At 34.4% G+C, this 279,100-nt stretch overlaps 26 protein-coding genes, 1 non-coding gene and 4 pseudogenes across 38 annotated transcripts; 14 read left to right on the top strand and 17 right to left on the bottom strand.

Annotated features, from left to right (window-relative positions):
• The first annotated feature begins 4,111 nt into the window (after positions 1-4,111).
• LOC120171659 (probable receptor-like protein kinase At1g11050) lies at positions 4,112-6,535 on the top strand. Its single transcript, XM_039179342.1, has one exon. The coding sequence runs from the start codon at positions 4,205-4,207 to the stop codon at positions 6,134-6,136; it is 1,932 nt and encodes a 643-aa protein (XP_039035273.1). The 5' UTR covers positions 4,112-4,204; the 3' UTR covers positions 6,137-6,535.
• Positions 6,536-7,793: 1,258 nt separating this feature from the next.
• Positions 7,794-8,966, bottom strand: LOC120171567 (vinorine synthase-like). The gene is made up of 2 exons (XM_039179246.1): positions 8,563-8,966; positions 7,794-8,469 (listed from the first exon to the last, which is right to left on the bottom strand). Exons 1-2 carry the CDS (start codon positions 8,964-8,966, stop codon positions 7,794-7,796), a joined length of 1,080 nt encoding a protein of 359 aa, XP_039035177.1.
• A 12,884-nt stretch (positions 8,967-21,850) lies between these two features.
• LOC120171566 (deacetylvindoline O-acetyltransferase-like) lies at positions 21,851-22,579 on the top strand. The gene has a single exon (XM_039179245.1). It carries the CDS (start codon positions 21,851-21,853, stop codon positions 22,577-22,579), a length of 729 nt encoding a protein of 242 aa, XP_039035176.1.
• Positions 22,580-66,884: 44,305 nt separating this feature from the next.
• LOC120171587 lies at positions 66,885-72,809 on the top strand. Of its 2 annotated transcripts, none has more exons than XM_039179264.1 (11): positions 66,885-67,271; positions 68,104-68,228; positions 68,482-68,926; positions 69,050-69,159; positions 69,338-70,121; positions 70,234-70,683; positions 70,770-70,958; positions 71,028-71,255; positions 71,393-71,735; positions 71,936-72,119; positions 72,198-72,809. In XM_039179264.1, the coding sequence occupies exons 1-11, from the start codon at positions 67,092-67,094 to the stop codon at positions 72,667-72,669; spliced, it is 3,510 nt and encodes a 1,169-aa protein (XP_039035195.1). In that variant the 5' UTR covers positions 66,885-67,091; the 3' UTR covers positions 72,670-72,809. The 2 variants fall into 2 exon arrangements, with proteins under 2 accessions (XP_039035195.1, XP_039035197.1); XM_039179266.1 differs by having other exon boundaries at positions 72,076-72,119; positions 72,198-72,288.
• Positions 72,810-73,446: 637 nt separating this feature from the next.
• LOC120171588 (MLO-like protein 4) lies at positions 73,447-80,162 on the bottom strand. Of its 3 annotated transcripts, XM_039179268.1 has the most exons (16): positions 79,833-79,848; positions 79,603-79,739; positions 79,377-79,434; positions 77,942-78,168; positions 77,750-77,866; positions 76,092-76,158; positions 75,922-76,013; positions 75,744-75,818; positions 75,050-75,135; positions 74,929-74,978; positions 74,778-74,818; positions 74,525-74,695; positions 74,401-74,436; positions 74,239-74,306; positions 74,094-74,154; positions 73,447-73,974 (listed from the first exon to the last, which is right to left on the bottom strand). In XM_039179268.1, the coding sequence occupies exons 2-16, from the start codon at positions 79,726-79,728 to the stop codon at positions 73,549-73,551; spliced, it is 1,701 nt and encodes a 566-aa protein (XP_039035199.1). In that variant the 5' UTR covers positions 79,729-79,739; positions 79,833-79,848; the 3' UTR covers positions 73,447-73,548. The 3 variants fall into 3 exon arrangements, with proteins under 3 accessions (XP_039035199.1, XP_039035198.1, XP_039035200.1); XM_039179267.1 differs by having other exon boundaries at positions 75,922-76,158; positions 79,833-79,850; XM_039179269.1 differs by lacking the exons at positions 79,603-79,739; positions 79,833-79,848 and adding an exon at positions 80,014-80,162 and having other exon boundaries at positions 75,922-76,158.
• Positions 80,163-84,820: 4,658 nt separating this feature from the next.
• Positions 84,821-84,894, top strand: TRNAR-UCG. Its single transcript has one exon. It is a non-coding gene; the product is annotated as a tRNA-Arg (tRNA).
• A 1,600-nt stretch (positions 84,895-86,494) lies between these two features.
• LOC120171419 (50S ribosomal protein L30-like) lies at positions 86,495-88,321 on the top strand. Of its 2 annotated transcripts, none has more exons than XM_039179124.1 (3): positions 86,495-86,561; positions 87,607-87,823; positions 87,906-88,321. In XM_039179124.1, the coding sequence occupies exons 2-3, from the start codon at positions 87,632-87,634 to the stop codon at positions 88,044-88,046; spliced, it is 333 nt and encodes a 110-aa protein (XP_039035055.1). In that variant the 5' UTR covers positions 86,495-86,561; positions 87,607-87,631; the 3' UTR covers positions 88,047-88,321. The 2 variants fall into 2 exon arrangements, with proteins under 2 accessions (XP_039035055.1, XP_039035054.1); XM_039179123.1 differs by having other exon boundaries at positions 86,498-86,561; positions 87,585-87,823.
• Positions 88,322-89,558: 1,237 nt separating this feature from the next.
• On the bottom strand, positions 89,559-92,258 carry LOC120171392 (ubiquitin-like domain-containing CTD phosphatase). Its single transcript, XM_039179095.1, has 7 exons — positions 91,903-92,258; positions 91,449-91,689; positions 90,947-91,061; positions 90,804-90,867; positions 90,271-90,436; positions 89,863-90,147; positions 89,559-89,729 (listed from the first exon to the last, which is right to left on the bottom strand). Exons 1-6 carry the CDS (start codon positions 92,241-92,243, stop codon positions 89,905-89,907), a joined length of 1,170 nt encoding a protein of 389 aa, XP_039035026.1. The 5' UTR covers positions 92,244-92,258; the 3' UTR covers positions 89,559-89,729; positions 89,863-89,904.
• A 907-nt stretch (positions 92,259-93,165) lies between these two features.
• LOC120171565 (zinc finger protein ZOP1-like) lies at positions 93,166-94,637 on the bottom strand. The gene is made up of 2 exons (XM_039179244.1): positions 94,447-94,637; positions 93,166-93,614 (listed from the first exon to the last, which is right to left on the bottom strand). The coding sequence occupies exons 1-2, from the start codon at positions 94,635-94,637 to the stop codon at positions 93,278-93,280; spliced, it is 528 nt and encodes a 175-aa protein (XP_039035175.1). The 3' UTR covers positions 93,166-93,277.
• Positions 94,462-97,230, top strand: LOC120171469 (annotated as a pseudogene).
• Positions 97,231-98,163: 933 nt separating this feature from the next.
• On the bottom strand, positions 98,164-100,627 carry LOC120171467 (pentatricopeptide repeat-containing protein At5g39710-like). Its single transcript, XM_039179175.1, is given in 2 exon segments — positions 98,164-100,363; positions 100,365-100,627. Coding segments are annotated over 2 exon segments (2,235 nt in total). The 5' UTR covers positions 100,569-100,627; the 3' UTR covers positions 98,164-98,332.
• Positions 100,628-101,745: 1,118 nt separating this feature from the next.
• LOC120171468 (CDPK-related protein kinase-like) lies at positions 101,746-106,101 on the bottom strand. 2 transcript variants are annotated; one of them, XM_039179178.1, is made up of 11 exons: positions 104,186-104,518; positions 103,916-104,113; positions 103,768-103,809; positions 103,550-103,658; positions 103,366-103,444; positions 102,992-103,288; positions 102,795-102,907; positions 102,585-102,689; positions 102,438-102,500; positions 102,171-102,338; positions 101,746-102,079 (listed from the first exon to the last, which is right to left on the bottom strand). In XM_039179178.1, exons 1-11 carry the CDS (start codon positions 104,206-104,208, stop codon positions 101,939-101,941), a joined length of 1,338 nt encoding a protein of 445 aa, XP_039035109.1. In that variant the 5' UTR covers positions 104,209-104,518; the 3' UTR covers positions 101,746-101,938. The 2 variants fall into 2 exon arrangements, with proteins under 2 accessions (XP_039035109.1, XP_039035108.1); XM_039179177.1 differs by lacking the exon at positions 104,186-104,518 and adding an exon at positions 105,500-106,101 and having other exon boundaries at positions 101,749-102,079; positions 103,916-104,046.
• Positions 106,102-109,713: 3,612 nt separating this feature from the next.
• On the bottom strand, positions 109,714-127,339 carry LOC120171564 (annotated as a pseudogene).
• A 245-nt stretch (positions 127,340-127,584) lies between these two features.
• Positions 127,585-130,212, bottom strand: LOC120171409 (la-related protein 6C-like). The gene is made up of 10 exons (XM_039179113.1): positions 129,686-130,212; positions 129,450-129,531; positions 129,226-129,320; positions 129,025-129,096; positions 128,863-128,942; positions 128,684-128,762; positions 128,536-128,583; positions 128,354-128,422; positions 128,146-128,271; positions 127,585-128,076 (listed from the first exon to the last, which is right to left on the bottom strand). The coding sequence occupies exons 1-10, from the start codon at positions 130,145-130,147 to the stop codon at positions 127,843-127,845; spliced, it is 1,347 nt and encodes a 448-aa protein (XP_039035044.1). The 5' UTR covers positions 130,148-130,212; the 3' UTR covers positions 127,585-127,842.
• A 2,409-nt stretch (positions 130,213-132,621) lies between these two features.
• LOC120171394 (serine/threonine-protein kinase SRK2E) lies at positions 132,622-135,986 on the top strand. Of its 2 annotated transcripts, none has more exons than XM_039179097.1 (9): positions 132,622-133,146; positions 134,139-134,213; positions 134,305-134,406; positions 134,490-134,543; positions 134,640-134,732; positions 134,893-134,985; positions 135,318-135,422; positions 135,504-135,602; positions 135,693-135,986. In XM_039179097.1, the coding sequence occupies exons 1-9, from the start codon at positions 132,970-132,972 to the stop codon at positions 135,984-135,986; spliced, it is 1,092 nt and encodes a 363-aa protein (XP_039035028.1). In that variant the 5' UTR covers positions 132,622-132,969. The 2 variants fall into 2 exon arrangements, with proteins under 2 accessions (XP_039035028.1, XP_039035029.1); XM_039179098.1 differs by having other exon boundaries at positions 133,091-133,138.
• Positions 135,987-148,458: 12,472 nt separating this feature from the next.
• On the top strand, positions 148,459-150,925 carry LOC120171404 (B3 domain-containing protein Os01g0234100-like). Of its 2 annotated transcripts, none has more exons than XM_039179107.1 (6): positions 148,459-148,633; positions 148,729-148,827; positions 149,454-149,561; positions 149,656-149,844; positions 149,934-150,024; positions 150,150-150,925. In XM_039179107.1, the coding sequence occupies exons 2-6, from the start codon at positions 148,756-148,758 to the stop codon at positions 150,884-150,886; spliced, it is 1,197 nt and encodes a 398-aa protein (XP_039035038.1). In that variant the 5' UTR covers positions 148,459-148,633; positions 148,729-148,755; the 3' UTR covers positions 150,887-150,925. The 2 variants fall into 2 exon arrangements, with proteins under 2 accessions (XP_039035038.1, XP_039035037.1); XM_039179106.1 differs by having other exon boundaries at positions 148,461-148,633; positions 148,734-148,827; positions 150,150-150,901.
• Positions 150,926-153,328: 2,403 nt separating this feature from the next.
• On the top strand, positions 153,329-155,173 carry LOC120171483 (autophagy-related protein 2-like). 2 transcript variants are annotated; one of them, XM_039179192.1, is made up of 3 exons: positions 153,329-153,707; positions 153,800-153,912; positions 154,570-155,173. In XM_039179192.1, exons 1-3 carry the CDS (start codon positions 153,489-153,491, stop codon positions 154,601-154,603), a joined length of 366 nt encoding a protein of 121 aa, XP_039035123.1. In that variant the 5' UTR covers positions 153,329-153,488; the 3' UTR covers positions 154,604-155,173. The 2 variants fall into 2 exon arrangements, with proteins under 2 accessions (XP_039035123.1, XP_039035122.1); XM_039179191.1 differs by lacking the exon at positions 154,570-155,173 and having other exon boundaries at positions 153,800-154,557.
• Positions 155,174-156,234: 1,061 nt separating this feature from the next.
• On the bottom strand, positions 156,235-156,896 carry LOC120171481. Its single transcript, XM_039179190.1, has one exon. It carries the CDS (start codon positions 156,842-156,844, stop codon positions 156,428-156,430), a length of 417 nt encoding a protein of 138 aa, XP_039035121.1. The 5' UTR covers positions 156,845-156,896; the 3' UTR covers positions 156,235-156,427.
• Positions 156,897-163,929: 7,033 nt separating this feature from the next.
• Positions 163,930-164,637, bottom strand: LOC120171443. The gene is made up of 2 exons (XM_039179150.1): positions 164,156-164,637; positions 163,930-164,061 (listed from the first exon to the last, which is right to left on the bottom strand). Exons 1-2 carry the CDS (start codon positions 164,532-164,534, stop codon positions 163,970-163,972), a joined length of 471 nt encoding a protein of 156 aa, XP_039035081.1. The 5' UTR covers positions 164,535-164,637; the 3' UTR covers positions 163,930-163,969.
• A 4,812-nt stretch (positions 164,638-169,449) lies between these two features.
• Positions 169,450-170,088, bottom strand: LOC120171475 (40S ribosomal protein S16). The gene has a single exon (XM_039179182.1). It carries the CDS (start codon positions 170,030-170,032, stop codon positions 169,595-169,597), a length of 438 nt encoding a protein of 145 aa, XP_039035113.1. The 5' UTR covers positions 170,033-170,088; the 3' UTR covers positions 169,450-169,594.
• A 1,137-nt stretch (positions 170,089-171,225) lies between these two features.
• LOC120171563 lies at positions 171,226-172,769 on the bottom strand (annotated as a pseudogene).
• A 6,768-nt stretch (positions 172,770-179,537) lies between these two features.
• On the top strand, positions 179,538-185,592 carry LOC120171586 (probable E3 ubiquitin ligase SUD1). Of its 2 annotated transcripts, none has more exons than XM_039179263.1 (9): positions 179,538-179,950; positions 180,703-181,392; positions 182,173-182,925; positions 183,021-183,232; positions 183,317-183,679; positions 183,999-184,156; positions 184,263-184,426; positions 184,512-184,658; positions 184,788-185,592. In XM_039179263.1, the coding sequence occupies exons 1-9, from the start codon at positions 179,606-179,608 to the stop codon at positions 185,283-185,285; spliced, it is 3,330 nt and encodes a 1,109-aa protein (XP_039035194.1). In that variant the 5' UTR covers positions 179,538-179,605; the 3' UTR covers positions 185,286-185,592. The 2 variants fall into 2 exon arrangements, with proteins under 2 accessions (XP_039035194.1, XP_039035193.1); XM_039179262.1 differs by having other exon boundaries at positions 183,996-184,156.
• A 115-nt stretch (positions 185,593-185,707) lies between these two features.
• Positions 185,708-187,408, bottom strand: LOC120171441 (polyadenylate-binding protein 8-like). 2 transcript variants are annotated; one of them, XM_039179148.1, is made up of 5 exons: positions 187,317-187,408; positions 187,147-187,236; positions 186,913-187,047; positions 186,596-186,769; positions 186,382-186,522 (listed from the first exon to the last, which is right to left on the bottom strand). In XM_039179148.1, the coding sequence occupies exons 1-4, from the start codon at positions 187,389-187,391 to the stop codon at positions 186,596-186,598; spliced, it is 474 nt and encodes a 157-aa protein (XP_039035079.1). In that variant the 5' UTR covers positions 187,392-187,408; the 3' UTR covers positions 186,382-186,522. The 2 variants fall into 2 exon arrangements, with proteins under 2 accessions (XP_039035080.1, XP_039035079.1); XM_039179149.1 differs by lacking the exons at positions 186,913-187,047; positions 187,147-187,236; positions 187,317-187,408 and adding an exon at positions 185,708-186,002 and having other exon boundaries at positions 186,319-186,522; positions 186,596-186,736.
• A 1,562-nt stretch (positions 187,409-188,970) lies between these two features.
• LOC120171511 (abscisate beta-glucosyltransferase-like) lies at positions 188,971-190,425 on the top strand. The gene has a single exon (XM_039179215.1). It carries the CDS (start codon positions 189,000-189,002, stop codon positions 190,407-190,409), a length of 1,410 nt encoding a protein of 469 aa, XP_039035146.1. The 5' UTR covers positions 188,971-188,999; the 3' UTR covers positions 190,410-190,425.
• A 44,724-nt stretch (positions 190,426-235,149) lies between these two features.
• LOC120171615 (telomere repeat-binding factor 1-like) lies at positions 235,150-238,663 on the top strand. 2 transcript variants are annotated; one of them, XM_039179296.1, is made up of 7 exons: positions 235,150-235,344; positions 235,580-235,771; positions 235,963-236,171; positions 236,255-236,342; positions 236,973-237,056; positions 237,704-238,054; positions 238,223-238,663. In XM_039179296.1, exons 2-7 carry the CDS (start codon positions 235,622-235,624, stop codon positions 238,229-238,231), a joined length of 891 nt encoding a protein of 296 aa, XP_039035227.1. In that variant the 5' UTR covers positions 235,150-235,344; positions 235,580-235,621; the 3' UTR covers positions 238,232-238,663. The 2 variants fall into 2 exon arrangements, with proteins under 2 accessions (XP_039035227.1, XP_039035226.1); XM_039179295.1 differs by having other exon boundaries at positions 235,963-236,174; positions 236,258-236,342.
• Positions 238,664-238,790: 127 nt separating this feature from the next.
• LOC120171562 lies at positions 238,791-240,913 on the bottom strand (annotated as a pseudogene).
• LOC120171613 (pentatricopeptide repeat-containing protein At3g20730-like) lies at positions 240,790-244,703 on the bottom strand. The gene is made up of 2 exons (XM_039179293.1): positions 243,923-244,703; positions 240,790-242,162 (listed from the first exon to the last, which is right to left on the bottom strand). Exons 1-2 carry the CDS (start codon positions 244,632-244,634, stop codon positions 241,069-241,071), a joined length of 1,806 nt encoding a protein of 601 aa, XP_039035224.1. The 5' UTR covers positions 244,635-244,703; the 3' UTR covers positions 240,790-241,068.
• Positions 244,704-245,406: 703 nt separating this feature from the next.
• LOC120171617 (ADP-ribosylation factor-like protein 8a) lies at positions 245,407-248,063 on the bottom strand. Its single transcript, XM_039179297.1, has 6 exons — positions 247,922-248,063; positions 246,826-246,907; positions 246,685-246,717; positions 246,437-246,558; positions 245,884-246,045; positions 245,407-245,783 (listed from the first exon to the last, which is right to left on the bottom strand). Exons 1-6 carry the CDS (start codon positions 247,957-247,959, stop codon positions 245,666-245,668), a joined length of 555 nt encoding a protein of 184 aa, XP_039035228.1. The 5' UTR covers positions 247,960-248,063; the 3' UTR covers positions 245,407-245,665.
• A 2,253-nt stretch (positions 248,064-250,316) lies between these two features.
• LOC120171560 (vacuolar-sorting receptor 3-like) lies at positions 250,317-253,041 on the top strand. Its single transcript, XM_039179242.1, has 9 exons — positions 250,317-250,623; positions 250,712-251,493; positions 251,572-251,641; positions 251,706-251,904; positions 252,008-252,233; positions 252,352-252,418; positions 252,523-252,657; positions 252,722-252,831; positions 252,946-253,041. Exons 1-9 carry the CDS (start codon positions 250,317-250,319, stop codon positions 253,039-253,041), a joined length of 1,992 nt encoding a protein of 663 aa, XP_039035173.1.
• A 535-nt stretch (positions 253,042-253,576) lies between these two features.
• LOC120171614 (transcription factor bHLH84-like) lies at positions 253,577-254,833 on the bottom strand. The gene is made up of 4 exons (XM_039179294.1): positions 254,312-254,833; positions 254,019-254,225; positions 253,797-253,928; positions 253,577-253,706 (listed from the first exon to the last, which is right to left on the bottom strand). The coding sequence occupies exons 1-4, from the start codon at positions 254,831-254,833 to the stop codon at positions 253,608-253,610; spliced, it is 960 nt and encodes a 319-aa protein (XP_039035225.1). The 3' UTR covers positions 253,577-253,607.
• A 9,494-nt stretch (positions 254,834-264,327) lies between these two features.
• On the top strand, positions 264,328-266,964 carry LOC120171476 (mitotic checkpoint protein BUB3.2-like). Its single transcript, XM_039179183.1, has 9 exons — positions 264,328-264,534; positions 264,632-264,762; positions 264,855-264,937; positions 265,305-265,571; positions 265,729-265,804; positions 265,945-266,025; positions 266,396-266,474; positions 266,560-266,660; positions 266,769-266,964. Exons 1-9 carry the CDS (start codon positions 264,412-264,414, stop codon positions 266,854-266,856), a joined length of 1,029 nt encoding a protein of 342 aa, XP_039035114.1. The 5' UTR covers positions 264,328-264,411; the 3' UTR covers positions 266,857-266,964.
• The last annotated feature ends 12,136 nt before the right edge of the window (positions 266,965-279,100 follow it).

The raw sequence follows: 279,100 nt of genomic DNA, 5'->3' as shown, positions 1-279,100 counted from the left end.
TACCTAAGTTTTTTTTTTTCAAAACCATACCTAACGTTTTGTTTTTATTTTATTTTAGTATCTCGCCGTTAAAAATTTAATGCGTTTAATACCTAAACTATCAATTCTGATTCATTTTTTAAGACTTAACATTAAATTTTAAACAAGGGTATTAAAATGAAACAAAAACTAAAGTTTTTAACGACGAAATACTAAAATGAAATAAAAACTAAACTTTAGGTATTGTTTTGAAGAAAATTAAAAGTTTAGGTATTAAAATATACCAAAACTGATAGTTTAAGTAGTAAATACATAATTACCTTTTTCTTTATTAATCTAGGTGATTACGAGTTATAATATATGTTCTAAAAACTCAATTATTTGACAATGAACGTTTAAATATTCTACCATTTTTAATATAATATTACATCGTTATATATTTTATAAAAAATTAATTAGAATTTATAATATTATAATAGAAATATTAAATAATTAATATATAGAAGAGTAGAAGTTAAAGAAATTCAACAAAAATTATACTCCCTCTGTCGTATTAAAAATGTCCATTTTGTGGTTTACAATTGTCTCATTAAATTATTTATTTAAAAAAATCAACAACTTTTACTAAACATATTTCTTTTCTATCCTTCGTTTAGTTCCCAACAAAATAAAATTTAACTTTTTAAGGATAAAATTGTAATTTTATTTTTTTACAACGCATCTCTTGTACACACTTTTTCTCCTAAACTACGCGAAAAGTCAACAATAAACACTAAAAATGAGACTATAAAACATAAAATATAAAATAGAATAATTACTTTTAAATTACTATTGCATGAAGCGAAAACGAATTTAGATTAACCATTTATTAATATGAAAATTTTGAATACAATTTAAGATGTATATATTTTAAAATAGGGAAAATTTTGCATTTTGGGTCATCAAATTATTCACATGATTCTTTTTTGGTCACTAAATTATTATTTTTCAAAATCATACTTAATGTTAAATTTCGGTCACTCACAGTTAAAAAAACTAATGATGATACTAACATTTCATCATAAGATAATGCCACGTGAAAAAACAAAAAATATTGCAGCAATAGTTCTATTATTTTTTAACGACGAATAATCAAAATGAGACCAAAACGTAACGATATGTATGTATTTAAAAAAGGCATGATAAAAAAATTACCTCCCAACAATTGCAGAAATATTCATTTTGCTCCCTATCATTTTTTTGTTGAACATTTTAGCCCTTAATGTTTTATTTTAGAGCAAAATGTCCCTGATTGGATGAAAGTCGTTAGTTGACTAACAGTAAACGATTCTTATTGACGTGATAGGTTCACATGTGATATCACGTCATCAAAAAATTATTTTTAAATATATTTTTATAAGTGTATATGTTATTAATTAGAATTATAGTTCACTATAAAAATATTTTTTGACTTGACATCACAGGTGGATTTGCCACGTTTATAGGAAGTATTGATCGTTAGTTAACTAATGTGTTTTATCCAACCAGAAGGTATTTTGCTCCAAAATAAAATGTTAGACGCTAAAATGCTCTAAAAAAATTGGAGGCAAAGTGTAACACCCTAATCCAGTCATACCCGAAGATCTATGGATTACGATGTCACAAGGGACCACTGAAATGGTCAACCCGAAAATTTCTTTTCAAAATAGTTTATAATTTTCAAAATTATCCATCATATCATAAGCATAATAGAAATAAAGTTTACGAAATATGAGAGTCTCCCAAATACGTATAAATATAACCCATAAGTTTAAAATCAAAACAGAGTTATGACTCGAATAAGTACAAGGTCCACATTGGATACATGCCCTCTAAAATAGACTCAAGACATACTGTGCAACAACTGATCTGGAATGTACTGTTACGATAGGCTCCTTGACGATCCCTCTACTAACCTACGGATGGAATCACATTCCATACGCTAAGCTCACAAGCTCAGTGCCACGAGAATAACTATGCAATACTATATGCATTTATTACATGAACATGATGGTGCGCAAAGTCATAAACATACAAAAGTACATAACAAACATTAGATAAGCCGAGTGGTGCGGTCAGAGGAATTTACGTGCATCTCGGACAACAAACTAGCCTATCTAGAATGGAATAGCTTCGAGGTAAGAACCGGAATTTACTGCATAAGAACTTATAGCCCTCAGTCTATTTCGGATCTTCGAGAGGTCGGGGTGAGGTCTGAAATTTACGTGCATCAGAAGCTCACATCCCGAACCTAGTCGAGCTAGGGTACGATTTTGGAATTTACGTGCATCAGAATTCGTATCGGTATGACCCAAAATTTACTTGCATCGGATGAGTACCAAACAGACAATATCATAATATTCACAAAAAATGACGATCATCATAATGCTAGAGTAACTCGGGTGTCCTAGCCGTTTTCCGAGCATCATACAAAGGTCAATCTTATGTCAACCTATATTGCTTGATTTCTAAGTGAGAATTGAGTTAACTAGTTTGTTTTCACTTGCATTGGATACCTGTAGTTTATACGAACTCAAAACACCCAAGCCCGAACTCAAAACACCCAAGCCCGAACCAAACGAATTAAATTGGTCAAAATTCACCGTGGGTATCGATGTTGTGCCAACAATATCGATACCGACCCCTTGGGTATCAATACTCAAGGTAGCTTTGTATCGATACTCCTATGGAGAGTATCGATACTCTACTCTAGGTATTGATACTCCCGTGAGTATCGATACTAAATTTGACTTCGATGTTTTCAAAAATACCTCAGTATTGATACTGGACCCCGAGTATCGATACTCCTTCAAGGAGTATCGATACTGCCCCTATAATATGCTTGGTTTTTCCCTTTCACAAAGAATATTATCGGTACTGTTCTTCCATTATCGATACCGACGGACCAAAATACCCTGTTTGGGCACAAAAATGCCTCTAAATCTCACCCATACACTCCCCTAATACTAGCAAAACTTATTAAAGTCTTATTTGAGGTCTTAGAGGTTAAAAGTTATCATCTTTCATGCTTACAAACAATGAAAAAAGATCTTCCCATTAAATTACTCTAGCATGCTTACATGAACAAAACATACCAAAATATACATACAATGACCTACATGCAATATGGTTAAGTTAGAATTGTGTTACCTTGAGTCCAAGCTACTGAAAAACGTTCTTGAACCAAAAGTGAGTTTTTTCCTTTCCTCTTGCCTTAGAGCTCTCACATTTCTCTTGCACTAATCAAAACCATGGAAAATGAGTTATTAACTCATTTTAGAACTTAGGAAGGTGTTAAAATGATCCTACAAGCCGAACTCTCCTAAAAACATATTAAGCTTCAAGATTCCATAAACCTCTTTAAAACTCGTTTTTGGTTTATTTACCCAAACCTTGCAAAAAAGGGCTTAAATGGAAGCTTGGGAGATGAAGATTAAAGTTCTTACCTTGGAAGACTTAATGGATGATTAGAATTTTCAAAGTTTCAACCTTTAGCTTAACTTGGGAGAGAAGAAAATAAAGAAGAAGAGAGAAATAAGACAAGCTTGGTGAAGAAAAAAAGATATGAACAAAACATACGTGATATTATCCCATTAATTGGGAATTCAAGTTTAGTTTCAAAAATTGATCAATTTACTTTCCTAGTCCCTCCTCATTTGGTTCCAAAATAAAAACACTCATTTTTAATACTTGATGAGCTCATCCCAAGCCCAAATCAAGTGCTACTTGGGTCAACTCTTCATGGGCTAAGAGGATTTATTCCAAGGTCCAAAGCACATATACCCGAAACTCTTAATTCGAGATTCGGGGTGTTACACAAAGTGACTATTTGTGCAAACGTTGGGATAATTTTGTTATTATGCCTTTAGAAAAATAGTTAAATGACTAAAATGAAATAACTCCAATAATTGAGTGGCTAAAAATGTAGTTTACCCTTTAAAACAACTCAGATTTAAACTGGACCCTGTCTATAAACGACGTATTGACGTGACTAACAAGCGCCGCCGATGAAAGTAGAAACAAAACAAAACTCAGCTGCCGAAGAAGAGTGTAAATGAAAGATGCTTTGACTAAAAAACATATCATTTTCAGCACATCGATCTCATCATCCGCACCTTCTTCGATGAATCGTCAATCTCCCATTTTCTTTTTCACCTAAAGGAATCCATAACCCAGAAATCTTCAATCCAACACAGAGAAAGAATCGATGAAGATGATTGATTTACAGGTTTCGTTTCTCGTTTTCCTTTCAGCCCTTTCCTTTACCTCAGCTGCTTCTTGTCCGATGGATCTCAATTACGTGACGAGAGTCCCATGGAACTCATCTGTGTGCCGTGATTTCCACCCAGCTAACTCGACACCCAGAGCCGAAATCTCTAAACAAAACTGCTGTGTGGCTCTGTTATCAGTCTTCGGCATTGGACTCGCCGAGCATCTCAAAGAAACAACCCTTTTTCAGCTCCCGGATTTGCCCACTTCCGTCGCCTGCCTCCGAGATTTCCAGGCGAAGCTTGACGCTCTTTCTCTCCGGAACGACGTCGCTTCCCTTTGTTTTGACCCGATGCAGTTCGTGATCACGCCTCATCTTTGCGCCAACATACAAACGATTCCAGATTGGGTCGCTAAGTTAGGCGAATCCACTGCTCTCGATCAAGGTTGCAGGGCCGATCTCAGTGATCTGACGGCCTGTGATACTTGTCTCCGTGCCGGGAACGAGGTTCATTCCAGGTTGGTCTCGATCGACGGTAATAGCTCCCACGGCACCGATTGTTTCGATTTCATTGTTCTTTACGCTGCTGGGATTGTTAATGAATTTGGACCTCAAAGTAATGGTGTTGTTACGTGTACTTTTTCTTTAGCTTTGGATGAAAAATCTGGTTCAAATAATAGACATTCGGCTCTTGTTTTTGGTCTAACCGGTGCTGCTGTTGCTGTTCTTGTTACCTCTAGTTTACTGGGTTTTTACTTTTGGTATGAAAAACGATTTGGGAAGAACAAAAATGGTGGCTCTGGTTCGAATTTTGATGATCCAGAGGAGCAAGGGTCTAGGCCTAGATTAAGGCCTAAAACAGGTTCGATTTGGTTCAAGCTCCGCGATCTCGAGAAGGCTACCGATAACTTTTCGAAGAAGAATTTCATCGGGAGAGGTGGTTTCGGTTTCGTTTTCAAAGGGGTTTTACCGGACGGGACAATGGTCGCCGTTAAGAGGATATTGGAATCGGAGTTTCAAGGCGACGAGGAGTTTTGCAACGAGGTCGATATTATCAGTAACTTGAAGCATAGGAATCTTGTGCCTCTTAGAGGGTGTTGTATGATCGATGATGACGATGAGATCGGAATCGATGATCATGAGAAAGGGAGTCAGAGATATCTTGTGTATGATTATATGCCGAATGGGAACCTCGACGACTCTTTGTTCCCGTCAAAAACGGGGAGTAAACCGTTGAGTTGGCCTCAGAGGAAGAACATAATCTTGGATGTGGCAAAGGGGTTGGCTTATTTGCATTATGGAGTGAAGCCTGCGATATATCATAGAGATATTAAGGCTACGAATATATTGCTCGATGCTGATATGAGAGCGAGAGTGTCGGATTTCGGGTTGGCGAAGCAGAGTAGGGAAGGGCAGTCTCACCTCACTACTAGAGTGGCTGGGACTCATGGATACTTGGCCCCTGAATACGCCCTATACGGTCAGCTGACAGAGAAGAGTGATGTTTACAGTTTCGGTGTCGTCGTTTTGGAGATCATGTGCGGGAGAAAAGCTCTTGATTTGTCTTCATCGAGCTCACCGCGAGCGTTTTTGATAACCGATTGGGCTTGGTCGTTGATGAAGGCCGGAAAAGTCGACGAGGCTTTGGATCGTTCGTTGATTGATAGTGAGGATTCTGTGAATTCGAATCCAAAGGCTATAATGGAGAGGTTTCTGCAGGTTGGGATTTTGTGTGCTCATGTAATGGTTGCTTTAAGGCCTACCATTTTGGATGCACTGAAAATGTTGGAAGGTGATATCGAAGTCCCCCCGATTCCCGATCGACCGATGTCTCTCGCCCACCCTTCGATTTACAGCGAGGGCAATGCTTTCAGCATCTCGCCCGCATTAAGTGGACCGCAACTGCAAAAGGGAGACATGCTCAGGTAATCTAAAATGTTTACTCCTCCCAAACATAAGATGTACCAGATTCGATGATCGACGTACGATCTTCCATAAAGCAAGCATCGGCCTCATATAGCTGCCAAAGAAAACAGGGATGGTGAGAAAATCTGGAAATCGATCAGCCAGCTTAAGATTTCATCGTTTCCATAGTAAAACAACGAATCACGTCCAACATCCTACTTGATCATGAAAACCCCAAGTTGCAACTACGATATTTGCTTCATTTTCGATACGCATACCGAATCATGTCATTTCTTTCTCCAAAACCTGGAGAGCATGGTCTTGAACAAAGCTCGACCGCCACATTCTCTGCAGGTTATACGAGAGCGATATCGGAGATATCACCGGCGGGTTATCGATGCGCAAAGATTTGAAGCAATGGCCCTCTAATGCTATTGATAAGTTTTAACTTGGATTTTGTTCGTGTAAAATAGATCTAATTATTTCGTAAAAATTGAGTAAGCTGTTTTTTTTACTTTAGTTTTGGATGTCTTTTGTTCGAGTTTTTGTTCGAGCTTATTTAAACCCTAAACGAGAACAAAACTCCCTAATTTCATTCATAAGATCTAAACTCAAGACCTTATTTAAAAGACGGTCTAACTTTTTATCACTCGATTCAAAGGCGAGATCAACCGATAGTTGATCGTACACCTGATCCGCTATACCAAAGGCAACAGATGAAAACAGAACAGAAATCTGTGCTTAAATCTTTGTAACAAATTTGCAAATCCCGATTGAGGTTAAGGATGTAAATGAACATAACGTCTGGTGAACCATTCGTTTATGTAATTGTAAAATACGTGTAGACTCAACTTCGTATCGAACACTAACAACTATTTGAACGCAAAGAAGATTCCAGGGTAACAAATGGTTGTCCGTGCCTCCTGTCCGATTGAACGTGCATGGATATGAAGATTTATTGTCAAACGATTAAGATTTAAGAGTTTTTGAATATATATTATTTTGTATTCGTCGTAAATTTATATATAAAGTTAGTTTAATATTGTTTAATTATCTTTTTACTCTTAGTTTGGTTTGTTAGTGTGTTTAATTTTATTAATTTACTCACGTAATTTTAAAATTATTTATATTTTAATCGCACTCACTTATTTTATTAAATACAACAAATTAATTTATTAAAAACTGAGTTAATTGTACTAAACATACTTAAACTATGATCATCATTCTAAATTGATCCTCAAACTTTTGAACATTCTAATTTTATCTCTAAACTATGACTCATTCTAAATTGATTCTTACACTTTTGAGTATTCCAATTCCAACCCTAAACTATGACCTTCATTCTATAATAGTCCCCAAACTTTTGAATATTTTAATTCAACCCCAAACTTTTAAGTGATGTGTTGTACAAATACAAAGATCCAGCGGATTTATTTAGAAACAAGTACCAACAACAGACCAACTTAATAGAAATAGCTGAGTTTTACATGAGTACATTAATCATTATATCATATATAAATCATTTTAAATTTTGCTTACGGTGGAGGAAAGACTTGAAGTTGGAGAAGCAAATGTTAAAAAATCAGAATCACGTTGAAGAAGATCCATTGCATCTGCATCTAAAGTGATGGTTGTTTCAATGCCTTTACCATTCTCAGTTGCTTTTAAGAAGAAGTTATTGTCATATGAATAGTAACGAGTCTCGCTCCACCCTATGCCGGAAGACATCGGCTGTCCCCATCCGAAATTTGGGGCGTCTCCGCCGAGTGTTTAACCAGCTGGTGGAAGCGAAGAAATCCACGTCTACCTGTGAGGCGAAATCCTCCACCTTCTTGTATTCTTCCGTCAAAACTTTCAACACATCCCCGCTTTGTAGAAGTGTGATTTGATCTTTGGAAACATCCAATGCTTCTCTCACCAGATAGGCCAAGTGGTCTAACTCTATGTCTGCGGCGGTGGCGCTCGGGTTATATGTAGAAATCGCGAACCAAACCAGGTTTCCGATTGCATGTTCGGGTAAATTTAGTATCGGTCGTAAATTCACCGATTGAATTAGCACCGACGGTCTCGAACGTCCCGACGCTGCTCTAGTAGCCAGCATGGCGTGTTTCCATAGAAATGCTGTGAGGGCTACGTTTCGTGTCGGGTGCTCGAGACGTTTGCTTTTAGCTTTGAGCTTTAGGGTGGCTATTGCATCGTCATGGACCAAGAATGTTTTAGTCGTATGCCACCCTTCTGGGAACCGGACCGTTTCGATGAAAGACAATATGTCACGAGGGATCGACTCCGACGGAGGGAACAGCCGTGACGCCGCGTAAAACATGTCGGGGTCACGTATTTCTCCGTCGGAGCCTCGGCTGAATGCAGCCCAAGTTTTAATGAAAGCCGACCCCGTCGTCGCGTCCACGATCTTGTGGGAGGCACAGAAGGCGACGGCGATGCCGCCTCACCCGAAGACGGTGACTTGAACAGCCATTTGGGGCGATGTCGAAGTCGGGACACTGCAAAAGCATTGGCATGGGAACAACTGGTTCAACAACTCTATCTCCGTCAGTGCAACGACATCAGCCAGCCGAGCGTTGCTCCTGGCTTCCACATACGGCACACCTTTGTCGTAGCAACCGACGCAGAGGTTGTCGATCGGCCGACCATACAAAGTGTAAAACTGATCCAAGGCTTTCATCAACGATTCCCTTACCGTGGCCAAGATTTGTGCAGTGTTGCCAAAACGGGAATCATCGGGTTTGTTGTAAAACAAGATGTAAGGTACGTAATGTGCCGGCGTGAACTGATCGAACAACGACAATGAGAATGGCTTCCGGTGAAGAACTTCCAGCCAAGATGGCTTAACCATTTCCTTTGAAATAATACGAACCTTCATCTGGATTTTTTACTAGAGCTGATAAAGGAGATGATGGAATGATATTATTAACTCAAAAAGAGATGATGAAAACTATGGCATTGAAACACCCTATTTATAAGCAGTGGCGGAAGATGAGAGTTGAAGCCCATTTTTTGGGCTTATATGTCCCTAACGAAACGACGTCGTTTTAACAGGGACCTTCTCCATGTTTTCGATTTAGGGTCTAATATCCATTTAGTTCCTTTTCCATTTGTAATAGTTTATTTAAGTCATGAATAAAATTTTGTGATATCTTAATTTGAGTTCTTATATTTCCATATTTATTTTTTAGTCCTGTTACAATGTGTTATATTATCTTTGCTAATGTTCGCTTTTGGTTACAATGTTTATAAGTATTTCATTTTAGTCACTAATTTAGTGGGTTATGTATTTCCTTTGATATTCTAATTTGGCCATGTTATTTGTATGATTTTTATTTTAGTCACTGCTTGGCTTTTGGATTATTTACTCTTTAGTTCTCCATGTTTCTTGTTATTTTATTTTAGTATGTAAACTGTTATTTATGGGTTATTTACTTTTTTGGTTCCTATATTTATTTAGTATTTGCAATCTAGGCTCTGTTTTATTTGTAATTATTGTTTTAACCCTTAAAGTTTTTGCTATTACTGTTTTGTCCTTAAGTTTTTGTTTTTAGTCATTTTAGTTCTTTAAGTTTCTGTTTTATCCATTTTAGTCCTTTGAGTTTATGTGTTTTCTATTTTAGTCCTTTATAATTTCAAGTACTTACTTTTTGCTCATTTGTATTTCGGTTTGTAATATTTATTTGTTTTCATTTCAATACCCTATGTATGTACATATTGTAAATGTTGTTATTTTATGTTGTAAATATTTTATTTTACATCATATGTGTTTCTATTATATTTTCTTAAATATTAATGTTATTTGAATAGTTTTGAGAACGCGAATTTGTAGAACGGGCGTGGAAAGTATCACTTGATCGAATTGGTACAATCCAATACGACATTCCAACAAATACAAAATTGAAATAAATCAATTTTATTTTACTAATTAATTTATTTTACTGATACAATGTGTGTTATTTTAATTCACAATTTATTTCATTGTATGCGAATGTAAATCGTCGATTTTCATTTATATTTGATTCGTATATTTATTAATGAGGTAATATTCTTTTATTGATAAGAAATAGTCGAGTTAGCTTTTCCGATGGAGGATTGCTAATTTCGAGATTTCCTTTCGAGTTAAAGAATTTTCTGTAATTAATTAATTTGAAGCAACTTAAACAATGTTCAATAAACGGATCATCTTTTAACTTTATATTCGATTTGTAAGTTCCACCATTACGACAACGTGTAAGCGACACAATACCAGTTTTTGGGCATTGTGGGGTTGCTAATCCTTCCCCACATGTAACCGACTCCCGAATCCAGTTAATCGAATCTTTGGTGACGCAGACCAAATTTTGTCTTATAAAATGATTTTTCTTAAAATTGTTTTAAAAGACGTTTTTAGGTATTCGACCTATTTAACCTAAAGGTCAATGGCGACTATTTTCAATTTATTTCTAATTATTTTCAAATCACCCAATTTTTTCAAATTAAAATCATAATCGTTTTTTAAAATAATATTTTAATTGTTATCTAAAAAAATGGTTATGACAATATGTTTAAGGGGTTGATGTACAAACTTAAACCTCGTTGATATGATCTTGATTGTGTGTTCCGAGTTATATACGTGTGCTCGATCGTGATTCTAGTAAGAACTCCACATTACTTTGAATGTAATCTGAAATTCACAAATAACGTTGTAAAATAGAAATGGATAAATAAAATATGGAAGTGGAAAGATGAAAGATATGTTGAAATAGACTAGCAACGTAGGAAGAGTGATGCTTGTGGTTAAGGAAAATAAAAGATGAAAAGGTTGGTGAAGATAGTGGGGAGTTGGTGTGTAGTATGAAAAATCTCAAGGAAGTGTATTGTGACCCTCTAACTATATATGAGTTAGGAACCAACCATAGAATAAGGTGGAAATGTAGAAGTGGTAAGATATGGAACGTGGCCCACTAGCTATAGACGAGCTAGGAACCAATGCTATAACAAAAGGAAATGGATGAAGACTACAAGATTAAATTAAAAATGTTTAAATTTTAGTGACCAAAATAGGAGAGAAGATAGTTGAGTGATGAATAGTATAGTTTAGCCATTATTTTTTCAAAAGGGTAAACTACACATTTAGTACCTAAACTATATGTTTTGGTCCGTCTTGGTACCTAAACTTTTATTTTTTCAAAATCATACTAACGTTTAGTTTTCATTTCATTTTAGTGCCCATTCGTTAAAAAAATAATGCGTTTAGTACCCAAAATATCGGTTTTGGTCCATTTTAGTACCTAAACTTTCAATTTTTTCAAAACTTAACGTCAAATTTTGAATGGAATACCAAAATGAAACAAAAACTAAACTTGAGGTATGATATTGAAAAAATTAAAAGTTTAGATAATAAAACGGATCAAAGCTGATAGTTTAAGTACTGAATACATAATTTACCCTAATATATTTGGGTAAACTAGACATATTACCACTTAATTATGGGCAAATTCTATTTTAACCATCGGACTTTTAATTTTTTAATTAAACTACTTAATTGTTGTCTGTAAAATCGGTTAAAATGTAGCAAAGGAGTTGGTGTATGCGGTGAACGCATATGCTTCCACGAAAATCCTTATCTTTAGAAAGGTTTGCATAGAAGACAAGGCTCTCCATAACTTCGATGTACCCAGTGGATTATTTTGTTGTCGTATGAACTCATGGTAGTCTAATCTTCTTGCTGTCCTAGTGATCAAAATGTAACAATCGGCAATGTAAATGATTAAAATTAAATAAATTAATAATACAACCGATCAAAATATATAATTTAAAATTCAATAACAATAAAAGGATGAAATTAAAATAAAAGTGATCAATAAGTAGATTGACTACCCTACATAAACTAATTATAAAACTATATTTGCCATCATCTTTAAAAAAATTTAAAATATTTGCCATACGAGTCCTATATTTTTAATATCTTTGGGAATTGAAAGATCATTTTCGTTTGCCTAAGCGTATATAATTATACTAGTAGTAAGCACGATGGTAGCATCAAATCACACATAATATCACAAGGATAACGTTGGGTAATATTAAAATTATTCATTTAAATTTTAAATAATAAATTTATAATCAATAAAATGGCAAATTCAACGAGATAATGCTCTCAAATTCTTTATTTCACGAAATAAGGCAGTCCCCAGATTAATTGCTCAAATGGGGTGATTTCCACAGTGTTGGCGTAGGTCGCCAGGGCATCCCAGCGACATGGTAGGTCGCCATGCACGCCCAGCGACCTTATAGGTCGCCATGCACGCCCGACGTCCAACGTTTTGGTGCTTTGCATGAGCCATGCACGTGGCATGGGATAGGTAGCCATACAATCCTCTCCTCGCGTGTGATTCCACTTGCAGCTGCTCAGGAGAACCTATTCCTCCTGCTCCTCGCGTGATTCCTCTTACATCTGCTCAGGAGACCTCATACATGCAGCTGTAATAGCTGTATTATTGCAGCATGATTTGAGCTGCAAAGTGTGCAGCTGCTCAGGAGGGTCGTGTGCATGAGGGTCGTGTGCATGAGAATGATCGTGTGCATGTGACATGCACAACCCAACCATAGGTCGCCAAGCACTCCCAGCGACCTACAAGGTCGCCATGCACTCCCAGCGACCTTGTAGGTCGCCAAGCAATCCCGGCGACCAATCATGGTCCTCTCCTCGCGTGTGATTCCACTTGCAGCTGCTCAGGAGAACCTATTTCTCCTGCTCCTCGCGTGATTCCTCTTACATCTGCTTAGGAGACCTCATGCATGCAACTGTAATAAATTCCACTTGCAGCTGCTCAGGAGAACCTATTCCTCCTGCTCCTCGCGTGATTCCTCTTATATCTGCTCAGGAGACCTCATGCATGCAGCTGTAATAGCTGTATTATTGCAGCATGATTTGAGTTGCAAAGTGTCATAGCTTCGTGCCCTAGCTTCGAGCCATAGCTGCTCCCTCATGCCATAGCTTCGAGACTGTCCATTCTTGTTATCATAGTTGTATTGGTGCAACATAAAATCAGTTGTTGCATGCAGCAATTAGTGTTGTATTATTGCAGCGTTCAACGGTTGAAAAATTTACAGCCTTCAACGTGAATTATACAGCTCAAATTGATTACAGCTTACCAACCGTGCAAAGATCATTATATATTGGATATGAGGGGTTTAGGGTAGAATCATAAGAAAGAAAGAAAATTTGGCGAGAGAAAGGAAATGAAAGGAAAAGAAGAAGAAGATGAAATGGAGATAAAGGCTCAAACATCGTTCGTGAGGTAATTTTTAATTGTTTAGTTTAGTTTATTAATATAAAATTATGAAATAATTAGTTTGTTAGTTTAGGGTTTAGGATAAAACAGAAATTTAGTTAATTAGTTTGTTAGTATAAATTATTAGTTTGTTAGTTTAAGTTATATTATATTAATTTGTTAGTTTAAGTTATATATTAGATTATATAAAAAATTAGTTAATTAGTTTCTTAGTTTAAGTTATTAAATGTAAACAATATTTAATTAATTTGTTAGTGTGTTTAAACGTATATTAGGTTGTTTGTTGAAGTTTAAGTTAAAATATTAAAAAAGTTAATTAGTGCTTAATTAGTTTGTTAGTTTGTTATTTTAACTAAATTATATTATAATAAAGAAATAGTTTATTAGTTTAAGTTATATTATAATATATTAGATTATATAAATTTAATTTTTTTAATTTATTGTTGTTTAAAGAAATAATTTTTTTACACGTACAGAGCATTATTCCACAACATTTTCCCACGTACATATTGATTCGAAGAAAGAAACAATAAAGGAAAGGAAAGGAAAGGAAATGAGCAACAACTTTTTCACGATTGTCCATTATAATGGACATATTATGGAAAATGAGATCGGAGTAGTTTTTCAGTCTGAAAAAACAATAAATATGATGTTCAAAAAAGACATCACATTTATAGAAATGAAGCATAAGATAGAAAGAAAAATTCGAGCTGCAGTTGATGGTTTGAGGTATAGGTTTATGATATGCCCCAACCTAGTCAAATATGCTGCAGTTCCACTTGAAGAAGATGATGATATTGGAACCATGGTTGGATTACATGAGTCAACCAATATAGCAGTTATTGAGTTATTTGTTGATGTCCGTAACATATGTGATGTTCCTGGGTCATCAAGAGGTGTGGCTCAAAATCCATATGAAATGGCTTTATATAGTCAGTTTGAGGAGCCGAGATACAGGTTCCCGAACAGTTTTATGGCACTATTGGAAATTGTAAATGAAGTCGGGGGGACATTTGCAGCAGCAGAGTATGAGGCGAGAAACATACCGGAATTGGTTGTTGATATTGACGCTGAAAATCGATGGGGAGAAATTCATGATGATTCAAGCGAAGATGAAGAAACCGAATAACCCGTTTTGGGCGGCGACGAAAATATTTTTGGTGGAGGTGCAATTGATGAAGTTCCGGCACCGTATGAAGCTACTCCTCACATGTACGAGATAGACTATGATGTGATGAGGGCACCTGAATTCCCAGACATGCCACATTTACCTTCATACCAAATGTCTGAATCATTCGATAATTCTGGTGAATTTTCAGTTGGGGTGTAATTCAGAGGAAAAAATGAAGCTACCCTGGCGATTAAAGAGTACTGCATAAAATGCCATGTTGATATCCATGTTGCAGAGTCCAACCAGAAAACCCTATACGCAAAGTGTGTAAAATATGACCTAGAGTGCAAGTGGAAGATCAGAGTGTCGAAAAATCAAAGGCACGATGTTTGGGTCATCACGAGGTACAATGGTCCGCACACATGTTTGCGAAACTTCATCGAACAAGACCACCGACTATTGGACTCCAATGTAATATGTGAATACGTGAAGGCGATGGTTGAAAAGGATCCAAGGATATCTTGTTCAGTGTTAGCTGCATCTATTCGAAGCCAATTTGGATATCAAGTAAAATATGGCAAGGTGTGGAATGCGAAGATGAAGGCAATGAAGCTGACGTATGGAGATTGGGATACATCGTACAATGAGCTACCACATTTGCTACAAGCAATGAAGCGATTTATCCCAGAAACCATAGTGAAGTCTTAAACCATGCCCGCATATGACGAAGAAGGTCAACTTCTACCAGGGAAGAAAATATTTCATAGACTATTTTGGGCATTCAAGGCATGTATTGAAGGATTTCCATTTTGCAAACGTATGATCCAAGTAGATGGTACGTGGCTATATGATCAATATAGGCATGTACTTTTGATGGCAGTTGCTCAAGATGGTGAGCGAAATATCTTCCCAATTGCATTCGCCATTGTTGAGGGAGAGACAACAGAGGCTTGGGATTTCTTTCTGACCAATCTACGTCAATATGTCGTTCGTGAAGATGGAGTTTGCTTGATATTCGATAGAGGAACGGGTATTTTGGCGGCAATTGAACGACCAAGAAGTCGTTGGATACCTCCGTATGCATATCCGACATTTTGTATCCGTCATATTGGCAAGAATAGTATCGACCAATTTCATAACGCACATATTCGTAGCGAGATAGTCAGCATGAGTAAGTTTTATTTTCAATATTTGTGCATTTTTTACATGGATTTTTTAATTGTGGTTTAACACATTATATTATGAAACAGGATACGAACTACGTCGACCAAATTTTGACAAGAGATTGGAGAATTTGAAGGTATTTTATGATGATCAGCGTGTTTGGAAGTGGGCTTCAAAAATACCACGGAAAAAATGGTCACAAGCATACGATGAAGGTCGGAGATACGGACATATGACCACAAACCTTGCTGAGGCCATTAATTCGGTACTAAAAGGTACACGCCATCTCCCAATTACGAGTGTGATGAAAGAGACGTACTTTAGATTGGCTAAAGTTTGGTCGGACAAAGGCAAAGAAATAGAGAGTCTTATAAATAGAGGTAAAACTTGGGCTCCTACAGTGGTGGAATCAATGGAAGCAAATGAGCGATTGGCAACATCAATGGTTGTTCATAATTTCAACCGAGTTGGTCATACTTTTGTCGTGTCGTGCATACGCCGTAACGTCGGAGGAGAAGACCAAACATTTAGAGTTGATTTACGACAGAAATGGTGTGATTGTGGTCGTTTTCAGGCATGGAAATATCCATGTGCTCATGCAGTCGTTGCATGTATGTATGTTGGTGTAAGCGCATACACTTATGTTGATGAGTGCTTTCAGCTACGTAAGATATTAAATGTCTACAACTATGCGTTCAGACAGATACCGAATGAATCATATTGGCCCAGAAAAGATCATGACGAATGGCTGCCAAATACAATGCTTCGCAGAAGTCCAAAGGGTCGACCTGAGTCCACTCGTATTCATACCAGTATGGATTTCCATGCTAGAGAGAGAGGTCAAGCAAAGAGATGCGGATTATGTAGGGGTGGAGGCCATTCAAAAAACAATTATCCTAATTTACCAAGATATAGGCCTCATCATTAGTAATGATATATGTATTTCTATGAATTTCTATGTATTTATAAGATTTAGTAATGATTAGTAATGATGAAATTATTATTAATATTTAATGATTTGATAGTAATGATTTAGTAATGATTAGTAATAATGAAATTATTATTAATATTTAATGATTTGATATTAATGATTTAGTAATGATTAGTAATAATGAAATTATTATTAATTTTTAATGATTTGATAGTAATGATTAGTAATAATGAAATTATTATTAATTTTTAATGATTTGATAGTAATGATTAGTAATAATGAAATTATTATTAATATTTAATGATTTGATATTAATGATTTAGTAATGATTAGTAATAATAAAATTATTATTAATTTTTAATGATTTGATAGTAATAATTAGTAATAATGAAATTATAATTAATTTTTAATGATTTGATAGTAATGATTAGTAATGATTAATAATAATGAAATTATTATTAATTTTTAATGATTTGATAGTAATGATTAGTAATAATAAAATTATTATTAATTTTTAATGATTTGATAGTAATGATTAGTAATGATTAGTAATGATTAGTAATAATAAAATTATTATTAATATTTAATGATTTGATATTAATGATTTAGTAATGATCAGTAATAATGAAATTATTATTAATTTTTAATGATTTGATAGTAATGATTAGTAATAATGAAATTATTATTAATTTTTAATGATTTGATAGTAATGATTTAGTAATGATTAGTAATAATGAAATTATTATTAATTTTTAATGATTTGATAGTAATGATTAATAATAATGAAATTATTATTAATTTTTAATGATTTAATAGTAATGATTATTAATAATGAAATTATTATTAATATTTAATGATTTGATATTAATGATTTAGTAATGATTAGTAATAATGAAATTATTATTAAATTTTAATGATCTGATAGTAATGATTAGTAATGATTAGTAATAATAATTTATTATTAATATTTAATGATTTGATATTAATGATTTAGTAATGATTTGATAGTAATGATTTACGACTTGAACAATGAACAATGTTTGGTTCAATTAACCATATTTTCGTTACATAACTAGTAATGAAATTATAATAATGATTTGATACTAAAAATCATTATAAATATGTCAAATTTGTTAAGGTTTGAAAAAACTAGTCTAATGTCAATATTAAATTTGTAACAAATAACAAACTAGTTTACAATTGTTGTCGATATCGGGGTGTTGTTGAATGATAATGTTGGGGCGGACGTCTGATGCGTTATGGCCGTTGCGGTTGCTCAGGAGTATGGTACCCATCCTCCTCATTCGTTGGGGGCATTTTAACTGACATGTGTTCAAATTCATACGTCGACGAAAACATGGGAGAGCAGATGGATGCATCAGGCTGTACAAACTCTGGTATGTATGCATCGTCGAACGGTTGTGGTGCGCTATTATCCACATCGGTCATTTCCGCTTAAGGTTGTTGAGATGAACTCCCACTCTCACTTGGTAGAGAGTATTCAGCTTTACCAAATCTTTTCTTAAACCTAAAAAATTGTCGCCTCTCTACAATTGTTGTCAAGAATGGCTTTCCATTATCCAAAAAATAAGCAAGGTAAGCCGAAGTCTCAAAATTAAAGTCGTCGTCTTGAATGTCGTCAAGAGTTGGCATGAATGAAGCCCTATTGTTCCAAGCATTAATGTAGGTTGCATACTTCTCAACCCAATTAACATTTTCTTTAAGACGACCATCAAATCTGTGCAGCTGGTCATGCGTCTCAACCCAATTCACCTGACGACGACCATCTAAGATTTGGAGGAGGTCATGATCCCATGGACTCCGCGGAATAGGTTGGTGGAAGTGGAATTGCCTCAACACTCTATCCCCAAATTGGATCTCAACAAACGCAAAATTGATCAATGGTGTAACAACACACCAATATTGAAACCCATCTAAAATATCGTGCGGCATCAACGCAAGTATTTCTTCATTCATGTATGGTCTCCAATTAAACTGTAAAATTACAAAAACAATAAAATTTATTTAAATCAAATAATATAGTTAATTTAAATAATAATTAAAAATAACAGAGTATACATACCTCCTTTTTTGCCTTAATGTCGATCTTCAGCCTGAACTCTTTAATGTTGTTGTGCACCAACCCCGTGCCTTCAATTTTATGCCTCCATCTGTATATCAATCAAAACAAAAATATGGTCATTTTTATTTTATAATTAATATTTTATATTAAAATAGAGAATTCATATTACCTTCCGGCAAGCGGAAAGTCAACCGCAGTCCGACTAATCGGTGTCAGAAACGGAAGTCTATAACAAGCCCATGACTGTAGCAGCAACAGACATCCACCAATTTTTGCTGTATTATTATCATTCACGACTAATGACGCCTTGCACATCTCACGATACAAGAACGCCAATATCGCCGATCCCCAGCTATATTGCCTACTATTCTCAAAATTTCTTAAAAAAGAAGATATTGAGTGTGAACATAACTACCGGATTTATCCGGCATTAAAATACCCCCAATCAATTGTAATATATATGCTCGTGTTGCATATATGATTTCGTGCTCCGTACTATTTGGTTGAAGCTGAAATTCATTCTTCAACCATGACAACCTCACACGCCACCCTTTACACTCTGGTGGTACGAGCGTTTTCCCAAGAAACAAGCTGCAAAGTTGTGCCACATTATTAAACTCATGTGACATTACCACTGGCATCCCATTTGTTTGGACCCCGAGTTGCAATGCCACATCCTCCAGAGTTATCGTACATTCGCCACACGGCAAATGAAACGTGTGCGTTTCTGGTCTCCAACGCTCAATCAAGGCACTGATCAAACCTGTGACCAACTTGTAATCTCGCACAAATGTTACATACCAAAATCCAGCCTCCTGCAAGTTTTCTTCTATCAATCTGTGTGGCTTGGGCATCTTATGTAGCCGAAGACGAAGGACTCGCTGCTCGTCCTCCTGCAATTAAATATTTCAAAAACTTTATCACAATCATAAAATAATATTCAAATATTTTAATTATAATTCATTAAACAAATATTTTATTCACCATTATTCCCAAATGACTTGAAATATGTTCATTGTCAAGTCTCAGCAGTGGAATTTGATCAGCCATTGGAATGAATCTGTAAAAAAAGTAAACAACAATATTTAAAAATCCATTTAATATAACTAATATAATCTAACTAACTAACTATTTTACAACACAACAAAAAAATTTAATATAATAACTTATAATATATTAAACTAATATACTAACAAACTAAACTTTTTAAAATATAAGTTAAACGTAAATTTTCCCTTAAACAATTAATAAACTATTCTTTAATATAAATTAAACTAATAAATGATTTTTAATTATAATTTACTACTAAAAAACTAATTAACTAATTTTTTTATGTAATATAAATTCAACAAACAAATATAACTTAACTATTTAACTAACACAAACTAATTACATATTTTTTATATATAACTAACGACTAACAAACTAACTAAATTTTTTTATTAATATGTAACTATCAAACATGCTAATTAAATAATTTTTTATTTCTATATGATATAACTTAAACTAACAATAATATAACTTAAACTAACAACTAATTAACTAATTTTTGTTTTACCCTAATTATAATAAACTAATTAACTAATAATTTATAACAATAAACTAATTTAAATAATTATTCTTTTATATAACTTAAACTAATAAACTATTTTTTATTATAATAAAACTTAAACTACTAATAAACTAATTTTTTATATAATATAAATTCAACAACCAAAATATAACTTAACTATTTAATTAACTACAAACTAATTAAATATTAGACTAACTAACACACTAATTAATTATTTTTTAATATATAACCATCAAACAAACAAATTAAATAATTAATTAAAATTTTGTTTTAACTTAAACCATAAACTAACAAACTAACAATTTAAAATAATAAACTAATTAAAATAATTAAAAAAAACTTACCTCGATGTTGTGCTCTCCCTTTCTTCTTCCTCCTCTTTTCTCTGCTATCTTCTCCTTTGCTATTTTCTCCCTTTCTTTCTCTCTTAATTGTTTCACTCATTAACCCCATCCATCCAATATATAATACAACAACCGGGCATACTTTGCTTCAATTATAGGTGGCCGAGTCATTCACGTTCACGGGCTGCAATAATGCAGCAATAAGTGCTGCAATAATGCAGCTGATTTCACGTTGCATGGGAGCAGAGGTAGCAGAGCACGTGAGAGCTTGGGGCGAAGGCATAGGTCGTTGGGATCCCTTGGAGACCTACAATGTCGCTGGGATGCCCTGGCGACCTACAATGTCGCTGGGATTCCCTGGCGACCTACCCACGTTGCCATGCTGACTTGCCATGCTGCCACCAGACCCATGCCACGTTGCCATGCCGCCATGCACAGCCATGCAGAGACTCCAAGCTCGCCCAGACCCATGCCACGTTGCCATGCCGCCATGCACAGCCATGCAGAGACTCCAAGCTCGCCCGGATGCCATGGCGACCTCCAAGCTCGCCCGGATACCATGGCGACCTACGGCAACACTGTGGAGATCACTCCATTTGAGCAATTAATCTGGGGAAATCATTATTTCGTGAAATAAAGAATTTGAGAGCATTATCTCGTTAATTTTATCTCAATAAAATCATTCTTCAACCGAATTAAAACAGATTAATGGTTGTCATTAACTCGAAACTTGAATTAACAGTATATATAAGCACGTTGATGGCATATAATAATATCACAATGATACATAGGGCAATTAAATAAAGAGACACGTTGATGGCATCAAATCTCGAAGTCGTTTAAGAGAAAGCAAAGCTTATAAATACAGTGTTTCAATGCCCTAGTTTTCATCATCTGAACCAGCAAAGTATTACTTTTTGCGAAAATCAAGATGAAAGTTGGTATTATTTCAAAGGAAATGGTTAAGCCATCTTCGCCGGAAGTTTATCGCCGGAAGCCATTCTCGTTGTCATTGTTGGATCAATTCACGCCGGCACAGTACGTGCCATTCATCTTGTTTTACAACAAACCCGATGGTTCCCGTTTCGGCAACACTGCACGGATCTTGGCCACGTTAAAGGAATCGGTGACGAAAGCCATGGAACAGTTTTACCCTTTGTGTGGTCGGACGGCCGACAACCTCTGCATCAGTTGCTACGACAAAGGCATGCCGTATGTGGTAGCCAGGGTCGAAGCTCGGTAGTCGGATTTCATGGCGTCCACGGAGATAGAGCTGTGGAACCAGTTGCTGCCGTGCCAATGCTATTGCGTTGTCCCGACTTCAACGTCGCCCCAGACGGCGATTCAAGTCACCGTGTTCGGGTGCGGCGGGATCGCCATCGCCTTCTGTGGCTCTCACAAGCTCATAGACGGGACAACGGGGTCGGCTTTCATTAAAACTTGGGCTTCTTTCAACCGAGGCTCCAACGGAGAATTACGTAATCCCGATGTGTTAGACGCGGCGTCGCGGTTGTTCCCTCCGATGGAGTCGATCCCTCAAGACCACTTGTCTTTAACCGAAACGCTTTGGTTCCGAGAAGGGTGGCACACGACCAAGTCATTCTCGTTCCATGACGATGCCATAGCCACCCTAAAGCTCAAAGCCAAAAGCAAACGCCTCGAGCACCCAACACGAAACGTAGCCCTCACAGCATTCATATGGAAACACGCCATGTTGGCTACTAGAGCCGCATCGGGACGTTCGAGACCCACGGTGTTAACCCAATCGGTGAATCTCCGACCGATGCTGAATTTACCCGAACATGCAATCGGAAACCTGGTTTGGTTCGTGATCTCTTCGTATAACCCGAGTGCCACCGCCACAGACATCGAGTTGGACCACTTGGCCTATTTGGTGAAAGACGCATTGGACGTTTCCAAAGCTCAAATCTCACTTTTACAAAGCGGGGATGTGTTGAAAGCCGTGACGGAACTGTCGTAACCGGTTTTCGTCCGGGCACGAAATATTTACTTGGCGGTGAAATTGATGTGAATAAATGGTTTTGGAAATAATTTAGGAGTCGCCATCGGCCTTTTGGGTCAGGTAGGTCGAATACCTAAAAAATATCTTTTAAAAGAGTTTTTAAGAAAACATCAATTAAAAGATAAACTGATCTGCGTTTTAACCAAAAATTCGTTCTTTTTAATAATAAAAAGGGATTCGTGGTCGGTTACGTTTAGGGAAGGATTAGCACCCCTACAACGCCCAAAATTGGTACTTTTTAATTATAAATTGTCTCTAGTATTAAAATTAAAAATTCAAAAATATATTTAATTTATAATCATATTATTTCAAAATTATATAAATAATATTTATTTATTTATTTAAAATATTAGAAAAGAACTTCTAGGTGCCTTAAGACAGCTCTTTTCTTTGATATTAATAAAATTGATTTTAAATAAAATTAAATAATAATTTTTAATAATATTTAATTTTAAAATACCAGAATAGGACATCCAGTTATATTAAGACTGTCCTTTTCTTCGATATTGAAAAATATTAAAATAATTTATTTTAAAAATATAAATTATTATTATCATATATATTTATGACTATATAATAATAGAAAAATATTTAATATATAAACAATTAAAACAATAAAAATACAATTAGAACGATATATTCAAAAGCAATAAAATAAATGAAAACATTTAAAATTAGTGACTAAATTATAGTAAAATTAAAATTAAAAACCTAATTCATAATTAATCAAAATTATAGGGTTTAAACATGTTATTTTCTTATTTTATTAATTTAGTGACTAAAATAAAACTATATAAAATTCGGATAATAAATTAAAATAAATTAAAAAAAATAAAATCGGTATTAAAATAATAATTAATAAACCATGAGGGACTAAATTTGATATTTACCTAAATATATATATATATATATATATATATATATTCTGATAAGGACTAAATTAAAATAAAATAAAATTAGAAGACTAAATTAAAATAATCAAAAACTACTTTCAGTGACTAAATCGTAAGGATTACAAACTATAGTGATTGCAGAAATGGTTTACCCATGATGGAAATTACACAGATACCCCTCCCCAAAACGACGTCGTTTGGAGAGGAGTTTAAATATTCAAAATGGCCGGCCCTACGGGCCAAATTTCTCATTTCTGTTTCTCTTCTTCTCTCTCTCAAAAATAACTCTCTCCCTTCTCTCTAGTTTCTCTCAACAGAGAGATAGCCGGCCGTTGACCACCACCATCGCCGGCCACCGTGAGCGGTGGCCGGAACTCCCAAATACCCCCAAACTAAAGCTATGAATACCCTAAGACCGATTCCAAACTTCTTTTCTTCTAAAAAGCTGTAAAATTACCTAGATCTATGGAAATACGTTCGGTATTTCGGCGTCTTTAGTGGCTCGTGTAGGTTCCGATGGCCGTGCTCCTTCCTCGGTAAATGCTTCTCTTCTCTTTTCTCTTAGTTTTTTTTTTCTTTTGGTTTCTGTTGATGTGTTCCTCGTTACTGCATCTCTCGCGTTTTTTGTTGTGGCTGTCTTCTTCCTTTTTTTTTTCTTGCAGGTTCAGTGGTGGCTTTTATAGCCACCACAGTGTACTCCTCGGACCGGTTCCAGTGGAGACTTCTGGTGAGTCACCATAGCTGTGTGGTGACTCACCCCATAGCTGTGACATGTGGGGAGCAGCTGGCCTTCTGGAGACTTCTGGCGAGGTCATCGTGGCACTGAAGCGTCGGCAAGGCGGCTGGAACTCACTGGAACTTTGGAGCGGCGGCTGGGACGTGGCTATGTAGAAACTAGGGTTTAGAAACCCTAGCTGCATTGTTGGACCTCCTGTGGACCGTTGGATCTCTCAGATCCAACGGCTGTGATGATGAGGCGGCTAGAGATGAATGAAAACCCTAATTGGGTTTAGGGTTTGGGCTTGTAAAATGGGCCTGATTATTTGGGTTTGTAATAATTATTTAATAATAATAATAATAATAATAATAATAATATTTATAATAACAATAATTTTAATTTTAATAATAATAATTTAAGTAAAATGAAAAATTAGTGTTCACAGCTGCCCCTCTTTGCTCATTCTTGTGTTAACAAGAATAGAGCAAAGACGGAAAAACAATAATTTTTCATTTGACTTCTTTTAAGTAAGACTGAAATGTTGAAAACATCATTCCAGAGGTCTTAAAAACATCATGCATTGCAGGACTTACAGATGACCCGAAGGATTTGAAAACATCAAAAAGCTCCCGAAGGCTTTTTGGAAACATCATGCACTGAAGGGCTTACAGATGACCCGAAGGCTTTGAAAACATCAAAAAGCTCCCGAAGGCTTTTTGGAAACATCATGCACTGAAGGGCTTACAGATGACCCGAAGGCTTTGAAAACATCAAAAAGCTCCCGAAGGCTTTTTGGAAACATCATGCACTGAAGGGCTTACAGATGACCCGAAGGCTTTGAAAACATCAAAAAGTTCCCGAAGGCTTTTTGGAAACATCATGCACTGAAGGGCTTACAGATGACCCGAAGGCTTTGAAAACATCAAAAAGCTCCCGAAGGCTTTTTGGAAACATCATGTACTGAAGGGCTTACAGATGACCCGAAGGCTTTGAAAACATCAAAAAGCTCCCGAAGGCTTTTTGGAAACATCATGCACTGAAGGGCTTACAGATGACCCGAAGGCTTTGAAACATCAAAAAGCTCCCGAAGGCTTTTTGGAAACATCATGCACTGAAGGGCTTACAGATGACCCGAAGGCTTTGAAAACATCAAAAAGTTCCCGAAGGCTTTTTGGAAACATCATGCACTGAAGGGCTTACAGATGACCCGAAGGCTTTGAAAACATCAAAAAGCTCCCGAAGGCTTTTTGGAAACATCATGCACTGAAGGGCTTACAGATGACCCGAAGGCTTTAAAAACATCAAAAAGCTCCTGAAGGCTTTGAAAACATCAAAAAGCTCCCGAATGCTTTTTGGAAACATCATGCACTGAAGGACTTACAGATGTGGGAAATAGTTTACTAAGTAAGAAACTATGGAAATTGTTTTCTTACTATTCAACAATTTCATTTTCAGAAAAGATTGAATGAGAAACTATGGAAATCGTTTTCTCATTATTTTTCAATATAACATGTTGATTGGGTAACATGCTCCAATCTCAAAATAATGCTCATTTTTGTGGATTACGTCCATCTATTCTTCAGATGTTTGCGTGATTCTTGTATTTACGGTTTTGAATACCTTCTTCTTGTAAGGTATTTCTTACCATGAATCTTCTTGTTCTTCCGAAGATCTGTAAAACTTCATTTTTTAATACACTCAGATGTATCAATGTAATGCATTGTCTATTGTGCAAATGATGTTCTTATGAATGCATGAATGTTGATGCAATCTTCATTTGACTTCAAAGTGGTAAACTTGGTCTTCCTTCACTACATCATTTATTGCCAGGGTTACCTCTGGATATCAGTGTAGCAACTTATGCTATCAAGCTTGCATTTCTACAGAATCATCTGATCAACTTGTATCGTGTTGCCTTCTTTGCTTCATTTAAGTCTTAGAAGAAATGTTTCACTTGTGGAACTCTTGTCGTAGTCAAAATTATGACCCTGATGCCCCATTTTGTCTTGGATAAAACCAACTTTATTTGCTTGGACTTGTGTAGAAATCCCATAAAGCTTTCATCTTTGAAAAGAGAATCTATCATCTTTAAAAAGAGAATCTATCATCTTTGAAGAATGTAGATGTAGATATGCCTGACTCAGCAGGGATTAATTAGGAGAGTAGAGCCTGTTCTAATTTGACTCTTGAAACATATCACAAGGAAGATTTTTTCCAATTCCTTTCATGTCTCCACATATAATCAGATCTCGAATAAGGCAACTTGGACCATATCATGTCGAGATGCTTAACAACAACTTGTCGTTCAACCTTAGTTGGCTCCACTAGTTTCTTGTTGTCAAAATTTTCAGCTCTCCTTCTGTGGAAAGAAGTCTTCATTATATCTCACTTTTAATCTTGAAGTTGAAGAAGACAAAATTCATCTTGGGTCAATAAATGGAAACCATATGATTGCAACACTGGTTCAACACCATAATCACTGGTTCATAAAACATTTGACAACACATTCATCATCTCATGTGGCTTCTGTTTGGATTGTCGGTCAAGAAACTTCTTTGCATAGTGTTTAAAACTTTTGTATAATGTCCCAAGACCATTTGAGAACAAAACTCCATGGGGATTCAAGTGTGATGTTGGTATGACCAAAAAGTTGGTCAATTTCTTAAGATATGCTAGTGTTGAATTGAATAGGAGACACTAACTGATCTTGATATCATCTCAGGCAAAGACAAATGTGATACTGATCACATTTTCTTCTATAATGACCTTTGTAGGAAGTAGAAACACATCAACTGTAGGATCAATGTACATAAAGCTATCCGTGGAATTTTTGCAGCTGGGGATGAAATACAAATGATAAAACCAAAATAGATGAAAACTCAGTTCATCTTGGCTAGCAATGATGATCCCAAATAACAACGGGAATAACAGTAATATAAGTGAGAGTCGAGTCTCCCTTTTCAATGTCATCAAGGACGCAAAAACTGATGTGAAAAATAGCTTCATAATCTCAATAGTATGGTTGAAACTATTTGCTAGGAATCTCAAAGAAATATTTTCAGTTATTACCGACACACAGAAGGCCAAATTCAATACTGAGATCTTAAGGAACTGAACCCTGGATCGAGTAGTCTGCCTGAGGATCATCTTTATTTATGCAACCGTAATGTAGTTTATCAAAGAACACACTGTCATACGGTTAAGAATATTAGGTTTTTGAAAACATACTTGATGAGTAACATTTGTTCAACAACATGATCATAATGTAACTGTCTGATGAACGAAGCAATTATGTATAGTCAGTTCGACTGTCACTGTTGCACCATTTTCATTCTTCATATCTTTCTGTCTCATAGGAAATATTTTTTCAAGTCAATGATCTTGACAGATGATGATGTGGGCCTTCAGCATGCCCCAACAATTGCTGATACGATCGTTCAAAAATGCATCAACAGTCCTAATTCTGATTGAAATGGGTTTTCAGCATGCCCCAATATTTGCTTCTTGTTAATCTGAGTCTTCAAAATACCCCACATGGATCTGTCTGAAGGAACCTTTAAAATGCCCCAACATTTGCTGATACAGATGCCAAAAGTATGTTCAACATTACTTCTTGTTGAGATGAGCCTCCAAGAATGCCCAAATATTCATATTGTTGTGAGCCTTCAAAATGCCCCAATATTCTATTTCTGGTGGAAATGAGTCCTCAAGATGTTCTACATGAAACATTTCTATCTGAAATGGGCTTTCGAGATGCCCCAATATTCTGCTTCTGATTTACTCTTAATGTTTGTTTGACTGGAATATCATGATCCTCATGAGGTCTAATTTTGACAATACACTGTTGTAGGTACTTGTGGATTTATTCGTGCCCTAAATCTGTTTATCCTGAATACTCCCATTCTGGTATCACTAAACAATAATATTGTCAAGTAACTGGAGAAATTCTCTTGATATTGTCACAAACTTAAGAAGTACTCAATCATTCTGACAGAAACGTCTGAGATATATATCTTCTGAATGAGGTGACCATTTTCTGTATCTGGAGGGATTTAGTCAGACAGAGCAGTGAAAATAGTTTGGTAATCCGTTCCAGGCTGACACAGTGGCTTATCATCTTTCAGTGAAAGCCATCTCTGAAAATATACTTTTCTGTGGGGAGAGAAACCAATTTATGCGAACAGTAATCTGATGCAATAGCAAGACTACATATACAGTGGTACAGGCTCATAAAAATCCATACCCATGCAACATGTTGATTCTGATAATAACTCATCTGATTATGAAGCGATCTTTCAGGATGATTTCACAGATATTGATAGTTCTTCTGATATAGAGGAAATCATGAGTTCTGATTCTGATGAAGAGAGTAAACTGTTATACTTGACAAAAATGGGATTCTCAAAGGCTGAAGCTTCAATAACCATGGAGAGATGTGGTTCAGATTCATCAATTGTAGAATTGACAGATTTTATATGTGCTGATCAAATGGCTAGGGTTACTGATGCACTTCTTATGGTAGAAGATAGGAAGCCATTATGCAATGATCCCAATTACAAGCAAAGGCAAAACTTGGGTTATGATTTGTGGAAAAGGAAGAAGCAGAGGAAGCTTGAAAAGAAGCTTCTTAATGAAGATGATCATGCAGTTCATATTTCAATTCCAATGATCGGTTCTGGGGTTCCTACCGAATCAGATCAGATAACTCAAAGAACACTTCCAGAAGATGCTATTGAGTCTCCTTATTTCTACTATGAGCAAATTCATCTTCCAAATTCAATGATTGGTTCTGTCCAACCAGATTAGATAACTCAAAGAACACTTCCAGAGGATGCTATGAACAAATTCATCTTCTAAATTCAATGATTGGTTTTACCAAACCAGATCAGATAACTCAAAGAACACTTCCAGAAGATGCTATGAGCACATTCATTTGTTCCATTTAATGTTTGGACTGGGATATCACAGTACTTATTCGATGTAAAGCCAGAATTTGTAGATTCGAAGCATTTTCATGCTGTCACACTGAAAATAGGCTATATTCATAATCTGCCAATTAAGAACAGAGTTTCTCTTATTCTGCTTCCTCCATGTGCTATACATGATATTTTTCCATTGACAAAGAAATGATAGTCTTCATGGGATCCAAGAACAAAGTTGAACTACTTACAAACATGTACAAGAAGTTCCAGATTGACAGAAAGGATCTGTAAGGCTCTTGAAGCTTATGACGATGAGCTACCTTCGAGTGTCCAGAAGTATGCTCTTGATGAGTGCCGAAAATGGAATCTGGTATGGGTTGGAAGAAATAAAGTTGTTCCACTTGAACCTGATGAGGTGGAAATGCTTCTAGGTTTCCCTAAAAACCATACATGAGGATCTGTATAGAGACATGTTCCATGGTGGTATCAATGTCCTGTCTATTTTCTCTGGAATCAATGATGCAGAAATTGCCTTCTATTGTCTTGGCATACATTTGAAAACAGATGTACAAGAACTGAATGATGATCGGTTGGAGCAATTGATGAGTAGATTTGTCGATTTCGACCTTGTTGTCAATGACATCCAGTGTAACAACCTTACTGGAAGAAATAAACATCATCAGGATGAAATAGAAGATTTTTGCTGGTGCATTTTCTTACAATGACTACCACATGACTGTCTCTTCTGCTGCTCCAAAATACACACTGTCTTATCCCACTCTTCCCTAACCATGGAAAGGTTTATTTGATGGTAAAACTAGTTATCTCAACTTTTGGAATCCTGTACGGCATACAAATGTAGAATTTGTTTCAATGTCTTATTCTGTGCCATAAGTTCTCAAATTCAAATTCAGCAATCTTCTGAAGGACATAATGGGTATCATCTTGACAAAGAAAGTGATCGGCATAGAAGAAGTATCAATGATGTATCAAGACTTGAGCCAACATCACGGTATAACCAGAGTGCAAGTATTGACTTGTTCATTCCCATAATACATCTTACTGGGACCTATATCTCTGTGATGTAATCTGCCAGAAACATGGATTAATGACTGGGGAAAGTAATTTATCTGGTGATGCTTATCGACCTTAACATGAGATAAACGATAATCTTTCTTGATGAGCAGCTAATAATGTCATAGGGGAGTGTCACAAGTTCAATTCTCCAGACTTTCTGGCTTCTTGGACCACTTGCCTTAAAAAATGTGAAGTGCTTCATTATTCTGGCCTCGTTCATTCTTTTTCTACAACAGAGGTAGAATAAACAACAATTGCTTCAAGGACCTTCCTCATTTGAGACTGTCCTGTTTGAAAATGTTTTTTCCTCCTTTGTTTATTGAAGAATGAAAGACTTTTACAAAGTATTGCCCTTCTTAGGTTCACAATAGAATCAGATCATAAACAATGAGTTTAATAAATATCAAATAAATCAACTACACTTTTAAATCATTCAAAAATAATAGTCCTATGGCAAGTGTCAAAATTATTGACTGATTTGAGGTGTGGGTGGATTTTGGTAAAGTAGGTTCTTTCAAGTTGGTTCAGTATGTCGTTTTGGCTTACACTAACTTGAAGAAATGGTTGTTATGCCCATCTTGTAGAGATTCTGCTTGTTTCCCTACTCTCAGGAACGTCTTTGGGATGTGCGGTGCTTTATTAAGAGCTTAAAATCGTCTCTTATGTCATTGTTGCACCATTCATTATTCGAGCCGCCTTTTTTAGGTTTTCAACTCGAATCCTCCTTTGGTTTCAAGATGTTATTTAAAAATTTACATCTTGAACCCCCCCTTTATCATTTTTCATATCATGCATTAAAGATTTTTAAAAACAATTTTTGCAAATAAAAATCAATCTTGGAAGGCGGAATGAATTCTAAAGATATCATCTTTTACTTAGAAATCCATGTATGATTAGAATGGACTTTTCAGGTACGTAACGTAGGCCATGGCTTATGGTTACGAAAGAAAGGGATAAAAAGGCCCAAATAAGTGTTTAAGGGTAATCAAACCAAGGATCAATTCATTCCGATGCCATCAATCTTGCCTTGCTTAACTTGGATCTGCTTTGTTGGGGATTTTTTCATCATTTGGATCCCTCTAGACTGCCAAATTTTTGGATTCATTTCCATTTTCTCATATCTCCAGCATTTCTTGCTCTTCTTGTTCGTACTTGATCAACCTTGTAACTTGAGGCTCAATAAGTCACCCATCTTGATTCAATTTTCCTTTTTTTTTTTTTTTTTTTATTCTTCTTCTTTTTTGCTGGATGAGTATAATACTTCAATTGCTTTGAGCACCTCTTTTTCCTTTTGCATTTTGGAGGTTTTCCATTATTCTTGATTGGATTGATCTTCAAGCACTCTGTATTTGACATACTTTGTAGTTCAAAACTTTCATGACTTCATGGAAACTTGTCTTCGTAATAAAACTGTATTGACAATCTTCATTCTTGTGAGAAAATATCCTTCACCTTGCCCCCTAATGTGGAGGGTGATCCTTGGTTAGGGTTGAATCAGAAGAAAAATTATTCAGGCTCAAGTGGGGACAACAAATGATATATTTATATATATAAAAGGATAAACGAAACAATGTCGTTCATCATCTCATACACAGAAACCTTTGTAAAAAGAGGTATCCACAGGGAGATGAATATTCAAGATTAACTTTATTTACATGAAAAATGTAATTAATGCATGATATATTTATTTCAATCAATCACTTTCCCCTTCTTCTTTGAGTATGCCCTAAACACTCGAAATTATCATCAATGAGTTGGTACCTGATGCCTCATCTCGTCTCTTCTTGCAGTAAAATTCACGAATAGCTGAAAGTTTGGTTCTTTTGAGGTCTTTTGGTTTATGATGGTTTTGTATTTGGAAGGACAAATGTGTGACTTATAAAGTCATGTATATGGTGGAAGGTAGTATCATCAATCAATCGACTCTACCCGAGAAGGTAAACATCTAGAGTTTGTGTCTCAAAAACAGGTAGAGACATTTCTTCAGAGTCTCAAATAAATGTAGTGTCAGGATTTGGTTTTGGTAAAGGTCGAGTAATTGGTGTTGGATGTGATATGGAAGATATAATTTTATCACTTGCCAATAGATCTATAACTCTTGAAAAATTAAAAGAATATTTAATCTACTTGATACTCAAGAATCTCAAGGTTAAACTTGATTCCTTGCTCATAACCTTAATAAGCAACACACATTTATTTATTGCACAAAAAGCGGAGAAAGGAACAAAAAACAAGTTCAAACAAGATGCTGAAAATAGAAAAGTACTACAGTGGTAGATAACAATTCCACTTATTTATTTTATTATGCCTCATTACTACTATAATGGTATGTAATAGGATCAGGGTTCTTTTCTTCATTCGCCCTCCCATTTTTTGATCATTTCTTGTGTCAAAACCCCTTTGTCAACAAGCATCTCAATTTCTTTTAACAATGGCCTACAATCGCCTGTAGAATGCCCCTTTACCCCCAAGTGGAAATTACAAACACTATCTTGATCATAGCTATGAGCAGAAGGGTTTGATGTCACTTTAGTTGGTCTTGGTGTGATGTATTGACCTTTAACCAAATGAGGATACAAGTCTGAAATGGAAGTTTGGAATACTTCCAAAGTTTGTCTTGATCGCATGACTTTCTTTGGTAATTACGAGGACTCTGGATGCAACATTCATTCACATGATCAGCTTTTGCTTTTTGATCCGTTGGGCTCTTGGATGTGACTTTTGAGTTTTCTTCATTGATTATATTCTCAATTAAATCTCCACTTGTCACAAGATTCTCGAATTCCTTTGTAGGATTTGCCTGCATTAACTCGAAGAAAGGCGCTGGAAGGGAATCACGAAACATACGTGATATCTCTTCTTCTAACAAGGGAGGTTGAACTTGTGCTGCCACTCTTCTCCATCTTAAGGCATATTCTTGAAATCTTTCATTGGTTTTCTTCTTTACTCTTCGAAGATCCATACGTGTTGGAGCTAAGCCTTTAACATACCGATATTGTCCCAAAAATGCATCAGCTAAATCTACCCATTTCTTGATCTGTTCTTGGGTCAACTGATTGTACCAGACTACTGCTGGGTTAACAAGGCTATCGTGGAAAGAGTGAATTAACAAGTCATCAGAATTTAAATATCCTCCCATTTTTCTGCAAAACATTCTCAGGTGGATTAGAGGACAACTTGTGCCATCATATTTCTCAAAATCAGGCATTTTGAATTCATGGGGAATAATCAAATCTGGAACTAAGCTAAGCTCTCTTGCTTCTAATTCTTTGTGGTAGGTACTAACATCTTTCATGTTTCTGATTGCTTTCTCTGTCCTCTTGACTTTCTCCTCATATTGTGAATAATTAATGAGGCTTTCTCTGTCCTCTTGACTTTCTCCTCATATTCTGGACACTGTTGTAGGTACTTGTGGATTTATTCGTGCCCTAAATCTGTTTATCCTGAATACTCCCATTCTGGTATCACTAAACAATAATATTGTCAAGTAACTGGAGAAATTCTCTTGATATTGTCACAAACTTAAGAAGTACTCAATCATTCTGACAGAAACGTCTGAGATATATATCTTCTGAATGAGGTGACCATTTTCTGTATCTGGAGGGATTTAGTCAGACAGAGCAGTGAAAATAGTTTGGTAATCCGTTCCAGGCTGACACAGTGGCTTATCATCTTTCAGTGAAAGCCATCTCTGAAAATATACTTTTCTGTGGGGAGAGAAACCAATTTATGCGAACAGTAATCTGATGCAATAGCTCCATATTACATAAAACCGTTTCAACCTCCGTATCCAAATTGGTATGACATCAACGTTCATTGTGAATATCATGCCGGAGCTCAAGGACATACTATCGAAAATTGTCTTGCCTTCAAATGCCGAGTCCAAAGTCTTTTGGATCATGGAACCTTAAAATTTATGGTAAATGATCGACCTGGTTTGGTAACCAAGGGTCCTGATAGATTAATACCAAAAATATTCAAAGGTAAGAATATCAGTAGGGGCGCCCAGAGAGAAGAAGATTTGCTGAGGTTTGAAGCTCAAATACGTCATTTGAAGATTGAAAACGATAAATTGAGCACCAAAATGGAAACCATACATGAAGATTTCCAGAAGGTCAGTCAAGCCTTTCAAAATATTGGCATAGGGAACACCCCAGAAGAGTGGATATCAAGGATCACCAAATTGAAAAAGAGTTGCAACATACATGAAGATCTTCTCCAAAAACTTTTTGAACACAAATGTTCTCTCACAAAGGAAAATGATCAACTCCAAGAATTAACATAGGAGATGAAAGAATCCCAGAATGTCATGAAAGAAGCTGCAGTCCAGACAAGCAATATGGCCCATAAGCTGATAATCTAACTTGGTTTTAGAGAAGAAAATGGGAAAGTTATTCCCTATATGTAAAGTTTTGTTGAAGTTAGGATTAAAAGTTGTCCCCTACATGTAAAAGTTTTGTTTGATGTACTGAAGCTTTTGTGTTCAATGAAATCTGTTCTAAGATGATCACTCTTAAGTAACACCTTTTCATACATGCATTTACATTTTGTATCTGTGCATTTTCATTTTGTATTTTTATATTTATGAATTGCACATTTTGCATTCTTATTTTTCTATTTATGCATTTTTCATATTTTTATTTAATTACTGTCAAGTACTTTAATTATAAAAACATATAAATAATTCATGAAAGGTTTTTGTAACAGTAAAAACCAAGATCATTCATTTATTTTACTGTACCATCATCATGAAAACAATGGAGCAATCTTATGAAGGACTACAAGACCAGTGGCCAGAACAATTGAAAGGGTTACCTCCGGATATAGGGAAAGAAACATCAGATTCAGTACCAGATGGATCAAATCAAATTATTCAGTATGTGACAATCAGAAACATGAAAGATGTTAGTGCCTACCACAAAGAATTAGAAGCAAGAGAGCTCAGCTTGATTCCAGATTTGATTATTCCCCATGAATTCAAAATGCCTGATTTTGAGAAATATGATGGCACCAGTTGTCCCTTAATCCATTTGAGAATGTTTTGCAGAAAAATGGAAGGATATTTGAGTTCTAATGATTTATTAATTCACTCTTTCCATGATAGTCTTGTTGGCCCAACAGTAGTATGGTACAATCAGTTGACCCAAGAACAGATCAAGAGATGGGTAGATCTAGCTGATGCATTTTTGAGACAATATCGATATGTTAAAGGATTAGCTCCAACACGTATGGATCTTCGAAGAGTAAAGAAGAGAGCCAATGAAAGACTTCAAGAATATGCCTTAAGGTGGAGAGGAGTGGCAGCACAAGTTCAACCTCCCATGTTAGAAGAAGAGATATCACATATGTTTCGGGATTCCATTCCCACTCCTTTCTTCGAGTTAATGCAGGCAAATCCGACGAAGGAATTTGAGAATCTTGTGATAAGTGGAGAATTAATTGAGAATATAATCAGCGAAGAAAACTCAAAAGTCACATCCAAGAGCCCGATTGATCAGAGAGCTAAAGTTGGTAATGTGAATGAGTGTTGTATCCAGAGTTCTCGCAATTACAAAAGAAAAAGAGTAAGTAATTGTTCGGATCGACCAAAGAAAGTCATGCGATCAAGAAAAACTTTAGAAGTGTTTCAAACTTCTATTTCAGACTTATACCCTCATTTGGTTAAAGGTCAGTACATCACACCAAGACCAACTAAAGTGACATCAAACCCTTCTGCTCATAGCTATGATCAAGATAGTGTTTGTAATTTCCACTTGGGGGTAAAGGGGCATTCTACAGGCGATTGTAGGCCATTGTTAAAAGAAATTGAGATGCTTGTTGACAAAGGGGTTTTGACACAAGAAATGATCAAAAAATGGGAGGGCGAATGAAGAAAAGAACCCTGATCCTATTACATACCATTATAGTAGTAATGAGGCATAATAAAATAAATAATTGGAATTGTTATCTACCACTGTAGTACTTTTCTATTTTCAGCATCTTGTTTGAACTTGTTTTTGTTCCTTTCTCCGCTTTTTGTGCAATAAATAAATGTGTGTTGCTTATTAAGGTTATGAGCAAGGAATCAAATTTTAATCTTGAGATTATTGAGTATCAAGTAGATTAAATATTCTTTTAAATTTGCAAGAGTTATAGATCTATTGGCAAGTGATAAAATTATATCTTCCATATCACATCCAACACCAATTACTCGACCTTTACCAAAACCAAATCCTGACACTACATTTATTTGAGACTCTGAAGAAATGTCTCTACCTGTTTTTGAGACACAAACTCTAGATGTTTACCTTCTCGGGTAGAGTCGATTGATTGATGATACTACCTTCCACCATATACATGACTTTATAAGTCACACATTTGTCCTTCCAAATACAAAACCATCATAAACCAAAAGACCTCAAAAGAACCAAACTTTCAGCTATTCGTGAATTTTACTGCAAGAAGAGACGAGATGAGGCATCAGGTACCAACTCATTGATGATAATTTCGAGTGTTTAGGGCATACTCAAAGAAGAAGGGGAAAGTGATTGATTGAAATAAATATATCATGCATTAATTACATTTTTCATGTAAATAAAGTTAATCTTGAATATTCATCTCCCTGTGGATACCTCTTTTTACAAAGGTTTCTGTGTATGAGATGATGAACGGCATTGTTTCGTTTATCCTTTTATATATATAAATATATCATTTGTTGTCCCCACTTGAGCCTGAATAATTTTTCTTCTGATTCAACCCTAACCAAGGATCACCCTCCACATTAGGGGGCAAGGTGAAGGATATTTTCTCACAAGAATGAAGATTGTCAATACAGTTTTATTACGAAGACAAGTTTCCATGAAGTCATGAAAGTTTTGAACTACAAAGTATGTCAAATACAGAGTGCTTGAAGATCAATCCAATCAAGAATAATGGAAAACCTCCAAAATGCAAAAGGAAAAAGAGGTGCTCAAAGCAATTGAAGTATTATACTCATCCAGCAAAAAAAGAAGAAGAATAAAAAAAAAAAAAAAAAAAAGGAAAATTGAATCAAGATGGGTGACTTATTGAGCCTCAAGTTACAAGGTTGATCAAGTACGAACAAGAAGAGCAAGAAATGCTGGAGATATGAGAAAATGGAAATGAATCCAAAAATTTGGCAGTCTAGAGGGATCCAAATGATGAAAAAATCCCCAACAAAGCAGATCCAAGTTAAGCAAGGCAAGATTGATGGCATCGGAATGAATTGATCCTTGGTTTGATTACCCTTAAACACTTATTTGGGCCTTTTTATCCCTTTCTTTCGTAACCATAAGCCATGGCCTACGTTACGTACCTGAAAAGTACATTCTAATCATACATGGATTTCTAAGTAAAAGATGATATCTTTAGAATTCATTCCGCCTTCCAAGATTGATTTTTATTTGCAAAAATTGTTTTTAAAAATCTTTAATGCATGATATGAAAAATGATAAAGGGGGGGTTCAAGATGTAAATTTTTAAATAACATCTTGAAACCAAAGGAGGATTCGAGTTGAAAACCTAAAAAAGGCGGCTCGAATAATGAATGGTGCAACAATGACATAAGAGACGATTTTAAGCTCTTAATAAAGCACCGCACATCCCAAAGACGTTCCTGAGAGTAGGGAAACAAGCAGAATCTCTACAAGATGGGCATAACAACCATTTCTTCAAGTTAGTGTAAGCCAAAACGACATACTGAACCAACTTGAAAGAACCTACTTTACCAAAATCCACCCACACCTCAAATCAGTCAATAATTTTGACACTTGCCATAGGACTATTATTTTTGAATGATTTAAAAGTGTAGTTGATTTATTTGATATTTATTAAACTCATTGTTTATGATCTGATTCTATTGTGAACCTAAGAAGGGCAATACTTTGTAAAAGTCTTTCATTCTTCAATAAACAAAGGAGGAAAAAACATTTTCAAACAGGACAGTCTCAAATGAGGAAGGTCCTTGAAGCAATTGTTGTTTATTCTACCTCTGTTGTAGAAAAAGAATGAACGAGGCCAGAATAATGAAGCACTTCACATTTTTTAAGGCAAGTGGTCCAAGAAGCCAGAAAGTCTGGAGAATTGAACTTGTGACACTCCCCTATGACATTATTAGCTGCTCATCAAGAAAGATTATCGTTTATCTCATGTTAAGGTCGATAAGCATCACCAGATAAATTACTTTCCCCAGTCATTAATCCATGTTTCTGGCAGATTACATCACAGAGATATAGGTCCCAGTAAGATGTATTATGGGAATGAACAAGTCAATACTTGCACTCTGGTTATACCGTGATGTTGGCTCAAGTCTTGATACATCATTGATACTTCTTCTATGCCGATCACTTTCTTTGTCAAGATGATACCCATTATGTCCTTCAGAAGATTGCTGAATTTGAATTTGAGAACTTATGGCACAGAATAAGACATTGAAACAAATTCTACATTTGTATGCCGTACAGGATTCCAAAAGTTGAGATAACTAGTTTTACCATCAAATAAACCTTTCCATGGTTAGGGAAGAGTGGGATAAGACAGTGTGTATTTTGGAGCAGCAGAAGAGACAGTCATTGTGGTAGTCATTGTAAGAAAATGCACCAGCAAAAATCTTCTATTTCATCCTGATGATGTTTATTTCTTCCAGTAAGGTTGTTACACTGGATGTCATTGACAACAAGGTCGAAATCGACAAATCTACTCATCAATTGCTCCAACCGATCATCATTCAGTTCTTGTACATCTGTTTTCAAATGTATGCCAAGACAATAGAAGACAATTTCTGCATCATTGATTCCAGAGAAAATAGACAGGACATTGATACCACCATGGAACATGTCTCTATACAGATCCTCATGTATGGTTTTTAGGGAAACCTAGAAGCATTTCCACCTCATCAGGTTCAAGTGGAACAACTTTATTTCTTCCAACCCATACCAGATTCTATTTTCGGCACTCATCAAGAGCATACTTCTGGACACTCGAAGGTAGCTCATCGTCATAAGCTTCAAGAGCCTTACAGATCCTTTCTGTCAATCTGGAACTTCTTGTACATGTTTGTAAGTAGTTCAACTTTGTTCTTGGATCCCATGAAGACTATCATTTCTTTGTCAATGGAAAAATATCATGTATAGCACATGGAGGAAGCAGAATAAGAGAAACTCTGTTCTTAATTGGCAGATTATGAATATAGCCTATTTTCAGTGTGACAGCATGAAAATGCTTCGAATCTACAAATTCTGGCTTTACATCGAATAAGTACTGTGATATCCCAGTCCAAACATTAAATGGAACAAATGAATGTGCTCATAGCATCTTCTGGAAGTGTTCTTTGAGTTATCTGATCTGGTTTGGTAAAACCAATCATTGAATTTAGAAGATGAATTTGTTCATAGCATCCTCTGGAAGTGTTCTTTGAGTTATCTAATCTGGTTGGACAGAACCAATCATTGAATTTGGAAGATGAATTTGCTCATAGTAGAAATAAGGAGACTCAATAGCATCTTCTGGAAGTGTTCTTTGAGTTATCTGATCTGATTCGGTAGGAACCCCAGAACCGATCATTGGAATTGAAATATGAACTGCATGATCATCTTCATTAAGAAGCTTCTTTTCAAGCTTCCTCTGCTTCTTCCTTTTCCACAAATCATAACCCAAGTTTTGCCTTTGCTTGTAATTGGGATCATTGCATAATGGCTTCCTATCTTCTACCATAAGAAGTACGTCAGTAACCTTAGCCATTTGATCAGCACATATAAAATCTGTCAATTCTGCAATTGATGAATCTGAACCACATCTCTCCATGGTTATTGAAGTTTCAGCCTCTGAGAATCCCATTTTTGTCAAGTATAACAGTTTACTCTCCTCATCAGAATCAGAATTCATGATTTCCTCGATATTAGAAGAACTATCAATATATGTGAAACCATCCTGAAAGATCGCTTCATAATCAGATGAGTTGTTATCAGAATCAACATGTTGCATGGGTGCGGATTTTTGATGAGCTTGTACCATTGAATATGTAGTCTTGCTACTGCATCAGATTACTGTTTGCATAAATTGGTTTCTCTCCCACAGAAAAGTATATTTAAGATATGGCATTCACTGAAAGATGATAAGCCACTGTGTCAGCCTGGAACGGATTACCAAGCTATTTTTACTACTCTGTCTGATTAAGTCCCTCTATATACAGAAAATGGTCAGTTCATTCAAAAGAGGCACATATCTCAGACGTTTCTGTCAAAATGATTGATTGTTTCTTAAGTCTGTGACAACGTGAAGAGGATTCCTCCAGTTACTTGACAACACTGCTGTTTAGTGACACCATAATGAGAGCCTTCAAGATAAACAAATTTGGGGCACGAATAAATCCACAAGTACCTACAACAGTGCATTGTCAAAATTGGACCTTGTTCAGATAATGATATTCAAGTCAAACAAACATTGAGAGTGAATCAGAAGCAGAATATTGGGGCATCTCGAAAGCCCATTTCTGACAGAAATGTTTCATGTGGGACATCTTGAGGGCTCATTTCCACCAGAAATAGAATATTGGGGCATTTTGAAGGCTCACAGCAATATGAATATTTGGGCATTCTTGGAGGTTCATCTCAATAAGAAGTAACATTGAGCATACTTTTAGCATCTATATCAGCAAATGTTGAGGCATTTTAAAGGTTCCTTCAGACAGATCCATGTGGGGTATTTTGAAGGCTCAGATTAACAAGAAGCAAATATTGGGGCATGCTGAAAACCCATTTCAATCAGAATTAGGACTGTTGATGCATTTTTGAACGATCGTATCAGCAATTGTTGGGGCATGCTGAAGGCCCACATCATCATCTGTCAAGATCATTGACTTGAAAAAATATTTCCTATGAGACAGAAAGATATGAAGAATGAAAATGGTGCAACAGTGACAGTCGAACTGACTATACATAATTGCTTCGTTCATCAGACAGTTACATTATGATCATGTTGTTGAACAAATGTTACTCAGCAAGTATGTTTTCAAAAACCTAATATTCTTAACCGTATGACAGTGTGTTCTTTGATAAACTACATTACGGTTGCATAAATAAAGATGATCCTCAGGCAGACTACTCGATCCAGGGTTCAGTTCCTTAAGATCTCAGTATTGAATTTGGCCTTCTGTGTCGGTAATAACTGAAAATATTTCTTTGAGATTCCTAGCAAATAGTTTCAACCATACTATTGAGATTATGAAGCTATTTTTCACATCAGTTTTTGCGTCCTTGATGACATTGAAAAGGGAGACTCGACTCTCACTTATATTACTGTTATTCCCGTTGTTATTTGGGATCATCATTGCTAGCCAAGATGAACTGAGTTTTCATCTATTTTGGTTTTATCATTTGTATTTCATCCCCAGCTGCAAAAATTCCACGGATAGCTTTATGTACATTGATCCTACAGTTGATGTGTTTCTACTTCCTACAAAGGTCATTATAGAAGAAAATGTGATCAGTATCACATTTGTCTTTGCCTGAGATGATATCAAGATCAGTTAGTGTCTCCTATTCAATTCAACACTAGCATATCTTAAGAAATTGACCAACTTTTTGGTCATACCAACATCACACTTGAATCCCCATGGAGTTTTGTTCTCAAATGGTCTTGGGACATTATACAAAAGTTTTAAACACTATGCAAAGAAGTTTCTTGACCGGCAATCCAAACAGAAGCCACATGAGATGATGAATGTGTTGTCAAATGTTTTATGAACCAGTGATTATGGTGTTGAACCAGTGTTGCAATCATATGGTTTCCATTTATTGACCCAAGATGAATTTTGTCTTCTTCAACTTCAAGATTAAAAGTGAGATATAATGAAGACTTCTTTCCACAGAAGGAGAGCTGAAAATTTTGACAACAAGAAACTAGTGGAGCCAACTAAGGTTGAACGACAAGTTGTTGTTAAGCATCTCGACATGATATGGTCCAAGTTGCCTTATTCGAGATCTGATTATATGTGGAGACATGAAAGGAATTGGAAAAAATCTTCCTTGTGATATGTTTCAAGAGTCAAATTAGAACAGGCTCTACTCTCCTAATTAATCCCTGCTGAGTCAGGCATATCTACATCTACATTCTTCAAAGATGATAGATTCTCTTTTTAAAGATGATAGATTCTCTTTTCAAAGATGAAAGCTTTATGGGATTTCTACACAAGTCCAAGCAAATAAAGTTGGTTTTATCCAAGACCCAGAGCATTAACCAATCTGATTATTTGGGTTTGTAATAATTATTTAATAATAATATAATAATAATAATAAAAATGTAAAGCTGTCGTTTTATCCAACACAACATGGTGTTGGAGTTCGCCTCACAGGGGGAGGTGGACTTCATCCACGGCAGCAGCTGGTTGAACACTCTCGGCGGAAACGGCCTCGACTTCGGGTGGGGACCGCCGATATCCTCCAGCCTGGGGTGGAGCGAGAGTCGCTACTACTCATTTGTCAACAACTTCATCATAAAAGCCAACGAGAATGGTAAAGGCAATGAAGCAACCATCACTCTAGATGCGGCGGCCATGGACATTCTCCTACATGATCCCCGTTTTCTAGCATTTGCTTCTCCCACTTCAACCTTCTTCTCCGCCGTAAGTAAAATTTAAATATATCATCCATGATTTTTGAAATCGAATATATTAAATTTCGATCTCATTGACACGATGATATATGATCATTTAATTTCTAATAATATATAAAATTATACACAAAAAATCATTTGATTTTCTTAAATTGGTTTGCTGTGTGTGCTTTCGTCTAAATAAATTTATTCAATCTTTGTATTCATTATCGTTTTTTACATAAATTTGTACACGATCAATGTGTTGATTTGTTGTATTTATTATATTTGTAAATTAAAAAAATAATGCATATTTTTTTTTATATTTGAATTGTAATCATATATTATTATAAATAGATGGGGTCTTAGATAGGTTGAGTCTTCAATGTTTGAAATATAAATATATTATATTTAAATAGGTTGAGTCTTATTATATATTATAATAACGAGTTAATGTCAGTCGTTTTATGAAATCAGATTTTATCATATCTCAATCAGTAGGTTAGCGTACAACTCAGACTACTATCAAAATTTTAATGAAAAATTACGAGTTTATAACATAATGAATAGCCGAATAACCGTTTTGTAACTTTTAATAGTCAATGGACTCAACAAAACAACTCTCTATAATTGGGATCATTTATAATTTTTTAATAATCGAGGGACTTAATAAAACATTATCCTATAGTTAGCACCATTTGTATACTATACCCTAAAAATAATGTGTTAAAATGATATAAATTAATCGATTTTACTAATTCAAATCTACTAGTAATATTATTTGTGTATGTAAAGATGGCAACGAGTTGGGTTAGGGTTGGGTTTCTAGTCAACCTGATCCGACTTGAAAATATGCATCCTCCACCCGAACCCGACCTGACCCGAAATATATATACTCTCCATCCGACTTCAATCCGACATGAAATTTTTAGAGTACAAATCTTACCCGATCCGATATAAAATAAAGACTTAATTAAATAATAATAAGTTTTTTCACCCTTCATCCGAACTTGACCCGACCCTATCCGACCCCTTAAAAAATCTAAACCGACCTGACTCGAACTCGATTTTTTTTTAAAAAATACGACCTTATCAAATCGGATCAAATCAAAACTCGTCGAATTCCGGTTAAATTGTCATCTTTATATTAGTGTGTATATATATATATATATATATATATGCACGTCGATAGCATAATCTCGCAATGATAACGTTGGGCAAATTAATAAGGAAACACGTCGATCGCATTAACTCTCATTAATGTAGTTTAAGCGAAAGCATTGCTCAAGTAAAGCTTATAAATATGGTGTTTCAGTGCCATAGTTTTCAACTCTCTTTCCATCAAAACAATAGTTCAGGGTTTATTAGGGTTTAAGGGTTTTAGTTAAAATCGAAATGGGAGTTCGTATTACTTCAAAAGAAATGGTTAAGCCATCTTCACCGGAACTTTATCACCGGAAACCATTCTCATTGTCATTTTTGGATCAATTGTCGCCGGCACATTACGTACCATACATCTTGTTTCACAACAAACCCGATGATTCCCGTTTCGGATACACTGCAGAAATCATGGCCACGTTAAAGGAATCGTTGACGGAAGCGTTGAATCAGTTTTACCCTTTGTGTGGTCGGTCGCCCGACAACCTCTACATCGGTAGCTACGACAAAGGCATGCCATATGTCGAAGCTCGGTTATCGGATTTCATGACGTCAATGGAGATAGAATTGTTGAACCAGTTGCTCCCATGCCAATGCTTTTGCAGTGTCCCGACGGTGAGTTACGTAATCCCGACACGTTAGACGCTGCGTCGCGGTTGTTCCCTCCATCGGAGTCGGTCCCTCTAGACCTATTGTCTTTAACGGAAACGCTTTGGTTCCAAGAAGGGTGGCATACGACTAAGACATTCTCGTTCCATGACGATGCAATAGCCACCCTAAAGCTCAAAGCCGAAAGCAAACTCCTCGACCATGGAAAAGAGCTACAATGACAGATTGGATTTCATTAATAAAAATTATAGAAGAGATTAGAATTACAACGCACCCAAATATAAAATAAAAAGAAAATTAAAGACAATAGTCACTAAATATTCATACAAAAATAAAAATATTAAACTTAAAATAAATGAAGAAAAATGAAACCTTCCAGAAGAATAACAACCACCATCAAAAACACATATTTCTCGGTCATTTCCAACATCAAAAGAAAAATGGAACCCTGACGTTCCCAACATTAGGGGTGTTCATTCGGTTAAAATGGTGGCCGATCGAACCGAACTACCCTTAACCGAATTAACCGAACTTTTTTTTTCTTTAACCGTTAACTGAACCGAACTTTTTTTCAAACATATTAACCGAACCGAATTAATTTCGATTAATTCGGTTAATTTTTGAATTAACCGAATTTTTTTTAAAATTTTCTAATTTATATAAAAATTAAATATTTTTAATTCAAAAAAAGTGTATAATTAATTTAAATAATATATAATTATAAAATAAAAATTTCAGGTAAATTTTTTTAATTAATTAATATTGATTTAGATTTAAAAGTTATTGGATCTTAAATTATTAATTGAGTTTTAAATTGTTTGGGCTTAGCCCAAATGTTATATATAATATATTTAATATTTTTTAATTAAAAAAACAGTTTACAATTAATTTAAATAATATATAATTATAAAATAAAAAAATTATATAATTTTTTTAATTAATTAATATTGATTTAGGTTTAAAAGTTATTAGATCTTAAATTATTAATTGGGTTTTAAATGGTTTGGGCTGAGCCCATATGTTATATATAATATATTTAATATTTAAAATTTAATTTCGGTTAATTCGGTTAATTAACCGAATTCGAACCGAATTAACCGTTAACCGAATTCTAAAAATTTTTTAACCGTTAACCGACCGAACTAATTCGGTAACCGAACCGAATTAACCAAACTAACTCGGTTCGGTCAGTTAACCGAATTAGTTCGGTTATTTGAACACCCCTACCCAACATCACTAGATAATCAACCATTTCATTTTGATTCTTCGACACATATTTGATAATTAATATTAGTCGATTTATAATAAATCAATCACTCGTCATTAATCATTGTTATTGGGATAATAGACTACTTGCATAAGCATTAAACCAACTGATGTGGTGTTGTTCAACTCCAATCGCACACTCTGCAATCGTAAGTACTCAAAACCTTTAAAAAGAATAACATCCTATTAATCACATATATTGCTCGATACATTCTGACTTAAAATTTCAAGTTGACATAGATTTAGTCCGTGACAAAATTAAATCGTTAATAATTCAAGAATAAACTACGCATTTAGTACATAAATTATCAGTTTTGATTTATTTTAGTACCTAAACTTTTAATTTTTTTAAAAAATCACGCCTACCATTTAGTTTTTATTTTGTTTTAGTTCTCGTCGTTAAAAATTTAACGTGTTTAGTACCTAAACTATCAGTTTTAGTGGTTAAACTTTCAATTTTTTTTTAAATTTAACACTAAAATAATGCAAAATCTAAATTTTAGGTATGGTTTTGGAAAAATTGAAAGTTTAGGTATTAAAATGAGATAAAACTGATAGTTTAAGTATTAAATATATATTTTACCTGTAATTTAAATATATTTTTTTATTCCTTGACACGTGCGTGAAGCAATTGTGGCAATCCTTTTTCCTTTTTCATAATATGCGGCTGCTTTAGCACCTTGACACATGGTTATCACGACGGCCAACCAGCTAAGTGTAAGGTACATCTCATTTTCATTAGATAACCCTGACAATAATTCAATTTGTTGGTGGACCGAATAGATACGATCGTGAATTAAAGAAAAACTTGAATAATAAAGATGGAGGGTCTATCAATGTAATAGTCTTAGTTCAAACATTTTAACGTGTACTTATGTTATAATTAGTAAGTTTCTTTAGTTCTTTAGGATAAAGTGATCAGGTGTTGGGTCTTTACCATCTTCTCATCCTGAGTTAGCATATGGAGTTATCATTGTATAAGCGATCTTCTCCTAAGTTTATGTGGAATCTAGGTGTACGGGTATTGAGACCAAGTTGATGGTACGATGTCTCTCTATGATGATATTTAGGGAGGTTTGGGGTCAATAGGCCCTATATCGCGCTCTTGATTGAGGAGTGAGATTACAATCTAGCATTCGCTATTCTCGTGGGATTTCCCTTCCAATAGTACTTGTGGTTTTGAGATTATATTATGGCTTGGAGACTAATATGTGACTTATCTATTTGGACAATTTACCGTGGGATAGACTAATTAACGGAATGATGATTCTTAGCCAATATGGTTTGGCTTCATGATGAGTTAATTTGAGACTTGGATCTATGTTGAAAAATAATGACTTATCTGGAATTATCTCATTCAAGTGTCGAAAGACATAACAATAGGGACGAGACGTTATGTTCGTGATACTAAGCAGCCCCAAAGCGTATACGTCTCTCTCTTGAACTCTTGGCTATGCTTCTTCGGAGGAAAGAAAAAACTAATATAACAAATAACTACCTAAATTATTTTATTTTTTATTTAAGTACTTAAAATATTTTTGGTCAAAATAAGTATTTAAAGTTATCTTTTCAATCAAAATAAATACCTCAAGTATTTTTTTTATCAAAATAGGTATTTAAAATATTTAATTTTTTTATTCAAGTATTTAAAGTATTCTTTAATTAATGACATATGTCAACTTCTTTAAAACTTAGATGAAAATATTTGAATAATTTAAATATCTATTTTGATTTAAAATACTTTAGTTATCTATTTTGATTTAAAAAATAACTTTAGATATTTAATTTGATAAAAAAAAATTATGTAAATTTTTTTATTAAAAAAATACATTAGATACCTTTTTTATTAAAATAAATGTACATTTTTATTTTAACAAAAAATATTTTAAATACTTTAATGAAAAATAGAGTATACTTAAGATACTTATTTGTTATATAAGTCAAAGGAAAAGAACTAATCGCTGTGGGTCCCACTATTCGGCCTCTCTCCGCCAATAGTTCGGCGGGATCGGGGAGACACGTGACGCCTTTCCGCGAGTTGGCTTTGACGTTTCGGACAGCTCCAAATAAAGTTTTGACGAGGGACGCTGGAAGGTGAGTGAAAGCCGGAGCGAGTGGGTTCCGATTAACGTACTCGCGAGAGTGTGAAAAGTTGCTAATAAGCGACCGTTGTTCGGTTGGCGTGGCAGCTTTAGCCGAAAAGACGCGTCGCTTCATCGTGAAGCGTAGTTAGTCCTAAAAAACGGCTAATATACTGCGTGACCGGTTAAACAAGTGACCGGTTAAAATTTATATCGGTTATGTTATATTATTTAACCAGAAATATTATAAAGTACAATAACATACTAGGTAGCGCTTATATAATGTAATAGATAGTGCTTATATTTACCTATTTTATAAGTAAACCGGTATATTTATACCGATAGTATTACAAATTTACCTATTACATTATATTATATTGAAAGTGTCCATACTTTTAATAAAAAGGATCGATACTTCTTTTAAAGTTATGTAATTTATGTTTCAATTTTTTTAATAGTGTTTCATGTTTTCCACCTACAATATTAATTTAATAATTTCATTTGCACAAAAAATTATTTGATTATTTGATATTTTATAAAATATTATTTAGAATTTTTAATTTAATAATAATATATATCGTAACGTAAAAAATAAATCATTAGACGCCTATAATTACTAAATTAATATCTTAAAACTCACTCAAAAGATAACTTTAAATTAATGTTTTCCACAGTGAAAAAAGTATGGACACTTTTATAAAAAGGATAGACACTTTACAATATAACCACTACCTATTACATTATATAAACGATACATATTACATTATATAAGCGTTACCTATTACATCATATTTTTACCTATTATATTTAAAGTGTTCATACTTTTTATAAAAATGATCGATACTTCTTTTAAAGTTATGTAATTTATGTTTCAATTTTTTTAATAGTGTTTCATGTTTTCCACCTACAATATTAATTTAATAATTTTATTTGCACAAAAAATTATTTGATTGTTTGATATTTATAAATATTATTTAGAATTTTTAATTTAATAATAATATATATCGTAACGTAAAAAATAAATCATTAGACGCCTATAATTACTAAATTAATATCTTAAAACTCACTCAAAAGATAACCTTAAATTAATGTTTTCCACAGTGAAAAAAGTATGGACACTTTTATAAAAAGGATAGACACTTTACAATATAACCACTACCTATTACATTATATAAACGATACCTATTACATTATATAAGCGCTACCTATTACATCATATGTTTACCTATTATATTGAAAGTGTCCATATTTTTTATAAAAAGGATCAATACTTTTTTTAAAAGTTATGTAATTTATGTTTCAATTTTTTTAACAGTGTTTCATGTTTTCCACCTACAATATTAATTTAATAATTTCATTTGCACAAAAAATTATTTGATTATTTGATATTTTATAAAATATTATTTAGAATTTTTAATTTAATAATAATATATATCGTAACGTAAAAAATAAATCATTAGACGCCTATAATTACTAAATTAATATCTTAAAACTCACTCAAAATATAACCTTAAATTAATGTTTTTCACAATGGAAAAAGTATGGACACTTTTATAAAAAGGATAGACACTTTACAATATAACCACTACCTATTACATTATATAAACGATACCTATTACATTATATAAGCGCTACCTATTACATCATATTTTTACCTATTATATTGAAAGTGTCCATACTTTTTATAAAAATGATCGATACTTCTTTTAAAGTTATGTAATTTATGTTTCAATTTTTTTTAATAGTGTTTCATGTTTTCCACCTACAATATTAATTTAATAATTTCATTTGCACAAAAAAATTATTTGATTTTTGATATTTTATAAAATATTATTTAGAATTTTTAATTTAACAACATTAACCAAAGATAATAATAAATATGTAATATATATGTTTATTGTTTTTAATTTAATAATAATATATACAACATCAAACACATTCCAAGCTATAAATTACAAGCTAAGGACACTTGAAGAAGCAAGAGAACAACTATCCAAGCAATTAAAAACGAGAAAATCCCAACATGATAACAACTGAACATATCATATCAATGTTCAAACTCAAGTTGTATATTTTGATTTCCTTTTGCTTGGCATCATATGAGATTTGAATTTTGATTTCCTTTTGCTTGGCACCATATGAGCTTTGGATTTTGATGAGCATCAGAAGTATTTCAGACTTATGATTTGGGTGGTACTCAGAAGCATTTCGGACTTATGATTTTAGTTGCTATTTGTTTACCACCCAGATCATACGCCCGAAACGTTTCTGACGCTTTAAAGTTGACCAAAAAATACAATGGTCTGGATTTCCCTCGCGTTTAAACGTTAGAAAAAAACAATGGAAATTAGGAATAATCAATGATAACATGCATATTGGCTTGGGCTAATATTTATAGTGGAGCCGAAATATATATTGAAATTCAAACTCAAATTGAAATTTAAATTCAAACTCCAATTACATATGAAATGAATTTGAAATGCAGTGTTAAATTGAACATGAAAATTACATAATTGATTCATACTGTTCAAGTAACATGCTTTATGAACCATCAAGCTAAAAGACAATATTGATTGAGTTCAAAGCTGAGTTGTGAGTTGATAGAGTTGTCACACTTGTCACATGGTTGGAATAAAGTAATTTGATTTAATAATTTTATTTGCACAAAAAATTATTTGATTGTTTTGATATTTTATAAAATAATATTTAGAATTTTTAATTTAATAATAATATATATCGTAACGTAAAAAATAAATCATTAGACGCCTATAATTACTAAATTAATATCTTAAAACTCACTCAAAAGATAACCTTAAATTAATGTTTTCCACAGTGAAAAAAGTATGGACACTTTTATAAAAAGGATAGATACTTTACAATATAACCACTACCTATTACATTATATAAACGATACCTATTACATTATATAAGCGCTACCTATTACATCATATGTTTACCTATTATATTGAAAGTGTCCATACTTTTTATAAAAAGGATCGATACTTTTTTTAAAAGTTATGTAATTTATGTTTCAATTTTTTTAACAGTGTTTCATGTTTTCCACCTACAATATTAATTTAATAATTTCATTTACACAAAAAATTATTTGATTGTTTTGATATTTTATAAAATAATATTTATAATTTAAATTTAACAACATTAACCAAAGATAATAATAAATATGTAATATATATGTTTATTGTTTTTAATTTAATAATAATATATACCGTAACGTAAAAAATAAATCATTAGACTCATATAATTACTAAATTAATATCTTAAAACTCACTCAAAAGATGTATATACCTAAATATGTAGTTAACAAACATACCTAAATATGTAGTTATTGTACATACCTAAATTTAATGATAATATATACTTGTAGTTATTGTACATACCTAAATATGTACTGCGAATTTAATGTTGTACCCACCCTTTAACTACCACTACCAATGCCACATCATAGTGAAAGCAGCACGACTGAAACATGTTCAAAATGAACCTTTGTTTTCATCTCCATCAACTCCTAGAGCACTGAACTTGCACAACAAAATTTTTACCATGGATAATACTGATGTAGACAATGTTAAGCCAACCGAGGAATGCCATGAAGTACATAACGTTGATGAATCTGACAGATTGGTTGGTCAGCTCTTCTGTTCACGTGATCAAGCTTGGCACTTTTACAAGGGATTCGCACGGGAACATGGGTTTAGTGCACGTAAGGGAACAACACGGCTTGACGTGGAAGGGAATGTGAAGACACAAGAATTTTGTTGTTCCAAAGAAGGGTTTCGAGTATCAAAAGTCAATACTGTTGATCGTCAACGTGCTCATACGCCAGTCACAAGAACATGATGTAAGGCTAGAGTCGTAGTTACAGCAACAAATACAAACGATCAGTGGGTTATAAGTAAGTCTGATCAGAAACATAATCATGCATTGTGCACATCTGCTATGACACCATTTATGCGTTCTAATAGAGCTGTAAGTAAGGCTGATATCGATGAGGCAACAACATTGAAAGAGGTCGGTGTTGGCACGTCACAAGTAATGAACTATTTAACGCAGCAGGCAGGGGGCTATCATAATGTTGGATTTACACATAAAGACCTCTACAATGCACTTCAAAGAGGTAAAGCAAAGGAAATCGTCGATGGGGATGTGAATGCGCTTATTGCCTACTTTGATTATAAGAAACATGATAATCCAGGGTTTTTTATGACATACTCGGTAGACAAATCGGGGGCATTGTATAATCTTATTTGGTCGGATTCTACATCGAGATCGGATTACACATGCTTCGGTGATGTAATTGCGTTCGACACAACGTACAAAGATAATTTGTATGGTCGACCAATTATGCCTATTGTTGGTGTCAATCATCACCATAACACAATTGTGTTTGCCACTGCCATAATCGCTGACGAGACGTCTCAATCTTTCGAGTGGGTGCTACAGAATTTTTTAGAAGCCATGATGAATAAATCACCTATTTCCGTTGTAACCGATGGGGATAGGGTAATGCAGAGGGCTATCAAATCTGTTATCCCTTATGCTAAGCACATATTATGTTCTTGGCATCTTTCTCGCAATGCACAAGCTAACATTGGTGACCCAAAGTTTACAGCAGCATTCTCAAAATGCATGGCTTCCTGGTGGACAACCAAGGAATTTGATATTCAATGGCGTTCGATTGTTTCAGAATTCAACGTCCAAAAGCATCCATGGGTGATTGAGAGGAAATACACGACACTTATGGGCACAAGCATATCTAACCGGTCATTTCTTTGCCAATATTCGCTCAACACAAAGGTGCGAGTCTATGAATGCTTCACTAGCGATTGCACTGAAACACAAGAAGACATATTTAGATGTTGTTCGTGCAATTGAAGATGAAATTAGTAGAATGCGTATGAACGAGTTGAAAGCGGATTACTTAAGTTCCCATACGAAGCCCTTCCAAATCACAAAACTGGTCGACCTTGAAAGCCATGCCGCTGCGATTTTTACCCGCGAATCTTTTTGTGTGTTCCAAGATGAACTTATACGGGAGACATTGTACCGGATTGAGGCAGAGATTAAGTCCTTATCAGATGAATGTCAACATTATATTTTGTCAAAGTACGCAGAAAAAATAGGAAATTTGAAATTAGTTTTGATTCTCGTACGAAAACTCTAATTTGCTCCTGCAAAAAATTCGAGACCGTTGGACTTCCGTGTCGCCATCAACTTCACATTTTGAAGCAATTGGACTACACATATTTGCCCGGGACTTTGATTCAAAGTAGGTGGACTAATGATGCGAAGGCTTCTGCACCCAGCTATGTTGATTTGAATGTGTCTCCATAAGTGATGCAAATGGCAATGTTCGCTGCTCTACGTTCAACGTCAAGTAGGTTATGCTACATTGCATCAAAGACAGACGAGTCTTTCAAAACCGCAAGAGATGAGATGAAAAAACTAATAGAAGAATTAGAAAACTCGTTTGGTTTGAATCATTCAGTCAACCAGAGCATTGTAGTAAACAATGTCCGTGACCCTCAACGAAAACAACGCAAGCGAAAAGAAGTGCCGAAGAACAAGGTCGAGAAGAAAATTAGGCGATGTGGGTACTGCAACGGTGAGGGGCATAACAAACTAACATGTCCTCAAGTCAAGCTCAGTTTGAGTACAAGCACACAGCCTACATCAACTGATTTTTTTGAAGACGGAATGGAATGACAACGATCTCCATATAATATATCGTAAGTATCAACATGACTCCTATTGTATGTATAAATATTTTGAATGAAGGAAGAAAATCGCGTTACTTAAAATTAACGACACTTTTTTAAATGGTATCGACACATTTTTCTTCCAATCTGGACATAAAGTACCGACACAATATTATAAAGTGTCGATATAGGTTGTAGACCTATTCGCTCATAAAATCGGTATATTTATACCGGTTATATTACAAAATTATCTATTACATTATAAATCTGGGTTCCGATGTGTAAATGTCGATACTTTTTTAAATCGTATCGACACATTTTTCTTCCAATATGGACATAAAGTACCGACACAATATTAAAAAGTGTCGATATAGGTTGTAGACCTATTCGCGCATAAAACCGGTATATTTATACCGGTTATATTACAAAATTATCTATTACATTATAATTATGGGTTCCGGTGTGTAAATGTCGACACTTTTTAACAATGTATCGACACATTTTTCTTCCAATATGGACATAAAGTACCGACACAAGATTAAAAAGTGTCGATATAGGTTGTAGACCTATTCGCGCATAAAACCGGTATATTTATACCGATAGCATTGCAAATTTACCTATTTTATATAATATGTTGAAAGTGTCCATACTTTTATAAAAAGGATCGATACTTTTTTTAAAGATATGTAATTTATGTTTCAATTTTTTTTAAGTATGTTTCATGTTTCCACATACAATATTAATTTAATAATTTCATTTGCACAAAAAATTAGTTGATTGTTTTGATATTTTATAAAATAATATTAAGATTTTTTAACTTAATAATAATATATACCGTAACGTAAAAAATAAATCATTAGACGCCTATAATTACTAAATTAATATCTTAAAACTCACTCAAAAGATAACCTTAAATTAATGTTTTCCACAGTGGAAAAAGTATAGACACTTTTATAAAAAGGATAGATACTTTACAATATATTAAAAAAGTATAGACACTCAAATGTATATGTACACATAGAAGCAAATATGGAATAATTAATGAAAATATACACACAATATAATCACACCAAAATATAAATACACAAGAATGTTCAAATATGTATCGACAAACAAAATTAATCCGATGAAAAAGGGTTGTTCTAACGAAGTCCGGAACATTAGAGGCCTTCAACAAATTTTCCAAATACTCTCGTATGTTTCCGCCTTTTTCTGAGGACATACATAAATAATTTCAATTATCAAACTAATGAGGTGCAATTTTACTAACAATAAATTAAATTCGTATAAGCATGAATAAATTTGTGTCATACCTAGAGCTTTGTCGTTCGAATGGGAAGCAGTGTCAAAGGTATGTGGACATATGTAATTGTATTTCTATATAAACACATAAGTTGTTAAAATAATCAATGTCTGAACACCTGTTCAACTGGAAAAACATATTGCATAAATGCAATTTACCGGATTATAAATCATTTTTTCCGCTGAATCATCGACCAAAGTGTATTTAGCTCGTTAAAATCTGGACACGCGTTCCAAACATCATTGAGATCTTTACAGTAGGTAACAGAATCGTATGTTTTGCATTTTTTTTTGATCCTGTTCACAAACAGTCGAACATAAATATGTAGGAATCATAGACAACGAAAAGTCAGCAAACTGTAGTGACATTCATCTTACCCACACGAATAGAAAATGCTCGGAAAATACATGTAGTTTCTCAAGTACACGGTCGACGTTATGCCTGAGATTGTAATCAAGTTTGAATGTTAACATTCAAATGTATATTAACGATTTTGACTACAGTAATTCAATTGCCTCAAACATGTTCTAACCTCATCTTTGAAGACCAAAGGGCAACAACAAAATTGTCGACACAAAATTGCATAAATTCAAATAATCCTCTTTTGAGGACAACATCTACAACATGAAGAAAATGATATTAAAGTTCTACGCTTATATGTTAAAATAATGGATACAAAAGAATAGAATTAAAACCTGCCGGCAATGTTGGGATGTAGGCAAGGACACCATTGAGATCAAAAATTAAAAGTTTTCTTGAAGGCGGCGTTGCAGACACGATATACTTGTTTGGATCATCATCTTCATCATCATCATCATCATCGTCATCATCTTCATCGCCAGCTTCATCGTCATCATCATTGTCAGCTTCATCTTCTGCGACCGCTTGGTTGTCCACATCTGTTAAAAGAAAATAAAATAAAGTTCAGAACGTGTAAATGTTAAGAAACATAGATAATGAATTACCTAACTCGTTTGATGTCGTTGACGTAATTCGTTACGCAACATGGAGACTTCACGTTGCAATGATGAAATATCGGATCGCATTCCACTCACAAGGGAATCAATATGCTCCCGAAAATTAACCATGTATTCCATCACGGTCTTAATTGTGACATCCTCTGCAACTGGAGCTTCTTCCATCATTGCGTCTCCACTTGGTTGCTCTTCTTCATGGCCAACGGGGTCCATTTCCTCCCTCTATTGATCTAATCCGACCTCCTTGACACGCTTCCAATCGAGTTTTTCAACAAAATCATATCCCGCTTTTTTAATAAATACCATGTCAATCTTGCGGGTTAATCGAACAGGGGCGTCATGCGAAAAATCAACTTCATTCTTCTTCAACAGATGGGTGATGACACATCCATATGGTAGTAGTTGAAATTGTTGCTCCCTTTGTGACCATATATACAATTGTATTAAATATGAGTTTTGCAATGTTTGGAGCCGTTTTGGATTTATACTTTAATATCCACCAATAATCGCTGTCTCGAAGCGTTGAATGTTTTCCCCCACTAGGCCGGATATACCATGTGAGCATTTTGTGAAACACTCTCGACTCTACATCGAGGTGAATTGGGCTATTTCTAGTAACCCGTTTAATTGTAGACCAATCTACACCATTTTCATCTGAATCCCCTGTATTCGCTACACCTAAACCCTCCGCAATAGTTTCTGGAGATATATATATATCCTTCCCCATGACATGTGTATTAATTCCTATTATATTAGTCTTATTAGGCTCGTGCTGTAAGGAAGCATTGTTGTAGAAGACTCTAACTAGGTTGGGATAATATCTTGGTTCTACACCAAGGAATTCAAGCCAACCCAAGATGTAAATGTGGATTTAAAACTAAATGCATATTTATCATCAAACAAGAAACCCAGGTCAATGACACGTTCGGGACGAATCTTCCTTACTTTAAAACTCGTCTGCCATCTTTGTTTCTCCATGTCGGATCTAAAGTTCAGAGTTTCGAAGGACCTGATTTCCTCAGAAGAATCGTTTGTTACAGAAGGAGGTGGTTGAGAAGAACTGGGTTGAGAAGAGCTTTGAGAAAGACCTCGCTTCTGACGCTGACGTTTTGGAGCCATTTTGGTTGGATGCTACCCCTATTACAATGGAACAAACACATTCAGGATAAAAACTCCAATATAGAAATCAATCAAACCCATAAAATATCGATAAATTTACCTGAATATCTGATCGTCACTTATGATAACGGTAGAAGAAAGAGGAAGATCTGCCTGCTTGCCTTTATGTTTAGGGTTTCTCGATTAAGAGTACTATATATCGTAAACGGTGGAAAAACACTTGATATTTAAATTAGTATCGACACAAACTATAACGTGTCGACACAATTTAGACATATTCTCTCATAAAACCGGTATACTTGTACCGGTTAGATTGAAAATTACATATTACATTATACTTTTGGGTTCGATGATTTTGGGATCGACACTTTTATATATGGATCGACACTTTATGGTGCACCCTGTTTTCCATTCATTATGGAAAAAAAATATCGACACAAACTATATTAGTGTCGACACATTATTTATACATATTCTCTCATAAAACCGGTATAATTGTACCGGTTAGATTGAAAATTACATATTACATTATACTTTTGGGTTCGATGATTTTGGGATCGACACTTTTTATATATGGATCGACACTTTATGGGTGCACCCTGTTTTCCATTCATTCTGGAAAAAAATATCGACACAAACTATATTAGTGTCGACACATTATTTATATATATTCTCTCATAAAATCGGTATAATTGTACCGGTTAGATTGAAAAATTACATATTACATTATACTTTTGGGTTCGATGATTTTGGGATCGACACTTTTTATATATGGATCGACACTTTATGGGTGCACCATGTTTTCCATTCATTCTGGAAAAAAATATCGACACAAACTATATTAGTGTCGACACATTATTTATACATATTCTCTCATAAAACCGGTATAATTGTACCGGTTAGATTGAAAAATTACATATTACATTATACTTTTGGGTTCGATGATTTTGGGATCGACACTTTTTATATATGGATCGACACTTTATGGGTGCACCCTGTTTTCCATTCATTCTGGAAAAAAAATATCGACACAAACTATATTAGTGTCGACACATTATTTAGACATATTCTTTCATAAAACCGGTAGACTTGTACCGGTTAGATTGAAAAATTACATATTACATTATACTTTTGGGTTCGATGATTTTGGGATCGACACTTTTTATATATGGATCGACACTTTATGGGTGCACCCTGTTTTCCATTCATTCTGGAAAAAAAAATCGACACAAACTATATTAGTGTCGACACATTATTTAGACATATTCTCTCATAAAACCGGTAGACTTGTACCGGTTAGATTGAAAAATTACATATTACATTATACTTTTGGGTTCGATGATTTTGGGATCGACACTTTTTATATATGGATCGACACTTTATGGGTGCACACTGTTTTCCATTCATTCTGGAAAAAAAAATCGACACAAACTATATTAGTGTCGACACATTATTTAGACATATTCTCTCATAAAACCGGTAGACTTGTACCGGTTAGATTGAAAAATTACATATTACATTATACTTTTGGTTTTCGATGATTTTGGGATCGACACTTTTTATATATGGATCGACACTTTATGGGTGCACACTGTTTTCCATTCATTCTGGAAAAAAAATATCGACACAAACTATATTAGTGTCGACACATTATTTAGACATATTCTCTCATAAAACCGGTAGACTTGTACCGGTTAGATTAAAAAATTACATATTACATTATACTTTTGGTTTTCGATGTTTTTGGGATTGACACTTTTTTATATATGGATCGACACTTTATGGGTGCACCCTGTTGGCCATATTGTAAATTTGCCTTTTACTTCCAAGTATCAACATGACCCTTAATGTGTATAAGAAACATGTACAACAACATACTGCTAACTTTTCTCATCTCATTCATAATTATATTCACATACAAAAATATAAATCGTATACAAAATTATAAATCTTATACAAAATTAACCCTACATTTACATCATTGCATCCTTTTGTTATTCTTATGTAATATTGCAGCTTTTGTTATCTCCTGTCTTCGTTCATTTTGATTGTGGCTTACGAGATTGTTTAATATTCGCGATCGATCCCAGTCTCCAACAACCTATATTCAAATTGTCAGAACGTTAAGTGTTGTCAACTACAACATTCAATCTACGACTTTTAACAATTTTACCACAAACGATTTTTTCTATCCACTTACAAAATCACCAGTTGCCCCTGTAGAACCGATCGATTCCATCCACATCATCACATACATGCCGCAATCATATCTGTTACAAAATTTGAAAACCACACATGTCAATTATGATGAATACTGCATAAATTAAGCTTTCTATTTGTGATAACATCTCATACCCATTCAATTGCTTATTCTTCTTATGCTCCACAAATTTGAAATTTTTCAAGGGATACTTTCCTAGAGATCCACAGGACTCAACCCAAATGCGTTTCTTATTATAAGAATCTAATATTTTAATCTGCATTAAAATAGAAGAAGTTATGCACCAAAAAAATTATGCATTATAATTTACATAATGTCCTTTCATACATACATACATACCAATCTCTTAGCATCCTTCACTCTCTGTTTAGCTGCTTCAGTTGTAAACATACTATCATATATTGTTACAACATGATCTACCATATCCAACACCAACAGATACCAATGTGAATTATGGTAGTTTATTGTGATCATGATCTGCAACAAATTTCACACCCAATTTGACAAAATTCAACATTCTATATCCGAAAACATCATTTGCAATTGGTATGGTGTCTTACCATCTCACAGTCGGTGAATTTCACATAGTTATCCAATATGACACCCCAGAAGGTAGAAATACTCTCAACACTTTCTTTGTTGTTGGCATCCAACGCCTGTTGCTGTAATTACGCAACAAACATTATTAATTTACCGTCTATAACACTACTTTTCAATATTTATTAATTTAACTCACCACTAAGAGGTATGGAAGGTAGCCAATCCTCCGGAGTGACTTTTGAGAATCGTAGCATATGGTCCAGGCGAGCAAATCGATAACCTAACAAAATTAATTACACAATCAGAACATATTCAATAAGTTTTAACATTTTCTACTTTCTACTTACCACACCGCCAACCCATTCCGTAGGCTTCAACGTTGCAACGTCGTATACAGTAGCGAATTGATTTCCCATTGAGATTACAGAATATCTGTATGAATCATTAGGATTAATATGTTGTCATGAAATAATTAAATATCACTCACAAAACAATATATTTCACTTACCCCGATTCTAACTCGCTTTTCCATAAATAATCACAAATTGCAGCTTCGATGTCATCAATTCCGCTTGGAATATCCGCTTTTTCAACCTACAATTTTCCATACAAATTTTTGTCACAACAACATAATAAAAATCAAATTAAGTATTATTTTATTAAACTTACCTTCTGCTTCTTCTTCTGGGGTGCAGGACATTCCGAATCCAAAACTGCTGCTATAACACTATCCGGTGTATAAATGACATCGACTTCCTTCCTCCTCATTTCTTCCATCTCTTCTTCTTCCTCCTCCCTCTTTTCTTCTTCATATTTTTTCAGTTCATCGTACTTTTTTTCTACATAGTTCTTCATCTCTTTTATTTCACCCTTCAATTGAGCTCCTTCATCCGAGTATTTATCAACCACCCCCTTCACCCCCGTAAGTTCACTCCTCAAATCCACAACCTCCTTCACCACTCCCTCAAATTTTTCTCCCGTCACCATCTTAATATCACCCCTTAACACCTCAACTTCTTTCACCACTTCACCCCTCAACACCTCTACTTCTTTCACCACTCCATCTATTTTTCCTTCCACTACCCCCTTATGCCTCTCAAGTGTATCTTCGACTCTCTCGAGTTTCTCTACGACTCGATCAAGTTTCTCTTCGACTCTTGATTGTCTTTGCATGATTTCAAATTGGATTTTTTTGATATCAGCCAATTCAGACATCAAAATGTCGAAGTTACTCTGTTTTCCCTCACCGTCGTCCCACTCACCGTCATCCCCCAATACAACCATCCCTCCTTTCTTCTCCTCTGCCTCCACTGCCTCCTCTACATCCTTGCCAATAACCTTCAAAATTAAATTACAATATTAAGACATTGATTATATTCTTAATATTATTTAATTACATTTATTACCATTTCTTGCTTCTTCCCTCTATCCAACTTCAACTTCACCATCACTCTAACCACCTCTTCCTTCCCCCATGCACGGATGCGTGCCACTCCGGTTCTTTCATAAGCCGGCACTGCCTCACAGCCCGACCAAAATCGAACAGTGCAACCTGCATTTATAATAAAATTTATATTTTTATATAAAAACACAAAAAAGTGATTCAACTCATTTACCTCTAAGATTGCTATGCACCCTTTGAGATATCTCTGGCTGCCCTTTTTAAAGGTGATTATTGATTCAATCAATCTCGAATGGATATATTCAGCCCAATTGAATTCACCCTTCAAGCCTTCATCGCAAATGAGCTTCATATATTCCTTGTTCGTTGACGTATCACCCGTTGGACAAAGAAATATCCCGACAATGTACAATAGAACTCGGGCCTTCAGCTCATCCCCCCAGTAAGATCCACTTTTGATATCCTCTTCAACTTCAGCATATGTCACCTTATGATTCAAACCATATTTGGAGGCAAGTGCTTTCCAGTTCTTACTCCTACAGACTTCTATAACACTTTTGCCTTTGTTTTGTACCCCAATACGGCTGCAGCAGTCGATACCCCCAGAGGGAATGAATAATCACCATACTTAGCCATACATTGACTGACGTCAAATTATGCCATCAAGGATCGACACAATTCCCTCCGAATAGGTCGATCCCTTACTCCGATCAACGATCCAAAACCTATTTCTCCCAGCACATTCAACTGACCCTTCTCCTTAAGGTGTTTAATTAATAAATTCACCCTTTTAATGCTGCATCTTGTCGACACTTCCTACATTTTTTAACAATATACAATGTTATAGTTCTTATATATTTTGTATCAACGTATTTACAAGTTTAATGAATACCTTATTTTCATGTGCTTTCCTCCGTTCTTTGTATTCTTTACTATCATTCCTTGACTGTGTGATGTAAGGTTCCTTTTCAGCATCACTCATTGAATTCCATTTGGACCTCACATCTTTTTTCACCTAATATTAAACATAAACGTTTCTTAATCAATACATTAACACTAAATACTAATACTACTCAATGTCAATTTCATTTTACATACCGAACCGCTCTGTGTGCCATCTCCCTTCATCCTTTTGCATTCGGCCATACTGTTAACATTTAAATTTTGTAATCAATTTAAAGTTTATCGATACTTTAATCCAATTACCATTTCAACAATAATAACAAAAAGACATTGATACTTACTAGAAGTACATATATCCACCCTTTGGTTGCTTTCGAGTCTCGACCTCAATTTCAAAGTCATCTGCTCCACCAACAATTTTCCAACCCATTGACTCCATTTTTCCTTCATATATCAGTTTACGCAAATCAAATTATTTTGTTACATACACTTTATTCAATATACAAATATAGATAACTACTCTTGTGGTAAAACGGTTTTCTTCAAAAGAATTTGAATGGCCCCACCAAAATGTGTCGGCACATTTATACAATCTATAATATCATTTTCTACCTATAATATTTAATAAAAGTATCGACATTTATATTTTTCCTTGAATATCTATTTCTACCTGCAATCGGTCCCAAATGCTTCCTTACTCCAAAACCCCAAACAACACATAAAAAACCCTATCGCGATTACTGTAATAATAAAAAATTAGGGTTTCGACAACATACTTTCGATTCGACTGCATCAACAAACAAACAAACTTCGCTTTAGAAACGCCTTCTGAAATGCAGCAACAATTACGCTTCGATTTCAAAAACTCGTCCGTTCTATCTTTTTTCAGAGGATATTTAGCTATGACCTTTATATTTTCATCGGATATGTTATTTATATTTAATCGATACAAATACAAAAGTGTCGATACTTTTATGTCAGGTGTTGATACTTTCGAAAGGATAATTACCTATTTCTTTGAAAGTGTCGATAATTTATTACACATACTTACGAAAGTATCGACACTTTCAATATATCCGGTATCATTTTACCGGTTTTATCATTTTGATACCGGTTTTATCATATTTTTACCTGTTATATCGTTGTAGATCGATATATTTTTTTAAAGTATCGACACATTATAGGCGCTATAACTGCTTCTCTTTTAAATTCACAAAGTGTCGATCCTTATATAAAGTATCGACACTTTTAATATATCCGGTAACGTTTTACCGGTTTTATCATTTTGTTACCGGTTTTATCATATTTTTACCTGGTATATAATTTTGGATCGATACATTTTTTAAAAGTATCGACACTTTATAGGATTTAAAACTGCTTCTCTTTTAAATTCACGAAGTGTCGATCCTTATATTAAAGTACCGACACTTTAAATGTATCCGGTAGCGCTTGACCGGTTTTATCATTTCTATACCGGTTTTGTTATAGTTTTACCTGTTATATCGTTTTGGATCGACACATTTTTAATTTGGATCGACACGAACCGGTAGCACAATTTTTTAATATTTCTTCATGACTTAGACCTACTTTTATAAGTATGGACACTTTTATAAAAATGATATATACTTTTTTTTAAGTTATGTAATTTATGTTTCAATTTTTGTAATAGTGTTTCATGTTTTCCACCTACAATATTAATTTAATAATTTCATTTACACAAAAAATTATTTGATTGTTTTGATATTTTATAAAATATTATTTAGATTTTAAATTTAACAATATTAACTAAAGATAATAATAAATATATTTTCACTGTGAAATAAGTATGAACACTTTTATAAAAATGATAGATAATTTACAATATAACAGGTAAAAATATGACAAAACCAGATTCATTATGACAAAACCGGTAAAATTTACTTGATATGTTAAAAGTATGGACACTTTTATAAAAAGCATAGATACTTACCGATAACCAAAGTTTACCGGCTACCAAATTTTTTAATAGTTTTTCATATTTTCTACCTAAAACATTATTAGTTGTCAACATAATAGGTACCGCTAAACCGAATTTATTAAATACATTTTAATGTATCCGGTAATGCTGTATATTAGCCGTATATTAACCCGCTGAGACATTCCCGTGAAGCGTCGCAGCAGCCTTGGTGGCTTGGCTTGGCCGTAATTAAAGGAAATTACAAGCGTATCCCTCTTATATAAGTTTATGTCCTTTTCCGTCCCCACATTTTCAGCCCGTAATCGCAATGGGAATTTAAGGCAGCCGTTTGGGCCTTCGTGAGACACCATCTTCGTTTACTCAATTTAAAAGGTTTAATTTGCTCGCAGTCCCTATATATTTTTTTATTAATCTAAATAAATACAAGATAATATATGTTTAAACACAACTCTAAATCATTTGACGTTGAAGGCTCACACCCTTAGTATTTCTGGTGCTCGTACCCAGGACCTCAAAGAATAACAATAATTCTTTTACTACCGAGGTCGTTTATTTCTTTGATCCCTATATCTTTTAATAGTTATCATGTCAAAATTAACTCTTAATGTTTATCAAAATGATTATTTCAATCTTTATTCTATTTTGGGGAGTACTTTGGCCTCAATGTTTTATTTTAAAATAAAAATGTCCCTGATGTTTAATTGAATAATCACTTTGATCTTTTTTCTAGAGCATCTTAGCCCTCAACGTTTCATTTTATGCTAAAAATACACATATTTTAAAACATTAAATGTTTGTTAACCAACGGTTGTCACTCATAAAGAGATCATTTTATCCTAAAATGAAACATTAGGGATCAAAATGATTATTCGATAAGTACCGGGGTTAATTTTAACTTTATATCTTTCAAACATTTGAAATTTCATTGTTCAGGAATTTGATCCATCTACTCTTTCGTTTTAATAACCGAAATATAATTGATAAAAATATTTTTTTTAATAATCTATAATAAAATAATGAATTTTTATACTTGTGGATATAAGTTATCCTTTGATTACGATTTAAGCGATTGGGATTAATGCTTGAAATTGATTTAATTTTGAAATAATCTGTTACGTATTAAATTCTCAACCTACCTGTAACCCCTCAATAACGAAAAACACGTAATCGACTATTAATTCTAAAATCGTTTTGCATTAGATTATTGATTCGATTCGATTTGATTTTAAATAATATTAAATATAAAATATCGAAATGTCTCGAATCAAATCACGTCATTTTAAATTTAATCCACGTATCATATCTAATAGATGAACAATCTAATCCTCAGACATGTTACAATCTTAAACGATAAGATTTATGAAATAAGATAAATCAACATAAGGAAAAAAATGTAATTTTTATATAAAAAATAATTAATAATCGATGCTCAAAAGGGAGACAACTTCAGCAAAATCTAGGGAAATTAAAATTGATTTATATTACAGATTAATCTTGCGATGGTCATAAACTAAAGATATATATATATATATCCATCCTTGTGTAACTTTTTAATATTTCATTTTTCCTTTGTTAAACATAAGGATGGACCGGGAGGGTGAGTGAAGCATTCGTTTTCTTAAATTTTAAAATTATAATATATTTTATATTTTTTATATTAAGAATATATTTTTATTTCTAAAATTTGAAAAATTCAAATTCACTCCTCGTAACATAAAATTTTGTGCACGTTCGTCCTTGAAAAATAAATATGTTGCGGTCAACCTTGAAACTAAATAGCCACTTTTTTTTTTGGAAAGTTCTACAGTGCGACACCCTTAATATACAATTAAAAAAAGGCGTTGCCGGTTTTGTTATTATTTAAATAACAAAACCGGTAAAAAATTACCTAAAACATTTTTTTGGTACACAAAAGTTTAGGTCATGGGTGGCTCCCCCAATCCAGGACCAGGGCATATCTAAGACTCAATTGAGATTTACATAGGACTTTACAGGTTGCCCACCAAGAGTGACGGTGGTAGGATTCGAACTTGGCCTTACAAGCTCAAATTTATGAATCCCAACCACTTGTGCCAACACTCATTGGCACCTAAAACATTGTTATTTCTACCTAAAACATCAATATTTTTAACATTTCTGGTAAAGTTCCCAACAATAACAAAATCGATAGCGCTTTACCGGTTTTGTTAACAAAACATGTAAAACTCCTAATAATAACAAACACATGTAGAAATAATAATGTTTTTTTCTCTCTGTACTTTTGAAAAAAATCAATGTAACACTCGTATTATTTCTCTCTCAATGTGACCCTCCACCTAAAAAAAATCCAATTCGATCATTTGACTAACGTTCTTTCATCGTTGATCATTACGATACTGATGTGTCAGTTCACAGTTCTAACTTGACAATCCAGGGTGGCAGATTAATATGACGGATGACATAGTTGATTGGCTAGATTGATAACTCAAACATGATAGATGGACTATCATGTCAACACCATAGACTGTCACATTAATACCGTGAACCGACAAGCCACTATTGTAATGGTCAACAACCTAAAATATTAGTCAAAAGACCACATTAAATTTATTTTCTAAGTTAAAAAGTCCCAAGAAAAAATGATACAAAGGTATTATTATTATTTTCAAAAGTACAGGGACCTTAGGTACATTTTGACTTTATTAAATGTATTAACATATAAGTAATTTTAAATAAAAGTGGCGGTGGGTCCATTTTATGACGTGGCAAACACCCGGCTAATCCGGATTAAGTATGAACCCATCTCTGTTTTATTTAAAGCTTTCGAAACAACAAGAAAAAGCGAATAACATACCAATACTCTCTCTCATTTATTCTCCAACTCTCTAAATTCTTTCTTAATTATTCAAAAAAAAAGATTATTGTTATTTGATTCTTGTTTTCCGATCAGTTCGGACTTTTTCCGATCGTCGTGATTGTGGAATTGTACCGGTACGTCATCTCTTTGTTGTTCGTTTATTGTGAAAATTTGGTGTAACTGATGATGATGGAGACGTCGGAGTGTGGGAGAGCGGTGGCGATGGAATTTCCGGAGAGTGATACGCCTTCGATTTCGCGTGTGCCGAGGAGGATTCGGAAGAGGCTTCTTCTTTCGGAGTGCAAGACTCCTACCGTGGAAGAGATCGAAGCGAAGCTTCGACTCGCCGATCTCCGCAGACAGGTAAAACTCGAGAGTTTCAGTTTGTTCCCCCCTCCCCTTTTAAAATGAAGTTACGTTTCTAATTCATTTCTTAAAGGGAGAGTTTCTTAAAACAAAATTTACGGAAAGAAAAAATTGAAGCTTTTTTTTTAATTCTAAAGAATTATCTTACAATTTAAGATACTGTTATAACAGTTTATGAAGGGCCGATAAATTTTCTTGTCTCGGATTTTAATTTTGAATTCCAAAACTTAATTACTCTTGGAGAAGAAAAATAAGTCCACAGCTCCACCTAACTAAAAGTGGTTTAGGTTAAGTATTTCTTTATTTTAAATAAAGAGAGCAAATTAACTGAAATATATTTTTGCTGCATTTTGTTCACCATTAATTTTACTTATTGTTTGTTCTAGTATCTGGAAAATAAATAGTCTAATGATTCTATTTATTATGTCATGCCATGGATCGTATTTAAATGAAATCAAAATTAAAAGATTTTGAAGTTTCTTCTCCCTACAGTAAAATCTTTGTTTTGAAGCTTCTTCTCTGCGTTAGGTAAAAGGGTGGTGGTGGGTGTTGCTGCCTAAATTAATTTTGCAATTTTTGGTACTTTGTTTCACGTGCAAGCCCTTCTTGGGAAGTTTAATTTACCGTGATCGTTTTTGAATCATTTGTTTCATCAATCCCCCCTTTAGGTGCATGCCAAACTCAGTTGAGCTTATTTAATTCCACGTTACTTTTATCTGCCCAATTTACAGCAATTCTATCAAATATCTGGCAAATAAACTAGTGCTTGAACTTTTTATTTTGGCACGGACTATACTTCACTTTTTTTGTGGTGGTTGTTTGATTGTAGCAATTCATTGAAAGGGTGTCAAGCAAGGCGAGAACAAAGCCAAGAAGCCCTTCTAGATCCTCATCAAACGAGGAAGACCTTGGTCAGCGCCTTGAAGCGAGGCTTCAAGCTGCTGAGCAGAAAAGGTGAATTCAAAGTCTAGTGTCGTGCTACCTCTGATGATAATTAGTTGTTGCATTCTCACAAACGTCTTTCTACTATTGTTTGAGTCCAGCTGTGTCCATTTTTTTTTTGTTGTTTCCTACAGTTCTCCGTTTGATTTCTTTGTGCTGCTGTTATGTTCTTTTAAATGGAACTCATAGTGTGATCTTTTTAAGTGAAAACAAGTTCTAATTCTGCTTTTTGTAATTTGAATGTTCACGGCTGGTCGATCAACAGGTTGGACATGCTGGCAAAGGCTCAGATGCGCCTAGCCAAGTTGGATGAGTTGCGGCAAGCAGCAAAAACTGGTGTAGAAAAGCGTGTTGAGAAGGAACGTGAGAAGCTTGGCACAAAGGTTGAATCACGGTTTCAGCAGGCAGAGGCAAATAGAATGCTTATTCTGAAGGCTTGCAGTCAGCGAAGGGAAACTCTAAATGAGAGATCATCACAATCATTGTCACGGAGGATGGTTAGAGAAAGTAAATATAAGGAGCGTGTGCGTGCTGCTATTCATCAAAAGCGTGCAGCTGCTGAGAAAAAGAGAATGTCCCTGCTGGAAGCAGAGAAGAAGAAAGCCCGTGCTAGGTTTCTGCAAGCTCGACGAGTGGCTAAGTCCATCTCACATCAACGCGAGGTTGAGAGGAGGAGAATGAGAGATCAGTTGGAAGACAGACTGCAAAGGGTATGCATATTTTATAAATTTCTTTACTATGATCCTCCATCTTCTAATGCAAATGCGCTTTTCTTTCTTTATATATTTTTTTGCTTGTATTTATGTTTTTCTTATTAATTTATTGACAAAAAGGCAAGGAGACAAAGGGCAGAGTACTTGAGGCAGAAAGGAAGGACACAAAAATCTATTCAAGTGAATTGTACCAGGATGCAAGCTGATTTGCTTTCTAGAAAACTAGCAAGGTATAAGACAACTGATAGTATTGTTTATTATCTACTGTTGTAATCTTCAAAGGGTCTTTAAAAGATATAGAACATTATTATAGGAAATTATAAGAAATCATTTTTTGCAACACATTCCGGTGAATACCTGAAAGGCTAAAACTACAAATGAGTGAGTAATACTTTTTGTATTGTGCAGGTGCTGGAGGTGGTTCCTAAGGCAGAAGAAAACTACTTTAGACTTGGCAAAAGCCTATGATTCCTTGAAAATCAATAAGACATCAGTGAAGTCGATGCCATTTGAGCAATTTGCCCATTTAATTGAATCATCGGCTACCCTTCAAACTCTGAAAGCTTTGCTTGATCGTATTGAGAGCCGCATCAAGGCCTCTAGGAGTGGTGGTGCTGCCGATCAGCTATCCAGTCTGGATAACATTGATCATCTTCTCAAAAGAGTTGCAACTCCAAAGAGAAAGACCACTCCCAGGACTTCAATGAGAAGCAGAGAGGGTAAGAGAGTTACCTCAGTGAGGGAGACTGCCGAAAGTCTTGCTAAATCATCAAGATATCCCGTCAGAGTCTTTCTTTGTGCATACATGATATTGGGCCATCCCGATGCGGTTTTAAGCGGTCAGGGGGAGAGAGAGGTTGCTTTGGCCAAGTCTGCAGAAGCATTTGTTCAAGAGTTTGAGTTGTTGATAAAGATTATTTTAGAAGGTCCTATACAGAATTCTGATAAAGAATCTCAATGTGCATTGCCCAGACGTTTGACCTTTATGTCACAGCTCACAGCATTTGACAAAGCGTGGTGCTTCTACCTGAATTGCTTTGTGGTGTGGAAGGTTAAGGATGCTCAGTTGTTGGAGGACGACTTGGTAAGAGCGGCATGCCAGCTTGAACTCTCAATGATTCAAAAATGCAAGTTGACTCCAGAAGGAGATAATACTGCTCTTACTCATGATCTGAAGGCTATTCAAAGACAGGTAATGCTTGCAGCTTAAAGATTAAGAAGTTTACTGAGCCTCAAATGTACAATTAAAGTTGGAGATAATCATGCTTATTTTGAAGTTCTAATTGAATTTTCTTATAATTCAGGTTATGGAAGATCAAAAACTTTTAAGGAAGAAAGTGCAACATTTGAGTGGATGTGCTGGGATTGAAAGAATGGAATGTGCACTATCTGAAACACGGACTAAATTTTTTCAAGCAAAGGAAAGTGGGAGCCCAATGGAGTCGCCACTTATGTCCTTTATATCTCCAAATATCCATGGTTCTCCTAGTTCTCCGACTGCTCAAACAGATAATAGTGGTCGGACTCAGACACAAAACCGTGTTGTCCGCTCTCTGTTTAAGGAAGATGGCACATCCCCTTCTATAAAGTACGTTTCCTCTGTGCCTTGCAGCAGCCAATCAGTTGCTGGGCTGGGTTCTACCGAAAAGCATACGGTCACTGAGAATGAATTGATTGTTAATGAATTCCTTCATGGACAATGTGGGTTTGTTGATAACTTCAGTGCCATTGACGAAGATAAAAATAGCTTAAAGGTATGTGCATTTATAATAAATTAGTATTTGTAGAAGAAGCAGACACTAGGGATAGGAATTAATAATTACATGATTATATATTGCAGGCAAAGATGAGAGAAATAATGGAGAAGGCTTTTTGGGACGGGATCACAGAATCCATGCGACAGGATGAGCCTGATTTTGACCGAGTTATCGAGCTTGTGAGAGAAGTGAGGGATGAAATTTGTGAGCTGGTTCCTCGCTGTTGGAGAGAAGAAATAACCGATGCTATCGATTTAGAAGTTCTCTCCCAGGTACTAGAATACCTTTTACAATTGCCATATTAGTATTCTTGTTCCTAAAAGAAAATTCCCCTTTCTAAGGTGATGAAGTCGGGCAAATTGGACATTGCTTATCTTGGAAGGATTCTGGAATTTGCATTGGTGACTTTACAGAAGCTCTCCTCTCCATCCAATGATGATGAAATCAAGGCTGCTAACCAGAGGTTATTGAAAGAGTTAGCCGAGATATGTGAAGCCGGGGAGACATCGGAAAATTCTCCTTCCCTTGCAATGATCAAGGGTATACGTTTTGTCCTAGAGCAGATTCAGGTGTTTTCCGTCTCCATTTCTTATTCCTCTTGATCGAATGGATTCTTCATTGTATCACCTGTTTCAAAGGCATTGGAACTATATGCTTCGAGGAAGGTCTTTTCTAGTATCGTAATATGCTCTTTTTTTCTGGACAGGTTCTTAAGAGAGAGATAAGCAGAGCTCGTATAAAGTTGATGGAGCCATTGTTAAAGGGACCTGCTGCTTTGGATTACCTTACGAAAGGTTTCGCTAACCGTTACGGATCGCCTTCTGATGCGATCTCATCTTTACCACTGACCGTGCAGTGGCTTTCATCTGTCTGGAACTGCAAAGATCTGGAGTGGGGAGAACACCAAAATTCTGTGTCAACTTTGAAGGCAAAAGATACTTCATCTCAGGAGCTTTTTACTTCCATCACGCTTAAAACCGGTGGAAACTATAATTCGGGAAATTCAAGCCGAACTACGTTTGGCAATCCTAGTGCTTCTAACGTTACAGGTATGCATGTGAAACTACTAAAATTGTTTGAAGGGAAGCTTATTTTCGAGGATAACTCCCCGAAAATTGAAGCTAATATACTTAGAGATAGAGAGAATCTTAGCATATTAGCATCGACTTCCCAGAAGTCATCCCAGAAATAAGCTTTCTAAGATGTCTCTTAGAGACATCCAATCATAATTCGTATGTTCTTTGGTCAGGTCATGAACAATCAGAATGTAAGGGAGAGAGAGTTGATGTACTGGTTAGGCTCGGGTTGCTAAAGTTAGTGAGCGGAGTTTCCGGTCTAACACCGGATGCTTTGCCAGAAACCTTCGCGCTTAACTTCTCTAGATTGCAGGGCGTCCAGGCTGAGATTCAAAAGATCATTGTAATATCCACAAGGTATTATTCATTAGATGTTCATCTTGCGGAATTCATCGAGCGAGTAATGGATCTAATATTTTAGTTTTTGATCTGCAGCGTTCTTATTTTTAGGCAAATCATCTCGAGCTCAAGCGAGCAAGTAGTGGCTAGCTCCGATGACATGGAAAGAATAACATCAAACTGTGTGGAACAGCTTTCGGAATTCTTAGACCGTGTCGAAGATACGGGAGTCGAAGGGATCGTTGAAACAATCAGTAGTGGCATAGTAACAGACGAGACGAGGAAGGCTATGATGGCCAGGATGCTAGCAAAGTTCTTGCAAGCCGGGGATCCAGTGTTCGAAAAGGTGTCCAGTGCTGTTTATTTAGCTTTTAGAGGGATTCTGCTCGGGGGGAGCGGTTCCCATGGTAGACAGTTAGCGGGAATTGCTCTCCGTCGAGTTGGAGCTGGTTCTTTAACCGAAAGGGTCGTGAAAGAAGCCGAGGTGTTGGCGGTTGCAGCCACGGTGTCCGTCCACGTCCACGGGCAGTGGTATGCTACCTTGATCGGTAATGTGAATAATGTGTGAAAAAAAAGGCTACATTTAATTCTGAGGAACAAAGTATGGTCAGATGGATTTATCTAACTTGTATATGATCGGTTTAATGGAAATGTTGTGATGTAAACAATGTAGTTTGGTTAATGGAAAAAGGAATATATTTGTCTGCATATCATTATAATATTAATAATAATAATAATAATATAGATTAGATAAGTATATATTATGATTTTTATATTTTTAAAAGGTTAAAGTATATAGGTGGTCCCTTGACGATATTATTTTATTGAGTCATTTGATTATTAAAAGTTACAAAATGGTCCTTTGATTATAAGGAGTTGTTTTGTTGAGTCCCTCAACTATTAAAAGTTATAAAATGATCACTCGACTATTCATTATGTTACAAACGTGTTATGTTAAAAAATTAACGATCGTCTGAGCTGGACATTAACTTGTTGATTAAGATATGATAATCATTTGAGATTATAAGATCAGATTGATGTACAACTCATACTGTCATCAAAATCTTAATAGAAAATGACGGGTTTGAATAGAAAATGACGAATTTGGAACATAATGAATAGTTGGATGATCATTTTATAACTTTTAATAGTCGGGTGACACAACAAAACATGTGACTCAACAAAACAACTCCCTATAATCAAATGATCATTTTGTAATTTTTAATAATTAAGGGATTCAATAAAGCATTATTTTATAGTGAGATCATTTGTTTACTTTACCCTTTTTAAAATGAATGAAAATGTAATTATAATTATTAATTTCAAAATAAATAATTGATTATTAGTGCAAAACGAAATTAATCATTGAATTTTCTTTTATATCCGATGCTTATAAGGTTACAATTTTGTTAACTAAGATTATGTAAGATAAACATTGTTGTTAGGTTCATGTTCTTTGAAACAAGTCGTATAGAGTCTCAACTTTTGTTTCTTCTTCAATGCCTTCGTATTCTTCTTCATCGATGGTTAACGGCTGTGATGCATCAATGTTTATCGACTCCGATAAGTACTCCTCCACCCTCGACGAGAAGTCAACCAGGCCGGTGTTGGAAGTCCCGAGAATGGCCGCCGCTTGTTCCGAGGATGTTATAGTTATTTGATTCAACGACTCCATGGATGAACTTCTCGATAAAGTGCCGACCGTGACAGCATCCCTCTCGTCATCGACGATCGATTCAAGTGAGCACACGGATCTCGCGGTATGCGAGTGCGTGGATTCGCGTTTCGACTTCGCTTTCACTCTTTTACACCAACTGTGAAGTGATTCTCTTACGCTCTCGGCGACTAAGGCTTTCTTGCACCGAGATCCCATCTGAAAACGTCAGCGAAAGCCGACGTCGGTGAGGCGAAAAAACACGACAGTTATGATATTACGGCGGAAAGATATGCATGAACTACGTAAACACTCATCGAGCTCGAGGACAAGCAAACCTGTGTGACAATTACATTCAAAGGCACCGTGATAGAGCTACACCAGAACTGAACAAGAACCCTGCATTTACCCAATGACACATTATAGACAACAAATGTTCATTGAAGTTGTGTATCGAAGCTCGGTGTCGAAATAAAACCGTACCCGGAAACCAATCGGAAGGCGATCATAAGATGGTTTTTCATGAAGCACGATGTATGCTTGAATCCCCACTAAACAAATCGAGAGAACGAAGATTAGTCCGCTTAAAGAAGAAACTAACTACCCCTGCAAACGCCTTGCAATGCACAAGAACTTCAAGCTTACCAATGACCATAGAAAGGTAGCCATCTCAAAGGCATTCTGCACGAACAGAACGAGTAATTAACCCGAAACCGATACTGATACTAAACCGAATGGTACATAAGACATGTGAAGCATAGGGTCTTACCTGAAAAATGATAAACTGTATCAACCTGAGTAATATCTCCGGTTTCCGGAACCAGAACAAATCGTCGCGCGGCTTCACTTGCGCTCCGGTAGGCGGACCGGTCTGTTCCTTAATCTCCAATGCTAATGAGGAAACAACATGCTGAAGCTTCGTCCCAACCAACATCACAAGCTTCGACATTCGAAACAAATCATTCCTCAGTTCTTTCTTTCTTTCTCGAAAACAAATTTCTAGTTCGAGTCGATGTACTTACAAGGGCAGGGATGAACGACAACCAGAAGTAGATATTCAATCCTGAACCACACAAGTAAATACGTATCAATGCGCCTTGGTTCGACCGGACTTGAGAATCGTAAAACCGAAGCAGATGTACAAAGAAAATGTTGCAGAAGTAAACCAGTTACCATGAATGTTAATGAAGATGCAAGCTATAGCATATGCCCAAAGTGGCCAGCTGCAAAACCGAAACACAATTCTATTATATGATCTGACACATTAATAGTTTTGATCATAATGTGCACTTACCTAATACCAAGAATGCCTTGAAACTCGTCTTCCATGCTTCGAACCATATAGCTATGGAAATTATACGAAAGCGGCAGCTTGTGCTTCTGGAAAATAGAAGAAGAACGTCGAATCTCAAAGTAAAGGTGCAAATGAACTTAGTTTTAACAAATAAAGTTATATTCGTATTCGTTTATTTTTTGAAGGTGTTTTATTCGATTCGTATTCATTTAAATTTTTAATACCACATTTATATTTATTTACTTATTTTTAAAAATATCCGTATTTGTTCATTTAGCTTTCACGATTATATTCATTTAATATTCGTTAATATCATTGTTTAACATTTGTCAAGATGTTCTTTATATATTAAAATAAAATAAACAAATAAATAAAAATGGTAAAATAATGTCATTAGTCTTTAATCTCCTTAAGCTTTACAATTTGAACTCTAAAGTTTACTTTGTGTTCAATTTAGTCCCTATCATCACTTATATTTAAAAAAAAAAATCGGATAAAGAAGTTTGTTCAATAACAAAAACTAGCCGAGTTCATTCATTTATCAAGTATAAAAATTTTGTTCATACTCATTTATTTACTTTAATAAACGATCGTAAAAAAAAACAGATTAGGAACAATTCATTCAACACACTGTTTATTTACACCTACTAGCAAGTAAGCAGCATAGATGATGAAGGAGAAAGAGATAACTCACCATGATGAACCCTAGACGAAGTGCCAAGTAATCCGATTTCTCTATAGAGCTCCTGAATTGTCGTAGAAAGCAAAGCTGTACACACAAACAGCAAAATCAAAGACTAAATGACAGAAAATTACGGGGGGGGGGGGGGGAAACATCGCCGAATATGTATAATTGAGAACGAAGATCACACCATCCAGATGAGAATTCGACTCTTGCTCCATGGATGAGATGTGTGATGGAAAACGAAGGTGGTTTGTCGTCTCATCACTTTGTTTCTCTTCGCTACACGCAAGGTAAATCGTGATGGGGAAAAGAAATCATGATCGGAAAAACAAGAACTAATATGTTGATGATACTTACCTTGCAAGCTTCCGATTCCATCGGGTATGGAGTTGGCTAGGTTTTCCCATTTTCTCCAGCTATAGATCTGCAAAGCAAAGATGGAGATTCCAAAACCATGGACCACTTCTATAATCGAGTTTATGATTATCATTTTGTTAAATTTTAAGAAATTTATGTTTGTTTCGAAGTCCGATATATTGGAGGTGTTTGGCAAACAATTTTTCGAAATTTTTTTAGTTTATTTAAACATAAATATTTAATTGATAGTTAAATTATTTATTTTTAGTGTTTGATAAACACATTTTTTAAAGGTCTTATTGTACAAAATAAACTAAAAATGAAAACGTTAGTAAATCCTTACCATAAATAAGATTTTATTTTTATTTATTCTATTTTTTATTGTATATTCTTAAATATATTTTAATTAAGAAAATATAACAAAACATAAAAGTAAAAAAAAAATGTAGTGTTGATATTTTATATAAAGTTAATAGTATGTATTAATCACAATGTTAATATTTGTAAATATTAAATTTAAAAAATATGTTCAAAATTTTTAAAAATATTCACTAATTTTCTTAAGGAATTTTTAATTCATTGTCAAAAACATTTTATCCGAATAATTTACCCCAATAAAGACTGAAGTATTATAAAACATATATGTACTTAATAACTAAATATATCGTACCCTTATTTGTCATTTTACTCATATCAGCTATCACCTAAATTTTACCAAACACTTCTATATAAACAATTAATCAAATCAGTTGATCAAACCATCTACTGGAATCATTTACCAGCTATAAGTTATTAGCCAAACACGCACGAAGCTTTGTTTAGTGATTTAGTACATAGAATTGTCAATTTTAGTCCGTTTTAGTATATAATTTTTTTTCAAAATCATACCTAAAGTTTAGTTTTTGTTTCGTTTTAATATATGTCGTTAAAAATTTTAGTTTTTATTTCATTTTAGTACCCATTCAAAATTTTACGTTAAGTTTAAAAAAAATGAAAGTTTATGTACTAAAACGGACAAAAACTTATAGTTTATGCACTAAACGCGTTGAGTTTCTAATGGTAGGATATTAAAATGAAATGAAACTAAACGTTAGGCGTGATTTTGAAAAAAATAAAAATTTAGGTATTAAAACGAATCAAAACTAATTGTTTAGGACTAACTGTGTAGTTTATCCTTTTTTATGATTAGAAGAAATACATAGGTAAATACTAAATTATATCTCCTAATTTTAGTTCATTTTGATTTTGTTCCTCCCTCATTTCCTATAATTAATTATACTTTCCCCTAATATCCTGACTCCAAAAGTTAAGGGACTGAATAGTAAAATTAATAATTAATGTTACATATATGTTTTAAAGTGGTTGAGGACAAATTTAGTCAAAAGTTAATCTTAAACAAAGAAAGAATTGAATAAGCAAAGAAATTAGGGATCAAATAACAAAATAATCAATTTATTCAGTTACAAACCAAAACAATGTTTTAATTATTATTATTTTTTTCATTTATTCGAACTTTTCTAATTCAAACTTCCCTTAAACTCAAAATTAAAACCAAAAATTCAAATTAACTCAAATAATTTAAAATAAAAAATTATTTTTTTAATCGAATCAATATTATTCCCTACTACTCAATAGATCAGAAAGAAGAGAGGGTGTACCTTGCTCATAGCCAGGCCAACAGCCAGACAACTGTAGAGGACGTGAGTAATGCCCAGAACGAACAAGAACCGGTGGAGTTGCTCGAGTCCTTCGAACGACACGAACGGTTCACGGCCCTACGTTCAACCGGTACCGGTGAGATGGTTATTTTGCCGATATCGAAACCAAGTCGAAATGAGCAGGGGTTTTACCTCGCCACATTGATGTGCCGTAACAGCATGTAATCCTTTAGGAGGAACAACACTCTCATTCGAAGAAGATGGGGTACTCTCCAGCAACATGTTCTTGTTTAGATCGTAATCCATCTCGGAGCAAGTATAGAAGCGGCTCGAGAACAACGACGAGTTTACGCAAATCTCGGAGATCCATCGTGCCCATTGTGCCAACAACAATGATATAAGACCCAACAGCATCAACTCTGAATTATGATCCTCATTTTTAATTAGGGGTGTATTTAGTTCGGTTCGGTTTGGTTTTTTACTAAAAATTGAACCGAACCGAAAAAACGGGTTTTTAGAATTTAAACCGAAACTGAAATCGAATGTTTAAAAAACCGAATTATGTGAAATCGATTTTTTCGGTTCGGTTCGATTTTTTTAACGGTTCGGTTTATCGGTTTTCTGATAAAAAATTCACTTAAAACTATAATTTTTTAAAAAAAAAAACTGTCTATTCGGTTCAATATAGAACAAATGGGTTCTATATGGAAAACCCGAACCGAATCAACAGAATTGAGACTTTAAACCAACCCGAAAACCGAACATTATAAGGTCAAACCGAACCGAACCGTTTTACTCGGTTCGTATCAATTTTTCGGTTTTCTCGATTTCGTTGCTCAGCCCTATTTTAAATTGATTCTCAAATTTTTGAATATTTTTATCACTGAACTATGACTTTTACTCTATATTGAGCACTAAACTTTTGAATGTTCTAATTTCATCTCCGAACTTTTGAATGGTTTAGGAGAAGTTATTGGTCGAAAGTTTGAGATCAATGTAGAATAAGAGTCAAAGACTCACACTTTGAGAATAAATTTCAAAAGTTTGGGATCTATTTAGAATCTACGGAAAGTTATTGGAAAGTTCAAAAGTTTGGGATAAATTTAAAACGAGTCTTGGTTTGGGGATGAATTTCAAAAGTTTAAGATCCATTTAGAATGTGAATCATAATTTGATGATAAAATTAAAATGTTCAAAAGTTTATAGACTCATTTAGAATGAGTGTCATAGTTTGATGATGTACAATACAATTAACTCTAAGATAAACTACGCATTTAGTACTTAAATTATCAGTTTTGGTATGTTTAGTGTCAAAACCTTCAATTATTTTCAAAATCATAACTAACATTTAGTTTTTATTTCATTTTAGTATCTCACCTTTAAAAAATTAACGTGTTTTGTACTTAAACTATCAGTTTTAGTCCGTTTTAGTACTTAAACTTTTATTTTTTTTTCAAAACTTAACTTTAAGTTTTGGATCGGATACTAAAATGAAATAAAAATTAAAATTTTTACTGTTATGTACTAAAATGAAACAAAAACTAAATTATAGGTACTAAAGCGTAATTTACCTTTAACTCTGTTATTCATAATGAAACTACTCCGAAATAGATGTATAGTCACTCACCTTCCTTGATCTTCTCCAAAGAAGCAAACAAAGCTTTCCGCCTGGTTTTCTTTAACCACTACACAGATTAAAAATCAAACTCAGATGAAAATAAAAACAATGTATTAGCTCAGCAGCAACATACCCATATTTTCCTTCATGCTTTTCGACATTTTCTCAGTAACCAAACATACCGTCATACCCTATACTTTCCCATAACTAAAACCTGAGTTTTCTCCATACTCACCTTTCCAAATCTATAAATGGAGCGTTCAACCAAAAAGCAAACGAAAACCAACACTGTAATGACAGAAGCAACAGTATAAGTTGGAGTCTCTGCTAAAGACCTTCCTCCCATCATCATCTTTTCCATTCTTCTTTTCCCTTACATCAACAAGAAAAAAAACTCAAACTTTCTCAGTTCCTTCGAGCTCCATTGTTTATAAAAATGGAAGCTTTACAGAGAAAATGAAGTACCCAGTTGGCAGGAAGATGAAAGATCCGGGAAAGGAGGGGACGGGGTATTAACTAAAGATTTAAAGACACAGACTTTTTTATATATATAAAAGGTGAGAGAAGAACGTGGGAAGATGATTAAAAACCATTAGTTTAACATGCAGTGTTTTGTCGTTACTTGTGAATTTGCAAACAGACCCACCTTCATTTTGCATTGAAAATGGAGTTTAAATTGCAATAATCTCTCGTTGTTGATGCTTCACCGAATCCAACCTACTCACATGGGAAAGGGCTCCTCTCTCTCACTCTTTTTCTCTCTCTCTTTAAATTTATGGGTGCTTTTTGAGTTTTGAAGATGATAGGCTAGGGATGGTCAAATGATATTATTATTTTTACTTAATTATAGTCCTCAAAGTATAGCTCTTTTATAAATAGGTGTGTAGATTATTTATTTTAAGGGTTAATTACTTCAAATACCACCAACCTCTATTTAAAATAGGTGTGTATCACCTTGCCGCGAAATGCTTTGGGACCCTTGTTCAAAGGGAATTCTGGGATATTTGGCACACCACTAAACCCTTGTTCGAAGTGCTTTGCATAAGCCTTGACATAATTAAAGACCTTCTGTTTGTCAGGAAAAATTGTTTGGCTACCAAGAAAACCATAGAAAAGGAGATACAGATGAAGAGGAGGAGGAAGAGAAAAAAATAATGGGAAAATTTGAGTTTAGTCTTTTAAGCACTAAAACAAGAACGTTAAAACGACGTCGTTTAGATGAGGCATCCACGTCAGTAACGTCACGGCATGTCATTTCCATGTCATCGTGTCGTTAAATCATTAATGGTGAAGTAGTATAATTGTACTTAAAAGTAAATGTTAGTGTTAAAATTGGTAAAATTGAAACGTTGGTAGTATAAACGACTCAACACTTAAAATTTGGTGATATTTGAAGTAGTTGACCCTTTTTTAATAATCATAGTGTCTAACGTTATAAACGCTATCACTTTAGGTGATCGGGCAGTCAACGACATTAATTTACTCTGTTAAATGACATATGTCATATTCCAATAATTTAAAAAATTAAAATTATATTTTAAAAAACATAGAAAATTTGAATAACCCCGAAACTTTAAAAACATTCATTTCAACCCCTAAATTCACGTCAACTGTAGCCCTTTACCATCGAAGAAGCTTCACCCTACCTCACCTTCTTCGGCTACCAAAATCCCTATGAAATCGTGATCGATCGACGGCGAATCAAAGTTTTATATCTCATGAATCCTAGGATGAAAATCACAATCCCACACGATTCCGACGACGAATCAACGGCAACTACGACATCGTATGACTAGGAGAATGGCATAGACTACGTCGAAGGTAGTGGTCATGGTTAGAGATGACAAAAAAAACCGAACCGTAAGGAAAAACTGAAAAACCGAATTAAACGGGTCGGGTTCGGGGATGATAAACGGGGACGGGGACGAGTTTGGTAATCCCCACCCCGATAAATATTTTGGATTGTTTTGTCTATTTGAATTGTTTTGTTTTTATATTTTGGATTCATTTGGTGGTGTTTGGCGTTTTAAGCAAGTTTAGATCCAATAATGACATTATTTTTTAATTAACTCGTGTCATCTTGTGAAATTTAAACGGTAACGAGGATCCATTTTAAATCATCGCAGTTTTTTAAGTGGGGACGGATACGAGGTTTTTAAACGGGGACGGGGGAACCAATCCCTGACTCAAAACCACCCCGTTGCCATCCCTACTCGTGATCGAAAAGGGCGATAATGGATTAGGGTTAGGATTTAGGGGTTTTGGTGGTTTTTTATAAATTAAGAAAAAGTAGGGTTTTTATAAACATAAATATTTTTAATATTTCAAAATTACCAGTTTGTGACATGTGTCACGTAACGGAGGAAATTAATGTTGTCGATAGCCCGAACACTAAAGTGATAAGTTTGTAGGCACATGATTATTCAAAAAATAATTTACACAACTATTCATGAAAACACGCTATAGTCTAAACACTTATTTTATATTTAAGCCTTGTTTTTTAAAAAATACTTAATTATTAAATAAGTGCACAAACTATACCGTTTTTCCTAAATAGATATCGAAACTTTTTCTTGAATCATCCAGATGCCAAACGTTACCCTTTATGTGCCCGAGCTGTAACCATCGTTAAAATCTATTGTTAAGTGACACGTGTCATATTTTGTTAATTTAAAAAAATATTAAAATTATATATTAAAAAACAAAAAAATCAAAATAGCCCTAAACTTTGAAAACTCTCATTTCAACCCCTAAATCCATATTGACCGCCGCCCTTTACCGTCGACGAAGCTTTATCTGACCTTACATTCCCTCGACGATAAATAAGCCTATGAAATTACGACAATTGATGAGCAATCGATGTTTTATACCCCGCGAACCCTAGGCTGAAAAATCATGACCCCAAGCGATCTGACGACAACTATGGCAGCGTGTTACTAGGAAGATGATAGTGACTACATTTGCGACGTTGGTCGTGGTCGAAAAAGGAAACAATGGCGGGTTACTAATTTAGGATTTTTAGGGATTTTTAAAATTTAAGAGAAACTAGTTTTTTTATAAATATAATAATATTTTCAATTAGAAAAACACAAAAATACTAGAATATGGCATGTATCCCTTAACCAATGACTGGAACTTAACGAAAAAGCCTGGAGGGCCAACTTAAAACTTTAAAAAAAATTAAATGTTTAAATTAAATTTTTTTAAAAACATGAATGGCTTAGTTTATACTTTTCAAAAAAAAATTAGGGTTTAACTAAAATTTCTAAAATTTTGAGAGACTTTAATGAGAATTTTTTAAATATAACGGGAGAGAGTTTAACTAAGAACATTAAAACATTTTAAAATTTAATATGAATTTCTAAAAGTTTTAGGGGGCATTCCCCACTAGTCCTTCTTATGTTTCGCCCTATTCCTTAACGGAGAAAATTAACGACGGTTACGATTCAGACACATAAAATGATAATATTTATAAATAATTTATTAAATAATGTTATAAGTTTGAAATTTGACGATGTGAATAAATTTTATTAGACGGATCATCTCCATAAATATTCATATAAAATATTTAATCTAAATTAATCATACAATTAATTGAATATATATTATTATAAAAATTTACAGAATACTTCATGATATAAAAATCATGTGAGGGTTGGTTGCATATTTTATTATGGTGTAAATCTCATAATGTGTGTTGTTTTCATATTTATTTTTGTTTCTATTTTGGTTATGTTTTTTATTTTTAACTTGATAGGGCTTGTAATGATCATTATTTTAATTATATTTATAGTTGCAGAAAATAATGTAAAAATTTAGAATAAAATAACCATAACTAGAGGAGAAACATTTTATTATAATCAACAATAAATAATATCAACGAGTGTTGACACAAGTAGTTCAGATTCAAAAATTTGAGTTTGTAAGGCCAAGTTCGAATCCCACCACCGTCATTCTTGGTGGACAATCTGTAAAATCTTATGTAAATCTCAATTGAGTCTTAGGTATACCCTGACCCTATACTGGGGAGCCACCCCTGACCTAAACTTTTGTATACAAAAAAATCAACAATATATCATAAAAGAGTTATACACAAATACATCAAATTATGGAATGTCTTTGAGTTTATTATAAAGTTTTGAAATAGGAATATATTTTCTGTTATTTTTTTTAATTAATATATTATTAAAGTTTTGTTTCATGAAAAATATATATAAAAGATGGAAAATGCTAATAGAATATTATTCATAAAAATAATAAAATATAGTGTTGACTCAACTTGGACTTTATTTAATTAGAGCTCGTGCAGCTCAGCCGACCTACGCTATGTTGTATATGTCCCTATATTATTCTATGGGTAAACTACACCCCAATGGTCATTAATATTTGAGTAATATTTTGTTTTCTCCACTGAAGTTTTAAAAGTAATAAATTGGTCACTAAGATTATCGATTTATAATGAAATTGTCACTCCACCGATATATTTGTTAAATTGATGACGTAATGTTAATAAAGAGGTTAATATTTAGTTTTACCCACAAAATTGTTACTAAAACATCAAATAAGTTCTTAAACAATAATTTTATATCTAATTTATCTCAAAAGCATTCTAATTTATAGTTTTTTCAAACTCCCCACCACAAATGTATTCGAACCATCTTCCTTACAAAATGAAAGCCACACTCTATAGACAAATGGAGTTTTTTCCATCAAAGACAAATACATGAGTATTTAAAGCTATATATTCAATTAATTTTAATGTAAAAAATAATGTTTTTGGAATGCTTTTTGTTTGTAGTTAAAATATTTAAGGACAAACGATTGTTTGTTTAACTGTGATTTTCGTTTTGTAAGGAAAGTGATTAGAATATAATTGAGATGGTGGAATGTTTAAAAAGCTGGAAATTAGAAAGCTTTGAGGATAAATTAGATATAAAATCATTGTTTAAGGATCTATTTGATGTTTTAGCAATAGTTTAGGGGGAAAACTAAATATTAACCTTTTTATTAACGGTGTCACATCATTAGTTTAACATAGAAAACGGTGGAGTGACATTTTGTTACAAACCGATAGCGCTAGGGACTAGTTTGTTGCTTTTCAAACTTCTATGGAGAAAACAAAAACTTAATCAAACAATAGTGATCATAGGTGTAGTTTACTCTTTTTTTGGTATCAATAATATGTATCCAATTTATTGATCGATTAATTCGATTGATTATTACAGAGACGATGACGAACCTCCCAAGTCTTGACCCGTTTATTTCATTCATAAACGTCAAAATTCAAATATATAATCTTATCTATAAAATTTAGTGTTTCACCCTATTAAACCATTAATTATCGATATTCCTATATTATAACAGGGACAGCATAATGGTCCTGTAATATTGGACTTGGTTCAAAAACAACTACTAATTCTACAAAAATAACATCTTGGTGTTTTTCAATCGAAGACCGCATAGCGCAGTGGATTAGCGCGTCTGACTTCGGATCAGAAGGTCGTGGGTTCGACTCCCACTGTGGTCGTTGTTTTTTTCTGGTTCAAATATTTAAGTTTTGGGCCTTTTTTTTAGTTTCAAACATCATTGCATTTAAGGGTGATCATAGATAGGGTCGAGTCTAATTTTTACTAATCTAATCCCGATTCTAGAATAATATTATTATTATTAAACCGACCCAAATAAATAAAAAATAATCATTTTTTATAAAATAATAATCTAATTTGAAATATATAGAAGTGTGCATTTAGGGATGATCATGGATAAGGTCAAGTCTATTTTTTTTATTAATCTAATCCTCATTGAAGAATAATATCATTATCTAATAAAAACTTTAATTTAAAAACTTAAATCTGACCCACATAAATAAAAAATATATTTTTTGATAAAATAATAATCTAATTTAAAATATATAGAGATGTGCATTATAGTACGTACCAAATAACTTCAATGGTAAATGAATTATTGTTATTTTTGAATTCTTGAGTTCGAACACCTATAACTTGTAAAATAACCGTGGGGATCCCTAAAAAATAATCGTAGGCCCGATACTTTACAAAAATAACCGTGAGGACACTCGAAAAATATATGTGAGATTACGTGTTGTCACTGTTACATCTCAAAGGAATTGAAATTGAAGTTTATATATTTTTTCATTTAATATACATTTATTTGTTGAGATTGAAAATGATTAAGATTATACATATACTTTGGGTGTTAGATGAATATTAACGTTTGGAACTTTCATATTATAGATACAGACCAATTTGGGACAATCTGATATATCTTACAAGTTTTATGTGTTCCATTGATTTTAAAAATGTTTGTTTATTTTTTGGATGGAGATTAACCGAAACCCGCATAGATCTTTAAAGGATGGGTATGGGGATAAAAAAATCTCCGAAACATATAATGAGAATTTCCCAAAATCATATCCGCAGGTGTTTGGGACGAAATGGATAACGCAAAACCGTCTCCGCTCCGTTGCCACCCTTACTTGTCATATTTGAATAAAATGAAAACTTGTCGTATTTCAACAAATTTATCTCAATAAAATCAACTCAAATGTATATATTATATATTTAAAAGATTGTTGGCAAATCAATTTTTTTTGTATTAATTTAATGTGATTATAAAATAATATCTATTTTAAATACTCAATAATTAATACTCAATTATTCTACTCCAAATGTTATTGCTCAAACCGTAACTTTTAAATAATGTTTTGAAAATTGGATTGGACCCGTCGGTTCAACCGGGAATCGCTGTCTTGTCCGGTCCATTCTATCCCGGTTGAATCGGTTCTAGTGAACCACAAGGAACCGTTCGAACCAGCTTTGAACCGCTCGAACCGGACCGGACCGTGAACCGGTTCAACCTATTTTTTTTTTTTTTTATTAAATATTTTTGATATTTTTATTTAATTTTTTAAATAATTATGACGTCGTCCGATTCTTACGACAAATTTAATCTATTCAATCGATTAAACCAATTAATCAATAGCACAACCGGTTCGTTCACCTTTCCGGTTTTGAAAACCATACTTTTAAAAATACTAAAAAGGTATTTCCCCCATAAAGTTTCCCGTCACACTCTCAGCTTTCTTCACACATTCCCGCCACCAAATAAACCTAATCTTCAGTCCCTGACCAAAGCCCTCTCTCGCCTTAGATTTTACGGAGGAAATTAAACAAGGTAATTTTTGAAACCCTAAGCTTTACTTGTTAATTGATTTCTCCCTCTGCATCACAATGTTTTATTTAATTTTTCTGTTTCTGATCCTACCGCTCGTTAAACTTTCAATCTCTGTTTACTTCTTTGAGAACAAGGTTTTTTTTTTCAAAAGCCTTTGGTTTAGCAATTTTCGGTTACGCTGCTACTTGCGGCCGCGATTCGCTGCCGTTGACTTAAACGTAAAATTTGTTCGCACCGCTGTTGAGGTCTTACATCGATGGCGGATGGCGCCGCTTCCTCGAAATAGCAGCCGCGATGTTGTTATGCCAGAGCTATATGAAACACTTAGAACTACTTCATTATCTACCTATAATGCTTTAACCTATAATGCTCATTAGTTTTACACGAAAATATATCCGACTCTAAATGGATGACAGAGATTAGAGTTTTGTGTTTCTTTTTCAATTTTCACCCAAAAAATGGATAATTTTGCTTTAACCTCAACAAGCCATCCATTTAGATTAATCCGATGGCTATATTTTCTGTTAAAACTAATTAGATTTATGCAATGTAATCGGATCCTACCAGTCTATAAATGTATATTGACTGTTAGTGAATGGCTGGAATTGAATTGTAAATTTTAAATATGAGTGTAACTTAAGCTTAAGAAGGATAGAGTTAGAAATGAGTTTATCCATTGCCAAGTTGGGATAGCTGCATAGAGCATAAATTGGAGAAAACCATTTACGGTGCTTTGATTTGCAAAGAATGCAGAACAAGGGATGCAATCGTAAAGAGGTGGAATGAATTGATATTTATACATTGATTGAATTATGCATGTGACTTGATGTATTTTTTCGAGTATGCGTGTCTCAACACCAAAAGTATCGGTTATAGATTTCTTGTAATGGTTAAAGCTTTGATTGCATATACAGTATTTTCCGAAGTAGATGTTCTAGTTTGAAATATGAATTTTGGAATCAGTTTAACATATCATGGTTTTCTTTAAACCTGCTATTACTTATTCCGTTGTGTTGATGTCAGTTAAATGTACTCTTTAAGACAGTGTTCAGCGCAGTGAGGAGGAAGAAATGAGTGCTTTCAATAAGTTCAAAGCTAGCGTCCCAATTGCTTGGAGTCCGAACCTCTATATAACCCTTGTGAGGGGAATTCCCGGCACCAGAAGGCTTCATAGGCGCACTTTGGAAGCACTACGCCTAGGCAAATGTAACCGCACTGTCATGAGGTGGAACACCCCCACAGTCCGGGGAATGCTTCAGCAGGTATAAAACCCCTAATTTGAGTTTTGTTCTTCCATTGATTTTTTTCCTTTCCCATTTTTTTATTGAGGTGTTTTATGTTTAGGTGAAGAGGTTGGTTGTGGTTGAGACTGAAGAAATGTTTAAGGCACGCAAAGCAAATGAAGCCAAACACCGAGCAGTACGCCTCCCTATTGTCATTAGTCATCTTCCAGCTTCTGCGATTGACTCCTCTAAGCAGCCTTAGAAGGTCTAGAATAGTTAGCAGGTGAAGTCGAGAACTTTGCTGAGATTTGAAATATGAAAATTTGAGGTCAAAACGCTGGTCTACCGTGTTTATTAAGTTTTATTTAAGTGCTTGAAAGAACAAAGAGAGTAAACACCTCTGCCTGAGCTAGTTTTTCCACCTCTGTTTCAGTAGTGGTTGTTCTGATAGACTTGTTTTCAACATGTTTGAAGGAAATAATCAAGTAAAAAATGGTGAAACTTGAAATATTAATGTATTGAACCTTTTGTTCTCCACAGCATCAAATCAGTTAGGTTCATTGTGTTTATAATTGTTGACCTACAATTAGTGAGGTGGCGATTGGTGGTGTTTGCCTGTGGTTCATCTTGTCCTGTCTAAACAGAGCCATTAGGGGAGAAAATAAATATGTTAGTCGGTGACTGTTTACCTCTTTTAGTTTGGATTGAGAGTCGTAGTCGACGACGGTTTGCCCCTTTTAGTTTGGATTGAGAGCCATGGAGGGATGACAATGATCTAAGAAAAGGATTCGGGGTCTTATGTACTCTCTGTTTTCGATGTCAATAGACTGTCGGATAATCGGAAGTGGATAGATTAGTTCAGGGTCTGTCGTGCCTATTTGTTAGAAAATAATAGGTTGAATTTCTGTTACTAAAAGTTGTTGAGCTTGTTAGTTTGTTAAATAGTTAAGACTTAAGGACTATAGATATGATGTATTGGGTCATCGTCCATTTACCCCTATTGAATACAAAAGTGAATTCTTTCTTAATATTCTACTTCTATCAGTCTCTCTTCTTTCCTTCCCTTCCACGCTCATCAACTCCGGCCACCGGCCGTTTGTCACCTCCGGCCTCCATGGCCCCTTTCTTACATTAGTTAGAGAATGTGACAAAATAAATTGAATGATCTAGTTCAAGTAAAAAAAGATGTATTGAGGTGCTATACTCCTACTCCGAAGTCGGAGGCGGTGGTGTTTCGGTGCCGATCCCTCTGCAATTTTTAGGCCTATTGGATCAGCTGGTAATAAAAATATTCATTAACATTGATATTAAAAATGAGTTTAAATTTGATGTAAATCATATTTCAAACAAGAAAATAACATATAAACAAGCATATTCTTCCTTAAATTGGTCCCTCCTAAATTATAAATCCTAATTTAGTATTTAGGGTTTAGAGGTAATAAGATTATGATTTATAATTCAGGGTTTTACGTTAAGGATAGAGTATAGAATGATACAATTAAGTAACTTTGAGAGTTAAATTGATATGAAAATACGATATAGGCGGAAATGATAAATTAAGTCTATTACAGGAACAAAAGTATCATTTTCGGGGACAAAAATGATCCTTTTACCTAAAATAAAATATAATTATTCAGATTCGAACGAGTAAATTGTTGGCTAGATTTTGAAGAAAGTTCAGCTAAGGATACATTAACAAATCGAGTATTACAAAGGCAGGCAACTAACTTCCTTCTCAAGAAAATATATCTCATGCCTGAACCAGTTTCATTTGTAGGTCATCTCAGCAAATAATACATTACATATATGTGTATAAATATATAGAAAAGATGAAACTAATGCCAAATAAAATGATATTCATATAGGTTCGAGTCGCTGTCACGCCCTCGTCAAGGAGTAGCAAAGTCTAGCCATTACCAGTAGCACTGCTCGACGCTCGCAATCCCTATAAAGTACTGTACTTGTTAGATAAAGCTAAACAAACTGAATCCACAGTTGAAAGTCGACGGAATGACAATTAGGGACATAAAAAACTTTGCTCTCGAAGCGACAGATTTAGGTAAACACGGGGCGTATACCTTAAAAAGTGAACACTATTGACACATGAAATTCCTAGCCAGTCAACCGTCAGATCGGTCATGCATGTTTTCGGTGAAAAACTGCCAATTACTATGATCGAGAGCACTCAAGTCATCAAGATCTGCAATGGCTAACAGGTATTGGGTGAGTTTTACAAGCTCCTGATCAGTGTCTCGGTTGGCATGAGCCTTCCGGAATGGCTTAATCGTCAAACCGTTCTGTGGGTTCATCACGAAATTTCTTCGTAGATCATCAAACATTATTGTGTTCTTTGAACTGTAAAACTGAAAATATGTAAATAGACCAAATGTCAGTCTAACCAGGCAATGAATTCATTGATTTCTGATTCGAACACAACGACCTATTGAAGCAAGCAAAACCAAAGCAAATTCGATTTTAATAAGTACCTCGGGAAACTGTGCCCAAATTAAACCAAGTCGTTTGCAATTGAAGATTCCACGAGTATCTGATTGAACAGCGGTCATCGCTAAATGATCTAGAAGGGCTGTGATTTTGTAGTTCGGGTTGTTTAGTACTCCAAGTTGTCCCATCTTCAATTCAATCCGTTTCATGCTGGAGAGAGGAAATATAAACTTTAGAAATCCAGATTATAAGAACACAAGATTTAACTCATTTCATCTCTATGTCGCAAAATTTCGTCATTTTCTTGAAATGAGTCCAACATCCATATCCGTGTCGGAAACGGGAACACAACTCTCAAAACATGAAACAACTTTGAAAAAAATAACATGCCCGTGTTGGGTACGGGTTTGATGATAAAAATGATGAGAATCCTACTATGTTAAAGCTCGAGTTGTGATAACTTTTAGGCTTATATGTGACAACTCTACTAAAATTAAGTTGTTGCTAAGCATATATTTCTTTCGTAAAAATTAACATCTTCGACAGAAGGAAAGTAAAAATTGTTCATAAAAATCACCTGGTTGCAGACCAAATCATGATATCGTACTCCGCATATGCAACCGTAAGAGACTCATGAAGATCTGTAAAAGGATATTTTCACCATTAGCTCCTATTGAAATACACCAAACATGATTTTAAATAAAAGGGCAATAAGCTCACAAGGCCGCATAAGTTGAAGTGGATTCTCAGCTGTTGACCGATGATCAAATAAAGTATAATCTATATCCAAAACAAGCAGTTTCTTTCCTTTACGGCACGGAGTTTTTAGTTCGATCTAGATGTAAAACATGACAAGAAGATCTCATCAACAAATCGTATGCAAGGAGTGTTTAAAAAGGCACACTACTCTGTCTAGAGTAAAACAAACACACAATTGTTAATAAGAGGGTTAAATTAAACCCTCAGCATGATCAAATCTAACAATGTCCAATACTTTACTAATTCACCGAAGCAAATTCAGATATCGATCTTTCACAATAAGAACTCAAACATTTTCTACCACCAAAACAACATATGTATTACATGAAAGCGGAAACAAGTAAAGAATTTCCCAGACAAGATACTTCATTGTAAGTCCGTTAAACCTCGACTTTAAAGCACTCGATCGAATATTGATGACCAAGGAACAAGCAACCATACATGCATGAAAAGAGGGCCAGACCTTGTATTGATCAATGCGTCTCTTCATTTTCTGCTTGTTAACCTCTTTATCTTTGATATCAACAGCTTCATCGAAGTCATCGATGACCTCCGGTGTCTCGACTGGATCAACGACCTCCGGTGTCTCGACTGGATCAACGACCTCCGGTGTCTCGACTGGATCAATGACCTCCGGTGTCTCGACTGGATCAACGACCTCCGGTGTTTCGACTGGATCAACGATTAAATCATCTTCGACAGTTCTAGATATTCATAAGAACAACACTTTAATCAAACGCTACATTATAAACAGAGCCACATTCATCATAAACAAAGCAAAGATTAATGATTTTTTTACTAATTCCCATAAATGCATTCTAAACTCAAAACAAAATTCAACAAAAAGAACCCAAATTTCGTAACAAAAATAAGAAATTCAAAAGGTGTGAAAAAAAGCTTGATGAATTAGAGAGTACCCAATCATGGTCATCTTGAGAGAGGACTTGAGGGGAATCTGAGAGAGCAAGAGTGAGTCATCGGCGAGTTTGTTTTTGATCTTACGGTACAGAAGCTTCTGTCTTTTGGGCAAAACATTCGTCACTTGGAAGATTCTTCGTTTCAACTCGGCCACTGAGTCATCGCCGCAGACTCGAACCGTGTACTTTTTCCCGCTCCATTTTACCATCAGCGTCAGCTCCTCCTGCGTCACCGATGAAGATGCAGCGCCGGCAGCCATTTCCTTTCCCATCTTTTTTTCAGATACTGAACCAAAAACTCCAAAAGAATCTCGGTGGAAATCAATGCAAGTGCCCTCCATATAAGAAACCCAAACACAAAATGATAAAGGAAACAAAAATGGGTCATGGATCAATTCGATTCTTTGGATCACCATAGATTTTAGTTGGGCCATTCTTCCAGTTTCTAGCATCTTTGAGCCATTTTTTCCAGTGAAAGATGGTCCATAAATGCAAGTGGCCCTGAAATATTTATTTGGGTTTAATTTGATTATAGTCCCTATACTACCATGTGATTGAATATTTAATCCTTCTACTTTATTCTGGCATAATTTGCTTCTTCATTGTGTTGTCAATAGGCTCAAACTAATAACAACATTAACCATTAAAGTGGACTAAAAAAGTACACAATTTTAAACATATGGTTGATATGTAAATTAATTATTAATTGAACACAGATGCTTGGAGACTAGGGTATCGACAGCTTGAAATGGAATCTGATAATTTGGAAGCGATTGGAGAGATTTTGAAACCAGAGTCGTCTTCTCACGGGAATATGCTTCTTGTTGTGATTAAAGAATCGATGCAGCGAGATTGGGTGGTTCGTATAGATCATGTTCGACGAGATCACAATGCGGTCGCGGATGTACCGGCTTCTTCGAACGTTGCAGGAATTCTACGTAAAATATCCGAACCTGCTTCGACATGTTTCCGGTATCTGCGACAAAATACAGTTTAAAAATCAGTTTGGTATTTCTAATTGTATAACAAAGAGATCATAACCAAAACATACACTTGATATTGACTCTAGATTTCCAGCTTAAAATGCCATAAATCAATATATTTGGACCAACCAACCAGTTACTTGGCTATGTAGTATACAGCCAAAGTTGTGTCATCCTCTCCTTAAAGGACATTTTGCTTCTGCAGTCAATGGAAACAAAGGATATATGAAAAAACAATCGAGGGATAATAGTCGTACAATATAAGGCATATGGTCAAATTAAGTTGCCTCAGTCACCAAACTGCGAGGAGAAAGAAAAGGAAATTTAGTAGCATGCTGAAGCATACCCCTTGAATCAAGAACAGCCACGGTTCTTGGTTGTGTCATTCCGTATCAACAAGATCCCTTGTACAAGCCGAGCAACGGTTTCTCTCTCTCTTCGACTCTCCTCTTCACAGCTTCCCTTGCTTTGAGTGCAGCTGCCTCTTCTTTAGATACAGCCCAGGGTTTCTTCTCGTCTTGTCTTTTTCTCTTAACAGCGAATGATGACTGAGCACCATTAACAGATCTCATGGGGTTTAATGTAGATGAAAGGACAGGCCCGGGTGCGGTCTCGTTTTTACTTTCAGCAACACTCTTGCTATCTGCAACTCGTCCTGCCCCCGAAGTTGGAGACGGCTTTTTCAAAATAGGACGGCTCGGTTTAGTATTAGATGAAGCTTGATCTATTCTATTTTATCACTAAGACTTCAGATAATTGCATGGTTAAATTACCCTAAATTTTAATATGTACTATTATATAATCTAATTCTAACATAATAATTTTATTTAACATACTTTAAATAAATTATTAAATTTTAAAAATAAAAGCTGATTTTCTCTAATAGCTTTGAAGAGAATATAAAATATTTTTTTAATTTCTTAATTTAACATATTTGTTTAATCTGTAAATTTCTTTGATCCACGTCAATTCTTAAACTCAAACTTAAAATTTTGATATATTTTTAATTATATGGTACATTAAAAATATACCAAGTAGCATGATTAATAATATTATATCATAAAAAATTAAAAATTTTATGTTTATGAATTGATTTAAATTAAATAAAATCCAGGGACTAAATTGTAGAAATTGTAGATTTTAGGATAAATTATGTGTTTGGTACTTAAACTATCGATTTTGATCCATTTAAGTACATAATTTTTTAATTTTTTCAAAATCATACCTAAAATTTAATTTTTGTTTCATTTTAATACCCGTCATTAAAAACTTTAATTTTTACTTTATTTTAGTACATGTTCAAACTTTAACATTAATTTTTGGAAGGATTAAAAGTTTAGGTACTAAAATGATAAAAATTGATAATTTAAGTATACACACGTTATGTTTTTAACGACAATATAATAAAATAAAAATTAAATGTTAGACATAATTTTAAAAAAATTAAAAATTTAGATGTTATAACGGATTAAAACTAATACTTTAAATACTAAATGTATATTTTATCATAGATTTTAATAACTAAAAGTTGTTTTATCCCTAATGTAAACTATTTATCTACTTTCCCTTCCCTGTTATTACTTCAACTGAAGTCTGAAACAAAGTTTCCTTTTTGTTCTTTGCAAAAGACTTGAGAAGCGAAGGAGATAAACATAACGCTTTGAATGTAAAAAAGTTGATGTTTTTCTTCACATTCAGTTGAAAACAAAGCAAACCCAGATTCCCAAATCCCCAAATTCCTTGATCTTTCATTTCCCCAAATCCAATCACCCAAAAACCCTAATTCTTTCGTCAAATCTGAAACCTTCGTTGTTTCTTGTTTGTTCATCATCGATGGATGAAACTTTCTTGTTGATGTTATCGAATCTCCTTCACCTTCACAACTCTCTCGATCCCACCACTTCCCTCCTTTCCCCTTCCTCTTCTTCTTCGCCTCCCGCTTCATCCCCTTCCCCTTCATCTCCTTCCTCTCTCCTCTCGTCTTCTTCCCCTGCCCCTCTCATCTTCTTCACTCTCGCCTCCATACTCTCTTTCCTAGCCACCTCTTCTTCGAAGAAATCTTCCAAGAAAAAGGAACCCAATTCTTCGCCTTCTCCACCTCCTTCAGCTTCCTCTCACTTCTCCGTCGCTGCTTTTCGCGCTCTCTCCACTGACCATATCTGGTCGATGGACGCCCCGACCCGTGACGCCGAATGGCGGTCCTTGTACGGGCTCTCCTACCCGGTTTTCACCACCGTGGTGGAGAAGCTCAAGCCCTTTATAGCCGCTTCGAATCTGTCCCTTCCTTCTGATTATGCTGTGGCCATGGTGCTTTCTCGTCTCTGCCATGGATACTCGGCTAAAACCATCGCTTCACGCTCTTCTCTTGACCCTTACATCGTTTCTAAAATCACTAACATGGTGACTCGTCTCCTGGCTACTAAGCTTTACCCGGAGTTCATTAAGATCCCGGGTTCTCGTAGAAGGTTGATTGAGACTACCCAGGGATTTGAGGAGCTTACTTCACTGCCTAACATTTGTGGAGCTATCGATGGGAGCCCCATAAAGGTTCGTGGGTTGAAACTCGATCAGAATTCGACGAGTTCTTATAAATGCAAATACGGGTATGATTCGGTTTTGCTTCAAGTTGTTGCTGACCATAGGAAAATTTTCTGGGATATTTGTGTTAAAGCTCCTGGTGGCGCAGATGATGCTACTCATTTTAGGGATAGTTTGTTGTATAATAGGCTTACATCGGGTGATATTGTGTGGGATAAGGTGATCAATGTTAGGGGTCATCATGTTAGGCCTTATATTGTTGGAGACTGGTGTTATCCTTTATTGTCCTTTTTGATGACACCCTTTTCTCCGGATGGGGCTGGGACTCCTGCTCAAAATTTGTTCGATGGGATGCTGATGAAAGGTAGGTCTGTTGTGGTGGAAGCGATCGGGCTACTTAAAATGAGGTGGAAGATTCTTCGAGATTTGAATGTGGGGTTAATCATGCACCTCAAACTATTGTAGCTTGTTGTGTGTTGCATAATCTGTGTCAGATTGCAAGAGAGCCTGAGCCTGAGATTCAGAAGGATCCCGATGAAACTGGGGCTCCAGCAAGGGTGCTCGAGAGCGAGAAGCAGTTTTATTACTTCGGGGAAAGTTTGAGACAGGCATTGGCAGATGATTTGCACCAAAGGCTTTCCTCCCGATAAGTTATGAACTTTTTTGAGAAGAGGTTGATTTTAACCTTGTGTTATCTGTACGAATATGTATTTGAGTATATCTAACTTGGCTAAGATAACATGTGTGGTTTCACGCCTATTTTATTTGTCATCCTCGTTTTAGTAAGCAGCAGAACTAGATTGCCTGTTGAAGTAACATGTGCGATTTCACTTATATTATTAATTGCTGTGGCAATCTAACCTGGTAAATGTGAAAACTAAGAATGTTCTGATTTTAAGAAACTGGCATTGCAAATCTATTACTGCTCTTATTAAGTTCATCTTATAAATTGGTGCCTTTGATAATTTTATCATCTTTTGCTGGATAAATTGTTATTTGCTTTGATGTACTTTATTTTCATAAATGCGAATGCCATGTTAAATTAACCCTATAGAATTTGGTAGAAGGAATCTTGTGTACAATCATAATTGTGAGAGCTGTCTCGTTTTGTGTTTCATCTGCATTAGCCTTTATTCTCCTGTGAATTCCCTTTGTGCCTGTGTTGCATGTATGTACGTCTTTATGAGATGGTTCTGGTTGTTACTAGCAGCATGTTGTATATTTAACTGGTAAGGGGCATGTGTTGAGGGAACTAAATTTACAACACTTTTTAGTTTCAATGGCGTTCTTAGGACATCAGCCTTTAATTGACAGAAATTTTGGTGGTGGTGTTGCGAGTGAAATATGGGCGTGGTTGCTTATTCTATCATGTTATATCAAAACCACCAGAAAAGGGGATGAGTGGTCAAGCAATACTCATTTGACTCATTTGCTATTTCAAGAGTGTTTTCTCTTTTTGATTGATCATTATTATATGTGTATCATGGTTGTGAATTCCAAGAACCTGGTGATTTAGGAAAAGTGCAAGCCTTGAATTTGGCTATATGATCTTTGTTGTCTACTGGTCGACGGGTTGAAGATTTCTGTTTTCAGTCGATTAACTCGTGTATTTCCAGGGAATACTAACATAGTGCATAGGCACATATTATATGTTGCTTAGGCTCCATAAGAGGGAATCCGTAAAGCATTTTCTTGCCTATAAATACCTGGAAAGCCTGGATGTACACCACAAGAGGTCAGGCTTAAGGGCACATGGAAAGGCAATGGATCTTCATTGGCCTACATGAAGGGTAGATGAAATCGAATATGCCTGAATAGATACTTCCGAAGCATGTTAGAAGGAAGCTGAGGTAAATGTTGTAAGAATTAACCTGAATGAATTGTGTTGACTATAAGAAATACAGTGAGATCTTTTTCATTCTGCACTCTTGACAAATGGGGAATTAGAGTCTAAAATGCTCGTATAAGTAAGAATGCTGCTTATTATTTGTACAGTGAATCGTATTAAAGACTTGTTAGTAGGTGAACCCAATCACGAAAACCAGAACTAATAAAGGCTTATGGATATGATTCAAGCAGCTAATGAACCTGATGGTGTTTGACCAAATAATGAAACCCCCAACATCACACATTTACATTAAGCGTTACATTATTTTTGTCTTAAAAAGAACACAGCCGATGAATATGCAAATACTTTACAAATTTGAACGTTCAGCATTGTTGTATGCCCTCTACGCATTGGACTTTTGTTAAAGTGGGAGAAACCGGATTCCTCAACAAGTGTGTAACTTGTGCCTTGTCATGAACCGCCAGCATTTCTTCCCTTAGCCAAGGGATTTGCAAGAAATTTGGCAGTTGCACTCCCTTAATGAAACTTTTGCTCCAGCCCATGGTTTGGAGTCCACACAAGGGGTGTGCAGGTTCACAATGCTCTTCTTTACCAACTCAATATAACTGATTGTCAAGTTACATAACTACTGAACCAATATTTTCAAAGGAGCCATAAGAATGACAGAGTATCTATATATGTAGTGGTTGACAAATGATGCAGAAAGTAGTTCAAACAAAATGCAGTAGAATTACTTTCCACAAGTTTTGTTGTTACATGCTTGCATTCAACATAACATGTACAGCATAATAGAACTTGAATACCTCTTGAGTTGCTGTAAGTAACAGTGGTGCAATCCCAGAATAGGAATACCAGTCATTATTCTGTTGACAGTTGTAGATAACACCGGCTTGGTTCATTTTTTTAATGTATTGCAAAAACCAGGAAAGCTATGCAATCAGTCTGCTTCCTTTATATCCTCTATGTAAATGGCAAAAAACATGCATGTCCTTGATCTCTTCAGCAGGGCTCACAGGTTTCGCGGTTCAATGTGCCTGTCCTTCCCCAGCATATATGCAGTTCAGCCACTTTTTGGAAGGAGGCCGTCCTTGGCCATTTCCGTTAGCACATTGAAAACTACATCCATGTTCCCTTCTTTATGATTTATTTCAACAAGTACTTTAGCAAGCTCAGCATCAGTAACCTTACAGCTTTGAAGTATGCTTGCTATGACATGACTTAACTCATCAGACTTGCCAACCGTGAATAGTGCTTTAATCAGTGCAATAACAGTCAGAGTATGAGGAAGAAAACCCGATTTCATCATTTCCTTGTACAGATCATATGCTTTCTGAATATTTCCACCTCTACAATGACCGTGTATGATAACATTATATGCAGCTTCATCAGGGTTATGGTTTCTCTGAAGCATCGAGTCAAAAACTCGATCAGCTTCATTCATCAAACCCTTCATACAAAATCCCTTTATAAGAGCTACTGCACTTCTATATTCAATATTGCCACAGTTCTCTATCAGCGTATTATACGTGACATCACTTGGGACGGACTCATCATAAAACAATTTGAGCAAAAGCCTTTTTGCTTCCCTTGTCCTAGCTTGTTTATTGAGACCATTGATAAGCACACTATAGGTAACAACATCAGGAAGGAAGCCCTTCTGAACCATTTCATCATGCAAATTAAAAGCCTTCTTTATATCCCCCTCTCTGCAATAAGCATATATTAACACAGTATACGTAAATTCATCAGGACTCACACCTGCACTCAGCATCTCCTGGAAAAGATCACATGCTTCAGCAAGTCTACTCTGCTCACAAAGACCCTGAATCAGTGATGAATATGTAACTGCATCTGGTTTAATTCCTTTCTCAATCATCTCCCGCTTCATTTGGAATGCCTTCTCCAAATCACTGCATCTACAAAATCCAGAAATAATTGTACTATAACTTACAATATCTGGAGCTAACCCTTCACCTACCATAACTACTATCATTTTTAAAGCCTCTTTTACCCTTCCTAGCATACAATGCCCATTAATAAGAGCATTATAAGTGACTAGCGAAGGAGAAAATCCGTTCTTGACCATCTCATTTAGTACCCAAAAAGCTTTGTTTAAAAGTCCTCGCTGGCAAAACCCATTTATCAAAGTAGTATAAGTTCTTTCGTTTGGTCGAAGTCCTCTAACATGCATCTGATCGAAAAACTCCATAGCTCTATTCATATTCCCAGCCTTGCACATACTATTAATCAACGAAGTATATGTAATGACATTTGGGGTCAAGCCATTCCCCACCATCTCTGCATGCAAAACAAGCGCTTGATGAAAATTACCATCCTTACAATGTCCATTTACAAGCGTATTATAGGTAACCTCATCCGGAACGAAACCCCTCCAACTCATCTCCTGAAGTACCTCGTTAGTCTCCTCCATCCTACCTTCTCTACACAATCCATTGATGATTACATTATAAGTAATCAAATTCGGCTTCAAACCTTTCAATGCCATTTCCCTAAACATCTTAAATGCATAATCAATCTTATTCGACTTACAGTGTGCATCAATCAATGTATTATAAGTAACCACATTAGGCAAACAACCCTCTCTTTTCATCTCATTGAAAAATCCCAAACCCATACTCAAATTCCCGGCCGTGCAAAAACCCCGAATCAAAATGTTATAAGTAAACACATTTGGTGAGATCCCATTTCTGATCATCTCCTCAAAAACTTCTTCAGCAAACCTAACGGGCTTTTTACATCTAATCACGGCATCCAAAATAGCATTGTAAGATAAAACCCCAGGCATGAAACCATTGAGTTTAGCTAAATTAACAATGTTAAGAGCCTTATCGATGAATTTCAAATGGGCATAAGATTTTATCACCAAGTCGAAAACAGAGGAGCTTGAAGCACAAACATGGTAGGTTTCCTTGAGGCATTGAAAGACGAAATTTCCCTTCGGATCGGGTGCACGGACGGCGAGGTCTTCGGCGAGAGACTGCGCAGATTTGTAGAGCTTGAATTTGGTGAGGATGTGGAGGGCGAGACATCTGCAGCGAGGGGTGAAGAACGGGTGGGGTTGAGCCCATTTTTATGAATTTTAGGGTTAGGGCTTGGTCGTTTTGAAACCTGAGGAGTAAAAACGAAGCTGCTTGGGGGGTGAAATCGGAAGAGATGGAATTCAACAGGTAAGGCTGATGTTTGAGGAAAGTTAAAGCTCTGTCAGCGAGGGAGGCGTCGGTGGAAGACGGAAGAGAAGAGAGAGAACGGTGAATATGGAGGTTCCGGAGGAACATATCCGGAAAATTGCAAAAGCTAGGGTTTATCAGAGGTTTTTCTAAATCATTCAAGGAAGAAGCAAGTACTGAAAAGCCATTGAAGTTCACTAAACTATGACCAAATGATTGTTTTAATATTTTTTAAAAGTATTATTATTAAATTTATCAATATGTTATATAATGATTATTTTTTTATACAAAAAAAAATTTATGTTAGGGGTTGATCTCCAGTCCAGTCCAAGGACACAACTAAGACCTAATTAGGATTTACATATGAATTTACAAATTATTTATTAATAGTAATAAAAGATAGGATTCGTATTTAATCTTACAAATTCAAATTCTTAAATCTCAACCAATTGTGTTAACACTAGTTCACGCTATATATTGATTATATTAATATTAAAATTAGTGTAAAAATTTCATATATCTAATAATTATTCTACAATAATTTTATAAAAAAATAATAATTATTTTATAATAATTTTATAAAATTCAAAATAAAATATACTAGAAGTCCATAAATTATTCTCAAATGATTATTTTAATTATTAAAATTTTAAAAATTAATAACTAAATCTATCAAATTTAACAAAATGACAACAGAATTCTATTTAACAACTATAAAATACTCCTTATTTTTTTTAATTTTTAGACATTATAGTACCAAAATAATTATTTTGATAATTTTAAGGTTTAAGGGTTATTTTTCTTCTTATAATAGATTCAATTTATTATTTTTATTCCTATAATACATTTTCAAATCAACTTGGCTCTCGAAATTCATCAATCGTATCGATGTTTAAAATATTCACTAATGCTTAGGGGTTTAAGTTAGGATTTAAGGGTTAAGATTTAGTCTCTAGGGTTTATGGTATATGATTTAGGGTCTTAAGTTAAGGTTTATGGTATATGATTTAGGGTCTTAAGTTAAGGTGCAAGACAATAATTAAATAGATTCGATGACTAAATTGATACAAAAATATCATAGCGACAAAAACGATAAATCAGATTTACTATAGGGGTTAGAGTGACCCAATAAGTCTAAATTGAAGTGGAACAGATAACATGTTAAATATCTTTTTATGATATAATAAATCAAACTTATATAATTATAAATAATAAAAAACCATGAAACAAGACGAATATTAGCCCCCATTGAGGCAAAAGCTAAAAGCTCAACCATATGTTTCCTCTACATTGTGATTGCTTGCCGTCATTGCCAATGATATCTTCAAAGTTTCCCACAACTCTCAAACTCCTCCAAGAATTAACATAAATTTGATTCAAACTGGATTCATGGAGCATCCTAGCAAATCCCCCCGAAGAAGGATTGATCCGTTTTACGCCCGTGGCTCGTCGGATTGTCTCCCGGCAACGTGGCACGATTATTGCGCCTTTGCAACGGCTCGACTGGATGGACCACGCAACAATTTAACAAACCCTAGGAAACTCAACTTCCCATCGGTATGTCTTATCCAGTCGTTAAGAACGGCGTGGATGGGAATCGAGGGTCCAAGACCGAGTTCCTGAATTTCGCAGGGGCGGCCGGTTTAGATTCGCATGTGACGTTATGATCATGAAATGTTATTTGACGTTTAAAAGGATCCCGAAACTTACGGAAGCGAGTTCCTCGATGACGATAGCCCTGTTCCCATCCTGCTCGAAAAGCTCATACGCACAACGCGCGTGTTGTTCCCAGTGATCGAATGCCTCGAGCTGATGGACGCTTAATGCAGCTGCACAGAACTCTTCAAAGTCCATTCTTCTGTAGTGGAGTGCATTTAGCTGTAATGCAATTGAAATTAAATAAAAGATACTCGGATAAACTACTCCATAACCATATAAGAAGTCGAGGAATCGAAAGAACGGCGACCGAGTTCATACCGATAAAAGAAAATCCAGAATGCGAGACTCCTTCATTGCATCTGTCGCGTTTTTCATCAGAGCCTGTTTGCAAGAAATCAAATGATCAAAACGGGTGCATAATCTAACACCACCTCAATCGCTTCTTTAGGGAACCGAAAGGCTAACCGTCTTAATATTCTCCAAGGTTATGCTACCATGTTTCGGCTCTAATAAGGCAAATTGCTCTCTCAGGTAAAAGAGTTCGTCGGGAGTCAATGTCTTCGACAAAGCCTGCAGGAACGAATCATTTCAGTAAAGGACAAGCCGCATAAGAGATCATTAACAATTTCGATAATGTACAAAGAGGAAAATAATTTTTCCCATTAGTGTATGTACCTTTAAAGCAGCCTTCCGCAAAGGCGATGATTGCATATACGTCTTTATAAGCCTAAATGTTAAAATATCGAGTGGAACCTTGACATTACTAAGACTCTGAATCCAAGGATGACCTGCGAACAGAAGATACGGTTCGGTAACTCTGGCACAATGATGTTAGCAAAAACTAATATTACGAGTAAAAATGATGCACGCACTCAGAGCCTGAGCTGCTGTCATTCGTTTCCTAGGATCCTTAATCAAGAGACGCTTCACAAAGTCCTTGGCTTCTAACGACAAGGAAGGCCAAGGTGGTTCGTTAAAATTAGGATCAGCTTTCAGAACTGCTCGAAAAATTCCAGACTCGGTCCTAGCCCAAAATGGTCGACTCCCACATAAAAGAATATAAGCTATCACGCCTATACTCCAAACATCAGCTTCTGTACCGTAGGACCTGTGTAGAACTTCGGGGGCCACATAGTATGCACTTCCCACAATGTCATTAAGTCTTTCATCTGGAAATATGAAAAGCATTAGAAAAGAAGAATCCCCAAGGCTGTGCAGAAGGAAGCTGAACGAGCAGAGTGCAAACCTGGTCTTACGAAATCCGACAGGCCAAAGTCTATGGCTTTCAGCAAAGAGTTCTCCTCCTTTGAAATATACAGAAAATTCTGATCCAGAGAAGTGCAAATTTAGATTCCGATATGGTAAACAAAACACATAAAAAGTCCGGTACTTATGCTTTTAAATATTAAAAAAATGCGACGTTGCTCCACCTCTGGTTTAAGATCTCGATGCACAACGCCTTGAAGATGACAAAAAGCAACAACGTTTAGTATCTGAACCATTACAACCTTTGCATCATCTTCAGTGTATTTTCCACCCCTACAAGCATAGTAAGCCTTCCAGTTAGAGGCTACCATCGAGGCAGAAGCGAGAACAACGATAAACAATTCCGAAAATTATAAGATACATATATTAGTAGAATGATCACCTTGCAAGTATTCTATCCAAAAGCTCACCTCCTTCACACAATCTGTAATTTCAAATAAGTTACTCAGGATCTTATTGACTCTTTTCGATTAATTGCCATGAAAAACTAAAACAAGATAACATGAATAGCGGTCCATGTTTCAGCTTACCCCATTACTATAAAGACATTATCATGATCTTCGAACGCATCGTAGAATTTCACTAGATTGCTATGTCCTGTCAAGGCTCGCAATATCTTCACCTCCCTTCTCACATCCTCAACTGCAATAGCTGTTGTCATCTGACAACATAAAATACTATTACTTGTCATGAGAAAAACACGGAAGAAAAAAAGAGAGAAAACGAAAAATACAAAACAATATCATAATCTCACTTTGTTGAAATTTCTGTATTTATAACCTTTTTTCCCAACAAACAAACCACACCTAAGATAACTAGACATAAGTGTTCTCTTCACACTACATTTTGTAATTTGAGTGAAGAAGAGAATACAGAAAAATGGCAACCACGTACATCGACCATATGATTTTCATAACACGTGTTCTCTATTTTCCGGAATAAGTGGAACTCCTACTAGGAAAAGGACAATTAACTAACATAATTCTTCTGCTAAATCCAGTCATATGGGAGCAAAAAATAGTCTTATCCTTAGAATTTTTTCATCAGTTCTATTCTATTGCATGTTGTAAAGGGAAATCTATTCCCACCGATTCCTCTGATATTTGATTCTCAATCTCAGAACAGGACATCGCAATCAAAGATTAACACATGAGAGGAAAGTGGGATAGAGAGCAAATACAACAGATGTTGTAACTTCTTAAGCTGTCTTGCAAGAACGTATTAAACTTAATCAAATTTCCACCTCATAAATCGTAAGGTCTTGATCAGAAGCAAAGATTTTGTCGGCTGTGTCTAATTTGTAAACGATTCTACTCATGAACAATCTTAAGTTACGTATGAATGGTACAATGTTTCATCTACCATCTAAAGGTTCAATGGACTGCATGTACCAAACCCAGATAATGGTTACCAATCAACTAAAATACAAACATTCGTTTTGTCAGTTGAGCTGTAGTTGACCGACTATGCATGAAAATTACAGGTGAGGCCATGATCTTTTCAATAATTCAGTCTAATTCATAACCATTGAACAACTGTGCTCCAATAGCAGCTTTCGATTCAGAGGTGTAGAGAAAGCTATAAGTCGATACCGGAGAATTTCAACAGCTTCTTATCATACAATATTCACATCCATCACCATCCAGATCCAGCCATACAGAACTAAATGATGCAAAGATGCACTTTTTAGAGCCAGCTGTGATTTTAGACTTAATATATCCAAGTAAGATGTGGTAAGCTCAGCAGATCAAATCATCCAAGTGGGTCAGGTGGACCAAAGAAATTGACCCCAGAAAAAAAAAATCAATAAACAAACAAGTTGGCCACTTTATGTTGTTTTACAATCAAGAAATGGTAATTGTAATAAATGGATTCAACCCAGTATTTTATCCATCTAAAAGATCTGAAACAGTAAATTGCCCTCAAGATTTCTACTTTTGCTAAAAGTCTCAAGTCCACTAACCTTTGAAATTTTAACACTTAGATACAAAAATTGAACAGATTTCAACACTCAAATTGGAAATTTGAATTCAATTTTTTAGAAATACATGGACGTGATTAAACCAAAAATAGTTGATTGATTAAAAAGGAGGAAGAAGAAGAAAAGGTGTTACCTTGGACTTTGGGATAACTTTAACAGCAACCTGCTGACCTTTGAATTCACCTTTCTTGAACTTAGCAGCACAAGTGTACCCAAAATGCCCTCTGCCAACTTCTTCTCCTACCTCCAACCTACTCCTCAATTCCTTTGAAAACCCGAATCTTTTATCCAGCTCAACCCCTTCCTCCTCGTCCGCATCCGTCGTCTCCGCCGCGATTCCCGCCTCCTTTTCCGCCTTCTTATTACTCTTCCGCCGCCTCAGCACCGCCCGGATATGCTTTGCGGGAGAAGGGGGAGGAAACGATCTCCGAAGAAACCTGAGCGGCGTCGAAGGAGTCTTGGGTTTGTTCGGGTGGGCCGGACTCGGAGTGTACATGGGGAGGAAAGGGGTGGTCGGTGGCAGAGGCGGCGGCGGAGATTTGGGTGGTTGAGGTTGAGCAGGATGCTGATTCCTATCTCCTGAGCCGTATGGATTTGGCTTTGAAGGCTTCGAAGTACAGCCTCCCATTGTCAAGGAAAGATAAAAAAAATAAAGAAATTCAACAAGAAACTGGTGATTATGTTTGCATTCTGCAGAGATCTTGGAAGCTTTCGGCTTAGAGAAACAAACAGTGGGAGGGAGACGAAGGAAACAAATTAAAAAAAAATGTAATTTATACATACAGAGAAGAGAAAGTGAGATTTTGCTGTCTCATAACTTTTTTAAGGGTAAATTATACGTTTAATATTTAAATTATTAATTTTTAAAATACATAGAAATTAATAATTTAAGTACTTTAATACGTTAAGTTTTTCATTATGATATATTAAAATAAAATTAAAATTAAACGTTAAATATAATTTAAAAAAAATTGAAATATTGAAATATTAAAATATACCAAAATTAATATTTTAAGTGCTAAATGTGTAATTTATCCTAATTTTTTTAACGTTGTAAGAGGATGAAGACGGAAGCCAGGGTGATTCAAGTAGAGCTGTACAAACTTGTTACGCACGTGCCATGCACATGATTATAGTTAGCGCACACATAATTACCACCAATTCAGTATATAATTTCGATTTAAATTTGACGAGTTTTAATTTAATTCAATTCGATAAAATTGAAGTTTATTTTTTCAAAAAAAGTAATTTGATCGAGTCAATTTTATTAAAAATGAGATAGGGTTTAATTTAGATTTGAGAAAAAAAACTAATTTGACCCGAACCCGGATAATAAGTGGTATGATTTTCTTCTATGTATTTAAAAATAATTACTATATTTCCCCCTTAATATATAACTTTTCAATTATATCTATTTTGTATTGGGTTAGGTCGAAAGTTGGGTTTTACCCTGAAATTCAGAGTCATGTTCTGGTCAGATAAACCTCTTTAAACTCGGGTCGTGCTCGAATGAAGAAGACATGCTTCTCAAATTAAGTCGAATTGATCGAAAATTCGACTCAACTTGTCCCATTAACATCTATAGTAACAATTCTCTATACCTAAGCTTTACAACATTTGTCATATACATTCCATAATTCCGCTTCAAATACCGAACAACAACTTTCATTTTACCCATCTCAAATCCATGGTGTGCAAAGCACATCTCATTATTAAATCTCATGTGAGTCAAATGTGGATTAAACCCATCTTTCATTTTACCACTTTGGGGTTTGTCAAATTTGATTACTTCGATTTCAAGGGTTTAGTTGCTCCTTGGAATGTACTCTAAACTAAGTTGGACCACAATATATTTTTGTTTTTTGACTATAGTCCTTTAACTAAACCGGTTCAAAGGTCTAGTTATTTGTTTGGACGGTTACGAGTCGGGTTTTTTATTCACTCGAATTTGACTCGAGTATAATACCTCTCTGTTCGTCATCTGATTTGACTCGAGTTTAGGAAAGTTTCGTCTTACTTGAAATTCGATCTGACTTGACCCGACATAAATATAAATACACAAAATTTTCATTTTTATTAGGTAAAATAAGGACATAATTGAAAAAATATATATAGATAAATGGGTATTATAATAATTACGCCTAAATATATAACGGTTTATTATATTATCATTCTCTAGTCAGTTATTGTTTACCCTAAACCCGACCCATCCTTAAAGAAAACCTCAAATCTAATCTGAACATGAATTTTCAAAACAAAAAAAAAATCTACTTGATCCAAACTCAAATTCTCAACAATAACAATAACTCAACCTTATAGGACTGGACTAGGTTCGAGTTAAATACACATTCCTAGTTATATGTTAGAGTAAATATATTAGACATATGATGCTAATAAATCCAGGACGAAATCTAGAAGAAATTTTGATACGTTGAAGGTTAAAATATTATATTTTTATTTAATTAATTTTAGTTAAATTAATATTACTGTTAGTATAATATATGCACCTTGCAATAGATGCACATGCTGCCAGCAAATTAAATTAAATTTATTTATTCAACTCAAACCAAATTAATATTTTTTTCGAAATAATTAATTATCAAGTATGAGAGCATCATCGTTGACAAATTAAATATTAATTAATTCTATGTTAGAATATTATTATCATCAACATGGATTTAATTCACTTGTCTTATAATCATATCTTTAAATCTGTTTTTATTTATTTATTTATTTATAAATTTCAGTAATTATGTATGTTGTTAAGAAATCATATATATTGTAAAATTTTATATTATATTATCAGTTAAAGATTTAGTCCATGTATTCTCTAATTTGATCCATTTTAGTTCTTATACTTTTCAAATTTTGTAATTTCGTTCATGATTCAAACAATAAAAAAAAACAATATAACTAAATTAAATAAACGTACAATTATCAAATTGAATAACGAAAATAACAAAAAATTGATTTCATATATTTTGCTATTATCGTTTAAGATAAAATTAAAAGATTAAAACTGAAAAATAAAGGATAAATTGCTCATGTAGTATCTAAACTATTAGTTCTGCTCCATTTTAGTATTTAAACTTTCAATTTTTTTTTCAAAATCATACCTAATGTTTAGTTTTTTGTTTCATTTTAGTGTCCCACCATTAAAAACTTAACGGATTGGCTCGTTGGCAGCCACGTCTACAGTTGTCGACCGTCACATCCGTCGATCGATGAAGCCCAAAATTTTTAGCCTGCACGAAAAATACCACAATCTCCACAAATTGACGATGGACTCCTTGACTGACTCATGTGATTTACTCCAACATTCCCCCTACAGACTAGATTATATTGATCGACTCGTCATTCTCTCGTAGTCTATCATTCGAATTGGTCATCCATTCACCGGAGCTATGCCCTGTCAGCCCGTCCGTTAAGTTTTTAACGGTAGGGTACTAAAATGAAACAAAAAATAAATGTTAGATATTGTTTTAAAATTTTGAAAGTTTAGATACTATAACGAGTCAAAACTAATAGTTTAGGTACTAAATAAGTAGTTTATCCGGAAAAAAAATTAAAAATGACCTAATTAGAGTATGAACAATGAATCAACAACTATACCATCATTATGAACAGCTTTTATCCTTTTCATCAAAATGTTTTTTTGACCATTAAAGGGGAAAACTATGAATGCATTTGATTAAAGATATATGTTCTCTCCTCCGTAATTGGTCCCATTTACATGCACCAACTTTTTTCACTTAAATGTATTTTATAAGTTGGGTTGGCTCATGATTAGGGACATGTAAGAGGATTTTTGTTCGTTTCCGTTTCGACTCTAATTTTTATATATTTTATTTTATTTTATTTAATATTTGGTTTCGTTGAGGTGATTCTAATACAAGGTTAAAAAATAACGATCTTAGAGCATAATCGAAAATATGATAAAAATCATAACATTTTAGGTTGAGCGTAACCTAAAATGTTACAGTCTTTCTAATATTTTCGATTGAACATAAAATATTAAGAAAATAATATTTTTTGTTGTCAACCGAAAATTTTACGAATAATATAACATTTCCGGTTCAATAAAAAATATTATAAATTGTGTCTAACCTAAAATATTATTTTCTTATCATATTTTTTAATTACTCTAAAGATTACCGTTTTTTAACCTTAAATTAGATTACTGTTCTTTAGACTTCATTCGATCCCATTTTGAAATGATTAAAGGTAAAAAGTAAGAGTAAATCCTGGGTTTTGGGTAAAACAGTTATAACAGATGATTGTTCATCGGTTCTTTTGCAATAATAAATCATCAAAGTTGTTGCGGAAAGAAATAATGTCACTGTCAAGTTAATCTGCAAAAATGATTAAATATAGGGTTAATTAATTCAAATATCACCCACTTTAAGCGCTCACTCGTTTATATTATTAACGTTTTAATTTTTTTTAGTTTTAACATTAACGTTTATTTTTAAGTTCAATTATATCATATCGCCGTTAATGATTTAACAACACGATGACATGGTAATGACATGCCGTGAAGTCGCTGACATACGGCGTCGTTTTGACACTTTTGTTTTAGTGATCAAAAGATCCAAAATAACGTCGATTTGCTTGAATCCTAATTTTCATAGGGATTAAACTCAAATTTTCTCATTATTTTTCCCCTCTTCTTCCTCTTCATCTGCATCTCCTTTTCCATAGTTTTCTTAGCAACCAAACAGATTTCATGGAGGAAACTATGCGTTGGTACGGTGTCATTCTTCGCCAAACGAAGCTTCTTTCTTATGTCACTCTCCACATATTTCGAACACACCCATCTCTTTCAAATAACCAAAAGTGAAAAAAATATACAAACGCATCCCATTTGATTTGAAGTTTACCAGAGGTAAAAAAGCTGTGGCTAAAAGAACAAGGAGAAGCGCTTCACCGAACTTATGAAACCATGAGCTCCGAGAAACGAGTAAGATACATATGCACAAATGAAAACCCCCAAGGAAGATAATGAGGGAGGTTCCAGTGTGCTGTCCTGTATAAAACTGTGCATGGATTTTCCATCCCATTTGCTGTGGAACACTCCATGGCGATGTCCAGTGCGGATTTCTGGAACCCAACAACGATAACTCTTTTGCCTTTGATGAATTTCACCGCCTTTGCATCTTCCATGGCTGCGTAGTCCATGGAGTGTATCACCTTGCCATGAAATGCTTCGGGACCCTTGTTCGGAGGGAATTCTGGGATATTTGGCACACCACTGAACCCTTGCTCGAAGTGCTTTGCATAAGCCTTGACATAATTGAAGACCTTGTGTTTGTCGGGAAAATCTGTTTGGTTGCCTAGAAAACAATGGAAAAGGAGATACAGTGAAGATAAGGAGGAGAAAGAAATGGGAAAATTTCAGTTTAGTCCCTAAGAAAATTAGGGATAAAGCAAAACGACGTTATTTTGGGTCTTTTGAGCACTAAAACAAAAACGTTAAAACGGCATCGTTTAGATAAGGCATCCACATCAGCTACATCACAATCATGTCATCATGTCATTAAATCATTGACGGTAGAGTGAAATAATTGCACTTAAAAATAAACATTAGTATTAAAATTAATAAAATTAAAATGTTGGTAGTATAAACAAGTCAGCGCTTAAAGGTCGATGGTATTTGAAGTAGTTAAACCTTAAATATAATACATGCTTTTTATGGAGAAAGAACCCACGATTTCACACATGATGGAAGATGGCGATGGATGGTAAAAATTCCGTTGTCCATATATATTCGGATAGTTCGGATTATGTATAATTTTTTTATTTAATAATATTTTAAGTTTTTTTTAATTTAAATTTAAATAAATTTAAAATTTTGTCTTCTTTAATTTATTACATTGAATATCTAATAATTTTTAAGGGTAAAGTGTACAAATGGTATCTGACTCTAGGGTATTGTTTTGTTAAGACCATCGACTATTAAAAGTTACAAAATTAGTATCTAACTATTTATTATATTTCAAACTCATCATTTTTCGTTAAAAAAATTAACGGTTGTCTAAGCTGAACATTAACATGATGGTTGAGATATAATAGTCGTTTGAGATTCTGTGATCATATTTTATCTTATCATAATCAGCTAGTTCTTAGAATATTGTTAATTTTTTAACGGTAAAGGATAATTTTGGAACATAATGAATAGTCAGGTGACTATTTGTAACTTTCAATAGTCGATGAACTCAAGAAAACAACACTTTATAATTGGATGATCATTTTGTAACTTTTAATTTAACTTAATAAAATATACTTACAGTTAGGGGATCATTTGTGTACTTTACCCTGATTTTTAATTGTTTTGAACTTATGTAATTTTTCTCTTTAAATCTTTTATGAGAAAATAACCTCAGTGACCAAAAATCCCATATAATATACGATTTTAACCAACTTTTTCCGGATTTGCCAAAATGACCAACAAAATCGCAATGCGATCGCTAATTCGCAACGCGATCTCCATTATCGCAAATTCGCGTTGCATTTTCGCAATGCGATAGTTGAAAATCGCGTTGCGATGGTATACAGTATCGTTGCGATTTTCCCAATTCGCAATGCGAATAAGTAAATCGCAACGCGAATTGGGAAAATCGCAATGCGAATAAGTAAATCGCAACGCGAATTGGGAAAATCGCAATGCGATACTGACTATCGCAATGCGATAATAAAAAATCGCAACGAGATACTTACTTTCGCAACGCGATACTGACTTTCGCAACGCGATAATACATAATCGCAATGCGATTTTCAAAGCGCCATTAGTATCCTGCCCAATTATTTTATTTTTAAATTCCAAACATAAATATTAATATATTGGAACACTGAACTGTCCACAGTATATCCCGTAATCGCAACTCATAACCTAAAACCTAAAATCACAACTCAGTCCCATCTCCATCTCTCACTCTCTCACCCATCTCCGACGAAATCCGTCCCCATCTCCGGCGAAATCCGTCTATTTAATCTCTCAGAGCCACCCTCACAATCAGAAATGGAAAATCAACCAAATCAACCAACCAGGGTTAGTTTTTTTTAATTATTTTCTTTTTGAAATTTTTGCATTATTATTAGGTTTTTCATATTGAAATTGATGATAAGTTTACTGGTAATTTCAATAATAGATTAACCATTTCACTTAGATTGCTTATTAAATCAACCAAGAATCGCAACGCGAAATGCAAATCGCAACGCGATTTTAGTTTCGCGTTGCGATTCTCTCGTTGCGATAGTCATTTTCGTGTTGCGATTTTCATTTTCAGAAACTATTCTGCTTCTGCAAATTGAAACTTGAATGAATTGCATTACTTCAACCAAAAAACAAAGTCAAATACGAAATTCACAGTGTTGCATATTTAAGTTTGAAGAATAAACTACTACTATTTATGTTTATTATTGTTTTTGGTATATCTTCACAGTGTAGTTTTTGGTATATCTAATTTATTATGTTTATTGTTTTTGTAGAACTTTTATTCGGCTCAATTGACCTTGAGAAATAAAGTCAGCATGGCCAAAACAATTGCGTCGAAGCTTTCACCTGCACAAAGAAAAATGTTTGAGGATACATGCTTCGGGCCATGGCTGAAAGTACAACATCCCGGTGGAGATGCGATGTTGACACACTTGTTTCTTCAAACCATGACTAGCGATCTACCAGAGACTATACAACGTCGTGATGAAGAGATATGGTTTTATTTTCCACCGGCGTATACGTGTTTTGGGCGGGAGGAGTTTTGCTTAATCACCGGTCTACGCTTCGGACACGATGATGTAGGTCGGTACACTAGACACATTACCCGCCCATCATGGCTATCCCGTGTTTTTCCTGAGCTGGAGAGGCCGAGTCTACACGTAGAAGACCTGACAAGATTTTTGAATAATAAAGATGGTTTTACTCGGATGGATGACGTCGACGTTGTCCGAGTATGCCTTCTAATTCTTTTGCATGCCGGCTTTTTAGGCAGAGAGGCCAGACAACCTATTCCAAATGATCTAATCAAATTGGTAGAAGACCTAAATGCGTGGAACCTGTTTCTGTGGGGCTCGTATTTATGGAAAGCTACATGGAATAAGTTATCGTCTGCCTTGGATGATCGAAAAAGTTTGCATGGCGATGGTTCCAAATACACTTTGACAGGCTTTATTTGGGCCTTTAAGGTAAGAATTTTGATATGATGTTTCCAAAATTATAAGTAATTATTTAACAATTACTAATGTTTGTTATTATATTGTTTGTAGATTTGGATATTTGAGGCCTTTCCCGCCATGAAGACATATGCAATAAAAACTTCAAATGATATTCCCAGGGCTATTTCCTGGAAGAGGAAACGGACCTTGCAATGGGAAGATTTACTACGGTATACGACAATAAATAATGTAAGTTAACATAAATACTACCATATGTTTATAAACAAGTTATTACTAGTACACGTTTAACTTTGTTTGAGCTTTTATATTGTTAGGAGGCCAACACTCCTCTACAGAGGCTGACACCCACGGAAGCTGAGCTTGCCACTGATTGGTGGCAAGCTAGTAAGCATTTTTTTTGATGGAACGGTTGATGAGCAGCCTCCACTTCGGGAGCCATCACCTCGCCCAGAGCTATCACCTCACCCAGAGCCATCATCTGATCGACCCGGCTATACACCTCCACAACGACAGCCATCACCTATTCTGTCACATCATCGAGCCTCTTCTCCACCATCACCGCAAGATAGGCGACCGGAAAAGATGCCACGACGTTTATCTCCCTGTTCTCCACCTCCACCTCAACGGGATGAGTTAGGGGAGTTACGTGATGAGGTCAATGCCTTGCGTGAGGAGGTCGGTACTTTACGCAAAGACGATGGTGCATGGCGTGTTGAGGTGTCTACATTACGCGGTGAGTTAGCCGCTCTACGTGAGATGGTAGCATCGTTGCAGAATGAGGTTCATACTCTACGCAACGAGGTAAGTTTAAGATTTTTCATACTCGTAATTCATTCGGTTGCTGCCAATACTGCTAAACTGTTTTGTTAGTATTTGTTTTTGGTTTTGTTTTTGTCTTTTGGTTGAAGTAATGCAATCCATTCAAGTTTCAATTTGCAGAAGAAGAATAGTTTACTTTTACAATACGAAAATGACTATCGCAACGCGGAAATGGCTATCACAATGCGAAATGAAAATCGCAACGACAAAATCGCAATGCGAAATGAAATCGCAACGACAAAATCGCAACGCGAAATGAAAATCGCAATGCGATTTGTGTTTCGCGTTGCGATTTTGTCGTTGCGATTTCATTTCGCGTTGCGATTTTGTCGTTGCGATTTTCATTTCGCATTGCGATAGCCATTTCCGCGTTGCGATAGTCATTTCGCGTTGCGATTTTAAGTTTCGTGTTGCGAAAGTAAACTATTCTTCTTCTGGAATGTTTATATATGTTGTCATTTTAAATGTTTATATAAGTGCTTACTTCTGGAATGTTATCTGAGCATTTTGTGAACTATGATAGAATAATGATTTGGGTGAATACAATGCTAGATTGAAACATATTTGTCTTTGTTTAATATCATGTCTGTTTATTTACTGATTTATGTATTAATTTTTTTTAGCGGCCCGATAAGGTGGATGCTTTACGTCGGGTTTTCCTTGCACGACGGAGTTCACGCATCAGACGGCGTGGACGTGCTATTACATCTCCGTTCACCCCAATGGTGCGAAGACTCCGCAAGAAGAAGCCCGACTCACCGGTCATCCCTCAAGAGTCCCCTCCAATCGTTCAAGAGGCCCCTATTCTCCCTCAAGATTCCCCCCCACCGTTCAAGAGGCCACTATCATCGTTGAAGAGGTCCCTCCCACCATTCCAGAGCCCGATTCACATGGGGTAATATATCGAAGTATTGAGAAACCCCCACCAGTTCCGGACATGATGGATGAGAGTTGGCTCTCGTATGAGTTACCGGCTAGTACCCTTCCGGTATCTGAAGTGGAGAGGAGACAACTACCGGAAACAATTGTGGATAATACCCTTTGGGCTAAGACCGCAGTTGATTTTTATCTACATGAGCGGAGCCAATGGTGTTATACTTACATCAGCAAACTCAACGATGAAATGTTTTTGTTGCTTGATCGGTCTTGGTGGGGTGTGCTATTAGGGGTTGAAGACAGTGGCTATTTGGATGGGGAGGTAAGACTATATTTGTCTTATATATGATTTTGATTAATTTGTTTAAAAATTAATGTAATTCACTAATATATTTTTTGTAAAACAGCATATCGATGCGTGGGTGTCACGTCTACTAATAATAAGGAAGCTTAGGAAATAAAAAAAATTCGCTATATACAATAATGTCGACGGCTTTTCACGCAGTTCACTTGAAGAATCAACGAGATGAATCATTTTTGTTGGGCAATGGACAAGCTAAACTTTATCCTGCATGGTGGGAGGTCGATAAGGTTAGTGTTTATTTTTTAAATTTTTTAAAGGTGTTCATAAATAAGTGCGCAAATAAATGAATTATTACTTATGATCGCAGGTGTTTATCCCTGTTTTGGAACGTCGTCACTGGCTTCTCGTCCAACTTCAGCTCCCATCCCTGAAGATAATAGTGTATGACAGCATGATCAATTACATATCACTGTCTGATTTGAGAGATATTTTAAAGGGATGGAGCTCTCATTTGGCTAAATTCTTGGATGGGATTAAGTATTGGAGTCATTCTGGACACAAGAAGCCAAAGAAGTTCAATGTCACAGTTGTCAGAGACGAGACCGCGCCACAGCAATCGCCGGGAGCCAGAGGGGATTGTGGTCCTCTCGTATGCCTTTGCTTGGCGCGTTTGACGACGGGAAGCATAGAGTTTTTACCTCCCACCGATAGAGATAGAGCTGCAGTAGGCTTGTGGTTTCGGCATTATATGGCTAGAGCAATATATTCGAGACGCTGCCTACCTGCATCCGCATTATGAAAGTGTCCATTGTTAATTGGTAAGTCAAATGCAAGTTTTGTTAATATATATACTCCTTTTGGTTTGAAAATGTTTGGTTAAGTACCTAGAATTCAATAATTTGTTGTTTGTAGGTTTTAGATGTGTAGGAAGTCTTGTTTGAGCAAATGTTTGGTTTCTGCAGGTTAATCCTTAAGTGAGCTGCGTGAAATGGATGTACGGGGTCACAAAGTTGTTGATTCATTGATTCAATAATTGATGAAGAAATAAGAATTATTATTCTTTTTTTATTGTTTAATTGATTTGTAAAAGATGATTTGTAAATCTTGATTTGTTTAATTGATGTGTACATAATTTGTGTTGAAATGTAATTGTTGATTTGTTGATTTTCAATCTGCTTTATGTTGAAGGCAAAACAGACTATCGCAACGCGAAATGGTTATCGCAACGAGAAAATCGCAATGCGAAATGAAAATCGCAATGCGAAATGAAAATCGCAACGAGAAAATCGCAATGCGATTTTCATTTCGCATTGCGATTTTCTCGTTGCGATAGTCAAATGAATGTCTAATAAGTGATGACAACTGAACAGATCATAGCAATGTTCAAACTCAAATTACTAATACATCCTAACTGAAAATGTTAAAAGTGCACATATAAAATACACATAATGCAAGTTTTGTTAACATATATACTCCTTTTGGTTTGAAAATGTTTGGTTAAGTACCTAGAATTCAATAATAATTGTTAAAAGTTTATGCATGTTAATCCTCGTTGCCTTTTTCATTTCGCATTGCGATTCTATCGTTGCGATTTGCATTTCGCATTGCGATGGTCAAATGATTGCCTTTCGCAACGCGATTCTGACTTTCGCAACGAGATAATACAGAATCGTAATGCGAGTTTCAAAGTTTGCAACAGGTTTTAGTTTCGCAAGCCAATTTTTTAGTGTATATATATATACGCAGCAGCAACAACTCATAACCTAAATCCCTAAATCGCAACTCATTCCATCTCCATCTATCACTTTCTCCGGCGACATTTGTTCCAATATCCAACGACATCCTTCCCCATCCAGCAACAGGTCTTAGTTTCGCATCTCGTTTGTTTAGTTACAACCATGAAATCATCTAATGTTGATCATGTTTGGATAGATTTGTGTTTTGGAGGGTCATGGGAGAATGTTCATGGTGTTTTACAATATATGCCTTTACCCATGAATCTTCAACTAAAACTGTCATTAAAGAAGTTAACTTATGAAACCCTAATGTTACGTGTTTCAAAGAAATTGAATTTAGAGCCCCTAAGTGGATTTAGACTATCTTATCAGAGAAATGGTAAAGTTTATTTGTTAACCGACAATGAAGATGTTGAATGATTCATTGCTTACATTAATGTTTCAAGTGATGATGTTACATTGTATGTTGTTGAACCTAGAAGTAGTATTGTTGGGTCAGTAGCGGGTAGTAATCAACTAAGTGGGTCAAAAAACCCACAGCCTTTCTCTAATCCAAATCCAAATCAACTTTCAGCACCAAATTCCGGTTTTCGTATTGACCAATTAGACGATGATGAGCCAAGAGAAAAAATTGTGAGTACTAGTCAGTATTCGAAATTTGATCTTGGTCAATACCCGAACTTTGATATTGGTCAATACACGGATTTTGATGATGTTTCAGAAGAAGAAACAAACCCTGCGTGTAATGATTTTGATATTGGTCAATACCCGAATTTTGATGATGAAACACCCGTTGCCGAGGAAGATGTTGTTGATGATAATGAGGAGGAAGTTACGACTGTGAATGAACATGTTGAACATCCATTCTGTAATTCATATAATCCTGAAGAAGAAAAAGAAGAAGAAAAAGTCCCCGAAGAAAAGAAAATGCCACGGGAGTATAACTGGAATATGCCAGAATTACTTCAGTTACCGGAAGAAGAGTTGGCAAAGAAAGCAGTTGAAATTTACACAAAAGTTATTCGTATCAAGAAAGATGATTGTTTTGATACAAAGGAAGACTTGAAGATAGCTTTGTATACGAAATGTGTGGAAGATGGCTATCAACTAAAAGTTAACAAATCAAGCAAAGATCGTTTCGAAACAAGGTGTACGATTGACAAAAACTGTACGTGGCGTATGATTGCAAAGAGGATAAAAGATTGCGCAATGTTTCAAGTTAGGACTTTTATTGATAAACATACATGTTCAAGAACCCAAGTTTTTCCTCACCATAGACAGGCAAACAAAAGGTGTTGGTGGTTTTCTGGCTGAGTTAATGTTTTTGAATGGCATGGTATATCGGGGACATGAAATTATGACTGACATGAATGCTCGGTTCAAGATTAGTATATCATATTCTCAAGCTTGGAGAGCCAAATGTTATGCCTTGGAATTGTTGAGGGGGTCGCCAGAAGCATCGTTTGCCCAACTGCCGGCTTATTGTCACAATTTAAAGCTGAAAAATCCTGGGTCGGTAACTCATATCAAAACAGATAGAGATGGACGCTTTGAGTTGCTGTTTATCGCCATTGGTGCTGCGGTTAGTAAATCAATATAATTCTGTTGACTCATTTCTGTTAGTTACATGCATTTCACATTTAAATGATTATATTTCTTGTGTATATTATTTTGTAGATTCGTTCGTTTATTACTTGCATGCGCCCAGTTATTATAGTTGACGGAGCACATTTGAAAGGTTGATACCTTGGAGTAAACTTATTAGCAGTAGCCATGGATGCTAACAATGGGATATTGCCAATAGCTTACGGGATTGGCAAATCTGAAACCTCTGATTCATGGACATGGTTTATGGGGCATCTTAGGGATTGCATAGGTCCTATTAGCAATCTGACAATCATATCCGATAGGGCAAACTCAATTGACAACGCTGTTAGAAGGTGTTTCCCAGATGCTTTTCATGGACTTTGTGGTGTTCATTTGTATAGAAATCTAAAATCAAGGTCTGCTGGTATGAAAAAGCACAAATGGACATACTGGAAGGCTGTAAAGGCTTATCGGGAAGTGGATTTCAATAAGCATATAAACTGTTTAAGACATGTTTTGCCTCAGTGTGCTCAAACACTAGAAGATGTCGGGTTTGAAAGATGGTCAAGAGTACATCAACTTGGAGCAAGATATGGTTTCATGACGTCTAATAGTGCAGAATCAATTAACGCTCTAAGTCATCATTCCCGGAAATTACCCATTACTATGTTAATGGAGTTTTTTCGAGCCTCTATTCAACAGTGGTACTACAAGAAAAGAAACCATGCAGGTATTATTTCTTTGAATTCGTAACTTATCATATATTTTACTAAGTATTATTTATTTAAATTTACAGAAACATTGGAATATTGTGTTACACCATGGACTGAAAAAAAGATAACAAAACGTGTTGTGAAGTCAACGTCATGGAGAGTTGAACCATGTTCAAACACTTTGTTTGAAGTACTGGATAATAACTTAAATGGGCTTGTCGATCTAAATGCAAGGACGTGTAATTGTATGAAATGGCAAACATCTGGTTATCCATGTGGCCATGTTATAAAAGTTGCTCTTCATCTAAACCAAGATGATTCAAGCACATACGCTATGGATTGCTACACTACAGAAGTATATCGACAGACTTATGCCGAGATTGTCTACCCTATTTCACATCCTTCTGAGTGGGACATACCAGATGACTTACAAACAGTTTTGCCACCAGCCATGGACAGAAGGCTACCTGGCCGACCAAAAAGTCACGATCGTATACCGTCTAAGGGTGAAGAGAAGAAGAGATCGACATGTAGTCGGTGCAAGGAAAGTGGTCATACAAGGTTGACATGTGGATCACCAGTGCCATCACAATCATCTTTTCCTCTACCAAAATATGGATCATCATCAAAATCCAAAGCTCATATGGTGTCAAGAAAAAGGCAATCAAAATCGCAATCATCTTTTAAATCCCAATCACAACTGGCTTCACCTTTTGGGACTGTTAACTTAGGTGATTTTTAAATGCAAACGTTGTATTATGTAGATTTTATGTGTGAACTTTTAACATTTTCAGTTAGGCATGTATTAGTAACTTGAGTTTGAAAATTGCTATGATCTGTTCCAGTTGTTATCACTTAATAGGCAATCATCTTAATGTTCATCGCAACGCGGAAATTACTATCGCAATGCGAAATGAAAATCGCAACGAGAGAATCGCAATGCGAAATGAAAATCGCAACGCTAATTTCGCAATGCGAAATGAAAATCGCAACGAGGGAATCGCAATGCGAAATGAAAATCGCAACGCGAATTTAATTTCGCGTTGCGATTTTCATTTTCGCGTTGCGATTTTCATTTCGCATTGCGATAGTACTTTTTGCCTTCAACATAATGCAGATTGAAATCAACAAAATCAACCATTACATTTCAATCAATTAAACAAGCACAAATAAGAATTATGTTAACATCAATTAAACAAATCAACTTTTACAAATCACCTTTTATAAATCAATTAAACAATCAAAAAATAAGTAATAATTATTAGAGAAAATAACACTTCTACTATTGAATCAACTTTTGCAGCCATACATCATTTTCACGCAGCTCACTTCTGAGATTAACCTGCATAAACCAAACATTTGCTCAAACAACACTTTCTACACATCTAAAACCTACAAACAGCAAATTATTGAATTCTAGGTACTTAACCAAACATTTTCAAACCACAAGCCTATAAACATACCAATTGTTTATGGACATTTTTATAACGCGGATGCAGGTAGGCAGCGTCTCGTATATATTGATCTATCCATATAATGTCGAAACCACAAGCCTACTGCAGCTCTATCTATATCGGTGGGAGGTAGATACTTTATACTTCTTGTGATCAAACGGTCCAACGCCAAGCATACGAGAGGACCACAATCCCCTCTGGGTCCTTTCGTTTGTTGTGGTGCGGTCTCGTCTCTGCTAACTGTAATATTGAGCTTCTTTGGCTTCTTGTTTCCAGAACGAGTCCAATAATTTATCGCATCCAAGTATTTAGCCAAATAAGTGCTCCATCCCTTAATAATATCTCTTAAATCAGCCAATGATATGTAATTTATCATGCTGTCATATACTATTGCCTTAAGGGATGGGATCTGAAGCTCGACGAGAAGCCAATGGTTACGTTCCAAAACAGGGATAAACACCTGCAATCATAAGTAATAATTCATTCATTTGCGCACTTATTTATGAATACCTTTAAACTCAATCTAAAATAAACACTAACCTTATCGACCTCCCACCATGCAGGATAAAGTTTAGCTTGTCCATTGCCCAACGCAAATGATTCATCTTGTTGATTCTTCAAGTGAACGGCGTTAAAAGACGTCGGCATAATTGTATACCGTGTATTTCTTTTATTTTCCTTAAGTTTCCTAATTATTAGAAGACGTGACACCCACGCATCGATATGCTGTTTTACAAAAAAAGACATATATTAGTAACTTACATAAATTTACAAAAAAAATAATCAAATGAAAGTATAAGAAAAATATAAGACTTACCCCTCCATCGAAATAGCCATTGTCTTCGACCCCTAATAATACGCCCCACCAAGACCGATCAAGCAACAAATAGATATCATCATTGAGCTTGCATATATCAGTGAAACACCCCTGGCTTCGCTCATGTAGATAAAAATCAACTGCGGTCTTAGCCCAAAGGGTGTTATCCAGAATTGTGTCCGGTAGTTGTTTCCTCTCCTCTTCAGATACCGGTATGGTACTGGCCGGTAACTCATACGAGAGCCAACTTGAATCCATCATGTCCGGCACGTCAGAGGGTTTCTCAAGAATCCTACATATGACGCCATGTGAATCGGGCTCTTGAATGGTGGGAGGGACCTCTTCAACGATGACAGTGGCCTCTTGAACGGTGGGAGGGGACTCTCGAGGAATGATAGGGGCCTCTTCAACGATAGGAGTGGACTCTTGAGGGATGATAGGCGAGTCGGGCTTCTTCTTGCGGTGTCTTCGCACTATTGGGGTATACGGAGACTTAATAGCACGTGCACGCCGTCTGATGCGTGAACTCTGTCGTGCAAGAAAAACCCGACGTAAAGCATCCACCTTATCGGTCCGCTAAATAAAAATACAAATATCAGTAAATAAACAGACATGATATTTAAACAGTGAAAACAAAGATAAATATATTTCAAACTTACCTCGTTGCGTAGAGTATGAACCTCATTCTGCAACGATACTACCATCTCACGTAGAGCGGCAACCTCACCACGTAAAGTAGACACCTCCACACGCCATGCACCATCGTTATCGCGTAGAGTACCGATCTCCTCACGCAAGGCATTGACCTCATCACGTAACTCCCTTGACTCATCCCGTGGAGGTGGAGAACAAGGAGATAGAAGTCGTGGCATCTTTGTCGGTCGCCTATCATGAGGTGATGGTGGAGAAGAGACTCGATGATGTGACGAGATAGGTGATGGCTCTCGTTGTAGAGGTGTATAGTCGGGTCGATCAGGTGATGGCTCTAGGTGAGGTGATGGCTCTCGAAGTGGAGGAAGTGGAGGCTGCTCATCATTCGTGCCATCAAAAAAACGCTGACTAGCTTGCCACCAATCAGTGGCAAGCTCAGCCTCCGTGGGCGTCAGTCTCATTAATGGAGTGTTGGCCTCCTAAAAATATAAAAACTAAAACAAAGTTAAACGTCTACTATTAATAACTTGTTTATATATGATAGTATTTGTGTTAACTTACATTATTTATTGTCGCATATGGTATTAAGTCTTCCCAATCCAACATACGTTTCCTCTTCCAGGAAATAGCCCTAGGAATATCATCTGAGGATTTTAATGCATATGTCCGCATGCTGGGGAAAGCCTCGAATATCCAAATCTACAAATAATATAATAACAAACATTAGTAATTGTTAAATAATTAATTATAATTTTGAAAACATTATATAGAAATTCTTACCTTAAAGGCCCAAACAAAGCCTGACAAAGTGTATTTCGACCCATCGCCCCGCAAACTTTTGCGGTCATCAAAGGCAGACGACAACTTAGTCCAGGTAGCTTTCCATATATACGAACCCCACGGAAACAGATTCCATGCATTTAGGTCCTCTACCAATAATATTAGCTCCTGAGGAATAGGTTGTCTGGCCTCTCTGCCTAAAAAGCCGGCATACAAAAGTAGTAGAAGGCATACTCGGACAACATCGACGTCATTCATCCGAGTAAAACCATCTTTCTTATTAAACAATTTCTTCATGTCGTCGACGTGTAAGTTCGGCTTCTCTATTGACTCATCAGGAAAAACCCTGGATAACCATGATGGGCGGGTGATATGACGAGTGTACCGGCCTACATCATCGTGTCCGAATCGTAGACCAGTGATTAAGCAGAACTCCTTCCGCCCAAACAAGTATACGCCGATGGAAAATGAAACCATATCTCTTCCTCACCACGTTGTATACTGTCGGGTAGATCGCTAGTCATGGTCTGAAGCCACAAATGGGTCAAACTAGCATCTCCACCCGGATGTTGTACTCTCAGCCATGGCCCGAAGCAGGTTTCTTCAAACAATTTTCTTTGTGCAGTTGAAAGCTTCGAAGCAATTGTAGTGGCTAGGCTAACTTTATTCCTTAATGTCAATGAAGCCGAAAAAAATTTCTACAAAAAAACAATAAACATACCAAGTTAGATATACCAAAAATTACACTGTCAAGATATACCAAAACAAAACAATAAACATAAATAGTAGTTTATTCTTGAAACTAAAATTTGCAACACTGTTTTTGTCTTTGGTTGAAATGAAAATCGCAACGAGATAATGAGAATCGCAACACGGAAATGACTATCGCAACGAGAGAATCGCAACGCGAAATGACTATCGCGACCAGACAATCGCAACGCGAAATGAAAATCGCAACCGCGAAATGAAAATCGCAACGCGAAATGAAAATCGCAATGCGATTTTGGTTTCGCGTTGCGATTTTTATTTCGCGTTGCGATAGTTATTTCCGCGTTGCGATTTTCATTCTCGAAACTATTCTTCTTCTGCATTACTTCAACCAAAAGACAAAGCAAAGACAAATACTAACTTCACAGGCTAAACAGTTTAGCAGTATTGGCAGCAATCGAATGAATTTAATAAGAAATCTAAGTGAAATGGTTAATCTATTATTGAAATTACCAGTAAACTTATCATCAATCTCAATATGAAAAACCTAAAATAATGCAAAAATTTCAAAATAAAAATAAAAAAAAACTAACCCTCGGAGGTTGATTTTCCATTTCTGAATGATTGTGAGGGATTTTTGACTGTGAATGGTTGTGAGGGATTTCGCCGGCGATGGGGACGGAAATCTTCGGAGATGGGGACGGATTTCGCCGTAGAGAGTGAGAGATGGAGATGTGACTGAGTGTTGTGTTTTTGGGTTTGAGGTTATGAGTTGCGATTACTGTGGACGGTTCATTTTCCGATTTATTAAGAAAAAATTCGTGTTTGGAATTTGAAAAAAAAATACGCGTTAATACGAATGGCGCTATGTAAATCACGTTGCGAAAGTCAGAATCGCGTTGCGAAAGTCAGTATCTCGTTGCGATTTTGTATTATCGCATTGCGATAGTAAGTATCGCATTGCGATTTTCCCAATTCGCGTTGCGATTTACTTATTCGCATTGCGATTTTCCCAATTCGCGTTGCGATTTACTTATTCGCATTGCGAATTGGGAAAATCGCAACGGTACTGTAGACCATCGCAACGCGATTTTCAACTATCGCATTGCGAAAATGCAACGCGAATTTGCGATAATGGAGATCGCGTTGCGATTTAGCGATCGCATTGCGATTTTGTTGGTCATTTTGGCAAATCCGGAAAAAGTTGGTTAAAATCGTATATTATATGGGATTTTTGGTCACTGAGGTTATTTTCTCATCTTTTATTAGTTATATTTTTTAATATTTAATCTTAACTTCGTTCATGTATTTAAAATCTTTGATATTTTGTAAATTGAATTCTAATTTGATTAGTATGATTGTTACTATATCACGAACCAAGCTGTCTCATTGGTTAAATGAATGATTGTTATTCCTAGAGGTCTCAGGTTCTAACACTAGAGCCTGTAGGATATTTGAGGGTAAAAATCACGAAATAATGCTTTCAAAATAAAAAATTCTTGAGATAATGAAGTTGAAAGATTAATTGTTGAGATAGGGTGATTTATACAGTAAAAGAATTGGTCGCCAACTGCTCCGGGCGACCTGTGCAGGTCGCCATGTCCTCCATGCGTCGTACAGAACGATCAAGCAGTATGTCGTCATGCAGGTCCAGCTAGATCGCCATGCACGCCTTCAAACTTTTCACCTTCAAACATAAATCTGCAGCAGAGGAGGAGGTAGAGAAAGGCTGCAGGAGTGGAGGAGAAGAGAGGGAGAGAGGGAGAAGAGAGCAACAGTGAATGGCACTATTCAAAATACATTATTTGGGAAAATAATTTTTCTCCTTCCCCATTTTAGCCATTCTTTATTTTCAGAGCTCCATGGGAGCAAAATTGCCGATATTTGAGTCTTCATTGTCAAATGATTGAAAGTCTTTAGAATAAATATAACCGCTTGTAAGTAGGTGTATCTTGAAAGCTTTCGGTTCAAAATGTGAATGAATTAGTGGATGATCCAAAAGAAAGAATAAAAAATAATCGATATATTTCTCAAAAATATATTAATTTAAATATGCATTATTCGTCCGACTTGAAAATTTTAAATTATAAAACATCACACATGAATTTGGATGAATGACGAACACAAAAGAAAAGAAGAAAAGCACGACCATTTAAGCATATAACCAGTCATTGTCTGATGAATTATAACTCCATGGATGATGATGGCCATTAGTGTATGTATGTCAACTTCGGGGCGCCCACGCATCTATGATGGGCGTACATATGCTGCATGATGCACACGTAAATCATGCATCATTCTCTCTTATTCCTTTCTCCTAAGTGAAGATCATGTGTTTTTTTTTTTTCTTCGTTTGAGCACACGAGCTCGAGTTCGTCTCAAGAGAACTCCAGTGCATTCGAATTATGGCATCCTTGATTTCGATGTAACTTGGTTCGGAATAAAAAAAAATATTGATTCCAAGTTATGGCATCCTTGGGGTACACCATTAGGGAGTGTCTTTTATTGATTTTCTTGTCCCAAACTTTATTTTTTTCCTTCGTTGATCTGTGGTCCAAACCTATCCCAATTCATTTGTCTCTAAGCTTTGATACATTTTCTTGCACCATCATAACTAGATTGATGTTCGTACTTTGAAATATAACCTTCTTGATAAGTGATTTTTTTAATAATCTAGTACGACCCACACACACTTGCGGGCGTAGATGTTTAGACGCAAGACCTTTAGGAAGAATAACATTCCATTTAACTACTGAGATCACTTGATGAGTTCCATAATAAATGATCTTACAATTGACAAAGTTATACGAAGATATTAGTGATGTTATTATAATTAATAAATGAAGATCCCAAAGAGTAATTGCCTGGTCCCAAGTGAAATCCAGGCTGCCAAAGTCAATAGTGATATACAATGTACCATTGGGAGTAGATCCATCACACAAGTGCATGGCTTATCCCCAGTACATTGTTCCTACTGATCCATGGAGGCAATATCAGCTCTTGTAGCAAAATAAGCACTCTACTTTCTTCCCAAGTCGACGAGTAGTGGACCGATGCCTATATCCGGATCTTCGGGTCTTCTTCATCGGGTTAAATTCAACCCGCACGCAAGTTATATAAAAAAATGATGGTGATTATGATGCTGAAACCATGGATTACAAGATGTAGAAGCAATTGGCAGCATGCTTACACTTTACACTATATATGAAGAAGCTTACGTTTTCATCCTTGTACCATTTACCGTGGCAGTCACGTCTCCAACCGGCTACGTTCCCGGAAAGCCAGGTGCTGCTGTATAAACTTGTCCGACGTTTCGTTCTCCGGATAAAAGTTCCTGAAGAAACATGGTGAGGCATTTTTAACATCATTTTGCCTCAGCCCCATGTCTCGGTTTTCGTTTCTCGAACCGTGCTTGAGTATTTTATGACCAAGTATCTCAGAAGCAGAGCCTTCTGAGCCATTTGGATCAATGGTTTAGTAGCTGATCGAGCATTTTTGTTATCACTATTGGGCTTTATGAACTTTTAGGAACAAATTAGTGTATGGGAAATAAATCTTGGACATACAAGCATGCATGCATACAGAGTTTGACAATGAAAGAAACAGATGTAACGATTCGATCGGATTATTCGGATACATCACAAGATTCAGAGCAGAAAAAGCTGATGAATCCATAGCAATACTCAACAAAAATCCAGAAAAAAATGGTGTGCCAGAAGGAAATCGCCATCAAATAGTTATGAAGCAGTACTGAACTATGCATAACTATTTGATCATTTTCTTGCTGCTTCCAGGAAAACGCAGAGCTATTTTCAGTAGTAGTTGGTTAATATAAGATAGGCAGAGAGTTATTCCATCATCACTCCAATGGTGAACACAACGGGTTGCCTCGTCCCATGGTGAAACCCCGGGTTCCGTCCGGCATTCTCGGGCCCTTCAACATATGTTTCACCGATGCTTCACATTGGACTGCATTGCTGGGTTGAGGAGATCCGGGAAGCAGGCCGCGTCCGGTGAGGCTTTGGGCGCAACCCCGAAGTTTCCCGAGCGACTTAGACCATCCCTTTTTTGATCCCATTGCACTATCTTCAGCCTAACATGACAGGGATTTTTTGGGTTAGCTTGTGACTCAAGGAACCGTATAATGAACATGGATGCTTACATTGGGCTCGAATAATTCAGCATTGTTTGGTGGAGAAGAACCGTCAGAGTATTCAGCATGCGGTGAATCGTCATCGTCTAATATGCCATCGAATTCTGATTTTCTCGTTTTCAGAATGGAATTAGGCTGCATTTATGTTGTAAATGGTTTCTATTAAAACAGAAGCATGCAAACAGATCAGGTGTGAATTGCAGAAGACGCTACATACCGAGAGACTAAGCAGCATCCTTACTCGGAGACCCTTTCTCCAATTCCTTTCATCGTTTAGCTTCTCAACCTGCGTCGAATACGTAAGCTTTGAATGGCATTGCAGAAGAGGAATTTGAAGGACTGAAACAATTGAATCACAAGAAGTTGTAGGCTTGTAGCAGTAAAACTGCATTAACATACCGCCTTCTCGGCAATCCTTGTCAACTCGTATTCCACAAGTGCGTGTAACTTGATGAACAAGTAACAGAAAAAAAAGGAACCATGAGGCAGATTGTGTAATAATCTCTTGGCTTAGCTAAGAAAACAAGTTTGATTCCAACTTGCATACTTTGTTCGACATGAAATACTCGTTCTTCGATCGGGAAGAATTGGATTCTTGGGGATGACATATTCGGATGTTCTTCACACTGTATATAAACACTAACAATCAGCTGCAAAAGGACCCTTCTATGCATATGACAACAAACTAGGAACCGAAACCGAAACTGAATGCGATGAAAACCAAACCTCCCGACAACATTAAAGATTTTGTCAAGGTTCTGATGAGAGTGATCTTCAGGCAAATTCTCTACGACAACAGTGCGAGACTGCAAAACAAGCGAAAAGGTAGATTGCAATCTGCAGCATACAGAGAAGCGGCCGAATCTTAAGGAAATTCCTACATACTACCTGCACTTGCTTTCGTTCTTTCTCGGTGAACGGGTGTTTTCGACGAACCTTCTTGCCATCATCACTCACAACCTTCCCAAGCACATCAAAAGAACAAAGATCTCATTCCGAAAGAAAAAAAATTCCCCAAAATGAAGATGATGCTGCAGATTAGTTTTACTTTTGCAGCTGAACAAGAACAATGGAACTAAAAGAACTTACGAGCTTTAAAGAGGAACGAAGTGCTTGGGCCAGTAACTGGTGGTTGGTGATGAGGGACTTGATTTTCTTTGTTGAAGCAATAAAAGATATAGGCACTAAAGCAAGGCCGATACTCATGAGTGAAGATCGAATTACGTACCGAACTATATAACAGACTCAACAACTAATTCGACTCGATCGAAACTAACTCATGGAATGGATGATGGATTCATAAGTTTTCTTACCAAAGCCTTCAGGATCTTTACTTATTTGCTTCGACAACGACTCGTTCGCGATCAGACTCATGTCGCTGAACTGGTATTCCACCTGTTTCATACACACAATCAGGATCAGATCACACTATTTTCACACCATGATTGTACAAAAAACACATGTGACATGTGAGTCATTGTTAAACATCAAAAAGTTAAAATTTATTAAATAAAGTACGCAAAAAGAAAAGAAACCCAAGATAGATTACCTGTTTGATGATCTTTTGACGTAGATCGTCAGTTAGAACGTTCTTGGAAGAACAATTGGGGACTGAGAGATTAGGGTTAGAGTTCAAATAATTAGAAGTTTCTTGTTCACAAAGAAAGAACCAATCGGAGGCTGCAGCTGCAACACCACCGAGGTAATGGAAACAAGGGTAATAATAACCGGAGATCGGCATTTGGGTATGCGATTTCGGCACGAACTCGGGCGCATGCGCGTTGAACTTGAACGTCACACCGTTTCCGTTCCCGTTGCCGTTGCTACTCCCACTGGTACCACTCCCACTACCACAACTGATCGCCTGTTTTGCAGCGGCAGCCATGGGAATGGGGTTATTATGACTAGTCGTTGGCTTTGCAGAAGCCATTGAAATGGCTTGATGATCTTTCATCTGAAACCTGTCGTGGGGCTCTTCTTTAGGCTTCTCCTCAGGTTGGGCATGCGCCATTTTTGTTAAACTCTCTCTCTTACAAAAACAAAAACCAAAAAACAACCCAGTGTGATCTTCTGTTCCCCCTGTTGTTTTCCTCAATGTGTTTCATTTGTTTGATGTGTGTTTTTGGAAACTTTAAGATTTGCTCTGTTCTTTTTTTCTCCTGAAGTTTAGCTAACTGATTGCTTTGAAACCACATTTGGCGGCCGGAGAGACAGAGCAGAGAGGGAAGAGATGCTCTTACACGTAACCGTTGCTTTTGGGGTTTGAATGTTTTGTTTTAAGGTTTGGAGTTTGCCACCTCTTTAACTAACTTCCCCTCTTTTCTCTTCTTTCCTCCTTTCCATTTACTTATTTGCACGGGGTAATTAATACATCAATTATTAGTTTTGATTTATCTTAGTACATATTTTTTTTTGTTAAATTATATCGAAAATTTAGTTTTTGTTTCATTTTAGTATTCACTGTTAAAAATTTATTTTTATTTCATTTTAATATCTCATTTAAAATTTAGTGTTAAACTTTGAAAAAAAGTAAAGTTTAAATATTAAAACGGACTAAAACTTATAGTTTATGTACTAAACGCGTTAAGTTTTTAACAACATGATATTAAAATGAAATGAAAACTAAATATTAAATATAATTTAAAAAAAATTAAAAATTTAAATACTAAAGCGGATTGAACTGATGCTTTAACTACTGAATGCCTAGTTCACCTTTTTGAAGAGAGTTACTAAATTCTCGTTGAGATTATCTCCTTGTCATTATCAGGGCAGAAATTGGATAAATTACATTACAGATTGCTAAACTATGTTTAAATAAAAATACGAATTTCAGTACAATCAATTTAATTCAGTGGTTAAATGAATGATTTTTATCCGTAGGGTCAAGAGTTCAAGTATTAACGGCTATATGTTATTTTAGTGTTCATTGTAAAATGATTGAGAGTCTTTAGAATATATATCACGACTTATAATCCACCTAAATAAAAACTTTTACTCAAGTTTAATTCATTCATAATATCATAATTAAATTTTAATTTTTTAAAATTAAATTATTGATAATATTAACATTTGTATGTTATTTTTTTTAAATGTAATATACAATTTTCATATACAATTGAAAATGTTTCGAATTCATATTTATATTTTATTCAGCCAATTAAATTTTTCTATGTATTTTTCTGTTAGTATTAATGAAAAAAAATGAGTCATTTACGCCAACAAATATATTAAAGAAAAAGATAAGGTCATTTTAGTACTTCAATTTAATTTCAATTTTCAATTTAGTATTTAACTTCTTTTTGCCCAATTAAGTAGCTAAGTTACGTTGCTTAGTTCACATTTGTATCTGAATTCTTTTTTAAATTAGTACTCAAAATTTTATGATCAATTTATCAAGGGAACAAACAAAAGGAATTAGTATTAAAAAAAGGAGTTTTGAAGTAAAATTCATATCCAACTCTATAAGAAAAAGAGATTAGACGAGCACGAATCAAGAGTCCTATGTGTTAATTGAATTGTTATAATTCCTGAGGATCCGAGTTTGAGTATTATAGATGTCAGAGGTGTAAGCGTTTAATGTCAAAAGGTTGAGAGTTATCTTTGAGTATATATTGTCTAAGTTGGACGTTAATATGTTGACTGAGATGTAATAGTAGTTTGAGATTTTGTGATTAAATTTTATAATATCTCATTTAATAGTTAATGTCCAATTCAAAATACCATCAATTTTTAATAGAAAAAAACGAGTTTAAACCATATAAATAATCAAATAATCATTCTATAACTTTTAATAGTCGAAATACTCAACAAAACAATAATGTACGATCAAAATACTCTATAATTAAGAGAATATTTGTATATTGATTATCAAACTCGAAAAATTATAGATAAAAGGAAAATTTTAATCGTCCTGTACTTAAAAGAACCGGGGATATTGATGTCATTTCCTTATACTTTACGGCTTTTTTTAAATTATGTATTTAGTAATTAAACTATTAATTTCGATCTATTTTAGTATTTAAACTTTCAGTTTTTTTAAAATTATATTTAACATTTAATTTTGTTTTATTTTAATATCTCATCGTTAAAACTGTACGTATTTAGTATATAAACTATCAATTTTGGTCAATTTTAATATTTAAACTTTTAATTTTTTTCAAAACTTAATATTAATTTTGAACAGATACTAAAATAAAACAACTTTAAGTGTGGTTTTGAAAAAATTAAAAATTTAAGTACGAAAATAAATAAAAAATGATAGTTTATGTTCTAAATGCATAGTTTACTCTTTCTTTTTCACTGAATTCATAGACCAATCATCGTCCATGAAACTTTCCTTCCACTGAGGATTCCCCGCTATCACACTTGATCTCAGTTTCTGGATTACCAGGAGAACCCAGCCCTTTAAAAAGTCTGTACTTTTCTTTAGAGAGAGAGAGAGAGAGAGAGAGAGAGAGAGAGAGAGGATTATAGCTTTTTTATAAAAAAGAAAGTAAAGTCTGGGATTCACAATATAAGGGAGAAGAAAAGCCGCATATTTCACGAGCTCCCACATGTGTTTCTTCCTTTCTGAGATCAGTTCAAGTGGGTAAATTTCACGGACAAAATCCCATTTCATCACCAACCAAAACACAACCAAAGGTCATTTTTTTTATTTTAAAAAGGAAACTCATCAAACGGTTGTTGTTCTGCCACGTTACCCTCCATCGACATCACCGCCTAGCTCGATCTCAAACTGGGTTTCCTCTGAAACCACGATATGATACTGTGAAAGCTCTTTTTTTTTTGTCTTTTTTTTTGTTGTAGTTTAAGCTTTGTTTTGAGTAAAGAGAAATGAATCGAGAAGCAGTAACAGTGGGACCAGGGATGGATATGCCGATCATGCATGACAGCGATCGTTATGAGCTGGTTAAGGATATCGGTTCTGGGAACTTTGGGGTGGCTCGCCTGATGAGAGACAAGCAGACTGATGAGCTCGTTGCAGTTAAGTACATCGAGAGAGGTGACAAGGTTACTTTCCTCTAAAATTTCAGTGATTTTTTTACTGGGTTTTCTTTTCTTGTCTATGGATTTGATGGTTTAGCTTGAATGGTTAGTAATTTGGTGAAGAATTCTGTAATCTTTTAGTATATTGCTGATTCTGGTCTTTTAGCTTGTCTTTAATGAAGTTCAATTCGTAGCTGCAAATTTCAGTATCTTTTCATGTTTATGGATTTGGTGGTTGAGCACTTGAGCTTGAATGGATTGTAATTTGGTGAAGAATTCTGTGACCTTTGAGTTTATTGCTAATTCTGGTCTTTGAATTTCTTTAATGAATTTCAATTTTGTAGCTGCAAATTTCATTTTCTTTTTCATGTTTATGGATTTGGTGGTTCAGCTTGAATGGATTGCAATTTGGTGATCTTTGAGCTGATTGCTAATTCTGGTCTTTGAGTTTGTCTTCAACGAAGTTCAATTTTGTAGCTGCAAATTTCAATTTCCTTTTCATGTTTATGCATTTGATGATTGAGCTTGAGTGGATTGTAATTTGGTGAACAATTCGGTGATCTTTGATTTTATTGCTAACTCTGGTCTTTGACTCTGTCTTTAATGAAGTTCAATTTGTTGCTGCAAATTTCAGTCCCTTGATTCATAGTTTACATTTTGTTACATAAATGGTATTGGATTTAGAAATTCATTTGGGACGGCATGTATCAACCTCGATGCTGATTATCGTTATCATGCTTAATTATGAAGTTGCAAAGTGTGCATATGAAGAACTTATCAGTTTGACGGCATGTATCGAACTCGATGAGTTCTAGTTGATTATCGTTATCATGTTTAATTATGAACTTGCAAAGTGAGTCTATGAAGAATTTATCAATTTGACGGCATGTATCGAACTCTGTGATTTCTGATTGATTATTGTTATCATGTTTAATTATGAAGCTGCAAAGTGTGTGTATGAAGAATTTATCAGTTTGACTTTGTGTTTTTCCCTCTTCTTGAGTTGTGTGCAACAGATAGACGAAAACGTTCAAAGGGAAATCATCAACCACAGGTCGCTAAGGCATCCGAATATCGTCAGGTTCAAAGAGGTTTGTTTCCATTGTTAAATGTTTACTACCTTTTGCCATCCTCTAGAAAGCTTTTTGACTAGTGAAAGCTGAAAACTGTGATGTGGTATAGGTAATATTAACACCGACACATCTGGCCATTGTAATGGAATATGCATCCGGGGGAGAGCTTTTCGAGCGGATATGTAACGCTGGCCGGTTCAGTGAGGATGAGGTTACTACCAGATCCACCCCATCTTTGTTCCTTTAGTGTTAGTGATCTCGAATTTTCTTTTATGCATCTCGGTATGTTTTCAGGCACGCTTCTTCTTTCAACAGCTTATATCGGGAGTGAGTTACTGTCATGCAATGGTGAGTTACGTTTGATTTGTTCCCTTTACTAATATGAAAGATAATTCATGTTGTGACTCAGCTGAGATCCCCCTTTTGCTGATTTTCTATCTGCAGCAAGTATGCCATCGAGACTTGAAACTGGAGAACACATTACTCGATGGGAGTCCAGCTCCTCGCTTGAAGATTTGCGACTTCGGGTATTCCAAGGTATAAGATATGCTTGTGTCATGGTAGAGTTTGAATCTTACTGTTCGGTTCGGTAACAAATATTATTTGTTTAGTGCATCGAAGGGTGTTTGCAAAGCATGCAACGTCATCGTCTTGATTTTCCATCTACGTTTATGTTGACATTGAATACTTTTTCCAGTCTTCAGTGTTGCATTCGCAACCGAAATCAACCGTTGGAACTCCTGCTTATATAGCTCCTGAAGTGTTACTGAAGAAAGAATATGATGGAAAGGTAATATCGCCTCTTATTTTTCCCGATTAAACTTCCGTATACCTGTGGTAGTGCAAGTTCCATCTAACTAAGCAGATTATATTGCTCTGCATAAGGTTTTATGATCTTTATGATACCCGTTTTTACTCTGCGTAAGGTTTTTATGATCGCTATGTCACCCGATGTTTGTCCTGCATAAGGTTTTTATGACCGGCTTCTCGAAATGCTTCGATGAAGTACTATGATATGTTGCAGTAGTACAAGAGCAAGGATAATACATTCACCTTCAGCACATGTTTCGCTTTCTTCGTAATGTATATGCTGAAATCTTCTTTTCCGATGAAATATGTCAGATTGCAGATGTCTGGTCTTGTGGTGTAACCTTATACGTTATGTTGGTCGGAGCGTATCCGTTCGAAGACCCCGAGGATCCTAAGAACTTCCACAAAACAATTCATGTAAATGCAGTCCTCTTTTGATAAACTCAGTGGCAACTACTTTTAAAATGTGGACTGACGTAAATCGATCTGTTCTTGCAGCGAATTTTAAATGTCCAGTACTCGATCCCTGACTACGTTCATATATCGCCCGAGTGCCGTCATCTGATCTCGAGAATCTTTGTGGCTGACCCTGCGAAGGTTAGTTCTCTCTTTCTCGAGACCCAAGTTAATATTCTTGCCCTCATTTCTTCTATGTTCCTTGAAAATTTCGATTTTTATTTGTAACAGAGGATATCGATTCCCGAAATTCGGAACCACGAGTGGTTTCTAAAGAACCTACCGGCAGACCTCATGGACGAGAACAGGATGAACAACCAGTTCGAAGAACCTGATCAACCGATGCAAAGTGTCGACGAGATCATGCAGATCATTTCCGAAGCCACTATCCCTTCAGCCAATACAAATAGTCTCAATCAGTATCTGAACGGTAGCCTGGACATCGACGACGATATGGAGGAGGACCTCGACAGCGATCCCGAGCTTGACATCGATAGTAGCGGAGAGATAATATATGCATTGTGATTATAGCCCATGCACATGTGCAGAGAAGGGTGATCATCATCCAACATTCATCGAAGTTTTACCCTTCGATCCTTCCGGGGAGAAACGACGGGAGAGGCTATTTGAAGTGCCGGAATCCGGCATTTCACCGGTATCGTCGTTTCGAAAACTGAATTACTTATGTTCTTTGCCTCTTTGAAGTGCAGTTTATGTACTGTTTCTTGTCTTGTAACATGTAATGAAGCGTTGGCGTTGTCTTTTTCTCCATTTCTTGTAAGCTTGTTGTATAACTTTACACAGTTCATGAAATGAACCTTTTATGTCGAACCTGAACATGTATTAAATTTATTTGTATTTTTAAACCTTGCATTAAATACGGTAATATATATATAATATATATAATTATAAAGTGATATTATATTTGTTTAACTAGTTTAGGTTCTATTATATTTTATAATTAGTCTAGGTTTGGAACTTCATTTGAATGATTTTATTTCTTTATTTTTATATCATTAATAATAGGGTAAACTATTTCGATAGCCCCTTTTGTTATTTTTTAAGGAAAAATGGTACCTTATGTTATGGGTTCGTCCGGTTTAAGTCCATATGCTATTAGTTTTGTTTAACCCCTTTTATTTTAAATCCCTTTTGTTGAAGTCACTAATATAGCTGATGGACTAAAATCGAACGGACTGATAACATTAGAGACTGAAATCAGATGGATCGATAACGTTAGGGACTTAATTCGAACAGACCGATGGCGCTAGTGACCATTTCTCCTTAATTTTTTTCTGTGACCAAAGCCGGTCAGACCGAAAACATAGGGGGACTACCAGTATAATTTACCCTTAATAATATTATAAGATAAATAGAGTTTATTGTAAGTGTAATTAATGAACTAGTTGGAGAATCTAGGTTTAATCATCCACAAATGCATTTTATTTCCTATTTGTTTTTAATCTAATTAGATGGTGACATATAATATCATTTAATTAGATAAAAATAAATTTAATTAAATAAATTAAAATTAATAAAAAAAACCACTAATTAAGTGTTGATACGTGTAAAATGTGATATATATCATGGTCATATGTTGACACGTGTTACCGTCTGATTGAAAGGGTTAATTTATTAAATAAAATTAAAATTAGGACCAATTTGATTGAATGTATAAGTATTGAGGATCAAATATATGAATATAAAATTTTTTAATTGCCACATCATCACTTCCGTTAAATATTAAAGACAAGTGGTTTGATTGAAACAATGATGGAAGTTCAGGGGGTCAAGGGGAGTCTTGGCTTGACCCCGTTAATAATTTTTTAATTATTAATATATATATTTGAAAAATAAATAAAAATTTAGCAGGTTCCCTCAATTAAAAAATTAAAAAAAATATTTTAACCCTGTGTAATTCCGCCCCCGAATTGAAACCACTTAAATAGTTAAGTGATCATGTTGACAAAATTGAAAATAGGTGGTCATATCGACACTAATCTCATAGTTAAGTGGTCATTTGAGTAGTTTATCCTAAATTCAATGATCATTTATAACTTTTAAAAGTTTAATGACTAAAACATTATAACATCATAGTTTAGGGACTATTAGTATACTTTACTCAATTACAACGATGTGCTGCTTACTTTTTTTTTATATATATTTAATTATTTGTCTTTAATATTAATCAAACGTGGTATAGGGATAAAATATGTTTAGTAAAATAAAGTCTTAATTAAGTAATTAACCTTATATGTTGAGTTTGATAAGTGAAAATTTTATTTTTCCTACCTTCTTAAATAAAAATAATAATTGATATTATAAAAATAAATAATATCAAAATTCGTTCTCAATATTTGACATAATAATTTTATTTTTTAATCATTTTAGTCCTAAGTGCTTTTTTGGATCAAAATAACACTCTTTCGAATAAAAATTATTAGTTGATTAGTTATCTGTATTTATATTTGATGTTATATTTTAAGTGCTTAATTAATGACGTATTATATCACCATTTTATTGACATGATATATCTATATTACCAATTAAATATATATAAAAATATCACATCAATAATAAATATTAATTACTTATCAATTAACATTTTTTTATCTAAAAAGATTCATTTTTATCAAAATTAAAACTTTTAAAAATAAAATATTTAAAAGTTAAAATTAAAATATTATTCCAACAAACATAAAAAATAAGGCCAGTTTTTTTAATAAAAATATTAGGTTGGGATCGAGATGGATCAGATTTTTTAAGGGAGTGAAGTCAGGTTTAGGTGGAGGGTGAAAAAAAAAACTCCGATTATCCGACCCAGAAATAATAATGTAAATTTTTAAAAAAATTATTATTATGCCCTTATTTTATACATGATCGGATCGGGTCAAATTAATAATCTAAACATTTTAGTAGAGTCGAAGTCGGGTGAAAGATATATATTTTTCAGGTCGAGTCGGATCGGGTGGATAATATATAATTTTTTGGTCGGATCAAATTCGAATAGATGATATATATTTTTCGAGTCAAATTAGACTGATCAAAAACCCCAACTCAACCCTACTTGTTCTCATCTCTAAGTCATATTTAATCTCTACTTGTTTTGAAATTTGAACTCATCCTCATGTAATACCAAATCAATGATGAAGATTCCTTTGTAATCACATACTAAATGACCTAATTAGAGGCATAATAAATCCTCATTCTTATCCTCAAATAAATTTTAAAATTTTGCATGGGAAATTTTGTGAATAAAGAAAAATAGAACCCCCAATTGTTATTATTATATTTTACAAGTAGAGATGGATCGAGAGGTGTTAAGAGATGATTGTAAATATAAAATTTTCAAATTTTTATAATATATATATATATATTGTATTTTTACGGTTTTAAAATTTTATAATTTGATAAAAAAAAGTTAGATTAAAGTATTAATTTGAACAAAAAAGATAAATTTAAATAGTTAATTGAACAAAGAAAAATAGATATCAAATTAAATTTCAAAGTCAAAACTTGGATACCTAATTAAACCAAGAAAAGCTTAAGGTACCAAATTGGACTTTAGAACTAAGTTCAATTACCAAAATGTAAATTTATCCTTATTTTCAAGAAAAATAAAAGGCAAAGACGACCCTTGGTTGTTTCAAAAGGTTATATTTATATAGAATAAGCGATCGTTTTCATCTATGTTTCCTACCACCCAATAATGTTACAGATATAATATATTTTACAAAAATAAAATATTATATAAAAGATATAAGATAAACGTCATTAAAAATTATTGAATAATATTTAAATGATTATTTTAATTATTAAAATCTTAAAATATAAAATAAACATTAAATGTATCAAAATTTTATAATTATTATATCGCTACAAGTATAATTTTATAATAATTTAATAAATTTAATATTTATTTTATAAATTTTAAAAGTTTGATGATCAAAATATTATTTAATAATATTCAACGAGTTCTAATATACTTTAGTGTACTTTACTAAAAATATAATAGGGTAAACCACATATTTAGCATTTAACTATATTTTTAGTTTGTTTTAGTACCTAAATTTTTAATTTTTTTAAAAATTATATTTAACATTAAGTTTTCATTTTATTTTAGTATCCTATCGTTAAAAAATTAATGTGTTTAGTATCTAAATTATCTGTTTTGATCTATTTTAGTGCCTAAACTTCTAATGTTTTCAAAATTTAACGTTAAATTTTGAACGTGATACTAAAATGAAACAAAACTAAACTTTAAGTATAGTTTTGAAAAAATTAAAAGTTTAAATACTAAAATGAATCAAAACTAATACGTTAGGTACTAAATGCATAACTTACCCGATATAATATTATAAGAAAAAGTAATACATGAATATTTTTTTAAATAAAATACTTGACAATGTTACAACTTTGCTACGTATTAAATAGAGCCCTCTTAAAGAGAATAGATAGATTAAGGCTAAAAAAAAGTACTTTCTGAAGAGCTTTTGCAAAAATGGTGCTTCAAAGATTGGAGATCTGCGTGGAGTTGATGAATTTGGCCGTCGAATTTGTCATGACGGTGGCTGAAGCAATCGGCGTAGTTATTCATCAAAACGAATCGCCGGCGGTGGTGACGACTAGCCGATCTTTTTCTTCTCCGATTCCCTTAGTTGGGTTTCTTCCTTGAAATCGACCGATTTCAGATTTTCGAGTTTTTTTTTCTTTGGAGAATCGATGATCGTTTCGGATCATTTGTACTTTTGTTGTTTTCTTTACTGGCTACTTTTTGGGGATTTGGTCGTGTAAATTTAGGGTATGAATTGTGATGTTTCTGCTAAGAGAAACATATTTTCTATTTGAATCCCTTCAATTTTCCAGCGAGATTTTTGGGTTTTGTACTGAGAATTTTGGAATTTTGATCCATGGGTATTTTTGTGTGTGTGAATTTTAAGAGTTGAAGATGGATGGTTTTTAAGGGGATTCACTGATTTTGTTTCTGGCCGGAGAAGGTGATCGGAGAAGTGGAGGCAGTGGGATCAAGGATTGCGGTGGTATCGGGTGTTTTAGTGATTTAATTGATAGATCTTAGAAAGTTGAGGTATGGAAATAACAATTAATCATTTTATTAACAAATAAATATTAACGTTTAAATTGAACTTTAGTGATTAAAAAGGAAGAAATCAAATTAAAGTGATTTATTGTGTAGTTTTTCCAAAATAAGAAAACGGTTTACGATGAGGAAATTATACTGAAGATAAGGTTGGGGGAAAGAGATGACAGATATAACGTATGCCTAGTCGGCAACATTATTTCTTTTTCGAACAAATTGACCCTACATGAAGTAAGTTTTATTTAGTTTTTTAAAAAGGCTTAAACTGAAAGAAGGTACTCAAACTATGATACTTTTTTGTTTTAGTATTTAAACTATTTTTTGGTTAAATTAAGTGCATAAATTATTATATGTAACCATTTTAATTATCTAAAGGATAAATTATATTGTTCTTCACTGAACTTTATTCTCTCTTCTATTTTACTCGTTGTACTTTTAATTTTTATAATTTGCTTACTAAACTTTATAGATTTAATCATTTTGCTCACTCTGTCGTTAACTTTTCAAAGGTGTTATGACATAGCACAAAGATCAAAACGATGCCATTTTGAAAAACTCAAATATACACCGAAACAACATCGTTTGAATCCTCTTCTTTTTCCCATTTTATAGTTGAGTGAGTAAAATATGAGAGATGGTAAAGTTTAGTGAGGAACAATGTAATTTACCCTTTATATTTTTATTATTTTATTTAGTATAATAATAAAAAATTACACGTCATCATAATGTTGGGGGCCCAAAGGGAAATGTTAAGTAAATTTCCATGGTAGATTTTAGCATTTGGTGTTATTAAACTTGTTTAAATCCTCTTTATGACTCATTCTATCATGTTTAAACTTATATTGATCAACTGTAAATGTTATAATGGTTTTGAAGTGCTTAAACGGGTAACATTTTGAAGTTGCAGAAGAGGTTTCAAAACCCCCTATGGTTGGTTTCAATACCTTTTATCCAAAATTTAATTTCAAGCAAAGGTTTTGAAACCTCTACAGTAGGTTTCGAAACCAACTAATTATACCTCTATAGTAGGTTTCAAAACCCCTACTTGATTTTGGGCAAATAAGGTACCAGATGGATGTGGACTAATAGTATGCTTTTAATTGGGATAATTTCTAATAAAACGATAAGTGAGAACGAAATAATGCTAATTACAACTAAAAACAATATAAATTAGGGCAACATAAAACTAGCATTGTTTGACGCTCAGAAAATTATTCGGATACCTGAGTTCCATTAGAAAGCTAGTGGAATCGAAAGTATAGATGTAGTCTGAATATATCCTTAGAAAAGGCACATGACACTTTAAGCTAACTAGTTTGGTTGCAAGGTCCGACACTCAAGGAGTGAGCTAGTCGAGAATGTGGTGTCCGATGTAGAGATTTTGGGGGCCACATTCTCTGTAGACTACAGGGGGTGTGAGTTATGAGAAGCAAAACCCTCAGCCGCATCATGATGTCTACCATAGAATATAGAGTGAGTATACAAGTATACTCTCTAAAGAAAAACAGTAGACTTGATAGCATGAGCCTTTCAATGATGCACTTTTAGTATGACTTAGTTGTTAGTGTGGACTGAGCTAGTTAGCTCAGCCTTCGGATGTTTCCGTTGGTAGGATAGTAGATCGATCAGTTCAAGGAGCTTTAGAGGGACCGAGGTCCAGACCCAGCGCAGAGCAGAGTACATCATCAAGTTTTTAAAGGGCATATACATTTATAAACTCTGATGTATTATTGAGTCGTGAAGTCAATAAAGAGTCGATATGTATTATTTCGAAATGTATATATTTATTTTGAGAGCTCTCAGATGTAAAGTTTAAAATATATTTTATTTTATGGATGTTTTTATATTACAAAAATGGTCATTTTGAAGTACAAGAAATGAGTAAATAGTTGATCAACCACTCCGGTGGTTCTACGTAGCATCCTAAATCGGTTGACTTTGTGTCGTACTAGTCTAAGGTGTTACATTTAGTGGTATCAGAGCGTCAGGTTAAGTCATTCCTAGGACCCACGGGTAGCGTGTAACATCCCAAAAACCGAGCTAGTAAATAAAATATAAGTTTTGGAATGGATTTATTGGGAATATTTTTTTAAGGATTATTTAGCAAATATTCAATGATGTAAGGACAAATTGATCTTTAGGCTAGAAATGAATCAATATATTTACACACAGACGTGGGAATGAAAGAAGTATCTGGAAGTGGAGAGTTCCTTCTTCTTCTCCCTTTAGCCATGAGCTTTCATTTCAACGGTGAGTTCTTAGTAAGTTGATTATTTCTTGAATTTTAAGTTTGGGTTTTAGTCTCTTTGTGATAAAATAAGCCTAAGAAAAGCTTAGGGTGGCTTAAAACTAAAAGATGAGTAAGTTATGAAGGATTGAATGTAAAGAGTTTTGAGTGAATTATTGAGAAAGAGTTTGTAAATAAAGGTTGAGGTTAAATTTGACTTATCATGAGCTAAAGTAAGAAATCTAAAGTGTTAGAAAGAGATTTAGAACATGTTGAATAATTGGTATTTAGGGAATTTACAAGGGCACTAAACTCTATAAATCTCCCCTATAAATATCTCAGTATACCACCCTAAAAGAGAGAGGAGAGAACATAACTTAAAAGTGAGGCTTAGAGAAAGACGGTTGTAGCACATCATTTTCCATCGTGCCCCATTCGACTATCCTTAGTGCCCTCTATAGCCAGGCTTCGCCAGACAGCGGCCAGGCCCTCGAAAGAGACTGGCCGCTGGAGCAATCATGGTGGTGGTTTGATGTCACAGCAGAGCTTTGTTCTGGGAGTTTTTCTTCCTCTTGTTCTTCATTTCCATATCATTTAAGGGCTTGTATTTAAAGATTATTTTTGGGATGATATTTTCCACACCATAAACTGTTTTATTTGGTGTTAGAAATGCTTGAATGATACTTTATTCGATTGTTAATGAATGATTAAGTATGTTTTTGTTGAATGTTGTTTTGTTCATTGTTTTAATCTTTTGCCTTGGCACTGTAAGAGCTTTTGAAAGATTGTATGTTGCCACAGAAAAACATTCATAGTCTTTGTAAGAGTTTTTGAAAGATTGTCATTTTTAGGAGTTGATACCTAATATTCGGAAGAGTTAGTTTAGATCTACGTGAACAAAGGAACTAATTCGGGATTGTGAGGTTCTAATCCTCTTTAGAGATAAAGAGAGGGTTTAATTCGACTAAGAAGGGTAAATGCTTAAGTAGATAGGCTAGAACTACAGTTTACGCTGAGGGGTATTGTCGCAACAACAATTTAACAAACCAAGGGCTGCAGTTCACGTTGGTTCATAATATATTGAACTGAACATTTTTCTTTGCCTTGACAACTTTTATTTGTTTACATTCGCATATTTTTTCTCGCCACAACAAAACTTTTCTGCTCACTTCACTTTACAATTTTTCTTGCTTCGGCCATACCTTTTTCCATCTGTTTGCTACTACTTGTTTTTCCTTTATGAATACTATTAGACAAGAATCTTAGGACTAGTTAGTGACACCTACTTCTAGCTATAACAATCATAAAAAAATCCCACCAATCCTTGTGGAGATTATAACTCACTTACTACTATATCACTTTATTCGATTGTGTATACTTGCACAGAATTGCGTACCACAACACACACTTATACATGCGATCAGCCTAGAAATGTACACGGGTGGCCGTAGACTTATAGTATGCTTTTAATTGGGATAATTTCTAATACAATGATAAGGGAGAACGAAATAATGCTAATTATAACTAGAAATAAGATATATTAGGGTTACATAAAACTAGCATTGTTTGATGCTCAAGAAACGATTCGGACACCCGAGTTCCTTTAAAAGCTAGTGGAGTAGATGCAATCTGGATATATCCTTAGGGAATGCACAAGGCACTTTAAGTTGACTAGTTTGGTCGCAAGGTCCGACACTTAAGGAGTGGGCTAGTCGAGAATATTGTGTATGATACAGATATTCTAGGGCCCACATTCTTGATAGACTAGAGGGGTGTGTGAGTTCCGAGATACAGAACCCTCAATCACACCATAATGTCCACCATAAAGTAGAGAGTGAGTATACAAAAGCAATATACTTGATAGCATGAGCCTTTCAGTGATACACTTTTAGTATGACCTTGTTGTTAGTATGTCACTGAGCTAGTTAACTGAGCCTTTGGATGTTTCTGTTGGCAGATTAGTAGATCGATAGGTTCGAGGATCCTTAGATGGAGTAAGGTCCAGATCCAGTTCAGAGCAGAGTGCGTCATCAAGATTTTAAAAGGCATGTACATTTATAAACTCTGATGGATTATTGAGTCGTGAAGTCAGTAAAGAGTCGATATTTATTATTTTGAAATGTATATATTTATTTTGAGAGCTCTCAGATGTAAAGTTTAAAGTATATTTTATTTTATGGATGTTTTTATATTACGAAAATGATCATTTTAAATTACAAAAAATGAGTGAAGAGTTGTTCAGCCTTTCCGGTGGTTCCGTGTGGTATCCTAAATCGTTCGACTGTGTGTCATACTGGTCTAAGGTGTTACATTCACTGTCTGCTAATAAAACTCATCTTCACCTCTTTGCTCTATACCATATTCTGAATAGAACAAAAATGGTCCTTTTGTTCTAAGCAAATGTTTGAGAAGTTCTAAATTTATGTTGTTTATTGTTACATTGTTATGTCAACCAGAAAACCATCTGCCATTTGATGCCGAAAAGGGGTGATAAAATATTCTGGCTTTATGTTGCTTGTTGTTATATAGGTACGCGAACTAGAAAGCCATTCACATTTTAAAATGGGAAAGGGGTTTGTCCTGACCACCGCAGGTACTGTTGAGATGGAAGCTTGCATAATTGTTAACAAAATAATGAAATGGAGGTTTCTATGGCGAGAAAAGAATGGGAAATCATGGTGGTGAAGCAGGGAGGGAATATGTTGTTTTTAGGGATAAAAGAGAGTGTCTTGCATGGTGTGTGGGCAAAATGGTGTTGAGGAAGAAGATGGGGTTGGGTTGAGGAAGAAGATGGGGTTCGGTTGAAGAAAAAAAAAAGAATCGTCAAAATGGTGCAACCGTGGTGGGAAACGATCTATGTTAGCATATAACGGTCCAGCAGTGTTTTTCGTCACGTCTATTAACGACTGTTAACATCAAGTGACCATTTTGTAACAAACAATAACGTTAATGATTGATTTATAACTTTTTAAACATCATTGATGAAAATGAATACTACCCCAAATATGAGTGACCATATGACCATTGGCGTAGTTTACCCTTAAATATTTGACTCCATGACTATTCCTAAATTCATCTTAATGGGCGAAACACAATGGGGACTTACGGGGCCACTACCCCCAATTTTTAAAAATTATAATTTAAACATTTAAAAATTTCAAAAAAAAAGTAGTTTGATCCAGCAATATTTTTAGAAATTCAGGTTAATTTTAATTTTTTAATGTTTTTAATTATACCCTTCTCATAATTTTTAAAATTTCTCATTAAAGCTCTCAAATTTTCAAAAGTTTTAGTTAAACCTTATTATTTTGAAAAAAAATGTAAACTGGACCCTTTAATTTTTTTGAAAATTTAATATAAACATCTATTTTTTTAAAAGTTTTAAGTTGACCCGAAACTCTATCATCAGATTTCGTCACTGATCTCAATGATATATATTGAAGGATTGAATAAAACATATATATATAGGGTAAACTATGTATTTGGTACTTAAACTATCAGCTTTGGTCAATTTTAGTACCTAAACTTTCATTTTTTTCAAAATCATATATATTGTTTAGTTTTCATTTCATTTTAGTACTCATTGTTAAAAACTTAACGCGTTTAATACCTAAATGATCAGTTTTGGTTTGTTTTAGTTCCTAAACTTTCAATTTTTTCAAACTTACATTAAATTTTGAACAGGGTACTAAAATGAAACAAGAACTAAAAATTTTAACATCATGGTATTAAGATGAAACAAAAACTAAACTTCAAGTATGATTTTGAAAAAAATTAAAAGTTTAGGTACTGAAACGAACCAAACTAAACGCGTAATTTACCCATTTATGTGTACCTTGTGGGTTCCTTGAGAAAGATTGCTCCAGGGAACGATCCACTTTTTGCCATGATCCAGATGATAGAGAAGACAAGCTTTGGAACCCAAGCGTTCTTTTGTTCGGCGCATTTGCACTGCGTGTGCGTAAACTCACTTGCCCCTCAAGGCAAGAGCTTTGGCACAAGTGTTTCGAAGGTTCCCCAATGTGTACGTTTTAGCAACGCACGACCCCATGTTCCTTTGTATTCTGTGCAGTGTTCCCAATGCTCAGTGCTCCCTATTTATACACTTAGGTGAAGTAATCGAACCAACCAGCGATATCGGTGGTAAATGAATTGTTGTTTTTCTTTAAGATCCAGAGTTCAAGCACCAAGAATGTCATGAGTGTGAGCGTTCAACGTCAAATGGTTGAGAGACGAGGTTCCGGTTCAAGCACCAGGAATGCGTACGAGTTTGAACATATATTGTCTTATACTCAACTGAGATTAATAAAAAAAAATGAAGTAATTGAATATATTTCCAGGGATAGTTAGTGTGTGAACTAGTGCTACTTGCCATGTTGTCAATTTGTTGAAAATGATGTCTTTTTAGTTGACATTGGGAAGGTTTATTGTAAAACAAGACCTCTTGCAATATGTCACATGGAATTGTGGTTTATATGAAGTCATACGCAAACACTTCTAAGCACGTTGTTTATTAAGCACGACCACTATCCATCACTCCATGTGACTGAAATTTTTAGTTAACACATCATCTCCATGAATTAGCCATATTATTTTGGTTGAATTAGTTCAAACATATTAATCAAATATTAATTTGATTCCAAATATATCAATCTTAAACATGTTTATAAAACTCAAGGCCATATCATTAATTCTCAAACTATAGGATATTACTTTATTGATTCATGTGACTGTTAAAAGTTACAAAATGATCCCTCAACTATAGAGAGTCATTTTGTTGAGTCCTTTGACTATCAAAAATTATAAAATGGTTACTCGACTAATAATTATGTTCTAAACTCATATTTTTTTCGTTAAAAAATTAATGTTCATCTGAGTTGGACATTAGTATTCTGATTGAGATATGATAGTCGCTTGAGATTATGAGACCATATTTTATCATACCTCAATTAGTAGGTTACCATATAGCTTAGATTGCCATCAAATTTTTAATAGAAATGGACGAGTTTGGAACATAATGAATAGTTGGGTGACCATTTTATAACTTTTAATAGTCAAAATACTCAACAAAGCAACTCCCTATAGTCAAAGGAACATATTGTAACTTTTAATAGTAGATGGACTTAATAAAACAATATCTTATAGTTAGAGGACCACTTATGTACTTTACCCTTAAATAATTAAAACAAGGGTAAATTATGCATTTAGTATCTAAACTGTCAATTTTGGCCGTTTTAATACATAAACTTTCATTTTTTTTTCAAAATCTAATTTTTGTTTCATTTTAGTATCAGTTGTTAAAAACTTTACTTTTTCTTTTATTTTAGTACCCGTTCAAAGTTTAACATTAAGTTTTAAAAAAACTGAAAGTTCATGTACTAAAGCGAACCAAAATTGATAGTTTAGGTACTAAACGCGTTAAGTTTTTGACGATAGAGTACTATAATGAAATAAAAATTAAACGTTAGACATGATTTTATAAAATATAAAAAATTAGATACTAAAACAGACCAACACTAATAATTTAAGTACTGTTTGCATAGTTTACTCTTTAAACAACCATACTAATTTATCCTTCATGTCTGTTTTCAAGATTAATCCACAAAATTTCAGTGAACCGATTTCAGGATTCCTGAACAGTCGAAATCATGTCTTAGAAAACCAAAAATGAACCCTGTAATGAAAATCTCGACAACGGTAAATCAAATTCTAGCTTTAGCCCATCAGATCATCACTTATAAAAATCACAGTAATTCACTTTTCTTACCGTCAGGATCAAAACCAAGAGCTTGGAGAGAGAAAAACCTGAAAACAAACACCCAAAGCTTCAAAAAGAAACAGTACCAGGTTCGTAAATTTCTCCAGTTTCAAGGCTTCCCCTTTGTTGATTCCTTGTACATGTGATTCAGGTCACCGAAAACTGTCAATCTGTTTGTCCTGAGCAAAGATTGTCCCACGGGTGAAAGCCAATGAGAACGAAGACAGAGGAGCCTCGGATTTCTGAAATGTCGTTGGATCCTCCTGATAATGCTAACCCACAAGTAAGAACACCTTGTTTCCGACATGATTTCTTCACTTGTCGATGTGAGATCAGCGTCGAATGTTGTTTCCCTGTTTAGGTTATGTAAGAATTGTTCCTGGGTTTACTTTTGTTTGGGGTTTCCGAATTGTTTTTTAGTAGCTAGGGATCTCAATGAACCCGTGCATGCAGATGGTTTCTGGGTTATCTGTCCGATATCAGGACTCTCCGAGGAACAACTCTAACTCGGGTTAGCTTTAGATTTAAGTAGTTTGTTCGTAGTACTGAATTGTGGTTGCACGTGTTGCGGACGTGATTTGTTTCCTAAAACAGACGCTGCCGTTACCTGCATTGCGGCCGCGGTTTTGTACTATGAGTGTATTGTTGTATAAACCAGACAGGATCGAAGATCTTTCCTAGGAATGTCAAAGCACTTTAGTTGATCTAATATAGATTATGTCTATTGACATCAATGGCAACTCCAGTCTTATTCTGCTGGTCCTCAATTTGCCATTTCCTGAGTTTCAAGTCTCAGTTAGGATTAGTGATATCGTTACAAGTCTCGGTTAAGATTCGGCTTGTGTTAATTCCTCATGAAAACCTGCAAATAAAAGAAATCTAAAAGTGTTCATCTTTGATCGTATCAAGCCTAATGTTATGGAGCAAGTGGAGGATCTTCAAACAAATCTAGCCGGCAGATTCCCCAGTTGTACGAAAACCATGGTTCGCTCGAACGTTACCCATGGATTTTGGCTGGTAAGCTTGAAATATGTTTACTAATCGATTCGGAATGAAACCAATTGTTCCGGAAAGCTTTATATGTTCTAACTCTTTGGTCTTATGATGACAGCATCTTCCTATGCCTTTCTGCAAATTGCATATGCCCAATTTGGAAGATGAAAATGGGGAAGAATATAAAGCATCTTATATTGCACAAAGGACGGCATTGAGTGCCGGATGGAAAGCGTTCTCGTTTAATCATAAACTAGTCGAAGGGGATGTTCTAGTTTTCCATTTGGTCAGTTCTTCGAAGTTTAAGGTACTATTCGATTTATTTCTCTCGTATTTGTATGAAGACTGTCCTTGATTACCATCTCAAAAGAATTTGCTTCCATTACGTTCTTATAGGTTTACATAGTCAGAGCATTCGAAGAAAACCGAGTAGATAGTTCTTTTGTTTCACTAGATGCGAATATTCATGCGAAACCGATACGCTCGAGTATGCTCTCTTTAAACTTCTTGTTCCTTCTTTTCCCTATTAATAAGTGAAAGCTCCCTAACATTGTTGCTCCGATTGTGTCTACCGTTTTCCCGGGAATGTTGAACTTGAAACAACAATAAAAGTTCGCACGAAACGGACAAAGAGACCTTCTAAGAAGGCCAAGTGTTTGGATCTTTTTCCACTTGACCCTCCGGATGACAATGTTGAAAATAACAGCCTGGTGGTATTGGACTCCAATAGCGAGCCTTTTGTCGATCGCAAGGATCGTTGCTCTGGTCTCGATGATGGTATTGAATCTTTGGCATCCGTTATTGATTTTAAAGAGGTCAAAAGCATTGGCAGCTTCATCGTTATGGTGAATGGTTCGAGAATAGACTCCGAGCTTTCGGAGTACCATAGAACTAAGTACTACGAGCTTTGTTCCAGCCAGAACTCGTTTCTCCATGATAATCTTCTAAAGAGTATTACTGGTAAATTAGCAGCTGAGATAATAATAGAGACTGTTAGCATTGCAGAGGCTATTAGAGCCTGCAAAATTTCCACCTCTCGAGCGGATTATATGCTCTGGGACAAGACCCTGAAAGGCTTCGAGCTGTTAGGCATGAATGTCGGGTTTCTCCGAGCCAGACTGAACCGGCTGGATACCCTCGCCTTGGAATTACAGGAGGCTACAGATACGGAGAAGTACGAAGCGAGTCCAGAGCATACTCGCATGAAGGAAGAGAAAAAATCCCTCGAACTAAATCTCGCGAAACTCAAAGAGGCTAAGCGTGAGCTCGATGCCGAGATAGAGATCCTGAAGGCAAATGCCGAGAAGCATGAGCTCATGTTTCGGGAAAAGGTCACCGCCGCATGGTGATCACCGGCGGCTTTCCTCGTCGTTTTAAAGTTTTTCCGAAGAGATATAGTTTAATGTTCTCCATGATATGTAAATGTGTGTCGGTTCATGTAAACTTATATAGGGAAGTTGTAAAAACAGTTTAAGTTTCTATTTAATAGGGGCTTCAATGGTGTTAAAAGCTGAAGCTTTCATCCATATATATTCCCTTTTGACGTTGAAGGAATCTTTTTTTTTTAGAAGCAAAGCAGACGAGAGAGTAAAAGATTCCTGCAACTAACTTTACACGACACTTGCTTTTTACCGTCACTATGTCCAAGTAGGCATGTAAACGAATCGAACGAGTATAAATGAAGGTATGTCTATGTGTTTGTTTGTTTAACCTTAACAACACAAACCAAGTGACTTCGGTGGTAAAAGAATTATTGTTATTCCCTAGAGGTCTCGGGTTCAAGCACCAGAAATATCATGGGCGCGAGCATTCAATGTCAAATGATTGAAAGTTATCTTTGAGCAAATAAAAAAACCTTTAACCGAACAAACGAATGAATACGAACAACTAAACGAACTAAATTTCTTATTCGTGTTCGAATATAGTTTATTCGTTAAAATGATAAAAGAACACAAATAACCGAATATAAACAAACATAAAATTAAACAGAAAAGTGGATGACATGATATTTACAATATTGACGTGAGTTTTTATAGAACATAATTATACACATTTGGAAAAGTGGATACGAAATATGATCAAATCATAATAAAGGATTAAATCCATAAAAGATGCATAATACAAGGATCTTTTACAAAATTTAACCCTTACATATATAAATCAGCTGCCTTTTACAAAATGCAACCGTGTTTCTCTTTTTCGTGTGTTCCCATAATATCCACAAATTCCCTCTCTTTTGTCTTCGCTTTCGCGCCCTATATGGAAGTCACAATCTTCCATCACCGGCGCCTAATTTGCCGTTTCCAAACCCTAATTTCACCCTGGACCTCTATCCGAACGGTAAAAAGGGAAAATGAAAATTTAAATTCTCTCGCTTTCTCCAATTCTCTGGGAATTCGGATTGAAAACGGCAGTGAATTGAAGGGGGAACGATATGTTTGGCGCGAGGAACAATATTGCGAAATCGGCAGAGGCGGTGGTTTCCCTGTGGGCGGTGAAGAGGGTGTTTAAATTTCTATTGAAGAAGAAGCTTGGGCAGTTTATTTTGGGTGATATTGATTTGGACCAACTTGATGTTCAACAGAAGGCACCATCCAGCTCTCTGATCTCGCCCTCAACGTGGATTATCTTAACCGGAAGGTGCGCTTTTTATTTAATTAATTTCGGTTCTTTTCAAATTAAGCGTCTAATGTATCTGAAGAGTAAGAATGATTGATTATGATTTAAATATTAAATTATGTGACATTTTTATTGGTAAAACTTTGCATGGGGTGCAACGGTTTTATATTTCGGCTCTTAAATTTTATAAGTAGCTCTTAATTTTGAAGAAGGAAGGAAAAGGGGAAAGAAGATCTACTCGGTAATTAAGTGAACTCGGTATTGGTTTGCTTTGAAATTTCCAAAAAGCATGTGCTGCTTTTAGGATAATAAAAAATGAAGATAAGTGGAGCAAAACTAGTAGGGTACTTCTTTTAGATAAAGTAGCAAAATTGTAAGAATAGGGTGCAAGTTACTTGTCGTAGACAGTAAGGCTCTAAGATTTGAGTACCACTTTGTAATTAGGGTATCATGGTAAGGATATTAATGAAATATAGTGTAACTAAGGGCAGTATTCTCATATATATCTTTTTTATAGTATTCTGTTGCAAGTTGTATGTTGTAGATAATGGGGCTCTAGGTTTTGAGTGACAATATTCTCATATATATCGCTCCTGCTTTTGATTTCTAGATTGGTCCAGCAGCATCTTTGGTTATAAAAGAGGGGTCTATTTGCTCTTTATTAGTTAAAAGGCATAATGCAAACAAATACCTCTAACGTTTGACAACATATGCAATTTTGTCCATATTGTTTTTTTTTTTGGGATCATTTGATCTCCCCACGTTTCATTTTGGGTCAAAAAGCACCCTCGTTGGATGAAAACTGTTAGTCAACTGACGATCAATGCCTGAATCTGACTCAGCAAGAACATGTGGAGGGAGATGCTGATGTGGCATGACCACGTGTGATAACATTATTAGGCTTAACGTCTAACCACCAGGCAAATCAATCCGTTGTTAATGTTAGGTTGATAACATTATTTAAGGTATATTGTAGACAATAAAACCACCACTAACACAAGTACCTTTTTTTTAAAATTATAGTTAGATTTAAATTGTTAGAATTATTTGAGACAATTTAAATTTATATTTAAAATTTTAATTAATTTTAAATTTATAAACTTTAAAAAAGACCTATGGCACCTTAAATCGGTCGACTGTGTGTCGTACTGGTCTAGGGTGTTACAATTATTCTTTAAGAATTGTAGAAAATCACATCTCAGAACCAAGTGGACAAGCTGGTTTGAAACCAATTGTGGAAAGCAGGCTTTTCTATTGTGACTCTGGTGCAACTGATGATACAGTAAACATCATAGGATGCGTACTCCTTAAAACATTAATATAAGATGGAGAATGTATTCTGGGTCTGACTGGAGCAAAAATATAAAGAGTAATACGCATTCCAATAATATTCTTGGAAGGGATAGAACTGTATGTCTAGAGTTTGCAGTATCTTGGATGGAATTTCAATATTGCATATTCACACCTGGTGGAGTATCTGTGTCTAAGCTCTCTCTTTTAGCCCTTGATTTTAATCTTTATGACAGAAGCACAGATGCACCTTGGAAGGTGGTAATGCTCACATTACTGCTGTACTTGTATTACTTATTCCTTACCTCTCCTGTATGAACAAAATTTTGAATTTCTCCAATCCTTACTTGTAGGTGCTAAGATACTATGATACAAAAGATCATCCTAGGGAATCCTCTTCAAAGGCATTTAAACTGGACCTAGAAGCTGTCAGACCAGATCTTTTTACACCACTTGAGGAATACCGGTATTCTTGCTGCTTTATATATATTCTGACTAAATGGAATTAGCACTGAAATCTTCATTTCTCTCTGAGGGTTCCACATGAGGGAGATTGCATTGTCCTTTCATGAAAAGTGCTATCCATATGCATAACCTATATCAATTTATCATTTCAGTTGCTCTTTTTATATAGGGGAGGGCTGGGATTCTAGTAGAATTGGTCATTTTTCTTTTCACAGTTCCAAGTTTTTGAATGGTTTCACTCATGGGTCTAGGTCTTATCTGCTCAGATTATTAGATATTGACCTGATTGGAACCTAAATCACTACCTCATGATGTTACATATTGTATCCAGTAGTCAACGTTTTATTTTTTATAAAGTAGTGTTTTTGAGTTTTTAGCTGCATTTTTCTCGAAACCTTGCTTTGCTTACTAATTGTATTCAGAAGAAAAGAGTGTGTGTTTGGCTGCCACCATAGGTTTCGCTGTAATTATTTGTGTTCGATGCAATCTATAAATGAAGTAAATATCAAAATCACTTTGATGTTGCTATTCTGCTTGTCATATTTCTGTTTCTGAACTTCTGTCACTTGCTTTTGAAGAACCAACTTTTTTTTTTTATTTTTTTTACTTGCATGTTGCGCGTTGCTCTCCATCCTATGCGGCTAAATCTTCATCAAAGCCAACTTGATTTTCTCATCAGCTTTTTTTGGTGAAAAAAGCAGAACATTCTGTTCACTGTTCCCTATCTATTATTGTTCGCACCATCTTGCACTCCAGTTTTACAAATGCAATAATTGGTCCTCGTTCCTTTTACTACATGAATTTTGAGCTGTATGAGCTGAGTTTAGCTTAACATCTTCAAACCCTGTGAAAGCAGCTTCGCAGTGTATATATATGCATAATTAATGTAATGTTCTTGGCTCTTGATTTGCTTATTGAGACAATAAAAGGTCCCTCCCTTTGACAAGTTGTTTCATGTCCATAAGTCTAGTGATTAATATGGAAGCTTGATTTGCCCCAATCCGCTTAATCAACCGAGGCTTTGACGTTCATTTTTCGGTTATCGGCTTGCACGGGAAAATGGATAGAATAAGGTTATTATCGAAGGCGATGCTATCTCTATAACCAACCGACTTGCAAATCGTCAAGAAGATATTTCTGTGATCGGATTGTTATTCAACGAAGCACTTGTTACTCTCGCCAATAACACAGGGTTCAAAGTTTTCTACGTGAAGCGTGAGACAAATAGGGCGACACACTCGCTTGCACAATGGGCCTTATCGAGAATCAATCTTTATTGGTCAGATTTTTCAAGTAATGCATATGATAATTCATACAAAATTGATCAGCTGTAAATGGTCAACTAATTTGTGAATGATTCTTATTCTCATCTTTTCGTTCTTGAATAAATTCTAAAATTTTAGAAATTGACGGACTCATAAAATTTTAGAAGATGAAAATATATTTTCAATAGAAAATATATAAAATATCTAAAATATATGATACTTTTAAATTTTCACATTCAGTACATACTCCACAAGTCCATAGGACCAACTACGTGAACTGCATGGTAGTTTTCATTCAACTTTTGTATTACAAATATGCTGTTCCCCCTCATACTAAAGGCCTAATAATGCCTTAAGTCTATGTACTCTTAGGAGTTAGGACTTTCAAATTTTAGTTCTTTTATTTTTTGGTATATCCACTAATATCTTATCTATTGATCGATAAATCTAGATTGAATATCATAGAGGTTCATTGTGTGATGACTCTTTCAATTCGATTTTTCTCCATTCATCACGTCAATAGTTAAATCATTAACTTTGTTTAAGGATTTAGCGACTCATCCCGTTAGATCAATTAATAGTAGTTTTTTCTACTTGTAATCTTTTACGCTATTTAAAACGTAAACCGTAATTTATAAAACTATTAATTGGTTTTCCTTAATTTGAATATGAGTTTTTTTTAACACGTCTTTAATATTAGAACGTCAAATCCAAATTTAATAAAATTACTTCAACAGTTATTAAATTTTTCTTTCATTAACCTATTTGATAATGAATGCTCAAACATCACCTGACATAGGATGTTTTCGAACCCGAGACCTCTAGGTATAATAATCATCCCTTTAAAAAAATAAGTAGAGCGATTAAATTTAAAAAAATAAAAGCCAAAGGAATAAGGTACAGGGACCGGAAGCATGGTTAAACTATTTAAGGTGGGAATAGAATACATGGATGGAAAGCGAAGAACCCTAAAATCAGACATTTATACATGACAGAGGACAAGGAAGAAGAAACACACAAGCAAAGTGAAAGAAAACTATAATAACTACCTTGAAATTTGAATTTAAACTCCCTTTATATTGTACCCTATACAGAGTTAGCCAAGTACCCCAATTAACATCGTCTCTCTAACTTCAGTGGTACTCGATACAGGTACTGAATCGGATTTTAACAAATTAGAGGGACTAACTTCTCGATTTTTATAAAGTAGAGGGACGGATTCATAGAAGATAAAGTGTAGTGTAATCTCACCTATGCGTTGCTGATAAGATGTTCATCATGGAGAAACATAGGCATACCACCCTTCTCTTCAACTACTTTCTCAAGCTCATGTTCATTTCTATCCTTTTTCTTGGACACTGCGTTAGTCCTTTTCAGCCCCAACCGCTCTTTCCACCGCCCCGGACCCTTTCGCAGGCTCGGGAAGGAGACGTCGTCGTCATCATCTACGAGCAGTGTGTCTCTCAAAGTCAGCTTTCTGCCATGGTCAGGGCCTTTCAAGGGCACTAACATACCCTTGAAGAAGATCTCATCTGCAGGTATCATGGCATAGTTGTTCACCGAGAATTCGAAGTCCGACGACACCGGAGCTTCTCGGTAGTTGCTCTCGAACTTTATCCCCGCTTGAGGATCTGCAAAATCATTGGAGAAAGAAATCCTTGGGTCCATTGTTGAACTAGTAAGCACTAAGCACACCTGGCTGATGTTCACTGTTGAACCTCTTTAGGCATTGCCTCTTGACTAATATATCTTCACAAACAATATATATATATATATATATATATATATATATATATATATTATAATGAGTTGTTGTTTCCTTGTGTTAGAATCCACATGGAGATGTTTGATTTTATATTCGGCTCTTTGGGACATCTCATGTTACTTATATTTGTCATGTAATGAGATCTATAATAGAATGTGGGTTAAACTAAAACCCTCCTTTTAACTTTGTATTTAATTTAGGATAAACGCGTTTAGTACTTAAAATATTAGTTTTGACCCGTTTCAATACCTAAACTTTCAAATTTCTCAAAACCATACCTAACGTTTAGTTTTTATTTCATTTTAGTATCCACCGTTAAAAAAATTAAAGCGTTTAGTACCTAAACTATCAGTATTGGCCCGTTTTAGTACCTAAACTTTAAAAAATAAAAAATTAACGTTAAATTTTGAACGTGGGTACTAAAATTAAACAAAAACTAAAGTTTTTAACAGCGGGGTACTAAAATGAAACTAAAACTAAACTTTTGGTATAATTTTGAAATTTTTGAAAGTTTAGATACTCAAATGGACCAAATTGATAATTTACCCTTTAATTTAACAATGGTTAACCATGCAAATGAAAAAGGTGGCAACAAACCATGTATAGACCCCCTAGGATCTACTACTCTTTTCTCACCGGTTTGAGTGTTGGCCAACTCATGTGATTAGGTTCCAATAATTATTAATTAATTAAATTATATGAACACAGTTTTTTTAATTATGTACTTAACTTGTTAATGAGAGTGCTCTTAACAACATGTGATTCATGGGTAGAGAAGAGAACAATTTCGAGTTGTGTTTACTCCTAGCAAATTATATTGTATTAGATATCGACACTAATTCTAATTAAAATTAAGTAGAATTCTGTGATAATTTTATTTATTGAATATTACCCGATGATGAAATTTATTTAGTTAAGAATTCGTATGTAATAACTAATAAGTATTTTTTGTGACTACGTTCGTTTCCCTTATAAATATAGGGTATGACTTGGCCTTTAGAATAATGAAAGATAATTATTTGGAGAGATCTAATTCTTTTATAATCTCTATAATTTTTAGGGTTTATGTTGTAGAGATGAGTTCTGTAGGGATGTCGGGAGAGTATTTTGAGATGCATCAGATATCAGTATATATATCATATTATGGGATAATATGTTGAATCATTTGTTTGTACTTTTTGTGATCTCTACATTTATAATAGATTATTATTCTTCTAATCCATGACGTCATACAAAATCAAACCACACTAAATTTCGTATCTTGCACTGTCTTATTTTACGTTGATGTCACTCTAGTTATTTTTTCACTCGGAATTCCTAAGGAAACTATACTATGAGACAATTATTACCTCCATCATCAACTACCCCATTTTTTAAGGAAGAGGAAGAACAAACAAACTATGATTTACCTACATGTTTGTACTTTTTTTTTTATGTTTTTGTATGGTGAGTTTCCCAAATCCCCATGTGAGGGTTCCTTTATTTTAACATTATGTTTTGCCATCTCCAACCATCTATGAGTTCCAAGTCTTCTTATAGCTCCATGTGAGCCTTAGCTGGTAAAGATTCAAGTAGAAATAAAGTTTCTCAAGTCTTACCTATACAACAAAACCATAATGCACACACAAAACATGCAAAAGGGTTTAATTTATTCATCTATTTGACCATCAATAATTTCCCCCACTCGCCTATTGACCTTTCACATGGTTCTTCCTTCTCATCTCGATGGGTTCCTTTTGAGGTTTAATTATGCCCACGTCCATGTACTCTTTGGAATTTTGAAATTGAGTCCTACTTTCAATTTCAAAGTGTTTTTGGGGTCAAAACCCGACTTTAGAGACATAAATAACACTAAACATATAACTTTTGAAGAAAAAAATTGTTCGAAAAACACTCTTCAACCCAAGTGTATAGGCTAAATATTTCAGTATTTGTTAAGTCAATGGTTCGAGTCTTGACATTGTGAATGAAGTAAACTGAATTGGAAAAGTTATCCCTATAATGTGCCTCTACAATATTCGATCCGAATTGTTTGATAAAAAACATATTAAACTAACCCCTTTTTATTTGTTTCATTTAAAAATTAAATATAACGAATAAGACTATTAATAGATATTCGCTAACAACGTTAGCGATTGAACTCTTAACTCCTAAATCAGACAAGTAATGAGACTAAAAATTTCTCGAAATTAAAAGCAGAAGGGTTAAATTTTAAAAGTGCAAAGAGTACAAGGATCGGGAACAAAATTAAACCTTTTTTCAATCAAATCCCCAAACGGGAATTTGACAAGTGTACCATTCTCATGTTCAGGGGTACGAGGGTTAAGAGGGAATGGATTATATAAGAGAAGACAATGTGCCAAAAGTGCCCAACTTTTCATGGTCTAATAGGGCAGTTTGTGTCTCATTTAGGTCCCCCATTAGGATAGCAAGCTTGCCTTTGTTAAATCTTAATCTAAAAGAAGAATCTATCTTTATATTTTTTGGGGGTCGAAAATGAGGCTCGATTTACAATGTTGGATCTCAAAGAAGAAAAACCAGTTCTTTCTTAATTAGGTGCTTTGAATGTAAACTGGATTAGGTTTGGTTCTCTTTGTATTTTTATTCATAACCATGAATCGATACGAACTTGTTTTTGTTTGATTTTGGGTGAAAATCCATGAAAAAGTAAACCAAGAAGCATGATTTGCCACGAGTTGTTAGGGTTGAATCGTTGATGGTTTGAAGGGTAGTTTACGGTGAGCAAAACTCGTTTCGTTTTTAAAAAATCGACTCATCTTTATGGATGGGTACGGGGTGGGGCAGGTCAGATTTTTGGCCAATCTGACCTCGACCGAAAAATATATATCTTATACTCGATCCCACCCCGAATTTATTGATATTTTAAAATATATATAAGTATAAATTATCTAGGATGGGTCGGTGATTTTTCACTTTAAACCCATCTATGTTTCATCCCGAAGTTATATACTATATAACCCGCCTTACCCCTCCTGAACCCAGAAGTTTAAAGAAAAAGTCTCAATAAGGTCGAGTTGGGTCGAGACCCGTCGGATTCAGATTCCTACTTGTCTTTTTAACGCAAAAAAACTTAAATGAAGATTGAAGGCAAAATCACTCAAGTAAAGAAGTAGAAAAAATTTCACAATTAGAGATCATTGAATTTTATTTTTCTAAAATAAGGTTATATTTATAGTGAAAAGGAGAAGACGCCTGAACCATATGGCGTCTTCATGAAAACACATGACATATCTTATGTCTTCTCCAAACACACACATTAGAAGATGTTGTATCTTTCATTGAAGATATCAGGTGGTCCAGGAGTCTTTCCCAAACATTCTAACATTCACTTTATTTAAACAAATAAAATTTGCACTACCCCTCAGGAGAAAAATCATTTTTTTCAAAACAATGATCAAACAAATTTGTTGAAGATTAAATAATAAAGTATGACTCGTCAACTCAAAATATTTAAACTCGTTTCGATTAGATTCGATCAAATATTCACCCTTAATTTCTCTTACCATTATAGAATATCTATGCAACTTTTTTGGGGTATAATCACTGGTATTCGATCTATTGATCGATTAATCTTAATCGGGTGCTGCAGAAGCAAGTACGACCCTCCCAACCCCAGTTTACTCCATTGGTAATCGTCATGATTCGAATCCCTAACCTTGCATAAGAGATCTAGTGTCTCATCCCACTAAACCAACTGGTTGTTGGTAATATCTATGCAACTTAATTTAATTCCTATTTTTAATAACAAGTATACCCTTCTTTCAATTTTTTACAATTTTAAAAAATAAATTTATTTGATTTATTAAATAGATTACAATATGAAAAATAATATAAATAAAACGATAATCATTAAATTAGATCAATTTGTATCATAACGTTATAAATATCTACAAATAAATTTAATAAAAATTTAAATTTAATTTGATTCGATTCAATTCGATTGCATTAAATATTCAACTACTTATTGTGGGAAAATAACAAAAATAAAGTTAATTTTTGTTAGAATTCTCTTTCTGGAGTCCATGGAACATGTTTACAAGTTCTTCTATAGTTCACTCGTACATGAATGAGCCAAATATCAAACTTTTGAAAAAATTCTCCAACAATAATCCAACAATAATATCATATATCGGTCGTCAAGCCCAACATGATCATCAATGTTCATATTATAAAACTAGAGGTGAGAATTCGATTGAGTTGAATTAAAAAATTTCGAGTTAGTTAAATTGATGAGTCTTAATTTATTATTTAAATTTTATTTGAAACTTTTTAAGTTGAATTTATGAAAATAGAGTTGAGTCGAGTTTTTATTCAAATTTAATTATAATTATTTATAGAGTAAACTACGCATTTAGTACTTAAACTATCATTTTTGGTCCGTTTTAGTACCTAAACTTTCGATCTTTTCAAAACTTAACGTTAAATTTTGAACAAATATACTGAAATGAAACAAAAATTAATTTTTTTAATGGTAGGGTACTAAAATGAAATAAAAAATAAACTTTAGGTGTCATTTTGAAAAAAAATGAAAGTTTAAGTACTAAAACAGACCAAAACTGATAGTTTAGATGCTAAATATGTAATTTACCCTTATTTTTTATAATTCTATTCGTTTTGCTTTCAAATCGAGAGAAAGAGCGGGAGGTAGGCGGTGTTATTCGGCCAATGAAACGGTTCCAAATGAACGAATCTGTTACACGTTGCCTCAATTCAAGTTCAAGGCAACCGTCAGTCAAATATTATTTTGTTTTTAGGCAAATTACAATTTCTCGACTCAACTTTATTCCAACTCTCATTTTGCGCACTTGAATTTATTATTTTTTTAATTCAACTAATAAAATTTCAAATTATTCTTATTTTAATAACAATATCGTTAAATGCTTATCAACGTTATGACATAACATATAATAAAATCATAATGAAGTTGTTTAAGAAACGTTAAATTTACACTAAACTGACAACATTTTAGATCTATATAAAACTCATCCTCTTACTACGTACTTTTTCAATGTATCCTTCGCCCTCATACTATTGGGATGGTATAGCAAATCGTTGTTGAGGTAGTTTTAAGCCCGTCCTCTTCATCTTCTTTGGTCGTATTCATTGATTCATTCGCTTCAAAAACTAGTTCATTCGTATTCTCACCATTATTAGGAGCCATAGTTAGAATGAAAAATCATGTCATTATTGTCTACATGTGTAATCATATAGAACTATTAAGAGCTTTTCACAAGATTTAATTTTTGAACTTCTTGATTAATTCTTTTTTTTTCAATTATATTAAATTGATTTTGGATTTTTTTTGGGGTATGTGGTGGTTCAATGTAGGTATTGTGTGAAGAGAGAATAAGTGATGTTGAGAGGTGAAGTGAAACTAAAAATGGTGGTCGGTGAGTGGTGTAAAATAATGAATTTTTTTATAAAATAAAAAAAAAATTAGGTGGACAACATGTGACTTCCATATTAGAAAACAACAAGTTCGAATTAGTAATGTAAAAGTTTGGTGGTTAAATTAAAATCTTTTAAATTTTAATGATGAAAATAGGAGTGAGAAGAAAATTTAATAATGAAATTTACAATTTACCCTTTATTACTTAAGAACATTAAAAATTATAATTTAGGAGTTTAAAGAAATGTTGTTTTTTATTATAGGTCATGGGTTCGACAAATTGTGTCCACAAATTCTTTATTTTATAATATTAAATTGAAATTTATTATTAAAAATGTAAAATAAATTTATGCAAAATAATTATAGATAAAACAGGCGTATATGGACATAATTTTTAATATTCATTCAAAATATTTTTTATTAACTGTTCGACTACTATATTGATAACTTCCAATTCTAATGTTGTAAATAATTTAAATAAATTTACATTTCAATTAAACTAAATGATATTAAACTAAAAAGGAAATTAAACAATATAATGCGATGAAACAAATAAATGTTAAATATATGGTTGTAAATGAGATGAAACAAATCGCGAGTTATTAGAGGTCGATTCGGTCAAAATTCGGTTAACAGTTAAGTTTGAACTTAATTCAAATTCTTAGCGAACCGAAACGAGTTACTTGAAAAATAATATATAAAAAATCATATTTTTAAAATCAAATTATTAACAATTATATGATAATTTTCAAAAACACAATATAAGGTTTTCATGTACATAAGGTTTGGGTTCGAGTTCGGGTCAAGCTTTAATTTTTTTATTTCAAGTGGATCTTGAAAGATTTAAGCTCACGAGCTTTCTAGTCGATTCGAGCTTCAATTCTTTATTTCTAGCTCGAGTCGAGCTTGACAATTTTAAACTAGTGAGTTTTTAAGTCGAATCGAGTTTAGTTTAAAGTTTTTAAGTAGAGTCCAACTTAATAATACTCGAGCTCGACTCGATTACCGCCCTAGTTAGAAATACTAATAATGTAAACTCTCAATGAAATAGTACTACATTGTGACTTGAAACAATATTATTAAAAGAAGGGTAAACTACATATTTAGTATTTAAACTATCATTTTTAGCACCTAAACTTTTAATATTTTTAAAATCGTACATAATATTTAGTTTTTGTTTCATTTTAGTACCCACCATTGAAAACTTAACACCTTTAGTACATAAACTATTAATTTTGGTATGTTTTAGTATCAAAACTTTCAAAAAAAATTCAAGATAACTTTAAATTTTGAACGTGTACTAAAATGAAACAAAAATTAAGCTTTAGGTATGGTTTTGAAAAAATTAAAAGTTTAAGTACTAGAACGGACCAAAATTGATAATTTAGATATTAAATGCGTAATTTACCCTTAAAAAATAAACATTTACCAACAAATCCAATTAGTATATCACTATTGTATTGAAATATTAAAAAAATAATGAATTTAAACACTAAACGCATAAAATCATTCAAATTTAAATTTAATTAAACTTAATCACGAAATAATATAAATTATTCAAATATAATTCCGTTATCATTTTTTTACAAAGAAAAAAGAGAGAAAGAACCTGAAGAAATCAGTTTGGATTCCCGGAAAATTGCTGCACCGAACAAGCAACCACCTGCGCCCATTGTCGCAGCCTGGTCTTAACCGTCGCAGGATCGTCGCCTATTTCAAAAAAAAGAAGGGAAAATCGAATAAAACAATTAAAATGTAATTAATTAAATTTAATGAGAAAAATTAGTTTGATAATAAAACTTGCCTTGATCGATTATGTTGCCACCGGCGTCACTACAAGAGCCTATCGAAGATGCGGACGAAATCCTCGGCAGTCGAAAGCTGTATTGACGATTGACGGCACAGTAAAACGACAAAGCGGGTAAAGTATCGGAAAGCTTCGGATCCAGTTCAGGCGAGTCCGTTTCGAAACCGAAACCTAACTCGATACAGCCTTTGAGCTCCTCCAAATCGTCGTTCGAGAAGCTCTGAGACCTGCGGAGGCCATCGCCGTAGCTTTCCTTCCGCCTCAGCCATGCCTCGTCTCGCTCCACGTCGGGAGACCACGAACGCTGCTTGTACAGAGACCGCTGTTGTTGTTGTTGAGAAGGTGGCGGAGGTGGAGGCCGGTAACGTCTCCGCATCGAGTTCAGAGCCGTCGCAAGACGGTGTTTTCACGGTGGCTAAGGTTTCCCGAGGTCGGTGAGAGCAAGGAAGAAGGAGATTATGGTACGGTTCTTTTAAAGAGTTACTACGCGTCTCAAAATGTATGTATATCTGTATATATGGTAATACAGATATTGTTTGGATTTTGTTTTAAACTTTTGGGTTTATACATGATTTAACCATTGAATTATATCTATGTTCTCAATCATGTCCTAAAAGTTTTAATTTTTTAAAAATTATCTTAAATTTTCATATAATGTCTATACTATCTAAACTCTTCCTAAGTGTATTTGATTTGACTTAGATTCTAATAAATGATAAATTGAACTTCACTGTATGATTTTTTTATAATTGTAAATCAAATTGAATGAATATCTGTAAGTTGGTTTAGTGAGATGATAAACTAGATTATTTAAGCAAGGTTAAGAGTTCAATTTTTGGCGTTTACGTATGGAGTAAATTGGGTTGGAATAATCGCCCCCATAATGGGTCTCAAAGCCCAATCTAAATTAGATGGTCAATAGATCGGATACCAATAATTAATTAAAAAAACTAAAATTTATATTTGATTCAATTTTACAGTTTTAACTTTTCATCATTTTTTAAACTCAACATTTAAAGAAAGCAAACTTCTATTTTAAATTAAATGCAAACATACAAGTTTAAATTCAAAAATATATATTAGTTTTATGATTTTATTTATTTCATTGTATCTTATAACATATTCAAAAAAGAATTTGATTTGAATTATTATTTTTACTTTTTATTTTCTTCGATTTGGAACAAAAAGGGTATCATATAAAAAACTGAAATTGAATCGAAATATAAAATTATATGTCTAAATTGAACTAAAATCAAACTATAAAGTGAAAAACTTGAATTGAATTGAATTGTATAGTTCGATTGGAATCGAGTTTTTCCAGTTTCTTTGCTCATCCCTACTCCTCCCCAACCTATACACTCAAGAATATTAATATTTAATCACCCTTGTAAAATATATTAACAATAATATTAATTAAACTACACTTAAAAGATCATACCTAAAAAAATTAGTCCACACCAATGCTTAAACTAACATTTTGTTTAAGTTGAAAAAGGATTTTATAAAAAAGAATAATTCAAGACAATGTGACATGTGATATATTTTATCATATACTAATATAAACTTTTAACCTATACTAGAATGAAGTGCACACTAAAATGAGTCAATAAATAATGATGAGTACCAAAGTGAAAAGGTACGAATAATTGAAGGACTAAATCATGTAATAAGCCTAAAAGATTTGGGGGTTAGAGACTATGGGGATCCCTTTGTAAATTATATTACTTTCTTCGGGGGCGTTATGTTTGCAAAATCACTAAATTTGTTGAGGTAGGTCGGTCAACGTTAGGGATGGCAATGGGTCGGGTAGGGTCGAGTTTATTGGACCACCCGACCCGACCCGAGAAGAAAGGGTCCTCCACCCATGACCCGATCCGACCCGAAATAATAAAAAAATATATTTTTATTTAATAAAAACAGTGACTTAATTGAAAAAAATTATATATAGAGGGGTATTATTATAATTATCCCTAAATATATAGGATAAAATTATATATATTTTTGGGTCGGGTCGGATTTTTTCCACCCTAAACCCGACCCGAACCCGAATTTTTTTTAAAAAATCAGACTTGATCGGATCGGGTTGGGTCGGAACCCATCGAGTTCAGGTTGAGTTGCCATCCCTAGTCAACGTGGGTCCACTCTAGATTATAAAATTTCAATTAATCATTCAAGGCTACATGGGTAAAACTGTCAATTAATTGTTAGTTTTGAATTATTTATAATTTTTATTAAATTCTCACTACATGTGGAAGGGCTTTTATTTCATTTCATTAGGTATTTATTTGATTTATATCAGTTTAGTATTTAAATTTAGGGTAATTATGCATTTAGTATCTAAAATAACAATTTTAGTCATTTATAGTATCTAAATTTTATTTTTTTTCAAAATAATACTTAATATTTTGTTTTTGTTTTATTTTAGTATTTGTTGTTAAAAACTTAACGTGTTTAGTATCTAAACTATCAATTTTAGTCCTTTTTACTATTTAGACATTAAAAAAAATTCAAAACTTAGCGTTAAATTTTGAACGAGGTACTAAAATGAAATAAAAACTTAACCTTAGGTATGGTTTTGAAAGATTAAAAGTTTAGGTACTAAAATAAATCAAAACTGATAGTTTAAATACTAATCGCGTTATTTACCCTTAAATTTAATATTTTAATACAATACATTATAATTTTTTATTATAATATTTGTATTTATTAAATAAATATATTTTGATATTTAAATTTAACACGTAATATTTCACATTTAATTGGAGAAATAATAAGTAATATTGTGACATTTTTAAACAATTATTAGGATTATGACATGTGGTAAAAATTATACATAATTAATTGAATATATATAATATCATGGGTTATATTTAAGTATTTAACGATATTTCTTGCCCTTGGAATTTTTTTAAAAAGAATTTAATCCTTAATTTTTTATTCTCTTCTGATGTTGAATTTTTGTTTTGTTTATCAAATTAAATCAATTAATCGAAAATGTAATAGATTTTTGGCATTTATATATTTTTACAGTTTTTTAATTATAAAATTTAATATTTGTGATAATTATTTCACAATTTTGGATCAATTTTTTGTTTGCTGTTGCTGAAGTTTTCTTTGTTGGAGATAATTTTGGTTGTTCATCGTTAAAAGAATGAAACTGGCAATTAAGAAGACTTGAGAGGACTCATAAAGTCAATTAATATATTAATAATATATACTAATATATTAATGATATGTATTAATATATTAATGATATATACTAATATTAATAATATATTACTAATATATATTAATATATTAACTACTTTGTTCCTTATCTTTGGGGTCACTACGACAATTGGTAAATTCGTCTTTGGGGTCCCTATCATTATGTCTTCCCTTTCAACTCCTTTTGAATTTGTCATTGGGGGACCTTGAAATGGTTAATTTGCAGAAGTTAACGAGTGTTCCGGCGTGTTATTCGAAAGCAACCTGAACCCGAACTTGACCTTATTAAACATTACTTAGGCTAAAGTATGCAAAATGTGCGTCCACATGATTAAAGTGGCGGCAGAACAAGTGGTTTATGAGAATTGCTTTTAGTACAATTTGGAGTAGCAGTCACTCTCGGTGGAGATCAGGAGACGCACATGATCTTAGAGAAAAGCTCTGCAAAGCCGAGTTCATAGCTAGGTTTACGAGTTATGACTGATTCTTCTAGTGAGTCGGTTGACGGGAGGAAGTTGTTTGCAGCAACCGAAGATCAATCTTTATCCGATTGGGGGATTTATTACTGTTGGATCTAATCTCTTTGTTTTTTCACTTGTCAGTGTTACAATCAGGGACAGAGTCCTTGAACACAATCCCTAGCACTTTCAGAACAAGTCGTTGTTCTTGCATTGTTGAGAGCCTAATCTTAAGAGACTTGATTTCGAAATGTCAATGATACCTGAGCAGGTATTCCCAAGAAGTTAAAGGCTAAAAAGAAGGTTCACTTGGAGAAAGCTAAATCAAGTGATGGTCATTCTATTATCGTTAGGGTTTGATATATACCTAGACACAATTATAAGGATGACACTAAATATAGACTAAAATAACTTTAAAATACTTGAACACAGACAGTATGTATGAACATTTGCACCCGACTCAAAGTAGACCTGCTATGTTTTGGTGTTCTTAAAGACGATCTCAAGGAACGATTTGAGTTTTGTCCGTAACTTCTTGTAGCTAAAGATATCATCCCTACATACTTGACGCCTAAGAAGGTAGTTATACCCTATACAAGAACTTCAGTCCCTAACATGAAACTTGATCTAACTCTAGCTGGAGATTTACATTACACATATCCAATCCATAGACTCAACTCCATTCCATATGCGTACTATAAGGGTTTTGCACTAAAGATCTGATTTAAAGAAATTTAAGAACAAGCCATGCATCGATATAAAGTTCTTTTAAGTAAATAAAAACCTCAACCGCATCAAACAAAAGTCGACCGATTTCATATGCAAAGGAACTAAGAAAATACAACAAAGTCATATCCATGGAAGCTTTGTAGACATTTTTCGTAAGGAATACACCCAACGATCCTCTCAGCAGGCAAACTAAATCTTCCTTTTCAGCCTTTTGTCTGGACATTTTATCATCACATCCATCACATAAGTGTTTATCATACTATTATCATAATTAAAATTTGATTGTAACATAAAATATGAAAACCATTAAGTAAAAATTAGGGATGGGCATGGGTAGGATTTTTGGTCCACCCGACCCGAGAACAAGGAATCCTCCACCCGAGACCCCACTCAACCCAATATATAAATTAAAAACCAACCCGACCCGTCCCAAAATAAAAAAAATATTATTTTTATTCAATAAAAACAATGATTTAATTGAAAAATAATATATAAAGGGATATTATTGTAATTATTCTTAAATATATAAGATAAAATTATATATATATATTTTTGGCAGGGTACTTTTACCCCAACCCAAATTTTTTTAAAAAACCAACCCGACCGTCAGTTTGGGTCCCATGACCATCCTACTAAAAATGCTAGACGGAAAAAATTCATGTTTTACATTCATGTACTCGATATGCTTTACCATGACTCAGAAACAAAGACACACATAAGCATACCGAAACTTACATAGAAGCTAACAAATGGTAATCAATTGATATCAAAGCTATTGGAATTGGACTGAAAAAATAGATTATTATCAAGCAATAACCACTTCAAGCAATCCCAAATCATGAATGAAAATCCAGAGAATAAACGAAGAACAGCAAGATTAAATATAACAAAGCAACAGTCTTAAGCATTTATCTATAGATTTAAGCAAGCAAAACAAACATCCAAAAATTCTGAAACAAAAGTCGAAGCTAATTTAAACACATATAATAAAAACTTGATTCGAAACAAGCATAACAATATTAAAAAGAACCATAAAGCTTCTTCAACGGTAACTCTTTTGGAACCTAGCCCTAGCACCTCTTCCACCGAACTTCTTGGGCTCGCACCTCCTGGGATCAGCCACCAGCAAAGTCCTATCGTACCTGACCAAAATATCCTTAATCTCCTTCTTGCTCTGCTCATCAACGTACTTCTGGTAAAAAGCCACGAGTGCTTTAGCGATGCTTTGGCGGATAGCATAGATCTGAGAAGTGTGACCTCCTCCCTTGACTCTGATCCTCATGTCGACGCCGGCGAAACGTTGGCGACCGAGAAGAAGGATTGGCTCGACGGCCTTGAAACGTAGGATCTCAGGCTCGACGAGCTCGATGGGACAGCCGTTGATCTTAATCAGACCACGGCCTCTCTTGCAGTACGTTACGGCCACTGCCGTCTTCTTGCGGCCGAAGCATTGCACCGATTCGATTGCTTTCTCCGCCATCGTCGTTCCGATTATGAGTTTCGCAGAAAAAAAAAACAACGGCTTTCAGCTTTACGCAAAACCCTCTTGTAAGCTTAATGCGCGGCGGTAAGATATTTATATAAGAGCTTGCGTTACGAAGTTAGGGTTTTCAAAGAGATAAAAAAACGGTGCGTTTTAGGAGTTCAAGGCCCATCTTCTTTTTGGGCTTTCATTTGACTGCTTGGGTTACATTTAAAAGATTGGTCTATATAGGAGCGGACCAAAAATAGTTATTGGGCCGAATTAAAAAGCCCAATACCAATACATGAATTTCACCACGTGAGAAATGTTATTACACTCGTAATTAAGAATGATAAAAATTTTATATCCCGATCAATTAATTTTTTTAAAAAAAAATATTAGTTTCGAGTTGGTTTTCTTCCTTTACGGTATGTGTCGTTTTTTATAGATCAAATCAAATTTTTTTCTAATTTTTTAGTAGATAACGACATCGATTGTAATGTTGATTATTGATTACCAGTTGTCTTTTCTCTTTGTTTTATTTTTTATTTTTTAATAATACTAGTTTTGTGTTTGTGTCACGTTTATTTATGTATTTGTGATACGTTTTTCTTTGTCTTTTGATAGTTTTAAGTCATTTGACTATTGTTTTCCTTTATTTTTTTTTTCATTGTTGAATTTGACATCGCCACAACCGATTAAAATGACACTTATTTGTTATATTGTTTATTTTTCATGCTTTGAACCCTAAAATTATTTTGAATATACGTTTTACGTTTGTGAATAGTTTTCTTATAAATTTCGACCATGATTTGTTTCGATGATATTTCAATAGGTTCATATCTTTTTATGATTCGTTTGTTTGTATCTTTATTTTGTTCAAATTTTTTTTAGGTAGATTTTTTAACATTTTCCTTCTTTGATCCTTATGTGATCTAGATGCCTAATTTTTGTATCAGTAGTTATAGAAAAATAGACTGATTATATTTTAGTTTACGATTATGCTTGTAAATCTTCATTATAATTCTATATATTTTTTATTTTTAATAAAACTAGCCGCTTTATGTATAAAACAAATTCGAATCAGTTTATGTTAAACTTTTTCTTGAAAATAAACCTCTCAAAATTTTAAAATTCTCATTAAACATCTCAAATTTTCGAAAATTTTAGTCATACAACAATTTTTTCCGAAAAAAATATAAACGAACCCTTCAAAAGTTTTGAAATTGTTAACCTTTTGTTTTTCCTGCAGAGGTATCGACACTAGGAGCTTCACCGAGTGAATCTGTAGTCGAAGACATGTTTGGAGATTTCCAACCTATGTAACCACTGATATGGAGAGCATCGGCTTCTATGGGATGCATTGAACATGAATTTTTGTTAGCATCAGGTTGGAATTACGTTCGTGCTGGGAGATAGCCTGCAAAACAACCTGTAGCCAATCAAATGATCTTTCACCAGCTACGTCTTTTGACTGCATCTGTCTTGTATTGCTGAAGCCACGGTGACCCTGCTCAAATGGAACCAACGCCTTACCATCTGATAAGGCTAGTTTTTTAATCTCTACAATATCGTCCATTAGTCTCATTTCTGGAACTGTAATGGCCTTGTGTTCCATTGGATTCTGAAGTCGTTATCTGACAAAGTATTAGCCCACGACAAAGTATTTCACTTGATATCGGACTACTCCTTATTAGCTCCATTGATTTATGTTCTTTAAACAGATCTTTAGGCTGAATCTCGAATTCTGTTGTTGGCCTGGATGATGTTTGAGAACTCATTGAACTCAGTGACTGGATTTGAGCATTCTTCTTGGTCATTATTTCTCTGAGAGTCTTGTTTTCTTCTTCGACATTGCGTAGCTGCTCCAACAAGAGATTGTTACTCTTCTGTGCCTTGTCCTTTACTGGCATTTCGACTTCATTCTTCATTTTAGCCACGGCAGCCTCTTTTGCAGAAGTATGCCTGGCATTCAGCTTCCAACTTGGCGATTTTCTTCGAATCATGCAAATGTTGTTTATGTGCCAAATCGGATGATTGACGGTTATATTCCATCTCTTCGTTTCTGATCTCGACTTCTTTCTCGAGGACAAGAAACTCATATTTCAGAAATGCGTTCTCTTTCTCAGTGAGTTCTAATCTATCCATCACCTCACTGAATTCCGCTTCCAATCGAGACTTGAGCTTCAACTGATCTTCAATCAATTCTTCTTTAACCAGCAGGGCCTTACTCAGCGGAGAATTCTCTATGCTCAACTCTTCAAGCCTCTTGTTTGGGTCTGTCAACTTGTCCTGTAATGCTTTCTGTGCCGTCTCGAATTCACTTGATGTCTTGGCAACAGCATCACAGACCCTTCGCTCCTGCTCGTCTCGAATGAAATTTAGCTGTCGCATACAATCGGTCTTCCAATGATCCTACATGATATTTTAGGGAAATGGAGGAGTAAGGATAAATGTATGTCACCTGCATTAGCTACTGGATCCATTTTCACTATTGTATCTCGTCCTCCCTCCACCTGAATCATCTGTTCCTAGTGAACAAGCATGTCGAATGTCGATCCTCGGGTTATTGTCACAGATCGAATACAAGGATCATAAACATCTCGAAACAAGAACAAATAAACAAGGGGATAATTGGGGTTTTGGGGGTTACCTCTTCATCAAGTCGTTTAGAAGAAATGTCGACCTTGTCGGTAGCAACAACAATCGTCTTCGCCGAAGTTCTTTTCCTCCATAGCCATGTTTTGTGGTCCATTGTTTCAGTTTCTGTTTCAGAACAACAACAACAAAAAAATAGCTGAATTCACAATGTGATCAACAAGAAAAAGCAGCAACAAAGCTGTTCAAAGATCAAGCTGGCATCTAAACCCAGAACAATCAACAAACACTTGGCGTTCCTAGTTTCCTACATATATGTGCAAGCTAAAAACTTTAAAAAATCACAAAGCAGAGAGTGTGGATGAACAGATTCATGGCTCCCCCAGTTCTCACCTATGTTTAGGCGGAGAATCAAGTTGTTTAACAACTACAGCCTAATACCGAAGCACTGAACCACCATTTATGGTAAATGAAACACTGCAGAGAGAAATTATTGTAGCTTAAATCACAAACCAGATAAAACCCAGAAATCGAGTAACGGAGATTATGTTGGGTCATAAAAGGGGCAGCTTTTTCTTTTTTTAACGGTGGATGCTAGTGCCAGCCATCGACAACCAACCAACCAACCAAAGTTACTGGCAACAAAGGTTGCCATGAAAATGGTGAAACGGGAGAGTAACAAAGAGATGAGCGGTGATAAAGGAGGTGATTGAAAGTAAAATATGTTTGCATGATGATCAAAAGAAAGATCGACTAAAGTAGAAAGTGGCATGATAATGGAGTCGTTTTCAGGCAGTGGGGTTCTTAGATTTCCATGATTTGAGACAAAAGAACGAAGGGTGGCGTCACATCAGAAATCCACGCGCGGCGAAGGAGAGATTGGATGGCGTGGGTCGTAGTTAAAGTTAGATTCGGTTTGATCATTTTCTGCATCTAGGGCATTGAGGACATCGATTTTGAGGTTTGTGTATACCATTTTCTTTGTTGGAGAGGCAGAATTTCTGGGATTTGGGTTGTAGAGTTTAGTTTATCGCTGGGTGGAAGTTTGGGAAGAGGTTCGATCGACGACAATTATAGCGGTATAGATATTAAAATTAAAATTTTAAAAAATTTAGAACCTTTTTAATATTTGAATTTTTTTAAATATATAATTTTAATTTTTTATTTTAAATAAAAATTTTAAAACTATACAAATGCAACATATGTTAATGAAAATTTTCAACGATGATCAAAATACTTAAGATGATAACATTTGTAATGGTAAATATTTATATTGATTAAAAGAATTTAAGTATTTGAATAAAAAATATGCAATTTGAAATTTTGTAAGGTAAATTATGTATTTAGTACCTAAATTATAAGTTTTGATCTGTTTTAGTACCTTAACATTTATTTTTTTTCAAAAAGTTGCCTAAGATTTTATTTTTATTTCATTTTAGTACCATTCGTTAAAAACTTAATGCGCTTAGTATTTAAACTATCAGTTTGTGCACGTTCTAGTACTTAAGCTTTCAAAAACAAATTCCAAACATAACATTAAATTTTGAACAATGTACTAAAATGAAACAAAAACTAAACTTTAGACATGATTTTGAAAAAATTAAAAGTTTAAATACTAAAATAGATAAAAGCTTATATTTTAAGTATTAAACACATAATTTACCAAAGTTTTTGTACTAAACCTAAAATTAAATAAAGAAAAATATCACAATTCACATACCCAAAAAAGGGGGAAATTCCTATAAGTTTTGATATGTTTTAGTACCTTAACTTTTATTTATTTTCAAAAAGTTACTTAAGATTTTATTTTTATTTCATTTTAGTACCTTTCGTTAAAAACTTAACACGTTTAGTATTTAAATTATCAATTTGTGCACGTTCTAGTACTTAAGCTTTCAAAAACAAATTCCAAACATAACATTAAATTTTGAACGATGTACTAAAAGGAAACAAAAACTAAACTTTAGACATGATTTTGAAAAAATTAAAAGTTTAAATACTAAAATAGATAAAAGCTTATATTTTAAGTATTAAACACATAATTTACCCAAGTTTTTGTACTAAACCTAAAATTAAATAAAGGAAAATATCACAATTCACATACCCAAAAAAGGGGGAAATTCCTATAAGTTTTGATCTGTTTTAGTACCTTAACTTTTATTTATTTTCAAAAAGTTACTTAAGATTTTATTTTTATTTCATTTTAGTACCTTTCGTTAAAAACTTAACACATTTAATATTTAAGCTATCAGTTTTTGCACGTTCTAATACTTAAGCTGTCAAAAAAAGTTCAAAACATAACATTAAATTTTGAACAATGATACTAAAATGAAACAAAAACTAAACTTTAGATATGATTTTGAAAAAATTAAAAGTTTAAATACTAAAATATATAAAAGCTTATATTTTAAGTATTAAACACGTAATTTACCCAAGTTTTTGAACTAAACCTAAAATTAAATAAAGAAAAATATCACAATTCACATACCCAAAAAAGGGGGAAATTCAAATAAGTTTCGATCTGTTTTAGTACCTTAACTTTTATTTATTTTCAAAAAGTTACTTAAGATTTTATTTTTATTTCATTTTAGTACCTTTCGTTAAAAACTTAACACGTTTAATATTTAAACTATCAGTTTTTGCACGTTCTAGTACTTAAGCTTTCAAAAAAAAATCAAAACATAACATTAAATTTTGAACAATAATACTAAAATGAAACAAAAACTAAACTTTAGATATGACTTTGAAAAAATTAAAAGTTTAAATACTAAAATAGATAAAAGCTTATATTTTAAGTATTAAACACGTAATTTATCCAAGTTTTTGTACTAAACCTAAAATTAAATAAAGAAAAATATCACAATTCACATACCCAAAAAAGGGGGAAATTCCTATAAGTTTTGATCTGTTTTATTACCTTAACTTTTATTTATTTTTGAAAAGTTACTTAAGATTTTATTTTTATTTCATTTTAGTACATTTCGTTAAAAACTTAACACGTTTAGTATTTAAACTATCAGTTTGTGCACGTTCTAGTACTTAAGCTTTCAAAAACAAATTCCAAACATAACATTAAATTTTGAACAATGTACTAAAATGAAACAAAAACTAAACTTTAGACATGATTTTGAAAAAATTAAAAGTTTAAATACTAAAATAGATAAAAGCTTATATTTTAAGTATTAAACACAGAATTTACCCAAGTTTTTGTACTAAATCTAAAATTAAATAAAGAAAAATATCACAATTCACATACCCAAAAAAGGGGGAAATTCCTATAAGTTTTGATCTGTTTTAGTACCTTAACTTTTATTTATTTTCAAACAGTTACTTAAGATTTTATTTTTATTTCATTTTAGTACCTTTCGTTAAAAACTTAACACGTTTAATATTTAAACTATCAGTTTTTGCACGTTCTAATACTTAAGCTTCCAAAAAAAATTCAAAACATAACATTGAATTTTGAACAATAATACTATAATGAAACAAAAACTAAACTTTAGATATGATTTTGAAAAAATTAAAAGTTTAAATACTAAAATATATAAAAGCTTATATTTTAAGTATTAAACACGTAATTTACCCAAGTTTTTGAACTAAACCTAAAATTAAATAAAGAAAAATATCACAATTCACATACCCAAAAAAGGGGGAAATTCATATAAGTTTCAATCTGTTTTAGTATCTTAACTTTTATTTTTTTTCAAAAAGTTACTTAAGATTTTATTTTTATTTCATTTTAGTATCTTTCGTTAAAAACTTAACACGTTTAATATTTAAACTATCAGTTTTTGCACGTTCTAGTACTTAAGCTTTCAAAAAAAAAATCAAAACATAACATTAAATTTTGAACAATAATACTAAAATGAAACAAAAACTAAACTTTAGATATGACTTTGAAAAAATTAAAAGTTTAAATACTAAAATAGATAAAAGCTTATATTTTAAGTATTAAACACGTAATTTATCCAAGTTTTTGTACTAAACCTAAAATTAAATAAAGAAAAATATCACAATTCACATACCCAAAAAAGGGGGAAATTCCTATAAGTTTTGATCTGTTTTATTACCTTAACTTTTATTTATTTTCGAAAAGTTACTTAAGATTTTATTTTTATTTCATTTTAGTACATTTCGTTAAAACCTTAACACGTTTAGTTTTTAAACTATCAGTTTGTGCACGTTTTAGTACTTAAGCTTTCAAAAACAAATTCCAAACATAACATTAAATTTTGAACAATGTATTAAAATGAAACAAAAACTAAACTTTAGACATGATTTTGAAAAAATTAAAAGTTTAAATACTAAAATAGATAAAAGCTTATATTTTAAGTATTAAACACATAATTTACCCAAGTTTTTGTACTAAATCTAAAATTAAATAAAGAAAAATATCACAATTCACATACCCAAAAAAGGGGGAAATTCCTATAAGTTTTGATCTGTTTTAGTACCTTAACTTTTATTTATTTTCAAACAGTTACTTAAGATTTTATTTTTATTTCATTTTAGTACCTTTCGTTAAAAACTTAACACGTTTAATATTTAAGCTATCAGTTTTTGCACGTTCTAATACTTAAGCTTTCAAAAAAAAAATCAAAACATAACATTAAATTTTGAACAATAATACTAAAATGAAACAAAAACTAAACTTTAGATATGACTTTGAAAAAATTAAAAGTTTAAATACTAAAATAGATAAAACCTTATATTTTAAGTATTAAACACGTAATTTATCCAAGTTTTTGTACTAAACCTAAAATTAAATAAAGAAAAATATCACAATTCACATACCCAAAAAAGGGGGAAATTCCTATAAGTTTCAATCTGTTTTAGTATCTTAACTTTTATTTTTTTTCAAAAAGTTACTTAAGATTTTATTTTTATTTCATTTTAGTATCTTTCGTTAAAAACTTAACACGTTTAATATTTAAACTATCAGTTTTTGCACGTTCTAGTACTTAAGCTTTCAAAAAAAATCAAAACATAACATTAAATTTTGAACAATAATACTAAAATGAAACAAAAACTAAACTTTAGATATGACTTTGAAAAAATTAAAAGTTTAAATACTAAAATAGATAAAAGCTTATATTTTAAGTATTAAACACGTAATTTATCCAAGTTTTTGTACTAAACCTAAAATTAAATAAAGAAAAATATCACAATTCACATACCCAAAAAAGGGGGAAATTCCTATAAGTTTTGATCTGTTTTATTACCTCAACTTTTATTTATTTTCGAAAAGTTACTTAAGATTTTATTTTTATTTCATTTTAGTACATTTCGTTAAAAACTTAACACGTTTAGTATTTAAACTATCAGTTTGTGCACGTTCTAGTACTTAAGCTTTCAAAAACAAATTCCAAACATAACATTAAATTTTGAACAATGTACTAAAATGAAACAAAAACTAAACTTTAGACATGATTTTGAAAAAATTAAAAGTTTAAATACTAAAATAGATAAAAGCTTATATTTTAAGTATTAAACACATAATTTACCCAAGTTTTTGTACTAAATCTAAAATTAAATAAAGAAAAATATCACAATTCACATACCCAAAAAAGGGAGAAATTCCTATAAGTTTTGATCTATTTTAGTACCTTAACTTTTATTTATTTTCAAACAGTTACTTAAGATTTTATTTTTATTTCATTTTAGTACCTTTCGTTAAAAACTTAACACGTTTAATATTTAAGCTATTAGTTTTTGCACGTTCTAATACTTAAGCTTTCAAAAAAAATTCAAAACATAACATTAAATTTTGAACAATAATACTATAATGAAACAAAAACTAAACTTTAGATATGATTTTGAAAAAATTAAAAGTTTAAATACTAAAATATATAAAAGCTTATATTTTAAGTATTAAACACGTAATTTACCCAAGTTTTTGAACTAAACCTAAAATTAAATAAAGAAAAATATCACAATTCACATACCCAAAAAAGGGGGAAATTCATATAAGTTTCAATCTGTTTTAGTATCTTAACTTTTATTTTTTTTTCAAAAAGTTACTTAAGATTTTATTTTTATTTCATTTTAGTACCTTTCGTTAAAAACTTAACACGTTTAATATTTAAACTATCAGTTTTTGCACGTTCTAGTACTTAAGCTTTCAAAAAAAAATCAAAACATAACATTAAATTTTGAACAATAATACTAAAGTGAAACAAAAACTAAACTTTAGATATGACTTTGAAAAAATTAAAAGTTTAAATACTAAAATAGATAAAAGTTTATATTTTAAGTATTAAACACGTAATTTACCCAAGTTTTTGTACTAAACCTAAAATTAAATAAAGAAAAATCTCACAATTCACATACCCAAAAAAGGGGAAATTCATATAAGTTTTGATCTGTTTTAGTACCTTAATTTTTATTTTTTTTTTCAAAAAGTTACTTAAGATTTTATTTTTATTTCATTTTAGTACATTTCGTTAAAAACTTAACACATTTAATATTTAAGCTATAAGTTTTTGCACATTCTAATACTTAAGCTTTCAAAAATATTCAAAACATAACATTAAATTTTGAACAAAGATACTAAAATGAAACAAAAACTAAACTTTAGACATGATTTTAAAAAATTAAAAGTTTAAATACTAAAATAGATAAAAGCTTATAATTTAAATATTAAATACGTAACTTACCTAAAGTTTTGTACTAAACCTAAAATTAAATAAAGAAAAATATCACAATTCACATAAGGGGGGTTTTTCCTAAAATTTAAAAGCGCCGCATAGTGGCACCGCACAACATTCGCGTAGGAACTATTTTCGTATGTGAATTTAATTATTTTTTAAAATTAAATTTAATACAGGAAAAGACGAAACAATCCGAGTTGCCGACATATCCCGCTATATAATCCAACTCAATTCAAACTCGACCCGTTGTCCATAATCATTATCAAAAGGAAGGAAAAAAAACTATAAAAATATCTCACGAGACACAACCGGACTCGCTCCCTCGTTCCGCTAACTCAGCCCTATGGAGATCGCCCCCGCGTCTCCTCCGCCTCCGCCGGGCGTTGAAATCCCCGGTTCATCTACAGATGCCGTTGTGGAAGACAGCATGAAGCCGTCTCCATCAATATCTTCCACATCGTCAGAGAAGGAAGAAAAAGGGTCGTCATCGATGTCGTTCGGGGCGTCGGCGAAGTATGGTGCGGAGATGGAGGAGGAGGAGGAGGAAGACGTTTGCAGGATCTGCCGGAACCCGGGCGATGCGGAGAACCCCCTTCGATACCCTTGCGCGTGTAGCGGCAGTATCAAATTTGTCCACCAGGATTGTCTTCTTCAATGGCTGAATCACAGTAATGCTCGACAATGCGAGGTTAGGTTCTTTTTTATAATAATTTTTTCGTTGATGACTGTTCCCCCCCCCCCCGTAAATTAGCTTAATTTAAGTTAGGGTTTTTGGTTTATTTTTATTAAATTTCATGATTTGATTTTTGATTTGGGTATGGATATATGACAATTAAAAATAAAAGGTGATTAGAAATTATGACAATTTTGCCTTCGTTATAATTCTTTTACGAAGAATTTCATTGAAGTTGCAAATCTTGGCAGCTTTCGATTGTTGGAGTAATGACAATTTGATGAAGAACATTTATTTTCTAATGACTCTCATGGTTTCGTACACAACCATTCTATTTGACTAATACATGATCAAAGGCATAAAAGTAATTGTGCTAGAGATTAGTCTTGGGTTTAAAATGCTTAAAATGTCATGCACAAGAGACAGGTTCGTTGATCTTGAATGGTTTCAGTTTTCATGTTGTGATTATGGCTTCTCATGAATTCTTACTTTTGTATGTCATTTCATATTATTGCCAATGTGTGTGTGAGTTCTCTTTCTCTATCTCTTGATTATGTTTCTCTATTTATGTCTCTGCATCTCTACCTTCCTCTCTTGTCATATTTTTTTTTTTCTTTTAACTTGTGCTTGAAAAGATTCTTCATGATCTCTCTCTCTCTCTCTCTCTTTCTGTGTCCTCTTTTTTTTTTATTAGTTTTGAAAAATATTTTTTCCAGAAGGTAGATTTATGATTTTAATGCTTGAACTATGCTCGACTTTCTTTGCAGGTTTGCAAGCATGCTTTTTCTTTCTCTCCTGTGTACGCTGAGAATGCTCCAGCAAGGCTTCCTTTTCAGGAGTTTGTGGTTGGGATGGCAATGAAAGCTTGTCATGTTCTGCAGTTCTTTTTGCGCCTTAGTTTTGTACTTTCAGTTTGGCTCCTCATTATACCTTTCATTACCTTTTGGATATGGCGGTTGGCTTTCGTCCGGAGTTTTGGTGAAGCTCAGAGTTTATTCGTTAGCCATATTTCAACCACAATCATTCTTACTGATTGCTTGCATGGGTTCCTACTTTCTGCTAGCATTGTGTTCATTTTTCTTGGAGCTACTTCTTTGAGGGATTATTTCCGGCATTTGCGAGAGCTCGGAGGAGATGCTGAGAGAGAAGATGAAGGGGATAGGAATGGTGTTCGTGCTGCTAGGCGACCCCCGGGACAAGTTAATAGGAATTTAGCTGGTGATGGTAATGGTGAAGATGCTGGTGGAGCACAAGGTATTGGTGGAGCTGGCCAATTGATCAGAAGGAATGCTGAAAATGTAGCTGCTCGTTGGGAAATGCAAGCAGCTCGTCTTGAAGCTCATGTTGAACAGATGTTTGATGGCCTGGATGATGCAGATGGCGCCGAAGATGTACCTTTTGATGAGCTTGTTGGCATGCAGGGTCCTGTTTTCCATTTGGTTGAGAATGCATTCACTGTAAGTCTCTTTGATTGTTTCAATTGCATTACCTAATCATCTATCCTTGACTTGTAATTGACATTTTCTTACTAGTGCTTGGCTTGACTTTTTGTTGGGGATTTTCTTAGGAACCTTTAGGTGCTGAGACTAGTTTATCACCGTATCTCATCCTCAAAACAAAGGAATTTTTGTGTGATTTCTTTTTGTGAATGTGTTGAGTGGCGTAGATTCTTACTAAGTTATTTGATAAGACTTGCACTTTAGGACTTCATTGATTTGAGTGATAAATCATGATTAATTTTCAGCATTTTTTTGATTGGATGTCTGATGGTTGCGTCTTTGCTATATTTTTAATGGAGGAAACTTTATCCTGAATCTTCTTTTGTTTTAAAGAGACATTTTTGTCTCTGTTGTCCTTCCTCCAAAAGTTTCCACTTCCAAAATACAGACACTAGAGGCCATTGTATGATTTTATAGTTTTATGCATTATTTTGGCTCTAATTATAATCTTATATTCTATTCCTGATCCTTTACTTGGTACTACTTTGAATTGCATGATGTCAGAAGGAACTCTCAGTTTCTTCTATGCATATAATTTCCTTAATTTTTATCTACATATGTTATTACTATGTTTTCTTTTGAACCTTCTTCTTTAAACTTTTAATTAAACCCTTTATTCTTTAAAGTCCAAATTGTAACAATTTGCAATAGAATGGATACTCATAAATTGCAATTTTTTAACCTTTTCTCTGATCAACACAATATTCTTTCATGACTTGATTTTCCATTCTTCTGCAGGTTCTAGCGAGCAATATGATATTCCTTGGTGTTGTAATATTTGTGCCTTTCTCTATAGGCCGTATTATTCTCTATTATTTATCCTGGCTTTTCTCTTCTGCAAGTGGCCCGGTGCTGTCAGTAGTCATGCCACTGACAGATACTGCCCTTTCCTTGGCAAACATCACATTAAAGAACACATTAACTGCTGTTACAAATTTGACATCTGAAGGCCAAGGTCAGGCTGTAGAAATGTTGAAAGCAAACTCTACTGGAGTCTCTGAAGTCTCAAGCAACACAAGTGCATCATTTTCAGAAGATCTTTTGAAAGGAGTAACTCTTGGATCATCAAGGCTTTCTGATGTTACAACTCTTGCTATTGGTTACATGTTTATATTCTCCTTAGTCTTCTTCTACCTTGGTATTGTCACTTTGATTAGGTACACTAGGGGTGAGCCTTTGACAATGGGGAGGTTCTATGGAATTGCCTCACTAGCCGAGACAATACCATCCCTCTTCAGGCAGTTCTTGGCGGCAATGAGTCATTTGATGACAATGATTAAGGTTGCTTTCTTGCTTGTAATTGAACTTGGGGTGTTCCCTTTGATGTGTGGGTGGTGGCTAGATGTATGTACAATAAGGATGTTTGGGAAATCGATGTCTCAAAGAGTTCAATTCTTCTCAGTTTCACCTTTAGCAAGCTCATTGATACATTGGGTTGTAGGAATTGTGTACATGCTCCAAATAAGCATCTTTGTTAGCCTTCTTCGAGGGGTAATGCTCTTTTCCATCCTATGTTATTAAGTGTTCATTTGGAACCTGCTTTCAGATTGTAGCATGAGTTGATAATATCATTTTGTTGTGGGCAGGTTTTACGTAATGGGGTTCTATACTTCCTTCGAGACCCAGCCGATCCAAACTACAATCCCTTCCGTGATTTAATTGATGACCCTGTACACAAGCACGCTAGGAGGGTCTTGTTATCAGTTGCAGTTTATGGGAGTTTAATTGTGATGCTGGTATTTTTGCCAGTTAAGCTTTCTATGAGGATGGCTCCTTCTATTTTTCCACTCGATATATTGTAAGATTAGCTCATACCGTTTCTGATTGCTTTACTTATTAATATGTAATGTTAGATTATATTTAACTGATTTGCTTGTTGCAGGGTATCAGACCCATTTACTGAGATTCCAGCTGACATGCTTCTCTTTCAAATATGCATTCCATTTGCCGTTGAGCATTTTAAATTGCGGACAACAATCAAGTCTCTTCTGCGCTATTGGTTTACTGCAGTTGGATGGGCATTAGGCTTAACGGACTTCTTACTTCCCAGACCGGAGGAGAATGGTGGCCAAGAAAATGTCAATGTGGAACCAGGACAACAGGATAGACTACAGATCATGCAAATAGGTGGACAGGAACAGGCCATGGTTGCATTTGAGGCTGATGATGATCCCAATAGAGGCCTCCTGGCATCAGGGAACTCTAATGCTGTGGAATTTGATGGGGATGAGCAAACTGATTCAGAGTAAGTTATATTGGTCTTTTTATAGACAATATTGATGTGTTCGATTTAATTGTGGTCTTCATTTGTTTGATGATATATATGCATGCACCTCTGCAATAAGATTTGAAATATGTGATCAGAATTTGTAGGTTTTACTTGCACTACTAACATAAAAAAATCAATGAATTTGCAATTGTACGTTATTATTGAATAGGCTGCGGTGTTCAATGTCAACATAATGTTTTCTTTGTTGCTTTTCACCTTCACTTGCTACATTTTGTTAGTCTGATATCATTGTTTGTTGTTTGCTGGCTATTTTTCATCCATGAATTTTTAGCAGGTACAGTTTTGTTCTTCGCATTGTCCTGTTATTGGTCATTGCTTGGATGACTTTGCTTGTATTCAACTCTGCCTTGATAGTAGTACCAATATCATTTGGACGAGCTCTATTCAATGCAATTCCTCTTCTCCCAATAACTCACGGCATTAAGTGCAATGGTAATGCACTTTGATTCCCCCCCCCCCCCAAAAAAAAAAAAAAACAAAAGAACTCTCCAATTATAATTTTTGTGCTAATTGGTCCAAGTTTTGTTTTTCATTTTAGACCTTTATGCTTTTGTCATTGGAAGCTATTTCATTTGGACTGCCCTGGCTGGGGCTAGATACTACATTGAGCACATAAGAACAAAGAGGGCTTCAGTTCTGTTAGGCCAAATCTGGAAGTGGGGTGTCATTGTCATCAAGAGCTCCTTGCTCTTATCAATATGGGTAAGTCATCTGTAATCCGGGCTTTTTGCTTGTTTCAAAGTCTCCTATCTGACTTATAAATCCTTATTGGTGTTGTAATGTCCAGATTTTTGTCATTCCTGTTCTTATTGGCCTACTTTTTGAGCTTTTGGTGATTGTGCCGATGCGGGTGCCTGTGGATGAGAGTCCAGTTTTCCTCCTCTACCAAGATTGGGCGTTGGGTCTCATTTTTCTGAAGATATGGACTAAACTGGTAAGTGTCGAACTACAGTTTATTATATACAGAGGAAAATAGTGACATGTTTTAGGATTTTGCAATAAAGATCTCTGAGGATGTTATTCCGTGATACCACGGCCAAAACTTGATCTCTTATATCCACAGGTTATGCTGGACCATATGATGCCATTAGTAGATGAAAGCTGGCGAATGAAATTCGAAAGGGTGAGGGAAGATGGCTTCTCCAGACTGCAGGGCCTTTGGGTATTGCGGGAGATTGTGTTCCCCATTATAATGAAGCTGCTGACAGCATTGTGTTTACCTTACGTATTAGCCCGAGGGGTGTTTCCCGTGCTCGGCTACCCATTAGTGGTAAACTCGGCAGTCTACCGGTTCGCATGGCTAGGATGCCTCTGCTTCAGCTTGTTGTGCTTCTGTGCCAAGAGGTTCCATGTCTGGTTCACTAACCTCCACAACTCCATAAGGGACGACAGATACCTCATCGGTCGTCGACTTCATAACTTTGGGGAAGACTTGGAACAGAAGCAAAGCGAGGCAAGAACCTCATCTGAAGCACTGGCTTCTGATCTGCAGGCCACTGGAATAATCCGGCAGCCCGACCATGATGCTGATGTTGGGTTGAGACTGAGGCGTGTTAATTAAAAACATGCGTCCAATGAAACCGGTGTTAGGGAGCTTTTTAGAAGCCTGTATGAAATGGATTTTCAGATATATGATTTTGAGAAGATGGTATCCAACTTTGGTAGGTAGTGTTTTGTGCATAGAATACGTGTTAACTTGGTTATTAGGGTTTGTCCTAAATTTCACCAGCTTAGAAAAGCAGCAAACAAATTACCACTTTATTTGTTTATTTCAACTCTTGAATTTATGATTCAGAGCCACTCGAACTTGCACATGTAAAATACTCAATATTACTATAATAATGCATGTAAAAACTCATGTTTGGTCATTAAATTTGTGGTTCCACTTTGGCACTAGAATCAGAATCAACTCAGGAACATCCCTCAAAAGCAAGTGAAAACAGACCAATGAAATTTAAAAGTAAGTTTGTAAATCATAATGGTTGTAAATCAAAGCCAGCTAATCGCCCCCTAGTCAACCGAACTTCATTCAGACTCAAGGGACAAGGTTGTCGTTTAATGATAGTGAAGCTAGTTGATTGGCAGCACCACCGGCCTGCTGCTGAGCTACGGTCCTCAGAACCTCCATTGCTTCTGCAACTTTGGCTTTTAGAGCTTCGGGTGACTCGAGCAAGTGCAAAACCTCGGTCTTATCCATCTCCAGAAGCATCCCGGTTACTTTAGCCGCTGCATCGGGCTCCAGCTGCTCAACCAGTGGATAGAGATTCTCCCCCAGCATCTACATGTTGACCGGCTTAAGACAATTTCAGTTAACCAGAAAAATTCATGTGATGCATCTTCAGAAACTTGCATAGAACCTTTTTTAAAAATGATGTATAGCAAACACGGCAATTATTCAATAGAATTTTTAGACCTCGTCTTTACTGAAGCGTGTGTGTACATTAATGTGCGAATTTATTACGGTAAATATTCAACATGGTTTTTGTAATTAACCCTTTTTACATGGAATAAGTGTATTCTGTTATACTTTTGACGGCACCAATATGCAGAAAAAGAAGTAAAATAAATAAAGCGAGGCAGTACATAGTACATACCGTTCTTTGCTGATCTGGAGTATCATTTGCAAGAACTGAGGTCAAATCACCAAGCGGAATTGGCTGAGAAAGTGGTGCATCACGCATTGGCATGCCACTCGTATCATATGGAACAGAAAGCATGCCTCCAGCAACATTAGGCATTGAAACATCAGGTAGACCAAGCCCTGGTGGATAGCGATAGGCCCACCCTCGGGGTAGCATCTGATATTTTAGTGAGCCATCAGACAAAGTATTTACAGATACAAACATACGCATCCAAGATATTGAAGCAAACCTAGTGCTGCATTAAAGGAGCTGGTTGCTGGTTTTGCTGAACAGACCCAGCTCTTCTTCCACCAGGACGCTGACCCTGCTGGCCTTGCTGAACCATCGGTACGAAGAAATTAGGCATGGGAGCCCCACCAGGTCTCAAACCCGGAACAAGCTGCTGCTGATAGCCAAATCCAGGCTGAAAGAAGAGAGCCACAAACAAGACTGTAATTTTCTAAAGCACATGTTATAGAATAATACTAATTGACTAATTCGGTAGGTTAAAAAATACATCATACGACTACCAATGACAAGAAATAAAATGCATATACAAATAGTTACCTGGGGAGGGAACATCGGAGGCGCTTGACCATAGAATATTTGCTGCCCAAGGCCTGGACCGCCAGGTGGGTACATTGGCATTCGAGGTCCAACTGGAGGTGCCATTGCAAGTGGTCGCATTTGAGAAAATTGAGCCTGTAAATATGTGGCATATACCTTAGCTTACTAAAGAATTAAAACCCTCCTTGTTTGTGCCACCACAGTTTAGTACTGCAGAAAAAAAGAAAAACACACCTGCAACCTGGCTCTCCTATCTTCCTTCCTTTGAGCTTGAGCAACATAGAGAGGTTTGTAGGCAACCATTTTGCCATTCATATCCGCAAGCTGTTATAACAAGAATTAGATTATGTTGCACGGTAACTCGGTAAGACTATATGGGCGTAGGCATAACATTATAAACGTACAGCTTTAGATGCTTCTTCTGGAGTTGAAAATGCAACGAACCCTGATCCTTTAATTATCCCATTAGGGTCTCGCATAACCTGTTACATTTAATGATAGGGTCAGCTAACCGAGTGTATCCACTGAACTTGACTATTCCATTCAGAGGAGTGAAGTTCAGCAGTTCCAATGCCCTTGCAGCTTCAAGTAAACAAAATAGGATGCCATCCAGAATAACTTAACACCCTTATCGTATGATCGAGAAAAGTAAACATGGCGGATGTTGTCGAGTAGGGATGGATGTAAAATTTTATACGAGATGATGAAATTTCAAAGTTTTAAAGGAGATAAATCTACAAAATTTTAAGAGACCAAAATAGGTTGTTAATGAAAATATAAAATTATATCTAAAATATTTAAAGACTTCATTTAGTGAGCCTATTAAAAAGAGGGCAAGAGCAGGTTAGCTTCATCATTAATGCCATTGAAGTAAATCTACCAAGACTTTTTGTGTCTAAAATATTAATGTTTACCGTCCTAAACTTTTAGGGTAATCTACGCTTTTCATCAGCTAATTTTGATTATGCTCTTGTTTTGATTATTAAATTTTAAAAAATTAAATTTCATCATTTAATTTTCGGATTGTTATGTTGTCTTAAAAAACAATATGGTACGGTGGTCTATTTCTGCTTAAATCACAGTGGAATTGAGATGTATTATTCACTCCTCCTTCCCTACCTTCTTACTATTGAAATTTAAAAAAAATGCTCAAACGTTAGAAAATTCAAGAAATTTAGATAAAAAATTTTGAAGGAGGATTTAGGTTTATTTTACAACTCTAAAAGATAGATTCTTATCATAATGTTGCTAATAAGTAATGAGGGAATGATAGAGTTAAGGTAAATTATATATTTAGTACTTAAATTATTAGTTTTGACCTGTTTTAATACCTAAATTTTCAATTTTTTTTAAATCATATCTAATGTTTATTTTCATTTCATTTGAGTACCCCGCCGTTAAAAATTTAATTTATTCAATACCTAAACTTTCAATCTTTTCAAAACTAAACGTTAAATTTTGAACGGAGGTACTCAAATGAAACAAAAACTAAAGTTTTTAACTGCGGGTCCTAACATGAAACAAAAACTAAACTTTATGTATGATTTTGAAAAAATGAAAGTTTAGGTATTAAACTAGACCAAAATTGATAATTTATGTATTAAATGCATAATTTATCCTAAAAGATTATGTTAAAATTGAATGATTAAATTGAAAGTTTTTCAAATTTAATTTATTAAAATAAAAATATAATCAAAATTAAGTGATGAATTTTCTAATTTTACACAAACATTTATTGGACATATCATTTAACAGGACATCCCTCTACGTAATCAATCAATTGTTATGGGCAAAGAGATTTAGCGGTTCATATGTAAAGAACCGTGACGACTTTGAAAACCCCCCAAAATCTCCTCTTTTCGGACCTTTCAGACCATCATAAAATTTTGAGGGACTAATTTAAATTTATAAAATTTTGAGGGACTAATTTAAATTTATAAAAAAATTAAAATATAAGGTCCCTCACCTGCTCCCTAAGTCCATCCTTGAGACCATCTATGTGTGGTCTTTAAATCCAACACCAAACTGTGTTCTTCTTGAACAACAAGGCAACTCACTGACTCGGTATCAAATTCCTCCTTGGATCCATGGACTCAGTTTCCTCTCCAATTGAGATGTTTTTCTTCCCCTTTGTTGGGGGAGGCCATCAAATCCCCATGATCGACATGGCCAGGATGTTCGCATCTCACGGTGTCATATCGACCGTCATTTCGACCCCTAAATACGCACCCTCGTTCCGGGAATCCATCGTCCGAGACCAACGATCCGGTCATTCGATATCCATCGAGATCCTCTGTTCAACAGACGCCGCCGATATATCGGATGCCAACATGTCAGCCACTCCCGTGACCGATACTTCAATGCTCGAAGTACCATTGAAGAAGTTGTTACTTCAACGCAGACCGGACTGCATAGTCCACGACATGTTCCACCATTGGGCTGCGGATGCTATCGACAACCTTGAATTGGATGTCCCAAGGATTGTGTTCAACGGAAACGGCTGCTTCGCGAGCTGCGTTCGAGAAAATGTATCGAGTTTCAAGCCTCACGAGACGGTCAATTCGAAATATGAACCGTTCGTCGTGCCCGGTCTCGTCGATAGGATCGAGTTGACTCGATCTCAGCTTCCAGCATTCCCATTTGTAGCGGATATTATGCAGAAATCTAAGGAGAATTGCTATGGGGTCGTGGTTAATAGCTTCTACGAACTTGAACCAGCTTATGTAGAACAATTCAAGGAACATAACAAAGCGTGGATCGTAGGGCCTGTGTCGTTGTACAACCAGAACATCGCCGATAAAGCCGATCGAGGCAAAAAGGCCGCCATCGATGAACAAAGCATCCTCAACTGGCTTAATTCTAAACCATCGAATTCAGTTCTTTTTATCAGTTTCGGAAGCGTTTCTCGTTTAGCCCAAGAACAGATCAACGAGATCGCTCACGGCCTACAAGCTTCGAACCAGCCATTTATCTGGGTGATTCGAGACGTGTTCAGAGGTGAAAGAACTGAGTTTTTTAGCGGATTTGAAGAGAAAATGAAGGAATCGAAGCAGGGTCTGATAATCAACGGTTGGGCGCCGCAGTTGTTGATCCTTGAACACGGCTCGGTCGGCGGTTTCATGACGCATTGCGGGTGGAATTCGACTCTGGAAGGAGTCACTTGCGGCGTTCCAATGATCACATGGCCGATATCGGCGGAGCAGTTCTATAACGAGAAGCTGGTCACCGATGTGTTAAAGATTGGTGTTCGGGTGGGGAGCTTGGACTGGCTTTCGTGGAACGTGGAGCCTCGGGCATCGGTGGGGAGAGATGCGGTGGAGGCGGCGGTGAAGCGGCTGATGGGTGGCGGACGAGAGGGTGCTGAGATGAGGAATAAAGCGAGAGTGATCGGAGAAATGGCTAAGAAAGCCGTGGAAGGAGGTGGATCATCGTATGAGAATGCCGTTGCCTTGATTAATGAGCTCAAGGATCGACGTAGAATGAATGGACGACATTAAATATGCTGCCCGAACAATATTACTTATCCTTTATGCGAATTTAACCAAATAATAGTAGGAAAAAAAAGTAAAATATGTTTAAATGACTAAAGAGTATTATTTTATTAAATAGATTGACTATTAAAAATTATAAAATATTGAAAAAATAATTTCAGTGATCGAAAATGTCTTATAATATACGATTTTGATTAACTTTTTTTCGATTTACCAAAATGACCAACAAAATCGTAATGCGATCTCTGAATCGCAACGCGATCTCCAGTATCGCAAATCAGTTTCAAGATTAAAATCGCAATGAGAATATGTAAATCGCAACGCGATAATACAAAATCGTAATGTGATTTTTTAAATTTACGTTAGTCCAAATTCGTTGCGGTAGTCCATTCACGTTGCGATAGTCAAAGTTCGCGTTGCGATTTTCCAAAATCGTAACGACTGGTGGTATTGCATTTGTTTCTTAAGAATTTTCTCTAAAAAGATAGTATCCACGCGGACGTGTCGAAGACACGTATTACCACGACCACGACTACGACCCGAGACAGGACGGCGGCGGTGCACGAGAGTCCCCCTTGCTCTCTTCCGCTCAACAAGGAAGTGGGAAATCTAAGCCTTAAATACTCATTCCTAACAGTGTTTCCAATACTACGTGGGATTGAGCATTACAAACACCTATCGCAACACATTCTTTATTGTTTCAAACTAAGATCTTACAAATGGCTTGAGAATCTTTTACACTATCGCAACACTTTTTCACTATCGCAACAACACGTTTTTCAAACTCTCGCAACACATTTTAACTATCGCAACGCATTTTTCAAAATCACGTTGCGAATTTGGAAATTGAGTTGAAAAATTAGAGTTCGTGTTGCGATTTTATTGGTCATTTTGACAAATCCAAAAAAAGTTAGTTAAAATCGTATATTATAAGGCATTTTCGGTCACTGATGTTATTTTCTCTAAAATATTTTAAGATTATATAGTTTTTTTTTATTAAGTCATTTATTAAAAGTTATAAAATGGTCATTTGACTAATCATTTTATTCCAAATTCATTATTTTCTGTTAAAAAACGGTGATTGTCTAAACTAGATGTTAACATGATGACTGAGAAATGATAGTCGTTTGAGATTATGAGATCATATTTTATTATATAACAATCAGCTTGCTAATATTTAGTTCAAAATACCGTCAATTTTTTAATGGAGAATTACAAGTTTGGAACTCAATTAATAGTCAGATGATCATTTTGTAACTTTTAATAGTTGAAGGACTCAACACAGTAACACTCTATAGTCAGAAGATCATTTTATAACTTTTAATAGTCTAGAAACTTATTAAAATAATATCCTATAGTCGGAGGATCATTTGTGTATTTTACCCAAAAAGGATATTATAATAAAAAAGAGTAAATTATAAAAGGGTAAACTAAGCATTCAGTACCTAACCTATTAGTTTTGGTCCGTTTTAGTACCTAAACTTTCATTTTTTCCAAAATCATACCTAACGTTTAGTTTTTGTTTCATTTTAGTTACCCGCCGTTAAAAACTTAATCGCAATTAGTACGTAAACTATCAATTTTGGTCCGTTTTAGTACCTAAACTTTCAATTTTTTCAAAACCACACCTAACGTTTAGTTTTTGTTTCATTTTTAGTACCCGCTGTTAAAACCTTAACGTGTTTAGTACCCAAACTATCAAATTCGATCCACTTTAGTACCTAAACTTTTAATTTTTTTTCAAAACTTGATGTTAAATTTTGAACTGGGAACAAAAATAAAACAAAAACTAAACTTTAGATATAGTTTTGAAAAAAAACTGAACGTTTAGGTATTAAAATGAACCAAAATTGATAGTTTGGGTTCTAAATACGTGATTTACCCATTATAAGATTTAGTCACTCAACTTTCCTCCTACTTCCATTTTAATCATTAAAATTTTTTTAAAAAATTATTTAATTTATTAAACTTTTGGTTTATTCATATTTTGATCCTCTGCTATTAAATACTTAACGTTATTATAATTAAATTTTTTAAGAATATGAAATGATCCCAAATTGTTTCTTTACTTTTTGTAGAAAAAAAACTCATAATTTCAAATTCCATTTGATTTTTTTATTATTAAACATCTTCCAAATCCCGACAGTAGATAGGTTGAGAATGAATATATTTTGATTTTAAATTGATCGAATGATGAATATTATAGATCATAATGATTTGGTGTTTATCAATTTTGAGTTTTAAAGTAAATTTGATAAAATCTAAATTAATAAAGTTGTATGAGATAATGGAATGAATCCGTCGGTATTTTGAATGGTCAAAAAAAATCAACGAATAACAATTACGTAGTCATAAATTATAACTTTCATCTTTAAAGAAACCATAACTTCTTCCCCTTTTTTTTTTGTCATTTTTTATGAACTAATTTTTGTAAGTATTTATCATTATAAATCCAAAACTTTGTTTCTTTTCACAATCGATTTTCCCAAATATTTTTGTTTGTTTGCATTCCATCCCAGAATTCCAAAATTCAAGTCCAACAAAAAACATATATATATATATATATATATATATTTCAATACATTCTCCAAGCACGATGAGGAGCAGGGAAGAGTTACAAAGAAAGTTCAAGAAGTACATATCAAGGCCGAGGAGCAAAGCAGAGCTACATAGCAAGTTCCGGCACTACATGTCGAAGCCGGTCCAACCAGTAGACAAGGCCAGAGATTTTTACGTCAAAAGCTTGGAGGATTGCGCTAGTAAGGTCGGTGGCCACGACGGCCTACTCGGTTGCCCCGCACCGCAAGTTTCGCGGCTGCCCAAGAACTTCAACTTCAACTATTCCAAATCGAACAACGACGAGAAGTTCATGAAATTCCTGGAGACCATGTCGAAGAAGAGATCGATGGAGTCGGATTTGCAGGTGTGAGAGATCGGTGCGGTGGGTTTAATAGAAGTTATAGTACCGTCGCCGGCCTGAGCCGGATTGACGAGGACGAGTGCTACTTCGAAGAAGAAGATGCGGTGTACCCTAGAAGCAGAAGCTGTGCATACAAGAGATGCTCTTATTATTGAAGATTGAAGCACAAGAAATGTTAAAAATTGAAGCATTATTGTGAATTTAAATCTTTTATTAATTACATTATTTATATAATTCTTTTATAAACATTTGGATATTGTGTAGAGGGTTTTAAAAAACGGTCTGCGACCGTGATTTCGGTCACGATATAGCGGTTTCGTCGCCGTCCGAGTTACCCGCGATGGCCGCAATAGCGTCCGCGACGACCGTAATAGCGCCCACGACGGACGCAATTACGGTAAATTCGAAATAACCAAAAACGCGACCGCGACCGTGATTTGAAACCCTGATTGTGTATTGTAAAATGACATTAATTTAAGAGGGTTATATACTACAGAGTTGATTTAAGTGATAAGTAGTTTGATATCGTTTAAGTAAGGTATTGAGTTCGAGTCTTTGTATATGTAGAAAATATTCAGTCCAGATTAGTCAAGGCAAAGCCTTAGAATATGGAGGACAAAAAAATTAAATTATACACATAATGTGATATGTATATATTGAATTTTTGTTCATTTGAATTTGATCTAAAAATACAACTTCTCGTAATTAATCTAATTCGAATTTAAGAGAATTTCATCTGATTTAAATATCGACCGAACTTAAATTTTTAGAATATAAAAAATCTAAATCGATTAGGTCGGGATAAATCAAAATCCCTTCTATACATGGACACATACTTTTCATAACGTAGTAAAGATGTTTCAAAGTTCACACAATTAATACTTAAATTATCAATTTTGGTTTGTTTTAGTATATAAATTTTTTATTTTTTTTCAAAATCATACATAATGTTTAACTTTTGTTTCGTTTTAGTATTTTACTGTTAAAAACTTAACATGTTTAGCACCTAAGTTATCAGTTTTGATCTGTATTATTATACCTAAACTTTCAATTTGTTTCAAAACTTAACGTTAAATTTTAATAAATGTCTTAAAATGAAACAAAACTAAACGTTAGATATAATTTTTAAAAAATTAAAAATTAAATACTAAACATATCAAACTAATAGTTTAAGTACCGTGAGCCATAAGACTCAGTTCTCATTATGAAATTGTAAAATTCCGTAAGCAAGCATGGTCCTCACAGGGCATCCAATAAGATGTACAGATGCACCTCGTGCAGTGAATTTTAGGTCTGGGTGTATAATTTCTATATGATGCAAGAGACCACATGGTCTCCACATAGGGATTGGTATGAGCGGGATCTGGTTTTCGGCTAACTTAATCCGACTAAAAAATTTATACCAATACACGAAACTCGATCTGACTCGATCTAACTTAAGTTTAAGATAATTTCACTCGATTCGAAACCTGATCTGATTTTTAGATAAAACCCAATTTAGACCTGACCCAACTTGAAATAAACAAATTATTATTTTATTCAATAAAGGGACTTGATTGGAAAAAATATAGGGCTATTATTGAAATTGTCCCTAAATATAAGTATAATTATATGATTTTTCGGGTCAGGTCAGGTTGGGTATTTTCTCCCTGAACCCGACACGACCCAACTTATTCTCTAAAAAACTCGACCTGAACTTATTTAAAAAAAACTCAACTTAAGTAGATCGATCAAATCGAAACCCATCAAATTTAAATTCGTGCCCACCTATATTTCCACCAAACAAAATAATGGTTAAAACCTTCACCAACTTATGATGCTTCATCAACATTTTTCACTGAATATATAGCCTAGGTGAAGCCCACATTGTTTTAGGGATGAAAGTTTCCTAGCCTTGCACATACATAAGAGATTTGTTCATTTTTTAGTATAACTACATGTATTTAATTTATTAATTGATTAATTTAAATTGAATATTATAGATATTTTTATTAAGATGACTTCCTAATTCGATTTACTTCAATCACAACGTCTAAATGTATAACTCTAACCTCATTTTAAAATTTAATAACTTTCCTATATAAACTTTTTTATATTTAAATCAAATATAAAAATATTCGTATCTGGATAATACTATTGTTCAGTGTCAAGAAAATAAAAAGAGTACCTCAAAACCATAGCGATCTCTTCTTCCTCTTTCCTCTTCTCTTTTTTTTTTCTTTACAATTTATGTCAATTTTATTGATCAATCCAACTTTTCTTCTTTAATTTTGTTTAACTGGTGGCGGTACTAATTTTGATGTTGGTTGTCGCCGCAATTTATCTTTTTTTTTTTTTTAGTTTTTTTAATAAGAATAATTATGTCTTTGTGACATGTTCTTTGTCTTTATGACACATTTATCTATGTTTTTGTGTCACATTTTTCTCTTCCTTTTGGTAGCTTACGGTTTTTACAGTTATTTTCGTTTATTTTTTCTCAGAGTTTGATTTGACATCATCATGACTGATCAAGATGACGCTTATTTGTTATCATGATGGTCTTCTCTATTTTGGACCCTCAGATTGATTTGGATACATGTTTTGCATTCATGGATAGTTTTTTCACGTCGCTTGACTTTAATTTACTTTTTGTCGGTGACCTTTAGTAGCTTTATCTCATTTTGTGGTTTGTTTGTTGATACAGTCAAATTTGTTTGTATCTTTATTTTGTTCGAGTTTTTTTGCTAGTTTTTTAACATTTTCCTTATTTAGTCCTGTGTGATCTACGTGACTAATTTTTGTGTTAATAGTTATAGAAAAATATCATAATTATAATTTAGTTTACGTTTATATTATAGTTGTAAATTTACATTGTAATTCTGAATAGTTTTTTATTTTTAATAAACATACGACTTTCTATCAAAAAATATTTATATCCGTATCACTCAACAACATAAATCTATTACAAAATATCATACTCAATTATTTTCCATTTCTATGAAATGGTCAAAATATTCACTAATACTCAATAATGAAATTATACTATTAGTCCTTAAGTTCCTTGTGCTTCACAATTTTGAACTCCAAAGTTCACCCAATATTCAATTTAATCTCTACCATCACCATATTTAAAATGTAAAAAGAAAAAGGAAAAAAAAAAGAACCAAATACACGAGTCGATAAACGAGCTCGTTCATGAATATAAACAAATTGAACACTTTTTTTTGTGTTCGTTCGTTATTAATGAAAATGAAATTTTTATTCACGCTCGTTTATTTAATTTAATAAACAAACCTTAGATGGACAATTCATGAATAATTCATTGAATACATTATTCATTACGCCTCTAATTATCATATTAAATCTTTTTAAAATATGACCAATAACTAGTTCGTCTAGCGGGATGATACACTAGATTTCTTGAGCAAGGTTAGGGTTCGAATCATGTCATTTGTTGATGAAACAAAATGAGTTGGGAGAGTCACCCATAATGGACCTCTGCAAAAACCCGATTTATATTAGTCGGTCAATAGATCAAATATCAATGATTAATTTAGGGTTTATTTCATGGGTTCAAAGGGAAAGATGGGCTTTGTTTTGAAAGGCTTAGGTTTAGGGTCTTTGGTAAGGAGAGATGGCCGTGGGTGGAGAGGATGATGTTTAGGGTTTGAATAGAAATAGGAGAAAGAACGGCCGAAAGAAAAAGAGAAATGGGGCTAGGGTTAGTTTTTTTTCCCTAAAGTATTATATATATGATCATTGGAACGACGTCGTTTGGGTGGTCTAGATCGTTTGTTTCGCGTTTGGGTTATGGTTGTGTATGGGCCACTCTAGTTTTCCATTAATTCATTTTCATCCTCGATGTGAAGTTTTCATGTATTAATTTTGTCTGTATATTGTACGCGCATTTAATTTCAGTCCAATTATTGATTTCTTTAATTTCTGTTGTTTAGACTTGAACTCTAAATTTTAGTATGTTTCTTTTAGTCTTGCTTGTTTAGGGTTTATTCTGATTTCAGTCCTTTGTGATAATGATGGTTTATTTCAGTCTCAATATCTACTATGGTATAATATTCGTATTTTCACCCAATTATTTTGTTTGTTGTTAAGATAGCAAAGTTATGTTTAATATTATTTAGTCCTTATTCTAATAAGTGTAATTATTTTATGAAATTCGTATTTTGAGGTGCTATGTTTTTATTTTTTGTATTTAAGTCATGTTTGGGAATTTATATTAATACGAGTTTAGTTTATATACTATAGTGAAAAATATATGAATATAATTTTGCATGAAAATGTCACCTCACATGATAATTTTTCATATATTATTTAGATGATCACATAATTTTTTTAATTAATTATTGCATGATATCCTCAAGTGCATAACTCGACCCATATCATAGAATTTGATTAAAGGTAATACCCTTTAACTTTAAAATTGTTGTGAAGGACTTGTCTTTACTTATTAGAGAATTATTTCCGATGATTTTAAACTGAAATTGTATCCCAACAGTGAAACAAAAATGTGATTTCTCTCTTAAAATTTGGGAATGAGAAAACAAAAATATTCATTTATTTAAATTCTTCGAAAAATATTGTTAAAACCTATTTAAGGTCTGATCTCAACGTATTTAAATAATCAAATATCCTTCTTTCTAAAAAAAAGGATCGATAATTCTTAATTTAATTTGTTTTGGTGCATTTGAATCTTATGATGAAACTGTAATATTTCTTATTTCGATTGGAATAAGAATTGATTACCTCAAGATATGAGGGATTGTTTTCTTCTCGATAGTAAATAATTAAATATTATTATATTTCAATTTAAAATTCATAAATTGTTATTTTATGATATCATGAACTTAATTAAATTTGAATATGCAAAATTCATTGTAAAGACATTAATTAATAGGTTCAATATCGATTTAAAGCGTTGTGAGAGTGTTAAATCCTTCCTCACGCATAATCGACTCAAATTTTAGTAACACATACCATAATATAATTTTTTATTTAAAATGACTAAATATTTTTTTAAATGAACAATCACACCCTAATCAAATATTAAATGATAATTCCTCGAATCGTATTTATTTATTTAAAAAAAATCTCAAATTTTTCGAAACTAAAGATTTTTTAAATCACATTACTTTTTAATTAAAAACAAATCATAAAAAGATAAATTAAAAAAGGTGTGATTTTTAAAATCTCATTTAAAAAAAATCGTTTCGACGGATTCATTTGGGAGAACGCGAGAAGAACTTCATCAGCGATGAACTCCCGGCTAAATTACATAACTGACACCGTTTGCTTTAAATTTTCCCTTCTGACACCGTTTGACCAATATTTCCAGAAGTAGCACCCTTTCTGCTGAGTTGGCAAAGGCGCGTCCCCGGGGACGCGCTTACCCGCGGTTTCGCTGAGTTGGATGCCACGTGTGGAAGGCGCGTCCCCGGGGACGCGCCTTTGCCAACTCAGCAGACACTATTTTGTTTTATAATAAATAGTTTATTTTTATTATTATTAAAATTAATAATTTTATTATGTAAAATTTCGATTATAATGTAAGAATTATCAAATGTATTTTGTTAATGTGTGTTAAAGGTGGAGTGAATTATACATTAATATGATATAACAATATATGAAAACCAGTTTTGACTTTATTGTAGTTATAGGAAAAATGTATGAAATTATAATATTACACATATGGTTATATTATTATTTTGATTTTGATTATCGATCTATTAATTTTATCATTAATTATTTAATGTTATCAATCTAGTCATCTCATATCAATATTTAACGAAAATATTGATGCATAAGTTAATAAATTAGTATAATTACATATTTAATCTTCAAGACTTACATATTTTATAAAATTAGTCTTATTGAAAATTTAATTAATAAATTTAATTCTCCAATCAGAACATGAAATGTGTCATTGTATACATAAATTTTTTAATAACTTTAATTTGTTTAATTTAATATTTTTCTCTACTTAGAAGGTGGAATTATTATTATTTTTTAAAAAATTATAACTAATAATATTAATTATTATATTAAATAAATATATTAAATATATTTATGTATTTAAAAGTTAAAAAAATTATTTAGGTGTACATACATTGACAAATTATAAATGCAATAACATTAAATTATTAGAAACAAAAACATTCATTTAAATACAATATTAATTACATAAGAGTTAACGGTTATATGATGATAACAGAGCTGGGATATTTTTTTCTATTGTGCCCGATGTTTCTACAATGCCCACATCGTTTTTGTTCTTGACTTCTCCCGAATATCCATATCACAATGTATTCTAGTAGATTTTGGACGACCTGAGTCCCTCAATAGCAATGATCTGGTACAATTGTAAGCCAAGTTTGAATCTCATTTGGGTCTCTTTCGTTTCCTATGGGCGGAAACTCAAATTCATATACCTTGAATACTTGAAAGTTGGTATACGGGATCAACATAATTTTTGTAGTCCAAATGCGAATGTGACAAGCAGCAATGACATGAGAGCATGGATTTTGAGTGCTTGAAAGAACCACAATCGCACCACCTCTCTGCAGATTAACTCTGAAAGAGTTAGCTTCAATCCCTTGCACGTGGCATTTCGGTTACACGAACAATTCACGGGTGCGAGAAAAATTTGTAACTAACATCCCATTTGATGCAGCCACTTTTTTCTGTAAATCAACTACTAGTCTTGGGGTAAATATGTCCGTTTTGCATCCAAGTAAGAGCTTGTCCACCGAGCTTTGCAAAGAGTTGACCAAACGAAAATAAGTCGTTTTAACCAACGCCGTGACTGGTAAATGACGCGCCCCCTTTAAGGTTGAATTTATTGCTTCAGCCAAGTTTGTTGTCATATGACCATAGCGATACCCCCGTCATATGCATTTGTCCACTTTTCTTTGCTGATGTCCATAATGTACTCGCACCCCTTCTTATTTTTTTGCCAAACAGCTGTAGCATCGACTCAACCTTTGAGGTAAGAGTTCGTACCTAAGCCATTAGGAATATGTAATAGTTAATATGAAGTATAAATAAGTAATAAGAAATTGATAGAAAAATGGGAAAAAGTAACATACCCATCCGCACGACTAACTGACGTTCATCGTTCTTCTTGTATTTTCCGTAATAGTTTGCAGCAATATGACGGACACAATAACGATGTTGAACATGTGGAGGTCTATACATTGTACCCAAAGAGTCCATTGCTGCTTTTATCCCGGCTCCTCGTCTGAAATAATGCATAGTCGTTCCCTGGTGACAACATGTAAACGTAATTTTTTAAGGAAAAGCCCAAGACTCAGTGTCTTCTCCTTGAACGAGGGCAAACGCAACAGGAAGAATTGCGATTTCCATCTTGGACCACAGCCAATAATAAACTGCTTGTATTTCCCATACAAGAAGTACCATCAATTTGGACAATTGGTTTTCAGTACTTGACTGCATTAATACACTGAGGGTAAGTCTAAAAGACTCGGTAAAATTGGCACCGATCGCGAACCATTCGATCATTCACGTAATGATGTTTGAGTTTCGAACTCAACAATTGTCACAGGATTAAGTCTTTGCACAACATGAAACCAACTGGGCAGCTCGTTGTAAGAGGAATCCCATTCGCCATGAAGTTTGCAAATGGCATTCTGTTTTGCCAACCACGCTTTTTTATATGAGACATGTACCCATATTGTGACTGTATAGCAGAAATCAACACTGCAACAGCTATATGAGAGCTTTGCTTCACAATGGGCATGATTGCTTGACAAATAATGTTGGAGTCCAAGTTGGGATCCTGGTTTATACCTGTTGCACAACATGTATGAGGACCGTTGTATCTGGTTAGTTCTCATAAGTTGTTCTTCCTCTTCCTCTTGATACACGGACTATCCATTGACATCCGTTCACGTTGGACGCAGTAGCAGACATATTTCTCCGTGTTAGATCGATCAACTCGGACTGAACTGAGTTACGAATATTGTAACTCTTATTGCCATCATTGCTTCCTCCTTCGATGCGAACTCCATTCCAATATGTAAATTACCGTCATTGACTGATGATTGAAGTCCATAGTTTCCAACATCAGGAATCTGGAAATTCAGGCTCATACATTGCATCATAATCAGCCTCATACATATGTGCAGGAAGTTCGGCTGGTGTTGTATTTATCGAAACGTCATCCTCGTCATCATCAGAATGTACGTTAAACTGTGGTGAGTCAGGTTCAACAAAAATCCCGTTTCAGCACCATCTGCACCTGGCTCTGAAGAGGTTTTCTGGTGGAGATGAGGGTTCCTCCGATAATCCAATGTTTAGGTCAAATAAGTTCCCGCTTGCGTGTCCTCCCCTTGAACTTAAGGCCATTGTATCATGTGGGATGTGAATAGACTGTCGTCGTTGGTATTTCCATATGTAAGTCAAAAACATTGGCATGAATGTCTGCCCCTTGAAGTAGAAGAGATGTTGCCATATGGATTATGGTGAAGCCACGTGGGTTGAGATCATAAGCAGTTGCAGATGAATGCCTTCCTATTGAACTTGATGGCATGGTATATGGCGTTGGATCCGCCATGATGTGAAATCATTACAGATCAGTTGTGTCGGGCTATCAACTTGATCAGTTTGATATGCAATGCCAAAGTGAGAGGAATATGAGAGACCACGAGTTGCACGAACCTCAATAAAAAGTGGCATACATTTCAATAAGAGATTGTGAACTCCCCATATGAGCATCAACCATAGAAACATCATCATCGTTTGAAAGCTGAAATGATGTATACGTGAGCGGAAAAAGTTCAGTAGGAAATCTGTACTGAAGTGAAGATAGTCTTCTCTGGCCTGCTACACGAATCTTTAACGAAATTTTTGTGATTAACTCCTCAATTGTGATGTTTTCTTCAAGGTTAAGGGGATATAATGATCTGACTCAAAAACAACCCCCTCTTCAGCTTCCTTAATTTCTCCATCATACAAAACAACAGCAGAAAGACGACTCATTTTCAGAGAATTTGAGAATTTAGAGTTTGGGAATTGAGAATTTGAAAGATTGTGAACTGAAGTTTGTTTTGAAAGTTTATAATACGTTGCATATATAATGTCTATAATCGAAGTACTATTCACATGAAGACGCGTTCCCGGGGGCGCGCCTTCCATTATTTGTCAGAGAATATGTTATCATTGCCCTATTATGTCACTCATGTCCCTCGGGGATACTAGATATATCAGTACCTATTATTTCACTATTCCATGAAGGCGCGTTCCCGGGGGCGCGCCTTCCATTATTTCGTCAGAGAATATGTTCATTGCCCTATTATGTCACTCATGTCCTCAGGGACACTAGATATATCAGTACCTATTATTCACTATTCACATGAAGGCGCGTTCCCGGGGGCGCGCCTTCCATTATTTGTCAGAGAATATGTTATCATTGCCCTATTATGTCACTCATGTCCCGAGGACACTAGATATATCAGTACCTATTATTTCACTGGGGACATGAAGGCGCGTTCCCGGGGGCGCGCCTTCCATTATTTGTCAGAATATGTATCATTGCCCTATTATGTCACTCATGTCCCTCAGGACACTAGATATATCAGTACCTATTATTTCACTATTCACATGAAGGCGCGTTCCCGGGGGCGCGCCTTCCATTATTTTGTCAGAGAATATGTTATCATTGCCCTATTATGTCACATGTCCCTCGAGGACACTAGATATATCAGTACCTATTATTTCACTGGGGACATGAAGGCGCGTTCCCGGGGGCGCCTTCCATTATTTCGTCAGAGAATATGTTATCATTGCCCTATTATGTCACTCATGTCCCTCGGGGACACTAGATATATCAGTACCTATTATTTCTCAGGGGATATGAAGGCGCGTTCCCGGGGGCGCGCCTTCCATTATTTCGTCAGAGAATATGTTATCATTGCCCTATTATGTCACTCATGTCCCTCGGGACCCTAGATATATCAGTACCTATTATTTCTCAGGGGACATGAAGGCGCGTTCCCGGGGGCGCGCCTTCCATTATTTCGTCAGAGAATATGTTATCATTGCCCTATTATGTCACTCATGTCCCTCGGGGACACTAGATATCAGTACCTATTATTTCTCAGGGGACATGAAGGCGCGTTCCGGGGGCGCGCCTTCCATTATTTCGTCAGAGAATGTTATCATTGCCCTATTATGTCACTCATGTCCCTCGGGGACACTAGATATATCAATAATCAGGTAAATTATAACCAAAATTTAACTTCTTTTGAAAGTTCAGCAAGTTAAGAATAACTTAAATTAAAACATTATGAAGTTTGAATAAATTAGAAAATGTTATGGATAAATTGAATAAACGTGAAGTGATAAGTTGATTGTGACGTTGAAATTGTATGGAATGAGCATTGAAATGTGACATTGAATAAATTGCCAATTCCCCCCTCTTGGCTGATTCCGTCGATCGATGAACTCAACATAAGTTGATTTTAATGTATACGTTTTATATATGTTAATGATAAAATCATATGTATGGATAAATTTAATTTCAATTTAAGTTGTGTACTATAATTGGAATATAACTTTTAATTTCAAATACAATTGGAATATTAAGTTGAAATTTAATGTTAAATTTTGAATACTATAATTTATATTTTAAATTTAAATTTGAATAATATTATTTTTATTTTTATTTTAAATTTTGAATAATAATTTGTATTTTAAAAACATTTATCAAACATTTAATGTTAAATGTGAATAAAAATAACATTAAAAAATATGTATGTAACAACCATGAAACATTTAAATAACAAACCAAATTACATAAAATTCTGAAATATAATTATTTAAATAACATTAAATATAATTGGATCACGATGTCGTCTTCTCGAATGAGTTCCACATGGCGGTGGTTGTCTATTTCGTGGAGGATTTCTTCGTGGAACTTGTTCTTCAGTCTCCTCATCTTCACTATCATCATCAACAGCATTTTCTTCATTTGGTGTAGATGACGCTGAAGGGGCTGAAGGGCCTGTATAAAATAACGACCCTGGAGGAGTGCTAGTAACAATCCCCCGCTCCCCGGGAACTGTGAAAACTGTGGAAACATTGGCATCGATGTATGTGATCCAGATGGAGATTGAGGTGTCTGCGGAGAAGCACCACCAGCCAAATAAGATGCATATGAACCATATGCTGGATCATTAAACATAGTCGTATATGCACCTCCATATGGTATAAAACCCTGCGGGCTAGGCATGTAACCTGGCGGGCTAGGAATGTAACCCTGCGGGCTCGGAATGTAACCCTGCGGAGATGGCACATAAACTGGTGGGCTTGGCATATGAAGTGGAGGGCTGGGCATGTACCCCTGCGGCATCGACGAATAAGGATGTTGTGGTGGGACTGATGCAGAACCGGTAGCGCCTTCTCTCCGTCCACGCGTCGGGGGACGATGATATTGAGACGGTTGACGTCTTTCTCGGCGCGTAGGAATGTTAACCCCTCGTGCTTCCGCCGAAAGTAGAAACGGCTTCCCATTTTCATTAAACCAGTCCATATAGTTATCCGTAACCATATGACCAGTTTCAGCGTAATATTGTCGAGGGGCCAACAGTGTATATCGGTTCTCCCAAAACGCAATCCAATCTCTGTGTCTCACCACCCAGTTAACATCTTTCTTTCCTCGTCTATCTATGTTATGCACGTCGTCTAAATTCCTAGGAGCTCCAGGAATATATTGCGTACAACCATACTAACGGAGCACGCGATCAACTGGATGCCACTCAATAATAGCATAACATATAAGAGGTATAACCGATATCCATACCTCTAATGACCCACTAAGGTGGGGTGGGATGCAAGCTTTCACTTCATCGCTCGCATAAGGTATCTACTGAAACTGAAATATAAATATACAATTCAAATAAATAAATATTCTAATTATATCTAACATTTTAATTAAAAAATTAATAATTAAACAAATGTAAAAGCATACCTCAGACCCAGCTTTCGTATCAATAAGTAACGAATTCCTCTAACCCAGTAGGTATACTTTTATGGTCCTTTCTTTCATCGACCACCTACGAAATATAATATAAACTAAATATCACCCTATTTAATTGAAAATATTTAAATCAAAATTTAGTTCGAAATTACCTCAACAATAAGGGGAATACGTATGGTTTATTCACGATCGGGCATAAGAAAGGCATGCGAAACCACGCCCTGATTGTAGAAGCAGAAGTCATCCACCGATAGCAGTTTTCTTATAATTCGTCGCCCGACACATTCTCTAAAGAGAAATGCCAAAACTGCAGCACCCAACTATATCTTCCAGCTTCATCAAAATCGATCAGATGCCGCAACCACATACAATGCACCTGTTGCGAGATTTGTCGGGCATTAATATTCCTCCAATTATTCGTAGAATATATGCCCGAGCACATGCCTTTGCTTGATCCTCTGAAGCATTTCATTTAAAACCTCAAAATTAGCTTTCAATCAAGATAAAGCTATTCTACCTCCATTAAACTCTGGCGGAGCAGCTCCAAGATAATCAATGCACATTGATTGCCAATCACCATCCGCCATACCACACATCATATTTCCGTCGACGGGAAGCCCCAGATGCATAGAGACATCCTCCAATGTAATTGTCGCCTCTCCACAGGAAGGTGAAAAGTGTGTGTCTCGGGCCTCCACCTCTCAATCAGTGCAGAAATTAGGACAGGTTCGTTTGCAACCGCCTATAATTGTTGCAATATACCCGAACCCGGTAGAAGCCAAATATGGCAAAATTCGTTTCGGTGTGGTATACGTGAATTTTTATAAAAGTCTCTAAAATACGATCAGCATCCTAAATAATATACATTATAAAAAAAAAAAAATATAAATTCATAATAACTTTAAAAAAAAAAAATTTAAATATTACATTAATTATAAAAATATTACCATATCGCTAAATGTCTGGAGATATGATCAATACCAATCGCAACAGCATTTCGTTTTCCATTATAACTGTAGACAAAACAATATAATTAGCAAAAAAAATTAATAATTCTAAATAAATAATAATTATAAATATTATTTTAATAAAAAATATATTTACATAAATATTAATAAAAAATATAATAAACTATTTAAAGAAATACTAACATAAAATAAATTTCTTACCACTAATAACAAATTTAAAACTCAAATAGTTGGAGAATTTGAGTTATATAAGAGAGGAGAATATTATTTTGGTGTGAAGAATGAGGGAGGGTTGAGGGTTTATATAGGGGAGGAGGAGGGGTAGTTAGGAAAAACGGATGGGGGCATTTATGACATTTAATGGAAGGCGCGTCCCCGGGGATGCGCTTTCCACACGTGTCTGCTGATATGGCAAAGGCGCGTCCCGGGACGCACCTTCCACACGTGGCATCCAACTCAGCGAAAACACGGGTAAAGCGCGTCCCCGGGGACGCGCCTTTGCCAACTCAGCAGAAAGGGTACTACTTCTGGAAATATTGGTCAAACGGTTGTCAGAAAGGGAAAATTAAAAAAAATGGTGTCAGTTATGTAATTTAGCCTGAACTCCCTGCACAGGGTGGTGTTGTCATCCTTTGTAACACCTCTCTCCACTGAGTTGAGGATCGAACTAGGCGGGTCCGCTCTGGAAGAGGTAAAGAGAGGTGAAATAATCAGAAGCAATGTCGAAAACCTCATCTGGATTCTCGGTCTAATTTCCATCGGCAGTCTCCAACCCTTCAATCCTATTCTTTTATGCCTACCATTAGCGGGATTGTCTCAGGAAAGGCGGGTTAATATACGGCTAATATACGCAGTACCGGATACATTAAAATGTATTTAATAAATTCGGTTTAGCGGTACCTATTATGTTGACAACTAATAATGTTTTAGGTAGAAAATATGAAAAACTATTAAAAATTTTGGTAACCGGTAAACTTTGGTTATCGGTAAGTATCTATCCTTTTTATAAAAGTGTCCATACTTTTAACATATCAAGTAAATTTGACCGGTTTTGTCATAATGAATCTGGTTTTGTCATATTTTTACCTGTTATATTGTAAAGTATCTATCCTTTTTATAAAAGTGTTCATACTTATTTCACTGTGAAAATATATTAATTATTATCTTTGGTTAATATTGTTAAATTTAAATTCTAAATAATATTTTATAAAATATCAAAAAATCAAATAATTTTGTGTGTAAATGAAATTATTAAATTAATATTGTAGGTGGAAAACATGAAACACTATTAAAAAAAATTGAAACATAAATTACATAACTTTAAAAAAGTATATATCATTTTTATAAAAGTGTTCATACTTATTTCACTGTGGAAAACATATTTATTATTATCTTTGGTTAATATTGTTAAATTTAAATTCTAAATAATATTTTATAAAATATCAAATAATCAAATAATTTTTTGTGTAAATGAAATTATTAAATTAATATTGTAGGTGGAAAACATGAAACACTATTAAAAAAATTGAAACATAAATTACATAACTTTAAAAAAAAGTATATATCATTTTTATAAAAGTGTCCATACGTATAAAAGTAGGTCTAAGTCATGAAGAAATATTAAAACGATATACCAGGTAAAAATATGATAAAACCGGTAACAAAATGATAAAACCGGTAAAACGTTACCGGATATATTGAAAGTGTCGATACTTTATATATCGATCCACAATGATATAACAGGTAAAAATATGATAAAACCGATATCAAAATGATAAAACCGGTAAAATGATACCGGATATATTGAAAGTGTCGATACTTTCGTAAGTACGTGTAATAAATTATCGACACTTTCAAAGAAATAGGTAATTATCCTTTCGAAAGTATCGACACCTGACATAAAAGTATCGACACTTTGTATTTGTATCGATTAAATATAAATAACATATCCGATCAAAATATAAGCTAAATCTCCTCTGAAAATATAGAACGGACGAGTTTTTGAAAGCGAAGCGTAATTGTTGCTGCATTTCAGAAGGCGTTTCTAAAGCGAAGTTTGTGTTTGTTGCTGCAGTCTAATCGAAAAGTATGTTGTCGAAACCCTAATTTTTTATTATTACAGTAATCGCGATAGGGTTTTTATTGTTGTTTGGGGTTTTGGAGTAAAGAAGCATTGGGAACGATTGCAGGTAGAAAGTGATATTCAAGGAAAAATATAAATGTCGATACTTTTATTAAATATTAGGTAGAAAATGATATATAGGTTGTATAAATGTGCCGACACATTTTGGTGTGGCCATTCAAATTCTTTTGAAGAAAACCGTTTTACCACAAGAGTAGTTATCTATATTTGTATATGAATAAAGTGTATGTAACAAAATAATTTGATTTGCGTAAACTGATATATGAAGGAAAAATGGAGTCAATGGGTTGGAAAATTGTTGGTGGAGCAGATGACTTTGAAATTGAGGCCGAGACTCGAAAGCAACCCAAGGGTGGATATGTACTTCTAGTAAGTATCAATGTCTTTTTGTTATTATTGTTGAAATGGTAATTGGATTAAAGTATCGATAAACTTTAAATTGATTACAAATTTTAAATGTTGACAGTATGGCCGAATGCAAAAGGATGAAGGAAGATGGCACACAGAGCGATTCGATATGTAAAATGAAATTGACATTGAGTAGTATTTAGTGTTAATGTATTGATTAAGAAACGTTTATGTTTTTATTAGGTGACAAAAGATGTGAGGTCCAAATGGAATTCAATGAGTGATGCTGAAAAGGAACCTTACATCACACAGTCAAGGAATGATAGTAAATAATACAAAGAACGGAGGAAAGCACATGAAAATAAGGTATTCATTAAACTTGTAAATACGTTGATACAAAATATATAAGAACTATAACATTATATATTGTTAAAAAATGTAGGAAGTGTCGACAAGATGCAGCATTAAAAGGGTGAATTTATTAATAAACACCTTAAGGAGAAGGGTCAGTTGAATGTGCTGGGAGAAATAGGTTTTGGATCGTTGGTAGGAGTAAGGGATCGACCTATTCGGAGGGAATTGTGTCGATCCTTGATGGCGCAATTTGATGTCAGGCAATGTGTTGCTAAATATGGTGATTTTTCATTTCCTCTCGGGATCCCATGTGCTGCAGCCGTATTGGGGGTAGAAAATGAAGGCAAAAGTGTTGTAGAAGTCTGTCAGAGTAAGAATTGGAAAGCACTTGCCTCCAAATATGGTTTGAAGCATAAGGTGACATATGCTGAAATTGAAGAGGAAATAAAAGTGGATCTTACGTTGGGGATGAGCTGAAGGCCAGAGTTCTATTATACCTTGTCGGTATATTTCTTTGTCCAACGGGTAATACGTCAACGAACAAAGAACATATGAAGCTCATTTGTGATGAAGGCTTGAAGGGTGAATTCAACTGGGTTGAATATATCCATTCGAGATTGATTGAATCAATAATCAACTTTAAAAAAGGCAGCCAGAGATACCTCAAAGGGTGCATAGCAATCTTAGAGGTAAATGAGTTGAAGAACTTTTTTGTGTTTTTATATAAAAATATAAATTTTATTATAAATGCAGGTTGCACTGTTCGATTTTTGGTCGGGCTGTGAGGCAGTGCCGACTTATGAAAGAACCGGAGTGGCACGCATCAGTGCATGGGAGAAGAAAGAGGTGGTTAGAGTGATGGTGAAGTTGAAGTTGGATAGAGCGAAGAAGCAAGAAAGGGTAATAAATGTAATTAAATAATATTAAGAATATAATCAATGTCTTAATATTGTAATTTAATTTTGAAGGTTATTGGCAAGGATGTAGAGGAGGCAGAGGAGAAGAAAGGAGGGATGGTTGTATTGGGGGATGACGGTGAGTGGGACGACGGTGAGGAAAAACGTAGTAACTTCGACATTTTGATGTCTGAATTGGCTGATATCAAAAAAATCCAATTTGAAATCATGCAAAGACAATCAAGAGTCGAAGAGAAACTTGAGAGAGTCGAAGATACACTTGAGAGGCATAAGGGGGTAGTGGAAGGAAAAATAGATGGAGTGGTGAAAGAAGTAGAGGTGTTGAGGGGTGAAGTGGTGAAAGAAGTTGGGTGTTAAGGGGTGATATTAAGATGGTGACGGTGAAAAATTTGAGGGAGTGGTTAAGGAGGTTGTGGAATTGAGGAGTGAACTTACGGGGGTGAAGGGGTGGTTGATAAATACTTGGATGAAGGAGATCAATTGAAGGGTGAAATAAACGAGATGAAGAGCTATGTAGAAAAAATACGATGAACTGAAAAAATATGAAGAAGAAAAGAGGGAGGAGGAAGAAGAAGAGATGGAAGAAGTGAGGAGGAAGGAAGTCAATGTTATTTATACACCGGAGAGTGTTATAGCAGCAGATTTGGATTCGGAATGTCTTGCACCCCAGAAGAAGAAGCAGAAGGTAAGTTGAATAAAAGAAAACTTAATTTGATTTTATTATGTTGTTGTGACAAAATTTGTATGCAAAATTGTAGGTTGAAAAAGCGGATATTCCAAGCGGAATTGATGACATCGAAGCTGCAATTTGTGATTATTTATGGAATAGCGAGTTAGCATCAGAGTAAGTGAAATATATTGTTTTGTGAGTGATATTTAAATATTTCATGACAACATATTAATCCTAATGATTCATACAGATATTCTGTAATCTCAATGGGAAATCAATTCGCTACTGTATACGACGTTGCAACGTTGAAGCCTACGGAATGGGTTGGCGGTGTGGTAAGTAGAAAGTAGAAATGTTAAAACTTATTGAATATGTTCTGATTGTGTAATTAATTTTGTTAGGTTATCGATTTGCTCGCCTGGACCATATGCTACGATTCTCAAAAGTCACTCCGGAGGATTGGCTACCTTCCATACCTCTTAGCGGTGAGTTAAATTAATAAATATTGAAAAGTAGTGTTATAGACGGTAAATTAATAATGTTTGTTGCGTAATTACAGCAACAGGCGTTGGATGCCAACAACAAAGAAAGTGTTGAGAGTATTTCTACCTTCTGGGGTGTCATATTGGATAACTATGTGAAATTCACCGACTGTGAGAAGGTAAGACATCATACCAATTGCAAATGATGTTTTCGGATATAGAATGTTGAATTTTGTCAAATTGGGTGTGAAATTGTTGCAGATCATGATCACAATAAACTACCATAATTCACATTGGTATTCGTTGGTGTTGGATATGTAGATCGTGTTGTAACAATATATGATAGTATGTTTACAACTGAAGCAGCTAAACAGAGAGTGAAGGATGCTAAGAGATTGGTATGTATGTATGTATGAAAGGACATTATGTAAATTATAATGCATAATTTTTTTGGTGCATAACTTCTTCTATTTTAATGCAGATTAAAATATTAGATTCTTATAATAAGAAACGCATTTGGGTTGAATCCTGTGGATCTCTAGGAAAGTATCCCTTGAAAAATTTCAAATTTGTGGAGCATAAGAAGAATAAGCAATTGAATGGGTATGAGATGTTATCACAAATAGAAAGCTTAATTTATGCAGTATTCATCATAATTGACATGTGTGGTTTTCAAATTTTGTAACAGACATGATTGCGGCATGTATGTGATGATGTGGATGGAATCGATCGGTTCTACAGGGGCAACTGGTGATTTTGTAAGTGGATAGAAAAATTCGTTTGTGGTAAAATTGTTAAAAGTCGTAGATTGAATGTTGTAGTTGACAATACTTAACGTTCTGACAATTTGAATATAGGTTGTTGGAGACTGGGATCGATCGCGAATATTAAACGATCTCGTAAGCCACAATCAAAATGAACGAAGACATGAGATAACAAAAGCTGCAATATTACATAAGAATAAACAAAAGGATGCAATGATGTAAATGTAGGGTTAATTTTGTATAAGATTTATAATTTTGTATACGATTTATATTATTGTATGTGAATATAATTATGAATGAGATGAGAAAAGTTAGCAGTATGTTGTTGTACATGTTTCTTATACACATTAAGGGTCATGTTGATACTTTGAAGTAAAAGGCAAATTTACAATATGGCCAACAAGGTGCAACCATAAAGTGTCGATCCATATATAAAAGTGTCAATCCCAAAAACATAGAAAACCAAAAGTATAATGTAATATGTAATTTTTCAATCTAACCGGTACAAGTTTACCGGTTTTATGAGAGAATATGTCTAAATAATGTGTCGACACTAATTTAGTTTGTGTCGATATTTTTGTTCCAGAATGAATGGAAAACAGGGTGCACCCATAAAGTGTCGATCCATATATAAAAAGTGTCGATCCCAAAAACATCGAAAACCAAAAGTATAATGTAATATGTAATTTTTCAATCTAACCGGTACAAGTTTACCGGTTTTATGAGAGAATATGTCTAAATAATGCATCGACACTAATTTAGTTTGTGTCGATATTTTTGTTCCAGAATGAATGGAAAACAGGGTGCACCCATAAAGTGTCGATCCATATATAAAAGTGTCGATCCCAAAAACATCGAAAACCAAAAGTATAATGTAATATAATTTTTCAATCTAACCGGTACAAGTTTACCGGTTTATGAGAGAATATGTCTAAATAATGTGTCGACACTAATTTAGTTTGTGTCGATATTTTTGTTCCAGAATGAATGGAAAACAGGGTGCACCCATAAAGTGTCGATCCATATATAAAAAGTGTCGATCCCAAAAACATCGAAAACCAAAGTATAATGTAATATGTAATTTTTCAATCTAACCGGTACAAGTTTACCGGTTTTATGAGAGAATATGTCTAAATAATGCATCGACACTAATTTAGTTTGTGTCGATATTTTTGTTCCAGAATGAATGGAAAACAGGGTGCACCCATAAAGTGTCGATCCATATATAAAAAGTGTCGATCCCAAAAACATCGAAAACCAAAAGTATAATGTAATATGTAATTTTTCAATCTAACCGGTACAAGTTTACCGGTTTTATGAGAGAATATGTCTAAATAATGTGTCGACACTAATTTAGTTTGTGTCGATATTTTGTTCCAGAATGAATGGAAACAGGGTGCACCCATAAAGTGTCGATCCATATATAAAAAGTGTCGATCCCAAAAACATCGAAAACCAAAGTATAATGTAATATGTAATTTTTCAATCTAACCGGTACAAGTTTACCGGTTTTATGAGAGAATATGTCTAAATAATGTGTCGACACTAATTTAGTTTGTGTCGATATTTTTGTTCCAGAATGAATGGAAAACAGGGGTGCACCCATAAAGTGTCGATCCATATATAAAAAGTGTCGATCCCAAAACATCGAAAACCAAAAGTATAATGTAATATGTAATTTTTCAATCTAACCGGTACAAGTTTACCGGTTTTATGAGAGAATATGTCTAAATAATGTGTCGACACTAATTTAGTTTATGTCGATATTTTTGTTCCAGAATGAATGGAAAACATGGTGCACCCATAAAGTGTCGATCCATATATAAAAAGTGTCGATCCCAAAAACATCGAAAACCAAAAGTATAATGTAATATGTAATTTTTCAATCTAACCGGTACAAGTTTACCGGTTTTATGAGAGAATATGTCTAAATAATGTGTCGACACTAATTTAGTTTGTGTCGATATTTTTGTTCCAGAATGAATGGAAAACAGGGTGCACCCATAAAGTGTCGATCCATATATAAAAGTGTCGATCCCAAAAACATCGAAAACCAAAAGTATAATGTAATATGTAATTTTTCAATCTAACCGGTACAAGTTTACCGGTTTTATGAGAGAATATGTCTAAATAATGTGTCGACACTAATTTAGTTTGTGTCGATATTTTTGTTCCAGAATGAATGGAAAACAGGGTGCACCCATAAAGTATCGATCCATATATAAAAAGTGTCGATCCCAAAAACATCGAAAATCAAAAGTATAATGTAATATGTAATTTTTCAATCTAACTGGTACAAGTTTACCGGTTTTATGAGAGAATATGTCTAAATAATGTGTCGACACTAATTTAGTTTGTGTCGATATTTTTGTTCCAGAATGAATGGAAAACAGGGTGCACCCATAAAGTGTCGATCCATATATAAAAAGTGTCGATCCCAAAAACATCGAAAACCAAAAGTATAATGTAATATGTAATTTTTCAATCTAACCGGTACAAGTTTACCGGTTTTATGAGAGAATATGTCTAAATAATGTGTCAACACTAATTTAGTTTGTGTCGATATTTTTGTTCCAGAATGAATGGAAAACAGGGTGCACCCATAAAGTGTCGATCCATATATAAAAGTGTCGATCCCAAAAACATCGAAAACCAAAAGTATAATGTAATATGTAATTTTTCAATCTAACCGGTACAAGTTTATCGGTTTATGAGAGAATATGTCTAAATAAGTGTCGACACTAATTTAGTTTGTGTCGATATTTTTGTTCCAGAATGAATGGAAAACAGGGTGCACCCATAAAGTGTCGATCCATATATAAAAAGTGTCGATCCCAAAAACATCGAAAACCAAAAGTATAATGTAATATGTAATTTTTCAATCTAACCGGTACAAGTTTACCGGTTTTATGAGAGAATATGTCTAAATAATGTGTCGACACTAATTTAGTTTGTGTCGATTCTAATTTAAATATCAAGTGTTTTTCCACCGTTTACTATATATAGTACTCTTAATCGAGAAACCCTAAACATAAAGGCAAGCAGGCAGAAGATAACTCTTCCTCTTTCTTCTACTGTTATCATAAGTGACGATCAGATATTCAGGTAAATTTATCGAGATTTTATGGGTTTGATTGATTTCTATATTGGAGTTTTTTTCCTAAATGTGTTTGTGTTCCATTGTAATGGCATCCAACCAAAATGGCTCCAAAACGTCAGCGTCAAAAGCGATGTCTTTCTCAAAGCTCTTCTCAACCCAGTTCTTCTCAACCACCTCCTTCTGTAACAAACGATTCTTCTGAGGAAATCAGGTCCTTCGAAACTCTGAACTTTAGATCCGACATGGAGAAACAAAGATGGCAGACGAGTTTTAAAGTAAGGAAGATTCGTCCCGAACGTGTCATTGACCTGGGTTTCTTGTTTGATGATAAATATGCATTTAGTTTTAAATCCACATTTACATCTTGGGGTTGGCTTGAATTCCTTGGTGTAGAACCAAGATATTATCCCAACCTAGTTAGAGTCTTCTACAACAATGCTTCCTTACAGCACGAGCCTAATAAGACTAATATAATAGGAATTAATACACATGTCATGGGGAAGGATATATATATCTCCAGAAACTATTGCGGAGGGTTTAGGTGTAGCGAATACAGGGGATTCATATGAAAATGGTGTAGATTGGTCTACAATTAAACGGGTTACTAGAAATAGCCCAATTCACCTCGATGTAGAGTCGAGAGTGTTTCACAAAATGCTCACATGGTATATCCGGCCTAGTGGGGGAAAACATTCAACGCTTCGAGACAGCGATTATTGGTGGATAGCAAAGTATAAATCCAAAACGGCTCCAAACATTGCAAAACTCATATTTAATACAATTGTATATATGGTCACAAAGGGAGCAACAATTTCAACTACACTACCATATGGATGTGTCATCACCCATCTGTTGAAGAAGAAGGAAGTTGATTTTTCGCATGACGCCCTTGTTCGATTAACCCGCAAGATTGACATGGTATTTATTAAAAAAGCGGGATATGATTTTGTTGAAAAACTCGGTTGGAAGCGTGTCAAGGAGGTCAGATTAGATCAAGAGAGGGAGGAAATGGACCCCGTTGGCCATGAAGAGCAACCAAGTGGAGACGCAATGATGGAAGAAGCTCCAGTTGCAGAGGATGTCACAATTAAGACCGTGATGGAATACATGGTCAATTTTCGGGAGCATATTGATTCCCTTGTGAGTGGAATGCGATCCGATATTTCATCATTGCAACGTGAAGTCTCCATGTTGCGTAACGAATTACGTCAACGACATCAAACGAGTTAGGTAATTCATTATCTATGTTTCTTAACATTTACACGTTCTGAACTTTATTTTATTTTCTTTTAACAGATGTGGACAACCAAGCGGTCGCAGAAGATGAAGCTGACGATGAAGATGACGATCATGATGACGATGAAGCTGGCGATGAAGATGATGACGATGATGATGATGATGATGAAGATGATGATCCAAACAAGTATCGTGTCTGCAACGCCGCCTTCAAGAAAACTTTTAATTTTTGATCTCAATGGTGTCCTTGCCTACATCCCAAGACTGCCGGTAGGTTTTAATTCTATTCTTTTGTATCCATTATTTTAACATATAAGCGTAGAACTTTAATCTCATTTTCTTCATGTTGTAGATGTTGTCCTCAGAAGATGATTATTTGAATTTATGCAATTTTGTTGTTGCCCTTTGGTCTTCAAAGATGAGGTTAGAACATGTTTGAAGCAATTGAATTACTGTAGTCAAAATCGTTAATATACATTTGAATGTTAACATTCAAACTTGATTACAATCTCAGGCATAACGTCGACCGTGTACTTGAGAAACTACCTGTATTTTCCGAGCATTTTCTATTCGTGTGGGTAAGATGAATGTCATTACAGTTTGCTGACTTTTCGTTGTCTATGATTCCTACATATTTATGTTCGACTGTTTGTGAACAGGATAAAAAAATGCAAAACATACGATTCTGTTACCTACTGTAAAGATCTCAATGATGTTTGGAACGCGTGTCCAGATTTTAACGAGCTAAATACACTTTTGGTCGATGATTCAGCGGAAAAAATGATTTATAATCCGGTAAGTTGCATTTATACAATATGTTTTTCCAGTTGAACAGGTGTTCAGACATTGATTATTTTAACAACTTATGTGTTTATATAGAAATACAATTACATATGTCCACATACCTTTGACGCTGCTTCCCATTCGAACGACAAAGCTCTAGGTATGACACAAATTTATTCATGCTTATGCGAATTTAATTTATTGTTAGTAAAATTGCACCTCATTAGTTTGATAATTGAAATTATTTATGTATGTCCTCAGAAAAAGGCGGAAACATACGAGAGTATTTGGAAAATTTGTTGAAGGCCTCTAATGTTCCGGACTTCGTTAGAAACAACCCTTTTTCATCGGATTAATTTGTTTGTCGGTACATTATTTGAACATTCTTGTGTATTTATATTTTGGTGTGATTATATTGTGTGTATATTTTCATTAATTATTCCATATTTGCTTCTATGTGTACATATACATTTGAGTGTCTATACTTTTTTAATATATTGTAAAGTATCTATCCTTTTTATAAAAGTGTCTATACTTTTTCCACCGTGGAAAACATTAATTTAAGGTTATCTTTTGAGTGAGTTTTAAGATATTAATTTAGTAATTATAGGCGTCTAATGATTTATTTTTTATGTTACGATATATATTATTATTAAATTAAAATTCTTAATATTATTTTATAAAATATCAAAACAATCAACTAATTTTTTGTGCAAATGAAATTATTAAATTAATATTGTAGGTGGAAAACATGAAACATACTTAAAAAAATTGAAACATAAATTACATATCTTTAAAAAAAGTATCGATCCTTTTTATAAAAAGTATGGACACTTTCAACATATTATAATAAAATAGGTAAATTTGCAATGCTATCGGTATAAATATACCGGTTTTATGCGCGAATAGGTCTACAACCTATATCGACACTTTTTAATCTTGTGTCGGTACTTTATGTCCAGATTGGAAAAAAAAATGTGTCGATACATTGTTAAAAGTGTCGACATTTACACATCGAACCCATAATTATAATGTAATAGATAAATTTGTAATATAACCGGTAAAAATATACCGGTTTTATGCTCGAATAGGTCTACAACCTATATCGACACTTTTTAATATTGTGTCGGTACTTTATGTCCATATTGGAAGAAAAATGTGTCGATACGATTTAAAAAAAGTATCGACATTTACACATCGGAACCCAGATTTATAATGTAATAGATAATTTTGTAATATAACCGGTATAAATATACCGGTTTTATGAGCGAATAGGTCTACAACCTATATCGACACTTTATAATATTGTGTCGGTACTTTATGTCCAGATTGGAAGAAAAATGTGTCGATACCATTTAAAAAAGTGTCGGTAATTTTAAGTAACGCGATTTTTGTTCCTTCATTCAAAATATTTATATGTACATACAATAGGAGTCATGTTGATACTTACGATATATTATATGGAGATCGTTGTCATTCCATTCCGTCTTCGAAAAAATCAGTTGATGTAGGCTGTGTGCTTGTACTCAAACTGAGCTTGACTTGAGGACATGTTAGTTTGTTATGCCCCTCACCGTTGCAGTACCCACATCGCCTAATTTTCTTCTCGACCTTGTTCTTCGGCACTTCTTTTCGCTTGCGTTGTTTTCGTTGAGGGTCACGAACATTGTTTACTACAATGCTCTGGTTGACTAAATGATTCAAACCAAACGAGTTTTCTAATTCTTCTATTAGTTTTTTCATCTCATCTCTTGCGGTTTTGAAAGACTCGTCTGTCTTTGATGCAATGTAGCATAACCTACTTGACGTTGAACGTAGAGCAGCGAACTTTGCCATTTGCATCACTTCTGAAGACACATTCAAATCAACATAGCTGGGTGCAGAAGCCTTCGCATCATTAGTCCACCTACTTTGAATCAAAGTCCCGGGAAAATATGTGTAGTCCAATTGCTTCAAAATGTGAAGTTGATGGTGACACGGAAGTCCAACGGTCTCGAATTTTTTGCAGGAGCAAATTAGAGTTTTCGTACGAGAATCAAAACTAATTTCAAATTTCCTATTTTTTTCTGCGTACTTTGACAAAATATAATGTTGACATTCATCTGATAAGGACTTAATCTCTGCCTCAATCCGGTACAATGTCTCCCGTATAAGTTCATCTTGGAACACACAAAAGATTCGCGGGTAAAAATCGCAGCGGCATGGCTTTCAAGGTCGACCAGTTTTGTGATCTGGAAGGGCTTCGTATGGGAACTTAAGTAATCCGCTTTCAACTCGTTCATACGCATTCTACTAATTCCATCTTCAATTGCACGAACAACATCTAAATATGTCTTCTTGTGTTTCAGTGCAATAGCTAGTGAAGCATTCATAGACTCGCACCTTTGTGTTGAGCGAATATTGGCAAAGAAATGACCGGTTAGATATGCTTGTGCCCATAAGTGTCGTGTATTTCCCTTCTCAATCACCCATGGATGCTTTTGGACGTTGAATTCTGAAACAATCGAACGCCATTGAATATCAAATTCCTTGGTTGTCCACCAGGAAGCCATGCATTTTGAGAATGCTGCTGTAAACTTTGGGTCACCAATGTTAGCTTGTGCATTGCGAGAAAGATGCCAAGAACATAATCTGTGCTTAGCATAAGGGATAACAGATTTGATAGCCCTCTGCATTGCCCTATCCCCATCGGTTACAACGGAAATAGGTGATTTATTCATCATGGCTTCTAAAAAATTCTGTAGCACCCACTCGAAAGATTGAGACGTCTCGTCAGCGATTATGGCAGTGGCAAACACAATTGTGTTTATGGTGATGATTGACACCAACAATAGGCATAATTGGTCGACCATACAAATTATCTTTGTACGTTGTGTCGAACACAATTACATCACCGAAGCATGTGTAATCCGATCTCGATGTAGAATCCGACCAAATAAGATTATACAATGCCCCCGATTCGTCTACCGAGTATGTCATAAAAAACCCGGGATCATCATGTTTCTTATAATCAAAGTAGGCAATAAGCGCATTCACATCCCCATCGACGATTTCCTTTGCTTTACCTCTTTGAAGTGCATTGTAGAGGTCTTTATGTGTAAATCCAACATTATGATAGCCCCCTGCCTGCTGCATTAAATAGTTCATTACTTGTGACGTGCCAACACCGACCTCTTTCAATGTTGTTGCCTCATCGATATCAGCCTTACTTACAGCTCTATTAGAACGCATAAATGGTGTCATAGCAGATGTGCACAATGCTGATTATGTTTCTGATCAGACTTACTTATAACCCACTGATCGTTTGTATTTGTTGTTGTAACTATGACTCTAGCCTTACATCCTGTTCTTGTGACTGGCGTATGAGCACGTTGACGATCAACAGTATTGACTTTTGATACTCGAACCCTTCTTTGGAACAACAAAATTCTTGTGTCTTCACATTCCCTTCCACGTCAAGCCGTGTTGTTCCCTTACGTGCACTAAACCCATGTTCCCGTGTGAATCCCTTGTAAAAGTGCCAAGCTTGATCACGTGAACAGAAGAGCTAACCAACCAATCTGTCAGATTCATCAACATTATGTATTTCATGGCATTCCTCGGTTGGCTTAACATTGTCTACATCAGTATTATCCATGGCAAAAATTTTGTTGTGCAAGTTCAGGGCTCCAGGAGTTGATGGAGATGTAAGCAAAGGTTCATTTTGAACATGTTTCAGTCGTGCTGCTTTCAATAGGATGTGGCATTGGTAGTGGTAGTTAAAGGGTAGGTACAACATTAAATTCGCAGTACATATTTAGGTATGTACAATAACTACAAGTATATATTATCATTAAATTTAGGTATGTACAATAACTACATATTTAGGTGGAAATGAAATTATTAAGTTAATATTGTAGGTGGAAAACATGAAACACTGTTAAAAAATTGAAACATAAATTACATAACTTTTAAAAAAGGTATCGATCCTTTTTATAAAAAGTATGGACACTTTCAATATAATAGGTAGCGCTTATATAATGTAATAGGTATCGTTTATATAATGTAATAGGTAGTGGTTATATTGTAAAGTGTCTATCCTTTTTATAAAAGTGTCCATACTTTTTTCACTGTGGAAAACATTAATTTAAGGTTATCTTTTGAGTGAGTTTTAAGATATTAATTTAGTAATTATAGGCGTCTAATGATTTATTTTTTACGTTACGATATATATTATTAAATTAAAATTCTAAATAATATTTTATAAAATATCAAATAATCAATAATTTTTTGTGCAAATGAAATTATTAAATTAATATTGTAGGTGGAAAACATGAAACACTATTAAAAAAATTGAAACATAAATTACATAACTTTAAAAGAAGTATCGATCATTTTTATAAAAAGTATGGACACTTTCAATATAATAGGTAAAAATATGATGTAATAGGTAGCGTTTATATAATGTAATAGGTATCGTTTATATAATGTAATAGGTAGTGGTTATATTGTAAAGTGTCTATCCTTTTTATAAAAGTGTCAATATTTTTTTCACTGTGGAAAACATTAATTTAAGGTTATCTTTTGAGTGAGTTTTAAGATATTAATTTAGTAATTATAGGCGTCTAATGATTTATTTTTTACGTTACGATATATATTATTATTAAATTAATAATTCTAAATAATATTTTATAAAATATCAAATAATCAAATAATTTTTTGTGCAAATGAAATTATTAAATTAATATTGTAGGTGAAAAACATGAAACAATATTAAAAAAAATTGAAACATAAATTAAATAACTTTAAAAGAAGTATCGATCCTTTTTATAAAAAGTATGGACACTTTCAATATAATATAATATAATAGGTAAATTTATAATATTATCGGTATAAATATACCGATTTACTTATAAAATATGTAAATATAAACGCTACCTATTACATTATATAAACGCTACCTAGTATGTTATTGTACTTTATAATATTTCCGGTTAAATAATATAACATAATCGGTATAAATTTTAACCGGTCAATTGTTTAATCGATCACATCGTATATTAACCGTTTACCACATAACTACCCACCATTAGCCCTTGCATGAAAAAAATAAGTATTCCTATCCCCCTCCTTAAGCCAAGCCACCCTCGACCTCCGCATCCAATAAGTCTCGTCCTTCTCGATCAGGATTCTCAAATCCCTTTTTGCTTGCAGCAAACTTTCAACTGATTGATCAGATAAGGAGTTCTTCTCGAGGTGGTTTATGAGAGAGAACAAAGTATCTCCCCTTCTATCTTAGCTTTCCTTCTCTCATTCTGCCATGGACCTAATCTCTACCCTATAGCTGTAATCTTCTCCATAATCGAGCCCGAAGAGTTCTGCCAAGTCTCAACCACCACTTTCCTACACAAATCCTCCTTTGCCCAATACACATCAAACTTGAATTAGTCTCTGTGTCTGGTTCTACATAAAATAGTTTGAACAGAGGCGAGATCCAAATGGATAACCGAGTGATCCAAGGAGCACGTGAACACTGATGTCACCTTACATTCTGAAAAAATATACTAAGCCAGGCTTTTTTACCCCACACCGTTTATTTTTATTTTTACTTTTCTAACACCGTTCGACCAATATTTCCAAAACTAGCACCCTTTCTGCTGAGTTGGCAAAGGCGCGTCCCCGGGGGCGCGCTTTACCCGTGTTTTCGCTGAGTTGGATGCCACGTGTGAAAGGCGCGTCCCCGGGGACGCGCCTTTGCCATATCAGCAGACACGTGTGGAAGGCGCATCCCCGGGGACGCGCCTTCCATTAAATGTCATTAATGCCCCCATCCGTTTTTCCTAACTACCCCTCCTCCTCCCCTATATAAACCCCCTCAACCCTCACTCATTCTTCACACCAAAATCATCTCCTCCTCTCTTATATAACTCAAATTCTCCAACTATTTGAGTTTTAAATTTGTTATTAGTGGTAAGAAATTTATTTTTATGTTAGTATTTTTTTAAATAGTTATTATTTTTTATATTATATATTTATGTAAATATTATTTATTATTAAAATAATATTTATATAATTATTATTTATTTAGAATTATTAATTTTTTGCTAATTATATTGTTTTGTCTACAGTTATAATGGAAAACGAAATGCTGTTGCGATTGGATAATGATCATATCTCCAGACATTTTAGCGATATGGTAATATTTTTTATAATTAATGTTAATATTTAAATTTATTTTTATTTTAAAGTTATTATGAATTTATATTAATTTTTACTTTTTATAATATATTATTAGGATGCTGATCGTATTTTAGAAACTTTTATTAAAAATCCACGTATACCGACACCGGAACGTATTTTGCCATATTTGGCTTCTGCTGGGTTCGGGTATATTGCAACAATTATAGGCGGTTGCAAACTCGAACCTGTCCTAATTTCTGCACTGATTGAGAGGTGGAGGCCCGAGACACACACTTTTCACCTTCCATGTGGAGAGGCAACAATTACGTTGGAGGATGTCTCTATGCATCTGGGGCTTCCCGTCGACGGAAATATGATGTGTGGTATGGCGGATGGTGATTGGCAATCAATGTGCATTGATTATCTTGGAGCTGCTCCGCCAGAGTTTAATGGAGGTAGAATAGCTTTATCTTGGTTGAAAGCTAATTTTGAGGTTTTAAATGAAAATGCTTCAGAGGATCAAGCAAAGGCATGTGCTCGGGCATATATTCTACGAATAATTGGAGGAATATTGATGCCCGACAAATCTCGCAACCAGGTGCATTGTATGTGGTTGCGGCATCTGATCGATTTTGATGAAGCTGGAAGATATAGTTGGGGTGCTGCAGTTTTGGCATTTCTCTTTAGAGAAATGTGTCGGGCGACGAATTATAAGAAAACTGCTATCGGTGGATGTCTTCTGCTTCTACAATCATGGGCGTGGTTCCGCATGCCTTTCTTATGCCCGATCGTGAATGAACCATACGTATTCCCCTTATTGTTGAGGTAATTTTCGAACTAAATTTTGATTTAAATATTTCAATTAAATAGGGTGATATTTAGTTTATATTATATTTCATAGGTGGTCGATGAAAAGAAAGGACCATAAAAGTATACCTACTGTTTTAGAGGAAATTCGTTTACTTATTGATACGAAAGCTGGGTCTGAGGTATGTTTTTAAATTTGTTTAATTATTAATATTTAATTTAAAATGTTAGATATAATTAGAATATTTTATTTATTTGAATTGTATATTTATATTTCAGTTTCAGTGGATACCTTATGCGAGCGATGAAGTGAAAGCTTGCATCCCACCCCACCTTAGAGGGTCATTAGAGGTATGGATATCGGTTATACCTCTTATATGTTATGCTATTATTGAGTGGCATCCAGTTGATCGCGTGCTCCGTCAGTATGGTTGTACGCAATATATTCCTGGAGCTCCTAGAAATTTAGACGACGTGCATAACATAGATAGACGGGGAAAGAAAGATGTTAACTGGGTGGTGAGACACAGAGATTGGATTGCGCTTTGGGAGAACCGATATACACTGTTGGCCCCTCGACAATATTACGCTGAAACTGGTCATATGGTTACGGATAACTATATGGACTGGTTTAATGAAAATGGGAAGCCGTTTCTACTTTCGGCGGAAGCACGAGGGGTTAACATTCCTAGGCGCCGAGAAAGACGTCAACCGTCTCAATATCATCGTCCCCCGACGCGTGGATGGAGAGAAGGCGCTACCGGTTCTGCATCAGTCCCACCACAACATCCTTATTCGTCGATGCCGCAGGGGTACATGCCCAGCCCTCCACTTCATATGCCAAGCCCACCAGTTTATATGCCATCTCCGCAGGGTTACATTCCGAGCCGCAGGGTTACATTCCTAGCCCGCCAGGTTACATGCCTAGCCCGCCAGGTTACATGCCTAGCCCGCAGGGTTTTATACCATATGGAGGTGCATATACGACTATGTTTAATGATCCAGCATATGCTTCATATGCATCTTATTTGGCTGGTGGTGCTTCTCCGCAGACACCTCAATCTTCATCTGGATCACATACATCGATGCCAATGTTTCCACAGTTTCCACAGTTCCCGGGGAGCGGTGGGATTGTTACTAGCACTCCTCCAGGGTCGTTATTTTATACAGGCCCTTCAGCCCCTTCAGCGTCATCTGCACCAAATGAAGAAAATGCTGCTGATGATGATAGTGAAGATGAGGAGACTGAAGAACAAGTTCCACGAAGAAATCCTCCACGAAATAGGCAACCACCGCCATGTGGAACTCATTCGAGACGACGACATCGGTGATCCAGTTATATTTAATGTTATTTAAATAATTAAATTTCAGAATTTTATGTAATTTGGTTATGTTATTTAAATGTTTCATGGTTGTTACATACATATTTTTTTATGTTATTTTTTATTCACATTTAACATTAAATGTTTGATAAATGTTTTTAAAATACAAATTATATTATTCGAAATTTAAAATAAAAAAAAAATATTATTCAAATTTAAATTTAAAATATAAATTATAGTATTCGAAATTTAACATTAAATTTCAACTTAATATTCCAATTGTATTCGAAATTAAAAGTTATATTCCAATTATAGTTCACAATACTTAAATTGAAATTAAAGGACTCCATACATATGATTTAACATATATATTAAAACGTATACATTAAAATCAACTTATGTTGAGTTCATCGATCGACGTAATCAACCAAGAGGGGGTGAATTGGCAATTTATTCAATGTCACATTTCAATGCTCATTCCATACAATTTCAATGTCACAATCAACTTATCACTTCACATTTATTCAATTTATCAATAACATTTTATCTAATTTATTCAAACTTCACATAACGTTTTAATTTAAGTTATTCTTAACTTGTTGAACATTCAAAAGAAGTTAAATTTAAGTTATTCCCCGAGGGACATGAGTGACATAATAGGGCAATGATAATATTCTCTGACGAAATAATGGAAGGCGCGTCCCCGGGAACGCGCCTTCACGTGAATAGTGAAATAATAGGTACTGATATATCTAGTGACCCCGAGGGACATGAATGACATAATAGGGCAATGATAATATTCTCTGACGAAATAATGGAAGGCGCGCCCCCGGGAACGCGCCTTCACGTGAATAGTGAAATAGTAGGTACTGATATATCTAGTGTCCCCGAGGGACATGAATGACATAATAGGGCAATGATAATATTCTCTGACGAAATAATGGAAGGCGCGCCCCCGGGAACGCGCCTTCACGTGAATAGTGAAATAGTAGGTACTGATATATCTAGTGTCCCCGAGGGACATGAATGACATAATAGGGCAATGATAATATTCTCTGACGAAATAATGGAAGGCGCGCCCCGGGAACGCGCCTTCACGTGAATAGTGAAATAATAGGTATTGATATATCTAGTGTCCCCGAGGGACATGAATGACATAATAGGGCAATGATAATATTCTCTGACGAAATAATGGAAGGCGCGCCCCCGGGAACGCGCCTTCACGTGAATAGTGAACCGATTATAGAAACTATTATATGCAACGTATTATAAACTTTCAAAACAAACTTCAGTTCACAATCTTTCAAATTCTCAAATTCCCAAACTCTAAATTCTCAAATTCTCTGAAAATGAGTCGTCTTTCTGCTGTTGTTTTGTATGATGGAGAAATTAAGGAAGCTGAAGAGGGGGTTGTTTTTGAGTCAGATCATTATATCCCCTTAACCTTGAAGAGAAACATCACAATTGAGGAGTTAATCACAAAATTTCGTTAAAGATTCGTGTAGCAGGCCAGAGAAGACTATCTTCACTTCAATACAGATTTCCTACTGAACTTTTTCCGCTCACGTATACATCATTTCAGCTTTCAAACGATGATGATTTCTATGATGGTTGATGCTCATATGGGGAGTTCACAATCTCTTATTGAAATGTATGCCACTTTTATTGAGGTTCGTGTAACTCGTGGTCTCTCATATTCCTCTCACTTTGGCATTGCATATCAAACTGATCAAGTTGATAGCCCGACACAACTTATCTGTAATGATTTCACATCATTAATGGCGGATCCAACGCCATATACCATGCCATCAAGTTCAATAGGAAGGCATTCATCTGCAACTGCTTATGATCTCAACCCACGTGGCTTCACCAATAATCCATATGGCAACATCTCTTCTACTTCAAGGGGCAGACATTCATCTGCCAATGTTTTCGACTTACATATGGAAATGCCAACGAGACGACAGTCTATTCACATCCCACATGATACAATGGCCTCAAGTTCAAGGGGAGGACACGCAAGCGGGAACTTATTTGACCTCAACATTGGATTATCAGAGGAACCCTCATCTCCACCAGAAGAACCTCTTCGGAGCCAGGTGCAGATGGTGCTGAAACGGGATTATTCGTTGAACCTGACTCACCACAGTTTAACGTACATTCTGATGATGACGAGGATGACGTTCCGATAAATACAACACCAGCCGAACTTCCTGCACATATGTATGAGGCTGATTATGATGCAATGTATGAGCCTGAATTTCCAGATCTTCCTGATGTTGGAAACTATGGACTTCAATCATCAGTCAATGACGGTAATTTACATATTGGAATGGAGTTCGCATCGAAGGAGTAAGCAATGATGGCAATAAAGAGTTACAATATTCGTAACTCAGTTCAGTCACGAGTTGATCGATCTAACACGGAGAAATATGTCTGCTACTGCGTCCAACGTCACAACGGATGTCAATGGATGGTCCGTGTATCAAAGAGGAAGAGGAAGAACAACTTATGGGAACTAACCAGATACAACGGTCCTCATACATGTTGTGCAACAGGTATAAACCAGGATCATCCCAACTTGGACTCCAACATTATTTGTCAAGCAATCATGCCCATTGTGAAGCAAAGCTCTCATATAGCTGTTGCAGTGTTGATTTCTGCTATACAGTCCCAATATGGGTACACTGTCTCATATAAAAAGCGTGGTTGGCAAAACAGAATGCCATTTGCAAACTTCATGGCGAATGGGATTCCTCTTACAACGAGCTGCCCAGTTGGTTTCATGTTGTGCAAAGACTTAATCCCGGGACAATTGTTGAGTTCGAAACTCAACATCATTACGTGAATGATCGAATGGTTCGCGATCGCTGCCAATTTTACCGAGTCTTTTGGACTTACCCTCAGTGTATTAATGCAGTCAAGTACTGTAAACCAATTGTCCAAATTGATGGTACTTTCTTGTATGGGAAATACAAGCAAGTTTTATTGGCTGTGGTCCAAGATGGAAACCGCAATATTCTTCCTGTTGCGTTTGCCCTCGTTCAAGGAGAAGACACTGAGTCTTGGGCTTTTTTCCTTAAAAATTTACGTTTACATGTTGTCACCAGGGAACGAGTATGCATTATTTCAGACCGAGGAGCCGGGATAAAAGCAGCAATGGACTCTTTGGGTACAATGTATAGACCTCCACATGTTCAACATCGTTATTGTGTCCGTCATATTGCTGCAAACTATTACGGAAAATACAAGAAGAACGATGAACGTCAGTTAGTCGTGCGGATGGGTATGTTACTTTTTCCCAATTTTTCTATCAATTTCTTATTACTTATTTATACTTCATATTAACTATTACATATTCCTAATGACTTAGGTTACGAACTCTTACCTCAAAGGTTTGAGTCGATGCTACAAGAGCTGTTTGGCAAAAATAAGAAGGGGTGCGAGTACATTATGGACATCAGCAAAGAAATGTGGACAAATGCATATGACGGGGGGTATCGCTATAGTCATATGACAACAAACTTGGCTGAAGCAATAAATTCAACCTTAAAGGGGGCGCGTCATTTACCAGTCACGGCGTTGGTCAAAACGACTTATTTTCGTTTGGGTCAACTCTTTGCAAAACTCGGTGGACAAGCTCTTACTTGGATGCAAAACGGACATATTTACCACCCAAGACTAGTAGCCGATTTACAGAAAAAAATGGCTACATCAAATGGGATGTTAGTTACAAATTTTTCTCGCACCCGTGAATTGTTTCGTGTAACCGAAATGCCACGTCCGCTGCAAGGGATTGAAGCTAACTCTTTCAGAGTTAATCTGCAAGAGAGGTGGTGCGATTGTGGTTTCTTTCAAGCACTCAAATATCCATGCTCTCATGTCATTGCTGCTTGCTCACATTCGCATTTGGACTACAAAAATTATGTTGATCCCGTATACCAACTTTCACAAGTTTTCAAGGTATATGAATTTGAGTTTCCGCCCATAGGAAACGAAAGAGACCCAAATGAGATTCAAACTTGGCTTACAATTGTCCCAGATCCATTGCTATTGAGGGACTCAGGTCGTCCAAAATCTACTAGAATACATTGTGATATGGATATTCGGGAGAAGTCAACAGAACAAAAACGATGTGGGCATTGTAGAAACATCGGGCACAATAGAAAAAAATGCCCAGCTCTGTTATCATCATATAACCGTTAACTCTTATGTAATTAAAGTTTTTAAATGAATGTTTTTATTTCTAATAATTTAATGTTATTGCATTTATATAATTTGTCAATGTATGTACACCTAAATAATTTTTTTAACTTTTAAATACATAAATATATTTAATATATTATTTAATATAATATTTAATATTATTAGTTATAATTTTTACATTATAATCGAAACATTTTACATAATATAATCGAAACATTTTACATAATATATTATTAATTTATAATAATAATAAAAATAAACTATTTATTATAAAACAAAATACGTGTCTGCTGAGTTGGCAAAGGCGCGTCCCCGGGGACGCGCCTTTCATACGTGGCATCCAACTCAGCGAAAAACCGGGTAAAGCGCGCCCCGGGGACGCGCCTTTGCCAACTCAGCAGAAAGGGTGCTAGTTTTGGAAATATTGGTCGAACGGTGTTAGAAAAGTAAAAATAAAAACAAACGGTGTCAGTGGGGTAAAATCACCACTAAGCCAGCTCTGATAGGCCACAAATCTGTCGAGTCTCTATAATGTGACTCATCCTCGTTTTCCCCTACTCCAAGTGAACCAACCCGTTTTGGACTTAACATCCCAAAGATCAGTTCTAAGGAGAGTATGGCAAAAATCTTCCATATCAATTCTTGGCCTCGTTCTTCCCCCTACCATTTCATCTAGATGAATGATTTCGTTGAAATCACCTCCCATCACCCAGGGGAGGTGGAGGTACCGGAGAGCCTATCAATAAGGTTCCAATTATCCACTCTCCTGCCCCGAATACAACCAGTAAAACGAAAATGAAAAGATTTCCAACTAGCTTCAACGTCAATATGCAAACTCGAGTAACCCAAAAGACATTGATATCATTTTTCCAAAATACAACAAAGCCAGTACATGAATCATAAACTCCACAACAAAACCAGTCATGCCTAACCTAATTCTAACATGCTTCGCTTTGTACTTACGAAGCTTGGATTCCGAAACAAAAATAAGCAAAGGGTCCTTAGAAGAGATTAAACTCTTAAGTTCTCAAACTGTCATCGGGTTCCCCAGCCCTCGACAGTTCCAACACGAAATAATCATGGTTCTCGGCGGGGCTGCTCCGCAGCCTCCACCGCTGCTACATGCTCATCACCCCTCTCAGTAGGGGCTTCACTTGGATCCTCCACCGGCTCAGCTCTCGAACTCAATGAACCATCATCAGCTACGGCCTTACCACTTGTCTTCTTGGTCCTCTTCTTCCTGTAGTGAGACTCCACTTTTCCGCCTACCCATGCTTGAAGAGACCAGGTCAACCACATTATGCACTCGTGGCGGGTTCGATTGGACGTTCCCCACATCCTCTACTCCTGGACAGTTTTGGTCTGGTAGACTCTTCTTTCCCTGCTACTTTCACTTCATTCACAGCCACGTTCTCTGCCACTTGTTGGGGGAGTAAAATCTGAATCCTCGGCAGTCGGCAGGGACAAAGTTCGTGGTGACCTTCTAGTGCTCCCAATGGAGGAATTCTGCCCCTTGAAGCTCGTTGAGCCTTAACTCTCCACATAAATAAGACATCCATCTTTTGAGGTTAAACTACTAGATTGCTCCTTAGGTTTGTAAACTAGTAATCAGTCTCCAAATTGAGGAGTCTCAAGACCATTAGCAGAATAGGATGGACACTAATGATCATATGTCATACAATGTCACACCAGTGACAAAAGTTCGGCAGCCTCTCGTACTTCAAAAGATACCGTCTTGGTTGTCCGTCCCGCCCGGTAACAACGTTCAGGCACCTCCTAAGCAGTTTCTTAATGTCGATTCCGACCCGAATTCGAAGATGCGCGCCAAGCCTACACTCCCCATTTTGAAAGTCCACAGCCACTGTCGTCCCAATTGTGTTCCCGATTTTGATCGCCGACTCTTGCTTCATGAGGCCAAGAGGGAGATCGAAGATCCTGATCCAGATAAGAAGAACAGAGAAATCATACTCATCAACACACAAAGTAGGGTCATAGTCGGAAACGGCCATAAGGTCTCCGTCAAAGCTCCATGGTGCCCTATGCTTGACTTGTCTGCCAAATAAGCAAACTTGAAAAGAAACATTTTGGGGGCAGAGGCTAGTTGCTTCAGTGAGTTTTTTCGGCCCCCAAACTGATCTAAAGACCCTCATAACAACATCCTCATGAACCCGCTTTGATGTAATAATCTTAGCAGCAATCCACTTGTCCGTGATTTGAAGATCTTCCTGAGATATGACTCTTCGGAGTCTCAAAAACTGCCGTCTCTTCCTCCGAAAATGAGTTGTCCCATGTGATGCATCACCTCCTCGGCCATGGTAACTTGGTAGGAAAAAATATTAGATCCCTCGCATAAAACTAACTGGGGAAGAGGAGACGAAATAGACTTGCTTGAGAGGAAATGGAGGTGGAGTGTGAACAAGCTTTGGGTTAATAAAGGCCACAGCAAATATACCGGTGGTGGTAACCAATGCACCAACTTAAAAAACCATCCGTCCAAATCATGCGTGAGAGAAAAATCTAACGTTATCTTGGGAATAACTCCAGGACGACTTGTGAAAAGACCTCCCAAAACCTCCTCGTAGCTGTGTACACGCTTCCTCGAATTCGAAATTGTGAACGTGAGACTTCCCAATAAATCACATCTGGAGGTCGTACATCTCTTTCGAGGGACTTATCTTGAAACCCACCAACTCTCCCGCTCATCCTATGCAGCTATGCAGCCAAATATTATTTTCAGTACGTTTTAAATCACATCTGCAGATGATGGGACTACTCCTTTTGGCTTTCCTTTTGAGGCCTATTTTATCAATCCAAAACTTACAAACAATGGCCCTGTCCTTCCATCTGTCCCACTTGGACTTACCATTGGTTTGAGAAATATTGGGGGTGTTACATACGTACAATAGTCTGCTAAAAGAATAGGCTGCCCTGTCACATCCCCCATTTTGGGGGGAATTCCGAGAGCTGTTCGAGGGACTGGTTCTACGTCGTTCGCCGGACCAAAGTCGATGACTATTCGTCTTTTGAATGCACCACTGCTTCTTATCATTTCTGCAACCACACTTCGAATATTTGCTCAAAATTCCCTCAACTAGCTTAGATCTCCATATCGAAGTGCTCAAACTACCTTTGAAATCTGTCAACTTTTTGTAAGACCTAGCCCTCTGCCAAATTTCCCAACACTTCCTTAATTCTCTTTTTGTTTTCCATCTTTCCTTTCTACGTAAGCTCCATCTTGAAGTTGAGCCTATCTCTCCCTCCCTTCCAGAGTTGAAACCATTCCTTCGATCCTGCAAAGCCACTGAAGAGATGATGTTAAAACTAAAGAAAAACTTACCTCGCTGTAAATCTCCTCGACGAAACCTTCCCACAAGAACTATTTTAAAGCAAGATCGAATGCACCGTTGGTAGAAAGTATGAATGGATGTGAGGACGAGAAAATGTTCCACTGACTTGTGGTAGTGGACGGAAACATAATGAAAAATAAACTTTGAACCAGAAGTGAAAACCTTCGATTGAAACCTTTGATGAGCATGACCAGAATTACAAAGAATCCTAAACAAATCATTTTTTAAAGTAGTGTTTGGTTGGCATGAATCACCTGAAATGAGTGGGAATTGCAATCTAATTTTACTATTTTTTTATGTTTGGTTCAAGTTTTTTAAGGGAATTGAAATCTTTCATGGCTTCAACTTTCCATCAAATAATAGAAAGTTAATTCCATCTAAAAATAGATAGAATTCAATTCACTTGTTAGAGGGAATTGAAATTTGACCATACTACCCTCATTAATCTTTTGGTGATTTATTCATATATTGATTAAAAATATTTTTTTATTATTTCGGGTCGGGTTGGGTTTCTAATTCATATATTCGGGTCGGGTCGGGTCGGGTGAAACTTATTTTGGTCGGGTTGGGTCGGTTTTTTTAAGTATGATATTCGGGTCGGGTCGAGTTCGGGTTTAGGGTAAAAAATACTCAACCCGAAAATATATATAATTTTACCTTATATATTTATGAATAATTACAATAATACCCCTATATATATATATATATATATATATATATATATATTTCAATTAAGTCACTGTTTTTATTGAATAAAAATAATTTTTTATTATTTCGGGTCGGTCGGATTTCTAATTCATATATTCGGGTCGGGTCGGGTGAAACTTTATTTTGTTCGGGTTGGTCAGGTTTTTTAAGTGTGATATTCGGGTCGAGTCGGGTCGGTTTTTTTAAGTGTGATATTTGGGTCGGGTTTAGGTTTAGGGTAAAAAACCGGACCCGACCCGAAAAATATATATAATTTTACATTATATATTTAGGAATAATTACAATAATACCCTTATATATATAATTTTTTTCAATTAAGTCAATGTTTTTTTTTTGAATAAAAATGATTTTTATAATTTATTGAAATGAATAATCAATCAATAAAATGAAAATTTAATATTTTTTAATTTTTTATAATATATTACTACGTGTAAGTTGTAAAACAAACTAAAATAAAGCAAAAAAACAGGAAGTACAATTCTATCATTTTACATTACTGAAATCAAATTCATCTGACATGTCTACGAACCAGACAGAATATGAAATTGGATTCCAATTTCATTTCATGCCAACCAAACATAATATGGAATTGGATTCTAATTCATAACAGATTCCAATTTCTTCACAGATTTCAATTCCCTAAAAAATATTCCAACGAACCAAACGTCACTTAAGGAAATCCCAGGAAGAAAACCTAGAGAGAGGTATGAGGATTTTGTCACACAACCCTTTTTTTAACAGTTTATTGTAATATTATCATGTTACTCTTTTATATTTTATTAGATTTAACCACACGTTAATAACATAATTTTTTTAAATGGGATGGTACAAATAAAATTTCAATGTAAATATTATCATAAAATAAATAATTAATTGAGTAAAACTCATATTCTTGTAGAGACACAATTTTTTTTAAAGTGTGCGTCATTAATAAAATAAATAGTTAATCGAAGAAAATTGAAATTACAATATAGGCACATGCCCACTCTCACCAAATTATGACAGCGCCACTAGATGTAAGAACGTTTTTCACGAGGTCCATGAAAATATCCCTTTCTACCAAGGAAAAAAACATGCAAAAGTTATGGCGGCTATTGAGCATTGTTGTATACATAAAAAATTATTAGATAGATATATTTGTCCATCTCATTTTTTTAAGGTGGATCTTCATATCTTTCTTACATGTAAATAAGATGTAATTATTTAAAAATTATTTTAAAATTTAAAAGTCTTATTTACAGAAATTATAGATGATATGGTAAGTCCGTTATATCAAATTATCTTTTGATATGTAATTATAAAATTTTAAAATTCGCATCTTATAACCAAAATTCCCTTGGAATTACTAAATCTTTGTTTCTCTCTTGTTAGTGTAGTCAAAATCCCGAAGCCGCCAAATTCGTGGGACACGTGTCAATAACAGATCCACTAAGGGAACGTAGCCTGCTTCCACACGTGACACGAGTAAACCCTAGAATTTTATTTGGTGAACAACACCAACAAAAAGAGAAAAAAGGGAAAGGGAAAAAAAACCCTAACAGAAATTTCCGCCAAAAAATCACAGTGTCCCCATTTTATCGCCGTGAAATCTCATGTGGCATGGCATCGCCTTGGTAGAATAATTGAATTCAATCCCTTTCTTCCCATTCTTTTTAAGAAAAACAGCAAGCCTTCGATTCCTGATCTCCGGTCCAAGTTACCCGCGAAATTATTATAAGGTAATTGATCTTCTTTGTCTCATGTATTTCTGCTACATCTGGTAATTTGATTTTTCTTTTATGGTACTATATGTATTGTTGATTTGTTAGCACGTTATTATCTGTATGGAATTAGCTAAATATATGCAATTTTGACACAATATTGTTGATAATTTTGTTCTAATATAGTTTTATGGGAGGATTATGGTTGAATTTGATTTTATCTGCTAATATTGAGCGAAATGGGTTTTTTCAGCTTGTTAAATTTGGAGGCTGTGTTTTCTTTGTGTTCCTGTAAATGGGTGCCCCTAAGCAGAAATGGACACCTGAAGAAGAGGCAGCGCTAAAAGCTGGAGTCATCAAACATGGTGCCGGAAAATGGCGAACGATATTGAAAGACCCGGAATTCAGTAGTGTCCTGTATCTGCGTTCCAACGTAGATCTTAAGGTTTGGTACTTCTGCTTCCTGTGTAAAATGGTTTTGGTTTTGTACTAGCAACATAGCCTAACACCGGAAAATGGCGAACGATATGGAAAGACCCGTCTTGATAGATATTTATATGCCTTAACCTCACATCGGAGTCCGAGTAACATAGGCTCTGGTTTTGTACTAGCAATTCATTTTATTTTTTGGTGTAGGATAAATGGAGAAATATGAGTGTGATGGCCAATGGATGGGGTTCTCGAGACAAAGCTAGATTAGCTGTGAAAAGGACATCTAGCTTTAATAAACAGGAGAGTGCTATGGAACTCGGTGTTGTTCCAAGTGATGAAGATATCGTGGATGCTAAACTCATCACAGCTCCCAACACTACATTGCAGATTCCTTCTACAAAGAGATCCATTGTCAAGTTAGACATTGTTCTTGTTTTTGTTTGATATATTTGCATCTTGTACCATTTTACTTCTGACATAAATCTTTTCACTGTTGTAGGTTAGATAACCTCATTATGGAAGCAATTACAAGCTTGAAGGAGCCTGGCGGTTCAAATAAGACAAATATTGCTGCATATATAGAGGTACGCTTTAGATGCAGTATTCAGGTTTACAATTCCATTTATGTTTTCTATTTAATATAAGTATAGCTGTCTGGCTCTGTAATTAACAGAAACAAGAGGAGCATACCAGATTTAGAGATATTAGAACTTTAAATGTCACATGATTGGTTGATATCCACCTTTTCAATTAATTTTTTAACTGGCTTCAGTGTCTTTTCCTAGCAATCACAAAGAAGGGAAGAAAGTGATGTGAGGGAAGACTTTTGTGTCAAATAAATGATAAATTATACAGTTTGAGTTTTAAGGCGGTTGAAATGGAATAAGAGAGCTATCACTTTTTGTCAATTTTCTGTATTACCATTTGTCAAGTAAATGTTCTCTGTCAGTTGTTTTCCTGTTGGCATTAGCATTCGTATGGTTTTGGAAATTTGTTCACTTAAGTTTCTTCGTATAACGTACTTATTTTTTCATCAGTTTAATCTGCTTACTTGGATACAATGTTCCCCTTCCACCTCGAATTTTGGTGATGACGGCACCCACCATGTTTAGCACAAATGTTTTCTAGTAGTTCTGTTGGCTTTTGCATTTGTTTACCTCAGGAAATGTGTTCACTTTGTTTGCATGATTTACCCTTTTTTCCTACTTCTTTAGGAGCAATATTGGGCACCTCCTGACTTTAAGAGGCTCTTGTCAGCGAAGTTAAAGTATTTAACAGCTTGTGGTAGACTGATTAAGGTAATTTATTTGCTGCATGGAAACATATTTGATGCTACTTTATTCCAAGTCATGAAGTTTGTTGTCTGAGAAATTAGTAGTAGATATATCTTGTTTCATTAAATAATAAATATATTTTTTACATGTATTTTGTTGCCTGTGGGTGTTTTCTGTTATAATTTTTTAAATGGTTTAGGATTTTTGAAGGTGTTGTACGTATATGCGTGATTGAAGGGTTGTATTTGATCTTAAGTTTAAGGAGCACTATCAGTCTGTTGTTTATGGCATTCCTGGAACCAGTAAAAATGATTATTGTGAACTATGGTATTACAGTGAATAGGTCTGGTTGTCTGTGTAATGCCGAAATGATTGCAGTTTTTTTTTGTGTAAAAATCTTAAGAATCCCTCTGAATCTGTGTCTATGGCATCAATAAAATTTCCGTAAAAAAGTTAAAAAGTGATTGGTCTGAACTGAGAAGGTATTATGGTATAGCCTGATCTCAGTCCGCTGTGTAACACACAAAGGCTTCTTTATAGTCCTAGTACTGCCTTACCAAGTTTGTGCTAGTTTTTCTTTTGACCTTTTTCTAGAATGTTGATGTCTGGTTAAATAATGGGTTGTTTTTCCTGATATGTGGCTTTGATTAATTCAATACTGTTGCTTGCAGGTGAAACGCAGGTATAGGATTGCACCGGCTCTGTCATTTTCAGACAGGAGGAGGAATCATTCCGTTCTATTTTCGGAGGCAAGGCAAAGGGTTTCTCCTCGATTTGATAGGGATGATGTAAAAATCCTCACAAAATCGCAGATTGATTTAGAGTTAGCTAGGATGCGGAATATGAAACCACAAGAAGCTGCTGCCGCTGCTGCCCGAGCAGTTGCAGAAGCAGAAGCTGCTATAGCAGAAGCTGAAGAAGCAGCAAGAGAGGCAGAGGTTGCTGAAGCTGATGCAGAGGCAGCACAAGCTTTTGCTGAAGCAGCTACGAAAACTCTTAAAGGAAGAAACAATCAGAAAGAGGTAAATTGACGTCTATTCCCATGATTTATTTTGCACATGAACATATGCACAAGGAACCTGTACACAGCATATACGGGATTTCTCATTGATTGTCATTCCCTTCAAACTTTGTTTATTGTTAGTCATTTATCTTTTGACATCATGCAATATTGTTTATTTAATACGCAGATGGTTTGATGATTTGATAAAATGAGCAATGAGGTGTTTGAATGACGCTTTTTGTAGCACTCAGCAGTGATCATCCCTATTTGTAGTAGGCAAACCAGTGATCATCTTCAGTACCTTTAGTCTTTGAGAAAAGAAAACGATGAAGGCCTTTCCGGTTGTATATACATAGGATTCCTCCTCTCCAGCAGGGCCGCTTTTGAATAGTAGGTTCCATTATTGGTTTCAAATGCAGGGATTCTTTCTTTTTGTTCTTTTTGAGAATATTATGGGATTGCAGTTGATATTTATTCATTTCGAATACCTCTGCACTTGGGATGCCGGAAAACACAGAAACTAGAATGTACATAGGGGATAGGAACTGTTTGTTTCCATTTGAGATTTATCTGTTGTGTAGTTCTTTTATGTTCTATGCCATTCTCAGTAGAAATGAATTCATTTGCTGCAGTTTTCGTGTCAAATCAGTGGTATAATTTGTGCTGAAACAAACCATGAGTAGTCTTAGTTTTAAAGCTCACTCCACTTACAAAACCCAATGCCAATGTAAAACACTTTGCAAGGCGAAAATATTTAGGAAAAGGAAGACAAAAAGAAACCCCATGGGGCAAGCCAACTCAGCAATGGACATGGATGACCCAACTCGGCTATGACTCAGCAGCAACTTCCATGGATGAGTTTTTCAGTGGCGGGGTCTTCTTCTTTGTCACCCTCAAGCTGACTATAGTTGCCTTTCTCCTTGAAGAGTTGGATATGGTCATATTTGCAGTAGAGTTTCCCTTCATGAGCAATGTAGTTTGATGGACTAATGGTGCAAACCTCCATGGCTGCACTTGAAGCAGCTTCTGTGGTATGATGTCCCATCAACGGTAACCTTGAAGAAACATCAACTGATAATCAAAACTTTTCATTCTTTTTCACATCAATGTTGGGAATTTTGGCATATGTTATATGATGAAATTTCTGGGGTTTTTACCTTCTCAATTGGGTACACAGGTTTGCTGCACCCTACACATTCTTCTTTAGTGCCACAAAACAGATTCACCACTTTCTGTGCATTCTGTTGCATCCAACTCATTACCAATCAGTGAAGATTATTGGGTGATTTGGTGGAAAGATAACATAGAATATCCCCAGAATTACCTCATTCTCTATTTGTTTTTCAGGTTTGGCAATCTTTGGTGTTCCTGAAACAAAAGAGAGAAATTAGAACAGATGTATTCTAAAAGTATTCGAGTTTAGACCCTGTCGACGGATGGTAATCAAGCGTGATCGTCTGAAACACCATCCGTCGGCAAATATTCTCGTACCCTGTTTAAAGAAGGAAAAAACCTCGGGGTTAAACCGAACACGAACATCCAAAGGAAAGTTAAGCAAGGAATTTACCTTCAATACTCTTGTCAAGACTACCAGTTCTCTTAAAGAGCTGATCATAGTGAGGCCTGCAGTACAACACCCTTCAAAAGAGTTGTAATTGCTGAACTGCAACAAAAGAAAAACAAAAAGAAGAAGAAGAGATCTTGTAATGCCAAAAATGCAACAGTGCTAATGAAAGCTAATGTTATATGGTTTAGGGTTACCTTGAGAGTGCCCTTGCAATGGTGGCAACGAAAGCAAGCATTGTGGAAAACCCTGTTATTGGCAGTGAGCTTATCGACCAAGTAGACAGTCTTGTGGCAGGCACTGCATTTCTGCTGAGTCCCTAAATGTCGCCATTGAATTTGAGCTTTGATTCTTTTGCCCTTGTAAGTGGTGTCTCTGATATATAAGCCTGGGAAAAGTTGAAGTGAATTACGGGCAACAAGTTAAAGGAAGATCTGTTGATGGATTCATACCCCACTTCACTCATCATTTTTCTCCCTTTTTAAAGCAATTACCATTGTGTTTGCCATTTTAATCTAATTGATTTTGGGGTAAAGCACACAAATGGAACCCGACTATAGGGTATTATTTTCTTAAATCCTTTAACTATTAAAAGTTATAAAATGATCATTTAATTATAAAATGTTGTTTTATTAACTTCAACCATTGAAAGTTACAAAATGGTCACCCAACTATTCATTATGTTCTAAACTCGTCATTTCTCGTTAAAAAATTAGCGGTTGTCTAAGTTAGACGTTATATTATTGAGTGTAATATGACAATTTGTCGTGTGATATTCTAAAATTGATTCAAAGCATATCCAAGATGCAAATGCACTTTTAAGAGGCACTAACAAGTAAAAAAAGAGGTTAGCTGTCTAGTATATTGCTATAAACATATATGATTAAGTGGTAAAATAGGGCATTTGGTCTAGTGGTATGATTCCCAAGTTCAATTCTCGGAATGCCCAAAGTCTCATTGCTTTGCATTTTTCTTCTTCTTCTTTTTGGTTCCCTAATAAATTTCAGAAACAAGTAGCAAAATAAATAAATAGGCCAGGTAAAAACAATACAAGCAACAAAATTCGGCATTCGATCTTGCTAAGAGCACGATAGGTTCCAAATTTGATTATCCGAATGTATATAAAGAAAGAAACCTATGTTTGAATCTCGAGTAGCAGGTGATTGACATTGCTCTTCAAAAAGATTCAGCCTCTTCATCCTCATTCATAGGTCAATACACCGATGTAGTTACCTTGATCCGAAAAGCAAACCCACCATTACTAGTTGTCTGTTTTCTCTGCTTAGGGGATCCTGCCTTACCGGAACCGGACATTAGTCAAGCAGAATAATGTCCATCGAGTAGAAAGAAAATAAACAAAACCAATGCTCCATCTCCTCTACCGTCACCGTAAATTTAAGTGTTTTCTTGTGATATTGTAAATACAGCTGCATCTTCCATATTAACAATAATAAGATAACTTGACAATTTCAACTTGGCTTCGAAAGCACCATTTCCTTATTTGTAGAGCTCAGAAGGCTGTATCCTGGATCCTTCACAGCACTTCTCTCATCCATTAATTTACGTGTCTCCCGAGCACTTTCCCATGCACCAGATCCTGCATATAAGCCGGCTAAGGCAATGTAGTTAACTGATTTCTTTGGATCCATATTAAAAAGGTGTGTTGCCGCCTCTTCTCCTATGTACATGTTGCCATAGATGTTACTAGCCCCGAGAATGGCACCCCAAAGTGATGCGGTAGGTTTAATATTCATCTCGCATATCAGATTATGAGCAGCTTCTAACTGCCCTCCACGTGCAAAGAGATCCACCATGCAGGAAAGATGCTCAGCTCGAGGCAATATCGCATATTTGCTGACCATTGAATTAAACAACTCTGAACCTTTCTTAATCAACCCAGTATGGCTGCAAGCAAATAAGAGAGTCAAAAAAGTTACATCATTAGGCTTCATGCCTTCATGCTCCATTTTCTCATATAATGTGATTGCCTCGTGTCCATATCCATGCTTTCCGTATCCAGCAATAAGCGACGTCCATGAAATTACATTTCTCTCATCCATTTCATTGAATACCTTATTAGCATCTTTTATTTCCCCACATTTAGCATACATGTCGATTAGAGCATTGCCCATTGCCACATCATTGGCGGGGTGACATTTTAAAGAACAAGCATGGACCTGCCTTCCCAAGCTCAATTCTGCAATATTGGCACATACATTAAGAACAGAGCACAACATCATATCATCCATTGCCACTTCCATCGAATTTATCTCTTTAAAGAGATCCAAGGCATCTCTATTTCGCTTGTCCTCACGTGCAAAACTAGAGATCAAGGCCGTGCATGATATAATGTCTTTCATTGACATATTTTGATATAACTTCGAAGCACACTGTAAACTTCCACATTTAGAATATGCATCAACTAGTGATCCCTCCAACACATTATACGATTCAAACCCTAGTCGATATATCAGTCCATGTACTTGTCCAATCTTCACCAGACCATCATCTCCAACGGGGACTCTCAAAACACTGCCCATTGTGAAGCAATCAGGGAGCTTTCCTATTGAAGCAGAGTGTTTCAGAAACAAGGTGAACTTTTTAACGTTAATCAAAAGCGGAACAGACCATGCAGTTAGAAACGTCAAAATAAGACGGCGACAAAGGAAAATGGTAAACTGTGAATAATATCAACAATATACTAATAGAGAAAACAAAGATTTAGTAGTTATTAAGTTACTGACACTAAGGTGGTGTTTGTTTTTGCAGAGGTAAAAGGTCTGCAGTCTGCGGACCACATCTGCAGGCATCTACAACAAAAGAGGTGGACCAAAAGTCTACAGTCTGTAAGAAGAAGACTGTTTGTTTTTTAACGTCTGCAGACTGTTAAAATGAACTGAAATATAAATAAACTGATTTTTTAAACTGAAAAGAGTTTTGTAATACTGAGATTTAAATAATTTTAGTTTTACAATACTGAAATTTAAATAATCCATACAACTAAAATAATAAATTATTTAAAATAAATCAATCAATATTTTAAAATAAATCAATCCATACTAATAAATTATTTAAAATAAATCAATTCATACAACTACAATAATAAATCAATCCATATTTTAAAATAAATCAATCCATACAAATAAATTATTTAAAATAAATCAATCCATACTAATAAATTATTTAAAATAAATCAACTATATTTTAAAATAAATCAATCCATACTAATAAATTATTTAAAATAAACCAATCCATATTTTAAAGTAAATCAATCCATACTAATAAATTATTTAAAATAAATCAATCCATACAACTACAATAATAAATTAATCCATATTTTAAAATAAATCAATTCATATTAATAAATTATTTAAAATAAATTATTTTAAAATAAATCAATTCATACAACTACAATAATAAATCAATCCATATTTTAAAATAAATCAATCTATACAAATAAATTATTTAAAATAAATCAATCCATACTAATAAATTATTTAAAATAAATCAATCCATATTTTAAAATAAATCAATTCATACTAATAAATTATTTAAAATAAATCAATCCATACAACTACAATAATAAATCAATCCATATTTTAAAATAAATCAATCCATACTAATAAATTATTTAAAATAAATTATTTTAAAATAAATCAATCCATATTTTATAATAAATTATTTTAAAATAAATTATTTTATAATAAATTATTTTAAAATAAATTATTTTAAAATAAATTATTTTATAATAAATTATTTTATAATAAATTATTTTATAATAAATTATTTTATAATAAATTATTTTAAAATAAATTATTTTAAAATAAATTATTTTATAATAAATTATTTTAAAATAAATTATTTTATAATAAATTATTTTAAAATAAATTATTTTAAAATAAATTATTTTAAAATAAATTATTTTAAAATAAATAATCTTATTAAATTATTTAAAATTATTTTAATAAATAATTTTATTTTATAATTGTTCTTGAAGAGGTTTAAAGACCTTTGAAGACATAAAACCAAGTCTACATTAAGAAGAGCTCGCGCAGACGTTTGAAGAGCTTCTGTCTTCTAAAAAATAAACAGTCTGCGAAGCCGTGTGGTCTGCGCGACGCAGACATAAGTGGTTTGAAGAGCTTGCACAGTAAAAATTAACACCACCTATGTCTTCATAGATTAGTTTACACAGTACAGTTATTTCCGACCATCAAAACGAGGCTCTATATCCCTAGAAGTAGAAGACTCGGGTTCGAGCAGTTGCAAAACACCACAAAGCAAGTACATTTTGCCATATAAAAACGAAGAATGAAAGCTAACCTTCTCTTATCATTTCTCGCAGCAACCTAAATGCATTGGAAGCAAAACCCTGAAAAGCAAATCCACCAATCATCACGTTCCAAGAAACCAAATCCCTTTCTTCCATTCCACGAAACAACCGACACGCATCCTCCATGTTTCCACACTTTGCGTGCAAATCAAGTAACCCACTCTGCACAAACAAGTTCCCAACGAACCTCCCTTTCTCAATACACCCTTGAATTTGAATCCCACCTTTAAAACACCTCAAACCAGTACAAGCTTTCAGCGCACTCCCGTAGCTGAACTGATTGCCCTTGAAACCCGCTCTCCTCATCTCCGAAAACACCAACAAAGCATTATCGAAAGACCCATTTTGGGAATACCCTGAAATCATAGCCGTCCATGACACAACAGTTCTTTCAGACATTTCATCGAACACCTTATTCGCGGCCATCATATCACCGGATTTGGCATAAAAAATGATTAATTTGGTACCTAGATGGGCATTTGAAGAAAACCCATTTTTTATAATTTGACCGTGAACTGAAAGGGCTTCACGTTTGGCTTTAGAATCGATGCAGAGCTGCAAAATTTGCATGCAAGATGAGGAATCTAATTGAACCGACTTGGAGTCTTGTTGAACTTCACCGCACAATGATTTGATGCCTCTGAGAAGGTTTTGATTTAAAAAGTTGACGGCTTTAGCTGCTTTTGTAGGGAAACTATTCATTGTTTTTTTCTGGGATATGTATCTTCTTCCCTCAAAGCCGTCAAACCGCTAGCAGAAACGGCAAGAATGCCAAGAACCGTGATGCAGACATTCGACAATCAAAACCATGCTTATTTATGTAAGGGTAAATTATACGTTTTTAGTATCTGAGTTATCAGTTTCTATCCGTTTTATTATTAAAACTTTTAATTTTTTTAAAATTATATCTAAAGTTTAGTTTTTATTTTATTTTAATATCTATAGTTAAAAACTTTAGTTTTGGTTTCATTTTAGTACTCATGTTTAAAATTTAAAGATAAATTTTGAAAAAAAAAGTTTAGGTACTAAAACGAACCAAAATTAATATTTTAGATACTAAATGCGTTAAGTTTTTAACGATGGCTATTAAAATGAAATGAAAGCTTAAGTATTAAAACATATCAAAACTAATAATTTAAATACTAAATACGTAATTTACCTTTTACTTAGATATTAGAACAATACCTCATGATTTTATTTCCTTAATTCTTTTTCAACATCATTATCTTCCTAATTTAACTTCGAATTTGATTTAATTTGTAATGAGATGTTGATTTTATATTTAAAATGCACCAATTATTCAAGGTCACATAAATTTATATCAAAGTCGGCATTTACATGATGTATGCTTAAAAAAATTATAAACAAATACTATCTTATAATTTTTTCAAATAATTGGATTAAATGAGTTTACATTAAAAATTTTAAATTAGATATAACCCATTTTTTGTACTTTTTTTCTCATTTATTATTATTAATTTCAACCATCAATTTTCATTGTCTAACGGTCCAAAAAACATATAAAACTTAAAATTCGATATCAACAAATCCCAACGCTCTTCATATAATACTTATGATTCGAGCCAAGTTGGAAAATTTAAGACAATGGTGTCGATCAGACATTAACAAACCCTGTTGGGCAGACACACATCGAAGTCATATATTCAACCACCCTGTACCAAGAAGCAACTACAACAGAAGCTGGGAAAACAACAGACAAACTTCTTGTGAATTCAATTCTTCGATTTCGAATGCTTCACCAGCCAATCGATCACTGTATCGATGTTGGTAGAATTCTTGCATGAGATCATATAGCAACAAACCTCTCTGTCGGTAATCGATTTCAGGCCCCTGCATGGTCCAACACCGCAAAACATGAATGAAAATTTACATTTGCATTAAGATCAACGGTTGTTTATGTCGGTTTCTGGAAAATTTACAGGGCTCTTACATTTGCTCTGCCAAGTTCTCCTTGGACAAGGCTTCCGGTTTGTCGATCTTGTTTCCTAGAACCAGCAGGGGAATGCTGCTTAATGAGGGTTTACTTAACAGGTCGTGGAGCTCTCTTCTCGAGACAGATAAGTTATCGTTATCGGCAGCATCCACAACATAACTGCATATTGCAGAAAATCCCAGTAAGTAGTCGGACATCGTTACGGAGACAACGTACCGTCGAAAAATTTACCTACGCAACGAGGGTAATAAAGCATGCAAGTTCTACATGGTAGATACCATATATGTATGCGTCTTGCAAAGCAAAAGGAAATGATAACAAAAGCATATCCCTCAACTATGTGTTTAGGGCATGCTGGATAAAAGCTCACCGGAGAACGCGAGTTTCATATCCTTTAAAATCTAACCTGTATATTTTCATAACATTTATATTTCGATATAGAAACAACTCCCTTTGAATAAAAACATATAAAAGAAAAATTAAATATCGTAATATTTTCCAAGTTTATCCCATGAAGAGAATGATAAATAAAGGAGTACGAATGACATACACAATAGCTGAAACAGCACGACAGTATCTCTCCCACATGCTTCGAAACCTAGGTTGACCCCCTAGATCCCATAATTTTATCGTGACGTTTCCTTTAGTTACCTTCCTCATATTGAATCCTACCTGCAAACAGAAGAGATGTCATGAAAATTAAAAGAAACAAAACTGACCAAAACAAACACTCGCTGTATGCAAATAACAAATTCTAAAAAATGAATGTCGGTATTGGCTCTTCGCCACATGACTTACCGTTGGTATCATATCTTCACTATATCCACCAGTCTTGAAATAAGATACAGACAAAGAAGTCCAGTTATCAGCAACAAGCTAAGAGATTAAGATATCAAACAAACGAAACAAGGTTATAACTCATATCGGGTATTCACTTACAGCAATGACATTAACCAGGGATGTTTTTCCAGCATTCTGTAGGCCTATTAATGATAGCTCCATTTCTTGCTTGAAAAAGAGACTACAAGGAATAGAAATAAAATAGAGGCCGTGCAGGAAACCGAATCCAAACAAAATGTATAAGAAAAGGTCAATCAGACACACACATCAGGACCTCTTCTAAACTTAAAAGGTATTCCGTAAAAGGAATGCAAATAAGGAAAATGGTCAAAGGAAACAAGATAAATATGGGGCTGCTTCAACCAATCACACTTCACATCTCCTGAAACAATAAATAAACAACCCTCCCGAGTCCCACCAGCAACAACTAAAGCCTTCCTTTTGTTACCGTCGGTTACATGACAGAAACTGCTCTTAGGCGGTTTGCTAATTTGACTCGAGAAGAAAACAAGGACGGAGAGCAGTGAATGATGCTGTTGTAGTTCGTTATGCCAACGAGGAAAAACATATTCCGCAAAAACCGGCCATACCTCAATCAACACTCTCCCCGTTAAAGCGCGGTACTATGATTGCGATCTAGATTATCCCACTATGACAAGTGATCCTTATCTAAAGCACTTCAGCAAGATACCCTATTAATCTCACCCCTGTAAGTTTAACTATTGCAACCAGCTGCAACAACCACTTTCCCAACGCAATAACACCCACCTTGAGCATGGATGTGGGGAAAAAGAAATCCCTTTTCTAGCTATCTTTTAAAAGCAACCAAACCAAGCAGCCATATAAAAGCATGTTTATAGCAATTTATGAACCTTCTTAAAATGTAATTATCAACATTGGCATTTCTAATTGTAATATCTATCTATAAAGGGAAGAAAATCCAATACACAACAAAAACAATAAATTCCACTCTAAAATCCAATAAACAAAAACAACCACAAGACGCATATTCCAGTCACTTACATGCTTGATCCACATCATCGATTTAAGAAATTAAAAGCGAAGTGTGAAATTCAGTAATGAGATCGGTTAGATTTCACATTTGAAATTAACACAAGAATTTGAAAAAAAATAAAGCTTTCTTTGATTCTTTGGTTTTATTTTCTCGGTAATCAAACAAGGAAGGGAAACTTACCTTCGAAGCCAATTAAGAAAAGCTTCCCATAATCCCATCTTCTTCGAATGAGGAAAAAAAATTTAAGAAAACTAGGGTTTCAACTTAGTGCTGATAAGATCCGACGAAAAAATAATTTTTTAAATTAAAAAATGGATTGCATTTTATTCGGTTCTTAGAAATGATTGAATTCCGTCGTTATTTAAATCAGAAAAAAAAAGCCTTTTGAATAGGTCCAATTAAAAATGCATCCCTATACTCCATAAAAACTGAGAATTAGTTCCTATACTTTAATTTTTTTTTATAATTTGATCATTTGTACTTTCAAAACCTAAAAGTGTGGTCTATTTATTGGTAAACACATGAAACTGAACTATTTTTTTAACAATTTATTACATATAAATTTTCATAAAGTAAGAGGACCAAATTCTGATAATCAAATTAAAAAACAAAGGCCTAATTATGAATGTGTCCCTCTACTTCACAAAAAATGAGTACCTTTTTTTATATAATTTAGTCTTTGTACTTTACTAAACATGAGGAATTAGTTTATTTATTCCTAAATACGTGAACTTGAATCGTTAATTCTTGATAATTTATTTTGTCAATTCTTTTATAATTTATTACTTTTAAATTATTGAATTGTTTATTTCAAGATCAGCAATTTAACTGTATAGTCGTAATAGTTTTACACAATTAAACTAAATTCTCATTTTTCATAAAGTGTTATGACTAAAATGTGATAAATTGACTCAGAGGGACTAATTTATCAGACAAAAAAAGTTAACCGTGAAGTGCTGACAAAGAATGTTCCGTCGCTGATTGTCACGCGTTGCGAATTGAGAAGCGATAAGATTTTTTCAAGAAATTTGGCGATATTTAATTAGTACGTGGTTTTCACGTGCAAGGTTGGGAAATGAAAGGTGGTTTGCGAGATAAGAACAAAAGTACAATTTGGATAGTGGGAAAACGACGCCGTTGTTGAGATCTACAAGTCCAGCTCCTTTACTTGCAATCTCCAGGTTGTCCCTTAACGTGTGTAATTGGTATTGGATTGACTTTAACTTGTAGGGTAAACTACACTTTTAGTACCCAACTATAACTTTTGTTTCTTTTTCACTCTCAGTTAAAAATTGGGTAAACTACGCATTTACCTAAACTATTAGTTTTAGTTCGTTTTAGTACCTAAACTTACAAATTTTTCAAAATAATACATAATGTTTAGTTTTTCTTTCATTTCAGTATTTCACTATTAAAAACTTAACACATTTAGTATATAAACTAGTAATTGATATGTTTAGGTACATAAACTTTCAATTTTTTAAAAAACTTAACGTTAAAATTTGAACATGGGTACTAAAATGAAACAAAAAATAAACTTTAGATATGATTATGAAAAATTGGAAGTTTAGGTACTAAAACGGACCAAAACTGATAGTTTTAACATTAAAGACATAATTTACCCTTAAAAATTTACCTTATGACGTTATATTTTACTTTTTAATGATATCACAGTATTACCTTGCAATGACACATCACTATCGTTACCTTATACTCAATTACATGCCATTATGGTTGAATTCTGTGACAAATCTAAAAAAAAATTTAAATCGATTTTATTACCAGACACAATATGAAGTCTGTAACAATAACTCAAACATCGAACTGGACAAGGACAATACTGTTTTCCATATCTTTCGTTATCTCCAAGATGATAGTGATCGATGATTCAGTTAATGGATGGTGAACATTTACCTTATAATCATCATGAAAGAGTGAGACTTCAGACCACCCTCTACTATCAGTCCTAATTTGTCTCCTCCTAGATACTAATATGAAAAAATTAGACAAATTTTGGGATCATTGCGAACAAAAAAGAATTAAGCCCCAATGTGAAAAAATGGATAAGTTTAAAGGCTAAAATTTAAATATCCCCTTAATTAATTAACATCTTTTGTCAGATCCGGACATTGACTACGTAACATTAATTTACTCGATCCAAGCCCTAACTGTCCCACTTTCTTGGAGTGATGGACACGTGTTTCATAATTTTAACTATTTTTTAACTCCACGTGCGCAATATATAGTGTTTACATAGACAACAAATTAGATCCTATTTTTACTTTAAATGAAAGCGATAAATTAACATCTAGTCCTTAAATTTAATCTTTAAATTTTATATTGTTTCATGTTTAATCCTTGTGATGATGTAAAATTCTCAAATTGTTAAAAAATTATTAAATTCAGGACTAAAATCTGAATCATTCCATAAATGAAAATATAACTACTCATTTACTCGCATGTATATTTTTTTCTTACACTATCTTCCTCCTCCTCCTCCTTCACTATCTTTCCTTAAAACTGATTCAAGCATTAATCCCAGAAAAAAAAACACGTGTAAATAAAAAAGTAAGAGATGAAGCTGCAGAAATGTCATCATCTTCTTCTTCACGGGATTGTTTTGTTTTCTTTGTTAATGAATTGTTGCGCGAGATTCGTGGTGGAAAAGAACAGCTTGAGGGTGACTTCGCCGGAGAAAATTAAAGGAACCCACGACAGCGCAATCGGAAACTTTGGGATACCCCAATACGGCGGAACCTTGGCCGGCGTCGTGGTTTACCCCAAGGTGAACCGGAAGGGTTGTAGAAGCTTCGGTGAGTCCGGCAACTCCTTCAAATCCAAGCCCGGCGCTCTTCCCACTTTCGTTCTGATCGATCGTGGAGGTACACGTACACCCTTTTCTCATTTGAGCTCAATTTTTCACTAATTTCTATGAATTTTAGTGTTTACGATTCGTTTTTATTTTCCCAGATTGTTTCTTTTCCATAAAGGTTTGGAATGCACAGCAGGCCGGTGCTCATGCAGTTCTTGTCGCCGACGACGTTGCAGAAGGATTGATCACCATGAACACGCCGGAAGAGGATCGATCGTCGGCCAAATACATCGAGAACATATCGATCCCGTCGGCTCTTGTCGACAAAAGCTTCGGCGAAACTCTAAAGAAAACGATCAACGGCGGTGATATCGTCAACGTTAATCTCGACTGGCGAGAGGCCGTTCCTCATCCCGACGACCGTGTCGAATACGAGCTTTGGACCAACAGCAACGATGAATGCGGCGTTAAATGCGATATACTAATGGAATTCGTCAAGGACTTCAAGGGTGCTGCACAGATACTCGAAAAAGGTGGCTATACGCAGTTCACGCCACATTATATAACTTGGTACTGCCCTCAGGCCTTCACCCTAAGCTTGCAGTGTAAATCTCAGTGCATCAACTATGGAAGATACTGTGCGCCGGATCCCGAACAAGATTTTACGACCGGATACGAGGGGAAAGACGTTGTCATTGAGAATTTACGGCAGCTATGCGTTTTCAGGGTCGCAAACGGGACCGGTAAGCCTTGGATGTGGTGGGACTATGTGACAGATTTTAAAATACGATGCCCGATGAAGGCGAAACGATACAACAAGGACTGTGCAGATGATGTTATCAGAGCTCTTGGCATTGATGTTAAACAGATTGAACAGTGTATGGGAGACCCTAATGTAGATGCAGAGAATCCTGTTCTAAAAGAAGAACAAGATGCTCAAGTAATTCCCACATTGCTTGGTTATTTATGGTGCAGTATTGTCATCTTTGATCCTTTATTATGTGCTAATTCTGTATAGGTGGGGAAAGGTCCTCGGGGAGATGTTACCATATTGCCAACGATCGTCGTTAACAATCACCAATATCGAGGTTCATGTCGATGATGCCAATGTTTCACTTAGATGTCTTCATTTCTGATGTGTTTTGCATACAGGAAAGCTGGCCAAAGTTGCTGTTATGAAGGCCATCTGTGCCGGTTTTGAGGAGACGACCGAGCCTTCTATTTGTTTGAGCAGCGGTGAGTTTTTCTGTTGTACTTTGTTGTTAGAGACGATCAAGACGGACTTGATCACGGCTGCTTGTGTGGCAGATGTGGAGACGAATGAATGCTTGGAGAACAATGGTGGTTGTTGGCAAGATAAAGCAGCCAATCTCACAGCCTGCAGGGTATGAAATCAGAGAATTTCCTTGATTAGAGGTTCTATGCTTGCTTTCTGACTCTGTTAACCCTCTCAGGACACGTTCCGTGGGAGAGTCTGCGAGTGTCCCTTCGTCGATGGTGTCCGATTTAGCGGAGACGGTTACCGTCATTGCGAAGGTGCAGTGCCCGATTGATTTTTTATCGTGTTTGCTTATGTTTGATGAGGCGACACTGCTTTCTTGCATGACAAGGCATTTCTCACCTGTTTCTGTTTTTACCAATCAGCTAGTGGCACCGGAAGGTGCAGAATCAACAATGGAGGTTGCTGGCATGAATCGCGAGACGAAATTACTTACACGGCTTGTTCGGTTAGTATCAACACTCGTAAGCTTTGTCCGGTTTTAACGAGTTTATGTACTAATCAAGGCTGCGTAAACAGGAGGTTGGGAACAGTAAATGCGAGTGTCCTCCAGGGTTTAAAGGTGACGGTATCAAAACCTGCGAAGGTGAGTCCCGAATGAACGAACATACGTTCCGTGCCGTGATTAGGAACTCGAACTCGCTCGATTTTAATCTTAGAGGTGAAGAAACTTGCTTCAACTTCATGCAGATATCGATGAATGCAAAGAGAAGAAATTGTGCCACTGCCCCGAATGTCGCTGCCAAAACACTTGGGGAACTTACGAGTGCACGTGCACCGGAGATCGTTTGTATATCCGGGACCGGGACCGGGGTGCCTGCATAGGTGAGTTGTGGATATATGATTTGTGCCTCCAGTGTTTTTATATCAACTCCTTGCATTGTCTCAGGTAAGGCCGGTGCCGAAGTAAGAGCATCATGGGCTGCCATTTGGGTCATTGTAATTGGCTTGGCGATTTCCGGTGGCGGGGCTTATCTCATATACAAATACAGATTAAGGGTAAGTTAGTGCATTATCGGCTAGGCTTGGATTCCGGTACCCGGAACCGAGGCATTGTGATCGGCATCCTCAACTGGATTCCCCCTGATGGCATGTGTTTAACTACTTTTGCAGTCGTACATGGATACGGAAATCCGGGCTATAATGGCACAATACATGCCTCTAGACGGTCAAGCCGAAGTTCCGACTCACGCGAGCGACCAGGCATGAAGACAGGTGGACAGAAATCCATTGTTGTGATGTGGTTTCTTGTTCCACGTTTATTCATTTGGATTTGAAGCATTCATATCATTGATATGTAAAATGGAACAATAAATGGCTATTTGTTCTTTATATAAACCTATGGCTCGAAATCGGAATCAAAGTCAGAATCGGAATTAAGATACATGCGGATAAAATTCGCATACGATAAGATTTAAATAGGAATAAATGTCGAACGAATTTACATATGATAAAACGACTTAATTAATCAGAGATAAGATTTAAATAGGAATAAATGTCGAGCGAATTTACATATGATAAAACGACTTAATCAATCGGAGGGGTAAAGCCAGGGGGCTGGCAGGGGAATTGGCTCCCTTGGTTGAGTGGTCTAATTACATGTTTAGTCCTCTTTGAATTATAAAAATTCGATGAATGATTTGTGGTAGTTATTTTTTATTATGAATCAAGATTTTCAAGAAATAAATCCATTACAAAACGGCAACGACTTATTTCAATTTAGAGAAATTGCGGATAGCCTATGTTTCGGACCGCGACGGTCCGACAACGCCTTTCTATGATCTCATTGCCGTCCCAGCCTTGAGATCGAGTCCGATATCCATTCCGTTGTATGCAATGGGCGCGTACATCCATAGATCATCGGAACTCAACAGCTGCGAGATTCCGGAATAAGGAAACCGAATTAGATTCGAAAGGAAATATCATGCGAAAACGATCAATCAAAGCAATGCTCAGTTGGTTACCTTAATCTGCAGCTGCAAGAACTTTACATATTGGACTGCTTCTTCAAGCATTGTACTAAGATCAACCTTTGTTCCATTGGGGACAAGATTCTGTAGAATTCGCAATCTTTCGTTGATTCTTTCCCTTCTTTTCTGATAGATCGATAAGGACGGACAGGTTAATCGGTCGGTTTCCGATTTAATCTTCAGAAATGCTTGATAGATTTAATGACATGTACTTACCCTTGCATAAAGGCTTTGAGGAACAGTGACAGCTCCCCCGCTTGCTCTTGTTTTGCCATTCAAATTTAGTGCTGCATCCCCAGAGGCATTCGAATCATCCTCGGCCGAGCAACTGGTCCAGCTTTGCTCGTTGAGACCGGCACTACGGACGTCTTCCTCGATCGAGATGTTCTTTTTTGACCTTGCATTTTTCATGGTCTTTTGAACCTGCACCGGTAAACAAATTATGATCAACAAAATGCTACATCAAAAACACCGATACAGAAAGATGCATTTGTGTTTTCGCAACTCACATCTCCGGAACTCCTCGTTCTTTTCTTCGAATTCTCTGATACGATGCTGCTTTTCTTCTCGGCTACAATCGGTTCCGGTTTCGCCATACCGAGTCCCCTTTTGGGGTCCAAAATCTTATCAGAAACATGTTCTTGCATGATTTTATCACCGTTCAAACAATCATCGGCTCCGACGAGGAACGAGCTCGTGTTCGTGCCGTCTTCCATACGAAAATCCATCGAAACTAGATGAGAATCACTCAGATAAAAGCTCTCTTGGCTCGACGAAGACGAAAAAAGAGCTTTACTACCAGGACTATAACTACTCATATCCGAAAAACAGTAGAAAGTAGTCATATTCTCATGATTTGCAAGCCAAAAAACCGATTCGAACTTCGAGTTCGAGCCGCCATCGAGCAGATCATCAACAGGTAAGGGACGGTTGCTAAGCAATTGAGCCATGAAATCGGCTTCTTGATCAGTAGTGTACATCCCACCGAGACAACTCCAGTCTTCTTCTAACATCGTCCCCACTGAATCCATTATAGAAAATGGTGTTCGAGTTTTCGGGTTTAGGGTTTTCTTCGGATTTCGCTGAGAAAGAAACAGGATAAACAGGCCTATATATACATTCCAGCAACTGTGTAGAATGTTTCGTTCACCAGAAAGCATTGACTTCACTCGTGCAAATCTCTCTTCATAATTACCAATTATTACAAAGCTCGTAATTTGGGGCCCCACAAAGAACAACTCTGATGAACCCTAAAATAATGAAGAAATATTTAAGCTAACCTCGAAACGCCTGGGTTTAACTAACTGTACGTGTACACATCAGGGGAATGATTTTGTACTTAGAACATGAACTAAGATTAGGTGGAAGAAAACAACAAATACTGGTCAATTATAAAAATGGGTCAAATTAGGTTTCTAGTCCCTCTTATACACTCAAATTTGGAATTTACTTCCTGTACTTAAAAACAATTAATAAGAGTAAAAAAATCATATCAACATTTTAACTAGAATAATTAACGGGTTCTAAATAGTATTTAGAATTTATATTTCAAATATCATAGTTTTTATAAATAATTTATATTCATTACTTACAAAGCATTTGAAATGTATATTTGATGTATCATAATATTAAAGAATTTGAATATTATTTAAATTAATTTATTTTTTATATTTCATTTCTTTGTAATATTTTCTCGTACAACCACATGAAATCTGGTCTATTAGTCAATTCACGGGGATTTTGTTACATAAGATGTTCATTATAACGTCTCTCTTAATCTGATTTGTTTCATCCACGATATTAGGATTCAAACCCTGAATGTTGTTTAATGAATTTAACACTTAATCTTTATTATAACACTTTTAACAACGATATTGAACACTTAAAATCGAAAAATTTAGCAAAAAAGCATCTATACCAATCCAAATTTGGCACTTTTTTAACCGTATAATCAATGCTAAACTAACCCTAATTACTCATCAAATCAACGTTCATGGACTAAACTCCATACTGAATCCCAAGCTTGAGGACAATAAAGGGACCAAAACCACAATTCGAACAATCCGAAATCAATGAACCAGGAAGAGATTTGGTGAAGATGAGAATGACACCTGGCAATGGACAGACGTGGGGGTCTTAACTTGAAAATATCATAAAATTTTCATTAAAAAAAACATGAAATAAACAAATGGGGTTGATGAAGAAGAATGAAAGGGGTCGTGGAGATGAGTAAAATGGGAGCTGAGCTGACATTCTCAGACCAGACATTGTTTCTGATGTTGGGATACTTTGTCTCCTTCAATGGCCTTTCAATCCTTCTACAAGTGTCTTGTTCTTTCATACTTTTGGGAATCTCGAGCTTTGGTGTATGTATATCTCAAGATCATGTACCAGAATATTTCTATGAATATGAATCTCATAATTGTTTGAATAGTTTTCTCATCTTCCATGGTGTATGTGTTGCATATTGTCATGAATTTGTCAGTTTTTGATGGGTAAATTACGCGTTTAGTACTTAAATTGTCATTTTTGATTCGTTTTTATTTCATCTTAGTATCCCGTTAAAATTTTAATGTAAAGTTTCGAAAAGATTGAAAGTTTACGTATCAAAACGGATCAAGACTGATAGTTTAGATACTAAACGCATTAAGTTTTTAACGGCGGGTACTAAAATGAAATGAAAACTAAACGATATATATGATTTTGAAAAATTTTAAAGTTTAGGTAATCAAAACCGATAGTTTAGATACTAAATACATAGTATTTGTTTTTTTTTTTTGATAAATCTAGACGAAGTATATGTTTAAATACTCTCAATCATTTTATATTTAACGTTTATACCCCTAACATTTACGGTGTTTGAACCCGAAACCTCAAAAGATAATAACAAATCTCTTAATCACTAACATTTAATCTTATGTACAAAGAAATGTGTTGGAAAGTTTTAATCTTATTTAAAAATTAAATCATTAATTAATGGTTCAAAAAATTCCAATTAAATAAGTTTATTAATTATGGTAAATGCATGGGGATTATAGATTTACTTAATTACTTAAAAGAGTTTTAAAAGAATTAATCTCGATAAACGATTTTTTTTTACTTTTACTTCGGTGTTTATACATATTTTTAGTTTTACGATGAATATAAAAATTTACTGAAAATAGCGATTTTTATAAAAATATTATTTATATATCCTTACTTCAAGCCCAACTGCCCAAGTAACAATTAAGAATAGGGGTGTTCATTCGGTTAATTTGATGGCCGAATCGACCGAACTACCATTTTCGAATTAATTAAACTTTTTTTTCTTTAACCGTTAACCGAACCGAACTTTTTTTCGAAAATATTAACCGAACCGAATAAATTTCGGTTAATTCAGTTAATTTTCGAATTAACCAAATTTTTTTAAAATTTTCTAATTTATATATATATAAATTAAATATTTTATAATTCAAAAAAAAACAGTTTATAATTAATTTAAATAATATATAATTATAAAATAAAAAATTTATATAAATTTTTTAATTAATTAATATTGATTTAGGTTTAAAAGTTATTGAATCTTAAATTATTAATTGGGTTTTAAATGGTTTGGGCTGAGCTCATATGTTATATATATAATATATTTAATATTTTTTAATTCAAAAAAATAGTTTACAATTAATTTAAATAATATATAATTATAAAATAAAAATTTTATATAAAATTTTTAATTAATTAATATTGATTTATTTTTAAAAATTATTGGATCTTAAATTATTAATTGGATTTTAAATGGTTTGGGCTGAGCCCATATGTTATATATAATATATTTAATATTTAAAATTTTATTTCGGTTAATTAACCGATTTTGAACCAAATTAACCGTTAACCGAATATCTAAAAAAACCTTAATCGTTCCCCGACCGAACTAATTCGGTGGCCGACCGAATTAATTCGGTTCGGTCGGTTAATTCGGTTAAAACCGAATTTTGAACACCCCTAATTAAGAATTTACTTTTACCCTATGTGCATTATGTACTTTTCATTTTTTAAAAGTAAAATTTTAAATAAATAATTTATCAAAATTGTGTAAATTCTTGTAAAGCAACATTCATCCTTATTTTTAAAAAAAATCTAATTGAAATCTAATCTAAAATAAATGTATGTTTAAAACAAAAATTCTATTTACCTAAAAATAAATCCATTCTTATATTCTCAAATCTATCTATCTTCATATCATATATATTATTTTTATATTATATTTATTATACCAAACAATAAAAAAATTCAAAATTCCACATCTGTGTTTTGATTAATGTAAAGACAAAAATACCCTTTACATAATATTTTAAGAAATGATTTGAGATCATATAATAAAATTAAAATCGATTTTCGATAGTTTAATTAACATGACACGAATTGTATTAAGATGTCTTAAACTATTGTTATATCTAGATTAAGAAAGATTTAAAGATTAAAAAATATTTTTAATAAAATAAACTTATACTATATATTTAATAAATAAATAAACTTATACGTTCACTTCACACACCTAATATACTATTTTACACCAAACAATGAATAATTTTTAAATCTTATCATATTCATACCTAAGATTCCGGCGGTTTTTCCTCTATTTTATTTATTTTTATTTAAGATTAAAAACAAATCAGAGGGTTTTCTCCTAATTAAATAGATGAATTATGGATTTTTAATAATAATAATAATAATCCAATATTTTAAAGCTGAAAAGAATGCCGGCCATTGCACGATCTCTTCTGCAGGGTTGGATTGGAATAAATATGTGTAAAATTCATGAATTTTTTTAAAAAAAATACAGAAAAGGAATAAAATCTCAACAGAATTGAAATTAGTTTGGAAATTCATCAAATCTGATTTTGTTCTTCCCATCATAATTAATTTTTATCCCAATTTTGTTTTTCCCTATAATTTCAAAAGGTTAAAGAGGTTAATCCTTCTATTTTTCCCCTCCAGTTCCAACCTTCGCATTGACTAATTTGTATTGATCTGGGTTGTACACCTAGTATTGGTGGGTGAGTCTCCCAGCGGAGATTTTCTATATACACAATGACTCGAACCTGAGACTTTGCTTAAACGATATTAAGTTGTTTACCACTTGAATCAACCCCGTTGGTTAATACTTCTATGTTTAATTTAGGGTAAATTACACAAATGATTTTCTGATTATAGAATAATACTTTATTGAGTCATTTGACTATTAAAAGTTACAAAATGATCTCTCGAATATAAGGAGTTATTTTTTTGAGTCCCTCAACTATTACAAGTTACAAAATGGTCACTCGACTATTTATTATGTTCTAAACTCATCATTTTTTGTTAAAAATTTAACGATCGTCTGAGTTAGACGTTAACATGTTGACTGAGATATTTAAGATTATGAGATCAGATTTTATGATATCTCAATTAACAGTTAACGTTCAGCTCAGATTGCCGTTAAAATTTTAACGGAAAAAGACGAATTTGGAACGTAATTAATAGTCAGGTGATCATTTTGTAACTTTTAATAGTCAATGGACTCGATAAAATATTATCCTATAGTTAGGGGACCATTTGTGTACTTTACCCTTTAATTTATCACAATTCAATCATTATTTCTTATGAAATCGAAAATTGGTCAAGATATTGGTAAATAGATTAACTTAAAATGGTGATTTTTTCTATTTGTTGAACTGTTAACTTCTATCAAGTCACATTTTATCATTTGGTTTGGTGTGGGGGATGTAATGTTTCCATGAATTATTTTATAATTTTTAGAATGGATTATTTGCAATTTTACCATTAAATAAGCTTCTTAATTTTCGTAAAGAGCAGGGATGAAATTCAAAATTTGACCTTTTATTTTTTTTCAATTTTTTTCTTCGTCTATTGCCAGCCTGCGGGATCCATGTTGGCTTGGGGCATAAACCTCTATCCCCGAATGATAATTAATCTATGATTTGCATAATTGTATTAATATAATATCAATATTATCTCATTAATCATCAGTTCTTTGTGTTAAAATAATAAATAAAATATTGATTACAGATCAATGTCATAATATTTTAGCTTAATTCCACATGTTGGGATATCTCCAGGTAGTTTCTTTATGCACACTCTTATTTAAATTTCAGGTTTGGGTCCCTCCATGTATGAATATTATATCCGAATTTTCATTTTGTTTGTTTTAGTCTATGTTTGAACCTTGTCTAGTTTCATATTATGTTATATTACAAATTTCGTTAAATCAATTGTCGAATCGAGCAATGAGTGACTAAAATAAAAATGAAACGTGATGTTATATACGATTTAAAAGAAAGAATAGATCAAAATATACGAGAATATGTGAGTAATCAAATAGGTAGTTTACCCTTTTAATTTTTATTTCTAAAAAAGGTGAAATCTTATTGAAAATTTGCATGAAATATATTAGGCATAATACTAAAAATAGCCCCTAATGTTTATTGAAATGATCATTTACCCCCTAAAATGAAATGATGAGGCCAAAATGCTCCAAAAAATAGATTAGGGTGCAAAATGACTCTTTTGATAAACGTTAGGGGGCTAATTTTAGTATTATGTCAATATATTGATATGGTATAATATTAGTTTTAGCCTCAAAATTTATACATTATAGTCTTAATTCAAAATAATTCGATAAATCAATTAAAAGATTGGGTTACTCGCTATGAAAGAGAAAATGATGTGAAAATTAGTAATAACAATAATAAATGGCACACCGTTTTTATTGTTAATTTCTTAACGAGTGATGATCAAAGACAAACGTAACGTTAAATACGATTTTGAGAATAAAAAAAATAATCGAGTGATGAAATATAAAATTAAAAATAGGTGATCAAATAGACAGTTACACCTTTTTGAAATGTGTGTAACAATTAAATATTAGATCCATGTACACACATTTATTAATTGTTTGTGCAAAACATGCTGAATTGTAAAAGCAATAAATATAATAAATTCAATTATTGAATTATATAATTAAGAGATGTTAATTGAGTTAATGAAACTATTCGTCAAATAAATATAGTAAGAGTATGAGGAATTAAGGGTTTTTTTATAATAAAAAAACATATTAGTAAATAATTATTAAATCGTATCTTTTGAATCATTTTAAAAACGATAATATTATTATAAATATATTTAATTATAATTATTTATAATGTAATGGATTTAGGGATTTTTATATTTTAGGTCGTCATCGCCTCTACAGTATTCGATTCAATTTAGTTGATTAATAGATCGGAAAATCGGTGGTTATAAAAAATAAATCTTTTAAAAGAGAGTATTGATAGGTGTATAGAAGAGTTAAAGAGTCAAGTAACTGATAAAAAGAATAAAATTCAATTTAGATTAATCGGTTAACAGATTAGATATAAATTATTAGTTTAAAAAACGGTGTAAAAATTAATCCAAAGATCAAATATATAAGGAAAACTATGGCTTTATGCCAGACAGGTCTACTACGGATTCATCTACTTCGACGACTTATGGAGAAATATAGGGAAAAAATAGAGATCTTCACATAGCGTTCATTGACATTGAGAAGGCGTATGATAGCGTTCCCCGCGATACGATATGGAATACCTTGGAAACGAGACGGATCCCAACTGCTTATATACGGGCGATTCGTGATATGTACTGTAGATCTACTACATACGTCAGGACTACAGTTGGCGTCGCCGAGGCATTCCAGATGGAAATCAGACTCCATCAGGGGTCGACTCTTAGCCCTTACATATTCGCCTTGATTATGGACGACATTTATTGTGCGACACCAGACGGTGTTCCATGGTGTATGCTTTTCGCTGACGACATTGTCCTACTTGCTGAAACAAAAACTGAGCTGAACAGTATACTGGCTACCTGGAAGACTGCTTTGGAAGAAAAGGTCTAAGGATCAATATTGAAAAGACACAGTATTTATGTTCAAACTTCAGTGGGAACTGAAACAATGAAGATGTAGAAGTATGCATATAAGAATATGTTCTCCCCTCAAAGGATTGTTTCAAGTACCTAGGGTCAATGATTCATAAAGATGGGGGTGTAGATGATGACATTACACACCGTATAAAGGCGGGTTGGCTAAAGTGGAGGGTTGCTGCTGGAGTTTTGTGTGACAAGAAGGTGTCTTTAAAACTTAAGGGAAAATTTTATAGAATGGCAATAAGATCAGCGCTGCTGTATGGATCAGAATGTTGGGCAATCAAGAAGGATCACGTAAGGAGGATGGAGGCCGCAGAAATGAGAATGCTTCGATGGGCATGTGGTAGGACTCTGTGGGACGTGACACCAAAATCTGCTATTAGGATGTCCTTGGGGGTGGTGCATGTATTCGAAAAATTGAGGGAGGGAAGACTACAGTGGTTTGGGCATGTCCTTAGGCGACAACCGTCGGATGCGGTCAGGAAGGTAGAGTCGATCACAGCCGACGGTGCCAAAAGGAGAGGACGACCAAGGAGGAAGTGGGAGGACTGCTTGAGATCTGATTTGAAGGATTTAGCCCTTACCGAGGACACGACCTCTGATAGAAAAGTATAGAGACTTAAGACCAGGGTACCTGAGTAGTGCGGGTCACAACCATAGGTTGTAACATCACTGACTTTTTTTTAATGCATTTGTAATAATTTCCATGACTTCTACTTTTTATACGTTTCTGTCATTGGAATTTATGAAGGCTTAGAACTAGGGTAGCGGAGTAATGTTGCATTAGTTTAGGTTTTAACCCATTTGACATTATTCCTTCTCGTAGCTTGCTATCGTTGACTTCTGTGTATCCTTCTGTGTGTATCATTATCTTCATGTTTCTTATTTTTAATTTTAGTCGGGTCTTACGTTTCTGTCTATATGCAGAGATTTTTACGTAGGGATTTATTTGCAGGGATTACTTCCCATTAAAGACGTGCATATGAAGATTGTTCAACTATGTATTTATTTATTTATTTATTTATATATATATATATATACACATGCATTGCATTTTATTTTTATTTTTAATTTTTTGACTGTCGGAGATCTTTCACGGAAGCTGCTCTCAACCTGGTGTTGGGGGCAGCCTACTATCCTACCTCTCCCTTACCCCGTTGCATATGGGAATAGAGTTTTGTTGTTGTTGTTGTATGACTTTATTTGTGTCCATTTTATGACCTTTTCTTCTGCTTGGATGAAAGGGGACTTTGGTTTAAGCAATTTATGAACTGAACCAAATACTAATCAACCCTTAAATTATCGTAATCAAATTCATAACATATAAAGCTACATTCCACTTGAACCTCCAAATATTAAGGCCAATGTCCTCCTCTCTTAGATTCATTTATTAATCAAAATCGCAAATTTTCAAATGAAAAACCCTTCAAATTAAGAAAGCAAAGTCGTCTGCTCACGAGAAAAGAAACGATGACTGAAACTCAGAGATGAATAACAAATTCCACTACAGATTTGTAAAGAGAAGTTAATTAAAAACTATTGATATGAATAATTGTAGCTCTGAGCAGTGAGCGACGGTGAACCTTATCAAGAGATCGAAAAACAGAGTCAGATTGATTTTCAAAGAAAATGGTACCTTGCGGCATTTGCAGACAACCATTGCACAGAGCAGCAAGCAAGACATGTATCAATTACTTGGGATTCGATCCCGTTCTGTACAGAGCTTCGGATTTTAGAAATTGATTTTAAGGCGACCAAATAGGTGTTTCCACCGAAATATCACCTTAGACTCAATAGTTACGCACTTTCTACCTAATATTACCGTTCTAGCATAATTTCTGACAAGGTCGCAGTACGATTATGTCAACTTAAAAAAATTATACAGTCTAAAATTTATATAGTAGTTAATTAGTGGGTGAGAGATGAGCGGATACGAGACGAGTAAGGTCTTAAACCTATCACTTATCCACCCACTTACGAAGGATATTACTTTTTACATCTACACCCGCCCATTACCTACTAAACTTATGTCTATCCATGTCCTAATTGGAGCAGGTGTGGTACGAAATTTATGAAACTGTACATGTATGCCATCCTTAGATTGTCCTTAATTTTTAAAAGAAAATTACGAGTTTAAAACATATGAATAATCGAGTAATTATTTTATAATTTTTAATAATATATAGGCTCCATAAAGCAACATAATATAATTAAAGGATAATTTTATTACTTTTAATAATCCAAGACTCAATAAAAATTACCTTATAGTTGAGGGACCATTTGTGTACCTGAAATTAAAAAGTTAATTCTAAAGGCATTCGGTGCACTTAACCCGTATTTGGAGGCAGGTTGGCCCGTTGCATCTTGTAAGGTGGTTAATGAACCCAAACTGACAAATAGGCCTAATAAACATAAATGGCATTGATGTAATTGTTGGGCCAGAGGACGAGCTTTTTGGGTAAAGAAAACTACCAACTGATTTTGAATTCAAAAATGTTTTTGTTTGTTTATTTACATCGCCAAATTTTGGAAACGGAATTTTGAAACAAATCCTAATACCGTTTCCAAAATTTCGAATCTCCTTCCCTCTCTTTTTGCCGCTCTCTCTAAAACCCTAAGATCTCTCTCCGTTAGTCCTCTAATCTCTCTAACATCCAATCAAGCGATGACATCTGTTCATCCGCCGCCGGTACCTGGACGGGAGCTCTCTAATCCTCCGACGGACGGGATCTCGAACCTTCGGTTCTCCAATCACAGTGATAACCTACTCGTCTCCTCTTGGGATAAGGTGCTCTCTCAAACATCAAATGCCTTTTAAAATATTAAGTTTCCTTTTGGTTTTTCGGTTAAAGGTGTTTTTTCTTTCTTTCTCTTTTTGATCGTAGTCTGTGAGATTGTATGATGCGAGCGCGAACGTTTTGCGAGGAGAGTTCATGCACGGTGGACCGGTACTTGATTGCTGCTTCCACGATGATTCATCCGGGTTCAGTGCCAGTGCTGATAATAAAGTTAGGAGGTTAGTTAGTTTTTTCTGGTTGATGATTCTCAAGAAAGCTTAGGAGAAATGAATATAGGATCAAGGTTAATTTCGAGCTTTTAATTTTGTAGGATAATGTTCAGCCATGGAAAGGAGGATGTATTAGGTAGACATGATGCTCCTGTGCGTTGTATAGAGTATTCTTACGCAGCAGGTTGGTTAAAATTTGCAAATCATCTCCGTTGACTTAATTTTTAGGCTTTTTAAAGCTGAATTCAGGATGATTTGTCTTTGATGTATTGTTGCCTTTCAAAGTGAGATTTTCTCTACCTGCGTGTAGAGTAAGAATCTGAATTTCAATTTCTTTTTGAACGGATGATTGATTAATTCACCTTTGATTTAACTGAATAACAAATGAACTGATATGATGGAAAGCGTTTTTAGAGAAGATGCTTGCTGATTCCATAGTCACAAGTTTCACTGAAACCCTACTGAATCTACAACATACAGTGTTGAGCATGAGCTCTTTTGTTTTATGTAAGAAAATGTTTGAATCATTAGCGTTTGATCTGTTGTTATAGGACAAGTGATCACAGGCAGTTGGGATAAGACATTGAAATGCTGGGATCCAAGAGGTGCAAGTGGGCAGGAGCGCACTCTTGTCGGCACATACCAACAGCCTGAGCGCGTTTACTCGTTATCTCTAGTTGGAAATCGAGTAGTTGTGGCAACTGCCGGTAGACATGTAAATGTTTATGACTTACGAAACATGTCTCAACCTGAACAGCAAAGGGAATCTTCATTGAAATATCAAACTAGATGTGTGAGATGCTATCCAAATGGAACAGGTAACGTTTTAAAAGCCTAGAAGTTTCATAAATTTCTACAGGGAAAGAAAATATTCAGAAAAGGCTCATATTATTCATGCATTTAAAGTAATAATGCATGATTTTAGATCTCTGATCCATATCTTCATTTATCATTCTTTTGGACAAATTTATACAGGATATGCTTTTAGTTCGGTTGAAGGACGAGTTGCAATGGAGTTCTTTGACCTCTCAGAGGCCGGTCAAGCCAAAAAGTACGTATTAATCTTTTCATTTTAGCACTATGTTATGAGGTATATTCCAGCATGTGAATAGATATAAGCTGTGGGAACTGTTCTTGATCTGATCTTGTTTTCCATTTATCTGTTTGCTTTTATCAATGGATATGTAATAGGTATGCCTTCAAGTGCCATCGAAAATCTGAGGCTGGGCGGGACATTGTGTATCCAGTAAACGCCATAGCATTCCATCCAGTGTAAGTTTCAGGACAACTCTTCAGCTGTTTATGATAAACTGATGAGGCTGAAAACCTTAGTAGCATCCGTTCAGCTGGATAGTGTTTTAACTGTATGATGTAGTACGTAGGCCATTGATCACAATGTAGCATTGCCATTCAGAGCGTTTTGCCTTGAGTTTCTGGCATGCACAAATAACAATTTGTAAATTGTAATTAGAATATTAGATACCCATGTTGGAAACTTTTTCTATTGTTCGATTAAACTGTTAACGAGAAAATAAGTAATTTGCAAACTTTGAACTTCTAGTAAGACATTAGGTTGCATTTTCTTGGTCATGATCTTGAACATACTCAAATTATTGCTAAAATATGGCTTTCAATCCTGCAGTTATGGTACATTTGCAACCGGAGGTTGTGATGGTTTCGTTAATGTGTGGGATGGAAACAATAAGAAGCGGCTGTATCAGGTAAAAAGATTGGATTGAAATGCAATTTCATTTCACAGTAAAAAAACCTGATAATTTACTATCACTGTTGAATGATCTTTTGCAGTACTCAAAGTACCCAACAAGCATCGCCGCTCTTTCATTCAGCAGAGACGGTCGACTGTTGGCCGTGGCCTCGAGTTACACATTCGAAGAGGGGGATATGCCGTAAGATTCCTCCCAACTTCTCTTGTTCCGTCTTTGTCCAACTCAAAAAATGTGTACAGTATTCATTGACATACTCGAGCTCTAATTTCGGATCCTTTCTTCATGCAGACACGAACCGGATGCCATCTTTGTACGTAGCGTAAATGAAATTGAAGTCAAGCCAAAACCAAAGGTATATCCCAACCCACCTGCGTAGATGATTAAGAGTCTTTGTATCTTCTATGTGAGTCAAGGTGTGTGAAAATGTTGCACTTTGTGATGATTTAGTCAATGGTCTGAACTATAAAACTAAACATATATATAATTTTCTTTTTAATGGTAGGCTAGAATGTACTTTTTCACCTTGTGAATTTGTTACTACTACAATCTAATACTGTATTTTTTTCTTCCCACTTTCTGTTGAAAAATGTTAACATTGTTTTCAAATGAATGTACTACCTGCGTCTAGAATACGTGTTCAGGTATCTTCTGTGTCCTTTGAAAAATGCCGATTTTTGTCATTCATATATGTCTTATACTTAAATTATAGATTTAAATTTTAAATTTTAGTTTGATTTATTTTAACTATTGTACTTCTCAAAATTTAAAATTTCAGTTTTATCTTAATTAATATATATTAAAATAATCAAATTTGAACACACGAACTAGTGAAAATTTTGTCTAAACAAACTTCACTTTTAACGTTTAGGTTACAACTAAATATTTAATAAGGTTAGATATGGGGATGATTCTTTTATCTAGTTCTGATTCAATTCAATTTTGTTGGGATGATTTTTTATTTTGAAAATTCAGGTTCATATTTAGTAAGATATTTTAAGATATGATTAGATTGAGTTTAGATTTAGGATGAAAAACTTGACTTGATTCTACATAATATTATAGTAATCTTTTACTACATATCTAGGGACATTTATAATAATTTTTTTCATCTAAATATTTATTTTATTTAAAAAAATAATTTGATTATATATAGTATTAGATGCAGGTTTTAACTTAAAACATCGAGTTAAATTTTAGAATAAATTCACCTATATCCAGGTCAAATTGAATACAAACAAATTTTCAATTAGATTAGAGTGAAATGAAAAGACATACATAACCTATTGTCATCCCTTAAATACCTTTTACTACATATACTAGATTATCTTAGTATCACGAATTAAATTACCTCAATAGTTCAAAAGAATTATTATTATTTCTAAAGGTCATAAGTTAGAGCATCATCGATTATAATATGATAATTAAATATTCATTATTAAATATTTGAAAATTTAAAATAAATATTATTTTATAATCACTTTAATTTGATAAAAAAAAATGAGTTACCTTAAAAAGTACTGAATTACAAAGCCTAACTAATATTTAGGCTAGTGATAAGATCACCCTACCATAGGGGTGTAAAAAACTGACCTAACCTGTAAAATTGATTGAAACGACTCAAGTTAAAATTGTTTTTTACATGTGTCGTGACAATTCGAAATCGACTTGAGTCGAAACTAATGTTGACCTCAACCCGAGTTGGACCTAAAAATTATGAATCTGAACCCAACTTGCATCCGACCTGAGAATGACCTGAACCCGAATTGAACCGAAAATATGATACCTGAACCCAAACTGCATCTGACTGATATGAACTCGAACCCGAGATTGTCATGGTAAATGGCAGGTATTACTCGACTTGTTTTCAACTTGATCTGTTATGAACCTGACCTGTAATTAATTCAACCTGTAAATGATCTGATATATTATTAAAGTGATATGATATTATCCTAACTTATAAATGAAGTTACAATTAATATAATTATATTATGTTAAATTTATAATAAACTTATGATAATTAAATTATTATGATAATTAAAGTAATATGATTACTTTTTAAAATTTTATCATAAATTATTATGATAATCAAATTAATATGATTACTTTTTTGAAATTTAGTTTATATTAATTATAATTTGTATATTATAAATTTGATTTTTATGTTAATTCCAATTCATAAATTTCTTTATATTTCTTATATTATAAATTTTATTTAAAATCACTAAATTAAATTTAAATTTTATCTTATTAAACTTGATTTTATTAAATTATATTTACTAAGTTAAAAAATTCATACGTGTGAAAATTGAATAATAATTTAAGTAAACTTAACTTGATATTTTAAAATCAAAATATATTAATTGAAATAGACTTATTAAAAACTTGAATAACATTACAAATACTAAATAAATATTTATAAATGAAGGTAATTTTATTACACTTGAAAACACTAAAATTACAATAAAATCAACTAAACAAAATAAATGTATGTTGAAATAAATTGCTCTCAGATCTTATAGCTAATATTTACAAGGCTAAAAAGCCTAGTTATACTACCAGAAATATCATCATCGAGCATATATCTAAATGTTGCCAACATGTTTAATTATGGGTAACTTTTTAGCTTTAAAAGCCAAAATGCCACCAACATAATTAAATATGAGAAACTATTTTGATAAGAATTTATAAGGTTCCAAAATTGATTTTAGTCAGACCAACAACATCAATTTACAAGGCATCAGTGAGTAATAGACAACAGCAACCGACAAGCATCAATGTACCAATTTAGCAAGCATCGTTGCATCGATTCAACAAGCATCTTGCATTAAGAAAGCATGCAATCAGTGGTAAAGCCAAAGGAAAAGACTTATTAATAAACAATTTGAAAGTTTTATTAAATAAAAATTTGGATTACTTTTACAACGAAGATTCGTTAACCAAAGAAAAGTATTCTTGGTCCTTATCCTCCGACTCAAAACCATACAACCAATTACGGGTTGTTACAAAAATCTCAACATTTTTAGGTAAGAGTTTAGCTCTTAGTTTGTTTAAAATTCAACCTCTCATACTAAAGGAGGATTCAAATGCAGCCGAAGTAATTGAAATAATCAATATATCGCTCGTCATGCGAGAAAGTACCAAATATGAAATACTTTGATTTTTTCAATAATCCAAAATTCAGTTTCTCCAGTATGAGGGACAAGAGGCAAACTGATGTAAGAATCAACATCAAATCGTCCACTCCTTGAAGTAGCTAAATTGGCATCGAAAGTCTAAAAAATAAAAGACATAGATTAGTAAATGAAAACAAGAAATAAATAAAATAAATTCAACTTAAAATTGTAATTACTAACATGAAATAAATTTGATTTTCTAAAAGCTCGAGGTCGATTGGAACTTGACTCACTTATGCCCAAGGATTTGTTACTTTGGACAAAAGAATAAGAGGAAGAAACACAAGATGCATTTTTTGAATAAAATACATATAAGTCCAGAAACTCATTATAAATGAGACTTACCCTCATTTGAACCTCATCCTCAACATAAAGAACATTGTACAACTCGTTCAGAAGTTGTAATTTATATCGATGATCAAGTAAAACAGCAAAAGACAGAATCATTGAGTAATCAAACCAATATTTCTCAAATAGTTCAAGCATGGGTCTAGCCATTGCAGAAATACATTCACATGGATCATTTTGAGCATCACACAATAGTTTTTCAATTGAAACAACATTAGCTAAATACAAGTTAGAAGTGGGATACTTAGAACCAGAGAACAGAGTAGTAATTTTATAAAAAGGCTCAAGAAAATCATAGATTGTTTGAACAATTTCCCACTTTTGATCAGTAATGAAATCTAACTCATTTTCCCTATTAACAAACAAATTAATTGCTAATCTAGCCTCAAGTGCCCTATGAACCATCAAGTAAGTAGAATTTCATCGAGTAGGAACATCCAATACTAACTTACCAGAGAAAGAAGTATCACAGTCTTTAACAACTAATTCAAATGCAGAAAGTTGAGAATAGAAGAATCAATAAACTTAACAATCTCACACAATTTATTAATAGAAGATCAATTACCTTCAAACCTTTTTGAACTATCAAGTTCAAAATGTGGGCATCACATCTTATATGGAAGTACTTACCATTGCATGGAATAGGAGAAATGACATTCAAATCATCTTTCAGTCTCCTGACTATTTTATCATTTGCAGAAGCATTATTAAGTGTAATGGTAAATGCTTAAATATTGACTCTCTATCATGAGGAGAAGGACACGACGAAAATTAAGAATTTTAGACTGAAGTTTCCAGTTATTATCAACATAATGAGCAGTAAGAGAAAAATAAGAACGTGAAGTGCAGACAGACCAACCATCACAAGTAAAACAAACACGACTTGAAATAGTATGCAATGAATCAAGTAGCAATTTCTTATGCTTTTCATGCTCCAACAGCAATACTTAGTAATAGTATACCTATATATCCTTAACAAAAGAATTAAGGTAATGATGTAAATCCCTAAGTTTTTCATGCTCAATAATATTATATGCATACCATGACACAGAATAGTCTCAGCAAACAATTCACAGTATTTGTTTTGATCAAAAGAAGCTACACTAACAAGATTCTCAGTAAGAAAATTCTTATATGCTTCGCATTTCTCAGTATGCCTTTTAAGGTTAGAAGTATCAATATAAGAATCAACTTTATACCTTTTAACTTTGCAATATTTACACTCGGCATAAACATAACCATCATCCAATTTGGTGAATGTGTAGTGGTCCCAAACAGGAGAATCTCTTCTCCCAAATTCGGATGAACTAGTGGACTTCCTGTTAGAGGATTTATTTAAATCAATTGCTTCGGATAGTACATCATTGACACCCCATTACAAAAAAAACATGGTTAGTTTACATTACAACAATAAATCATATATCATTTACATCAACAACAATAAACCAATATATATATATCAACATCAATAAACCATATATATATATATATATATATATATATATATATATATATATATATATATTAAACATATACAAAAAAAAAGAATGTACAGTTTACCTATTTCAAAATGATCTGCTGGATTTTGATCTACAAAACAAATAAATAATAAATTAATTCGAATATTAAAATAAAATTTAAAAATGAAACAAAAGAGAATGTGAAATACCAAAATAATTCAACTCGTACGAAAAACTATCCATGAAACCGTAAGAATAAAAATAAAGGTTTCGAATAGATGAACACGGATAAACAATGGATGAATTTGTGGGTGTTTGATCGAACTAAACACGAAATGATTTGTGTTTAGGTTTTTTTGAAGATCAAAGGAGGGTTTTGAGGAAGAACTGGATGAACAAATGAAGAACACGAAATAATATTTGGGTGTTTGATCGAAAAAAACACGAATCGTTTTTGTTGCTTCCAAAAATAACTTGTTCGAATGCCCTGCTGTTTTTTTTGTTTTCTGATCGAGAGCCCTCCATCTTTATAGATAAGTGTTTCCTCGCTTTTAATTCTCTTCTCTTCTGCCTTGAATCAAGCGTCTGTCCCTAGTGAAGTGCAGAGTATAGGCACGGTGATGTGGGGCATGGACGTGGGCTGCTTGAGTGATGTCGGGCGTGCACGAGCAGGGCGTGGGCTGCTGGACTTTTTATTATTGCAATGGCCATAAACATTGTTTTTATTATTGCAATATTCTATCAACCCCAGAAGACAAAGTAAAATAAAATAATGCTTTGTGTAAATTCCTCCATTGTTAATATAGAGACAAGCATACGGATTCTATTGAAAGTAGGGCAAAAAGCAGAGTCAATGAAAGGTGGAGTCCTACCATGGGAAATTAATAAATATACGAATGATATAGGATTACAAATGTATTAAAAAAATATATTTGTATAACTTTTTTGTTAGGACCTTCTAAATGCAATACATGATGATACTTGGAGTGCTTTTTATCGTGGAGCAAGTCACGCGAGGAGCAGGCAGAGCGTGGGTGATGGGAAACCGAGCTGCTCGGTCAGAGTGCTAGCATGGTGCGGGCGACAGCCCCGAGGGGCTTCACGTGGGGGCACTCGGTTGAGATGCTTCAAAACGGGTCTTGTAATTGGGTCACTAGTAATGGGTTTGGATCGTGTTGCATTGTTTGTAATTTGGGGCCCGATTATTTGTAAACTGATTTGGGCTTGTAGTGAAGCCTGCTAGAGAAATAAAAACATACACAATATTAATAATAATTATTATTATAATTTATAATTTATTTTTCTAGCAGGCTTCACTATAAGCCCAAATCAGTTTACAAATAATCGAGCCCCAAATTACAAACAATGCAACACGATCCAAACCCATTACAAATGACCCAGTTACAAGACCCGTTTTGAAGCATCCCCACGTGAAGCCCCTCGGGGCTGTCACCCGCACCATGCTAGCACTCCAAGTATCATCGTGTATTGCATTTAGATGGTCATAACAAAAAAGTTATACAAATATATATTTGTAATCCTATATCATTCGTGTTTTGCCCATGCCCCACATCACCGTGCCTACACTCCACTAGGGACCAGATGCTTGATTCAAGGGAGAAGAGAATTAAAAGCGAGGAAACACTTATAAGTAAAGATGGTGGGCTCTCGATCAGAAAACAAAAAAAAGCAACAGGGTATTCGAACAAGTTATTTTTGGAAGCAACATAAACGATTCGTGTTTATTTCAACCAAATATTCTTCCGTGTTCTTCATTTGTTCATCTAGTTTTTCTTTAAAAACACCTAAACAGAAACCATTTATTATTTGATCTTCCGTGTTCATCTATTCGAAACCTTTATTTTTCCTACGATTTCATGGATAGTTTTTCGTACTAGTTGAATTATTTAAGTATTTCCCTTTCCTTTTTGTTTTATTTTTTAATTTTATTTTAATATTCGAATTAATTTATTATTTGTTTTGTAGGTCAAAACCCAACAGATTAAAATGATTTCATTTTGAAAGAGGTAAACTGCACATTCACTTTTTTGTATATGTTTGATATATATATACACACTGGTTTATTGTTGTTGATGTAAATGATATACTGATTTATTGCTGTAATGTAAACTAACCATGTTTTTTTGCAAGGGGATGTCAATGATGTATTGTTCGAAGCAATTGATTTAAATAAATCCTCTAAGAGGTCCACTACACATTCACCAAATCTGATGATAGTTCTGTTTATGCCGAGTGTAAGTATTGCAAAGTTAAAAGGTATAAAGCTGATTCTTATATTGATACTTTTAACCCTAAAAGGCATACTGAGAAATACGAAGCATATAAGAATTTTCTTGTTGAAAATCCTGTTAGTGTAGCTTCTTTTGATCAAAACAAATATTGTGAATTGTTTGCTGAGGTTATTCTGTGTCATGGTTATGCATATAGTATTGTTGAGCATGAAAAACATAGGGATTTACATAATTACCTTAATTCTTCTGTTAAGAATATATATAGGTATACTGTTACTAAGTATTGCATGTTGGAGCATGAAAAGCATAAGAAAATTCTACTTGATTCATTGCATACTGTTTCAACTCATGTTTTTTTTTTACATGTTATGGTTGGTATTCCTTCACTTCACATTCTTATTTTGCTCTTATTGTTCATTATGTTGATAATAACTGGAAACTTCAGTCTAAAATTCTTAATTTTCGTCGTTTTTCTCCTTATGATGGGGAGTCAATATTTAAGTTTGATGATATGTGAGTGGGGTCTTGAAAAATAACATATATCATTACACTTGATAATGCTTCTGCAAATAATAAAATGGTCAGGAGACTGTAAGATGATTTGAATGTTATTTCTCCTCTTCCATGCAATGGTAAGTACTTCCATATAATATGTGTTGCCCACATTTTTAACTTGATAGTTCAAAAAGGTTTGAAGGTAATTGATTCTTCTATTAATAAATTTACGTGAGATTGTTAAGTTTATTGATTCTTCTGATTCTCGACTTTGTGCATTTGAATTAGCTGTTAAAGACTATGATACTTCTTTCTTTGGTAAGTTAGTATTGGATGTTCCTACTTGATGGTTCATAGGGCACTTGAGACTAGATTAGAAATTAATTTGTTTGTTAATAGGGAAAAAGAGTTAGATTTCATTATGATCAAGAGTGAGAAATTGTTCAAATAATCTGTGATTTTCTTGAGTCTTTTTATGAAATTACTACTCTGGTATTTCTGCAATGGTTAGACCCATGCTTGAACTATTTGAGAAATATTGGTTTGATCACTCAATGATTCTGTCTTTTGCTGTTTTACTTGATCCTCGATATAAATTACAACTTCTGAAAGAGTTATATAATGTTCTTTATGTTGAGGATGAGGTTCAAAGGAGGGTAAGTCTCATTTATAATGAGTTTCTGGACTTATATGTATTTTATTCAAAAAAATGCATCTTGTGGTTCTTCTTCTGTCCAAAGTAACAAATCCTTGGGCATAAATGAGTTAAGTTCCAATCGGCTCTGAGCTTTTAGAAAATCAAATTTATTTCAGGTTAGTAATTACAATTTAAGTTGAATTTATTTTATTTATTTCTTGTTTTCATTTATTAATCTTTGTCTTTTATTTTTTAGATTTTCGATGCCAATTTAGTTGGTTTAAGGAGTGGACGATTTGATGTTAATTCTTACATCAGTTTGCCTCTTTTCCCTTATACTGGTGAAACTGAATTTGATATTTTGGATTATTGGAAAAATCAAAGTATTTCATATCCGGTACTTTCTCGTATGGCGAGAGATATACTTACTATTCCAATTACTTGGTTGCATTCGATCCTCCTTTAGTATGGGAGGTTGAATTTTGAACAAATTAAGAGCTAAACTCTTACCTAAAAATGTTGAGATTTTTGTAACAACTCGTAATTGGTTGTATGGTTTTGAGTCGGAGGATAAGGACGAAGAATACTTTTCTTTGGTTAACGAATTTTCGTTGTAAAGGTAATCCAAATTGTTATTTAATAAAACTTTCAAATTGTTTATTAAAAAGTCTTTTCCTTTGGCTTTATAACTGATTGCATACTTTCTTAATGCAGGATGCTTGCTGAATCGATGCAACGATGCTTGCTAAATTGGTACATTGATGCTTGTCGGTTACAACTGTCTATACTCACTGATGCCTTGTAAATTGATGTTGCAGGCTTGACTTAAATCAATTTTTGAACCTTATAAATTCTTATCTATATAGTTATTCATATTTAATTATGTTGGTGGCATTTTGCTTTTCAAGCTAGAAAGTTGCCCATAATTAAACATGTTGGCAGCATTTAGGTATATGCTCGATGATGATATTTCTGGTAGTATAGTTAGGCTTTTTAGCCTTGTAAACATTAGCTATAAGATCTGAGAGCATTTATTTCAACATACATTTATTTTGTTTAGTTGATTTTATTGTAATTTTAGTGTTCTCAAGTGTAATAAAATTACCTTCATTTATAAATATTTATTTAGTATTTGTAATGTTATTCAAGTTTTTAATAAGTCTATTTCAATTAATATATTTTGATTTTAAAATATCAAGTTAAGTTTACTTAAATTATTATTCAATTTTCATATTTATGAATATTTTAACTTAGTTAATATAATTTAATAAAATCAAGTTTAATAAGATAATATTTAAATTTAATTTAGTGATTTTAAATAAAAATTATAATAAAAGAAATTTATGAATTGAAATTAACATAAAAACTAAATTTATAATATACAAATTAATATAAAACTAAATTTAAAAAAAGTAATCATATTAATTTAATTATCATAAATTTATTATAAATTTAACATAATATAATTATATTAATTGTAACTTCACTTATAAGTCAGGATAATATCAATCACTTTAATAATATGTTGGATCATTTACAGGTTGAGTCAATTACATGTCAGGTTGAAAACAGGTCGGGTAATACCAACTATTTACCAGGTCAATCTTGGTTTCGAGTTTATATCAGTCGGATGCAGGTCGGGTTCGAGTATCATATTTTCGGTTCAATTTGGATGCAGGTCGGGTTCATATCCACAATTTTTAGGTTCAGGTCAACACCAGTTCCGACTCAAGTCGATTTCAGTCAGTTTTACATGTCGGATCAGTTTTTTACACTTCAAATTACCTCATGAAAGTAGTTCAAAAGGAACCGAAAAGTGCTGATCGAATCGCGCGTTACGTGCCGTGTGCCTTGACGGTTTCACGTTTGCCAAGCCACGATTTCTAACGCACTCTTGTACACTTCTATTACTTCACTCTACTTAGCTCCACTCCATACAGGTTTTACATTAATTACCCTCGATGCTTTTTTAAATAAAAATATATATTTTCTTTTAGGATAAATTATATATTTAGTATTTAAACTATTAATTTTGATATATTTTAGTACTTAAAGTTTAATTTATTTTAAAATTATGCTTAGTATTTATTTTTTGTTTTATTTTAGTATCCTCAGTTAAAAACTTAACGCGTTTAATATCTAAATTGTCAATTTTGGTTTGTTTTTAGTACATACACTTTCAATTTCTTTTTCAAAACTTAACATTAGATTTTGAATGGTGGTCTTAAAAAAGATTAAGGTTTGAAAAAAATCAAATTTGAGTAAAACAAAAAGATTAAGTTACTCTAAACTTATATTGTCAAAAAACTTATTTATACTCAAATTTGATTTTTTTCAAACCTTAATCTTTTTGTTTTACTCAAATTTGATTTTTTTTTTAAATCTTAATCCCATAAATAGCGTCAAGTTAAAATCAGTTGAATCAAGTCTTAAGCCCATAATTAATAGGGAAAACAATCAATTACAATCCAATTTCATTTGCAAGTTAAACTTTTGATTTAAATAAAAATAAATTAAAATTAAGGCTAATTTATTGAATTTTTAGGAAGGGGCAATAGTGGTAAAGCAAAGAGAAGTGGAGGAAATTTGTTAATTGTAGAAATTAGAAAGGAAATACGAATAGGGACTTATCTGTCTTTCTTGAACAGAAGCAAACCACCGAACACACGCTGAAGTGCTAAGAAAACAAGGTTCAATAGCAAATTAGTACTAAATTGGAAAGAAGAAGAAGATATAATACCAAAAATAACCCTCAATATTTATAAAAATGATCATTCTGACCCCTATTCTTTTTTTTGAAGCATTATGGTCCTCAACATTTCACTTTGAGAAAAAACATTCTTTATAGATGAAAATTATTAGTTAGCACATGATTAACATTTTAATATAAGAGCTTTTTTAACCTAAAATGAAATGTTGAGAGTGAAAATATATTATAAAAAAATAACGGACAAAATGATTATTCTGTCAAATGTTAGGGTTTTTTATTATAAAATAAAACGTTGGAGGTCAGAATACACTAGAAATAGGATAAGGGGTAAAATGAACATTATAATAAACATTGGGGGCTAATTTTGACATTATACCAGACATAAACAAATCCATTATGGGATTAGCGGTCTTTCTAGTAGGGGTGTGCAAATTCGGGTACCCGGATTTTTGGGTACTCGATTTTTGGGTACCCGGAACTTTCGGGTCGACGATTTCTCGGCCCGTGTCCTGACCCGGATGTTATGGGTACCCGGTAATCGGGTACCCGGATTTTGCGGGTACCCGATACTCGGTTTTTAATATTTAATTTTTAAATTATTAATTTAAAAAAATATATATATACAAATTTAAATGTTCGAAACTTCGAATTACATACTCTAATATCCGAACATAAAATTTAAAAGTTCAAAATACAAAATATATTAATCCATAATATAAATAATTCATTATATTTTATATAATTATATATAAAAAAATAAAAAAAATAAAAACTAACCGGGTACTCGGGTAACCGGGTATCCGGAAAAACTAGATTGTGTGACCCGAGCCCGACCCGGGAAATGTCGGGCAGGGTACCCGACCCGGCCGGGTAATTTTTTTTTAGAGAATTACCCGAATTTTTTAGATCCGGTCGGGATCGACAGATCGGATCAACCGGATCGAGTAATTTTACACACCCTACATTTTAGAACCACAAGCAAACCAGCCGAACTAACACCGAATGCCAAAACGACAAAGTACGAATGTTCGGAATATTACAGGATGCCATGCTGCAATATCACAACCAGTTATCTTTTGCCACGTCATGAGAACTTAAATTATTATATATATATATATTGGTTTGGACTGTAATCCTTTAACGTGGTGCAAGCAGATAATGAATTTATCTACGCTGATTCTATTTAATAGTCATACAAGTTCTTTTTAGGTTAAATAATGATTTTGGTCCTCTTCTATGTTTGAATTTGAGATTTCAATCATTTATTTTAACTTTGATCTTCTATTATTGTAATGTCATTAGTCCACCTAGTTAACACCATTAATTAATGTAATACAAATCATTGACATTAATTATTTGGACCAATTAACGTTATTATAAAAGTGAATAAATAATTATCACATGTCGGGTTTGAATGGTAAAGAGCTTGATGTCTCTCTAAGTATGATTTTGGATTCGAGTCAAATTTTTAACTTGTTGATAGGTTTGATCTAATTTGACTCTAAATATAATAAAGACTCATGTGATTATGAGACAAACAGGAAT

This window comes from Hibiscus syriacus, unplaced genomic scaffold (genome assembly GCF_006381635.1).
Source record: "Hibiscus syriacus cultivar Baekdansim isolate YM2019G1 unplaced genomic scaffold, ASM638163v2 tig00111834_pilon, whole genome shotgun sequence".
NCBI lineage: Eukaryota > Viridiplantae > Streptophyta > Magnoliopsida > Malvales > Malvaceae > Hibiscus > Hibiscus syriacus.
Note: the sequence above shows the minus strand (reverse complement) of the source record. Positions and strands in the feature narration are given on the sequence as shown.

Excerpts from the sequence above, each read along its gene's own strand:
- LOC120171586 (XM_039179262.1), top strand. The coding sequence starts at position 179,606 with ATGGAGATCGCCCCCGCGTCTCCTCCGCCTCCGCCGGGCGTTGAAATC. Across the intron at positions 183,680-183,995 it reads GATGAGCAAACTGATTCAGA|CAGGTACAGTTTTGTTCTTC; the intron begins GTAAGTTATATT and ends ATGAATTTTTAG. Across the intron at positions 184,659-184,787 it reads TGAAGATATGGACTAAACTG|GTTATGCTGGACCATATGAT; the intron begins GTAAGTGTCGAA and ends TTATATCCACAG.
- LOC120171511 (XM_039179215.1), top strand. The coding sequence starts at position 189,000 with ATGGACTCAGTTTCCTCTCCAATTGAGATGTTTTTCTTCCCCTTTGTT.
- LOC120171615 (XM_039179296.1), top strand. The coding sequence starts at position 235,622 with ATGGGTGCCCCTAAGCAGAAATGGACACCTGAAGAAGAGGCAGCGCTA. Across the intron at positions 236,343-236,972 it reads ATATTGCTGCATATATAGAG|GAGCAATATTGGGCACCTCC; the intron begins GTACGCTTTAGA and ends CTACTTCTTTAG. Across the intron at positions 237,057-237,703 it reads CTTGTGGTAGACTGATTAAG|GTGAAACGCAGGTATAGGAT; the intron begins GTAATTTATTTG and ends TGTTGCTTGCAG.
- LOC120171394 (XM_039179097.1), top strand. The coding sequence starts at position 132,970 with ATGAATCGAGAAGCAGTAACAGTGGGACCAGGGATGGATATGCCGATC. Across the intron at positions 134,544-134,639 it reads TGAGTTACTGTCATGCAATG|CAAGTATGCCATCGAGACTT; the intron begins GTGAGTTACGTT and ends TTCTATCTGCAG. Across the intron at positions 135,423-135,503 it reads ACTTCCACAAAACAATTCAT|CGAATTTTAAATGTCCAGTA; the intron begins GTAAATGCAGTC and ends CTGTTCTTGCAG.
- LOC120171475 (XM_039179182.1), bottom strand. The coding sequence starts at position 170,032 with ATGGCGGAGAAAGCAATCGAATCGGTGCAATGCTTCGGCCGCAAGAAG.
- LOC120171392 (XM_039179095.1), bottom strand. The coding sequence starts at position 92,243 with ATGGAGGGCACTTGCATTGATTTCCACCGAGATTCTTTTGGAGTTTTT. Across the intron at positions 90,437-90,803 it reads ATGATTTGGTCTGCAACCAG|CATGAAACGGATTGAATTGA; the intron begins GTGATTTTTATG and ends TCCTCTCTCCAG. Across the intron at positions 90,148-90,270 it reads TTTGGGCACAGTTTCCCGAG|TTTTACAGTTCAAAGAACAC; the intron begins GTACTTATTAAA and ends ACATATTTTCAG.
- LOC120171614 (XM_039179294.1), bottom strand. The coding sequence starts at position 254,833 with ATGGATTCAGTGGGGACGATGTTAGAAGAAGACTGGAGTTGTCTCGGT. Across the intron at positions 254,226-254,311 it reads GAACGAGGAGTTCCGGAGAT|GTTCAAAAGACCATGAAAAA; the intron begins GTGAGTTGCGAA and ends TTACCGGTGCAG. Across the intron at positions 253,707-253,796 it reads TCTTGCAGCTGCAGATTAAG|CTGTTGAGTTCCGATGATCT; the intron begins GTAACCAACTGA and ends GGAATCTCGCAG.
- LOC120171481 (XM_039179190.1), bottom strand. The coding sequence starts at position 156,844 with ATGGACCCAAGGATTTCTTTCTCCAATGATTTTGCAGATCCTCAAGCG.
- LOC120171476 (XM_039179183.1), top strand. The coding sequence starts at position 264,412 with ATGACATCTGTTCATCCGCCGCCGGTACCTGGACGGGAGCTCTCTAAT. Across the intron at positions 264,763-264,854 it reads GCTGATAATAAAGTTAGGAG|GATAATGTTCAGCCATGGAA; the intron begins GTTAGTTAGTTT and ends TTAATTTTGTAG. Across the intron at positions 266,026-266,395 it reads GCCATAGCATTCCATCCAGT|TTATGGTACATTTGCAACCG; the intron begins GTAAGTTTCAGG and ends TCAATCCTGCAG.
- LOC120171409 (XM_039179113.1), bottom strand. The coding sequence starts at position 130,147 with ATGGCGCATGCCCAACCTGAGGAGAAGCCTAAAGAAGAGCCCCACGAC. Across the intron at positions 129,532-129,685 it reads GTCAAAAGATCATCAAACAG|GTGGAATACCAGTTCAGCGA; the intron begins GTAATCTATCTT and ends TGTATGAAACAG. Across the intron at positions 128,272-128,353 it reads GGATGCTGCTTAGTCTCTCG|CCTAATTCCATTCTGAAAAC; the intron begins GTATGTAGCGTC and ends ACATAAATGCAG.
- LOC120171567 (XM_039179246.1), bottom strand. The coding sequence starts at position 8,966 with ATGGTTAAGCCATCTTGGCTGGAAGTTCTTCACCGGAAGCCATTCTCA. Across the intron at positions 8,470-8,562 it reads GTTCAAGTCACCGTCTTCGG|CCGAGGCTCCGACGGAGAAA; the intron begins GTGAGGCGGCAT and ends GGCTGCATTCAG.
- LOC120171483 (XM_039179191.1), top strand. The coding sequence starts at position 153,489 with ATGTATTCTGGGTCTGACTGGAGCAAAAATATAAAGAGTAATACGCAT. Across the intron at positions 153,708-153,799 it reads CAGATGCACCTTGGAAGGTG|GTGCTAAGATACTATGATAC; the intron begins GTAATGCTCACA and ends CCTTACTTGTAG.
- LOC120171443 (XM_039179150.1), bottom strand. The coding sequence starts at position 164,534 with ATGCGGAGACGTTACCGGCCTCCACCTCCGCCACCTTCTCAACAACAA. Across the intron at positions 164,062-164,155 it reads TGGCAACATAATCGATCAAG|GCGACGATCCTGCGACGGTT; the intron begins GCAAGTTTTATT and ends TTTTTGAAATAG.
- LOC120171659 (XM_039179342.1), top strand. The coding sequence starts at position 4,205 with ATGAAGATGATTGATTTACAGGTTTCGTTTCTCGTTTTCCTTTCAGCC.
- LOC120171566 (XM_039179245.1), top strand. The coding sequence starts at position 21,851 with ATGGCGTCCACGGAGATAGAGCTGTGGAACCAGTTGCTGCCGTGCCAA.
- LOC120171468 (XM_039179177.1), bottom strand. The coding sequence starts at position 105,994 with ATGGGAGGCTGTACTTCGAAGCCTTCAAAGCCAAATCCATACGGCTCA. Across the intron at positions 103,289-103,365 it reads GTCGGATTTCGTAAGACCAG|ATGAAAGACTTAATGACATT; the intron begins GTTTGCACTCTG and ends TCATATTTCCAG. Across the intron at positions 102,908-102,991 it reads GACAGCAGCTCAGGCTCTGA|GTCATCCTTGGATTCAGAGT; the intron begins GTGCGTGCATCA and ends TTCTGTTCGCAG.
- LOC120171613 (XM_039179293.1), bottom strand. The coding sequence starts at position 244,634 with ATGAATAGTTTCCCTACAAAAGCAGCTAAAGCCGTCAACTTTTTAAAT. Across the intron at positions 242,163-243,922 it reads GCGAGAAATGATAAGAGAAG|GAAAGCTCCCTGATTGCTTC; the intron begins GTTAGCTTTCAT and ends CTGCTTCAATAG.
- LOC120171565 (XM_039179244.1), bottom strand. The coding sequence starts at position 94,637 with ATGAAAGATCAAGGAATTTGGGGATTTGGGAATCTGGGTTTGCTTTGT. Across the intron at positions 93,615-94,446 it reads GTAATAACAGGGAAGGGAAA|AATAGATCAAGCTTCATCTA; the intron begins GTAGATAAATAG and ends GTGATAAAATAG.
- LOC120171441 (XM_039179148.1), bottom strand. The coding sequence starts at position 187,391 with ATGCGAGACCCTAATGGGATAATTAAAGGATCAGGGTTCGTTGCATTT. Across the intron at positions 187,237-187,316 it reads CAGAAGAAGCATCTAAAGCT|CTTGCGGATATGAATGGCAA; the intron begins GTACGTTTATAA and ends TTGTTATAACAG. Across the intron at positions 187,048-187,146 it reads ATAGGAGAGCCAGGTTGCAG|GCTCAATTTTCTCAAATGCG; the intron begins GTGTGTTTTTCT and ends ACATATTTACAG.
- LOC120171560 (XM_039179242.1), top strand. The coding sequence starts at position 250,317 with ATGAAGCTGCAGAAATGTCATCATCTTCTTCTTCACGGGATTGTTTTG. Across the intron at positions 252,658-252,721 it reads GGACCGGGGTGCCTGCATAG|GTAAGGCCGGTGCCGAAGTA; the intron begins GTGAGTTGTGGA and ends GCATTGTCTCAG. Across the intron at positions 252,832-252,945 it reads TATACAAATACAGATTAAGG|TCGTACATGGATACGGAAAT; the intron begins GTAAGTTAGTGC and ends CTACTTTTGCAG.
- LOC120171419 (XM_039179124.1), top strand. The coding sequence starts at position 87,632 with ATGAGTGCTTTCAATAAGTTCAAAGCTAGCGTCCCAATTGCTTGGAGT. Across the intron at positions 87,824-87,905 it reads TCCGGGGAATGCTTCAGCAG|GTGAAGAGGTTGGTTGTGGT; the intron begins GTATAAAACCCC and ends TTTTATGTTTAG.
- LOC120171617 (XM_039179297.1), bottom strand. The coding sequence starts at position 247,959 with ATGGGATTATGGGAAGCTTTTCTTAATTGGCTTCGAAG. Across the intron at positions 246,908-247,921 it reads TTTCTTAATTGGCTTCGAAG|TCTCTTTTTCAAGCAAGAAA; the intron begins GTAAGTTTCCCT and ends TATTCCTTGTAG. Across the intron at positions 245,784-245,883 it reads GAGAACTTGGCAGAGCAAAT|GGGCCTGAAATCGATTACCG; the intron begins GTAAGAGCCCTG and ends TGGACCATGCAG.
- LOC120171588 (XM_039179267.1), bottom strand. The coding sequence starts at position 79,728 with ATGGAAAAGATGATGATGGGAGGAAGGTCTTTAGCAGAGACTCCAACT. Across the intron at positions 75,136-75,743 it reads TTCGTCTAGGGTTCATCATG|AAGCACAAGCTGCCGCTTTC; the intron begins GTGAGTTATCTC and ends TCTATTTTCCAG. Across the intron at positions 73,975-74,093 it reads TGAATGTAATTGTCACACAG|ATGGGATCTCGGTGCAAGAA; the intron begins GTTTGCTTGTCC and ends TGACGTTTTCAG.
- LOC120171404 (XM_039179107.1), top strand. The coding sequence starts at position 148,756 with ATGAGAACGAAGACAGAGGAGCCTCGGATTTCTGAAATGTCGTTGGAT. Across the intron at positions 149,845-149,933 it reads TCAGTTCTTCGAAGTTTAAG|GTTTACATAGTCAGAGCATT; the intron begins GTACTATTCGAT and ends ACGTTCTTATAG. Across the intron at positions 150,025-150,149 it reads TGCGAAACCGATACGCTCGA|TTCGCACGAAACGGACAAAG; the intron begins GTATGCTCTCTT and ends CAACAATAAAAG.
- LOC120171587 (XM_039179264.1), top strand. The coding sequence starts at position 67,092 with ATGATGATGGAGACGTCGGAGTGTGGGAGAGCGGTGGCGATGGAATTT. Across the intron at positions 70,122-70,233 it reads TGAAGGCTATTCAAAGACAG|GTTATGGAAGATCAAAAACT; the intron begins GTAATGCTTGCA and ends CTTATAATTCAG. Across the intron at positions 70,684-70,769 it reads AAGATAAAAATAGCTTAAAG|GCAAAGATGAGAGAAATAAT; the intron begins GTATGTGCATTT and ends TATATATTGCAG.